General features: G+C 43.9%; 3 protein-coding genes and 5 non-coding genes across 17 annotated transcripts; 1 reads left to right on the top strand and 7 right to left on the bottom strand.

Annotated features, from left to right (window-relative positions):
* Positions 1-490: 490 nt before the first annotated feature.
* Positions 491-34,896, bottom strand: NOP58 (NOP58 ribonucleoprotein). Its single transcript, XM_053284169.1, has 15 exons — positions 34,630-34,896; positions 33,581-33,657; positions 31,130-31,182; positions 30,282-30,406; positions 28,999-29,135; positions 26,463-26,527; positions 24,972-25,106; positions 23,669-23,814; positions 21,175-21,301; positions 20,468-20,631; positions 13,196-13,330; positions 11,081-11,142; positions 9,414-9,547; positions 5,703-5,845; positions 491-1,128 (listed from the first exon to the last, which is right to left on the bottom strand). Exons 1-15 carry the CDS (start codon positions 34,672-34,674, stop codon positions 1,069-1,071), a joined length of 1,608 nt encoding a protein of 535 aa, XP_053140144.1. The 5' UTR covers positions 34,675-34,896; the 3' UTR covers positions 491-1,068.
* Positions 20,897-20,983, bottom strand: LOC128341392 (small nucleolar RNA SNORD11). Its single transcript, XR_008314396.1, has one exon. It is a non-coding gene; the product is annotated as a small nucleolar RNA SNORD11 (small nucleolar RNA).
* Positions 23,392-23,478, bottom strand: LOC128341394 (small nucleolar RNA SNORD11B). The gene has a single exon (XR_008314398.1). It is a non-coding gene; the product is annotated as a small nucleolar RNA SNORD11B (small nucleolar RNA).
* On the bottom strand, positions 25,809-25,893 carry LOC128341387 (small nucleolar RNA SNORD70). Its single transcript, XR_008314392.1, has one exon. It is a non-coding gene; the product is annotated as a small nucleolar RNA SNORD70 (small nucleolar RNA).
* On the bottom strand, positions 30,525-30,613 carry LOC128341388 (small nucleolar RNA SNORD70). Its single transcript, XR_008314393.1, has one exon. It is a non-coding gene; the product is annotated as a small nucleolar RNA SNORD70 (small nucleolar RNA).
* A 14,171-nt stretch (positions 34,897-49,067) lies between the features above and the next one.
* SUMO1 (small ubiquitin like modifier 1) lies at positions 49,068-68,645 on the top strand. 4 transcript variants are annotated; one of them, XM_053283213.1, is made up of 6 exons: positions 49,793-50,014; positions 54,454-54,528; positions 59,176-59,253; positions 61,189-61,260; positions 66,418-66,486; positions 66,724-68,645. In XM_053283213.1, exons 1-5 carry the CDS (start codon positions 49,946-49,948, stop codon positions 66,484-66,486), a joined length of 363 nt encoding a protein of 120 aa, XP_053139188.1. In that variant the 5' UTR covers positions 49,793-49,945; the 3' UTR covers positions 66,724-68,645. The 4 variants fall into 4 exon arrangements, with proteins under 4 accessions (XP_053139191.1, XP_053139190.1, XP_053139189.1 ...); XM_053283216.1 differs by lacking the exon at positions 49,793-50,014 and adding an exon at positions 49,068-49,337 and having other exon boundaries at positions 66,418-68,645; XM_053283214.1 differs by lacking the exon at positions 61,189-61,260 and having other exon boundaries at positions 49,688-50,014.
* A 4,958-nt stretch (positions 68,646-73,603) lies between these two features.
* KIAA2012 (KIAA2012 ortholog) lies at positions 73,604-197,320 on the bottom strand. 7 transcript variants are annotated; one of them, XM_053285341.1, is made up of 22 exons: positions 196,931-197,320; positions 189,762-190,049; positions 178,694-178,862; positions 176,420-176,575; positions 175,444-175,640; positions 173,325-173,517; positions 172,171-172,301; positions 168,076-168,232; positions 166,523-166,771; positions 164,673-164,849; positions 162,193-162,324; positions 149,528-149,616; positions 136,526-136,598; positions 136,280-136,435; positions 104,354-104,447; positions 99,855-100,038; positions 91,194-91,329; positions 89,428-89,843; positions 87,025-87,227; positions 84,139-84,311; positions 79,995-80,214; positions 73,604-77,969 (listed from the first exon to the last, which is right to left on the bottom strand). In XM_053285341.1, the coding sequence occupies exons 1-22, from the start codon at positions 197,084-197,086 to the stop codon at positions 77,822-77,824; spliced, it is 3,897 nt and encodes a 1,298-aa protein (XP_053141316.1). In that variant the 5' UTR covers positions 197,087-197,320; the 3' UTR covers positions 73,604-77,821. The 7 variants fall into 7 exon arrangements, 1 of the variants encoding a protein (XP_053141316.1); XR_008313633.1 differs by having other exon boundaries at positions 77,854-77,969; positions 79,730-80,214; XR_008313634.1 differs by lacking the exon at positions 196,931-197,320 and adding an exon at positions 195,543-195,676 and having other exon boundaries at positions 77,854-77,969; positions 79,730-80,214.
* On the bottom strand, positions 171,581-171,699 carry LOC128341397 (5S ribosomal RNA). The gene has a single exon (XR_008314400.1). It is a non-coding gene; the product is annotated as a 5S ribosomal RNA (ribosomal RNA).
* Positions 197,321-244,679: the final 47,359 nt, after the last annotated feature.

The following is a 244,679-nucleotide window of genomic DNA, read 5'->3' as shown; positions in this document are numbered from 1 at the left end:
AGTGTTTTAATAATATTGCAAACCACTTTGGCATTTTAATGAACATTTCTCCACAAAAAGCCCTTCCAAACATTTGTCTACACTTAAGCTATGAATAGGCAGCAGCTTTCCAGAGACTTGAGATATTGGTGAACCATCACTACTTGTCACAGACATCTGTTTGCATCTTGCCATGGGCTCCACAGGTTTTTGGTGGTTTTTTTCACAGCACTTAACACTAACATGGAAAATTGGAACAAAATCCAGTTGCTGACTGGTACCTTATATGACTTTATGTGAGCACTTTGAAATAGCAAAGAGCCTAGTAGATAGTCATAACACAACTTATAGTACATACAGCCCAAAGGAAGAGTGCTGATTATATAGTTCTCTACTGTGAAAAAAAACAACCCTAAAGTTCAAATTTCTGTAGGTCTTTAAAGACCAGGTATGTTTGTAGTTTCCACTCTGTCAATAAAAGGCCTGAACACAAGGCATCAGAAGCATGACACAGGGGGAAAATGTCTTTATTCTTCATTGCGTTCTGCAGCTGCTTAGTTACAAGCCAGACAGTATCAAACTTACTTGTCAATTCTCAGCATGTCTATTACCACTTACATAATTTTCTCAATTAAAAATATTGAGAAAACACACATTAATACTCAATAATATAGCAAATCTTTTTCCAACTCATTTCGTAGGATTTCCTCCCATGACTTCTCATAATAATGTAAGCAGAGTATTGCATTTTCAGATGTTTAAAAAATACCTTGACATATTTCACAAAATTAAACTGACAGCTAGAATATCAGCTAATCAGAAACAAATATTTATATATATACATACACACACAAAAGTAGTATGTTTATTCAGAATCAAAATCCACATAAAAGGATCTGATATTGACGCATTACTGCCAGGGCAGGGGTTAAACTAAAGCTGGAATAAAATCTGCCCCAAAGAAAATGCACAGAATTTCTCAGCCTTGCTCAAAGATGGGGCAAATTATATTTCAGAACAAAACATTTTATAAGCAAGTGTCCCAGAAACCAGATGTATGCTGTTCAAATAGACTGTGCATTGCTTCACTTAGTCATCTTCTGGTTCTACTTTTATTTTCTTCTTTTTCTTCTTCTTCTTCTCTGTATTCTGCAAATGATAATAAGTATTGCTATGTTCAACTCACATTGGTACAGAAAAGAAACAGTTTAAAATTAGCCTTTGGGGGGAAACTAAACAAGATTATTTTCTTTAAACAAGATAAATTGTACCCATGGTCTTATTCCACCTACCGGACTATAAGACGCTACAGACTATAAGACGCACCTTAATTTTAATCCAGTTTTTCAGAGTTTTAACATATTAAACTGTTAAAACATATAAGACGCTCCTGAATTTTGGCGGATATTTTTCGAGGAAAAAAGTGAGTCTTATAGTCCATAAAATACGGTATGTTTATCTGCTAATCCCTTTAGATAAAGAACAGATTGCTTACCTATAACGTTTGATCTTTTGGTGATCTGGTATCACAATGTGCACAAAAACTAGCCTCAGCCATAGAATGGATATCTAAGGCATAGTGTTTTACAAAGAGTAAGTTGGTAGACCAAGTAGTGGCTTCTTGAAAGTCAGGGAAATTAATACCAGACCGGTGAGCTGCTGAGGTGGCCATAGCTCTGGCAGAATGAACCTTAATCGTGGTAGATGGTTTTACTCTGTTTCTCATAAAAGTGAAGGTAAGTTGGATCAGCCAGACCAGAAGGTTGGCCCTTCTTATCACCTTTGAAGGTAAATAATCTATTAGACTTTCTAAAGTCTTCTGTTCATGTAGAAGAGGAGTGCGTTATAGGGACGAAACAGGGTTCATAAAGAAGGTTGGAAGGATAATGTATTGGTTAATGTGGAAGTTGGAGACTATTTTAGTTAAGAAAGCAGGGTCCGTTCTCAATCAATTTTTTGGTAAACAAGGTAATGAAGGAGATAGAGATTAAGGCAGTGAGTTCGTTGACTCTAGCAATAGTGATAATGATAAAAAGGCTGCCCTCAGGGAGAGCAGTTTAAAAAGGTGCTGGGGACAGTGGTTCAAATGGGGTCTGTGTAAGTGTCAAGAGCTCCAGGGAGAGACTCCAAGGTTCAACTGGCTTCCTGATTGGTGGGAAGAGGTTATTCACTTCTTTAAGCAATCTTTTACAGTAAGGATGGGAGAACAGAGTTTGAGTCCCAACCTGTATGTACTGCAGACAAAGCTGCCGTATAGACCTTAATAGATGAATTACAAAGGCCTGAACATTTCAGGGATGCAAGATACAGAAGGACTTGACATACAAAGGCAAGTCCTCTGTATAATTAGGTTCAAATTCCTTAGATTTAGTATAATTTGCAAAGCCTTTCCATTTGCAATGATAGTTATGCCTAGTGGAAACCTTCCTCTAATGCAGTAGAATGTCATCTTCAAGTTCAGCTTCCAAGCAGTCATGTTCAAGGTCTGGAGACTGCAAAGAAGGATTCTGCCTCTGTTCTGGGACAGAAGGTTGGGATGTTGATGGAGGAGACGATGGATCCTTGAGACCGTCTGAAGAGGAGAGTGAACCAAGGCTGTTTTGGCCACCACGAAGTAAGTATGATGCAGTGTGCTTTGTGATGAAGAATTTTGCTTAGAACCCTGGACAGAACCCTGGGAAGGGTGGAAAAAGGTAGAACTCATGAGTGTCCCAGGGGATTTGAGAAACATCTCCCAGGGATCCTTTCCCCACTCCTGCTCGAGCAGAAAAGGGGGCATTTTTTGATGTGTAGTGTCACAAAGAAGTCAACTTGGGGAGTCCCCCAGCAAAGAAAGAGATTGGAGAGAACATCGTGTTTCTATTCCTGTTGACAGGCCAGATCAGTTTGTCTGCCGAGACTGTCTGCCAGAGTGTTGTCAGTGCTCTTTATGTGAAGGGTTAGAGGATAAATTTTATAGCATACAGACCACCCCCAAAGTTGAATAGCTAGTGTACAGAAGGACTTGAAGACTGCACCCACCCCCACCCGCGCCAATTGATGTAGGCAATTTCTGTGCTGTTGGCCAGAAACACCTAGATCGTCTGGCTGCTCAGAAGTGGGAGAAGAGACTTTAAATCTAAGAACAGCCAGTTCTAGTAAACTGTTATGTAGGGATGACTACTGTTTGTCACACAAGCCTTGTGTGTGAAGTCCTAGACAATGGAGCACACCCACACACCCTTTAGGGAAGCATCTGTGGTCACAGTCGCTGTAGGAGGAGGATGATGATATGTAGTATGAGTCCCATCGTGAGATTCTGTGGTAGGGTCCACCAGAGAAGGGAGTCAAACACTGTATAGATTCCTCATAGTCATAAGGGAGTGATGAGGAAGGCTTGTAGAGTGGATCTTTAAACCTTCCCCCCATCCTGATGTAATCCTGGATCAAGAGCACCTGGCAAGCTCCAATAATGCATTCTCCTCCTGTAAGGGGAGTATGAAGGGAGTGAAAAAATTGAGTCTCTCTTTCCAGGGAGGGAAATAAGATGGAGAGCATGCTGGTGCAGCTCACACTGGCTAGGCAGAGGGTGTCAGCCTGCTCAGGAAGGCCCCCACTCTGAATGCATGTACGCACACACTGCCTTGATACTGCTGCCCAGAACAAAACTCATTCCGCAAACAGATGAGAAGTCCTTCGATACCGACAGCGTTAATGGAAAAATGGGAGCCTAAGACAGGCGACGTGGAGATAGACGAAGGTGCCAGTGGGTTTCTAGGCGATGGAGGCTCAGCTGACCAGTATCGGAAAAGACAATGATGAGGTTTGGACCCCAGAAGAGGTGGGAGGTAGGACTGGCATGGAGACCAACATCTGGAACAATGCCAGCAGCAAAGTCGGTACAAGCAACATTGGAGGATCAGTCGAAGCAGTTTCAATCTCTGGTGAGGAGAGGATGAGTGAGTGTGGACAGCCTGAACCACATATGGGGAAAGTGTCTGAACTCTGTCTGGCATTGTCGGTGTTGAAGACGATGGCTGAGTAAGTCAAGGACAGTAGATGAGTCTACATTGAAGATGGATGGGCAAATCAACACCGAGGCAGATAGTTGATAGCTTTTAGCTGTTGGAGGTAAGGGTTGACCTATGAGAAGTTTCCAGGCTTGAGGCCGGCGGTTTTGAAGCTGACATCAACAAAGTCTTTCAATGTTTAGATTGGGATGAGGAATCGTCTTCTCAATGCTTGCACTTTTTGTGGTGCCTATCCTTTGAGATATCCTGAGGTTTCTTAAAAGCACCCTACACAGTATCCAATCGGGGAAGATTTCTGAGTCAAGCCCGGTTTCGAGAATGTCGATATCAACTAAGTCGACGGTCGTGGACACCTTGGCATCAGGGTCAGAGGGCATAGTGCCTGTTTGTACAAGGCAGCCCTTTAAAAGAATTCCACTCCTTCTAGTGTGTTTAGAACTAGACAGGCAAACCTTGCAGGTGAGTGCAATATGATCCTCCCCAAAGCAAAGCAGACAGAGGTCATGTTTGTAGGAGGAGGGAAGGAGGAGAGACACTTCTTTTAAAAGCTTTTAACATGCCCATTAGAACAAAAAGAAGCAAATTAGTCTGAACTGATCCAATGTCAGAAAAACCAACAGAGCAACCTTTAAACTTTTGTATTTCAGGACTGAGGAGCGAATACTGAGGAAAGTGCACGCAACAGCAGTCGAGAAGGAACTGAACTAGAAAGCGCTCTGCCACCATACCTGTGCTCTACGTGTGAAGTGTGGTGCTTCAGGGAGCTTTGAGGAACTTTAAATCCTTCTGTAGCGACTACTGCACAAGCACAAAGACCATGTTGTGAAGGACACTAGATCACCACTAAGATCTTCAAGAACTACAGGAATCCATGGTTACCACTGACAGCACCCTAATGAAATGAGTCAATAGCACTCAGCAGCAGAAAATAAGGTTTTCCTTTCCAAGCATCTCAACAACAAAACAATTCGTCTTCAATTTATGCAGAAGAGAGTACTGCGGGGGGGGGGGGGTTTAACAGAGAGGAGATGCTCACCATCAAGCACTACAGAATAGTTTGCAATTGTTTCCTTTCTGTAACTAGAACATTCCCTCCTCCAATCTGTGCAGATAGTCCACTGATATAGTACTTTGTATGCACACAGGTCATTGAATTTGGTTCATGATTCATAAGACAGACACTGGGAATGTCATTTCTCTCACTGCAACAGCTCTCCAATTTATCATGGCCTTGAAAAATTGTAAAGAACTGGAGAATGTGAAGCAAAATACATAAACAGGCCAATGTGGGGTTTTTGTTGTTGTGGAGATTAGTAGAACAAAACAATGTAGACCTACATGAATAAAAAAGAAGGCAGAGTATTGCCATATCTTTCTCTGCCATTTCAGAGCCTCTAGGTTTTTTAGTGGGTTGATAAGTCTGCCTACCTTTGTTCTAAAACAGAGTTTATTTGAACTCAGTGTAATAGATTTTCATGATGTGTGTTTTCAGAAGACACATTATGGTGATCCCAAACTCCAATGAATTCCTAGTGACATTTGGAGAATTCAGTCCTCCAAATGTGCTTGACTATTTAATAGACAAAACAATATAGGGCAGAAAGCAAAAAAACAAGGATGCTGGGAGCTACTACACCTCCAAACCGATGCGCATATAAGCAGCAAAGAAGAACTCTGAAGAACTGAGAGGATTAATAATTTAAGATGTCTCACCTCCACAGCTGCGCTAGTTGATGGTGGTTCTTCCTCTTCCTCTACCCAAACCACTACTTCTTGAACTTTCTTTTTCTCCTTTTTCTTCTTCTTCTTCACAGGCTCATCCTCCTCCTGCTCTTCTTCTTCCTCTTCTTCTTCTTCTATAGAGGAGAAAAAGCCATAATGAGTCAGGATAGAATTAAAAAAGCACCAGGGCATACAAGCTAAAAAAGGCAGCAAAAGGTATGTGCCAAGAATGAGCAATGTTACCAGTCAACTTCTGCTCAATTTGGAAATGCCTAGGAGAAACGTTTTAGGCATGAATGAGAATTAATTTAGTGCACAATTTTTTGGATTCTAGTCACACAATTTAGAGTTGGAAGACTTGGAAGTCTTCTGGTTCAACCTCCTGCTCAAGATAGGAAACTGCTACAGCACTGTATTGCCCCACTTGTTCAAAACACTACTATTGTGCTTTATGTGCACATGCAAACACATAGCACTCCACCCTGAATGACAGAGATTATTTATCAGCTCTTTTAGTCTACACTACCCAGAGGATTCCGGGCAAACAGCAGTACATTGAATACCAAGATCAATGAACTTTAACACTCTGCTAAAAGTAAACTAGAACTAGCAACAGAGGGCAGAACCAAATAAACAAGTCTTATAGCACTTTTGTTCAATGTTTTGTTCAGACGTTTCACACGACCTTCGGGGACATATTTAGGTGATGCACAGTGGGTTACAGACGGGAGGAAAGATTGGTGAAAGTCACCCTTTTGCCTACTCAAGTGAGAATACAACAGTAGTCTGGAACTTGCACTGCTGCACATCCACAGTGCATGTCCAGATGTCCAGCAATGCTTCATAAAATCCATTAGTAATGAATGGATGCTAATACAGTATTAGGCAAGTTCAACCATTTCAGAATTGTAATTAATGTTTTTTTCTGGTGATTATCTGTAGGACGTGTGAGAGAAGGTACATATTAGTATTCCAATTCAAAAAAACCTTTCTATATAAAGCTTTGAAGTATAGTATTTTTTTGAGAACACACAAATATGTAAATGAGGAAATCTGCACAAGAATGGTCCTGGAAATTTTCCTATTCAGAAATACCAATCTCTCTGGTTCAGGACTTGGGCAGCCCCTCAAGAGAAAGGCAACTCTGATGCCCCAATTGAACAGACTGTTATAGGAGAGAAGACGGGTCTACTAAAGGGAATGATCATTGTTCATCCTAAAATCTGAAACAGCACATTGGGAAAGTGGTGGTCACAAGCATGTGAATAACCAGAATGCTTATATGCAAAGCAAGCTACAAGGTTCTTATACCGTAACTGTCTGCAAAACAGACTATGGCAGTAGCAGCTGGTCATGCAGAGGTGAGAAAAGCTACACTTGCTGAATTCCCTTCTCCACAGTTACTGTAAGGGCAGGAGACTGGTCCCCTCCATTGTCTCTAGTTACCATACAGATATCCCAAGTCTGTCAGTGCAGGTTCTGAGCTGTATGTTCTGCCTAGAAATCAACAGGAATCAATACAGGCCTAGGAAGATTGCTTTAGTAAAACCCTCTTCCTCAATGCTGAATGCATCTGCAGCCTCCAAGCTGTGGTCCCTCTAATTTTTTTCATCTCTGTGCAGAATGCATTTAGTTCTGGGCAGCAGTATCAAGGCACTGTGCGCACACATGAATTCAGAGTAGGGCCTTCCTAATTCAACCTGAGCAGGATCGAAAATTAACTGAGCGGACATCAGAAAACTTGTGAGTGCACGCACATGCACACACATTAGAGGGAACAGTGCCTCCAAGTTCATATTTGTCTGGTGGCATAGAATTATGTAAATCTTATTTCCTCTCTAACAAGCTGTGCTACAGAAAACATGTTTTCAGTCCATAGGCAAGAATGGTTATCTTGAGAAAAAATAATCAACTATTTCCCATGGACACCCTGCACTGTAGCCTGTTGCAAATTAAAATGCTCATTTCTCCTTCCTTTCGTCTCCACTGATACTTCAGAACTGGCAGGCATGCCTTTGTGAAGATTTAAACAGCTTATTTCCAGCCGTGTTGGTCATAACACGTTTATGTCACAATGAGGTCAAGGACAAAAAGGAAGCTTGCTCATTGGCCTGCATTTGGATTTAGCATGCAGGTCCCTTTTGGAGCATTTCTTTCCAAAAGCTGGGATGGTGCGAGAGAAGGGTTGGCAGGCTTATAGGTTAGAAATAGGTTGGATTTTACATTACAAGTATTTTAAAAACAGTACGTAAGGAGGAAATGTCTGCATATGCCAGTACTTTTGATTTATACCTGTTCTAATTACTAGTGTGTAAATAAACCAGCTCATTTGAAACAGTGGGCTGCCTTGGGCCTCACACGCTGAAGTTTGAGCACCAATCCCCAAGGAAAGCCCCGTGCTCAGTTAAAAACATCAGTATATTTGTGCCAGTACCATGTAAAGAATTCTACTGTTTCGGAGGGTGGCATACATGTGACACAGCTAAAAACTGCATGACCTATCCCACTGACTTGGATATTGAGATGTATTTGTATTTTCTAGAGACAACTTTTTCAGTGAAAGATTTAAGATTTTATCTTTTTATTTTATAAAAGCCTTCTTCAAACAGAACAGCATCTGAAGTCTTATAGTTAGGTCAAACATTTTCATATTGCTTTTGCAGTTAAAAGCTCCCTTGCAGCCATTTGCCTTTTACATTGCTAAAAGTTGATTTGAATTTGCAAATTAAGCCTGAATCAACAAAAAAAGAAGCCAGCAATGGAGGTCTCTCTACCAAGAACATCACAACATGTGTTCAAGTGCTACTAAAGGCAATGCTTTTATAAGCCAAGATGTGCCACTTCAGAGAGGGGCAAATCAACTAAACTTAACATAGCAGAAAAGTCTGTAGAGACACAAACATTTGAAGGCTAATTAGGTGCAAGAAAATCTAAGAATCAGCAAAGGAACAATTAACGTTGTTTTGAATAGGGATGGCAAAGCAACTCCCCGAAGGAATGTATAAACACATAATATGGTAATGCTGGCCACAAGCATTTGGTGAGCTTTGTGCATCAACATTTCTCTTCACTTCCTACGCTGTGCAGAACTTAACCAAGATTTTAACATTAAGTGACAATGTAATTTACAACATGGGCACATTTCCTAGGCTGCAAATTAAGGCCTGTCTGGCATGCTTTGCTAGAAAGAAAACAGACACAGAAGACCATTCTCTGCCAATTCTTAGATTAAAACCAGGATAAAAACAGGACGCAGAAGTGGAAAAATGATCCTATGTACTGGTGTGTTACTAAACATGCATAGCAGGAAACCAAGGCAACCAGCTTCTATTATTGAGGCTGAAGTGGAATGGAGAACTCAACTAGGAACATAGGAAGCTGCCTTACACTGACTGACAACCGCTCTCCAAGATTTCCGACAGGCGTCTTTCCCTGAAGATGCCAGGGACTGAAGCTGGGACCTTCTGCATGCAAAGCAGACGTTCTACCACTGAGCTACAAATCCATTTTGAAAGCACCCAGGAGATTTACTTTGCTACAGGCAACGCCAAGAAAACATAGATGCAAGGGCTCAAGCTTATCCATAGAATACAGTGAACTAGTTTTACAGACTGAATGGAAAACAAAGAAGCTGAATGTTGATCAGAACCTTCAATTCCCAGATGCAACGAAGACTCCAGGGCCATAGGCACAGTAACTAACCTTTGATTTCTACTATTTTCGCCTTCTTGGCTTTTACTGGAACAGTCTCCTCTCCTTCTTCCACTTCAATTTTGCGCTTCTTTGGAACCAAAGGGAGGGTAGATTCCCCAGAAGGGTCATACGTCTTCACTTCACTTGAATGACAAAAGTTTTTTTAAAAAAGGAAATGTGTGAAGCCAGAGGAAAGGGAAAAAAAAAAACACTCTTACTTACAAACAAAGCTCCATAACACATTACAACAAGAAAGTCCCTAACTTGCAAACACCAACCCGCACATACAAACAAGTCATCACTCTTGGGAACTATATGTGTTCTGAGTTATGAACATCCAACTCATAAACTTTTGCAACACAACCCATTTGTAAGTTGGGGACTTCCTGTAGTCATAATGCACTATTTTTCTAGTATCTTACCCTGCACCTGACTTCAACAAATTTGACAGAAATGGTTGTCACATTCTTGCTAAAGATATTCAGTCCCTAATACTGCTTTTATTAAAACTTGGTGAGCTTGTTCATAATTTGAAAGGAAGTACTTTGTTCCATTGGACTGATACTTGGTTCTATGGTACCCATGGCCCCATTTATCTCATTTAAATGGGGCTACTTGAACAGAACACTGAAATGGCTTTAAATCCCTTAACATTGCAAACAGGATGGATTTGATTTAAATCAAACTGATTTAAATCACGATTTAAATCACTAGCAGGGTGGATAAAAATCTATGATTTTTAAAAAAAAAAATAAAAAAAATCTGATTTAAATGAAAAAAAATCCAATTTTTTAGATTTTTTTTTTAAATCATTGATTTTTATCCACCCTGCTAGTGATTTAAATCAGTTTGATTTAAATCAAATCCACCCTGATTGCAAACATCTTAGTGGCGAGTAAATGGCCATCTCAAGTGCCTCTGGCATTAAAACACTGGTTGGCAAAAACATGGAGAATAACTGAAACTGAAAATATTCCAGAGTGTGGACTTAAGAATTAGGAAGAAAAAGACAGACACTTTTCAGAAGACATGCTCTCCCTTTACTGACAAAATGAGATGAAGTATAATTTGGACCTTTGTTTACAGAAGCATTGGTTTAGTATGTAATAACTACACTGTGTATTTATTGCTTTGTCACAGACGTAATATATCAAACATCAGATCAAGGGCGGGGGAGAGGAGGATGAAAATTTGTAATTTTTGGTGGCTAACGTCCTGACTAAACTCACTCAGGAAGTCCCACTGAAATTTAAAAAGACAAGTTAAGCATACATCCTTGGGGTCCCACAACCCTCAGGGACATATCTTTAGATGGCCTCAACAGCTGTAGATAGAAGAGGTGGGATCACTGAAAATGGCTCCTTCCCTCTGTGCACAGACAGACGTGTTCCCTGCAGACAACTTAGTTTGGATGTAAGCTGCTGTGTGCACTATTAGCTCTAACAGAATATCAACAACCCTTCCCTTTAGAAAATTATATCTTCTCTATATCCATTTGTACTGCTCCATAAGAGAGTTAAATGCAAATAATTTGCTATTAATAATGCAAGGCAATGCTGCTATTGATCCTAACATAACCTAAAACATTTCTTTAATTTCCGTCTAACAAGCTTAAAACCTAAGTATCTGAGTAGGAAAATAAAGAACTACACAGGCACACAATTAGAGCTACCCACCTCTTGTACTGATATTTGTCGGCCCTGGCCAGGGCTTTCCCTGTGCCACTTATTCGTCTTATCTGAGGGGGAGAAAGCCACAAATTACCACTAAAATTAAAAAAGAAGCCTCAGCATAAGAAACGGTGCCCTCGAAGAGAATGAAAAATTCTCTTCAATGCTAGGAAGCATGCTGGGAAGAAAAAGAACCCTAGATGAAGCTTCTTCAAATGCAAGTTCTCTTCACTCACATGGATGTTGGGTTAAACTTGTCAAGTCTTTTTTTAAAAATAAAATAAAATCCTGAAGCGACCCCTCTAGGATTATTGAGCCTTTCACCACAACATAGCCTGGAAGCTAGTCCAAGATCATCATAGAAGAGAAGTGAGACTACTGTACCAGGCCCCAGAGGCAATGGAACTCTTCTGCTTGCCCAAGGCGGGGGAGGGTTGATTTTCATAATTCCTTCTACCTACTGCTGTCCCAGCCTTCAGTGCCCAAGAGCATAATTTCTGGAGTGCACAGGGGGTTGCAAAGGGGAGGCAGGATTGGCAAAAATGTCCCCCACCCCAACCTCGCAAGAACTGGAGAGTTTTCCTCATGCAAGTACTAGTCTGGATACTATCCAGTGTGGATGAGGACTGAGAAAGCTGGCATTCAAAACTGTTGAGAGCACCAATATTAGCTGCCTGGTACCTAGCGTATTACTATACAGAGCAATGGCTTGTCAGTTTCCTATTTGACATTTCAAAGGTGCATCTATCCCCTAGTGGTAGCAAGATCACTGTCATATACTGTGCTCATCCTGCCCAAACTATTAAGGTCCTCGCCCTTCCTTCTCTGTGTAGCTGTTGGCCACACCCACATATTTTCAGTACCCAGAAGCCTGAAGTCTCTCTCATATCCCACAGAAAATCATTCTGTGGCTTGGCAGCTACTGGCAAGTGGGCAGGCAGTGCCTCAACGTCTGTCATAGTATTGAGCACAGCTATGTTTAAAACCAGCCCGAGAGGGTGCTGCCTTGTGATCTAGTATTCTAGTCAGGATCACATGTATCCTGTAAACCTCTGCAGGCTAGTCCAAGGATTTAGGGAATTCTGGGGCAGGGCCACACCACAGCTCACTCATCTCTTCCAACCCACCACTATAATCATGAATTAGTGGCCTGATCAGCAAAGGGGTCTCAAACTCTTCTGCTGCACTTTACACATTGAACACATTTTAAATGACCGATTATCCAAGTTTAGAAGAACTGCCCCAACCACTATATTTCCTATCATTCCAGAATTTGTGTGTGCCACATTCTTCCCCCCCACCCCCCGGCTGAGAAGAAGAAAAGCAAGCTGCACCCTGGTTTTAGCTACAAGTCCTCAATCATAACATTGTCAGGTGACTAAGAAGAGGGAACCACCTTGGCTAATGCCTTGTGCACCAGCTAATGGCAAGCGAGATGTGACCACCTCACACTACTCTACTGGCTATTCCTCTGGCATATCTACACTCACCCACAGAGAGCCAAGGGCGGGGGGGGGGAGGGAAATCAGTGGAACCGATTGGAAAAATCAAGTTCACCCTGCCTGTCTGCCTCTCCATTCTTAATAGCTTTATTCTGTTGTTAACACATTAAGGTACCAAGTGGCGTCTGGATCACTCAACAACTCTGAAGACTTGCAGCTGAATGTGTGAACTGCCTCCCCTGAGAAATATTGTGTCTGAGGTGCAAGAGAGTTGGAAGCTCTTGTGTTAGATCTGTGATAGGTGTTTCACACAAGGAAGTCACTGCTTGATGTTGCAGTCAACAGCTGATGGTCACATGTGTGAAATTCTAAGGAAAAAGAAGCAGCTCTGGGGATTCACACTCCACTGGAGTGCTAATGAATATCAAGGGTGAGGATAAAATTTTCACTATTATTTGTGTTTTATCATTACTCATAACACATATTTTTGTATGAAGTTGCAAAAAGTTATCAAGCAATACATAATGAACACAACATTCCACCCAACCTCAGAACACTAACTACCAACAGCAGCATGGGTTTCCTTCATTACCATCTTGCCTGAATTACAATCTAGGGAAGAAAATGATGAACTATCCCTTCCCACAAGAAGATCCCCTCCACGTTTTCACAGGCTCACCCCTTTCTCCTCCAAGTGCCTTAGCCTGGTTTCCACTTTCAGTCTGTTCTCCGCTCCCATCTCGGCACTGGAGCTCTCTCCAAGTGCATCATAACGAATCGTCAAGGCTGTTTTAGCTGCTAACATTCGTGAGATCTGAAAGAGAAAAAGAGAAAATGTCCACAGTGAAACCAAAGTGGTAATTCACTCTGTACAAGTCATGCCAATGCAGGACAGCATGGAGGGAATTTCTGGCCATAACATTTAAGCAAAGAAAGCTCGCAAGGTGGTTTTGTTTTTGTTTTTTGGTGGGGGACGGATGGTAAGCTTCATTTAAATGTTAAGGCCTAGTATTTCCGTGATTTTAAAAAACATGCTATTGCTAAAATTAATTACCCATTATTTCATGCTTTCATTCAAATATGTATTGTCTTTTTTAAAAAACCCAGAAGTTTTTATTCAATTTTTCACAACATAAAACACACATGCACACACAAAAAGGAAAAAAAGGGAAAAAAGAAAAAAGAAAGAAAAAACCACAAACAAAACAAACATACACACAAAAAGACAAGAGGACTTCCATCTCATCATTAGAACAAGTATCAGTTACAATACCCAAGTCTTGCCTGTAATTTAATCGTTCTCCCCCCCGATAAATCACACGAAAGTCAGCTCTAGGTCATTTTAAAAACATTTTTGTTACCACTCAAAAGCCTGATAGAAATCCATTTTATAATATGTTTTTAGGTAAACAAGAAGAGGGTCCCACTCCCTTTTAAATGCTTCAAATTTATTTCTTAATAATGCTGTTAGCTTTGCCATTTCTGCCAACTCTAACACTTTAAGTATCCAATCCTTTTTACTCAGGCAGTGGATGTCTTTCCATTTATTTCCTAGGCAATGAACTGTTATCAATACCTAATAGTATTGTTTCTGGGCTCTTAGGGAAAGTCATTTTAAACACTTTAAGCTCATTGAATATTAAATCCCAATAGCCTTTAGACTTATTACAAGTCCACCATAAATGTTTATAGGAACCCTCCTCTTTTTTACAATTCCAACATTTGTTTGACATGTTCTTGTAAATTAAAGCCAACTTCTTAGGAGTTAAATGCCATCTAAACATCAGCTTAAAATTATTTTCCTTTAAATTAGAACAGGCAGTGTATTTCATGTCTTCTATCCATAGTTTTCTCCATTTCTCCAAGTCTATATTGTAACCAAAATCCTGAGCCCATTTAATCATTGAAGTTTTCACTACTTCCGTTCTTGTATCTTCCAATAATAACAGATCGTACATCCTAGAAACTAGTTTGTCTTCCTTGTCACAGAACTGTTGTTCATATTCTGACTTTGATCGATTAAAACCCTTTTAACAATCTTGCTTGAATAAGGTGCTAATCTGGTGATACTGAAACCAAGAGATATTCCAATCCTGCATAAGATCTAGTTTTTTAAGTTCGTATTTTGCACCTGGGGGAACATGCAGTTGTCCATACGTAGGCCATGTCTGTTGCATATTTTTCTGTTTTCTAGATATAACTTCCAGTGGAGATACCCAAAGTGGGATTTCTGGTTCTAACACAAGTTTGTTTTTCATCCATACCATATATAAGCTTTTTCTAACATAATGATTTAAGAAGTCTTTATTTACTTTTACCTTATCATAAAATAGATATGCATGCCAACCATATCTTATATCGAATCCTTCCAAATCTAACAGTCTTGGATTTTTTTTATTGTAATCCATTCTTTCATCCAGTTTAGGCATATTGCTTCAAAATATAACTTAAAATTCAGTAACACAAACCCTCCTCTCTTCCTGTTGTCCGTTAGGTTTTAAAAATTTACTCTTGGTTTTTTGCCCTGCCAAATAAAGTTCTTTACGTCTTTATGCCATTGATCAAAAATTGACATTGTATTTATTATTGGTATTGTCTGGAAGAAATATAACATTTTAGGAAGAACATTCATTTTGATAACAGAAATTCTTCCACTTAACGATAAATTCAATCTATTCCATCTACATAAGTCTATCTTTATTTCCTTCCAGATTTTAATAATATTATTTTGAAACAATAAGACATTATTTGTTGTAAGCGTAATTCCTAGGTATTTTACCTTTTCCCCCCACATTGAAACTAGATCTCAAGACAAATTTTTCAATATCTTTTGTTCATATTTTTAATTAATACCTTTGTCTTATCCTTATTTATATAGAACCCTGCCAAATTCCCATATGATTCTAATATTTCCAATAATTTATCAATTGACTCTAAAGGATCTTGTAAAAACAACACTATATCATCTGCAAAGGCTCTTTGTGGCTCTTAAAGGCTCTTTCTCTTTGTGTCCCTATTGACAATTGTATTTTCTATTTGTATTTTGGTCTCTTCCCTTATCATCCTACACAATTTCCAAGACCAATATAAATAACAATGGAGACAGGGGGCAAACTTGTCTAGTACCTTTTTGAATACTAAAATAATCTATAAGTTCTCCATTAACCTTAATGTTTGCTTTTTGTTCAGAATATATAGACCCAATCGCCCTTATATAATTAGCTCCAAACTCTACAATTTCCAGGGTTTTCAACATAAATTGCCAGGAGATGTTATCGAAAGCTTTCTCTGCGTCCAAAAATAACATAGCCATTTATTTATCATTATGCTTTTCGTAATACTCTAATACATTTAAAACAGTTTGCACATTGTCCTTTATTTGCCTTTTTGGTAGAAATCCAGCCTGATCTTCATGAATTAACTCTACCAAGACCCCCTCCATTCTTTTAGCAAGTATAGAAGCAAATGATTTATAATCATTATTAAGTAAGGATATTGGTTTATAATTTTTAACCAGAGTTTTATCTTGGCCAGGTTTTGGTATTAATGTAACAGTCGCCTGCCTCCATGAATCAAGGAACCAATCTTCATCATAATTTCATTCATTGTCCATTGTAATGGTTGAGACAATCTTCTTCTTTATAATTAATTCTCTTAGTCAGCCAGCATGGGGATGTGGCAAGGCAATGCGTGCCGGCAAGGGAGGCACCTGATTGGCTGAGCTCTGTTTGGCTGGTGGGGGGACGAGAAAAAAACAGCGGCAGCGGGGCCCTTCATGGCTGCCCGCCACAGCTGGGGGGGGGAACGGGAGGGGAGGAGGGCTGGAGAGCGTGGGCCGGAGGGAAGGGGGAGACCGGGGCAGGAGGAAGAGGGAGGGAAAAACAGCTGGCCCCAAAGCGCCACACAGATGCTCTGTGCGGGGTTGGCTAGTACTTCACTAAAAGCTTTTTAGTATATAATAGAGAGCCCATCTGGCCCTGGCAATTTCCCCCCCTTTGCTCACTTAATAGCATCCTTAACTTCTTCGTTGGAAATTGGAATATTCAATATTTCCCGTTGTTTTGGTAATTCCTTAATTATAAGAATTGTTCTACTTTATTTATATCAACCTTTCTTTTTTGATAAAACTCCTTAAAATATTTATAAAACTCTTGATTACTGACTGTTGATTAATAATACCACCGGACGTACTCAGACTCGTTATACAATTCTTTTGCTGTTCAACTCTTAATTTCTAGGCTAGATATTTACCTGGTTTATTTGCCTATTCAAAAGATTTCTGTTTTAGAAATTTTAAATTTCTTTCCATCTCCTCCACTGTCAACATGGAATATTGGTTTTAATACCTTTAATTGTTGTATTAAAGTTTGGTCACCTTTTTTTCCAATTAGTTCCCCTTCAAGTCCTTGATTTGAATCTGGATTAGGTCCTTGTTCTCGTTTCTTTTCCCCCCAATATGCATTTTGTTGAATAAAGAAACCCCTCACCACTGCCTTACTTGCATCCCATACTATCTTCATTTGTAGATCGTCCTTTAGGTTTATCTCAAAGTATTCTTTAAGTTTTTGTAAACCTAATTTCACAATTTTAGAGTGATTCAAAAGGGGATTTTATTTTGTTTTAAAGTATCAGTCAAATCCCTGCAGTCTTTTCATTTCCTAAGAAGTCTCCTTGGGATTTCTTTCATCACCATATTTATTTGTCCATTAACTTCCCATTTATTTTGAAAATGGGCTTGTATAATACGGTCTCGGGTAGATTTTGAATTAAGTTGAATTATGCAATCTCTAGGCACTTTGTGCTTGGCTGCAAAAGTGGCATTTACTCTAAAGGCATCTTCAATAAGACCTTCCATATTAAGTAGATCTGCCAAAGTTTGGCTAATTCATGTCAGCAAATCTGCTAAATTTTGAGTTGTGCTTTCTGGAATTCCCCTTATTCTAAGCATTTTTCCCCTCTGCACCAGTTGCAACATTGCAAGTTGATCAGCTAACTCTTCGTTTTTCCTTTTTCAACTCTGTTATCTCCTGATCTGCAGCATCTACTTTTTTTGAAATTTGTTTAGTATCCTCCACTATCCTTTTATTTATTTCTTCCAAGTTGTTACATTTATTTGAGTTGTCTACAATCCCTTGTTTCATCACTTGTACCTCCTTATTCAACTGCAACATATCTTGCTTTAAGACCTGTGAATCTGCTTTTATCTGTTGCATGTCCTCTTTAAGAGTTTGCATATCATGGACCATAGATTGTACCACTTCGTTATTTGTGTCTAATTTACTATTAATGGTTTGAAGTAACTCCCAAATTTCACCAGTGGACCTATCCATTTGGCGAATCGTTCCCACTGATAGTTTTCTGGCCATGTAAGTTTGTGGTCCAGTTGGGGTATTCTTATTCTTAGACATTCTAATACACTAACCATAACCTACAGTAACGTATTGGATGTTTATAACAAAATTAACTCTTTAAACAATATGCACCTCCTATGACTCCAAAAGGGAAAGTGTACTTTCCACTTTAATTCCACTTCACCCTTTGACACTCTTAACTCTTCTTTGCTCAAGGTGTAGCCATTTGTTCACTCTATAAATATAGTCACAGGCTCCCTTCGACCCAAACTCGCATTTGTAGACTCATGTTGAGTCAACTATGTCCCAAAAGAAGGTGGGAGATATACTTCACACACTTCAAAACACCCGGAAGTTCATTGTATTCACCTCAGTGATCCCCAGCGTCGAATCTTTGCACTTAGGGCGTATTGTGAGCTAACAATATAGTAACCTGGGCTACTTTGAGTAACTTTAGCAAGATTTGGATTACTTTAGCAGATTTAATAACCATTTGAAAACACAAAGGCAGGGGTGGGCGTCAGTCATCCCTCTCTTCGAAACTGCTACAAAGTTTTGGCTCCTCTTCTCCTGTAGATGTGCTTATAAAGTTTTAGTCTCTCTCCACGTCCATGTGGGGCTGTGATATTTCAACCATACTTTGACATCCAAAAAGCACTGTAAATAAGGTTCTATCTCGCAAGTTGTTGTTTTCCTTGTTCTTTTAGATGAGATTCTTAATAAATTCCTTTGTTGACTTGTTGGCATTTGATAGAAATTGCAAAGCTTCCGAGCTTAGTTTCAGGACAGCCTGAACTCCACACTGCAGTACTCTCCTTGACTCTATCCCTGTCGCTCGACTGGCACGAAGAGACCTCGGCTTCCCTACGCCCCTTCACAGCAGGAGCTGACTTCTCCGGGCTAGTTGAGTATTTGTCGCCTCCTACTTTAATCCAGTTGGGTGGGGGGGGGGGTTGTTGAGTCCCCCCAGTTGCTTTCTGCAGGTCTTCTCTCGGAGACTCCAAGAGAAGCGTCTTGCTTGGTCAGCGTCGGAACCAGAAGTGAAAATATGTATTGTCTTGACCAGGGATTCTCAACATGTGGGTCCCCAGATGTAACTGGACTTCAACTCCCATAATTCCCAACCAAAGGCCACTGGGGCTGGGGATTATGGGAGTTGAAGTCCAATAAGATCTGGGGACTTACACGTTGCGAAACCCTTGTCTTGACCATAGATCTCTGGAGGAATAAATCATCCTAGGCACAGATAAATATACTCCTGGTTTTTTCCCTGTGGATAGACCTTATGGAATAAAAAACTGGGGTGGGGAAGACAATTCTGTTTTCCTTGTGGCAATCTATGAAATTCCATATAATAGACTGTATCCTGAGGTAGTATTTTGTGAAGGAAGAACTTCCAGTTGTGCAAGGCCAGGTGTGTGTGGAATATATATTTAACCAACACTTCCCTTCCCTCTGCAGCCCCCTGAAATTGGGTCCTGAGGGTTGCCCGGGGGGACCCTTGGAGCAAGAAGACATACAGCATCAGAGGGTGGCAGCAGAAAGAGGGTACGGGTGGAAATCAACCTCCCTTCATGTGAACTCTTTTTCAGAACACCACTTCAGGATTTAACCCAATACTGATGTAGTTTTTGCTGCCACAGAAAAACAACAAAGTCACTCTTTCTGTTACCCTATCACTATTAGAGCCAGCGTGGTATAGTGGTTAGAGTGCTGGACTAGGACCGGGGAGACCCGAGTTCAAATCCCCATTCAGCCATGAAACTAGCTGGGTGACTCTGGGCCAGTCACTTCTCTCTCAGCCTAACCTACTTCACAGGGTTGTTGTGGGGAGAAACTCAAGTATGTAGTACACCGCTCTGGGCTCCTTGGAGGAAGAGCGTATAAATGTAATGAATAAATAAATAAACAAACAAATAAACAAACAAATAAATATTAGCAAGCAGAAGTTATCTGCCGATTAAACCAGCAGCTGCTAACTGTGTGAAGTTCCAAGGAAGGAGAGGTCTCTGGGGCACGTAAAGTCTTTTCCCTTCACCACATCCCTGTCAAAGCCCAAATGGTGAACAACTCCTGGCAGAGAACCTTCACACCCCCACACTGGATTTCAGGGGAGGGGAGAAGGGTTGGATGGAGAAGGGCTGCATTCCCACTGGCCATCATGCCAGCTTAAATGGAACAAAAGAGAACGCAGGAAGATCTGCTGCTTCAAAAATGTGCAATTTGGGGGTGGGGGAGATGTCAGTGCCAAAGACATGGTGTTTTATTCTAGTGCTACCTTACTATACCACTTCACAGTAGGTTCCATGCAACTGTACATGAGAACCATCCACATGTTCACTGAAAGAACAGATTATTGGTGTTAGTTTAGGTGGGCTTCAGGTAGATATGTCCAGGGAACATATGCTGGTGGTTCCAAATGCTTGAGGAACACTGAATATGACTAGACCTTCTAAAAACCAAAAGATACCCAAGACCCAAGTACTGGCTCCTTAGCCATCTGCTTTGCTGACATCACGGTTTGAAGACCCATCATACATACTTTCTTATATGAAATTTCAAGTCATCTCCATTAGAGAAAAAACTTGTCAACGTCTCACCTTTCCTTTGTTCTTGGCTGATGTTTGTCCCACAAGAGAAGCATGATAAATCAGACCAAACTTGGGAGTGTCACGCTTAGTCTTCAATGCTCTAAAGAGAGCTTTTTCAGCACCCAAAATCTGCACAGTTGAAGCTGGATGCTTCGCTAGATTTAACAGAGAGCCTGTGGTAGAAAAGATGCAACATCAATTACAGCAGTTAGCAGCCTACAAAACAGGTCCATGACAAGAATCAAGCCTTGGTAACAAAGCAGCTATATAAAACTCTTCACTAAACTTACTGATGAGTCAGTTGTGATAAGGAGTTCCTGGGAAAGAGATCTGATACTACTGACTCCCAGAAGAAGTGTGGTTACTAAGCCCAGGTTCCTTTGTCTCACTATGTAACCCTCTATATGCCGCATAAACAGGGCAGGCAGGGCTCAGAAAGGGTCTCAGAAGAGGTAGTGACTAGAGTTGCCTTCATATTCTAGGGTGAAATCAGGCAAACTTTGAAACAAAATCATCACTGACTGCTTCTGTGCTCCTGCCAGTGCCGACAAGCTTCAACATAGCTGGTCCACAATTCAGTGTCAAAAAGGCCCTATCAACAGAGTGAGTCCCAGTCCATTGACAGAGAGCTGCTTGAAGTGAAGAGCTACCCATAAACATGTCAATGGGATACTGTTACAAAGACCAACATGTACCAATTTAGTGGCCAAGCATACCTGCATGAGCAATCAGTCTTGCTCCTACCAGCTCGCCCACCATAACTGTGAGGTTAGGTGCAATGGCCATCATCCTGTTCTTCAGATAGTCATATAGCTGTGCTCGATAGTCTGAGATCTCGATCACCTGAAAGATATTACAAGGCCAGTCAATCCTTGCAAACCCCCAATGAATCTTGGGCCCTATGACTGCTATTTGAGAAACAACTATTATTCACCAATGTACTGAAGCTTCTGTCTATAGAAAATTCTTACTCAGGTGAGTGAGTAAGAATGACGCTATTAAATGAGCAAAGAGGCACCACCTGGATTTCTATATTTATGAGAGGAGTAGCAACCATCTCAATTTACCCAAGCATAGCATCTGTTGCTGATGTCTTCGTGATTTTTTAAGAAGTATCATCATCATCTAAAACCCTTTTGGGATAGGAAACGGTGTTCCTATTCCTTTGCAATTAACAATTTTCTTTTGCACTAAAAGCAGTACAGAGCCTCGTTGGTCGCGGATTCACTATCAGCAGCCAGATAATAGACACCCGACCTTGGTATATGCCAGGGGCAGGGCGGCGGCAAGGTAAAGAAAGGCTTAAATCCGTGTATCCGTGGGTGGCCAGAAATGAGCTCAGAGGTCATTTCCGGCCTCCATTTTGACACAGGGAGTCATTTTATTATTATTTCGATTTCTATACCGCCCTTCCAAAAATGGCTCAGGGCGGTTTACACAGAGAAATAACAAACAAATAAGATGGATCCCTGTCCCCAAAGGGCTCACATTCTAAAAAGAAACGTAAGATAGACACCAGCAACAGTCACTGGAAGTACTGTTCTGGGGGTGGAAAGAGCCAGTTACTCTCCCCCTGCTAAATAAAGAGAATCACAGTAAAAGGTGCCTCTTTGCCCAGTTAGCAGGGGTTTACGGCTCATTAAAAAAAAAAAGAATACTAGGCACAAATGTTAATTTTCAGCTGATTTGCAGCTCCTGGGGGGCATTTATTGACTGCTGGGGACCCGTGGAGCACGGTAAGCAACCCCCCCCCACCTTTCTAGGGCCTTTTAGCCCCGTCTTTAAAAGAAAATGTACAAATAAAATGGCAATTTTCTTCTCCAGGAATCTAACCCCTGTGATGCCATTGCACCAATAAAAACAGGTTGCAAACCTGTAACTGATAATCTGGTAGCCATGCCGCAGCTTGTCAAGGCGTCCAAACCACGCTCCCATGCGTGCAGTGTGCTATTTAAGGGGCGGCTGGACGCTAAGGTGGTCAGAAAAGAACTGAGGAACGCAACATCCAGCTGCCCCTTACAATAGCACGCTGCACACGTGGGGACGTGGCTTGGACGCCTCGACAAGCTGTGGGATGGCTACCGCGTGGTCTCCTGCGCAGGCGCAGAGCCCATTCTTATGGATCTCGACGGATCTTGATCCAGATCTCAGTAGTTGTAGTTTCCAGATCCGCGGTAGTAGCGGAGAACAGAACTCCTGTGATTACTGAGGTTCTCATGTATATCAATATTTGCAACAAAATAGTATTGAGAACAGCACACAAATTTAAAGGCAAGTAATATCAAAAAGCACATAGCAAAGTGGTGTGTGTGTCTAATGCGCAGTTTAGGCTTGCTGTCGGCCTTAAAGAGAGCCCTAAAAACTTATTTGTTTGGCCTGGACCTTCCAAGGCTTGTAAATTATTGTTTTTTTAAAAATATTATAATTGGTTTTAAATAGTTTTAATTGTTTTTAGTACAGTGTGTTTTTATGTCTTTTTAAAAGTTGTTGTACACTGCCCAGAGCCTCTGGATGGGGCGGTTTATAAATGTAATAAATAATGTTCTTATACATTTTGGGTATTTGACGAACTGCTCCTTTAAAACATTAGATGTACACAAAGTAAGTGGCAGTATGAGTGGAAAGAGAATGAGAAATAGGCAGGCCAGAAATCTATTAAATTCAACTTTTTATTATAAGTGTTCTTCATAAAATTAACAACCTGGCAAAACTGTCATTCTTTAACAGCTCCAGACAGATCCCTCTCCCACATCAATATATTATTCTCATTTTTAAAAAAAGAGGTGTGGTGTGATATTATTCCAATATCTTAACGTACATAGTAACTAGGTATCTGTGGATCCCAAAAGAGGCAAAGACTCAGAGTAAAGCATTCTGTCCAGTCAAATTCACATTCTGAATGTTTTTGAACTCTTCTAAACAGGAATAATTCAAAATGGCATCAGAAGAGGTAGTGACTGTGCAACCCTCATGGTTTATACATCAGGAGAGCATCAACACAGGCATCATCATTGCCATCAAGGATACTGAACTGACCTAAGATCCTTTCAATAACAGAACAGAATTAACCCCACTGGAAGAAAAACAATGGCTTAAATAGATTGTGAACTTCTTGTAACATTGGAAATGGATAACATGTGTTATTACAGGGTTTTTAAAAAAAAACTATGGACAGTAAATTTCAAGTCCAAATCTGCCACTACTTATCACCTGGTCACAGAGATGCTGTATGTTGAATATATCTTCTTCTGACACCTCAGTCCCCATGGAGATTTCAGCAGCTGCTTTTACTTCCTCTTCAACTTCTTCAGGTAGGGTCTCAGACAGATCAGAACTAGCAAAGTTTTTTCTGTCTCCTGTGGAGCAAGGTAAGTGGAAATAAGAAACAGCAACAGAAATGAAGTTTTAAATCGCTAAAAGTTTCTTTTATGGGTTGGTTCAGATGACCCCCCTTCCCATCCTCACGCAAGATCTAAGTTAAAATAAACCAGGATTGATCACATCCAATTCCACTGATCTTGGCTTATTCTAGCCAACTTGCCTCAAATAAGCCGAGATCCGCACTCAAGATTTGAAATAAGTTACAGATATCTGCTTATTTGAAGTAAGCAGGCTAGAATAAACCAATGTCGGTGGGTTTGGACATCATGACCAACCTTGGTTTATTTTAACCTAGATGGGAAGAAGATGCTCATGCGCAAACAGGAGGGTGGATCACATCCTTCTGAAGTGCAGAAACATCACATGGAGCCCAGCTTTCACAGAGGTTCTGCATGATGTCTGAACCGGTCCTCATTGAACAATATGACACCCTACATAAAATCAATCATAATACATAAGATCAGGCACATATAGGATCCAGCAGACTACTTTGACCATATTAAATTAGATGTTTCTCTTTAAAAAGTCACTGCTGTAATTTTGCATGCACAAACACATAGTCTGCTGTACCTCCCCCTCAATTATACCAGTCTGAAAACGCTTCCAAATGGTGACGGGGATGAGCATCTACACAAAATTTGCTAATGGTCTGATGAGAACTACTCACTAACCACTGGGCCTTGCTCTTCATTTCCACCAGCTTATGGAAGACAGCTGAAAAACACTATCTTCTAACTATTTGTCACTGTTCAATTGAGCCAGCGTGGTGTAGCGGTTAGAGTGCTGGACTAGGACCGGGGAGACCCGAGTTCAAATCCTCATTCAGCCATAATACTAGCTGGGTGACTCTGGGCCAGTCACTTATCTCTCAGGCTAGCCTACTTCACAGGGTTGTTGTGAAAGAGAAACTTAAGTATGTAGTACACCGCTCTGGGCTCCTTGGAAGAAGAGCGGGATATAAATGTAATAATAATAATAATTGCTGAAGCTGAGTCTGACAGAATATGGGCAGAAGCAGTATCAATGTAAAAAGGCCAAAACCACAACTTAAGTTGACATTGGAGAGAACTAATTGTCCATTTTCAAAGGCAGTGAACGCACCATGTATCTACAGGAGCCCAGCATTACTCACCGATTTTCTTTACACATTTACAGTAGGTTAGATTATCTGTGACAATTTTGCCCAGTTCAGGAAAGTGCCAACCATACCATTCTCTACAGCGCATTATATAGTTATTCAGTTCTTTGTCCAAGTCATCCAGAAGGGCTATAGGAGACAAAGATTTTTCCAACCTTAGAAACTAAAACATCAGCCAGAGGAATAAGGAGGAAACTGCTGTATCCAGAATCTACTCTGTACAAACCTCACACCTCTTGTTGTCCCCCGCTAAAGGAACTGTTCTATTTCTCATCAATCCCAACTCCCCAAATCAGAATCTGTGTTATTTCTTTAAGAGGAATATATCCTCAGCACACTGGCCTTGTGGATCATCTCTCACAGAACTAGGGAGATCCTATGTTTTAACTAATTATGAATCTCCTCAAAGCGACAGAATCTGATTGTTCACTAGTTACCTTCTCAAGTTGAAGAATTAGAAGTAACAAGTGGGTAAAACCCCAGGATCCTGCAGTGTCTGGATGGACTCTAATTTAATAATCAAAAGCCCTATTAGAGTCTCAGCATGGCTTAGTAACTAGAGTGTGAACTTGGTCAGGGGAAATCTGGGATTAATAGACTTTTCTAGCTATTGATGGCAGTCTCAGTTACTATCAATGGCTTAGCAGGATGCTTTAGTCAGAAGTCCTGGCCTCCATCTAACTCATAAGCTATACAGTTTTCTTCCCTCAAAGCCTTGGAAGGAAATACAAAACAAAATGAATACAAAAAAAATTAAAATCTTGCTTGCAGCCAAACACAGTTGCAAACACAAGAATGGTTCAGGTCTACAGCCCTTAGGAATTGGTATTCCAGTATGTTGTCTCAGTGGTAGTGACGAGGTGTTGAAATAAATCATTATGTTCAGGTCAACAAGTTTCCATCATTGACAACATTGTCCTTAACATTTTGGATGGTCCTGAGCCACCAATCCAGGACTCTCTACACACACACACACTTACTTTTCTTGGTGCAATTAGAGACCACCCTATTTTGGCAACTGTGGTTTTCAAACAACTTGCCACATAAATTTTTTTTCTTCTGCTGAGAGGCTCAACATAAGGAAAGGGAGATTTCCACAGACTTGGTAACTGAGCAAAGAGGCACCTTTTAAAAGTGGTGGTTCTCTTTACTGAGCAGGGGGAAAGCAACTGGCCCTATCCAGCCCTAGCACAGCATCCCTGCAGTGGCTGCTGTAGGTGTCTGTCATGTTTCTTTTTAGATTGTGAGCCCTTTGGGGACAGGGAGTCATCTTTATTTCTCTATGTAAACTGCTTTGGGGACTTTTGTTGAAAAGTGGTATATAAATATCTATTGCTGGAAGAATGATGGGTGGGGAGGGGATTTTAAGCAGAATTTTAAGAAAGCCAGTGGCAAGCTGGGAAAAGCATCTGAGGTTTCCTCATACTAAGAATTCAAAACCTGGTGGCAGATTCATCAAGAGATTTAATTTTTTATTGTACTCACAGATTGCTTGGACAATCATTGTATCAACTTTGTCTGGGCTAAACTTCAGTTTGTATCGGGAGAGGCTGAAAATAGACATGACAGAGTTAAGCCATCTTTATCGGAAAACAATTTGACATTCAATCAGCTGACACAGCAAGGATACACTGTCCCCTCCCCACCAATCAACAAAGGCAGTGAATGCATATTCTAAACCAGGGACTCTCAACGTTGGGTCCCCAGATGTTATTGGACTTCAACACCCATAATCCCCCACCAAAGGCCACTGGTGCTGGGGATTATGGAAGTTGAAGTCCACTAACATCTGGGGACCCAACATTGAGAATCCCTGTTCTAAACTACACTATCATTTCCTTAACAAAATGTAGGCATTTGCTTCAATGAAACCAAAAGGTATAGCACCGTAGTACTGTTGGCATAACACGTAACACCAGAAGGCATCTTCCGCACCCACTCCCCTCTACTTAGCCTACCTGAGCACCATGAAAAGCAGGGGCTGAGGCCTAGGCGCCCTGCAGCAATGACATGGGATGCAATGCAGGGAGCCACATGGGGAGAAGGGTAGTCCTGGAAATTGAAAGTGAAGCAGTGCTTCCACTAGTGATCTCTCACAGTTTCCAAGGCTTTCCCTTCAACCCCCTACACTGTACCCCCGGCTGCTGCTGCTGAAGGCCCGCTGACCCTCAACCACAGCTTTTTGGAGGAGCTCAAGGTAGGAGGGAGTGGGGAAGGTGCCTTGCGCTAGCACATGTTGCACCCGCAATACTGCGGACACTACTCACTCATCCTTAGAGCACCAATGACTGACTGATTTGGCCATGTTCTAGATAGCACTTGTAATGCGTGATAGGTTTTACAAGCTCTCACGTGCCTCTCCCCCACTGCAAGGCAGAATCCTATTATCATTCTTACAAGTGACTACATTCTTACAGGAGAGCCAGCATGGTGTAGTGGTTAGAGTGCTGGACTAGGACTGGGGAGACCCAAGTTCAAATCCCCATTCAGCCATGAGACCTGCTGGGTGACTCTGGGCCAGTCACTTCCCTCTCAGCCTAACCTACTTCACAGCTTTGTTGTGAAAGAGAAACTCAAGTATGTAGTACACTGCTCTGGGCTCCTTGGAGGGAGAGCGGGATATAAAATGTAAATGTAAAAAAAAAAAGTGGCAAATCCAGAATGGTTAGTGAGCCATACTAGCACAGGACTAGATAGAATGTAGAAGGGAGGAAGGACTGGAACCCAAATGTCCCTGATCCAGCTTCAGTACTCCACTGTGGCTCTCGTTCTATATGCTCAATATTTCTCAGATCAACCTAAGACCAGATCACATTTTTTAAAAGTACTGAAGAGGTCACAAAAGAGAACACTTCATATGCAGAGATGTATCTTCAAAATGCCATTGAGACATTCTTCCTTTCCCTTCTATTCATCAGAAAGCTACCTAATGACTGTGGTGTTCAGAGAGAAGAACGTGCCACAGCCACCAACTTGGGCCTCTAAAACAGTGTTTATGGCTTGTGTTATTCCTAGGCAGGAACCAATGACATTAGGAACCCAAACACGGAGGGGGCAGGGGAGGAAAATGTAAGGCAGCAGTAGACAGAACACACTGCAGGGTCGGGGGGAAGTTTCTAGCATGAGTGTGATTTGGGGGAGCAGTCCAAGAGAGTAGCAACTTGAGAGCCTGAAAAGGGAATTAAAGAGACTTGCAAACCACTGGATAAAAGATATCAGAGTTCTGGGGTGCCTTGAAGACAAACAAGGGTATTGTGGCAGGAACTCTTGTGGGCCAGAGCCCACTCTGAAGTATTTTAGTTGCCATTCCACAGGGTGCTCCAGGCAATGTGCAATAAGATTAAAAACTAGCATCCAAAACAAAGATAGAAAATTTAGAAAAAAGTACAATTAAAAATAAAACAAAGAATCAATGCTTATAAACATGAATGATTAAAAAATCAGCATGGGAAAGGTCTCTCCAACACAACAAAGTTAACAAAGGCAACTCGTAAGCCTCTCTGAGGAAATGGTCCTATAATGTATAAGCACAACCATGGCAGCCATCGCTCATGCATCCAAGATCTGATCCAACAGTCCCCTTTTATGTGTGCAAGTGGAATGCACCAAGAAGGATGGTTTGCTTTTTAAAGACAGCAGGTCCCTACATGCTGCTGCTGACAATCCCTGCCCCTCACCACCCAAATTCCAGCATTTCAAAGGGAGCTTTTGTTAAACGGAATCATCTCACAGGGCATACAGATCTTCCACAGCTTCTCTGAAATGCAGCCAATTTTGAGAGTTACTAAGATATTGGATCCCTATCCACTCTAGAGACCTTGTGTTCCAAAAGGCACATGGTGATGTAATGAATAAGGCTATAATTCTATGCATGCTTAACTGGGAACTCATTAACTGTGCATAGGATCACATGGTAAATGTAACTGAGTTAAGATGCCAATATCTGCATTTCATTTCACACTCACCATGAGCAAAGAACCACCACACAGGAAACAACATGTCCAAGCTGAGAAAATATTACCTGTGTGCCAATCCTAAACACATTGCTGCCATCTCACGTGATGGGAGGCCAGTGATAAGCCCTTCAATTTGAGTACGAATGCCTCTCATCAGTTCAGTAACCATGGGACTGTGGATGCAACTTAAGTTCAATTTGTCCTGCAGAAAAAACATTCAGCAGTTTTTGTGCTGATCAGTGTTATACAGGTGGCCCTCATTATCCATGGTTCTGGCACCCACGGTTTCGCGTCTCCCCAGTTGGGCCATGTGCACCTGACCTTGTTATCCACAGATCAAAAAAATACTTGAAATTTGCCTATCTGTGGTTCCTAGATGGCCGAAAATGACCTCCAAAGTCATTTCTGGCCACCATCTTGTCACTCTTGGAAACCCTCCCACCCCCATGATTTTTCACAGAAAAGTTGGCAGCATTGGGGGCATTCCTGGAGAGCATGGCATGTTCTATTATTGCTCATTTCTATGATTTTTTGCCTTCCAAGAACCTAACTGCACCAGTTTCCAGGCACTCAAGGTCTCATTATCTGCTGTTTCATTATTCGCGGTTGTAGCTGAGAACAGAACCCCCATGGATAGTGAGAGTCACCTGCACAACAGACTTGTTATGCAACTACATTTACTGTACAGTACCCGTGTATTCTAAAAGAAATACAAGCTTTTCCAACACTGACACACAGTATAAGCAAGCTTATCTTGAAGTTACCAGCAATAAAATATTTAAGGCAATATTTTTTCTCAACATTCTGAAAACACTATTTCAATACAGCATCACCAGATGTCATGCGAATTTGGCTCTTTAGATAAAAATGTGTAGTTGAATAAGTTTAAATGCAGCAGACCAAGATTTTTCATTAGTCTGCCAGAGGGCAGGAGAAAATGGGAGGTACTCCCTGGTCCTACTCCCTCTGCCAGACCTTTCTTCTACAGAGATCGTGCCTCCTGGTGGTTGGAGGAGCATACCCAGTGTCTGTACTGTCTAAGGAGTAAAAAGAAGAAGAACAGGAGATTCCAGCCAGAAGACCAGAAAAAAGCAAAAACAACAGTGTCCATATGAGCCAGTACATTATCACAAAAGTGATAAATCTTATTTAAGATCAGGTAAGTATGGCACCATTGTATCAGCAGCAAATGATACAATAGCATCGCTCACCAATAATTTGCAATGAATGTATTGCTCACTTCTAAAATATAATGTAATATAAAATATAATATAATTGTAAAGAACACCAAGGCTTAAGTATAGAACCTCATCAGAATACCATACACTCAAAACGTTAGGTTTTTTACCTTTATTACACCTCCCAGTTTGGCATCTGCTACAGCTAACTGTTCATGAGCATCTTTGGATACTATCTTCTTTAAAATTTTCTTTAAGTTCTTGCTAATCTTGCCTTCCACCAGAGCTGTGGATGCTTGAGAGGAGGAAACAAAGCAAGTTAGCATGGTCTGAAGATTTCCTAACAATCTTAGCCAGAAAAACTTATCATGGAAGAAAATAAGCACCAACCAGTAGTCACTGAACAGAGACAACCATCTATTGTCTCAGTGGTAGTGACAATAAGTTGTGCACAATCACGAAGATTTAGTTTGCTGAGCTATGCATCAACGACAACAGATCTCTGGTATTAGAAAAGGTTGATTCTATTCAGTTCTAAGTCTGTTATACTCTATATGGTTTCACTGATGATAGTGGGCTTATGCATATGCATCCATAATTTGAGTGTAATCATCACTTAACACATGCACTGCTTGAATGCCAAGCACTGAAATACACAGGGTTGTATGTTAATAAAGCCAATCATGAGGACCACTGAAATCAAAGAGCAACATCCAGATGGCTAAGTTCATGGCTAAGTTCCACTGAAATTAATGGAACTTAAGTTAGTAATGACCAGTTTCTCCTGTAAGGGATTCCCAAATGTTATAGGAAAGTTGGTCTTTTTTGTAAACTGGAGGAGAATGCATCAGTGTGTGCTAGTGGTTAGGATAATATTTTTGGGATTGTAAGTTTTAAGCACTTATTTGCAAGACAGAACTAGTTTCCAAGTGTATTAAAAGATAGTGCCTGGTTCAAAGCTGATAGCCATTAAATGAGGTGTCAAAGAGAAGGCTAAAGACTACTTTGAACCCGTTACCTGCAAGAGCTTCTGTTGTGTCTTGGAACTTCTCAAAGTGTTTCAGTTTCACTCTAAAGAAAAGATGTCAAACAGTTTTTATAGTAGTTATGAGGAATTGAGTAATTAACTACAGACTGCAAAAATAAAAGGAAATGACAAACATGCAATTAGCTGCTTAAAGAGAAAGTCAGAAAAAATTAAGAGAAAAATTAGCCAATTGGGTCAATGTCCTTCACAGAAAGAAAAAACAGAGCAATCAAGTTACAAATACCCAGCATTTGAATGAAAGGTGTTCAACTTTAGCAGTAAGAAGATCAGCAATGAGCTGAACATTTCCAGAAACCTGTGATTCATATCTCAATTCAGCTGTAGTCTCAACTGGGTATCCACCTCTCCTCTGGTTCTATAATACTGGGATAACTACCACCTAACTGCAGGGCTGTATGCAACCATTATTGAGGTTATTGTAAAGCACATAGAAGAACAGGCCCTGCTGGGAGTGAGCCAGCATGGCTTCCGCAAAGGTAAATCTTGCCTCACAAACCTTTTGGAGTTTTTTGAGAGTGTCAATAAGTGTGTGGATCAAGGTGATCCAGTTGACATAGTCTACCTGGACTTCCAAAAAGCTTTTGACAAAGTTCCTCATCAAAGACTCCTGAGGAAACTTAGAGGTCATGGGATAAGGGGACAAGTACATGTGTGGATTGCTAACTGGTTGAAAGACAGGAAACAGAGGGTAGGTATAAATGGAGAGTTTTCACAATGGAGGGAAGAAAGAAGTGGTGTCCCCCAGGGATCTATACTGAGACCGGTGCTTTTTAATTTATTCATAAATGATCTAGAAGCAGGGGTAAGCAGCGAGGTGGCCAAATTTGCAGATGATACCAAACTCTTTCGGGTATTGAAATCCAAAACAGATCGTGAGGAGCTCCAAAGGGATCTCTCCAAACTGGGGGAGTGGGCGACAAAGTGGCAAACGCGGTTCAATGTTGGCAAGTGAAAAGTGATGCACATTGGGATGAAAAACCCCAACTTCAAGTATACGCTGATGGGATCTGAGCTGTTGGTGACTGACCAGGAGAGGGATCTTGGGGTTGTGGTTGACAGCTCGTTGAAAGTGTTGACTCAATGTGCGGCAGCTGTGAAAAAGGCCAATTCCATGCTAGGGATCATTAGGAAGGGGATTGAAAATAAAACGGCTAATATTATAATGCCCTTATACAAAACTATGGTGCAACCACACTTGGAGTACTGCGTACAATTCTGGTCACCACATCTTAAAAAGGACATTGTAGAACTGGAAAAGGTACAGAAGAGGGCAACCAAGCTGATCAGGGGCCTAGAGCACCTTTCTTATAAGGCAAGGTTACAACACCTGGAGCTTTTTAGTTTAGAAAAAAGACGACTGCAGGGAGACATGATAGGGGTCTATAAAATCTTGCATGGTGTGGAAAAAGTGGATAGAGAGAAATTCTTCTCTCTCTCCCATAACACTAGAGCCAGGGAATTGATTGCTGGGAAATCTAGGACCAACAAACGGAAGTACTTTTTCGCACAATGCATAATCCACTTGTGGAATTCTCTGCCACAAGATGTGGTGACAGCCAACAACCTGGATGGCTTTAAGAAGGGTTTGGATAACTTCATGGAGGAGAGATCTATCAACGGCTACTAGTCGGAAGGCTGTGGGCCGCCTCCAGCCTCAAAGACGGGATGCCTCTGGGTACCAGTTGTGGGGGAGTGACGCCGGGGGGTGGGGGAGAGGGCATGCCCTCAACTCCTGCCTGTGGCTTCCGGCAGCATCTGGTGGGCCACTGTGTAAAACAGGATGCTGGACTAGATGGGCCTTGGGCCTGATCCAGCAGGGCTGTTCCTATGAGGTAAGGTGACAAAAGCACATAGGCAGGGTGGGCATAATACTGGGCATTTTCATTATTCTATTTTGGCTAGTGATAAAGATGAGATATAGTATTAGCTGTCACTGCTGTAAAAAAAAATATATAAATTTAATATTTAACTTATTTAGAACTACTTATGCTACCGATCCAGACTCAACACACCTTACACAATCAAAGTCTTACCTATGGAATTGTGCATCAAGGATTTCTCAACAAGTGTTATGATTTGCAACTAGCCTCAGATCTAAGTTATCTTAAGCCACATTCGTCCTTATTTTATTAGATTTTTCTATTCAGCAAAATTACCTTACCCCAAGTATATCTGAAAAATTGTCACATCAGCTCAGTAAGATAAAGACTAGCACAAGAATAGCTTTAAGAGAGTCACTTCTACCAATTAGGCGTAATACTGGGCAAAAAAAGAGATCGTGGCAAAGCAAAAAAAAAAAAGCCAAAGAGATAATTTACGGTACATAGGAAAGAAAGAAAATAACATGTATTCCTCAATTTCAGTGTGTTATGTAGCAGATTCTTAGAAAAGCAAGCTGCTACTTCTTGAGAATTTGCTTACATTTTATTAGCTTTTTCAGGAGTTTCAAACTCTTTCCATAAACTATCAACTTCTTGGAGCTTCTTCTCATCCAGAACCTGTAGCAGACAGTAAAACTAATTACACACACACCCCACATTTGGCATCAGGAGTCCCATATCCATTTGTCACTGTTTAAGCAAAATTCAATGTGCAACTGTGTGTAAAAAGCAGTGTGAAATCAGCTGCTGTAAAAGAATCCATCACAACAACTCTTTGCAACCTTCCTAACCAGTGTTCCCTCTAACAGGGATTCCCAGATGTTGTTGTCTACAACTCCCACAATTCCCAAATAAATGCCATTGTAGCTGGGGATTCTGGGAGTTGTAGTCAATGCCATCTGGGAATCCCTGTTTGAGGGAATACTGTTTCTAACTAGTGCCACAGTGTCTTATATTAATTTTAGCCCCAAAAAATGCACTAGGGCAATTAGTGGTACATCAGAAATTACTGCTAGGTCTTACTTTCGGGGTATGTCTTATTTTCGGGGAAACAGGGTATACTAGTAAAGATATTGTATCGCAAGTGTGTAACAAACAATATCCCAAACAAAATAGATTCTAACATAAAACACATGCCACCGAATTCTATCTTGGCAAGAGCAGACTAAGGAAAGAGGATTCCGCCTACCCACCTCCTCCTCCGACCAACCTGGGGCACTCCGAGACCTTCCGCGCTTTTTTTTTTTTTTAAGAAGTTAATAGCCACAAGAGAAAGCCACTCTCCCTGTGCTTTTGCCCCGATTTAAAAAACGCGATATGCTCACCTGCAGCCCGGAGAGATAGTTTATTCATTCCATTTTTATCAGCCACCAACATAAGAGAAGGCACTACAAGAGCAGCAATCCAACTGCAAAAAGGCAGCAAAACCGCCTTTACCACTTGCGTCCCTGTCATGGGGCGGGGCGGGGGGATCACATCCTTCATCCATCCTCCACCTCTCTCTCTCTCTCTCCTCGCAAACGGGCCCAGCGGGACCCAAACCCAGCACCGGGAGCCCATGGGAACGCCGCCCCCACGTGCCCTACTCACCTTGAAAATGGCGTAGCCAGCCGCGGTCTCGAATAAGACTAGCATAGCAGCGGCAGCAACAGGTCGGGGCCAGAGCCCCTAAAGCTTTTCCCGGGAGAGAGGCTGAGCCGCCGGGGCGGCAGGAACCGGGCAAGAAAGGCGCGCGCGCGGGAACTGGGAACGGGAAGCTCCAAGGCAGCACACGCCGCTTTCTCCTCCAAGCGCAAGCACCACGAGGCCGGATGTGAGGGGAGGGAGTCCCGCCTGCCGGAAACGTTCGCGTGGCCTTCTGGGAAAACAGGAGGGGAAAAGAAAGTCCCGGTTTCCCAAGGGAGGGGTTGTAAACCTCTTATGTGCGGCGAGTGGGGCCACCCCTTTAACGACGGTCTCCCCAGTTTTTAATACGGCTAGCCAAACTCTTAACCACCAGGCTGCCTTTTGCTTTGAACACACCATCCCGGACTTTCTTTTCAACGTCATTCAAGAGAGCAGGCTCCCAAAGAGAGAACAAACGAGAAAAGGGGGCGGGGGCGGGGCGGTGTTGGGCAAGGTTGGAGACAGGCATGGAGTTGTTGAACTCTGAGGGATAAGTTGCTAACATCCCGTTGCTTGAATAAGGGACGCGAGTTTGGGGAAGGGGGCGTTCGTACAAACCAAGAGCAACACAGCATTTTTAGAATGACACTCCCCGCACACCCCTTCTGGACCACTCACACACACCAAGTGAATTTCAGGGGTTACTGGCAGCTTTCCTACAGTAGAGGGGAAATCATTAAAATACAGTGCAATGACCAAATTTCTTGAAATTAAGTGCACATGCTCTTGCTACCCTGTCCTACATCTGTGTTCAATTTCAAAGCCCTATGCCAAGCCATTCCAGGAGATTTAAAGGGTTGGGCATAAATAAAAGTAGGGTGCATTACCCTTTTTTATAAAGACAAAGGGCAGATTTGTCCACATGGGGGTGGAATGATGGTATAAGGGGAAGCAGTCTTTCGTTCCAGAAGTTTTGATAATTTTCTGGCTTGAAACAAGCCACTTATAGGGCTGTTTTGAAATTTAAAAAGTTTCAGAAATTATTAAAATTCATCAGATTGACCAATTCATTTCAAATCCAATACACAGAGTCCTTTAGCCCTGCCCTACATCCATGCCAGATTTCAAAGCTTCTGCCAAGCCATTCCAGATATATTTTTAAAAGTGGTGGTGGTGGAGGAGAATAGATTACACACACATCCCATAGACCTACACAAGCAGCACCTCCTCCATGATTCTGAGGAACAGCAGAGTCAATAACAGCAGGGCAGATGGTGGGCACACTGGGCAGCAGTGGTGGTAATGCACAGCAGCACATCCTGCTGTTTTTCCTTGGCCTACAGGCAGGCAGCAGGCACAAAGACAGCAGCATGGCTTTCCCCAAATACTGCTCTGCCTCTGGATACCCCACTCCCCCGACTTACAGCTGATTGTCAGGTTGGGAGAAGAGTAGCAGCCTGGCTTTCCCCACACCCTGGAGAGCCTCCAGATGGCTTCAGGCACATGGGGAGAGCTTTACATTGGTAGTTGATTTGAGAGTTGCCGCCCACCCCTGCACCAGCTCAAATATGGAGGAAATGGCATCCCAAACAGGCTAGCCATTTCTCCTCTGGAATACAGGACATCTCAGCCAATCCGGGACAGTTGGCAATCCCTCAGATCCAATGCAGGCTCCTTCAGAAGAGGTCTTGTAATTTGCCTCCTTAAGACAGGAAGGCATCCTGTCTTCCCTCAGAGAAGCATTTATAAAATCTACTACGCTCTCTACAACAACCCCTCTACCAGATAGTATAAGCCATGTTGGATAAGGATCAAGAGAACAGGTGGTAGGTCACACCATTCCAAGCAGCTTGTCCACATCATCAGGAGTCACAAACTGAGACGGATTCAGCCTAACCACATAAGAGAAGTTACTGGGTACCTCATTAAACTCTGCAGTAATTGTGAAGTCAGAGTTTAAGTTGGCCCAAATAACAGATATTTTATCCACACAAAAATTAAATGCATCACAATGGGTAACTGATGGTACCAATTTCTCATTCAAGGGAGGAGGGGCATGTACCTCTCACAACCCTAGACACTGGATGTGAGCTTGCGGATGCAAGATGGGCAGAAAATGATTTCTTCTTTGCTACATGTATTGCTTGAGCATAGGTCTTCAAATGTGCTGTGTTGTAAACTGTCAGATTCAAGTTAGTCTCCACTTGCGCTCTGGTTGTCTACATTGCTGCTTCAGCTCCTGAAGTTCTTCCATATACCAAGTGGCCAATTCTGAAGTGGGTCGGAGGGGACGCTTACAGTGATCATGTGTACTGCCCTGGTAAGTTCACTATTCCAGCTTTTCACCAGGGCATCAATAGCAGAACCAACACTAAATTCTTCCAAGGCTTTTTGGAACCCTATTGGATGCAGTAACCTTGGGTGGACCATCCTAATAAGCCCCTCACCCCTGTGGAGATGAGACATGATTGTAAGTGTACTTAAAACCTAAAAGCCTCAGACAAAAGCAGTCTGTAGTAATTGAATAAAACTGGGCTTTTTTGTTCTTTTCTTTCTACAAGCCTCTAAGAGTTGGTTTTTAACTCAAAAAAGGAGGATGGAAAGGGGATTTATTTGGTGCAAAAGCATCCTCAAGCGCTCAGCAGCTATCAGTTTTCTCATCACATGTAGGCCTATACGTGGAAGGTATTTGTACTTATCCAACAGTAAAATAAAGAGTTTTCCCTGGGATTCCACCCCAAGCCCAGGGAGGTTCAAGCTTTGACGATAAGAGGGGTGGCAGCAGCAGCATTTTAATTCTACTGGAAATATAGGTTAGTTTTATGAGAAGCCCAGCCAGGCAGCTCGCCAGGGATGATTCAGCATCCCCCCCCCCGAGCTGCTCTGAGACAAAGGCTTTAATCCTCTACAGTTTTTAAAACTAATATTCTATCAATTGAAGAGAAGCTCTGTTAGGAACATAGGAAGCTGCCTTAAACCGAATCAGAAAATTGGTCCTTCTAGCTCAGTATTGTCTAAACAGACTGGCAGCAGCTCTCCAAAGTTTCAAGCAGGAATCTTTCCCAACCTTACCTGGAGAAACTTCCAGGGAGTGAACCTGGGATCTTCTGCATGCAAAGCAGATGCTCTGCCACTGAGCTATAGCCCTGTCCCTTAAGAGGAATATTTTACAGCTGACAGCATTCACATGTAGTCACCCTTCCAAATGCAAACCAAGGAAAGCCCTGCTTAGCAAGTGGCAAGTCATGCTCGCTACCAAAAGATTGGCTGTTTATTATTTTATTTCACTCTGTGTAGAGTCCATTAGTGATTTCAAATTAACCTTAGAAACCTATTTAAACCTGTCATGAAGGGTATACTTGTACATTAACCATTTTTTAAAGACACTAAACCCCATCTTTCATGGGTGATCCTTTCATGAAGTCAGGCATTCATCTCAGGCAGGGGGTACTGGGGTGTCAGCAGGGCAGAAAAATGTCCCTTAGCCGTTGCCATCGGAACAGCTTATCAAGACTGATATGACGCTTGAAAGCTTTGCACTTTGTCTTCAGGGGAAATTAGTATGGTGTTAGGGACTTTTTGGTTGTGGTTCCTTGGCTTTGGAATGAGGCTCCTATTTCCAAGGCTAGATATACGAGTCTCAGCTGCATCTCTGCTCCAAAGTAATCCCCATCTCTTTTGAGTTCACTGCTAAGAGGAGCTATCCATGGCCTTACCTTTCCAACCTCTTGCAGGTGCTTCATTTTCTTCAGTCATTTTTTGCCTGATTCAGGCACGTTTGGGTGAGTGATGCTTTCTGCAGATAGCTTGCGCTGAGAGACCCTGTCTGATATCCGGGCTGGACAGAAGCAAGGGAAGACAGCCATGAGTTAATACTGACAGCTATTTGTCAACTGTGTTCCACCATATTCCACGAAGAAAGGAGACATGGACATAGCTCCAAACAGAATGCAAGTTACTGCCACTGCCACCAATGCCTCTGGTAGGTTGTCAGGTTTGGGATGTGCATCTGATTGAAGAGATTTATCTCACCTAACAATTTGATCTACATGTTTATGTGATTAAATGTTTGCTGTGTAAACCTTTTAAAAAATATATATATACGAGACTTCTTGGCACAAAGACAATATCAAGATTGTGGATTTTCCACAAGTGTCCCACTGGTGGATGGCATCATGGAAATACTATTAAATTGTTGCCTGTCAACAGCCACTTTCTCTCTCTGACTCTAAATGTCCATGCGTCGGAACCCTTGGAGGTGCTGCTGTGGGTGATCAGTAAGACATTCGCCCAAGGCAGTGATGATTTTCTGGATGTCTTGCTCCTTTATCTACGAGGGGGGCGGAGTGGGGGAGAGAGGAGGGGAGAGCCAAAATAGAGATCTTTGTGCTCTCTGATATCCACAGAGGTGGGTGTTCTGGATGTGGTTACACTTCCCCTGAAACAACAGATATGTAGTCTGGGAGTACTACTGGACCCAAGCCTCTCCCTGATATCTCAGGTTGAAGCAATGGCCAGGAGTGCTTTTTATCAGCTTCGGCCAATATGCCAGCTACATCCATTTCTCAAGACAAACTACCTTAAAACAGTGGTGCATATGCTGGTAACATCCAGGCTTGGCTACTGCAATACGCTTTACATTGGGCTGCCTTTGTATGTAGTTTGGGAACTGTAACTGGTGCAGAATGCAGCAGCCAGCTTGGTCTCCAGGGCTACCCGAAGAGACCACATTACTGCTATTTTAAAAGAACTACCCTGGCTGCCAATACTTTTCTGGGCAAAATACAAAATGCTATTTATTATCTATAAAGCCTTGAATGGCTTGGGCCCAGGATGTTTAAGAGAGCACCTTCTTCTTCTTCATTTACTTTCTAATCTTCCCAACAGGATGTTCTTTCACTGCTACCATATATGCTCTATTAGTAGTTAGGAACACTCTTTATAGGGGTCTTCAGATTTAGTAACATGTTGATGTAGGCATGATGGTGCAGACAAAGTCACTCTCAGGTCCTTTAACACTGAATAAAGCAGAAGTTTATTACACATGTTTTGTTGGTTGCTTGGGCCTCTGCTTAATAAGTCGGGTAGTTGTCTTGCTTGGTTACAACATGGTTTCTTTTCCAGAACAGTACACTGTCATTTACTTCTGACTTAAAACTTCTATGACTCTAGTTTTATACGCTCTTTCTTCCCAGAGCTTATATAACGGATCCTGAGTAAAAAGTTTAACTTTTTTAAAAAACTGAGTAGAACTGAATAAGAAGTTTAAGTTTTTAGTCAGAACCCTACTTGGTTCTCTTTACTTCCAGCCTTCTCCCTGGGCTGCCTCAAACGTTTATATTTACTTCACTGAATTAAACCACCGGCACGTCTGGTGGCGACTCTGAATCAGGCCTTCTCTGTAGCTGCTCCTGGCCTATGGAATGCACCCCTGGCAGATATCTGCAGTCTGAGTGTTCTCTCTAATTCTTTTCATCTGTGTGCGAAATGAATTTTGTTCTGGGCAGAAGATTCAAGGTCGTGTGTGCGCACATGCATTCAGAGTGGGGCCTTCCTGATTCAACCTGAGCAGGATCTAAATTTAACTGAATGGACATTAAAAAAACTTGTGAGTGTGCACACATGCACACATCTTAGAGGGAACACTGGTCTGGGCTCATTGTTAGCCTTCAAGAGTGCCCTAAAGCCTTACTTGTTTGGCCTGTCCTTCCAAGATTTTTTAAATTGTTTTAAAGTATTTTTAATTGGTTTTAAATGGCTCTGAACTGTTTTAGATTTGTTTTTACATTGTTTTAATCAGTTTGTTTTAAATGCTGTTTGTTGTAGTATTTTATCTGTTGTGCCCAGAGCCTTCGGATGGGGCGGTATAGAAATGAAATAAATAATAAATAAAATAAATTAACACTAAACCACCATTGTTTTCATTGCTCAATATCCCTGGGATTTCTCTCTGTGGTGGGAACTGAGGAGTGCACTGCAATCCTTACTTACTCTTGTGTGTAGGACTTCACATAATGGCTAGCTAATGCATATCACTTCTACCATGGTTGTGATAGTTCCTTGCATAGAACCTCTGGTAAAACCACTAAGACTGCATTCCTAAACACACTTACTAGGGGGAAGCACCATTGAACAGAGTGGGATTTACTTGCAAGTAAACACACATGGATTTCACTGCAGTCCACTTATGTTGAACACAGATCAGAAGCAGCTAAATGTAGACAGTGATTGAATTGTGAATTATGATGCAAATTGTGCAACTTGGGCCTATCCTTTGTTCTATATCATACTACTGTAACTTAAGAAGAATTAGACTTGCTTTATAAGTGAAAGGTAAACCAAGTCCTTCAGTCCATGGCTGCAATCCAAAGGAGCTGTGCACAAGGACCCAAGAGAGCTGTATGTACAGTTAGGCCTTTATTTCCAGTTTGGTCATAACAGTTCCCAGAGCCTAACAGATGTTTGAAAGTTTTCATTTTTGGCTCTTGGAGCTGCTGCAGTATAAACTTAAATACAAAAGAGAGACCATTTGGATCATCTTTATGTTTGAGAAGGATTTGTATTTTCTACTTTGGGATGTTATATACAACAAATTGTTTTATATAACAGGGAACTATAAAACCTGCCATTAATTTTTTAGTTCCAAATCAGCTATTTCAATTGGGCTTGAATGCACCTAGCTTCATTCAAGGCTGAAACCTGAATGTAAAATGGGTGAGCTGCTGTGGTGTCCCCAAGAACTAGCTCATAATCCGCCACTTGAACCGGCTTCATTCTGCTTTATGGTAAGACCAACCCTGCTCATAGGTCTTGTTCTATGTGCTCCCATGCACATACAATGAGCAGTACCAAAGTTATCTAACACCTTCCCAAAGGAAGTTCACCTGTCTCCTTCTTGCTGCTCTTTAGATGGCAGGCAAAGCAGCCCTTTTTCAAAAGACCTTTGGAATATTCCAATTGCTTGATTTCCTTAAGGAAAGTTGTGCCATCGAGTTGTCATCGACTCCTGGAAACTACAGAGCCATGTGGTTTTCTTTGGTAGAGTACAGGAAGGATTTACCATTGCCTAATAAAAAAGCTTGTGAGATCAGCTGGTTGTGTGTCCATCTGTGTATGTCCCCTCTATCAACTTTGCAATGCCTGGACCAATATGAACCAAATTGGGTACGGTTGTAGGGACACTTCAGTGGCGTAGTTTGCAATGATGTAATCCACCTCGATTGATAAAAATATCAACTATTTCAGAGGGATATGTCCAATGATTATTTAAAATACTCCAGAAGTGTTTTGGTTGTATCCCAGCCTCCTTCAGTGGCATTGATGCAAAAATTCTTCAGTACAGTTGTGTGTATGTCATGTTTTACTCTTGTAGCTCAAAATGGACACAACTTTTCATTTTCATTTCAGGAAAGGATGTCTCCATTTTGAGCTACAAGAATAAAACATGACATATTCACAACAGTACTGAAGAATTTTTGAATCAACACCACTGGAGGCTGGGATACAGCCGAAACGCTTCTGGCATATTTTAAATAATTATTGGACATACCCTCTGAAACAGTTGATATTTTCATATGGATTTTTTGAGCTCTATCCATGGAGCCCTATTAAGGGGATCATAAGAAGAAAGTCTCTAAAAGTCAAGATAAACTATATTTATATACTTTTTTTTAAGATAGGAGTGTATTTTTAAATGTGTATTAAATCTGTGATTACTTAGAATTTGTGATCAATGCACTGTGATCAATGCATTTGTGATCAATGCACTGAAATTAATGAAGTGTTATTTATCATGCATATGGGATACTTTGTGGTTTAAATTATACATTTAAATTGAGATTTCTATTAGGTATTTTATGTACCACTTACTGTTTCTTTGAACCCCCAAAAGGTTTTAATCCATCTAAGCAGTTGTAGTGAGTGACAAAAAGGGACACCTCAATGGCATAGTTTGTGATGGTGTCATGCACCCCAGCTCAAGAAGGCAGACACATGAACATTTGAGGAACAAATGGGCTAACTTGTGAACAGCCTAACCAAATTAGACTAAATTTAGTCCAGTTGTAGAGATAGTGAAAGGGAAGTAGGCAGATTAGTTCTTACAGAACTTGTAATAATTGACTTTTGTTTTTTATTGTTTTTAGATGATCTGATTTTGCATTGTTTTTATTTACTGAGAACATGTATATGCTGCTCTTTCATTAAAAAAAATTCTTCTCAGGGCAGCTAGCAATATCAGCTACCAATATAGCAATATCAATATTTTTTTAAAAAACAAACTAACTAAAAATACTCATTAAAAATACAAAGACAAAAATCCTCCTAAAATCCTTGATACACAACTAAAACAAGTCAACCTACCAGCTTCACAAAACACGTAAAACAAAGCAGGTAGGGAGTTCCAGAGGAAGAGGCCTACTACAGATAAGGCCCTACCCTGCATGGCCACCAAATGAACCTCATCTGAAGGCAGTCTATGCTAGGGATGTGCACAAACCAGTTCAGCGCGGGGATGGTTTGTCTTTAGGGATTGGAGAGGGTGCTTTTACACATACCCCGCCACATTTCTCCCGCCGGTGCTGTCTTTAAAATTGCTGGCGCAGTATACCTCCTTGCTGCCCTGGTCAGCATCAAACCAGAAGTGCCCGACACGTGTGCGCACTGACCAGTACTTTCAGTTTGACACTGACCAGGGCAGCAAGGAGGTACATTGTGCCGGCAGTTTTAAAGACCGTGCTGGTGGGGGAAACACGGCAGGGATAGGTGGGTAGAAGCACCCTCCCTGGTCCTTAAGGGTAACCCCCCGCCCATGCCAGATCAGCCGTCTGCCAGTTCGTGCACATCCCTAGCCCATGCAGGAGGCCCTCTCCGTTAGTGCTCACAGTTTGGGTGATCCCTCAGGTACTTTGGTCCATAGGCGTAACTATAGGGGGGGCAGGGGGGCACGTGCCCCGGGCGCCATCTTTGCGGGTCACATGGCGGGCGCCGCCAGATCCCCAAAATTTTTTAAAATACAAATTTCTCCGGTGCCCCCTCCCCCACGAGCGGTCCCTTCCACACCCGTGCCCGCGCCCCCCCCCATTGCTTTGCTGGCCTGGCTTTCTGGCGGGCACCTAGTTCCATGCTCTTGCCTTGCCTTGGCTTGCGACGGAACTTATATCCAGCCAGAAAGAGGCCCTCTAGTGGCTTGCCAGCCAGGGTCAGGGAGGGTCTCTAGTCACGCACGCGCGACTCGGCCGGCATGCCGAGTCACGCTACGCATGCGTGCGTCCGTCCTCCCAGCTCGGCTCGCCTGCACGTGGCGTGGTCACAGAGGAGAGCGTCGTTGCTGGGGCTGGGGCTGCAGGCGCAGGCAGGAGGACATGGACACCCGGCGGCATGGACAAGAAAGGATTCGGTGGGCGGGCGGATTCGGCGGGCGGGTGGTCACACCAAGGTGTGTGTTTTCTCTTCTGTCGTGTCATGTAGTCTTCTTATTCTTCTTATTCTTATCAATCCCCGATTCCCCGCCCGTTCTGCCACTTCCTTCCTTCTGCATCTCAGCCTTACATGATCTACGAGCAGCAGCAGCCCAACCCCTTGGTGAAACTTGCGGCCGGCCCCCCTCACTTCAATCTCGCTGCTTCCCCATCATCTACGAGCAGCCCAACCCCTTGTTGAAACTTGCACCCGCCCCCCCAACTCAATCTCGCTGCTTCCCCATCATCTACGAGCAGCCCAACCCCTTGTTGAAACTTGCGCCCACCCCCCCAACTCAATCTCGCTGCTTCCCCTTCATCTACGAGCAGCCCAACCCCTTGTTGAAACTTGCGCCCGCCCCCCCACTTCAATCTCGCTGCTTCCCCCTCCATTTGAAACCTTTTCTGTTGTAAATAGTGCGCAGTTTTGGAAAAGGGGAGTCTTTCTTTAACAGCGGGAGAGTAAGGAGTCTTTAGCACTATCACCCTAGTCCCTCGAATTACTCTAGACTCCTTGGTTTTCGTTTTGTTAAAATACATACAGTCACTCACAGGGTTGTTGTGAGGAAAAACCTAAGTGTAATGTAGGATGTATCATCATTCATTGCATCATAATTCTGGTGCTTGAGATACAAGCCAACTTCACAGGGTTGTTGTGAGGAAAAAACACATGTGTGTCAGCCAGATGTATGTTGGGGGGGCGGCTGGGGGGGCGCAATTTCAGTGCTTGCCCCGGGCGCCGTTTTCCCTAGTTACGCTTCTGCTTTGGTCCCACTCCCAAACCATAAAGGGCTTTTAAAAAGTCATCACCAGAAAGTTGAATTGCTTCTGGAAGTGAACTGGCAACTAGTGCAGCTTCTGCAAGATTGATGTTCTATGACTTGTAAGCCTTGTCCCAGTCAAGACTCTCACTGCAGCATTTTTAACCAGCTAATGTTTCTAGAGAGTCCAAGCACAGCCCCGTGTAGAGCAATTACTGGAATCTGACTGAGATGCAACGATGGCATGCATCACTCTAGGCAGATCTGACTGATCCAAGAAGGAGCTCAATTTGTGCTTGCCACACTGTTAAGTATGGAGTCTCCACTTAAACATCGGCAACGAACCCCTCGGTCTGAAGGACCAAACCAGCAGACAGTTTAGTCCCATCGACTTTAATATTTAAACTGCCCAGAGATGTAAGTTTGGGGTGGTATAAAAATATGTTAAATAAATAAATAAAAATAAATAAATTAAATAATTGGTTTAAAATTGCTTAAATTTTAAGAAACTCAACTTTAAAAAAATTAGGTTGGTAATTTGTAACATCGAAGAGCATTTTTCTTCCTTAATGGTTCTTCTTCCTTAATGATTTTAGTATTTTAAAAATGTTAATCTGCACCATCTCCTGGTTGTAGATGAAAATGCACCTCACTATATTTGAAACCTACTCTGAGATATGAATTGTTGACGGGCTCAGTATGCAATGCTAAAGGAAGAGATATATGGAAAGAATGCAGTACTGAATTCAAGGAAATAAGAGATTCTTATCATTAACTGTCCTGCTTTAGTGAAAGACTGGGGTTGCAGTGGTAAAGCAAAGCATGTGGTAGACAATTCATTTGAATGCTGGAGGAAGGAATGGTTTTTAAAGATGCAATGGTATCTTTGGTTTATGCAAGGTAAAGTGTGCCATCAAGTCGATTTCGACTCCTGGTGCCCACAAAGCCCTGTGGTTTTCTTTGGTAGAATGCAGGAGGAGTTTACCATGGCCTCCTCCTGCGCAGTACAAAATGATGCCTTTCAGCATCTTCCTATAGCACTGCTGCCTGATATTGTACCAGCGGGGATTCGAATTGGCAACCTTCTGCTTGTTAGTCAAGCATTTCCTCACTGCACCACTTAAGGTGATTTATGTGGGTGAGTTGATATGCAAGACACTGTATAATGTTTTTCAGTTTAATGTTTTTCAGTTTAAAGGCAAACCATCTTAGCAATGTTTGCCCTGCTCCATCAAGAAAGATGAACTCTGCATGGAGTTGATGTGGTTTTCTATGTTGATGCACATTCATAGTGAAATGCTCATCAGGGCACATTTAAAATGGCTTAGTTAACTAGTGCAGGGGTTCTCAACCATGGGTCTACAAATGTTCTTGGACTACAGCACCCATCATCCCCAGCCACTGTAACCAAAGACCAGTGATTGCAGGCATGAGTAATATCTTGCAATAAGAAAATAATAGTGAGAGTCATTTGTCTTGAGACAACCAATCTCTGTTGGTTTGCAGAAGTGCATTGTATGCAATATTTACGACAAGAAGTGTATAGACTTCTGGTCTATAACAAGTATTGCTCACAATAAGACAAAACATGAGCAGATGTTAGATGAGGTCAAGGGCTGACCAGGTTTATCACTGCTTGATAACAATATAATAAGTGTATTACTCCTGCACATTTTGAGAGTTGATTGAAATTAGAGCTAATAATCTATATACATTCATTCACATATACCGCCTTTCATCCAATAACCCCAAGGCAGTTAACAACAAGATTAAAAAACTAGAACTAATTACAGTAATAAAACTTCAATTAAAATATACTGATAAAAACACGGCTATATTAAAAAGAGAGCTGGAGGTCACTCATTGCCAAAAGCCTGTAAAGAAAGGGTGATCTTCAGATTCATCCTAAAAGCTGGGAGAGAGGGAGCCATGCAGATCTCAATCACAAGTGAGTTCCACAGCCTGGGGGCACTCACTGAGAATTTGCACCATTGGGCATGCGCATGCATACTTCTGGGTAAAGAGGGGATGGGGCAGCAGGGAGGTATGCTGCCACTCTGAAGGAACCTTGAAAAATGGAGTATCAGCAGGGGAAAAGCAGAGGAAGGGATAAGTACATCCCCTGCTTTCAAACTGGCCAATCAGCCAGTTGCTTGAACTGGTTCAGAAGCCCTTAAAAGGTGCACATACCTATTCTGTTCTTTTTTAATAATGAAAGTCAGCATAATTTTATTTCTCCCCTGCTATCACACTTTCCTAGCTGAACCACTGACTTTTATGCCACACTCCTTCTTGCAGATAAGAGAACTTTTGTCACCAACAATGTTGCCAAATTTTGTGTGGCTGCTGTTAAGATCTGCTAACAGCTAACTTCTAGCCCTACTTTCTAGATGCCACTACAAGAGACTTCTGTATTGGTGTACTTTGTATGATTGAATTCTTATCAGAATGTAGTATTGTTTGAATGTACATCTGATCAATGATCGCAATAAAGCTATTCATTCATTCATTCAGGGGTATGTTGCACAGTTTTAAACATTGCCCCCAGACTTTGGAATGGACATTCAGGGGACATCCACTTCTCAGCCTCCCTCACCAATTTTAAAAGGGAATTGAAGGTTGTTTTGGCAGGCTTTTACTCTCTAGAAGGTGCTGTTTTTGTTACTTGTGCTGTGCGTTGCTTTTTTATGATTTTGTGTGTTTTAATATCATCCTATGGGGGGTTGGGGGGCAGTTAAATTGTTAAAAGTCACCCACTTGCCCATTTCTTTTGTGGGTTGGGTGGTAAGTAGCACCCATCATGACTTACCACACATCCCACTTTGGTGTCCCTAGGAGCTACCCATGGGAAACAATGGGGTGTTGATAGTTTCCCATGGCTGAAACAAGCAGAGTGCACCTTGAAAAATAGTGCAGAACAGAAGCACTGCACACAGTAAGAGAGAATCTGTCCCTCCCAATACAGAACACACATTTCAAACACAGCCCAAAAATGGCAATAATAATAAAAATAAAAATCACTGATCCAGAATCCACTACCAACCATAGTGCCTGTGCTGCTCAAGTTGGCACAAGTTGCTCTCTCTCATAAAGGACTCCTCACATTACTTCTTAGCATTGCAACAGCTACCACAGCAGCACCCTTACATAGCAGCAAGCATAGCCATAAGCTCATCTAGAGCAACCTTAGCTACATTTTGACTGAGTACTCATTGCAATGGAGATTACAGAGCAGTGAGTGAAGCACAAGTTAGTCTCAAGGCCAGACATGGAGCTCATCACAGCAATCACCAAGAAATACTTTATACAGAGAGAGGGTGCAAGAGAGCTGCACTCCCACTGTTCATTTCTTGCCACAACACTATCTCACAAACAAAAACCACAACTCAAGGAAGAAAGGCATCCAAGTTCTGCCTTTGTCAGTCTGAGAGCCAGCAAAACCATAGTTAAAGCAGCAATTGCACAGCATTTTATGCTAAGTGCTGAGAAAGGAAAACCACAAAAATCAAACCTTCCTCTCATATATCCTCTTCTTGACTAGAGGCACAGTATAAAATGTGTGTCTCTCCGCCAGTTTTAATGCATTTTGAAATTCCCTGATTTTGCGTTCCCCTCCCTCCTTCCCCCAGCCAATGGGGGCACAGTTGCCCTTGTCAACTTCTCATCCAACTTGATTTGGATGATAACAAGCGAACCAATCAGCAAGGAGGTCGCCAGCCAATGGCATGCCAGTGCCAGAAAACCAATCAGCAAGGGAAAAACAGGCCTCTAAAATGGCGCTGGAAAACCCCAAACCGTTTAGATGGGAATGGGGGTGGTGTGCTCCGAGCTCAGACTAGGCCCTTTTAAGGGTGTTTCCAGCAGGAAAGACTCTGCAGTCTTTCAAAACTTCTGCAGTTTTGATTGTTGCATTTTGGTATTATAGTGTATTGCGTTCTGTATTTTAATCGCTAATTAAAATTGTGTTTTCATCCTTTGTGTTGCCCGTTCTGGATGCCTTCGTAGAAAAAGGCAGGGTAGAAATGCTGAAATTTATTTTAAAAAGAAACTGAGGGCTCGAAAGCGGGAAGGGGAAGCGGGGAGCGCCGCGCCAGGCAGCCCTCGCATCGCGGGACTGGAGGCGGCGCTGGGCTGGGCCTGGCTGCGGTCAGGGGGGCGCCACCAGGCAGCTGAGCCTGAGCGGGGCCGACCCTGGGAGGCGGGCTGTGGGGAGAAAAGGAGGGAGGAGCGCAGCGGGCGCTTCTTGGGGGCCGGGACTGGCGAGGGGGAAGTGAGCTCAGGCGCAGAGGAGGAAATCCCGCCCGCGCCCGGCCTGTGCGTGTGTGTCTGTGTTGTGCTCTCTCCTCCGTCTCCGCTCCGTGCCTGGCGAGAGCGAGCTTGGACGGGCTCCTTGGCGGCTCACTGGGGCGAGGGCGGCGGCGGCGGCGGCGGGGGCCAGCTGAGCCTGCGAGGGGAGGGAGACATGTCGGACCAGGTAGGTCGGAGGCGTCTTGCCCATCTCGACGCGCAGGGCCCCCCCTCCCCTTCTCGGGAGCGGCGAGCGGGCCTGCAGGCAGCCCCACCACGGCCGGCCAGCCCGCCTGCCTGCTCGGCCGTCCCGACGGGAAGCTCTTGGAGAGGAGGAGGAGGAGGCGTCCTTGATGGGGCACAACAACAATAAGGAGGGGCAGCAGCAGCAGCTGCCGTTTCGCTTGGCGCGGCTTCCCCTCCCGCAGCCAGAGGGAGCCCGGCGGGCGGGCGGGCGGACGAGGCAACCCCCACTCCCCCCTCCTCCTCTGAGAGGCACGAAGAGGCAGCTTGGCAGCCCCCGATGGCTTTTGCTTTGCTGCCGCGGAGGGCAGGCTGGCCTTCCGGCCTCTTCGTTGCCCATCCTCTTCGCCTTGTCCCGTCGTATTATGTAACGGGAGCAGCGGCTTTGCCCCGCGCGTGGCTTTCCGTTTCGCTCCTCGCGGGGCGGGTGGGCGAGCAAGCCCCTCTTGGGCAGGCAACCGAGCGACGGGAAACAAAGGCCAAAGTTTCTCTCCAGCTTGTTTGGGGTCTCTCGCCACCCACCGAGCCCGCTTTCACTTTTGTTTACATCCCATGGTACAGAAAACAAGCAAACAAAACATCTATTTATCTTTATTTTTTTATTTGGACGCTTCTTGTTTTGTAAGTAATCACTATGTTATCGGTACATAAGCATGATAAACAGGTGCTTTGAGTATTTCGTATCAATGGAGTTGTGTTTGGGATCATGATGATCTCTTCTCACAAGGCGGATGCTCTATATTTGTCTCGTAGGACATGTATTTGAGAAGGGTATTTCTTGGTAAGTATTCATGCTTTTTAAATGTGTGTGGAAGATTGTTCTATTTTGACTCCACACACACACACCCCTTTACAACCAGCTTGGATGGTGATTAAAAAAAAAGAAGCAGATAAATTATTTAGCAAGCTATATACAGTGGCAAAGAATTTTCCATTTATTGTATTTTTTTGAAATAAATCCCTGTTGTGGGTAAATAGTTACGATGACTGACATCTTGACTAAATTACTCGAGTAAGTAGTAGTGATGTGCACAGAACCACAGAGGTGTGGTTCAGCGCCGGTGGGGGGTTGCACTTATCCCTCCTGCCGCTTTCCCCCCACTGGCGCTCCGTTTTTAAAAAATGGTTTTTGGGGCGGCAGTGTTCCTCCCTGTAGCCCCTGCCCCTGTTGTTGGCCGAAAATACCGGAAGTATGGGCTGTGTGTGCATTTGCTGCCGCACGTGCGCGCCCGCCATACATGTTGCGTGCACACATAAGCACGCGGTGCATGCGCACACACGCCGGCCTGCACACACGCAGCCTGTATTTCCGGGATTTCCAGACAACGGAGGCAGGGGCAGCAGAGAGGAATGCTGCCGCCTCAAAACCTTTTTTAAAGAACGGAGCGGCGGTGGGGGATAAGTGCAACACACCCACCCTTAAAGGGAGACAACACCCCCCCGCCGGTGTCAGACTGGGAACTGGCACCAGCACAAAATGGTTTGCAGGCCTCTTGCATCGCCTGCGGACTGGTTAGTGCACATCCCTATTAAGTAGTCCTTTATAGTAACTCTTGAATTGTACTGTTGAGTAACTTAGTCTGGATGTCAACTGGTGAGTTAAATAAAACAATTTTTTCTAAATAGTGATAAGCGCTTCCTTTAACCATATTGTTAAATTGATTGTTTGTTTTTCCCTTTATGTTCCATAGTTTTCTATCTCCATCTTTTATTGTCATTGAGAATAAGAGATTAATAGAAGATAGAGCTGCTGGTAGCTTATAATATGTAGATTGGCATTGTATAGATAGGCTGACCATTATTTTTATTACTGTGATTTTATAATGTGGATTGTTAACTTAATAACGGAACTATATTGTATTGCATGGAACAGCTTTTGCAATTAGAATTCATTTCAAAGAATGTGCATTTAATGTTGCTAATGAAATGGAAGCAAATAGAGAAATAATTCTCAGTAAGACAGTATTCTTCTAGTAGCAGTTGCATTAACTTTGAGTCTTTGCCCTACTTCTTTCTGGTACCTGATATTGATGTGAGCTACAGGTATTAAAATACACACACAAACACACTGGCGTTTTGATGATTTTTTTCAGGGTGGGGGCGTGTCTGCCTTCAAGGCAAGATAGGCCCATTTCACACAGATGAATGTTATGTTAAGGGTTTGCATCTGGACTCAGGTATGCAGGTAGGATACAAATCCAAGTAGGAACTTTTCATAAGTGAACAGCCATGGTAATGCTTCTCTCATAACTGCTTTACTACATTTCAGGTAGTTCAGAATTCTATTTTCTGCACTTATACTTGCAAATACTTGGCAGAAGTTATTAATATATGCTTCAGCTTTCAAACATATTTTTGTTACAGATTCCTCTGATCTTGAAATTTGCTTGACATTTTTTTCAGTGTGTCAGAGAACAGGGGTTCCCAACTTTGGACCCCCATTGTAGCTGGAGATGATGGGAGTTAAGGTTGGGAACCCCTGTCATAGAGGATAGGAGACTGCGTTCTCAGTGCTGCAGTATAGTAGCATAACAAGTAGGGGTGTGCATGAACCGAGGTCCGTGCACAGGTTCAGTGCTGAACCGGTTCGGGCGAGGGCCATGCTCACCATGCAAATGGTGTCCACACATGCGCGGAGGTTGTGTGTGGGTTTGGGGCGGGGAGCGGTGTCACAGCAAGAAGCTGCATGGCGTGGTGGAGAGCTGGTAAGGACCTGTTAAGAACATAAGAACAGCCCTGCTGGATCAGGCCCAAGGCCCATCTAGTCCAGCATCCTGTTTCGCACAGTGGCCCACCAGATGCCGCTGGAAGCCACAGAAAGGAGTTGAGGGCGTGCCCTCTCATCTGCCATTACTCCCCTGCAACTGTTGTACTCCCTTTTAAAGGTCCCATTGCCCCCACCCTGTGCCACTGAACCAGCTCTGCCCTCACCCAAACCGGTTCAGCACCGAAGCTGTACATGACCCTCGGTTCGTGCACATCGTGAATAACAAGCTACAGCCCAGCTATGCTCTGCTTTTGAAAGAAGAGCATAATCTTGCTTGTGTTAGCTCCTTATACCAAATGTTTTAGCATGAGCCTCTGGTCTTTTATGGGGGGGTGGGTTTAAATTGAGCAGTGGATACATTCTCTTTTATTGCTTTGCCCAAGGTATGAAGAAATATTAATAAATTTTAGGTTTCTGCAAAATGTTCGCTCAAGAAGTGTAACGCTTTACTAAATGCTGAAATAACTGTCTTTCTGCAAATCTTTTCATATTTGCAAAGTTTTAAAAAAGTGTGTATGACATAGGAAGCTGCCATATACTGAGTTGACCATTGATCCATCTAGCTCAATATTGTCTAAACAGACTACACAGGCAGTGGCTTCTCGAAAGTTACAAGCAGGAGTCTCTCTCAGCCCTATTTGTCAAGGAGAGAACTTGATGTCAAGGAGAGAACTTGAAACCTTCTGCATGCAAGCATGCAGATGCTCTTCCCAGAGCAGCCTCATCCCCTGAAGGGAATATCTTACAGTGTCTTGCAAGAGAATTTTCAATTCTGAAGTGAGAAAGACTTCGAGTTTCCACAAAATGCCTAAGTTACTTTAGGTATTTTTCAGATGAATGTTAAGTGCATGGGTTTGGATCCAGTGTTTTTGTTCTGCTTGCAGAAGGAGAGTTCTGTTCCTTCTGCAAGTACAACTCGCTTTCCAAGAACAGAGCAAAAACTTTAGATTCAACCCATCATCACTGGAGCAAGAAGATTGTGCTCTTTGTAGCTCAGAACAGATTTATGTACTTTATATTTGTGCCAGGATTCATACTCAGAACCTAATCAGGCTATTCAGTTGGAATACCTGTAGTGGCAGACAAGCTTCTGTAAAAGGCAAGCTGGACCACCATTGCTGACCGTCTCCAGCAGCGCAGTGTGTAGCCATGGGGAAGTATTGGGTGTGTTCTTGGTTGGGGCAACATTTGTGGCCCAGTTAAGGGTGTGCTCTTGAACATCCTCCAGACTTCTCTGCCACTCACAAAGGTTCTTTGGCAGATGTGCATGAGTTCTTCAGCAGACATATTAACATGGAAAAGGTTCCCTGAATGTACAACATTTTAAAACTGTTAACATATAGGATAAAACATAAATTAGTTTTATTATGCATATTTTAATCAAGAGACGGGAACTCTTCTCTTTCCAGCTTGGGACTCCCAAGTGGAAATTATACTGAAGTGTGCTTATTCTATTTAAGTTTTAGTTTTTCCTTTGAGGGATCCATTAGAATCCCCATAGTACTTATTTGTAGTTTTAACTTTGTTCATTGAACTGATACATTACTGAGAAAAGCCAAATTTTTTTCAACTTCTGTGAAAAAATGCATGCAGTACTCAGTGGTGTGCAAGGTGAAGGTACATGTAACTACATCTTCCTTTTAGGCATTATGATAACACACTGCTATGCGGTACGTAAGCCTTCCAGGGGCCTATAAGGGATGCATTCTTATTTTTTCCCCTATTTCAGCTGCAGTAACATAGTGGTCAAACCACTTGATCTTGTCAACCAGAAACAAAAACCGTTTTTTGAATTTATTCGCAGATAAAGGGTCCCTCTAACAATTTATCTATAACTCTTTGCTTATGCTGTATTCATACCCCACCTTAAAAAAAATAAAATAGCAAAGTGGTTTACTAAAGTCTTCTGTGATCTGTGGTATGATGTCTGTTGGTATCTTACTGTCTGCTGTGATCTCAGGTGGAAGGGTGAGATACAAATTACTTAAATTATGCATGTATTGTTGCTTGACCTGAGTGATGGATCTTCCTTTTATTTTTAAGCTTAACTAATAATAATAAATTCAAAGATTCTTATTGTGGTCTCCATACATTTACTAAAATGTTTTATCCCTCCTCCCCCAGTCTTTTGCAGTGTGCTGTCTGATTAATTTTACACATAGAGGAAAGACCAAGGTGTCTGTTTTGGTGTTAATTAATTGAAAATATGCAAAAAGATGCTATAGAGCAGTCCAATGAAAATAGTTTGTAGCTGCAATTTATTGCTTTCTCTGTGTTTTTGTTTGTTTTGCAGGAAGCCAAACCATCAGCAGAGGACTTGGGAGACAAGAAAGAGGGAGAATACATTAAACTCAAAGTCATTGGGCAGGTGAGATTTTCAGATTTTCTCAGGTACAGGTGATGTCTCTTTACATGCGTGCATGCACACATACAGCATATACCTATACAATAGAATGGCTTTATTTCTCATGCCTAGATGTATGTTTCTGGCTCATGTTCAGTTCATGTTGCATTTGCAAGATGAATGTGCTTATGTTCTGTTTGTAGACTTTTCTAGTAATAACTCTGGCTGACATCCAGATGAACTCTGTGCTGACATGCCAGGGTTTTCCATCGCACGAGGAGGGAGTGACTTTTTTTTGTGATCTGGTGATCTCTAATTCCCTCTGAAGCTACTTGTGCCTTCTGAAATTATCTCACTGAGTGTCTCCAAAACCTCAGGAGACATAGTTTCAGAAGGCACAAAACTGTGTCCCCGCCCCACCCCCACACTTACCCAATGGAAAACCATAGTGTATTGGCCGAGGGTTAGTCTGAGTGTTGGCCAGTGTCTTGGGCTTGTGTTCCAAATCTCCAGATTTCTGGGTGGCACGGAAGTACTATGACACTTAATATGCACTATCAGTTAGGGGTGTGTTCGGCCGTCTCGTTTCAAATCTAGCTCAGCCAAACTGGTCCCAGTCCGGTTCAGCCATCAAACCGGGCTGAGCTGGATTGTGCGTCAGGTTGGGTGTACTTGTAAAGGAGAATCCTTGAGGATTTCCTCTTACAAATAAAAGGGACATCCCTAATTCTAATGGTAAAGGCAGGGGGTGGGTAGTGAAAAAAGCGGCCTCCATATCTTTAGAGGAGGTGGTGGCCAAGCCCCCCACCGGCCTTCCAAATGACAGCCAGGGCCAGCTGCGGCCCAGTTTGGCCTCTGCACATATGCAGAGGCCATTTACTTCACCACATGATTTGCCTCCCCATGTGAAATGGCCTCAGTGCATGCATGGAGGTCACTAAAATGGCCTCTGCACATGGATAGATGCCTGAATTGGGCTGCAGCTGGCCCGGGCTGTCATTTGGGAGGCTTGAGGGGGCTTAGAGGTGCCCCCTCTACTGCTTCTTTTCCACCACTTCTAAATGTATGCTTTCTTTCGCTATTCTCCCCTCCCCCTGCTCACTGCCTTTACCATTAGGAATAGGAATGTCCCCTATACCCAAGCTGGTCCATGAACCAGTTCTTAGAACTGGGGGGTGAGCTGGTTCAAAGTTGGACTGCCCAAATCAGGCCAGCTCGATGTTGAGCCCAGCTCAAAGTGAGCAGGCTTGCACATCCTTACTATCAGTGCATATTAAGTGCATAATATGTCCTATTAGTATACATGGTGACTTTCAGAGTTTCATAAGTAAAGCATAAGGCCCCAGGGAGCTTTGTAGGGAGGGAGAAACAACGAGAGGGATGAACAGGTGCAAGTACTTAAACTTCATTACATAAAAGGTTTAAGGACTTCTTTAGCTTGTGCAGAGATGGCACTAGATTGAATGCGGGTAGGAAAGAGGAATAAAAGATTAACAGAAAGGCCCTGCTGGATCAGGCCTAAGGTCTCTCTCCCTTTCACACAGTGGCCCACCATATGCCTCTGGGAAGCACACAAGCAAGAGCTGAGGGCATGCCCTCTTCCCCACAACTGGTATTTAGAGGCATCTTGCCTCTGAGGCTGGAGGTAGTCTATAGCCATCAGACTAGTAGCCATTGATAGACCTGTCTTCCATGAATTTATCTAAACTCCTCTTAAAGCCATCCAAGCTGTTGACTGTCTCCACATCTTGTGGCAGAGAATTCCACAGATTGATTGTGTGTTGTGTGAAAAAGTACTTCCTTTTGTTGGTCCTAAATTTCTTGTCAATCAGTTTCATGGGATGACCCCTGGTTCTAGTGCTATGTGAGAGGGAGAAAAATGTATGCCTATCAACTGTTGCCATACCATGTGTGATTTTATAGACCTCTGTCATGTCCGCCCTCAGTCGTCTTTTTTCTAAACTAAAAAACCCCAGATGTTGTAGCCTTGCCTCATAAGGAAGGTGTTCTAGGCCCCGGATCATCTTGGTTGCTCTCTTCAGCACCTTTTCCAGTTCTACAATATCTTCCTTAAGACATTGTGACCAGGAATGTACACAACACTTCAAATGTGACTGCACCATAGTTTTGTATAAGGGCATTATAATATTAGCGGTTTTACTTAATAATAAATAATAAATAAACATTCTTATTTATAATGCCCTTGTATAAGGGCATTATAAATTTAGCAGTTTTATTTTCAAACCCTGTCTGAATGATTCCAAGCATGGAATTGGCCTTTTTCACAGCTGCCGCACATTGCGTCAACACTTTCTAAGAACTGTCTACCATGACCCCAAGATCTCTCTCCTGGACTGTCATTGATAGCACAGACCCCATCAGCTTATATATGAAGTTGGGTTTTTTTGCCCCAATATGCATCACTTTATACTTGCTAACACTGAACCACATTTGCTATTTTGTCCACTCACCCAGTTTGGAGAGATCCTTTTGGAGCTCCTTGCAATCACTTTTGGATTTCACTATCCTAAATAGTTTGGTGTCATCTGCAAATTTGACCACCTCTCTTATCCCAACTTCTAGATCATTTATGGATTCATTGAAAAGCACTGGTCCCCGTACAGATCCTTGGGGGACCCCACTTCTTACTTTCCTCCATTTAGAGAACTGTCAATTTATCCCTACCTCTGTTTCCTGTCCTTCAATCAGTTACCAATCCACACATGAACCTGTCCCCTTATCCCTTGACTACTAAGCTTTCTCATGATTCTTTGATGAGGAACTTTGTTGAAAGCTTTTTGAAAATCCAGGTATTCTATGTCAACTAGATCTCCTTTATCCACACACCTCTTTGACATTCTCAAAGAACCCCAAAAGGTTAGTGCAGAAGCCATGCTGGTTCTCCTTCAGCTGGGCCTGTTCTTCTATGTGCTTTACAATTTTATCCTTGAGGATGCTTTCCATTGATTTGCTTGCAATGGAAGTTAAGCTAACTGGCCTGTAATTTCCCGGATCGCCCCTGGATCCCTTTTTGAAAATTGGTGTTACATTGGCTACTTTCCTGTCCTCCGATACAGAGCCTGATTGTAGGAAGCCCAGGGTGAGGCATTTTAATATCTCACTTGGTGAGTAAGGCCCAAGTATGTCTTTACACATAAAATATGCAAATTATTATTTCATTTCACTGGCATTTCATGTACTGAAATTAGTCTTTCCATAGTGGTTGGCAAGGCAGTGCATATATTTGAAATTGCCATTGGATAATTTTCTAGCGTTGATTAATTTAGTCTCATGTGGATGGGAAATTTGCTAGTGAAAAAGACTTCCTTATTACTGATTTAAATCAATCTACCAGGTCTACGGTTTCCCAGACACTGAAGAGACAAAAATATCATTGTGTCAATTAGGAGCAAGAGTCAAGGGAGACTGGGAAGTATCTTTTTCTCTTGACTGATAACCCACAAACTACTGCAGTGGAATGAATGAGAAATGTAAAATGCTCTAGAACTGGAATTCCTGCATTGAGCTAGCAACCAGAGAAGCAAGGAAAGCGTGCTTTGGCATTTCCTGTTGTAACATGTGAAGTGAGTATCTGCACATAGAGAAATGACCCCTGGAGCTCATAGATCTTACTTTGGGCGAGCTTCAGAGATCGATGTACTGTATTTTGTACACCCCCCACGAGAACTCTTTCTGCTTGTGCTGTAATGGATGAACTGAGAAAGTTGCTTAAGTCTTCTAATACTCATTCACTTCAAAATGAGCAAGTGGGGCTTTAGCTTAGTCATAGAATGTGTTTTGTATGTAGCCCCTGGCATCTCCAGGTTTGTTTGAGAAAGAAATTCTCAAACAGGGAAGAGAGCTGGTTTTGTGGTAGCAAGCATGACTTGTCACCTTAGCTAAGCAGGTGGACCCCCCTTAGCTAAGGAGGGTCCACCCTGGTTGCATATGAATGGGAGCACTGTAAGATATTCCCCGTAGGGGATGGAGTTGCTCTGGGAAGAGCATCTAGGTTCCAGGTTCCCTCCCTGGCATCTCCAAGACAGGGCTGAGAGAGATTCCTGCCTGAAACCTTGGAGAAGCTGCTGCCAGTCTGTGTAGACAATACTGAGCTAGATAGACCTATGGTCTGACTCAGTATATGGCAGCTTCCTTTGTTCCTAAACTCTGGAGAGCTGCTCTTATTTTGGAGCAGAATACTGGTCTAGATGGACTTGCGTAATGCCTCTGTATAAGGCAGCTTAATATGTTCATGTGCAAATGGCATAAAACTGACTGGGTTGATAGTGGTTGGGATTCAGAGGTCATATTTGTATCATAGATTGTTGTTTGTAATGTTTTATTTGCACTAGCTGGAGCTGGGGAACACAAGACAGGTTTCAGTAAAGAACAATACATTGCAAACAGTTGAGAAAATCAAAGGAAACCTTTAACAAAGCAAAGAGTGCCATCTGTTGTGCGTTTTAAAAAACCTGAATTAGATGAACTTGATCAGTGTCAAATTAGACTACTCATCAGCTATTGGAGTGAGTGTGTGTGTGTATACTGAAGGATCAAGCAAGCAAATGTAGGGAAAATGTGAGCATAATATTCCATTGTGAAATACTTGTTTCAAATAAAACAAATACCTTTAATAATATGAGAGGCTAATATATTATGTTCTTTTTACAGGATAGCAGTGAAATCCACTTCAAGGTGAAGATGACAACACATCTAAAAAAACTTAAAGAATCTTACTGTCAGCGACAGGTGTGTGAAATTGTGATCTTTCTCCTTAAAATACAACTGAGTTTTTTCCATTCTGTGAAAGTAAAGGGGACTGAAGTGGGATTGATAAAATGTAACACTGCGGTACACCAAGTGAACAAGGAACTGTATTATAATATGCTATGGGTTCTTTTAGTGATGATGCATGTGCTAGCGTTTGGTTGAGATGAATTTTCACATACATTCTAACTGCTAAAAGAATGAAACTCAGTAATAGTATTTTCACAAGCAGTCTGGCTGCTCTAAGAGATGTGAAATGCCAGCTTTGGTGAGATTAAAACAACTTTAAGTAGCATTGAGTAGTAAAGACATGGAATTGAAGAAAGGAGAAACCAAGTTCTTGGAAAAACCTCCATATAGAGTCTGGGAACAAGAGAGGCTATGAGTTCTCTGCAAAGGAATGGGCAGGCAGGCATCAACCAAAGTGCTCACTAATCAGCCAAAGCCAAGAAAGTTTTTAACTCTGAGTCAGAATCCAGTAGATCTATATAACATGTCCTTACTTTTCTTAGTTTTAGTGATTTGAATAAACCAAAATATCTTAAGTGTAAAAAACCCATTTTTTAGTAACTGCAGGCGATAGGACTATTCTAAAGAAATTAGAAAAATTCTAAACAATATTTGCAAGCTAAAATAGTGTCAACTTATACATCAGATGGGAGTAGTTATTTAAATCATGTATATACCGGTTTTTAACAAAAGTTCTCAAAGCGGTGTACACAGCAAAAGGTATGAGAAAACGCATTCCTGTCACAGTACTTTTTTTAAAAAAAAACCCAAATGAGACCAGCAACATCCAGTGGAGAAACACTATGCTGGACTGAATAGTGGCAGTTGTTCTTCCTTTGCTAAATATGAGAACCACCATGCAATTTAGCCACTTTGCAGAAGCTAAGCATGTCTTAGTGTGGTCAGTGACTGGATGGGAGACCCACATATGCCACCTTTTGGGGACAGGGTCATAGCTCAGTGATAGAGCAAAGTTGTCTCTTTGCCCTGTTAGCTGAGGTTAATTAGGCAATCTGCACATGAATATCGCAATAATACAATATTAAATATTGTATTACCTTTCTTAATTTTTTTTTCTTTTTAAAGGGAGCTTACAACCAGATTTGAAACCATAAAATGCAACCATCATAAAAAAGTAAAAGCAAAGCCAGAAATGGCATTGCAGAGACACAAAACCTAATAAAATAAAACACAGCACAAGGAATCAAACAGAGATTGGAAATGCCTGGAACATAGGAAACTGCCTTATATCAAGTCAACCATTGGTCCATCTAGCTCTGTACTGTTTACAGTGAGTGGTAGTGGCTTCTCCAAGGTTTCAGGCAGGAGTCTTTCCAAGCCCTGCCTGGAAATGCTAAAGATTGAAGCTAGGACCTTATTCCTGCAAAGCAGATGCTCTACCACTGAGCTATGGTCTTATCCCCAAAGAACTCATAGGTGACTGCACCAAAACCTGCTTAGCTTCAGCAAGGTGGCTGTCTCATGCACCTTTAGACAGTGCTCTGGGCCTGTCTGAACAGCCATGTCTTGGCAAGGTGGTGGAATCTTGGGAGGGCATGTGCCAGTTGAACTTCAAGGGAGTTCTGGAGGGAGGGGAGGCACCACAGAGAAAGCCTGCTCCCACATGGCCACCAGACAAGCCTCAAAAGGAAATTGCACATGCAGGCAATCCCCTCTGTGTTCTTAGAGGATGAGCAGGTTGATGCGAGAGCAGATAGTCCTTGGGTATCTTGGCCCTAAAGCCATTTAGGACTTGAAAGGTGAATGCCAGTGCCTTGAATTGTGCCCAGATATCCCAGTCTCCCTTGGTAACTTAGATGGTCATTAACGTCTATGTGTTTTAAAAACCTTTTGTCTTACATGTCACCTTAAATAACTAATTTCTTCCTCTTTCCCCCCTCTCTTTAGGGAGTTCCAATGAATTCACTCAGGTTCCTCTTTGAGGGTCAGAGAATTACTGATAATCATACTCCAAAAGAGGTACATTTTTCATTGGGCCAGTTCATACATTGCACAGAGCCAAAACCTTGCTAATTTCCCTGAGCTGCAGGAGTGCATGCTCCCTAATGCTTGGTCCCTGCAAAACCTCAGAAGAATTCTTTGTGGTTAAAAAGAAGTAGGGTCACTTGTGATGTCCAAACCAACCAATCCTTGACTTATTCAATCCAAAGCTGCAAAATAAACCACATGTTCAGATCATGGCTTATTTTGCCGCTTTGGATAGAATAAGCCAAGGATTGGTTGGACATTGCAAGGGATCCTGGCTTCTTTGAAATCACAGTCAGAAGTAGAGTTCTGCCAAGGCTTGTGTCGGTAGGGGAGGAGGGAGCACACACTCCTGAGATTTGGGGACATGGCATGAAGCCACATTTTAACTTTGGCTCCTTAGTGAGCAGTTCCAAATGGCAGCTCCAACTCTTTGCAAACAAGATGTATAGGGACTTCTGTGTCAGTTGGGTTCTGAAAGGAAGCTTGGGGTAATTTTGGTGGCTGCTTTCCATGGTAGTTTGTTTTACAAACATTTGCTAAGTCAAGAAGATGTTCAACTTTGTTTTCATAGTGTTAGAGACCATGTAGGCCTTTTAGTTTACTCCCTGCATCCCCCACACCCCCAGCTAGATGGAGGAGAGACCCAGAGCTAGTGCATCCACCACAGATGGCTGTCCAGCCTCTGCTTGAAGACCTCCATGCCTCCCTGCAATTGGTTCTATTGTTGAACTACACCTACCATTAAGAAGTTTCTCCTAACGCTGGACCACACTCTTCCCTCTTGGAACTGAAGCCCATCAGATCTAGTCTTGGGACAGCAGAGAACAAGTCTTTGTCCTCTTCTGTGTGGTAGCACTCTTGAAATACCTGAAGGGCTATTGAACCCCTCCTAGGTCTTCCTCGGGCTAAACATACTCAGTTCCTTCAACCTTTGTCGACATTCTTTTGAAAGTGCAGTGCCTAGAACTGGACACAGTACTCCAGATTAGGTCTGATTAGTGTGGAATAAAGTTGAATGATTGCTACTTGTGATTTGGAAACTGTGGTTCTGTTAATGCAGCTTAAAACAGTGCTAGCAATTTTTGCAGCTTTATCACACAACAGACTCATGTTCATTCTGAGATCATTTCCACATGTTCTACCGCCAAGCCAGGTATTCTCCATCCTACACCTATGCATTTGATTCTCCTCCCCCCCCCCCCACACACACCCAATTGTAGAACTTCGTATTTGATTTGGTTGAATTTAATTTTGTTAGTTTTCAGCCAGTTTTCAGCTTTATTAAGGTTATCTTGAGATGTATTCCTCTTTACTGAAATGTTACCTATCCCCCTAGTTTTGTGCGAATTTGATGAGGATTCCCTCCCAAATTTTTTATGCAAGTCACTGATAAAAATGTTCATGAGTGCAGATGCTAGACAGAGGTTCAGATAGTACATCAGCAAGTTATTTTAATACCCCAGGATGCAGCTCTGAAGAATTGAACCTAACTTAAGGTAGATAGGTGTTTTTGGCCCATTCCTCCTCAATCTGCAAAGGCAATCCTGACCCCGCCCCCCATCACCACCCACCACCACCATTCACAGTGCTTTGTAGGGTTGCACATAGTTTCCCTTTTGGGAGAAAATGAAAGTAAAATAAGAACTGGATAGCCTTTCTCACCCATTAATATTTCTCACCCTTAATGAGCAGTGGGCCTGTTGTTTCCTTCTCCTTCATGTTACTTCAAACATACCTGGAAAAAGCCCTTTTTGTTGTTAGCATCTTTTGCCAGCTTTGGATCATTCTGAGATTTAACTTTCCTGGCTTTGTCCCTACAAGGCTGGGTTACTTGTCTGCATTTGTCCTTGGTGACCTGTTGTTCCTTCACTTTCGTATATTCTTTCCCACTCATCACTTAGCCTTTTATGCAACCACATTGACTTTTTTTTCTTTCTCATTGGAATTGTTTCATTCATGCATGCATTCATTCGATTTCTATACCACCCTTCCAAAAACGGCTCAGGGCGGTTTATACAAAGAAATAACAAACAAATAAGATGGAACCCTGTCCCCGAAGTACTCACAATCTAAAAGGAAACACAAGATAGACACCAGCAACAGTCACTGGAGATCCTGTGCTGGGGGTGGACAGGGCCAGTTACTCTCCCCCGCTAAATAAAGAGAATCACCACGTTAAAAGGTGCCTCTTGCCAAGTTAGCAGGGGGAGAGTAACTGGCCCTGTCCACCCCCAGCACAGTACCTCCAGTGACTGTTGCTGGTGTCTATCTTGTGTTTTTTTAGATTGTGAGCCCTTCGGGGACAGGGTTCCATCTTATTTATTTGTTATTTCTTTGTGTAAACCGCCCTGAGCCGTTTTTGGAAGGGTGGTATAGAAATCGAATGAATGAGTTAGCGGTTTGTGACTCTGCTTTTGGTAGCTCCCCATTCAGGCACTCCCACCCATCTTGGACTCCTTTCTCCATTTGTTTAACTAGTCATGGAATCCTATGTAGCACTTCTGTTAAAAACCAGTTTTCCTGAAATTCAAAATACATATTTGACTATGTTCACATTTAGCTTTTTATAAGATCAGAATTCCAGTGTTACATGGTCTCTTTCCCCAAACGTTCTCAGTACTACACACTCACTGATTGACTCTTCCCTATTGATTAGGATGTCAAGGATAGTCGATCCTTTTGCTTGTTGCTTAATTTTCTGAAAGAGGGAGTTGCCAGTAAGGCAGGTCAGGAATTTGTCATGAGATCTGATGCTTAGTGAAGTTTGTCTTTCCACATAGGAAGCTGCCTTCTACCATTGATCCATCTAGTTCATTATTGTCTGCACTAACTGGCAGGGCTTCAGATGGGTATTTCCTGTATACTTGAGGACTGAGCCTGTGATCATCTGCATGCAAAACAGATGTTCTGCCACTAAGCTGAGGTCCTCCCCCAAGGTAGAAGTTAGGGTAGTGAAGTCTCTCATTGCTGCCAACTTTTGCTTCCTTGAAACATTTGTAATCTGTTTCTGAAAAGCATGATTCACATCCTCTCTTTGGTATGGCAGCCAGCAATGGGCTCTAATCACAATGCTGTTTTTATTTGATTCTCCATTTATTTTTACAAAATATTCTCTACTAAGCTAAGCTCTTCACAGCAATAGATTTATGTGCAGGTGTACACGGTTGACATAAAATCCTGCTCCTCCTCTTCTACTACTACTATGAATATTTATATACTTCTTTTCGACAAAAGTTCCCAGAGTGGTTTACACAGAAAAGCAATAAATAAATAAAGTTCCCTGCCCCAAAAGGCTCACAATCTAAAAAGAAACATAAAATGGACATCAGCAACAGCCACTAGAGGGATGCTGTGCTGGGGTTGGACGGCCAGTTGCTCTCCCTCTGCTAAATAAAGAGGTCCACCACTTCTAAAAGGTGCCTCTTTGCTCAGTTAGCAGGGGAATAACTGCATCTATTTTCTGTTGCATCTGTTCTTTTTGAACAAGTTATATAATTCAGTAGCCACATTCCAGTCCTGGGACCCATTCCACCAAGTCCCTATTCTAGCCGCATTTACCTTCCTGTACTATTTTATTTCCCATACCCTGTGCAGTGGTGTATAGATATCACAAGTCATGGATATCATGCTCCAATGTCTACAGCTATCTCACTGTGGGGTTTGCTAGACAACCCTACAACCTCTCTAGTTTCTGCTGTAGCACCCAGTCTCCATGTTTAGTAATTGTTTAGGCTTTTGTCTCTGTCTCCCGCAGGATTTCGTTTAAAGCACTCTTGACCAGGTTTGTCAGGCTTCTGCCAAACACATTTCCCCAGTCCTTGTGAGGTGCAGCCTATCTTCTGCCAGTAGTCCTACATTAAGGAAATGGAATGTCCTAGGAACGAAATCTCTTTGAACAACAGCTTCCCACCAAGTTGCAAGCTGCTTCTTAAACTCCACTAAGTTTCAGAAGTGGCTTGCTTTGGAGCATGGGAAGATCCCCCCCCCCCTTTCTGGGGATCAAGCCCTGCTGGGCAACTACAGTAAGTTGTGCAGTTCCCCGGATTGTCATTTATGATTGTAAACAAGGGGCTGTGCAGCAAGGTGTGTGTGTGTGTGTGTGTGTGTGTGTGTGTGTGTGTGAGAGAGAGAGAGAGAGAGAGAGTTATAAAACACTTACCTACGTCCTCTGGACAAGTCCATATTTGCTGGAAAACCATTGGGGCGTATAACTCTTCAAACATATTTTTAAACCCACTGCCTTTAAACCTTTGTTGTTATGTGTGTTTCTCTTGACATGTGAACAATTACTATCTTGAAGTGATCCTAAAACTTGAGAGTCTGTTTGCTGTAGTAGTTAGAGTGTTGATTAGAACTGGGGAGACCTGGATCCAAATTCCCACTTGGCCAGAAAGCTCATTAGGTGACCCTGTACCATTTATATTCTTAGACTAAATTACCTTGCAGGTATGTTATCGTGAGGGGAAAGTCATTTGTGCCATGTAGGCAAGAACCATGCCTTGCCTTGGAGTAAAAGTTAGATATAAATAAAACTTCAGGCTTGTGAGTATGTTAGTGATGACTTCCTACAATTGCCCTGTTCCTCATGACCAGAATGGGTAATTATTCTGAATATATAAAATATTGGCATAGGCTCCGACCCCTATGCAATTATTCAGAAATAAGTCCCATTGCTTCTAATGGAATTTGCTTCCAGTAAGTGTGTGTAAGATTATATCCTGAACATAAGCTACCCCATTTCCTTAAAATCTAATTGAAGTTCAAAATAGCAAAACAGCTCCACATTCATTAAATCAGCCCGCTCAGTTTAATACCCAAAATAGCAAAGTGGTATGGTACAGAAGTATGTCGGAGCCCAGATTTTCTGTGGGTCTCTGTAAGATGTGAATTCCAGAGTTGGAAAGCTGCTACTGAGATGGCCTAGAGTTTGTGGGTGCACTTGTGTTCGTATTCCATGCAGATGGGGCACTATTTAGCAGTGGTTGTTGGTCCCCACAATGGTGACATTGCCTTCTGAGATCCAGTCATACAAGTATGTTGGAATTTTATCAAGCGGTTGCTATGTACTTTTTAAACAGGAAATTTCTAAAATGCAGTGGAAAACCTTTATTATATAATTTTTTAAAAAACCTTTTTGTTATTTTATAGCTTGGGATGGAAGAGGAAGACGTGATTGAAGTTTATCAGGAACAGACAGGAGGCCATTCAACAATTTAGGTTATTTGCTTTCCCCCCCTCTTTCCCTTTTATCCTTTTTTATTTTTAAATAATAGTTCTTTTGTAATGTGGTGTATAACACTGAATTGAAACCGGCACCCCATCCCCATATCTGGGGCTTTATTTCCAATTGTCTGTTCTGAATTCTTGTGCTCATTATACACTATCATTTGTTGTGCCGAACTCTTGTGATCCCCCTGCAGTTGTACTACCCTCTTTTCCCTGTTTCCTCTTTAGAAATACACCCACCCACACATGCATTTGTGTGTTCACAAGGCTCATGTATTTCAAGCACGTTAACAGATCTGTCAGATGGGCAAAGGTTCCTCATACCTTCCATACTCCGAAGTGTTGATGTGGGACTCTTCCTTGTGGATTTTAAGATACAAAGGAGATGAAGCTTTTCTGAAATCTTAACAGCGGAAGGATTGTGCCCTCAAATTAAGAACACTTTTTCTGTAGCTTTTGCTAATGACCTAGGACAGAGAAGTATCCAGATTGATGGAAAAATGTATGTGTGTTTCCCCCCCGGTAATATGATATTTTAAATGACTTCACTGAAGAGAACATGGAAAATCTTACAGATTTCTCATCGACAAAAGAGCCTAGGACAGTTCTAATTTTAGTAGTAGTTAATACATCTTCATGCACCAAGAGTTGCTAATTATCTTTACATTGTTGTACCTTTTTGAGCTGGTTTGAATGGACATACTGTACTGGCTTTCCTTAAATAAATGAGAGAATTACATATATAAACATCTGCTTTTTTTTTTTTTTTTTTTGAGATATTTGAAACTGGGAGACTTGCAAAATCAGCAAAGAATATTAAGGAACATTGGTTTCACACACTGACCAATGCTTGAGAATATGATAGTTTAAAAATTGGTTGTTAAAGTTTTGGTTCATCTTGTGATTTAACACCTCCTTTCTGCTTGCTCTCAAATTCTAAATAGCCGTCAGAGTTTATCTTCAATCTGCTAACTGTTGTATATTGTACATGCAGTGTCTGCCTCCTGAATTCTGTTCGCATATTGTTGAAAAATAAAAGGAAATTGTAAGACTGGAGAAAAACCAAGACATTTGTTAACCCCTTGTTTATAACACTTAACGTTTTCCTTAGATGTAATATCGGGGAGCACCAAGGCCTCTATTTCAGGGAAAGGTAGTTGCCAGAAGGACTCATTAAAATGAATGGGCCTAAAGTCAGTTGTGACTAAACTTGACCCACTGATTTCAGTGCAATTAAGGCATGACTAACTTTTTTCTGTATGGGGGCCAAGGTGCCTAGAGTTGCTTTGAAAATCTTTGCGCTCAGTCCAACAAATGCTGTATTGCCTGGAAATGAAACAAAATTGTGTGAAAAGCCTATTATGCTTGATGCTTACTGAAAGATATTGTGACAAGAATCAGACCCCTTTGTGAAATCACAGGCCTAAGATCAAGATCTCGCCCCCTTTTGAAGCTTCAAGTTTTGTCATGTGACTTCAGTAGGATCAGGACTGGAGCCCTTGCCCCAAATCCTACTTCCATGTATGTAGAAGTAAGCCTCATTTGACTTCCAGAGAGCTCACATCTATGTAAGTGTTCTTAGGTTGTAGGTACTTCTGAAAATACTTGCCATACCAGTGCTGTCCTTAAGTAAATAGACAATGGTTAGAGCAACTTTCTGAAATAAAAGCTATTCAGTGGTTTTGTGGCGTTTGTTCTGTGAAGTGGTATCTGAAATGAGGGCTGTTCCCTTTTTAAGATATTTTGTTTCCTAATTGGTTGTCAAACTCCCAACACTCTTGACCTTCTTACCTATTTTAGCAAGTTGCAGAACAGTGTCCTAGAAAACCTGTCGTGCTACATGGAGCCCTTTAGCTCAGGTTTAGGCTGTGGTGATGGCAGGATAGAAACGCATTGCTCTACCTCTGCTTTTTTTCCCCTTTGCAAGGGGAGTGGGGAAAGAACAGACATTGAGACTGAAATGTTCTTAAGCATGTTTTAACAAACCAGTTGATTAATTGTGAATTTAACTTTTTTTAAGCTGGCACTTATTGTAAAGTGTTAAATGGATCTTCTCCAATGCTTGTAGTATCCATGTCCCACTTCTGATGCCTTTTTGTACACATGCTAAACTTTTTTTAAAAATTAAAATTTGTTTTCAAAAATCATAATGTGGGGTTAAGTGTTATATTAACTAATCCATGCGCACAAGAATAAATAGCCTGAGTGAAAAGTGAATGTAAATGTGTTTTATCCTGGCACTTTTTCAAATTCCAGTGAAACATCCACTTATATGAATAGCCCATTGGGCTGGTGTGGATCAAGTCATTGCCATGTGGGAATAATGTGGAGAGCATCCCTGTACTCTGACATTTTCCAGGTTATACCATTTGGAGCATATAGAAATTGAGGGGCAGTGGGGAGAAATGCTTAAATCATAACATTCACATATAATATTTACCACAAATACCATTGCATGTAGAAACATGTTAAGTACAGATTTAAATCGGCTTCTAACATTCGTTACTAGTGAATCTGTGGGTTAGTTTTACAGTAGCTACATGTCACTGCAGCCAGGCTGTGGCACCCCAGACTGCTGTAAGAAGTGGATCTATTACTTAATTATTTTTATTCATTTATTTTTACATTTATATCCCGCTCTTCCTCCAAGGAGCCCAGAGCGGTGTACTACATACTTGAGTTTCTCCTCACAACAACCCTGTGAAGTAGGTTAGGCTGAGAGAGAAGTGACTGGCCCAGAGTCACCCAGCTAGTATCATGGCTGAATGGGGATTTGAACCCGGGTCTCCCCAGTCCTAGTCCAGCACTCTAACCACTACACCACACTTAAGATGTGCAAGGTTCTCCAGTGTTGACTATTTGTTACATCAACACTGGCTCTAGACAGTGCAAATACAGCTGAAGTTATTTTCATGGCACAGATAGAATTAGCATTGCAACCTTTTCCCTCTCTGGCCTTCCTGCTGTGCCTAATGCAGAATTTTTGTAGGTGTGGCATTTCTGATTACTTTAATGCCATGCCAAGGAAAGTTTTTATCTGTTAAGACTGTGCGGCAGGCAGTTATTTAAAAGCACAAATGATTTTATCTTTTAAATTTTATTTATGGACTTGAGAAAAAAACACAACGCATCACAAAAATCAGTCATCGTACAACATATCGGCCAGTCCAAATAAACATCTCAAACTAAGTGACAGCAGATAGAAGCTTATCTTTGCATTGTGGAAGAATATCAGGTTAATGTGAAAGCTTTCCAAAGAAGGTTAAAGGACTGCATTTTATAAATAAACTTCAGATAGCTTACAGTCCTTATAAGCCAATGATTAGACTGAAATTTGCACGTGGAACAAAGCTTATACAAAGCACCTTACCTGCCCCTTCCTTTCAGCAGTGCTCTGTGCCTCTTAAATGGTTGCCTGAGACCTGTCCAAAAGTAGGATGGAGTTCAGGGGAAGTGGGGTATGGGAGATCCTTGAGAATGGGTGCAGGTATCCTCAGCAGGTGGAGCTCTGCTGGCAGACACACCATGGCCAAGAATTTTCCCCCAGTAGGCCCCTGAACCCCATTCTAGCCCCTTCCCAAGAGTGCCCTAACTATTTGTGCAGGGCATGGAGGGGGTATGCTGTGGGAGAAAGAGGCATGGAAGATCTTGCACAAGTTTTGGTACGTACAATTTGGTACGTACAAGTGAAGTGATCTTTCAACAATTTCTCATACACTAACCTTGCTATGCCTAGCTAATATATAATAAATATACTATACAATAGGAATTAATTGCTTTATATAATAAAATAAGTATAATTGATTGTAAAAATATCCACTGTTCAAAAAGTCACCAATTTTAACTATTTTGTGCTTTGAGAATCTTTCATTAAAACGACAGTTAAAATTATCTAAATAAAAGAAGGCAGAGGGCCAAATGGCAATTACAATACCTCTCATACATTTTCTCTTAAATAAAAACCCTAGTGTAAGACACTCCAGGAGAAGCTGAAACATTTAGGTTAGGGAGAGGGTGCATCTGGGTGAGAAAGGCCTACAGAGACGGAAAAGCCTGGCAGGAGAAGGACTCTCTGTGGCCACTGCTTCAGACCTGGAGAGGCGACAGTACCAGGAGAACAGAAGATGATGCATCGCCCCGCTGCCCCCTGGTCCCCGCTTGCCTCCTCCAACCACTGCCGCAGAGTTCAGAGGGCTGGGAGTTGTTAATATCATCCGCTCAGAGCAGTAGTGGAATTCCAGCAGGCTGTAGAGAAGATCATGAAGGATATCTGCCCTCCGTAACCTCCTGTGCTATCAGCACCTTTTAGGGGAATAGAGCCAGTGGCCAACTGATGCCATCGCTTCATACCAATGTCAGCAGCTGGCATTCTAGATCTAGAGATTGTTGCTACAAGTGAATAAAGCCACTTCACCAATAGGGGAGGGAGACTTTGTCGGGAGCAATCCAGGAACCAATGAAAGGTAGAACCTGAGAGGTACAGTTGAATCGGAGCATTGGTTCACTTACCGTGAAGGCTTATTTTGGTTGCTGATTCCAGGGACATCTCTTTGGTTATCCCTCTTGAGAACTCCAAGGCAGGACAGAATCTGATTTGATAAGAAAAGAAGACACGCCCACCCGAGCCTGAGGGGGATAAGCCCGCCCCAGTTCTTTCGGGCCGAGAAAGCAGGACACATGCATCAAATACATAATACAGAGCTAGTAAAAGGAGAAAAAACACACTGAGCAGATATGGCTCCCAGACTAGTGCTGAACCGATTTCATCAGTAGCAGGCCCAACCAGATATAGCTGGGTAGGCCAAGTTATCCCTGGTATCAGCAACCAGAAAAAGCCTTCACAGTAAGTGAACCAATGCTCTGTTCTTGGTTGCTAGGATGCCAGGGACATCTCTATGGGACATACCACAGCTGGCCAACTAGGGCGGGAACACTCTGACTTATTGTTGTGGAAGAACCTGCTGCAAGACCCGCCTACCCAAGGAGGCCCAGGCTGAGGCATACTCATCAATTTTATAGTGCCTCATAAAGGTGGATGGAGAGGCCCAAGTAGCAGCTCTGCATATCTTGTCAACAGATGCATTTGTGGAGAAAGGCGCTGAAAGTTGCTGCCGCCCTTGTTGAGTGTGCGACGATGCGAGCGGGTGACCTAAGATGCTGAGACTTGTAGGCTATACCAATACAGGCCTTTATCCATCTTGCGATCATTGTAGACGAAACAGCCATTCCCATAGACCGTGGATGGAAGGAAATGAACATAGCATCTGATGCTCTAAAGGAAGCTGACCTCTTGATGTAAGCCTTAAAGCAGCGCCGGACATCTAGTTTGTGCCACTGTCTGTCTTTAGGTTGAGACGGCCGAGGGCAAAACGAAGAGAGGAAAACGTCCTGCAACAGGTGAAAAAGTCAACGAAACCGTAGGGCATACAAACGGATTGGGGATTAGACTCACAGAGTCTTCTAGGAAGATGCAGAAGGACTTGTCAACCCACAAGGCCCTCAGTTCAGAAACCTGCCTGGCGGTTGTGACCGCCACGCGGAAAACCAACTTGAATGATAAAACTCTAATAGGGATGCTTTGAGCTGGTTCAAACAAACAAGACTGAAGAGCACGGAGGACAGTATGTAAATCCTACGTGGGAAACCTCTGTGCAGTTGGAGACAGCAGAGAGGCGCCTTTCAGGAAACATCGTAGATGTGAATGCTACCGGGTGATCTGTGTAGACTCACTGGATATTAGGGTGACCAAGAATGCCACTTGTTTGTTAAGGGTCTTAAGTCGTAATACCTTCTCTAGACCCTCCTGCAGGAACTGAAGGGGGTGTTGTAAGGTCACAGTGTCCTGGGGAATGGAGTGACGGGCCATGCAACGCAAAACGGTTCCTCAGGTATACTGGTAGATTCTTTTGGTAGACGCTCAGCAGGATGCTCTACCCGTGCTGACTTAACAGCCACCGCTCAGTCTCCAAGTGGCAAGTCGCAACCAAGCCAGGATTGGATGGTGAACCGGGCCTTGGGAGAGAAGATCGTGGTCCGAGGGCAACTCCGTGGGAGGTTCCACTGACAGATGAAACAGTTCCAGAAGCCACGGTCTCCTGGGCCAAAACAGGGCAAAGAGCAGAACGATCAGCCCGCAACAGACGTAGTCTGCACAGTACTCTGGTCAGGAGAGGAGTTGGGGAAAATGGGTATAAGAGACCCTTTGGCCATGGGCTTGACATAGTATCCACGGCGGTTGCCCCTTGGCTGGGGAATCTGGACATGAACGTGGATAGCTTCGCGTTGTTGGAAGCTGCAAATAGGTCCATCACTGGAACTCCCGTGTGTTCTGTGATCTGGTCAAAGACCTTCAGATGCAGAGACCAGTCTCTCAGGCAGATGTCCGAGCGGCTGCACCAGTCCGCTACCACGTTCAACTCTCCTTTGACGTGTTGAGCCACTATTGATCTTAGGTATTCTCAGCCCATGATAGGAGAAGCACGGCTTCTAGATGCAGGGATTGGGATCGAGTCCCTCCCTCTTGTTCACATGAGCCTTGGCCGTCGTGTTGTTGGTCTTGACTAACACATGAGCGGAACACAGAGTCGATTTGGAAGTAGGGATGTGCCCGAACAGGTTCGGAGGCCATGCTGGAGGCCTCTGAACCGGTCCGGCGGTTCGGCATGGAGGAGGGTTGTAGCTTTAAGGGCGGGGGGTGGGTGGTACTTACCCCCCCGCCGCTCTTCCCCCTCCGGCGCTGTGGTTTTAGACAAAGATTCTGGGGCGGCAGCGTTCCTCCCTGCCGCCCCTGGCCCTGTCATTAGCCTGCAAGTGCCGAAGTAAAGATCACGCATACGCCCGTTCTGCTGCACGTGCGCACCTGTCACCACAGCGCGCGCGCTCCGCTAACGTCACACGTCGACGTGTGACGTCTGCGGAGTGCGCGTGTGGCGGCGATGGGTGCGCACGTGCGGCAGAACGGGCGCATGCGTGATCTTTACTTCGGCACTTGCAGGCTAATGACAGGGCCAGGGGCGGCAGGGAGGAACGCTGCCGCCCCAGAATCTTTGTCTAAAACCACAGCGCCGGAGGGGGAGGAGCGGCGGGGGGGGAAGTACCACCCCCCACCCTTAAAGCTAACCCCCCCGTGCCCGTCCGGACTGGTTCGGAGCCTTGCACACCCCTATTTGGAAGGCTAATGGGGCCAGCTGTATGGCACGAAGCTCCCACCAGTTGATACTGTGAACCCTTTCTGGGGGGACCACAGACCTTGAGTAGACAGGTTGCAACAGTGAGCCCCCCCCAGCTCCTGTTGCTTGCATTGGTCGATAGTATGATCCTGGGTGGATGCAGGAACTGCCTGCCCCGTATAAGATTGTTGGCCACCAGCAAAGCGAGGCATGGAGATGATCTGGTAAGGCAAGTAGCAGCTTCTTCTTCCTTGTTATGGATGAACGCCTCAGAATACTACCCAAAAAACTACACTCCTGTGTATAAAGAATCAGCCTCCTGGGGAGGGAGTGACTCATGCAGCCCACCCCATAAGAGGATAGGGTGTGGGGAGAGTCGGAAGAGGCAACGAGTATGAATGTGTTCCCCAATAATGGGACATTCAAGGTAGAATAAAGGTAGAGCAGAGGATCCTATGTCTCATGAGAGAGCATGTGATCTCCAGCTAGTGGCCTACCTTCAGTATGATATGTAAGCAAGCACATCCCTGAAGTAAGTATCCTTACCGGAGAGGGCGCACCTAGTGATAAGAGAGTTGCCCTAGTAATGTAAATGAAAAAGACATTTAGCCTTACCGAAGCTTCAGTTGGAAAGATGAGACCTGTTCCCTTCTGGACTTCGGAATCTATTTGAGGCCAGTGGGGTCTCCTGGGGACTTCAATTTGCATTCTAGCAGACTGGAGACATAGAATATTAATGTTTCTGAAAGGTTCTGTGAACGAAAAATTAATTACATCCTTTAGGGGTTGTTGATCTGCAGGCACAAGGGACTGCGTCTCTAGCCCCTGTGATTTGGAGGACCACTATACAAAGATGAGCTGGGCCAGATGGGCCACGGGCCCGGTCCAGCATGGCTGCTCCCATGCTATTACAGAAACAACGGTCACATACCTTGTTGTGTACTACCCAGAGCCTTTGGATGGGGCAGTGTGGAAGTGCAATAAACAAATACTAAAATAATCAATAATACTGTGGTCTCTCATTCAAGTGCGACCAGGATTGACCCTGCTCTGCAGATGGAAGCACCCCTCGCTTGCCCCAATGTAACCAGTTCTACCAGTCATAGGGGCCTGCAATGCAACAAATCTGTTAGCGTGTCCCATACAAGGTGTGGCATATAAACATTTTATAGTGGCAGCAGTGGTATGGGACTGGTTAAAAAACCGTGACCCAGCCTCTAAGGGAAGAAACTTGAGCACAAAAGAGAGATGCCCATATAGCTGGCCCAAGGAGCAATTTTCCTCCCTCCATTCGCCCTTCACTCCCTGGAGGTTCCTATGGAAAGAAAGGGGTAGTTGCCAAATATGACCCTTAGGGGGCTATGCATGATTGCATCCTCACAAAATGGGCTCTTTGGCAATGCTGCACGGAGAGGCCCTGCAGCCCTGCCCTCCCAGGCTGACTAGGCCGTGCTGCCTGATGGGGATGATTTTGGAATCACAACGAAGCACCACCTCTCTATAATTCGTTCTCCTCAAGATCAGATTTGTGCTCAGAGGCAGGAATAGAACCAAGGTCCACCTTTCTGGAAGGAAGGTGCCTGGGATAGATGGTACAGGATCCCCAGAATCCTGGTCAGAAACATCTGAAGAATGCAAGGTTCTAGATTCAATCACCACCTTTTGAATCCCCTATGTCTTTGAAGCTGTTTCTGTTTAGATTTTGCCTCTTTTAGGAGGAGGGGGACTAGCATACTCAGAGGCGGAGGGAGTGACTGAAGAGGAGGCCTTTGTACTCCTTTCCTTAGATTTTTTACTTTCCTTATGAGGTGTGACCTGGTGATTAGAATCAATAATGGCATTCCTGAACCAGGGCTGCCTGCCACTTTGGAGGGACTGCCTTAGGAGACCAGAGGAAACTACAGTAGAGCCTGATTTTGCAGCAGCTCCTTCAGCACCAACATCCCCCCCCCAACAAGTCCTCTTTTTGCCCCTGAGAAGACCCCTTTACCTCACTTGGGGGGATGGCTGGGTCTCGCTCTGAGTAGAGTTTGTCTCATCGCCATGCTGCCGGATTCCCGCCAAGACTGAGCTGTTCTTTTTGGGCTGCACCATCTCGTGAGAAGCGGGGACCACCATCTTGGCTGGGCCTGGAGCTCCCTGTCCTCCCAAGGCCCTGGCTTTCCCGGAAGGTGGCGGATCGCTTCGAACTTGCCAGCATCGCAGAGAAAATGTTGCCTGCCTGTGATGGCAGATGGCAGCAGGACTCCTCTGCCGGCTTGGCGGCCCGCTGGGCCACTGTGCTCCAAGTCTCACAGCCTGAAAGCAGGAGACTGGATGGGGACCTGGTAACGTGCCGTGCAGCTGGCTCTATGGCTGCCGTCGCAGACGCTGTAGAAGGGGGTGACGGGGGTGGCTTTTTAGCGGTCATCGCCAGCGCTACTTCCAATGCTGTCCGGGGGGGGGGGGCTGTGAGAGACCTTGTGTGGTCCGGGAAGTATGCCACTGAACTGCTCCCTGCTCTATAGACGAATATGCTCAAAATTGCCTCTGTAGTCCATGCACCGGGGCAGGGGGAGGGAGGCAGGGGAGGATAAAAGTGGAGGGAGATGGAGGCGCGGCAAGGATAAAGATAGGATTTTTTTAAAAAAAATTAAAATATGGGTCCAAAGGAGGAAGCCACTGACTTTTGGGAGGAGGAGGAGGAGGAGGCCTGCACTGTATTCCCCACTCCCACTCATGCCGGATTGGCAGCCTTCCCAGAAGAGCACACCATTTTTGGAGCCAAAGTGGGGGGTGCCATTTTAGAGGACTCACCATGCTGCCTCAAAGGCCTATCCACTTAATTTCCTCTGACATTGGGGGAGGATTTGCAGCGGTAGCCTCGAAAATTGCCTCTCACCCTCTGAAGGCTCCAAGGAGGCCACAGATGAGGTGTCGGCAGAATGGCAGGCCACTGAACACCGCATCTCATGGCCCGAGGGCAGGAGACACGCGGCAGACCCAGCAGCGTACGGCAAGGGAGGCTGAAAAGCGGGCGTTGCCGACGCTGGGACGGCAGACTGTTCAGGCGGCTGATTGGCAGCCAATAGCGCTGCTGGAGGCTCCACAGCAGGGAAAACGGGCAGCCCTTCGGTAGCCTTTGTTGCTGCTATCTGGCTGCAGGAGGTGGGCCCCGAAAAAAGGCCGAGATCGACCTGGTCCAAATTTCCTTTGCCACAGTCCCCTCAGGACTAACACAAATATTCTGCCCCGATGTCTGTGCTCCATGCAATGAAGGAGGGAAGGCGGGGGGGGGGAGAGGAGAGGCAGGAAAGTGGATTTTTAAAGAGAGAAAGAGAGAGAGAGAGAGAGAGAGATCCTAAGGGAAGGAAGTAATGGAGGAAGGAGAATGAGAAAAATCAGAAGAGCTGCAAGAGCTGCGGAAAAACGCTGCCTGGAGCTGCCGAGGACAGAAAGATCTGGGGTGGAGTTATCCCCCTCAGGCTCGGCTGGGCGTGTCTTCTTTTCTTATCAAATCAGATTCTGTCCTGCCTTGGAGCTCTCGAGAGGGGTAACCATAGAGATGTCCCTGGCATCCTAGCTATCAAGAAAAGGATACACATCACCCTCTCTCACCCTTTCTCAGAGTTCAGCTGTGGTTTGTCCTGTCTGAGGGGTGGGGGACATCTTAGTATGCTTCCAGCAAAACCTTAGATATGACTTAATTTCACCTTGTCCCACTGTTGTATGGATAAGGGAACACATGAAGTGTGGGACTTCCCTTTAGGTGGGGATATAGCTCAGGGTCAGACCATGTGCTTTGCATATAGAAGGTCTCAGGTTCTATCTCTGGCATCTCCAGAAAGAGCTGGAAAAGGACAGGTGCTCCAGCCAATGTAGACAGTACTGGCCTTGAGGGACCAATGGCCTGACCAAGCTTGTGAAAGCTGTTCTTTTTGACAATAAATGGCCCTAGATATCCAAAACAGTCTGAACTCCAAGGCTCCAGTTATGGTCATTTCTTCTGTTGCTCATTTCTAGAAGAGGGCTTAAAGGTAGCTTATGTTTTTATGAATTTAAATGAGCAGTCTCTCCTGAATTAAGTAAAAACAATGCTGACATTGTGGGGTAAGATGAGGAGACCAATAGCCTCTTGGTTGCATGAACCAATGAAAAAGGACTTCTTGCAGTATTCTTCAATCATCATCTCCCACCTTTGTAAAGGGATGCTGGAAATATGAATAAACCCATGGACGTGAAATATCCTGCCCTCGTTCGAGTCCACTGGCTTCTTCAAGTAGTTTATACTGGAAACACTGCTTCTCCTCCAGCTCTGCCCTTTGTCTGAAAAAAGAGTGGTTGATTAATATTAGCAGACTGGTAAGCTTGCCTGTTGAATTGGACGTTGGATCTGAGATCTGCTGTATTCTGCACTATGGAAGGATATTTGTGTCCCATCTGAATACACTGTTCTAGAGCTAATCAGAGTTGCTAGCAAGCACCAGTTCTGACAACAGAGGTTGCACATCTATTGGTGAAGGGGAAAGGTGGCTGCAGTCGTGCCATGGACTGGATGCCTGTGACATCAGTGTAGAGACAATGTTCTTATCTCAATACTTGGAAATGCCTTTTGCTTCTTTAATTGCCATTTCGTTTGCTCATCTCTCTAAAGCTTGCAAGCACACTTAGGATTTGTGAAGTCTTGCCACTTCTCTAGTAAATCTATCTTCCAGCAGAGGGCCTTCATCTCACTCCTAGGAGGAAGCTGCCACTGCCACCACAGGGATGGACCTTTCAATAGGAAAATGCACTGGGTAAGAATAGAAACTGTTTCAGAGTTTGTTTGTTTCCTAAGACAAATACTTCAGACGTGATGGAGTGCTCATTGCCACACTGTAATGCAGAAAGTTGCCCCATGAGTGTAAAATTTGCTGTAAACAGCTACAACCTAAGTTTCATAGCTAGAAAGGCTGCCTATTCAAACTAGCATCTGATAAATACAAATTCACTAGTGTACCATGCTTCCGTTTTAACAATGGTGTGTGCCCCCCCCCGCCCCCGTTACCAGAACTGCCCTGGAGCGATTGGCTAGGGTGCTCCAAATGTGCTTTTGGCTTTGTGTGGGGAATTAGCTTGGCTAGAAGGAGGAGTTTGGTTCCAATATCAAATCTGAGCAAGTTTGGTGTCTTGGAAAAGATGAGGAGGCAGAAATACTGTTCAAAAGTTTTTTATGGGTAAAAATGGGGGCAGAGAAGGCATAAGTTTAGTTAGGCAAGGTGACAAATCTTAACTATTCTAAGCAAGAATATGGCTGGCAATAAAATTTATTTAAAATAAATTAATAAAATTTAGCTTAAAAGGTCTGATTAGAGATCGATTGGCTTGGCTCTGGTGCTTGACCAGAGCCTGGCTTAAGGCTTGCATGGAAAATGCTTGAAAGTGGGGAGGCTGGAAAGGGAGAGGGTGAGGAGGCTTAGAAGGGCAAGAGGTTCGTTTACCTCTCCTTCCCTGGTTTGTTGGTGTGTTCGTTGCACGTTGGTTGGCTTCTTGTGGGGAGCAGGCAGAAAAGCAGGGAAGAGAAGGGTGAAGAGCAACGGCTACAACATACTTGAGAGTCTGCAGGATAGTGAGCCAAACAGATTCCGAGGCTATATGCTTTGGCCAGGGGTACTTATGCCTTGAAACTTGCCCTGAGGCCGTTTCCAAGTTGTGCTGTCTACCCAGAGGGTAGCAGATTCCATGAAAGACAAACTCACTGCTACTTAAGCTTAATCTTGCTGAGTGGATCTTGCCCAGCAAAGGCAAGGGTGAAGTTATGCAAATATGTTGTATGAGCTGCATAGGGCTGAATATTTGGATGCCTTTAGGTGTACAAGATTACACATTTCCTGTTTCCATGCTCTCATTTTTCTGAGTTCTTGCCAGCTAAATTGTTAATTTAGAATGGGGCAGGAAATGCACTGCTTATCTGTGTGACTCCCAAGGAGTGCTCTACTGTTATTTTTTGTGAAAGGAATATTTCTTCCTTTCTTTCCCCATTATTTCTTGTGAAAGGAGGATTCCTTCCCTTGATTGATTCACCTTTTGAAATAGAGTCTGCTCACCGGCTATTGCCTTCTCTTGTGAAAGAGAGGGATGTGGGCGTCCCATTCCGTCTTTGCTATTCTGACCTTGGGGCGCGTTGCTTCATGCTTAGCTCATGCCGAGCGACCAGCTGTGGGGCTTTCCAAACCCAGGCAGGTGAAAAGTTCACAATGGAAGTTGCAATCCTGCAGTCTCAGGCTGCGTAGCCTTCCAATAGATAGAGGGGTGCTCTCTGGGCTACACCAAAATTGGGCTGTCTGGCAACACACCCCAAAGACTCTGTACCTTGCTAGCAATATTGCTTGCTTCCTTGCTTCCTCTAAAGCAAGCCTTGCCGCTTCCTCAGCTTTCTTCCTCCTCTCCTCAGCCTGACATCTTGCTTTCTCCTCTTCTTCCCATTTCCTTTTTTCATACTCCAACCGCTGTTCTTCTGCCATCTCAGCTAAGCGTTGGCGTTCTTCCTCCAGCCACATTTCCCTTTCTTTCTGCCGGCGTTTTTCTGCTTCTAAGGAACAGATTGTTACATAATTGTTAGCTACAGTGATCTATTTAAAGCCCAAAGCTTATTAAAAAACACGATTTCAGTTACTCCAAATGTGCACAGTCAAATGGGGGCAAACGTACAATCACTGCATTTCTCTTTATGAAATCAAAAGGTCTTATCAACTTGGACTTGGAGTGCTGATTCGTATGATTGTTTTTGCTTAATCTGAGGTTACTGCCATCAAAGTTGGCAAGTTACTGCCATCAAAAGCCTTCCAGTGATGGATTATATAGGATGTAGCAGGTTAAGAATCAATATCCCTTAAGACCAGCTCACCACATAGCAAAGTTAGTTCTATTTGGTTTCCTTACAGGGCTCAGAAAAGTTCAATACCCTCCTGCATGTAGAAATATTTCATGGGAGAGTGAGGCTTTCTTGTGGTTTACTTTAACTTCTGTAGGCTTTCATAGTACAGGAGCTGAATGAAAGTAAAGATTACATCCCATCAGTTTAGCATGGTGTTTGGGAGATGTTAGACCATTTTCTCATTTGAGCCTCCATTTTTCAAAAATCATGGTGATTAACAATATCCAAATAATAAGTTTACACAAAGTGGAAAGATCTGTTAGTAAGGAAAGAGGTAAAATGAGGGAACCTCATGGATAACTTGAAAGGACTCCAGAACATTTTGTGGAAAATTATAAAAGAAAATGTTCAAGACTAAATATTAAAGTTTTGCAGCCTGAGCCCATGCAGAGTTAAGTGTGCTTAAACACATTATTATAATTGGCTTAGGCATGTTCTAATTCTGCATAGGGTTGAGTTGCTGGAAAACAACATATGAGGAAAGACTGTTCAGTTTGGAGAAAATGAGACCTGAAAAGTATATTCAAAGGTAGCCTTGATTTGAACCTTGCCTTGAACCACTGATTAGTCATGGAGAAGACAACAATGGATTGACCACCACAAAAAAAATTTAGGCTAGATGTTAAGAAGAACTGTTTAAGAGCATTGGGGGAAAGTTGCCTAGGGATGTGGCAGAATCTCTATCAAGTAAAAGTACTTCCAAAGCAATGATGGAGAGAATAATACAAAAAGATAAACAACTGAAAGGGACAGGCAAAAAATGCACAAAATCCAAAATAAGAAATATGCAAAGCCCTGCTGGATCAGGCCAAAGGCCCATCTAGTCCATCATCCTGCTTCACACAATGGCCAGCCAGGTGCATCTGGAAAGCCTGCAAGTGAGGAAAAGATGGCAACCACTCCCTCCCTAGCACCTGGTTTCAGGGGCAACCTCCAATGGAAATATGCAGTTATCAAGGCTAGTCCTGCCAGCTCTTTGATCTTGGAAAGCAGTGTCAACCACCCACAGAGCCTCACCTTTCTCCTTTGTAATGCCAGGTCAGTCCAGAATAATCATCTATGATCTGATTCTGGATGAAAGGGCCAATCTGGTATGTATCACAGAGACTTGGTTGGGGGAGGCTGGTGGCCCAGTCTGGTCCTGGCTTCTCCCTCCTGGGTACTCTGTTGAACAGCAGGTGAGGGGACGAAGGTAGGGAGGTGAAGTGGCTGTGGTCTATCCTTGCCAGGATCCCTGTCGAAGTGTCTGACCATATTGAATGTGTGTACTTAAGTGTGGGGATCAGGGATAGCCTGGGACTTCTGTTGGTGTACTGATTGCCCTGCTGCCCAACAGAGTCCCTAACTGAGTTGACGGACTTGATCTCAGGCTTGGTGCTGCAGTCTCCCAGGCTCGTGGTGCGGGGCGGGGGGGACGGACTTCAGTGTTTGCTTTAGGACTAATTTGTTTGGGGTGGCTCAGGAGTTCATAGTGGCCATGACAACTATGGGCCTATCCCAAGGGACCGACACATACCGACACAACTATGGGCCTATCTCGGGACCGACACATATTGCTAGTCACACACTTGATCTGGTCTTTCACTCTGAACAGGGTGGTGTTCCATGGGTGGGGACTCCTGTGATTTCCTCATTGTCATGGACAGACCACCATCTGGTTAAGGTTGGACTCATGACCACATCCCACCTCCGCAGGGGCGAAGGGCTTAGTAGGATGGTCTGCCCGAGAAAGTTATTGGATTCAATAGGATTCTAAGAAGCCTTGGAGGGATTTAGTGTTGGCTGTGCTGGTGACCTTGTCAACACTCTGGTGGAGAACTGGAAAAACCAACTCACCAGGGCAGTGCCTTTTTAAAAGTTGCTAGGGGAGGCTCTTATTCCAACATGGGGAAGCTCTTATTTCAACAAGGAGCACATGCCAAAACCCAGGGGCAGCAACGGAGAGTCCCCAAGTAGCCGCCAGATGAGCTGGTGGCAACCTCAGATGAACATCTCCAGATGATCTTAACAGGTGATGGGGGTCATGGTGAGGAAGACATTCTCTTACATACCCAGGGCCTAAGCTGTTTAGGGCTTTATAGGTTAAGTACAAGGTAAAAATGCAGCACCTTGTATTTTGCCTGGAAACTTATCGGCAACATTGTAGTTCTTTCAACACAGGAGCAGTATGGTCTTTCCTAGATGACCCAGAGACCAACCTGGCCACCGCATTCTGTACCAACTGCAGTTTCCGGACTACGTACAAAGGCAGCCCCACATAGAGCACATTGCAGTAGTCCCACCTGGAGGTTACCAGCATATGTACCATTGTTCTGAGGTTGTTCATCTCAAGAAACAGCTGCAGCTGGCGTATCAGCTGAAACTGATAGAAAGCACTTCTGGCCACCGCCTCAACCTGAGATACCAGGGAGAGGTTTGGATACAGAAGAACCCCTAGACTACGTACCTGTTCCTTCTGGGGGAGCGTGACCCCCAACCAGAACCGGCAGATCAAAATCATCTCCCGAGTTCCGACCCCCGCACAATAAGTACCTCCATCATATCTGGATTCAGCCTCAGTTTGTTATCCCTCATCTAACCCATTACTGCCTCGAGGCAGGCATTTAGAGAGGGACATCCAAATCTGAAGACATATTTTTTTCACTCAGGCTTTTAATTAGATTTATAGTTTTAATGCTTTTAATGTTGGGTTTTAAATGATTTTAATGTGTAAATGATTTTAATTGTAAACCGCCCAGAGTTGCAAGTTTTGGGTTGTATAGAAATATGTCCCTAACCTTCACGGACATATTTCTAGTCTAACAGAGCACTTCCAGAGTGCCAGGAGTGCTCAGAATATTTGTGCTTTTATGCAACAAGAGTGCCCATGCTTTGGAAGTGTGGGGACTAGTGTCTGTTGACTGCGCTCAACTGGTTAACTTTCCAAGCCAACACACTATGGCCAGTCTCCAAAATATAATCTCCGTATTGTGGTATTGTGTGTAGAAAGTTTCAAGTTCCCTCCCTGGCTTCTCCAAGATAGGGCTGAGAAAGATTCCTGCCTGCAACCTTGGAGAAACCATTGCCAGTCTGTGAAGACAATACTGAGCTTGATAGACCAATGGTCTGACTCAGTATATGGCAGCTTCTTATGTTCCTAATAGTAGCTATTGATAGCTCTATCCTCCATGAACTTGTCTAATCCTTTTCAAAAACTGTCTAGATTGGTGGCCACCACCACAAGTAGGAGGAGATCAAAGGCATTTGCCAAAAAGCTCCATCTAGACCTCCCTCTCTTAGAGTTATAGTAACTAACATGTCTCATCAGACATGATAGCAATTGCTAATTAAGGAGTAGTAGTAGATGAGGTCTATCTGCTTTTCAATCGATGTGCACAAACAATATTCCTGAGGTTCAAGACATTTTGAAGTACCCAAAGCAACCAAGGTGAGCCTAAGAACTTTGAGGCTGATCTGTTGTGTGAATGATTTTTCAGTACGGATGAAATAAGAAAATGCCCCTCAGCCGCTGACCACACTAGTGATTCTGACCTTCCGTCTGGTGCCCATTCCTTGCTACCAAGGCCTACATTACAGCACCTGCACGTTCTCGTTCCTCCTGCTGCTTTTTCTTCTGCATTTCTAGAAGTTTCCGACGGAGTTCCTCCTGCTGTTGCCGCAGACGGTCTTGGGCTGCTTTTTCAGCTTGTAGCTTCCTTGCTGTCTCCTCCTCCTGGCGCTGGCGCTCTTCTTCTAGCTGTTTTTTCCTTAAGCTAAAAGACAGAGAAGTGTTTCAGAAATATCCAAAAAGTTCACTTGCAAGCAAAGAGGATTCACTGGTACATAGCAGACGTGGGGCACATTTAACATGCATACATACTTCTCGCGACTAAAAGGGCAAGATAAACACTGTACATTTAGCTAGAGAGTGCATTCTTCGATGGAGAGAAGATGAGAGGATAACAGAAATGAAGGAATAATTTGCTGGCGTAGCTTAGGAATCTGCTGGGGAACCTGGTCTTCTACCCTCCTTGTATGGGCTCGTTTTTGAAAAGACTGAACCTCAATTGCGTCAGGTCTGAGAACACATTTGTGAACAAACCCAAACTATGATCAGGGGACTGTATTTTGATTTCGGGATAAATGGGATAAGTTTGGATAAAACTCAGGGCCAACAGTCATGTTACTTTAAGCCTGTCATTTGCACTGATGAGCTTAACTTCTCATTTTAAAAACAGTTGGTCTGGCCCCACACAGCTTGGGACTACGTTACCTCCTGCCAGGATCCCAATCTGTATCAGGCGCCCATGGATGACATTTGCCAAGGGGGGAAGCTCCCATTGGCAGCAGTTATCCAATCTACCCACCACCACCACCACCACCACCACCACCACCACCATTTGACTACTATTTTTAGAAGAGAAGTCAAGCCCGTCAGTGCTAATGGTGGGCTTAACATGGTGGCTGACATGATGATGTGCGAGGGGAACAGAGCCAGAAGACATTGGTACATCCATAACCTGAAGAAGCAGCACTGCTGTTCCGACACTTACTTTACATAAAATTCACTACAATGGGAGAAACCGCAGAAACACAGCTTGCACAACTGATGGTTGGGACAGTAGCGCTTCCTGTACACAGCAGCGGTGTCAGTCAATATGTATCTCAACTTTTTGGGGGGAGCCCTTTTGGGTAAAACCTTTCTTTTGGGAGAGCTACAAATATCAGCTTTGGAAGTCTCAAGCTCAGGGGGAGATTTTTGGCAGGACTGCGGTGTGAGTGGAGAGGGTTTAAAAAACCCTCCACCTGTATGGTGGTCCCCCTCCCACACCAGCTGCTATTTGAAATAACAACAATAAAAACAGAAGGCATTTGATGTAACATATGGTTTTGCCTTGGGTGTTGGAAGAGAAGCACAAAGCTTGGAGGAGTATTAAGAATATGGGGCAGGGCAACAGATCTCCGTGTCCAGTACAGAGACTCTGCTGCTGCTGTGAAAGCTTGAATTCCTTATTTAAATGTGCCACCGGTGTTTCGTACATAAAGAAACACATCCCTTCTTTTCAAAGTGAATCTGGGAAACACACACACACACAAACACACACTTTACATAAAATCCTCAAGAATTTTCAAAGGCTCCTGGATTTCACAGTCAGGTTTATAGAAGTGTTTTCAGGAACCAGTGAGTTGATTTGCTTCCATACCCCAAATGCCGCTTTGAAAATTTGCTTTTGAAAAATATACTCCAGTTTTAAAAAACAATATAGGAGTGAAGAGCAAGAATCATTTAGATGAAAGTGCCTTCACAAGTTCTCCTCTAAATTTCTCTTTAAACTGTGTACATGCCAAATCCACAAACTACCTTTTGAACTTAGGGGAGTTTAAAGAGCATCAGGTTCGGGTTGGGTGTGGGGCTGGTCTTTTGAAAGAGAAGTTTCACACACACACAAAGTTAAAATTCAGTGGCTGCCATCCCAACAAAATTGACTAGAGGATGTCCTATTGAAATTCAGTCATCCTTTAGAGTAACTCTTGAGTAGTACTGTTGAGTAATTTAGGTGAGTAATGTCAGCCACCGTGAATAAAACATGACCCCAGATAGAGCCAATGTTGTGCCTTTCTGTGGGGGCATCAGGTTTGTTCTGTACTTCAGGGCTGGCTGCCAGATGAATTTTCTAGAGGTGGCACCTGATAACTTTAATGCCAATTTGTCTAACTTATTCTGATTTCTGAAGGTGGTATAAGTAAATGCACAATTCAAGGTTTTCCAAAATGAAAATGTCCCTGCCCCTCTGTTTGGAAAATAAGTTCATGTTTAAAGCTAGCAAACCACCATGTTTCCCAGCACTTTCCTAAGAACACATCAAGCCTTCCATATTTACTTCTTAAATTATGACAAATTGTATTAAAATTGGTTTCAGAGTCTTAACATTTTTGAAGGAGTCCACATTATAACTTCTGTTTCTCTGCCACAGCTGCACTGAAATTAATGTACATTTACCAGGGGGCAGAACTATGGGGCGGATGGGATGAAAGAACCCAAGCTGTCCCGCTCCTGAAGCCCCCTGGCTCACCCCATTCTGCCCTCAAGCTCTAGCCGGCCTCAATCCCAACTGCTTTGTTGTTGGTTGGGTGTTTGCTTCATCTTCTCCCTCACTGGGGGGGTGGGGAACAGAGAAGACACCCAGCTGACAACAAAGCCTTCTGGGATATAAGCTCCAGACTGGCCATGCAGGCCCTTCTGGGTGCCAGCCAGGCCCCGCTGCATGGGGCATCACACACGTGGCTGGTGTGCATGAGGGGCTGCCAGAGAGAGGGGTGAATACGAGCCCCCTCTCCCCTAGCTCTGTGCCTGCTTTCCTCCCATAAACAGTGAGATGTCTTGGCATCCGTTGGGTGAAGAGCAAGAGCATTAAAGTGTCAATTAAAGAGCTGCTTCAATTCCAACACTCTCTGTTGCCAGATTGGACAATGATTTCTTCTAACCGTATCTCCTCAATTCTCCTCAGTTGTTCCTGTGCCATCTCTTCCTTCATTCTTTCTATTTGCTCCTGTTGCTCTTGCTGCCGCCGCTTTAGTTCATCCTGCTCCCTTCGTTTCCGCTCTACTGCCAGCCGTCTTTGCTCTGCCCTCTCTGCTATGAGCCTCTCCCGTGATAGTTTCTCCTCTTGTTTGTTTTCAGGAAGAACCTGGACAGTACAAGAGAGGGGAGATTACCAGAGACAGCATACTCTCCCCTGGTGGTGTTAATGTATGCAATGGAGTGTATAAGTCCTTGAAATCTAGGCATTTTTTAAAAAAGCATAAACGTGCAGGTTTACCTTAGGTGTGACTCTGTGTTGCAATATGGTGGACTTTACCTATGAAATGTACAGTATGCAACAAAGATGCCTCTTATTCTATCAGCAAATAGAATGAAATGTTGATCTGGGGTGGATAGTTTTGCTGATCTGTCCTTGTGCTCTCTCTCTGATGTGAAATGTGGCTGTGTACCTATCCAAAGGTAGGGAGCTTCAGGCTATCCTTTCACAGGGTCACTTTCCATATGAGGAGAAAGTACTTTGAGTTCTGGTGCCTTTTGAAATACATTGTTTTCAAATGTAGAGGTTTAGCAGATGGGAAGCAGGCATGGATGCGAGCGGCACTAATTCCTAAATCAGTAGTGGTCTCGAAAAACAACACACACATCTTGTCAATGAAGATATTCAAAATTCAGTGAGGCTGTTATCGCGCACACTCTAACCCAGGCTAGGGAAGCTCAGACTTAGACTGTGAGTGAGAACCACTGGAATCAGGCAAGATCCCAGTGGGGCAGCGCCACCCAGCCCAGTTATTAAACTCAGCTCTTTACCTGGGCATCAGGATTGTGTGTTCGCTGGGGCTACGTTCAGCCCCAATGGACATAGAGACGAGCACCTAGAGCGCCCGTCTCATGGGGGAATCCCCCAATGCATTGTGCATGTCGTGCGCACATTATGGGATATCCAGAGACCAGGTTGCGTCATCCCGGCCTCCGGAGCTCTGCACTGCATCATGCAGTGGGGATCACCAGGCAGTGTGATCCATGCTCCCAGCAATAGATAAATGCTCGTCTGGCGGCAGAGGCGGGGGGGAGATGAGTTCAACCAGCCTTCTCCCCCGCCTTCCCGCCCCCTGTGTGAACAGCCTCTTTATCTACTCAAATTCAAATGGCTTTTTAAATATATATGTGCATTCCAGGCAGTTTTAGCCACTAAGGGCAGCTTCACACAATACACAAGAAGCCAGACCACTGGTTCCAGGTGAGTGTGCCCTCTCAGCACGAATTGCAGGTTCTCCACCTTTTGGGTCATCCAAACCCTCCAGTGTTGAGTTGCCAAGCAGCACTTCCTTCTGCCACCTGACATCTGGCTTCAAATCTCAGTTTCAGATGTCAGGCGGGAGAGAAAAGTGCTGCTCAGGCACTCGCCACTGGTGGGTTCACATAACAAGAAAAGCAGGGAACTTGCTGCTGACACCAGGGACCTGCGCTCACTGGGAACCAGCGGTTCGGCTTCCTGCACGTTGTGTGAAGCTGCCCTAAGTAGAACCTACATTCCATGCTGACTTAGGTGCTCTTTAGACATCCTCCCAGCTGCACAGATGCTGCTTATCAATGAGCAGTTCCTATCTGGGTAGGAGAAAATTTAAAGCTGCACTCTTAATAATAATAATTATTATTATTATTATTATTATTTGATTTCTATACCGCCCTTCCAAAAATGGCTCAGGTCGGTTTACACAGAGAAATAACAAACAAATAAGATGGAACCCTGTCCCCAAAGGGCTCACATTCTAAAAAGAAACATAAGATAGACCCCAGCTACAGTCACTGGAAGTACTGTGCTGGGGGTGGATAGAGCCAGTTACTCTCCCCCTGCTAAATAAAGAGAATCACCATGGTAAAAGGTGCCTCTTTGCCCAGTTAGCAGGGCACACACTTAGGCACACACTTAAGTAGAGATAAACTCCACTGAACATGGTGGGGCCTAATCTTGAGTAAACAGGTTGTAAGTGACCCAGTCACATGGGTGGGCCTGATTGCCTGGAAGTTTCCCATGGAATTGACACCATCCCACTCACCCCTCCTAGAGCAATACCGGGGTTCTGGGAAAGACTCACACAATCAGCTGCTGCACATGCAACTGAGTCATGGATATGTTTCCCACCCATGCAGCGGCTACTCAGGGATAAGCAACTCCTATGCAGCTTGTAGAATATCTATCAAGCATGTTCTTTAAGTAACATGTAGTTTGACCCTAAGAGTACACAGTCTGATAAAAAGATTTGTGTGAACCAACAGCATCAAATTGTCTGTACATCCTCAGAGAATATTTTCCTAAGTGCCTCTCTGAAAATGCCAATTCTTACCTCTTGAATCCCACTGCGTTGAATTACATCACTCTGTGGGCCAGCTGTACCAGAAACTATTGGAGAGTTAACCGTGAATCTCTCACTCACAGGACTGGCAAGAGACTCAGAAGGATGATCCACATCTTCAGTAAAAGTTTGGTCCTCTTCAAGAGGCAAAGGAGACAAGAGATCCTCTTCTTCAAGAGGCAAGGGTTCCTTAAGAGGGCTAGGGGGAGATGAGCTTGGGTCAGAAGTGCCCCCCAGTTCTTCATCTCCTTCTCCATGAGAAGTGATCCGCTCCACTTCAGCATCTGCTTCTCCTTTTTGTTGTCCTTGATTTGGTTCCTTAGTAGTTAATAATACTTTAGTATCTTCTGGCCTCTCCTTGGGATAAGAAACTCTTTTCCCAACAGCCTTTTTCTGGTTTGGTTTACCTGTTAAAAGATGCATTTCAGCTGTAACCCAAACATATAGCCATGTTTGAGGATCCTCCCAGATGGAGAAATACTGCATTTGAAAATACAAGTTGTTTTCAATTAACTATGTGGCATCTAGATGATGTACTTGCCTGTCATGCAATTGCGCAGTGCCATCTGTTAGCCACCCATAATTAGAATAACTTCGTTCTGGAGGCTCTGAAAAGTACGTTCAAGGTGGTATGATAAAGGGTAGATTTTCATCATGGATTGCCAGCAGATGGCTAGCAGATGATGCTATGGAATTGCATGACAAGCATGTACATAATCTAGATGCTGCATAGAAAATCCAAAACAACACCATAGTATTTCTCCATCTGAAAGGACCCTGAGATTGTTTTGTGCAATTCTGGCACAAGGTTTTCTGGGTGTCATAAATGTGCAGGTGTATGAATAGCTTGAGCCCCCTTCCCCCCCACCCCTTTAATGAAACACCACTTTAGGAGGAGTGCATTAAAAGCCAAAAAAAAAAAAAAAAAGGAGGGGAGGGCTTTACTTTCCCCCCAAACTCCATCTCAAATTGACCTTCCTAACATCTTTCTCCTCCATTCCATTGGGGTTCCAAATCCAGTCTGCAAGGGCAAATACACACCTGAAATTCCATCAGAGGGTTAGGGTTAGGCTCCTGGGGTGGGAAAACTCAGAGCAGGGGGTTGGTGAGCAGGGAAAGGGTTAAGCATTCCCCCATAGTTTCTCTGCTCTCAGTCGCACCCCTCCCAAAGCAGTTTTTCATCACAAAAAGGGCTGGAAGTCTTCCTTTCTTTGCCACAGTGGCTGCTTACTCAGATGATGCCAAATCAGAAGAACCCATGTGATATTTTCAATATGAACCTATAAAGTTTATCTGTGAAGCTTACAGTAACTTTTTCCTCAGGTTCCTATGATAAGCAAAATATTTGAGACATTAACTGTTAGAAATGTATTCCTGCACAGTGGTGTAGTGAGGGCATAGGCAGTCCGTGTTCTGACAGGCAGCCGCCTACCTGCTAGTGGCAGCAGTTGATCTCCTTGCATGCATGGAGATCAACTGAGCAGCAGGAGGCGGTGTAGCCTCCCCACTGGGTGCCGGGTCGGGAGCCTCCTCCTGTGCTGAGTGCTGAGTTCAAGATATGATGGCAGCTAGGTTTGCAGCCAGTTAAATGAAATTCCCCACCCTTGTCCCTGGGCAAAGGAGGGGAGAGGAGGGAAGGGGAGAGGTGGTGAGCTGAGGCAGGCTGGCAGCCCTAAAAGGGCGCCAGGTGGCCCTGAAGGCAGGGGGCACACAGTTTCTTTGGTTTCACAGCTCCACCCCTGTTCCTGCATTCGTACCGACAACAAACTCTGATCGCTTTTGCTGTTTGTCTTTCTTAGGATTCTTTTTCTGGGCTTTGTACACAACTCTAGTTTTTGCCAATTCCTGTTTCTTCTGTCTTGTCACTGGTTTGTTCTCGAAAACATCTTCAGCCTGGAAGTAATATAATACAAAGTTAGTGCTTAAATAAATACATTATTACAGTGTGGTGCATTGATTGCTAGTGTGCATGTGTGTGAGTGAAAGCAGAGCTTGTGTTCTGGACTATCCACTCAAGTGGTCTCAGACTGGGGGCTTAAGCTGAACTGGTTCAGAAGAAAGCCCATTCTGTTGGAGGACATGCAGAAGTTTCAGCATAGCTGCACTGTGCACCAATTCCAGCATTCCCAAAACTGACAGCCAGTTTTGCCAAGAGCAGCAGAGAAAGACCTGAAGCAGATGCACTGTGATGGAGCTGGCATTGCTGGTTGAAGCAAACGCTACAGCTGAGCTGTGGGAGAAAGGAAGTAATCCCGCTCTGCAGCTCAAGGGGTTGCAAAAAAACTGGGCAAGGACTCCAAATAATTAAGGAAGAAGGCAGGTGCCAAGTGGTTGGAGCTGTGGGGACAATCTGGAAACACCTTCACTGCATTCAGTCCCAAAGTGCCTGTTCTTCCCCAGCATCAAAATTTGAACAAAAAGGATTTCTGCAACTTTCTAGAAGAAGCAAGCTGTGCACAGTGCCAATTGACTGGTCCTCTACTGCTGTTGCCAAGAAACCTTCTCCACTATCCTCAGAGTTTTTGTCCCTTTTTAAAATTAACAAGGCAACATATGAATGGATAAAGACTTGAACTTTCATGCTGTACTTAAAAAAAAAAAAAAAAGGCAGATAGCCTGCCTAAAGAGTGGGCGGAAGGGCAAGACTGACGGCAGAAGCAGTGTTCAATTTGCGAGCACGTGCCTCTTTTATTTCAGCTGCAAGGCTGAGCTCACTCCACGGCGGAGAGTTACATTGTGAGTTTTCTTTTTATATTATGGCTGCCTTCACCATAAAAGCATATGCGATGGGTAAGAAGGCTACAGAATAAAGGACAATGCTGTTCAGTCCCTCTTTCTAATCCAATATAAATACATCTAGGAATATCTTTTGTGACTGGGTTTTCAACAAACTTCACGCCCATCTGGCATTCCAATCTTCATCATACACATTTTCCTAAGAAAAAAGGTGGCACAAGGCCAGGACCTTTGCTGGTGTACAAATATAATGCCTAGATTTACCTTGTCTGTTCACCCCATGGTGACTGTAATTAAGATGCTTATGATTTGTTTAATTATTCACTTTAATTGACATATCTGTAGTTCTATGAATCATCCTGGTTTCTCTCTCCCTTAAAAAAAACACAAAAAATTAAAGACGGGCACTCTGTTTGCTTCTTCCCCTTAAAATAGTGTTCTTCATTGTAAGGCCCAGGGGCCAGTGGCAGCTGAGAAAAGAAAAAAGGGGGAGGAAGATGACACCGCACCAAAAAGCTGGAAGGAAAGCGGTGGGGGGATTCTCAAGGGTGTTAAATGGATGTGAATGAATGGCTTATTCAATATTGACTGAAATGATTTTGAGCACTGAATGCTGTTCTTCAGAGGCAATTGTATTTCTAATATCTTTCTGGGGATTGTATCCCACACCAGGCAGGATGTGCATGGAACATTCCGCTGGTTCGACGGCAGGAGGTGTCTAACTTCAAGAGCGGGGAAGGATGCACTTACCCCTCCCGCTGCTTTTCCCCACCGGCATCTGTTTTATTCCAAGCCCATCGGGGTGGCAACGTACCTCCTTGCCGCCCCATTGCCCAGATATGACCGGAAATCTCCGATGTGCCTGCGCATGCTTGACACTGGAAGAGCCCTCATCACCAATGTCTCCACCGCCTACCCCACCACTGATCAGGTACGAAGTACCCTTTCTCTCAACCCCCTGGCCTTACAAATGGGAATACCCCTCTTTACTTGTATAGGGGAATCCTCCTTGGATTCCCCTTTACAAGTATATCCCCAAACTGGCCCGTGAACAGGTTTGGCCCAATTTGGTAGCCGGACCAGACCCAGTTTGGCAGGACCCTGAACCGGAGCGGTTCAGTATGAATCCGGTTCATATTCAAACTGAACCCGCAAAACCGGTTCCATGCACAACCCTACTCACTCTCTTGAGCCCCTGCACCTCCTTGGAAGGCATGCACAGAATGCTGGGAAATGTAGCGCTTCCCAGTGCTTTCTTCTAGAGCTCTTAAGAGAGGGCTCCATCTCTCTCAAAGGACCCTCTCAGCACTAAGAAAAAAGAAATACTGTGTGGCAGTCAGCACAGTGAGAAATGGCTATCATTTTGAAGGTTTATTGCCAAAGTGGCCCCCACTTTATTTATTTATTTTTATTTTATTTTTTACATTTTTTATCCCGCTCTTCCTTCAAGGAGCCCAGAGTGGTGTACTACATACTTAAGTTTCTCCTCACAACAACCCTGTGAAGTAGGTTAGGCTGAGAGAGAAGTTACTGGCCCAGAGATATGGTGAAGATCTTTGCCTTAAAAGATGGCCATAAAATATTTAACACCATATAAACTGAAAATAATATATAATTTACCTCATGATAGATGCTGGCGGTGTGAAGATTCTTTACATATTTTCAGATTCTTTACAGATTCTTTATATATTTTATGGAAGTGTTAAAAAATCAAGCAATGGTATTGTTCTGTGTTAACCAAATAACAGGCTATCAGTTACCTGAGGATACTTTAAGAATTATACTGAATTATCTAAAAGATGTTGCAGATAAGATGATGCTGAAATGGTTATCAACTTATTAGCTGCTGCAAAGATTTCCATACCAAACCATAAATAGTTGGTATTTGGTGTTTTATGGTTTTTATTGCTGTACTGATTTTAAGGTTTTAAATGTGATTTTTTTTTTTTGGAATTTTATTGTATTTTATTGTATGAGCTGGGTGGGGTTGGTCTCTCTCAGCTCTGTCCTCCAGGTTTCCAGATCGTGCAACAGCCCCGCCTCGAGGGTCAGGGAGGGGGTGTTGCAGTCATCTTTCAAGAGATCCTCCCCGTTTCCTGGTGCCCGGTCAGGCATTCTCAGAATTTTGAGTGTTTGTCCTTGAGGGTGGGCCTCTGAGATAGGCTGGGGATTCTGCTGATGTACCGACCACTCCACTGCACTTCAGTCTCCCTACCTGAGCTGGTGAGGGTGGTCTCGGAGGTGGCCTTGGGTTCCTCCAAGCTTATGGTTTTGGGAGATTTCAATGTCCACGCTGAGGCCCCCCTAGTGGGTGCAGCTCAGGATTTCATGGCCTCCATGGCAACCATGGGCCTGTCTCAGTTGGTATCGGGCCCTACCCACGTGGTAGGACATACTCTGGATCTAGTTTTTGCCGACCGGGAAATAAATGATCTGGAGGTGGGGGAATTTGAGACCACTCCCTTGCCATGGACAGATCATCATCTGGTGGGGTTTAGTTTGACTGCTCCATCTGCCCTCTGCAGGGGTGGTGGACCAATTAGGATGGTCCGTCCCCGGAGGCTTATGGATCCATTTGGATTCCAGACAGCCCTCAGGGAGTTTCCAGTGTCCAGAGCTGGTGACCCTGTCGAGGCCCTGGTTGATCTCTGGAATGGAGAGACGGCCCGGGCTGTTGACACGGTTGCTCCTAAATGCCCTCTCTGGCTTGGTGGAGCCCGATCTGCTCCTTGGTTTTCCTCGGAGCTTAGGGCGATGAAGCAACTCAGGCAACAGCTGGAACGACGCTGGAGGAAGAGTAGTGACGAATCCGACCGAACACAGGCTAGAGGCCATTTTAAGGACTACTCCGTGGTGGTGGGGGTGGCGAAGAAATGTTTTTTCTCCGCCTCCATTGCAACTGCTCAGTGCAGACAAACAAAGCTGTTTCGTATGGTAAAAACATTGCTCCACACATCCCCCCAGGTAATGGGGGAGGAATCATCTACAGCTCACTGTGATCAGTTTGCCTGCCACTTTGCAGATAAAGTCGCTCGTATCCGTGCTGACCTGGACTCCAGAGTTTTGGCAGTCCCAGCCAACGTGCCTTTGGTACCATCTGGTCCCGTTGTGTTGGATTCTTTTCAGTTGGTGTGGCCTGAGGATGTGGACAAGATCCTGTGCAGTGTGCGAGCGACATCATGTGCTCTTGACCCTTGCCCTTCATGGCTAATAAAATCTGCCAGGGAGGGGACAGGCAGATGGTTGGAGGTGATCATTAATGCTTCATTAAGGGAGGGCAGGATGCCATCGTGCCTCAAGGAGGTGGTGGTAAGACCATTATTAGAAAAGCCCTCCCTTGATCCCTCCAACCTGGACAACTATCGACCTATATCTAACCTTCCCTTTTGGGGCAAGGTGATAGAGTGTGTGGTGGTATCCCAGCTGCAGAGGGTCTTGGATGATATGGATTATCTGAACCCTCTTCAATCTGGCTTCCGCCCCAGATATGGGACTGAGACTGCCTTGGTCGCTCTAGTGGATGACCTACGCCAGGAACTAGACAGGGGGAGTGCGTCCCTGTTGGTTCTGCTAGACCTCTCGGCAGCGTTCGATACCATCGACCATGATATCCTTCTGGGCCGCCTCTTGAGTATGGGAATTGGAGGCACTGCGTAGCAGTGGTTCCTGTCCTTTCTTGGGGGGAGGGTCCAGAAGGTGGTGCTGGGGGACTACTGCTCGGCCCCGTGGCCATTGGCTTGTGGGGTCCCGCAGGGTTCGGTCTTGTCCCCCATGCTGTTTAACATCTACATGAAGCTGCTGGGAGAGGTCATCTGGGGACTTGGACTGAGTTGTCAGCAATATGTGTATGACACTCAGCTCTATCTCTCCTTGTCACCTGATTCTAGGGAGGCGGTGGATGTCCTGAATCGGGGGTTGGAGGCCATGATGGGTTGGATGTGGGCTAATAAACTGAAGTTGAATCTGGACAAGGCGGAGGTACTGTTGGTCAGTAGGAGAGCCAATTGGGATGAGGAGATATTACCAGTTCTGGGTGGGGTTGCACTCCCCTTGAAGGAGCAAGTATGCAGCTTGGGGGTACTACTGGTCCCTGCTCTGCTTTTGGAAGCTCGTGGAGGCAGTGGCCAGGGGTGCCTTTGCACAGCTTCGGCTAGTGTGCCAGCTGTGTCCCTTTCTCGAGATGGCAGATCTGGCCACGGTTACCCATGCCTTAGTCACGTCGCGCTGGATTACTCAATGTGGGGCTGCCCTTGAAGAATATCTGGAAACTGCAGCTAGTGCAAAACGCGGCAGCGAGGGTTTTATCCGGAGCTGCCCGTTGGGAGCACATCACACCCATTCTGAAAGAATTGCACTGGCTGCCAGTTCGTTTCCGGTGCTGGTTCAAGGTGCTGGTTTTGACCTTTAAAGCCCTTAACGGTTTGGGCCTGGGGTACCTGAGGGACCGCCTGCTCCCAAGGGTTGCTGCCTGCTTGACGAGGACATCTGAGGGGGCTCTACTCCAGATGCCAACAATGAGGGAGGCCCGGTTGTCGTGCACTCGGGACAGGGCCTTCTCTGATGCTGCCCCCAGACTTTGGAATGCTCTCCCAGTGGCCATTCACTCCTCAGACTCCATCACAGCTTTTAGAAAGCTTGTTAAATCTTGGCTTTTTACCCAGGCTTTTACATAATTGTTTTTATTGCTGCTTCTATGTGTTTTTACCTGTTGTATCGTTTTTATGCTTGTATTTTATAGATTTTAAATTTGGTTTGTTTTTATATTTTTAGCTTAAATACTTTTATTGTCATTTTATTGTCTGTTTTTTAACTTTTGTAAACCGCCTTGCGATTGTTTTTAATGAAAGGCGGAATATAAATGCAACAATAAAAATAAATAAATAAATAAATGTTAACTTTTGTAAACTGCCTTTGGATATTTTCTGAAAGGCAGTATAAAAATTGAACAATAAATAAATAAACAGCAGCATAGTGGGAGAAGAATATAAATCCTTTGCCAGATTGGTTTTTTAGATATGGGATATACACACGTGGACAAATGTGTTAGTACCCCTCCACAAAAAAAGAAGAACCCGCAATTGTCTCTGAAATAACTTGAAACTGATAAACGTAATTGGCACTCATCATTGTTTATTTCCCATTTAACAAAAATCAGACTTTGCTTTAGCGTTTTGATGCAACAGAATATTTCAAATAATAACATAAATGAAAATGGCATGGACAAAAATGATGGGACCCTGAACCGAATATTTTGTTGCACAACCTTTAGATGCAATCACTGCCAACAATCGATTCCTGTAGCTCTCAATGAGACTTCTGCACTTGTCAACAGGTAGTTTGGCCCACTCTTCCTGAGCAAACTGCTCCGGATGTGTCAGGTTTGAAGGATGCCTTCTCCAGATTGCATGTTTCAGTTCTTTCCATAGATGTTCGATAGGATTCAAATCAGGACTTATAGAAGGCCACTTCAGAATAGTCCAATGTTTTGTCCTTAGCCATTCTTGGGTGCTTTTAGCTGTGTGTTTTGGGTCATTATCCTATTGGAGGATCCATGACCTGCGACTGAGACAGAGCTTTCTGACACTGGGCAGTACCTTTCACTCCAGAATGTCTTGATAGTCTTGAGATTTCATTGTTCCCTGCACAGACTCAAGGCATCCCGTGCCAGACGCAGCAAAGCAGCCTCAAAACATAACCGAGCCTCCTCCATGTTTCACAGTAGGTATGGTCTTTGAAAGCGTCATTTTTCCGTTTGTGGACATAGAGCTGCCAAAAAGCTCCAGTTTTGTCTCATCTGTCCAAAGGACATTCTCCCAGAAGCACTGTGGTTTGTCAATATGCATGTTAGCAAATTCCAGTCTGGCTTTTTAATGACAAAACTGGAGTTTTGGGGCAAGTCACCTCAGCTCTCGGTCCACAGATGAAGAAATGAAGCTTTCAAAGAAAAGAACACCATGCTTACTGTGAAACATGGAGGAGGCTCGGTTATGTTTTGGGGCTGCTTTGCTGCGTCTGGCACGAGGTGCCTTTTCTTTGTTTTTTTGTTTTTAAAGATGGCCCAAGGCATTTTGGTTCTTAAAGGAGGAAATCCAAATGACCTGCTCCAATTATGGTAGAATACAACTATGAATGAGATAACTGACAATTTGTTGCCTTTAACAATGGCCTAAAAACTACCAACTAAGATGCTCCACTTCACCTAGTCATTGGGTAATGCTGTTCAGGACTAATGTCAAGGGTTGGCATTGCAGGGTAGAATGACCCACTCGGAACGACCCACTGCCAAACCCTGAGACCATCTCTGTGCCCATAGCCCTCATGCAGTGGTGGTAGAGTCTCTTATCCAAGAGAGTATTCTATCATCACCTACCTACTCCCATTCAGAGGCGATGTGTAACAAGCTCTGAAGAGGCCTGTGTGCAAGAATTGAACATGGGCCCCATCACATAATTTCCCCATAGGGGTCAATGCTCAAAATGATTAATAACTCCTGAATGGCAGAGCAGAAAGCAATGAAAATTCACAAGGTGTTAAATGTGTGGACTGTCAAGCATGCTGCTTGACTCAATTTTAATGGTATTTTAAAAAATAATAATCTAAAACTGTTTAAAAGTGTCATAACTGCTTTGTTTCATTGCAGAAAGTTAGAAAAAGTTCTGGAATTTAACCCCACCCCCCATTCATCATTCAAGCCTCACGTGGAGGAACCTACTCCTTGCCTTCATATAAAAGGAGTGTAACAGGAGAACCTCGTTACTTGTGGGGGTTCCGTTCCTTGTCTACTACTGCAAGTAATGGAACCATGAGTAATGAGGCATTAGGGCTATGGGGGAAAAGGGGTTAGGTTCCAAGATAGAGGGGAAAGTCAGGAAAAGCCCCCAAATGACCCCCAAACCGCCCCAAATTGACTATGGTGTGCTCTGTGGGTCCCCCATGTGCCCAGGCATGCCCTCCAAAAGACAAACTGGCTAACACCACCACAAAAAATCATGGGAAAAGCTAGTCCCACCCCCAGGAAATGAGCCACAAAATAGTTCCTTCTGTATTCTCCTCTCTCCTGAAGACAAAATGACCTCCGCGGTCACTTCCAGCCCTATTGGAACCACGGATACATGGGTTTTAACCCATTAGCATCTGCGGATAATGGTCTATTAGACACCAACAGATATGCAGAACCATGAATAGTGGTTCCGTGAATAATGAAGTTCTCCTGTACCCCCATTTTTTACATCCCATGTTATAACTTCCAGAATGGCTGGGCAGAATGTACTCAAATTCATATGGGAGTAGCACATGATGGTAGCATTAAATGTGTGGAATTTAATGCTAGAACCATGTAGGGACACCATGTGAAATTCCAGAGATTTCCAGAAAGTCCAGCCATTTAGCAGTTGTTAATATTTTTTCCCATGGATCCCTATGGAGAAATTACTATTTAAGTAGGAAATTTGCTTTATTGTAGATCCCTCCCGCTCCCATCCCATCTGCCAAGCTAAGTCCCACCATAAGCCTAAGTGGTGGTGGTGGGGCACCCATGGAGGGCAGCTTATTGAGGGCTGTCTGAAACCTGGTGCCAGACTTGGGGCTAGTCCTCCCCTCCCCAATTTTGAGGACCTACATCATTTTTGAATGTTTGCTGCATGCAAAACATGCAGTATTTTGCTGCAGTTTGTGCAACTTACTGTGTTAAGACTGGTAGCCTTCTCTTGCTTGTTGGTTTTCTCTTGCAAAATTGTCTCGTCTTCTTTGATCCCAAACTGCTTTTCTGAAGAACTGATGCCCATTATTGCATGCTCCTTAATTTCCTTTCTGTGGTTATCAGGTTCTATGAGAGCACTGTCTGATTCAGGGCCCGGAACTCTCTCCCTTTGAAAAAGAAACACAAATGAACTGGGCTAACCCTTTGAAAACTTTCTAACATTTAACAATAATTTTTGCACTAGAAAAGGAGGGGGGAGGAAACCCCCACCTACCCACTCCGCCACACTACATTTGATTTTATTTACTTGCAAGCTGTGAAATCCGTTGAAGTACCAGTAATGGCCACAGCAGGAAACTGCCTTTCTCCACATTATCAAGAAATGAAAGAAATATCCTCTTGTAGTATTAATGACAATCCCAAGTCTTTTCTGCATGGCTAATAATAAAAACAGTTACCAAACACACTTTGCACCTTTGATCTCATGATCTCAAGTCTTGTTCTGCTCTCCCCATTGAGAGTTATACTCTCCCATGAGTGGTGAAAAGTTCCGGGGGGGGGGGGGGGAGGTTAGTTTCCAGGTGAGAGAGACCTGGAGACTTACAGTGTCTGAAATATTTCCTTTAGTTAAAAATATACAAGCAGAGTATAAGTGAAAGCAAACAGCACTGCTGAAGCAGCCAATCAATTGCTCGAGGGGTTTCCAACCTGTGGTACTCCAAATGTTGCTGAGCTATAATTCCCATCATCCTCAGCTACAATTTATTGTGGCTTGGGATGCTGGGAGTTGTAGTTCAGCAACATCTGGAGTACCACAGGTTGGAAACCCCTGCACTACTCCATATGAGGTGCTATTTAGCACGGTCAAAGCCCAAAGCTCACAAGGTGGGGTCACAAAATGAGACCTGGTGATGACACAAGTCTACCAACTCTTGAAAGACAAAAGAAATCTGGTACTGGGGTGAAGCTCAGTGGTGTGAAGGCCCAGAAAAAATGGAAAGAATCAGGGGGAAAATGTGCTTTCCCCTTCACCCCTTTTTGGTGGAGGTTTGTTTTCCCCAGTTTGAAGTTGCCCTTCAAAACCTGAATCTCAGGTCAAAAATCTGAGACCTAGCAAGCCTATCTTAGCTAATTTACGCCCCCCTCTCTTCCTCCCCCCTCCCTCCCTGTATCTTTGGTATTGCCGACTACTGTTGCACATACATAATCTGCAAAGTAATAATCTCCATCTCATCTATGCCAGTGAATTGCTCATTCGTGGGACCATCCATAGCCATTGAAAGAACTTTTTTTTGTCAAATCCCAGGCTCTAACCAGCCAATATGTTCAGGCAAAATTATATAAATCAGCCCATTCACAGTAGTCAAACAACAAATTCAGGACAACCTTTTACAAACAGTGGATGGCATCCCTAACAGAAATGCAGGAATGCTATGTGGTTGCTCGCTGTGGAACACAGGACAGTTTACTGGACAAGGCCTTGGCTTGCCCTGATCAAAATAAGCAGCAATGTTTTCAGACTGGGTTAAAAGTTTCTAAAAGGTTTTTTTTTAAAAAAAAACCATCTTTCTCTGCAATGGCAAGAAAACTTTTGTTATAAACCAGAAGTACAAGTTTAAGGAAAGGAAGAGAAAATGAAGTTGTTTCTGAACAAACTAGTGGCAACTGGTGTGGGTGCCGCAAGGCACTTTTAAGTGTAAATAATAATAATAATAATAATAATAATAATAATAACATCCCAATATTATTATTATTATTATTTTAAAAAATGGCTTAAACACCTAACAAGCCTTCATAAACAACTATCAAAACAGCTCAATCACATTTTGCAAGGAGGTGATATTGAACAATGGCTAACAACTGGGAAAACTCATCTCATAATGAAAGACCCAGCAACAGGTGCAGTTCCAAGTAATTATAGACCGATAACCTGCCTGCCAACCATGTTCAAATTATTAACTAGAATAATAGCAGATGAAGTGATGCAACACTTATTAACTAACAAACAGCTTCCAGGTGAACAGAAAGGAAATTGCCCAGAGGCACAAAACACCAGAGGCACATAAGACCAGCTGCTGATTGACAAAATGATTTTAGAAAATTGCAAGAGAAGAAAAACAAATCTAAGAGTTGCATGGATTGACTACAAGAAAGAATCCGATTCATTGCCTCACACATGGATACTAAAATGTTTAGAAACAACTGGTGTCAGCAAAAATATTCTGATATTTATTTAAAAAGCAATGAGCATGTGGAGTAAACAGTTAACAATCAATGGTGAGACACTTGGACAGGTTAGCATTAGAAGAGGCATTTTCCAAGGGGACTCACTATCCCCTCTGTTGTTTGTAATCGCCATGACCCCACTTTCACAAATACTAAACAAAACAGGCTTCGGATACCAAACATCTAAAACATCAAGTAAAATAAACCATTTGCTGTACATGGACGATCTGAAGTTGTATGGAAAGTCCCAGTCAGAAATCGAATCACTGCTAAACACTGTTCGTCTATTCAGTAGCGATATAGCAATGGAGTTTGGACTAGACAAGTGTGCTGCATTAATAATGAACAGAGGAAAAATAAGAAAAACAGAAGGAATAGAACTGCCTAATGGAAGAAACATCAAGAACCTGGAAGAGAAAGAACATTACAAATACTTGGGCATTCTCCAGGCTGATAACATCGCACACACTGAAGTTAAAAGAAAAATTGGAAGTGAATACATCAGGAGAGTTAGAAAAATCCTCAAGTCCAAACTCAAGGGCGGGAACACCATACAAGCCATAAACACCTGGACTATACTTGTTATCAGATACACTGCAGGAATAATAGACTGGACCCAGGCAGAGCTAGAGATGCTAGATCGTAAGACCAGGAAAATAATGACCATCAATCATGCTCTGCACCCCCTCAGTGATGTAGATAGGCTATACCTCCCTCACAGCTCAGGTGGAAGAGGAATGCTGCAAGTCCATCAAACAGTAGAGGAGGAGAAAAGAGGCCTTGAAGGACAGTGATATAATAATGATATAATAATAATGACATATATAATGTCCATTATAAAGGACAGTGAAGAAGATGCACTTCAAATGGTCAATAATGAGAAACTATTCAACACTAATGAAACAAAGCAGGCCTACAAGAAAGAACAAGTCAAGAACCGAGCAGAAAAATGGAGAAATAAGCCACTGCATGGTCAATATTTGCACAATATAAGTGGAAAATCAGACATCACCAAGACCTGGCAATGGCTTAAGAATGGCAACTTGAAGAAAGAAACAGAAGGTTTAATACTGGCTTCACAAGAACAGGCACTAAGAACAAATGCAATAAGAGCAAAAGTCAAAAAATCAACAACAAACAGCAAGTGCCGCCTTTGTAAAGAAGCAGAAGAAACAGTCAACCACCTAATCAGCTGTTGTAAAAAGATTGCACAGACTGACTACAAACAAAGGCATGACAAAGTAGCAGGGATGATACACTGGAACATCTGCAAAAAATACAAGCTACCTGTAGCCAAACATTGGTGGGACCATAAAATTGATAAAGTGGTAGAAAATGGAGATGTAAAAATATTATGGGACTTCCGACTACAAAAAGACAAACATCTGCCACACAATACACCAGATATAACTGCAGTCGAGAAGAAAGAAAAACAAGTCAAAATAATCGACATAGCAATACCAGGGGATAGCAGAAGAGAAGAAAAAGAAATAGAAAAAATAACAAAATACAGAGATCTACAAATTGAAATTGAAAGGCTGTGGCAGAAAAAGACCAAAATAATCCCAGTGGTAATTGGCGCCCTGGGTGCAGTTCCAAAAGACCTTGAAGAGCACCTCAACACCATAGGGGCCACAGAAATCACCATCAGCTAATTACAAAAAGCAACTGCCATCCTAGGTCCTTGGGAAGGACTCGAACAAACCAGTCAATAACATCCGTCTGACTGTGTAAATAACTACTACTACTACTACTACTAATAATAATAATTTACATTTATAAACCTCCCCATCCAGAGGTGCTTATCTCCCATACACCTACAGCACCGGCTGCGGTGGAGGATCACTCAGATGGCAGAGGCCATTTGCATGTGCAGAGACTAGCTGAGTGGTGGCACCACTGCTGGGAAAAGCTTTCAGGTGTGGCACTCTGAGAGGTCAGCACCTATTAATTTATATTACTTATATATATTATATTTATATATTATATATATAATATAATATAATATAATATAATATAATATAATATAATATAATATAATATAATATAATATAATATAATATAATATAATATAAAGGTGCCTTTCACTGCCCACTGGCGGCACCCACACCAGCCACCACTGGAACAAACAGTTAAATCTACATGTGATTACTTTGTGTTCATGAGGTAAGCAGCTATAAACCAGAGTTCCACACATTATTTTCTTGTACCTGCAAAACATAATGCATGAACCAGCTGTTCATTTTAAATACTTACATATCTGATATAGAGATTGTCGAATGGGTAAAATGTGGTTCTAGATGCGAGAGGCTATCTGATCGAGATAAATTATCCAACTGCTTTCCTGTATCTGGAAAGGGGAAGGAGGGAAGAATATATTTGCAGTTTAGGCTAGAATAGACCTTGGCAACCCATCATACTGAATGCAGACAATCATTCATGTCCACCTGAGCAGGGGTGTAGCATCCATTGTGTGAATGGGTTCAAATAACTCGGGCTGCCATGCTCCAGGGGCCATGCCTGGCATCCCAGTCACACCCCTGCATCTGATGTCAGATTCATGAGGCATGGCCGCATTAGCAAATGAGGCCACATGCCCCACTTGGAAGTAAACTTCGGCCAGCACCTCATTTGCAAACTGGCTGGGATGGCTTCTCCCAGCTTGCAGGGGCAGGGAGAGGCTTTCCCGGGCAGGCTAGGAGCCCAGCGCTGGCTGAAATGTCTCAAAAACAGAGCTGTGGTGGGGAGGGAGAAACCATCCCAGCCAGGCTGCAAATGCAGCACTGGCCAAATTTTACTTCCAAATGCAACGCATGGTCCCATTTGCTAATGTGGCCATGCCCCCTGCAGGTCATCTGCTGTCAGACATAGAGAGTGTGGCTGGGGTGGAGGGGGCTAGCGGCAGCAGGATGGGCAGGGGCCACTGGCGTCCTCACTGTTGGGAATTCTCTCTGATAAGAGATACCATTTTATTACAGCAGAGTACACAGAGGCAAAACACAGCGGAGTCTGCCCAGGCATGCGTGTATGCTGACAGCAAAAGAAACTTGGAGCCAGTTCATAGTTTCAAATCAATATGAGGAGTCTTTATTGGGGAACTCCATTCTAGATGGGAAAGTGGAGAGATAGGATCTTTAATCTAGCTAGCTAGCTGCATGTAGAGAGATGCTGTCTGCATCTCTGCACACATGGTGCAGAGAGAGAGGCAAGTGAGTGTGATGGGAGAAAAAGAAGGAAGAGAGAGAGAGGGGCAGGAAGTCCCTGAGAGTAGCAATCTACATATCAAAGGGATAGTATCAGAGCAGTAGAGAGAAGGGATGACGAATGTCGTGACCCCTCTAGCCCTCTGACTCACTAATCTGTCCCCCTCTGTCATTGAGGCATGAGGCAGCGCAGAGTCCTTCACTTCCAACACTCTCTGCACCACTGCACCTGAGGCTTGATGATGCTCCTGTTTTTTGCTGCCTGCCTGGGAGTGCAAAGTGTGGGTATGTGGGAGCTGCTGGCGGGCTATATTTGGATTTCTGGGTCACAAGTTCTGAAAGTTTGTGCTACAGCAAGATCACATCAAAGAACCTCCAGAGCTACCATCAGTACCTAGTTCAGACATTAGACTAGCCCTTGCACTCGGAGGATTTGTCCCACTTTCTGTTTTTGCAAGAGCAATATATAGAAACATTATATATTGGAGCTGGAAACATATGCATCTCACACACAATAACTTCCACTACCTCTAAGCCACATTTTGACGCATAGAGATGATGGGAAATGAGATCTGTGAGCTCTTGACTCAAATGTAAACAAATGCTTGATTCCAATAACTACAGGGCCCCCTCCCCCACCAGCCCTTTATATGTGATGGTGTTCTTCTTCCTCCTTCTACAGCCACTCTTCCTGCCTTTCAAAAAAGCAATGAGTAAGATACCGAGTGGACAGAAGTGTGTATACTTTCTTCCCCTCTGCGTTCTACCCCAGGGTCCCTGCTAGCCCCTTGCCTTGCAGAAAGCACAGGACAGGCATCTGCAGCAGGATGCTGCCCCCACTGCTGGCAGGTGAGGTAGCCACCCACTCCCTATTATGGGGCTAGTGAGGCCTGAGGCGACTGCTTCACCAGGACTCATTAGTGGGCTGGCCATGCATTCCCCTCAAGCAAATTGAGGATACAGGATTGTTGTGGCCTATGTTTTCTGTGAAAGATTATAGGATGGGGAAAACCTTCTTCAACTGTAAATCTTTATTGTTGACTAAGTGCATGGAAACACATTGTTTAAAAAGGAAAGGGGAACATACACTAACAACGGGTTGTATCGGTAGTTGCCTTGTACAAGCAGAAAGGCACTTGGGCTCACACAAGGCTGCACCCCAATTCCATTGATTGTCCCCTGCTGCAGCCCCCCACCCACCCCCGCTTATCCTGCACTGTTCTGGGGGGTTCCCTAGCCCTCAAGCACAGATACTGGAGGCACACAAGGGCTGCAGTGGGGAGAAGGGTACAGGAAAGCCTCAGGGCATGAGCCAAGTTCTGCTTGTGTAACTTTGGATATAACTAATGTCTGGAATAAATTAAAGCCCCCCCCACACACACACATGGAGCGATACTCCACGAAAGCAACTGTTGCCTCCTCCCTGGGGAGCCCCCTGAGATTCCCCCAAAGCCCTCAATACTGTGAGTTGCAGTGAGAGGTGAGAGAGCTGGGCAGAAAAACTTGCTCTGCAAGTAGAGATCTGCCCAGTCTCTGGGGCTCTCCCCCTTCCCCCTGCAGTGCCTGTGCTACAGCCAACAGTACTGCCAAAGGGGCCCTCGGCAAGGACTTTGAGGATGCTCAAGGGGCTGCCTGGGAAGGAGGTGACAGCTGCACAGATTCTGTGTTCCACCGACATCACATTGTATGTGAGCCAGTGACTTCGATTTTTTAAAAAAAATTAGGTTCTGTCATCATATTTTTGAATTGCCTCCACATTTAGACTCATAATTTTCTTATCTATATATTTATTTCTCCTAGGCGTACCTGTTGCTAATCCCATGTGTAGCAGCTCTCGCAAGAGTTTGCGAACAGCTGCCCGGATGGCGGCGGGGACGGGGGAGAAAATAGGGATGCTGGCCGCCACGAGCAGGCGGTGGCAGGCCGCCCAGCCGGCGAGAGCAGACGGCAGTGGACTGCCGGGAGCAGGCAGCGGGCCATTGGCAGGTGGGCGGGAGGAGGTGGCAGGCTGGCTTTCCGGCTGGCCCGCCAGTCAGAAAGTGCCAGGGGAGGACGAGAAGAAGCGGGCTGGCCAGCCGTCCCACCAGCCAGAAGCCGTGGGCGAGTGGGGTGTGTATGAAACGGGCCGGCCGGCCGGCCAGCAGAGGCGCAGATGGTCTGCGCCCGGCCCAGCTAGTCATTATTATTACACCACTTCTCAACCAAAAGTTCTCAGAGTGATTTACATAACACCACTCAACAATAAAAAGAGAATGGAAGTGTTTGTATGTGTGTGGAGTTCCCGGGGGTGGGGGAGCCTTGTTAGGATTGTGATTTAGAAAGCCTTACATTTTAATAATTTATTTGTATGTATTTGTGTCTTCAAAAATATTTTTAACCTTCCTTAAGGCTTAGTATAAATTAGAACAAAAGTCTGAATAATGAACATCCCCAAGTTTGGAAATGTTAGCAGCTCCTTTCAGCCAAGAGAGGGAGCTCTTGCTCCAAGTATGTGAAAGAAATCATCAGTCCGGTCCTCCCAAGTGCTCCCCCCCACCCTTGATTTATGCCACTGAAAAAGGAGAAGATGGGGAAGCCAGCTTCCACCTTTGGATGAAACAAACACGGAGGAGAAAATATTTCTAGGGAATAATTTCCTTATTAGCTTTTTCGCTTCCACTTTTACCACGCGTCTTATGCAGAAATAGCTTGCCAAAAATTTCACAAGTGAGCTAAGCAAGCTGATAGTGGCCACAATCCAACACAGTGATTTTAATTAGCTCCTAAAATATGTCAGAAGATCCAGTCTTGGATCTCCTGCATAGTGTGTAGTTTGGTCGTAACCCTGTGCTGGATTGTGGCCACTGAATATGCTACATGTTCGAATACACCTTCACTGTTCTATTTTTTGTGAAGCACAACCTGTATTTCTTCATTCTTAAAAAACAAACAAACCAACAGTTGTTGAAAAGAAGGAGACCGCCTTAAAATGATTTTCAGTCAGTGGGGCTATGGGCAGGAATGAGACTGTCTAGTATATGGAAAGCAATTATGATGGCCAGAGTTGCACCTAGGTAATTTTGGAGCCTGGACCAAAAGGCTTTTGGAGGCCACCCACCCCCACCCCCAGTATTTTTAACACATTTTAAACTTGACTACACCACCTGGGACAGACTAAAAAGGATTTGAGGGCTCCCAGGGGGTGTGGAGGCCCTGGACTTCGGCCCAGAAGACCAGGGGGAAGAGTGCCTCTGCTTATGGCAGCCATCACAAAAGTGCCTCAGAGGGTCTGGCACCAAGTCCACAGCCATACTCCCCTCAAACGGAGGCACTGTTTGGTGCCTCCAGGACTGAGACTGATTTGTGTGGCTGCTGCAAATTGTGCAATCATAACACTCTGAAAAAGATCTGCTGCAGTGACAGTCATGTAAACACAGCAGCAGCTATACAGCTCCTACAGGGAGGCAGGCGGGCACTAGATCTCAAAAACAGTGCCTCTGCATGAGTGAAGCTAGATGGCAATCCTTGGTTGCTCCTAGACATTTGCTTGAGGGTATTTATAAAGAACTGGGTTAACACACCAGGGCTCCATGAGACATTTGAAAGCCCCTTAACATGCATGTGCACTCACTCTCATGCAGTGTCTCCTGATCACCACCACTCATCAGGGTTATGCAGCACGAGCATGGAGGCCCTGCCCGCAACTGAGCTAACATAATTACATAACTACAATATAGCCCATATTGCAGTTGGGCACATGGGGACTTCACTGGGTTAGTCCCTGCTTTCTGTACCATGATAGAACACACACTTGCAGTGCATATGTCCAATGTATTGTTAAAATACACTGTTGCATTTTAGTATGTAAAATACATACTATTTTGTTGTAAACCGCCCATATTTTGTTGTAAACCGCCCAGAGACCTAAGTTCTGGGCGGTATAAAAATATGTTAAACAAACAAACAAACAAACAAACACATAAAATAACAGCCCACTATGTTGGGGGAGGAGGAGGAGGAGACCAGCACAACAAAGAGCAAATAAGTGACAAAATGTAAGACAAATGCTGGATTCAGACATAATGCCAAATTCCAGGTAGTGAACCTGAGGTTAAGCACTGAAGCTAGGAATCACATCACATACGATCAGGTGAGGTTTTGCTCACTGCCCAGAGTTGTTCCTCCCTCTTCCTAGTCCTCCCAGGTTCAATTCCAGCATTCGTAGCACTGCTTGCATTGCCAGACTGAGGGCATGGTGTCAGCACATCACTCACCCAGCAACCATTGCCTATGATGTGAGCAAGGCTGCGGACATTGTGCTCGGATTAATGTATCTTCTCATCATCTGGTGCTGTCTTTGGCAGGGAAAAGACAAATCAACCCTTTCCTCCCAACCATTACACAACTCCATTTCAAGAATGAAACTGTTGTTCCCATGTATGAAGCTGGAAATGGAAAGGGTACACAAAATGTGAGGGGAAATAGCTGTGGCCATTTGCCTAAAAGGGTGGTTGTAGGCAAATCTAAACCCTGCAGCACCTGGGACCACAGGGTCCACGCTCTGTATTGCCTTACTTGTAACGAGACCAGACTTGACCCAGGAGCCTTTCCCCGGCGTCATGCCATAAAAACGTGCCTCTATAACATGCGCACAGCTCCCTATACCTTAGAATACAGATGTAAGCAGCCAACTGACTGCCTTGGTTGGCCTGATGGATGATCTCCAACTGGGAATTGACAGAGGGAGTGTGAATCTGTGGGCCCTTTTGGTGGCCTTCAATACAATTGGCCATAGTATCCTTCCGGAACATCTGAAGGGTTTGTGGGGTGGGAGGCATCGCCTTGCCTCCCAAATATATTTCTCCATGTCAAACTCATCAGAAGGCATAACCTCCATAACTGTGAAACAGATTTGGGTGTCATCAGCATATTGATAAAACATTGCACCAGATCTTCTGATGATCTCTCCCAGCGGCTTCATGTAGATATTAAACATCGGAGACAACATGGAGCCCTGAGGGACACCATACGAAAGTTTAGATTTTGAAGAACAACAGTCTCCAGGAGACACCATCTGGAATCTGTCCGTGAGGTAGTTGCAGAACCACCTGGAAGCGGTGATGGGCTGGATGAGGGATAACAAACTGCGGCTGAATCATATTGTTCAGGGTTGGACCTTGGTAGACAGTTTTGATCTGCCGGTTGTGGATGGGGTCATGCTTCCCTGGAAGGAACAGGTACACAGTCTGGGAGTGCTTCTGGATCCTAACCTCTCCCTAGTGTCCAAGGTATGGGCAGTGGCTGGAAGTGCTTTATATCAGCTTCAGCTGATATGGCAGTTGTGTCCGTTTCTTGAGATAAATGACCTCAGAACTCTGTTGCCAGATTTGGCTTTTTTAAAGCCAAATTTTGGGTTACGGCCCATTTGACTCACGAGTAGTATACCCCTTAGGTTCTGGCCACACTGCCTCAGAACGGTGGTACATATGCTGGTAACTTCTAGACTGGACTACTGAAATTTGCTCTATGAGGAGCTGCCTTTGTACATAGTTTGGAAACTACAGTTGATATAGAATGAGGCAGCTGGGTTGGTCTTTGGTTCATCTCGGAGAAACCACATTACTCCTGTGTTGAAAGAGCTACACTGGCTGCCAATAGGTTTCTGGGCAACATACTTGTGCAACATAAGGTGCTGGTTATTAGCTATAAAGCCCTAAACAGTTTTGGCCCTGGGTATTTAAGAGAACATCTTCTTCGCCATGAGTCCCATTGCCCATTGAGATCACCTGGAGAGGTCTGTCCATGGTTGCCACCAGCTTGTTTGGTGGCTACTCAGGGACGGGCCTTCTCCATTGCTGCCCCTGGGCTTTGGAATGTGCTCTCTTTTTAAATAAGAGCCTCCCCATCTCTGGCAACTTTTAAAAAGGAACTGAAGACATATTTGTTCAACCAGGCTTTTAATTAGATGTATAGTTTTAATACTTTTAATATTTGGTTTTAAATTATTTCAATGTTTTAATCATTTTAATTTTGTTTAATTTGTATTATTTTTACTGTAAACCACCCAGAGACACAGGTTTTGGGCAATATATAAATATATTAATTAATTGATTAATCAATCAATCAATCAATCAAGAGGGTTCTGTCAGGGACAATTTATCACTTCTGGTTTCCAGAAAAATGGCTTAATGCTTCATGTGCAACTGTTCTGCTCTAGAGTGAAATAGTTCCCCACAAATCAGCAGAATGACTGCTCCTGATTTTTAGGGGCAGAAGGGGGTGGCCTGGCCAACCTCCCCACAAATATTGATTAATAAATCTGGTCTGTGTTCAGTGTGGTTTTCTTAGATTAATTTTTAAGGGAGGATACCCTGTAACCCCTCTCCTCTGTATTCTTAATAAGAATCAGAGTATTCTTATATTCTCTGTATTCTTAATAAGAATTCAGAATTCTTAATGGCGCAGTGGTAAAACTGCCGCCCTGTAACCAGAAGGTTACAAGTTCGATCCTGACCAGGGGCTCAAGGTTGACTCAGCCTTCCATCCTTCCGAGGTCGGTAAAATGAGTACCCAGAATGTTGGGGGCAATATGCTAAATCATTGTAAACCGCTTAGAGAGCTTCGGCTATAGAGCGGTATATAAATGTAAGTGCTATTGCTATTGCTATTGCTATTAATATCCTCTGTATTCTTAATGGATAGAATTTCTTATGTCCATTTCCGGTTCTGTGCCTTTAAATGAGGACAATCTAGGAACGCAGAGTGCCTTTTCCTAAGCAGCTTCCGTTGCTAGGCAACGGAAGGTGGAGTGTTGCTCCAAGAAACAGCCAGCAAGAGATGCGGGCTGCCTAGAGCTGACATTTTGGAGCTGCTCTGAGCCTCCCTCTCTATGGTCATGGGAGGAGCTTCAGCACAAACCCCAGGTTACAGCAGGTGCAGAATTTGAATGACATGATGGGGCCAGTGGACCCATGGTTGCAGCAACCTAACCAACTTGAAACCAAGGATTCAAATCGAGGTTTCGAGGCACTAATGGAACTGTGGTTGGGAAGAAATCCCGCATTCAAATCATAAGAAATGCCAACTTCGGGTACACTTACCTGCAGTTTGGCAATATGTCTGAATCTGGCCAAAGATTGCTATTATAGACATGTAATGAATGGCAATGAGATAAGTAATTCCACATTTGCCCAGCTGAAATGTAGAGTGGGGGCTGGTTATTATGTTTACCTTAGCAGCAGGGACAGCATCTCCATGAGCGAAGTTGAGGTGATGGCCTCAGGCAACAAGTGTACCATGCACCCTGACTCACCATGCACTTGGCTGCCGACCCAGGCTCCTCACTCCCTGTGTGTTTTCCCCCCAATTGGCCCTGAACCTCACTCAGAGCTGGCACTGATGTTGCCCCCACTCCCACTTCACCAGTCCAGATTCCACCCTCACCTGTAGCAGCAGAAGGCAACAAACTGGCCACACTTAGCAGTGTGGATTCTACTTCCACATGGTGCTTTCTATGCCACACTGGTAATGCAGAATATAAGGAGATCACATAGGAGGGCATGGTGTGGTTACTTTCCTTCTCATACTAGCATTGCTAGTCCCCAAGGAAAGGGTGGCACTTATGTGGCCAGTAACCATGTCATCTGCCCTTCCCACATGGTCTCATTTCCTACATTACTAGGGGTGCCACAAGAAAGCAGCAATTACATCACTAAGGTATCAGCATAACAGGCCCTGAGCCATCACATATCCTAGCATGCTGAAAGGGTTGTGTGAATGACAACAGACTGCATAAAATCCAAGTATTCTGATCTTACAAGTTTGAGTGCCTTTCTGAGAACAGAATAGACTTCTCCCTACTCAGCATCCAAAGGGTAGATGATCTGCATCACTCACATTAATCCAGATTAATCACATTTATCAGATGTCCTACAAAAACAAACATGATTCTACTGCTGATTATTTCCAGGAATATTGGAGATGAGACTGTCATAAAGTAAAGCAAGGAAGTTAGCCTTTTTATAACATCCTGATCCTGTCACTTGGTTTTTCTTCACACATCTCCTAGCCCCTTCTCAGCATGATGGTTACCCATTTTGCCCACCCACTAAGTACTAAATCACTGCTAGTAACACTTTTCTTGCCACTTATTATATCAGTCCGAGAACCAATTTGCACCCAAAGTACTACCTCCTGTCACTGTTTTGACAGCGTTTCCATGGGAGTTTCACCCGCTTAATGCTCCATGATACATTAGAACATGTATCATATTTGTGTTCTTTTATTATTATTTACTATTTACATCACTATTGTAATGTATTGCATGTCAATTACTATTGACAATAGTAGGTCAGTTCTCACACTTCCTTTAACTTGGAAATGTAGCACGAAACTTTTTAGCAGTTACAGAAAAGACAGAAAGCAGGCCTTAAGTATCTTAGAGCTTTAGAAAGGTAAGAAATAGGATGTTGTCATTTTGGAAGGGAGCATATTCGGGAAGGAAGGAAGGAAGGAAATCAAAACAACTACAATAAAGCAAAAGATTATGTGCTCTCCATTTCCTGATCAGTGAGACATTCTACTATGATTCTAGCTTCCTTGGGAGGAGAGCTCACTGGAGGCTAATGTTGTGTTGCTGCTGCCAAAAGAAGTGCTGGGGGAAAATAGGGCTCAAGGCAGGAGTCCGTAGAAGACCTTGCTGGGGTCCCGGCATCCGCCCAAGGTGCTGACGCCAGGCCCAGATGCTGTGCTGACATCAGCCCAAAATTTTCCCCATTCTGTCCTAGCCAGTAACCACTGTCCAGAGCAAGCTTTTTTTGCCATTCAAACTGAACCACTCTGAAAATATTCTTCAGAGCCTGAAAAGAAGAAGATACGTTTGGAGTACCTAGAACATGATGAGGGCACTTCCAGGCCTCTCCCATTGCTTTGCAAATGTTATGTCTGTCTTCACCCTAGGAGTATTTCCCTCAGAACTCTAGGTGCAGCAGCTGCAGCTACCAGTGCTGGCTGAAGTTTAGCATAGTGAGCAACTGGGGAGACATGTATGCATGTCTTCCTGAGCACATCACTCTACTGTTTTTATAGCCATGGCAGGCCAAGAGCATGCATGTTCTAAAAGGCTATCTAATCTCATCAAAGTTGCCTTCAGGCCAAAATGAAACAGACCCAAGTGAAAGATGGCCTTAGAAAGTAGCATTCTATGGGAGCTGCGGGTAAACAGCTCTCCAACATCCATTTTGTGGGCCTCTGCCCCATAAGACCCAACTGCAGGGAACGTGTGAAAATTCTCTCTCCCCCCGCCCTCCCTAGGACACACACACGAGATAAAGCCCCAAACTTTACCCTTCCAGTTACCAGCATGACCCATGTAGGTGTAAAAGCTTAAACCCCTTGCAGAGTCAGTCCTTGCCTGTGCATCTATAGCACAAGAAAAGTCAATTCACTGAGTTAAGATCTAGGATTTCCCCCTGTGCTTCTTTTGGTGAGCTGTTGTAGGAAGAAGAAAAGGAGAGAGAGAGAAATACTAACGTAAAATGAGCTCTTTGGATACCACTCTGAAGGGAATTTTCAGAACTGAAATTTTCTAGTTGTTACGGGCTTACAAGAATTTCTATGTGTGTGGAGTTCAGAAGAAAAAAATCAACTGGAAGATAAAACCCATGCTGTGTGGAAAGGTGTGCTTTAAGAGCTTCCCTGGTGTGAGCAATGGATAGCTGGGGGAGTTAAGAGGTTTAGCCAACAAATGCTAGAGAATCACAGATTATGAGAATGAAACTCCCCTGCTAATGCACTGCACTGTTTTCTTTAGCCCTGCCAACAGTAGAAGGAAACTGCTCTTGCTTGGCTATAATCTGATGCATGTACAGAGGTCTTCACTCAGTAAAGCGGAGGAACTGGAAATCAATATTGATCTGCTTTCATCTTTTTAACAGTCTATTCATATTTTAACAGAAGTCTTAATGTGGCATTCCTGAGAACTAGTGCCAAGAACTTTCAGGGCCAATTCACCCATTACATTTTGTATTTGTGAATTGATACCTTAATTCAGATGTATGAATAGAGCACATGCATATACACAGCTGCTCATCCATACAATAAATGGTGATTCGGAAAGAATCAGGTCTCTGCTTCAACAGGTATTGTGGAGTAATACTGCCATTTAAATGTGGGTGCACTCTTGACAATATACATCAATACCCAAATATGCTTTCTTAAGGAAACTGTTTCAAATCCTTTTTAGGCCATATACTACTAATGGAATCAATAAAAAGATGTACTGCCAGCTTACCAAGCTTGGACAGTTGAGTATGCACCAGTCACCCATCATAATTGCAGCTTCCTACCCGACCCCCACCCCACCCCCACCCCCTGTTGCTGCTGCTGCAATCCACTGCATCTGAACTAGGGCACCTGCACCTAGCTTTGGCAAGATGTTTGCTACCCACTCTGTGCAGTGGGAGGAAAGGAAGCCCTTCTGGCCACAGAATCACCTGCATTTCCTCTAAGTGAAAAGTAGATCTACACTCCTCTAAGCTCTGGGAACTTATAGCCATTGGAAGGTTTTCTTGGCTCCTGGAGTAGCTAGGGGAGTTAAGAGTCTGGTGTGGGTTCCAGGGGTGTAGCTAGGGAGAGGGGGCCCCTTGGAGTGAGGGAGATAATGAAGAAAATAGGGAGGGGTTGAGCTGGAGGACCCTCATGAGCTAGGGCCCCCGGGTTCTTTGAATCCCACCATTCAATTAAAGCTACATCCCTGGTGGGTTCCACAGAACTAATACTGATCTTCCTACTTTCATTTTAAAGACTCAGCATGGCCCCAACCACTGGGGAAGCAAAAGACCCTGTATGTAAGGGATTTTTCTCTTGGTAGCGTCCACTTTATATTCATTTTAAATTTTCCGTGAATGCACCCAGGTTATTCTATTCCTGATTTGGTCAGTCTTTGTTGCCTGGTCTAGAAAGGTCTGTTCTAAGCACTGATCTGCTGGCTTAGGTGCAAAGTAGTATCAAGGAAGACCACAAAGCAGCAAGAGACCATTGTGGAAGTAGCAATCCAAGAGACCGCAACTGCCATTCTCCTCACAAGACAATGGTTGTTTCTATCCACAAGCAGAGGCAGCCCAGCATATTGAGGTGCTTAAGGTGAGGCGCCAAATGTTGCCTGGCCCCATGTCCCTGGTGGAGCCAGACCAGCCCCTTTCAAAACAGACCCTTGCAAGTTTTGCAAGTATCACAGGGGTTGCAAAGGAAGGAAGGTTGCCAGCAGCCTCCTTTTCTCCCCTTGTGCTCCTTGAAAAGCTTGCGAAGGTCATTTCATTCCTGCAGACCTACTCCGATGGCAGTGATGGGGCGGGGGCATCTTGCCACCCTGTTGGTGTCCCAGTAATCCAGAGAGGTGATTACCTCACCTTGCCTCATGAAAGGGCCACCGCTGCTTACGTGAATAATATTAACACATGCCAGAAACAGCACAGGAGAGAATCCAAGGCACTTTTTAATGCTTCATGTGAGAATGGCCAGGATCATGATATTTGGGTACTTGGGAAATCTTAATACAAATACATGCATGGTAGATCAGTTGTGAATAACGCATGTACATTTAAATGTTTGTTTGGTAGCCATTGGCAAGTTGCATTCTTACTTCCTATCCCGAGACTTCTTGATATGATCAGAAACACAAATGACTTTTTTTAAAAAACAAATGATGGCTAGAATCCTTAAGATAGTCAGTCAGTCATGTTTATTTACGGTCATAGACCAAAATTTACATACATAATAATACACATAATAAAGTAATAATATATACATAATATAATCAGGAACATGGACTCATCCTAATCAGCAATTTCCCGTTAGCATAATCTGATTTACCATCTGTTGTCTAGCCTTCTTAGCTGCCTCACAGAACTTAGCAACTTTAAATGTTACTTCCTCCTTCTGATCTGAGAGCAGATAGTTGACGTAAAATGCATCTGTATGCCCTGGGAAATCAGTCAGTAAGGAGGAAATATAACAAGTTCGTAAGTCCCTATAAAAAAGACAGCGGAGTAAGATATGGAAGATAGACTCCTGTTCTCCAGAGCCACAAGGACATAGTCTCTGTTCTTTTGGGATCCCTCTAAATTTACCTTCTAATTCAGCTGAAGGTAGCACATTAAACCTGGCCAGTGTAAACATCCTGCGATATTTAGTGATAGTAATCTTACCCAGGTAATTCGCAGGTTTAGTATTATACATTTGTAAACCTAGGAAAACTTCTTTAGAGATTAAAGATCGATCAGTCTGCATTTCCATATCATAGATCCGCTGCTTTAATATCAGTCTTGCGTGACAAAAACCCATTTCTAATAGACCATCCAGGCTAAAGCCATATAAACTTATTTGGCGAGATATTGACTGCTTCCAGCTAGAATTAAATTTATCAATAAAAATTAAGTGAGCAAGGCCTGTAGAAGAGAAAGACAATCTCAACCAGAAGCTGAGAATGGAAAACCACATCCGGGCTTCCATCTTAGGCATGCCAGTTTCCATCCTCAATATTACATTGGGAACATATCTAGGGATCTGTAGAATAGATCTCAGAAACTTTGTCTGAACTATCTCTAGTGGAGTGCAGTTAGTATACGGGCCCAACTGTGACCCATAAAGCAATTGAGAGCAGACTTTAGCTGTAAATAACTTAAGGGCAGCTGGTACAAATTGAGCCCCATCTTGGTGGAAATATGATTGAATGGCCAATGCCGATTTACGTGCATTTTGGGTAACGTATTGCAGATGTGCTTGGCGTTTCGTAGAGGCCTGGAAAACAACCCCTAGATATTTAAAGATCTTAACCTGTTCTAGTTTATGTCCAGCCAAAGACCATTTCAAGGTCTTTGGATGTTTAGCAAAGGCCATAATTTTGGTCTTGCTATAATTGATTTCCAGAGCGTATTCATGGCAAAAATTAGCCAGAGAGCAAAGCGCTCTACGGAGGCCAACAGGAGTCCGAGATAAAATTACTGCATCATCTGCATAAAGCAAAATATTAACCTGTCTACTGGCCAATTTAGGTGGATGGAAAGATGGATTAGTAATAATATCCATAATGGGGTTAATATAATAATTGAAAAGAGCTGGGGCAAGTATACAGCCTTGCCTTACTCCTCGAAAGGTAGGAATTTCTTTAGTGAGGATTCCAGCTGAGCTACATCGAACCTTCAGACATGAGTTCTTGTGGAGTTTATATATTAAAAGTAGCAGACGTCGATCAATAGAGGAGTTAAACAGTCTTTCCCATAATTTATCTCTGGATATGGAGTCGAATGCTGATTTAAAATCCACAAAGGCAGCAAAAAGAGTGGAACGGGGTAGATTAGAATATTTCTCCGCTAGATGTTGTAAGACTAAAGCATGCTCAATAGTAGAACGATTGGCCCTAAAGCCTGCCTGCTCATCAGCCAGCACCTGCTCTTTGTCCATCCAGTCCTGGAATTTGTTAAGTAGGTGAAATGCATACATTTTGCCAATAACATTAAGAAGGCTAATAGGGCGATAATTAGATGGTAAATGTCTTTGGCCTCTCTTGTATATAGGAATTACAATCGCCAATCCCCATTCACTAGGGGGCGAGGTTGTCTGATCAATTGCTGTAAACAGAGAGGCTAATACCGGCAGCCACCAATCCATATTATTCTTGATGGCCTCTACCGGCAAATTATCTGAGCCAGGGGCCTTACCAGTTTTAAACTGATTCACTATTGAAGCAATCTCTGTACATGTTACTGGGGTCCACTCAGGTAATAGATAAGGGTCCAGTTCCTGTTCTATTTGTAAAAATGTTGTAGTTGCTCCCTCTCTAGCATATAGAGCACAGAAATATTCAGTCCATTCTCCAACAGGTATATAAAAAGATGGCGGGGAAGGTCTGAATTTAGAAGAGAATGATACCAAAGACCAAAACAAAGACACGTTTTTAGCCTGTGCGGCACAGATAAGACGCTGCCAATCTAGCCTTTTGGCCTCCCTTTTTTTTTTTGCAAGTAAAATTTTATAAAATCTTTTTTTGACAATCAGATCTTGAGAAGTGACCTGATTAGAGTTAGATCGATAAAGATTGTAAGAGTTAATAAGATCCGTTTTTGCTGCACGGCATTCGTAATCAAACCACGGCTGGGAAAATCCAGCACGGGGCTTAGTATTTTTAGAATTGTTAGCAGTTAAAATTGGGTAAAAAGAGCATACTAGATTGTTATAATTTTCTATTAAAATATGACTATCTGTAGCATCTGTCATCTTAGCACGGTATTGCATGCAAGCCTCAGTCTTTAAGTGGTTAGTAACACGTTCATTTAACTGAGAGGTCCATTTAAGTCGTCTGGGCTGGGTTGCATTAAATAACCCTAAATCACCAGGAGGTTCCATAATATCTTGATCAATAGTTTTCAAATGGAGTGTAACCGGAAGGTGGTCACTTTCTAAGTAGTCATCTATTTTGAATCTCATTACATAGGGAGTTAAAGCTCGAGATATTGCTATGTAGTCAATCAATGAGGGTCTGGTGCCTGACCAGTGGGAAAATTCTGCTGGGTAATCATCCTCAGTAGCACCATTAAGGATGAGCATGCCCAGCAGATCAAAAGTCAGCTTAAGTTTAAGTCCCTGGAAGTTGCAACCTAAATCCTTGGACAGACGTTGAAGTAGTGGGGCATTTATTACAGTTTCAGGTGGACACTGATTATATTTATCAAAGAGTTTCAAATCAGTAGGTCCTATCCTGGCATTGAAATCCCCAGCAATGATTACAAAAGACCCAGGAGAAGCATCTTGACATTGCTTAATATAAGTCTTCATTTTAGACCAAGTACTCTTGATCCTTTCTAACTGGTATAAAGGAGGAATATACACATTTATTATTAATAAGCCAACTGTCTTAAATTTAAGTACGACTGCCATAGCAAGTTGATCTAGAGGAGGGAGTCTTGAAATTTCTGCTTTGATGGATGTTTTAATATAGATAGCTAAACCTCCTTTTGGTCTACCTTTCTTAGCATTCTCCTTAACTGCCATCAAGGAAAAGGAAGTATAATTTTCCAAAGGCAGTTCTTGAGTTGCCCAAGTTTCCTGCAGCATTAAAATATGGAAACCATTAATATAAGGAAGAAAGTTTCCCAGACCCAACTTTGATCGTAGTCCAGAAGTATTCCAAGACAGTAACCTTAGGCCTTCGTTAGATGTTTCAAGTCAATTGGCCTGAGCTAACGTTAAAAGGGTGCTAGATTGAACCCCAGTTGCCATTTCAGGTGCATTAAGTCCTCCATTAACCAGAAGCGAAGGGGGTCCCATCTCATTATGGAGCAAAAGAGAATGAGATGGGCTAATCTGAACATTATTTTCTACCTCTGCAATCTCTTCTGCCAATGACTTGGTAGGAACTACATCACAATGAGCAATTAATGTCTCAAATAGAGGTTTTGAGTCTACTTCGAAAACCATTGGAGTTCCTTCCTCCAGCCCAGCAGCATCCTTTTGTTTGTGCGTTTCTAGCAAAGATGAATGTGCTGGCAAGTCAGCAGCTGAATCATCAATCCAAGAGACCCATGGGAGTGAGGTGTTTGGCAAGTGTAGGCTAATACAGTGAGGAGGCTTCTGGTCCACGTTCTCATCCAGCTGTAAATCTAACATGCATGTACTGCTGTATTGGCCCAGAGCAAGATCTTTCTTTGTTAGGTCTGCATCCATATTTCTCTCGTTCTCAGTGCTGAGGTTATCAGCTTTGTCAGCTGCTTGAGGTTTTATTTTGGAGGGAGCTGTCAAATCTACCCTTGAAGAGGGGAACTGTGTACAGTCGTTAGTATTCATTGGACTTGGTCGGGTCCTTTTGGTGTCTATCATACGTTGGCTCCTGGAGGAACCAGAGAAGGTTTTTTTGGGGATTGCTTCTAGCCCCCAATCTTCTTTAATTCCTTTATATGCTGCAACTATATCCTGTATGTTATCTACATGTCTGAGGGAAGCCGAGTTCTGTATACTGTTGTTTTGTTTCAGCTTTCCCCGACTCTGAGATAGTGATCTTGGGCCTTCTGCCAAATCCCTTTTGGCCTGGAGCCCGGGTCTTACTGCATAGTATTCAGCATGTCCAAGGCCAGATTTTCCAGCAGCAGGTGTTAATTTGGCTTTAGGGCCTTGTATACCAGGGATTAAAGGCACAGGCTCCAAATCAGCAAAAACTCTAGTAGGAAAGATTCCATAGGTGTTTAGCTGTTTAGATCTTTGCATAAGTTTCGTTGGAACTCCAAATGCATTAAACTTAATCATTATCCTCTTATAAAAAGTACAACGAGGGAGCCAATACACAGACTTCACATCAGCAGCCGGGAGGGAAACATTAAGAAGTGCTCTCAAAGATGCCAGAACTCCCTGCCTGTCCTGCCATCGGAATTTTCTTGGGCTCCCCCAGTCAATGCAGAGCACAATATGTTTGGGCTGTAATACCCTGAGGTCTTTCATTTCTAGGGGGAAATCAGCATTTTGTTGTTGTCCATTAGTTGCAGGCAGTTCCACCTTCCTCTCCAGCTTACTTTGTTCTCGTCTAGCTCTATCACTCATTTTATAACCCTCTGAAATCTTTTCCACTGACTGTTCTAGTGACCTTAGTTTACATTCTATATTTTGTAAAGAGCCCAAAAGTGAAATAAGAGTCTCCATTGTGATAAAAGTATGATCTGCAAGTAACTTACAGAAACCTCTTTGTTCAGAGTCCACTGGGTATTCTGTCTCTCCAGCAGAATTCAGCTCCCCTCGGCGTGCTTCCAGTGAATCATCCTTCTGTTGTTTTGGTGAAGTTCTCAAAGGATCAAAGTTGTTACTTGTTGGAAAAGCTTTTGTAATCATTTCCAAGTCCTTTGTTGCCAGAAAGTTATCAATTTTTTGTTGTTTACCTTTATGTTGTTTCTCCGCTTGCTCTGGAGAGGAGCGAGGTCGCTTCTTATTCTTATTTTTGTTTCCCATTTTGTTAATCAGGCACAGATAGCAGAAAGTACAGCAGATAGCAGTGCGGGAGAAAAGAGAGAAATAATCTCAAGAATTCAGTAATAGCACTGCAAAATAATTATACCCAGCCGTCCACTACAGAAAGGGTTTGCTGAGTAACCTAAAAATCCTTAATAAGAGCCATTAAAAATATCAATAAAACCTTGGAGTTGGAGGATGATTCTAAAAGGCAGCTGTCTCCATCGCCATCTTGGATCCTTCTCCGAATCCTTAAGATACATACCGAGAAACTGAGTAGGAAGGAGCTCGTTCTTAGCAGAGGTTAATGTACAACCTATTATAATCCTTGCAGTTTGTTAAAAAAATTACCACAGTGCCATTGATGAGGAACTGGGCAACATGTGAAGTCACTGGGTGATGTTTCTGCATTACAGACTGAAGACTGATTCACACGTGCATGTTCTCACTTGATAACTTCAACATCGAAAGATAAATTGCATGTGTGAAACAGCTAGCACAGATTGAATGTCACGGTCAGAACTTCCAAAGTCACTCAACATCACTCTTAAGCATGTTATTTTTCCATGGAAGTTGTGGTTATGTTCAGCTGTAAATCAAGAAACATCCCATCATCTGAGTGAGGTACATGCATTTATTAATTACACTTAGGCTAATTATAGTTATCATTGATTTGCTCCCATCATCAAGAACTCTGAGAGCTGTAGTTCTTTGAGGAAGCTGTTGTAGTTTTATCACTTATACAGCTATGTAAAGATGCAACTATTTCAAATGTATGTTTCTTAAATAAAATCTGTGGTACATTCAGTCGTATAAAGATGGGGACAATTCAGTAGCCCATATGAACCTGTCAGGGCCCTCCATTTGTCATCTCAGGCCCTGCTCATGGCCCCGCCACTAACAATGATCCGATCGACGGGGACTAGAGGCAGGGCCTTTTCAGTTGTGGCCCCTCGGCTTTGGAATGCCCTCCCTGAAGAGCTTCGCCATGCTTCCTCTCTCAGTGTTTTTAAGAAACAAATAAAAACCTTTTAAAAGAGGCTTTTTAATGTTTCACCTGTTGTGTAGGTTCTTTAGTTTTTAGTTTTTATAATTCTTAGTTTTAAGCTTTAAGATTTTAATTTGGAATTTTAAAAGCTAATTTTGATTGTGGTTTAAGCTTGCATTTTTAACTTGTTTAATTTGGTTAATTTGATTAGTCTGATTTTATATTGTAACTGTTTTATAAATGTTGTGAGCTGCCCGAGCAGTAATGTGCTGGAGGGGTGGGGTATAAATATTTTAAACAAACAAACAAACAATAGCCCTGAACTCATTATTCTGTGTCTTGCTTACATGAATATATTTTTGAGCTGTTATATACTTCAATACTTAATTGTGTTGACTGTTTGTTACACTGGAAGCTACCTTATACCAAGTCAGACCATTGGTCCATATAGCTCAGTATTGACTGACAAAGTGAAATCCCAGGGTTTCAGAGGGGCATTTCCCAGCCCTACCTGGAGGTGCTAGGGATTGAATTTGAGACCTTCTACATGCAAAGCAGATGCCCTTCCACTGAGCTACAGTCCTTCCCCAGGACCAAGGCTCCTTTCTCTTGTATTGTCCCTGGTGTTCCCCTTGCTGCTTCCACCAACACATTTCCTGATAGTTTTATCCTGACTTACCTGCTCCTCAAAGTGGAAAACATCAAGGGCTCTATTTTGTCTGATTTGCCCACAGAAACTTTTAAGCAGCTTTATAATTGCCTAGGGATATATATATTTCTATCCTTAATTTAGCATCTTCCTTGAAATCTCCTCTTGTAGAATCAATCAGTAAAGATGGCTCCCTGTCCCCATAGGGATCACCGTCTAAAAAGGAAACATAAAATATACACCAGCAACAGCTACTGGGGGGATGATGCTGTGTTGGGGATGGATAGGGCCAGTTGCTCTCCCTCTGCTCAACAAAGAGAATCATTACTTTTAAAAGGTGCCTCTTTTTGCTTAGTTAGCAGGGTAGGTTAAAATCAAAACCTGAAAATAAATTATAAGGTTGATGGAATCTTTCTCTGGTTGATTAATGTGAATCAAGGGCCAATTAACACAGGGCAAGGAGCAAAATATTTGGCCCGAACCTGGGACATTTGAATGAGAGTAAAGATCTGTCCCTGGTCCCAGTGTTTCCCCTTCTGCCTAACTGGCAATGCCCAGACACACTGAGCATCAAATTCTCCTTTGGGTGTATCAATTCCCTGGAGAGGATGGGGTCATTGTGTAAAGGTTCTATAATTACCTAGAGAGAATGTGGGCCCCACACAAGGGGGGGGGCTTTTTTAATGGCTCAACTCATGAGCATGCAGTCTGATGGAAGACCGAAGATTTTTGAGCTTAAGGTTCTCCCCAGTAGAGTGGCCCTCTCATGAGAAGCTAATCCACAGCTGGCAAGCCGACATGGGGGCAGGAGTATGATTTGGTCTTGATGGACTGCTTTGCCAGGGTGAGTCATCACAAGAACATCCTTGGTCACAGCGGGCTAGACCCCAGGACCCTTCGCCCTCCCTCATATACATATCCCCTCCTAGGAAGTCATCATGATCTCTTCCCTTTCCTGAGTAACAGAAAAATAGTGCCCCACTGCCAGAAATTGTGCTTGTGCAAGACTGTTTTGTTGCTGGGCTCTTATGAGGGCGTTGCTGCAATCGCTGTCAGATGAAGGGCTTGCATGGTATTTAAAGGGCTTTTAATGCCCTTTCCCTTGGTTTGACAAGGACTGTGTTGGCACCAGGAAAGCTCTTGTTTCCATCTACCAGATCCACAAATCCAGTTCAGGAACCAATGCTGCAATGGTCCTCCCAAACCTCCTCAACCTTAAGAGGCAATATAAACACAATGTGTGTATGTACGTTTGGGGACCAGGGATAGATTGGGACTTCTGTTGGTGTACCGATCACCCCGCTACCCAACAGAGTCCCTAACTGAGCTCGCGGACTTGGTCTCGGGTTTGGTGTTGGAGTCCCCCAGGCTTATGGTGCTGGGGGACTTCAATATCCACTTTGGGACTGGGTTATCTGGTGCAGCTCAGGAGTTCATAGCGGCCATGACAACTATGGGCCTATCCCAAGTGGTCTCTGGACCGACACATGTTGCTGGTCATACTCTTGATTTGATCTTTCATTCTGATCAGGGTGGTGTTCCGTGGGTGGGGACTCCTGTGATCTCCCCATTGTCATGGACGGACCACCATCTGGTTAAGGTCGGACTCACAGTTGCGTCCCACCTCTGCAGGGGTGAGGGACCTATTAGAATGGTCCGTCCAAAAAGGTTATTGGATCCAATAGGATTCCAAGAAGCCTTGGAAGGATTTAATGTTGGCCCTGCCGGCGATCCGGTTGATGCCCTGGTGGAGAATTGGAATAATCAGCTCACCAGGGCAGTAGACATGATCGCTCCTAAGCGTCCTCTCCGACCCGCTTCAAAAATGGCTCCTTGGTATACGGAAGATCTACGGGAGCTGAAGCAGCAAGGTAGGCGACTAGAGCGCAAGTGGAGGAAGACTCGACTCGAATCCGACAGATTACAACATAGAGCACATTTAAAGATCTATGCTCTGGCTATACGTTCAGCAAAGAAGTGTTTCTTTTCTGCCCGTATTGCTTCCGCAGGCTCTTGTCCGGCGGAGCTATTCAGAGTTGTGAGGGGTCTAGTAGGGCCCCCTACTCCCCTGAATCCATCTTTGGAACCATCAGTTGCCCACTGTGATGCTTTTAATGAGTTTTTTGTGGACAAAGTCTCTCGTATTCGGGTCGATTTAGACTCCACAGTTATCGCAGTGTCAGATGCAGAGGTATCCAGCAACTCCTCTTGTGTGGTTAGACTGGATCAATTTCAGTTTGTGACTCCTGAGGATGTGGACAAGCTGCTCGGAACGGTACGTTCTACCACCTGTCTGCTTGATCCTTGCCCGACGTGGCTTATACTATCTGGCAAGGGGGTTGTTGTGGAGAGCCTGGTGGCAATTATAAATGCCTCTCTGAGGGAGGGCAGGATGCCTCCTTGTTTAAAGGAGGCAATTATTAGACCTATTCTTAAGAAGCCTGCCTTGGAACCCTCAGAGTTTAATAGCTACAGGCCTATCTCCAACCTCCCATGGTTGGGCAAGGTGATTGAGAGGGTGGTGGCCTCCCAGCTCCAGGCGGTCTTGGAGGAAACTGATTATCTAGACCCATTTCAAACTGGTTTTCAGGCGGGCTATGGGGTGGAGACTGCCTTGGTCGGCCTGATGGATGATCTCCAATTGGGAATGTACAGAGGAAGTGTGACTCTGTTGGTCCTTTTGGATCTCTCGGCGGCTTTCGATACTATCGACCATAGTATCCTTCTGGAACGTCTGAGAGTGTTGGGGGTGGGAGGCACTGCTTTGCAGTGGTTCCGCTCCTACCTTTCTGGCAGATTCCAGATGGTGTCGCTTGGAGACTGTTGCTCTTCAAAATCTGAGCTTTTATATGGAGTCCCTCAGGGCTCCATATTGTCTCCAATGCTCTTTAATATCTACATGAAACCATTGGGAGAGATCATCCGGAGATTTGGTGCTGGGTGTTATCAGTATGCTGATGACACCCAAATCTATTTCTCCATGTCAACATCATCAGGAGAAGGCATATCCTCCCTGAATGCCTGCTTGGAAGCAGTAATGGGATGGATGAGGGATAACAAACTGAGACTGAATCCAGACAAGACGGAGGTACTTATTGTGCGCGGTTGTCACTCGGGAAGCGATATTGATCTACCTGTTCTAGATGGGGTCACACTTCCTCAGAAGGAACAGGTACGCAGTCTGGGAGTGCTTCTGGATCCACACCTCTGCCTGGTTTCCCAGGTTGAGGCAGTGGCCAGAAGCGCTTTCTATCAGCTTCGGTTGATACGCCAGCTGCGTCCGTTTCTTGAAGTTCATGATCTCAAAACAGTAGTACACTTGCTGGTAACCTCCAGACTTGATTACTGCAATGCGCTCTATGTGGGGCTGCCTTTGTACGTAGTCCGGAAACTACAATTAGTACAAAATGCGGCAGCCAGGTTGGTCTCCGGGTCATCTCGAAGAGACCATATTACTCCTATATTACAGGAGTTGCACTGGCTGCCGATAGGTTTCCGGGCAAAATACAAAGTGCTGGTTATAACCTATAAAGCCCTAAACAGCTTAGGCCCACAGTATTTAAGAGAGCGTCTTCTTCTGCATGATCCCCATCGTCCACTACGTTCATCAGGGGAGGCTCGTCTGTGGCTACCTTCATGTCGTTTGGTGGCCACCCAGGGACGGGCCTTCTCTGTTGTCGCCCCGAGACTTTGGAACGCACTTCCCGTGAGAATAAGAGTCTCCCCATCTCTAGTGGCTTTTAAAAGGGATTTAAAGACTCATCTTTTTACCCAAGCTTTTTAACTTTTTAGCTTTTTAACTTTTAAATTTTTAAACTTTTGATTGTTTATTATTTGTTTTAAATTGTTTTTAGTATTTGTTGTTGTGAAACGCCCTGAGACCTTGGGTTAGGGCGGTATAGAAATGTGTTAAATAAATAAATAATAAATAAATAAATATTGGCATGCAAGAAAAGAGAAGCAATGAAGGCCACTTTGCCATGACTCATCCAGGTGGTCAGAGAAAAGGACTCAGCTATGGTCTGGTGCATCCCGACCAACTGTAATGGCTCGGCTCAGCTAGGCACTCATATCCCATCAGAGATCTGGGAAATGCATTTTCAGAAGCTGTATGAAGACCACTGCGGAAGATGTAGATCCCCTATCGGATGTAGAGGACTTGCCCAGGTGGCCACTGGTCTCTACGGCTGAGATGGAGTCTCTCATTTCCCAAACCAGAGTAGAGAAGGCCCATGGGAAAGACTTTATCTCTCCGGAGCTTATAAAAAATTATAAAGAGTGGTGGGCTCCAGTATTGGCCCCGCCTTTTACCTACATTGACTCTTGAGGCTGTATTCCAAAGGATTGGGGCGGGGGGGGGCTGGTGATTATCATCCCCATAATCAAAAAGGGAAGAAAGGATGGCCAACTATAGACCCGTCTGCTTGCTCAACACCATCAGCAAGCTCTATGCTCAACAGCCACATGGGAAAATAAAGGACTGCCTGGACCAAGAAAATCTGCTTGCAGATGAGCAAGCTGGCTTAAGGGAGGGTAGATCCACAACCGATCAATGCCTTGTGCTTCAGCACCTAATTGAAAAATATTCTTCCAACAACTCAGCCTCCCTTTATGCTGCCTTCACTGAAGCAGCCTTTACGCTGCCTGCATCTTAAAGCCGCTTTTGATTCCATCTCTCAAGTCAAGCTATGGAAGAAGTTGGAAGCCTCCTCAATCAACCACTGTCTGCTTTATATGCTACACATTCTGCATGCAGACATGACCCTCAAGGTAAGGTGCAACCTACAAGGTCACCCGACACAGAAGGGAGTCAAACAAGGATGCATTCTGGCCCTGCTCCTTTTCAACTTTTATATCAATGAAATGGTGAGACACCCTAGTAGCCCAGACTTTCACCCTCCCAAGCTGGAGGATAGATGCATTTCCTCCCTGCTCTATGCTGACGATGCTGCAATACTCTCAAGGATCCCTATAGGTTTCAGAAGAGTGCTGACAGCTCTAGCTCATTACTGCAAGAATGATTAAGTGGAAATCAACTATCAAAAAACTAAAGTTATGGCTTTGCCAGAAGACCCAAGTCCCATTCCTAGAGTATAAATGGCCACAAGCTCGAACAAGTCACTTGTTTCAATTATCTGGGAGTTGTCCTACATGCCCGTGGCTCAAGAAAGGCCCACTGCAACCAGGTTGCCTTCATCGCTCAGAGGAGCTCCACCACCATTCTAAAACTCCTACGGACTATCAGTAGTGCTCAAATTATTATCAAGTCCAAATTTCTAAGAGCAGCCCTCCAAGTGCCTTGCTGTGTCTCAAATGCTGCACTACGCTTGGAAACAGGCATGATAAACACTGAGGCCAGAGTGTGGTTGTCCATGGAACATAGGAACATAGGAAGCTGCCATAGTCAGACCATTGGCCCATCTAGCTCAGTATTGTCTTCACAGACTGGCAGCGGCTTTTCCAAGGTTGCAGGCAGGAGTCTCTCTCAGCCCTATCTTGGAGATGCCAGGGAACCTAGATGCTTTTCCCAGAGCGGCACCATCCCCTAAGGGGAATATCTTACGTTGCTCACACATCAAGTCTCCCATTCATATGCAACCAGGGCAGACCCTGCTTAGCTAAGGGGATAAGTCATGCTTGTTACCACAAGACCAGCTTAACCTCTGGCTTAAATTATCCCTCAATTCTCAGGGCTCAAGGCCCCTCTGACCCTACAGGACAATTTCCAATCTTCCTGGGAAAGGGCCGTGTAGACTAAATTGTCATTCCTGGGCTTAACCCCACCCCCACTTGCTAAGGACCCTGACCAAGCAAAAACAGTCACTGAACAGAGGATAATGGACACTGAGTGCCAGGCTGAGCTAGACAGGGTTCCATCCTTCCTGTCTTCGGAAAGGCTCAGATACCCATGCCATGTACCTGTCACAGCTAGAAATCCCAAGCCACAGAAGGGCTTATACCCTCACCCGTTGCCATGCCCTTTCCTCTGCTGTACTGGAAGGCAAACACAGAAAGATCCCAGTTGCAGAAAGACTTTGTCCCTGTGACAGTGGGGAACATGCACTCCTCTCTTGCCCCTTTTACAAAGACGTTCGGGCCAAGCTTTTATTTCTGCTACTTTGCAAGTACCCTGGCCACCCAAACCATGTCTATACCCAGGTGCTGCTTTCGAATGAAGACCTGACCTTCACAAATAATGCTGCCAAGTTCTGCATGGCAGCGAGTAGGATCCGTTGGGTTGTGACTGCCAGGCCATTCCCCTGCATCACCTCTGCATAGTTTTAAACCGCTATTTTATCTTTTTTATTGTCCCTATTTAGATGCCTTATATTTTATATGTTCATAGTTTTTTAAATACAGCTGTTTTATCATCTCATAGAGACCCTCTTTTCTAAGGATAGCAGCTTTATAGTATTATAATATAGCTTTTTATGGTTAGGGTAGTAATTTTAAAGTAATATAGTTTTATGGTTCCATAATTTGTTTTTATTATTTTGAATCATGTGTGACGGTTCTACCTTATGCTGGTCTTGGACCGAAATAAAGATGATTGATTGACTGAAATGCCCTTTCCCTGCTGAGGGCTGGCAATCCATTCTGAAAAGACACAATTGTACTTGGCACACACCCCTGAAGATCATGGCCAATGGCTGCCACCCTGCAGAAGTTCTGATACCTTCCCCACAGTTTGGTGACAAAAGCACTACAGAGCTTGCTGGGATGTGGACCCGGTGGACCAGGAAGAGGGAGGGGCTCCCCTGCCCTGAAAATGGAGGTTGCTGGACAAACATCTGCAATGCGATCCACGGTTAGAAAAATTAACTGTGGATTCAGCAATCTCAGGTTTCATGTTATGTGCGAATGCGGCCAGAGAAAGAATGTGAAAGAGAAGTAGAGGGCACAGAACTGAAAAGGTCATAAGCAAGGAGAACAAAATTATACCACATATTATCCAAGATCTGAAAGCTGATAAGGGCAAGGGAGGAAATTATTCAAGCATTGTAGTGCTAGTCTCTGCAGACCTGCATGAGAACTAGTAAGCTGAATGAAAAGAATAATCACAAGAGCAGAATTACAATTTTTTCATTGATGTAACTCTCTAACTCGGCATTCACTTGTTCATTAATGATCTTCTACTCTATAAAATGAATGTCCTCCTTTTTCAGAATTCTTGCCAAAATACTTCAAATGTAGATGGTGTATGTACCTATAAAGGTACATAGAATTCAAAACACACATTCACCATGTGCATGTTATACATGTATGGAGACATATAATACATTTTTTGGTGAATGTATGTTCACTAAATCTATTAACCTGTGTCCAATAGGGAGTATTTGCTACCACTGGGAGTTGGGAAAGAAATAGGCTGGAGATAAATCAATGCAAATCCACTGACTTCAGTACTGCATTTACCCGAATCTAAGATGACTCTGAATTTAACACTACTCCCCTTAAAAAGGAAGTTATACTTGTATTTATCCAAAAGGAAGAGGACCCTGCATTTAAGATGACCCTCCCACAAAAAAGAAAATCTTATACTGGACACACAAAGGTTTTTAAATTACATATAGTAACTGTAATCAATATACAATAAAAATATAAGCCTGCAGATAAAGAAATGCCCCCTCCGCATGATTGCCAGTGGGGAAAACCTCAACCTGGGGTTGGGTAAATACGATATTTTACATGGTCTGTTAGAAGGCAGAAAAGATAAAACAGCAAGAAGCACTTTGTCCAGTATTTTTACTTCACTTGCCTACAACATGAAAGCATAGGATTATGGTAACTGTAAGACAAACATACTTACACACCTACAGCAGACTTGCAGAATGACGTTTTGCAGTGGCAATGCATTGCACTGCTTCTAGCCAAAAAGGAACCATCTGAATGTATGTTGAACAAGTAGTTTCCATTTGCATATACACAGACTTGTGCATGAGGTGTTCAACATACTGAACTAGTAGGAGAACTAGTCTGGCACAGAGGTGAATTTCTTTGTGCAATGACTATGTGCTATGTCCTTACACTAGTGCGACAGCATTTATGCTAGCATAAGGACATAGTGCACAGTTGTTGGATGCTACCCGATATATTGAATTTACATCCACAATAGACTTAATCCAAAACAAAACTTTTGACAAATGGAATGAGAACATCTACCAGGCCTAAAAGATGACAAAAAGGCCTTCAGACTAGTTACAAACTTCACAAGTCAATAAATAAATAAAATTGCCTATGACATGCTACAAATGGTGCTGCCATCATATGATTACTTGTAACCCTGCTCTCAAGACTCAAAACCTTGGTTATGTAGCCACACAAGCACAGGATAGGCATATATGTTCAGTGTACAAATGAAACAAAACTTGAGGTGTAGAACAAAAACAATAATATCTTTATTGTATACAACTGATTGGAATAAAAATCTGTGCAAGACAGGGCACATACACTTCTCAACAAAGTTGCTAAGTACGTCAGCTGTTTAACTGAGTAGTTTTTCTTCCTGGAAAAAATGTAACGTTTGGGGAGGTGAGATAATTGGGACAGGGGTAAATAAACTTAGACAATTTTAAGTCTAAAATTGGTTTGTAGACTTAGTGAATTTTCCCAGACCTTCTTGACTGTTACTAGGAGGTTTCACCTCTGGGCACTTTTTACATTCAAGGTTTATTTCCCAGGCTTAACACTCCCCCACTTTTAGAGCACTGCCCCAGTGTACTGCTGGTTCCACAGGCTCTACACATTCATCACTCAAGTCTTACACAAACCCCTGATCAATCTCTCTGCTATGCTCTGTCCAACTTCTCACTCCTACTCTCAGCTCCAGTTCTGACTCTCAACACTCCTAACCAACACCAACACCAACACATGTCTCCTAGCAATAGCAATAGCAATAGCAATAGCACTTACATTTATATACCGCTCTATAGCCGGAGCTCTCTAAGCGGTTTACAATGATTTAGCATATTGCCCCCAACATTCTGGGTACTCATTTTACCGACCTCGGAAGGATGGAAGGCTGAGTCAACCTTGAGCCCCTGGTCAGGATCGAACTTGTAACCTTCTGGTTACAGGGCGGCAGTTTTACCACTGCGCCACCAGGGGCTCTTAACCAACTGTCCTCCTTTTTAAATCCCCCCCTGAACATTCCATGCCTGGTTACTATGGCAGCACACACAGACTCACACACTCACTCTCCAGCTCCTACATACATTCCATCACAAGGTCTTCTATAACTTTTTTGGAACTAGCTATACAGCAGTGCAATGACTACACATGTGGATTCTTAGTACTAATATTCCATCCTTTCGTATAGGTTATGGGCTTTTTGGATAGCAGTATAAATGCACACAGTAACGCGCTGATGTGGAAATGGTGATCCAATACCGCTTGTGGCTAAAGTGAAAAAGCAACAAGTGGGAGGCACTACATTAGAGGTGTGCACAGAACTGCGGAGCTGCGGTCCGGCACTGAGGTAGGGGTTCCTTTAAGGGCAGCGGCAGGGGGGGGGGTTGTACTTACCCGTCCTGCCACTTTCCCCCCTCTGGCGCACGTATTTTAGTCAGCAATTGGGGCGGCAGGATACCTCCCTGCCGCCCCTTTCCTTGCTCAGCTTCAAACAGGGAAAGGGGCGGCAGGGAGGTATCCTGCTGCCCCAATTGCTGACAAAATACGTGCGCTGGAGGGGGGAAAGCAGCGGGAGGGGTAAGTACACCCTCCCCCCCACCCTTAAAGGAACCCCCACCCCAGTACACCTGAACCCCGAACCGCCCATTTCTGGACTGGTCCGGAGGCCTGTAGAATGGCCTCTGGACTGGTCCGTGCACGTCACTACATTACATGGAGGCGCACATCTGGAAGTGCTCTTATTCTTATTCTTTTCTCTTAGATAACAGCTGGACAAGCTCAATAGTTTGTTGCCTATCCACACTGGATATGCTGGCCTGCAATTTTGTTTTAAGTTACAAAAATCTCCACAAATCAAGTCTGAAAAAGAAAGGAGAAAAATATAGAAAAGGCCAGAATGGAACAAGTTGGCAATGGTGGAGGCTGAATCTTCAACAAAAGTTAAAGATGGCAATTTGTGGAGGAAAGGGCTAGTTGGCCAATCTTTGTTGTCTTCCTAGTTCAACAGAAAAACATTCTCTACAGAGCAGAAACCACAGTGGGGTAGGGGCAATGGCGGATTGCCGCATAGGCAATATAGGCAGGTACCTATGGCGGCAAATCTTGTGGAGCGGCATCTGCAGGGAAACTTAATTCTTTTCCCCCACCTTTAAAAATGCCACTGTGGAATCTCTGCCCGCCTCCTAAACCATCACAGGAGGTGAGGTCAGGCACTGGAGGATGGCGGCGAAAGAGGTCCTCCCTCAAGTCCGGCTTACTCGCAAATGACACAGAGCGGGTGATTTGGGGCCTTTGTGCATGCGCATGCACAGAAGCCAAAAATCGCTCGCTCTGTGTCATTTGCGAGCAAGCCAGGCTTGAGAAGACCTCTTTTGTCACCGTCTCTGCCCTCAGCAGAGACGGCAGCGAAAGAGGTCCTCCTTCTAGCCCAGCTTACTCGCAAATGACCCAGAGCGGGTTATTTCGGGCCTTGGCACATGCGTGCACACGCGCAAAAGCCCCAAACTGCCCACTCTGTGTCATTTGTGAGTAAGCTAGGCTTGAAGGAGGACCTCTTTCGCCGCCGTCCTCCAGTGCCTGACCTCATCTCCTGTGATGATAGGAAGTGTGCAGAGCCTCTGCCGCTACACAGTGGTGTTTTTCAAGGTAAAAAAAACAGAGTTTCCCTCCCTTGCAAGCCCCCTTACTCTTGCCCCTGGGGCGGCAAATCTTTAGCTGCCAATGGGCAGCCAAAAGATTAATCCACCCCTGTAGGGGAGACTGCAAGAATCTGGTCCAATTAGGGATCTTTCCTAATCGGCAAGAATCTGGTCCAATTAGGGATCTTTCAGGACCCTTCCATCTATTTAGCGCTGATCTTTTAAAAATAAGGAGAAGCAAGTCTCTACGCTTTTTACTTAATGGAGATATAAGGAATGACATACAAGCAGTATTCATACTAACTGTACAGTAAGTAGTAAATTTGGTCTCAGCAGTGGTGCAGCTAGCTAATTTTGGACCCTGGATCTAATGAGCATATATCCCCTGCCCTCTGTAAAATACACATCCTCTCCATATATATACATTTCACCACAAACCCTCAGGTCTGGGCCACTATTCCCTCTAACAGGGATTTCCAGATGTTGTTCACTACAACTCCCAGCATCCCCAGCTGCAATGGCCTTTGGCTGGGGATTATGGGAGTTGTAGTCAACAACATCTGGAAATCCCTGTTAGAGGGAACAGTGATTTGGGCCAGAATGCATTAGGAAGAAAAACAAGTTGTTCTAATAAGAACTAATCTACCTACCTTCCTTTCACTATCCCTACAACTGAACTAAATTTGGTTCAGATTGGTTGGCGGTTCACAAGTTAGCCCACTTGTGCCTCAAACGTTCATACATTAGCCGTCTTGAATTGGGGTGGATGACATCATTACAAATGATGTGTTTGAGGTGTCCCTATGTGTTCCCCTACAACTGTACCAAATTTGGTCCAAAGCGGTTCCCACATGCACCAAACATTCATGTGTCCCTGAGGTCTCCCTGTGTATCACTCACTGCAATTGTACCAAATTTGCTTCAATTTGGTTAGGTGGTCCACAAGTTAGTCCTCTTGTGCCTCAAATGTTCACACATCCGCCATCTTGGATCGGGGTTGATGACATCATTACAAACTACACCAGTGAAATGTCCCTATATGTCACTCGCTACAACCATACCAAATTTGGTTCAAATCGGCTAGATAGTTCACAAGTTAACCCACTTGCACTTCAAATGTTCACGCATCCACCATCTTGAACTGGGATGGAAATCATCACAAACTACACCACTGTGTAGTACTACTACAGTGGTGTAGTTTATGATGACATCATCACAAACTACACCACTGAGGCATCCCTATGTGTCCCTACAGCTGTAGCAGATTTGGTCATAACTGATTAGGCAGTTCACAAGTTAGCCCACTTGTGCCTCAAATGTTTATGTGCCTGCCATCTTGAATTAGTATGGATGACGTTGAACTTTTTTATGAAGGCAAAGGGTAGATTCCTTCACATGGGTGTGGAATGATGGTCCAAGGAGTGTTTCACTTCCTGAAGATTTTGTAATTTTCTGCCATGAAACAGAATCTTCTCAGCCAATGATTGCAGAATCGTCATAGACAGTGCAGAACATACTGCGTACACTCAAATAAATTTCATCCCAAAATAACTGGTGCAGATATGCACTTAGTGTTAAAGTAAATGATTACCTATAAATTAATACCTTGTTTAGCGTCATCACCATCCCTCCGCTTTGTGCTTTGTGTTTGTGGCAACCTGGAGTGCCCCTTTTTCTGCTTACTCTGCAGCAGGTGGCTGTTTCCACAGAGGCCACCTTGACTTTGCTGAGTTTTCTGTCTGAATTCAGTGCTTGCATTGCCTAGTACACAAAAATGAAAGATGCATTAGCTATAGTTCTTGTTCACAGAGCAAGCATCAACTCTAGCTGATAAAACCCAGATAAATTTACCCATGATTCTTTGTTCATTTTCTAGGGCTTTCTTGTTCCCTTGTACTTCGCCAACTTGTGTTTTGGGGATTTCCTTTAAAAAGAGAAGTAACCTTTAGTTATAAGATCTGACAATTTTTACAAATATGAATTATGGCAACCTTCAATCTCTTTAATACTTGTTTATTGGGGCAGACGTAATCTTGCATCCAGTGGTACCTAGATCTAGATACTTGAAGCACATACTGTAATACCATAGATACTAATAGAACAATCCATTTAATCCCATCACTTCCAGGATCTAGAAGTTAGGGTCGCCATAAGAACTGGGATAGATAAACTAAGCTCTTTACCTAATAAATGTTGATATTTTATTAAAGAGTCCTTCCATTTACACAACTGCCCTTTGTTATGTTTTGTGGAACAGAGTTTCACATGTCAAACAAAGGTTTCCCCCCACACTGTACAACATGTTAATTTCATTGCATGTACCCTCAATTCTGTTACCAAAGGTTATCCTCTGAACAAGTTTCCAACCAGTTCTTGCTTATATATTTGAATAACACATCTCCTAGCCCTATCTTTTTTAAACTGAAGCATCTTACTATGATAATCTGCATTAATCCAGAACTATGCCACAAGGCTGGCACAACCATTGTTCATGAGAACCCATCCATAGAGTATCGAGCACAATGGTTGTGCTCGATGCTCTATGGATGGGTTCTTATGATCAATCAAATGTTAGTTTACTGGGAATTTGAGATTCCCTCCCAGTCTGTATTCCCACAGAGAGTGATGAGAACTCAAACTTTGTTGGAAATCTCAGACTGGCACTGCACCAAACCAACATGAAGAGAAGATAGGCAGCCTTAGACCTGAAGTTAGTTTGATGATATCGGTTTCTCGTTAGTTTGGTTTGGTGTCAATGTGTGATTCCCAACAAAGTCTAAGTTCTTACAACATGCTCCATGGGAGTGCATGTATGGCAGAAATATCAGATTTTAGATAAATTAAAACCTTTTACGGGTTCAAAGAAAGGGTAAGTAGTACATAAAAGAACCCCATGAAAATCTCAATATTGATATATAAACTGCTTAAACCATGAGGTATCCTACTTTAATCACCCTGTGCTGTCCCTGCTGTGTTTACCCTGTGCTGCAGGGCCTGGGGCAAACCAGCCAATGCGGAGGGCCACTTCCAGGCAATTTTTATGTGGGTTAAAAGAGCACGGTCCAGGCAGTTGCCCTGCATGCCCTGCACTGAAGACACCCCTGTGTTTACCAGTATGCATGATCTCTGGAAGGAGACTGGGCTTTGTCAGCAGCCAGACATACATGGAGCTGCAGGCAGAGATGGATTTAGCCACAGACCTGGGGGACCAGGCCTGTGGTCTGTTGGGGGGGGCTCTGAATGAGCCTCCCAGGGGGCCTCCCAGAACCCCGCTGCCCCACACTGATATTTGCCATCTTCACCACTGGGGAGTGGGGAGTGAGCGAAGTAGGCCTCCCCCCGCCGTGGTAGTCTTATCCGGCAGGTGTGCCTGCACAGTGTGGATAGGGAACGTTGCATGCCAGTGACATCACAGCATGTGACATTCCCTATTCACACTGTGCAGGTGCGCTCGCCAGACAGGCCACTGTTGTGGAGGGAAGGCCTGCTCCACTCACCACTTACCCCCCACCCCTGGGGGTGAAGATGGCAAAGAACGGTGTGAGGCAGCGGTGCAGCAGTGGGGTGGTGGCAGGCATGGGGCAGCGGTGGGATGGGCGTGGGGCAGCGATGGGGCTCTGGGGAGCCTCCCGATCATTTGGAGCCCCTCTCTCCAGAAACAGGAGCAGCAGCAGGGTGGCTGCAGGAATTTTTTTTAAAAATTAAGTTTGGCCTTGCGGTGGGGCAGGGAGCCTCCAAAGCCCTTCAGGTCCGGGCTGCTTTTGGACCTAGGTGTGCCCCTGGCTGCAGGCTCAACAGTTTGTCCCTGTGTTATTTAATTTAGTGATGCACTGCCATGGCAGAGTTCAAAAATCAAATACTCTGTCTGAGCTTTTGGAAGAGGCTAGAAAATGTATAAGAAAACAGTAGATCAAGTGAAAGAAGAAAGGCATAGTGGAAAGGGCAGAGTTTCTAAAAGCTGTAAAGAAATGTCCACATAAACGCATGCGCAAGACCCACAATACAACACAGGTATGCTTAAGCCCACTTGAAATCAATCAATCGATGGACACAGTGCACAAAGCACCAGTCTAATTTCCTTACTGAGAGACCTGAATTCTAATTCAGTCAGGTTTTCTAGTGCCCCCATTTTGCTTGTGTTGTTTCAGGAAGTCATTGCCAAGAGGACTGGGAGAAATCATCCCATTCTGAATGTTCCCTACAACAAGCTTATCTAGTTGGGCATTGCGGGGAGATCTGTGCCTGATTAGATCTGAAGAGTTGTCAGCTCCCAGTCCTGAGCACAGAACTCTAGGCTGTTTCTCAGCTCTTGTTCTGCCATTCTTTCATAACACTTTCTCCCTCAGGTAATCAGCTGTAGTGAAAAGAAAATGAGCAAATGAAGTACTGATAGATTAGACAAGGGAAGACATTAAAAAGTGAGGAAAGAAATGTCTGGGAGCAGTGGCCATTGTGATGCTCCTGCATTCATGACTTCAGGGTTGAATCCTCCTCTGTTGAATCCTCCTCAAGAGAAACTAAGAAGGAAAACATTTGCTGGTCAGCTTCATCTTTCCTAAAACAGACTTTTCTTGCAGACTTCTCCTTCAGTTCTTGCTTTGTTGGTTTGATTTATGGACAAGGAAGAAAGGTGCTTTCTTGCATGGTTGTAAGAAGAAAACAAAGGCCCACAGGGCACAGAAAAGGATCTCATTAATCTCCAGAGGAAATTGACGAGAGAAATGTAAAGCCTGGAATTTAGCTGTTCTGCTCCTGAGATCATGACTCTGATCTATACTACAAATGGAAACCAGTTTTTTTTTTTTAAATTAAGTTTTAATAAAGGTTGCAGATAATTACTTATCCTCTATAAATAATTGAACAAGAAGCCAACTAACTGAGAAAGAAGAGTTTGATATTTATTACTAGCTAAACACAGGCTAAGAAAACAATAAACAGGCTAACAGTCTCTTATGCAGAGAGAGGGAGAACCTCTTAGTTTTAATACAGGACAGGAAGTAAAAAGCAGACAAACCAACACTGTGAGGGATGTACGAATCGGTTCGAATTTGAGCCAGTTTGCATTTAAACTGGTTCGGTTTGAGTGGATTGGCCTTGAACCGAACCAGACCCTGTTTGGTTTGGGTCTGAACCAAACTGATTGGGCCGGTTCAGGCCTGGTTTAGAGCCCTACTGGCAAAAGGGAATGTGGTGAGGATTCCCCTTTACCGGTAAAGGGGAAGCATGAGTGGGGGGCTTCTGTCAGTGTTTTTAAAAGTACCAACATTTAAGGGAAAGTACTCACTAAGGGCACTGGTACCAGCCTTCCCCCAGTCTCCAGGGTTGGGTCGGGCCCGGTTCGGGCTCAGCCCCTTTCAAGCCTCCATGTGTGAGTGGAGGCCATTTCTTTGACCTCTGTGCATGCGTACTGGCCATTGGTGTGATTTGGCTCATGCAAATAGCCAGTGCGCATGTGCAGAGGGCAAAAAAATTACCTCGATGCATACACAGAGGCATGAAATGGGTCAAAGAAGGCCAGAATTGGGCCCGAGCCTGCCCTGGAGACTGGGAGGGAGGCCGGGAAAGGGTGTCAGGGGAGCTGCCACTGCCCCCACCCCCCGCGGTTGCCGCAGCCACCGCCAGTGCCCTTAGTTAATACTTTCCCTTAATTTGGGGTACTTTTAAAAACACTGACAGAAGCCCCCCACTTCCTCTGCCCCTTTACCAGTAAAGCGGAATCCTCACCAGATTCTCCTTTGCTGGTAAGACTCCAAACTGGGCCTGAACCAGTTCGAATTCAAACTGAACTGGTCCCGGTCTGGAGGGGGGCAAAACCAAACTTGTCCAGCCCTGTTCAAATATGGTTTGGATTCAAACCGAGCCAGGAAAAGCGGTTTTGTGCACACCCCTATGTGACTCAACTTCCAAGCCAGTACATAGATACATTCAAATTAAAGAAGCTTGCCCCATACAAATAACTGGGACAATGTCTATGGAAAAATCCCAACAATAAAAATGTACAAAATGAGGAATGAAATATCACAAATATATAAAAATGTATAACATTCACTGAGCTGCCAGAATTCGGCAATACATAAACAAACTGAATATAATGAAATTAAACTATATAAAAGGTTAAAGAATTAACTAATTTGAGTGTGATTTGTTATATCTTTCCTGTAAGGGTAACTGAAACTATAGTTTTGTGAAAGTCTAGAAATGGGTAGTATAGATTACTAGCCCCCTATTCAAAACCATAGTACCCAACACTTTTTGGTTGGGATCTTGTTCCACTGAATAGGTTTGAGGTTGTTTAATTTGGTTTTAGTCTATAGTGTAGAGTAGACATACCCTATTGTTTTTTGTAAAGCTTTTTGAGACTGCAAAAAGCCCCATGTAGAAGAATTATTTTCTAAAATGGAGTTATATCCTAAGGCTTCAGTCCTTGGTGAATCATTTGTATAAATCAAATAATTCAAAATATAAAATTATCTTTAAGATTGTGGCAAAAAATAAGATCTGCATGAACTATGTACATTTGCAGTTATTCATTATATATACACAATGAGGCTGTTCTCATATGCAGCCAAGACTGGGCTAAGGCAGCCAAGCCGCCATGCGGTACTTGAACCATGCACTACTTGATTATTCCTCCGTATCATGGATTCATCAAGGATTCCATGGTACGGAGGAATCGTCAAGTACCAATTGATTCAAATACTGCATGGAATCATCAAGTACCGCATGGTTCAAGTACGATGTAGTACTTGAATCATGCGGCTCCTACTGGAGGCACAGTGGCAAACCCACTTAGGGGGTCCGCCTCTTAGCCAGGGTCAAAGGCATGAGCACACCCTTAACTTGGGCTGCACGTTTGTTGGTACCACACAGTGCCAACACAAGAGCAGGCTCCCAGCCAGCACCGAGGGGGGGCAGGGATTATGGGATTTCTGGGTGCTGTGACAACGCATCCTGGCCCCCAAGCCTATGCGCTGCCTGGGAAAACCAGTGACCATCTGGGCACACAATCAGCATACCCGGCAAGGACGGAGAAATCATTTACGGGGAAGGCAAGTTTTAGCACCCTTCCCCGCTGACTACCCGGTAGCCCTCCCATGTAATTATGAGAAGGGGCTCATTGAACATGATAAACACCTCTGACCAGGTTAACAATGCCTTGCAAAGTATATTGTTTCATATGTGATTTTCTTTGTCTGCTTATATAGATTGCTGTATAATTCTTCCTTGTTTGAACATACTTGCCTTTTATCTGTGCACAGATTACTTCCTAAAATACTAAATCCTACAGACATGCCCGGCTCCGAGAGATGTAAATAACATCTGTGTATCTACTTTATGCAGGAAATTCCATGCAGTGGTTATGTTCTATTCCCCCCTCCTGCCATTTGTTTGTTTGTTTGTTTAATCACATTGCATCCTATTATTGCTGTAATTTTAACCTTCACCCAATAGCACTTGCAATGCTTTCTCTGCACCTTAAGAACTGTTCTCTCTCCCTTTTGTCCCCTCTCCTACCCAGGTCTCTATGCAACCTCATTTTCAAACCCCCCTCCCACTACTTTTCTCCTCTTTTTAGCCTACTTTCCAGTAGACTTATGAGATCACCTTGCATTCCATGTTTGTGTGTCCACTCCCCCCATCAACTTCACAGTGCCTAGAGCAATATGAACCAAACTGTGTACAGTTGTAGGGACATGTCAATAGCATAGTTTGTGATGATGTCATCCACCCAAATTCAAGATGGTGGATGCATGAACCTTTGAGGAACAAGTGGGCTAACCTATGGACTGTCTAGCTGATCTGAACCAAATTAGATACAGCTGTAGTAAGTGACACACAGGGACACCTCAAAGGCACAGAGACACCTCAGTGGTGATGATGTCATCCATCCCAATCAACTGTTGAGGCACAAGTGGACTAACGTGTGAGTCGTCTAACCAATTTGAACCAAATTAAGTACAGTTGTAGTGAGTGACTCACAGGGGCACCTCAATGGCATAGTTTGTGATGATGTCATCCTTGACCACCTGGAACTGTATGCGGAACTGTAGGTGTCAGGTCTGCAAATAGTGAGGTTCGCCTGTCGTGGGAATGTCAGCCAGCAGTCAAAACCATAAGACCAAATGCTTTTAAAATTATTTTTCCCAGATTAATGCATTGCCCAAAGTGATCACTTGTATTAAGAGCTCAGGTGCTTCTTAGCAATAAAGCTCACCAATCATTCCTGAAAATCCAGATTCCTGAATCTTTAGGGATCCAAGCCACACTAAAAAAAATAACAACTTTCCATTTACATAACATATAGAGAGAATAGTAGTTTGCCTAAAGTCATATAATGTTTTCATGGCTAAGGTAAGATTTGAACAGAGGGCTTCCTGGCTTATAGCTCACCCTTTTAGGCATTATGCTATGAAACTATTAGAATCAAGGTTCCTGAACTTCATATACTCTGTGCATTTATTAATATGCAAACATGCATTCATAAATATTAATAATCCTCACAGTGGGAAACCATTTCATTCAAAAGAGGAGAAAGGAATCTCAGTATTGGAGCTTATCTTCTTGTCTGTCTCATTCTTTTTTAACTTTCCTTTTTATCTTCATGCTTTTTTCTTTTTAGCTTTAATTCTCTTTCCAACCCCAAATGGATTATTCCAAAAGATACCCCATTGACAGGGCTCTTTAGGAAGGGAAATAGGAATCTGTCCCTTGGAAAATATAATACATCAACACTGATTTTTTTCAGTGGCATGTTCCTTTCTATACATCTTCAATATCTGGTGTTTTTTGTTTTGTTTTTTATAATAAAGTTATTTTGGTGCCAAACACAGCAGTTTCAAGGCAAAAAGATCATCAGGAAGTTTTTCATACCTGGAGTTTAGTTCTCCTCTGAAATGGAGGGTGCTCATTCACATACTGGCCAAATTTACCCTGAGGTCCCTGCAAGCTATCAGGCGAGCAATCAGGCAGAAAATTTATCATGAAGTCCCTGTGAGCTATTTGCATACGCTTCAGATTTTTCACTGCGCATTAGAGTGTAGCCCAATTTATATCCAGGATATAAAAATCCACTTTTTGCATCAGTTTTTTGGGGCAACTTTGAACTCTCAGTAAAGCCTCGCAGAAATCCATGATAAAGTCTCCTGTCTGGGAAAGCTCCAGTAGGCCCCTTCAACTGGAAAGTAATGTATGACTGTGGAGCAAGCAAATGAAGAGAGGACCCCCCAGAGTTTTCTGAGGTGCATTTCATTTTGTAAGAGTCTCATCCTTCCCAGATACTCCTTACAAAGTGGAAGTAACATATTTTTTTGCTCAGTTGGTCCCTGATCAACTTTGGGGCCTTGAAAAGTGCCTAACTCTGCCACCTTAAAGCACCAATAATGTCTGTAAATCGGTGAGAACGACTGTAAATCTTACCTGCTCACTTAGCAGGTCTTATGTTGCACCATAATGTGTACTATATTTTAACCCGGTTTTTTGTTTCCTAATGGTGATTTACTCCTGCTTCACTACCCTTAGGGTAGGGGGGAGTTCGTATGTAGGAGAGATTTACAGTGACTTCAGTACAGTGCCATTTATAGTGCTGTTCATAATGCCGTTCAGTGGCATTATTCAGCTTGTTTCTTGATGAATTGTGCTTAATGTGAAGTATATGCATCCTAAAAAATGCACTTTAGGAGAGTGTTGGAAAGAGTTGCGTGTGATACTTCAGCATTTTGGAGAGACCCTGCCCCTCTGTGCCACCTTTGCCTTCCCCCTCTCCTCCTCCTCCCCAACCTCCTGCCTCCACTGCCCGCCTTGTGCTGGCTCCTGCCAGTGAGTGGGCGGATCGGTTGTTGTTGTTCTATCTATCTATCTATCATAAATAAACGATAAATATTTATTGCGAGAGAGAGAAGCAGCAACCTGTCCACCCTCTTATCAGCAAGAGCCGACTGGGAATGGCAAGGGGAGCACACTCCTCCTCCTCCTCCTCCTCTTCATGTGCCCCTCACCATTTCCAGTCAGCTCTTGCTGGTAAGAGGGAGCATGGATAGGTTGCTGCCTGAGGCGTATCTAGAGAAAATAGCACCTAGGGCAAGCACTGAAATTGCGCCCCCTGTCAAAACATCTGACACCCATCTTTCACATAACTTTACCATAATATCAGCTGAAAAATACAAGTCAAGCTTGTTAATCTTTTAATATTTCAAAAACTATTTCGCAGTAGACATAGCCAGACCAAAAAATGCTGGAAAACTACAAATTTCAGTATGCTGGGGCTCATGAAATACCCAAATATTATGTGGAGGTGTACTTGGAAAACTAAACAGAAGTGCCTGTCTAATTTTATACTATGCACTGTAGCATCACTATTACATAAGTTTTAAAAATAAATGGAGAATTTGACTTTTCCCACATATTCTGAAAATAATTAAAGGATATGCAGAGTAAACTGTGTCACTGCTTGGAATATATTCTAGTCTTTCAGAAAGACAGTTAAAATGAGAGAAAGAGAGCAAGAAACTCCCAGTGGGCCTTAATATTAAGGATTTCACACTGATTCAAAGACAAACTCACCATTAATAGCCTTATTATTAAGACATCACATTTAACTCACTTATCACAAGAAGCAAAGTAAGAGCAAATGAATACAATCCTCAGTATTCACAAACCCTGTTTCTCTGTACATAGTGCCAAACTGTATATGTGTACAGTGACTTATATCATATTAAATTAAAATTCTTTTTACCTGTAGCCCCCTCATTGCAGGATATGTAACCTTATGATTGGTGATAAGCAGGTGTTTATTCCTACCATTGGGATGTTTTGGTAATTGCAGCACTAGGAATATTGTATATTTAATTCTATGTCCTTGTCCTGCCATTCACATTGGCATGAGCACCAGAATACTGGAGCATCTATCTAGACTGAAAAACTGCATTCTAGAAGCTCCCTTGACTTCTCACTTCATGAGTAAGGGCCATTTCCCAGAAGATCTTAAAGTCTGCATCCTATTTAAATACAGATCTGAATCATTGGAAAGGGATGATGTACGGAAAATTCTATTACAAAAAGAAGCAGAATTTATACACAAGTTTAAATCCATGGGAATGGGAGGTTTAAACACTCAACTGGACTTGTCTTGCTTTTTAGAAGATACTTTGCAGGTATCTATGTCAGCTATTGTATTCTGTATTCTATATTCAATGTTATGACTGTACTTTGGAAATGGATGATGGTATATGTGATGTTCTTAATTTTCAAAAAAATTTCAAAAAATCTTTGCCATTTTGGCTTTTTGATTTGTCTAAAATTGATAATGGATGTGATTTCATATGATGTCCCCTGAGTAGAATTACAGCTGAATAGCTCATGATACGTTTGAGAAAATAACATTTAACAATTTCTCTTTAAACATTTCCTTGCATGGATTTAGTGTTGAGAGCTTTATTGCTCCTCCACTTAGTATGTTATACTCCCACCTGGTGCATATTAAGAGGTAGCTGGTTAAGCCCTTATGGGCAGCTGAATATAAGAAGTCTATGCAGTAGCATTCAGTAAAAATAAGGTTTCAACCTTGAGGAAAGTTTTGAAGCATTACCTTCAGGTAAGTGTAAACTATACTATGGGAGTATGGAATTCATTGTTAATTAGGCACCATGTTATTGTGCACTCTAAAGATACTGCAGTATGATGTTTATCCCTATTGTAGCAGACCGTGTTGTGCTTTTATTTTCATAGTCCTTTGTGAGGAAGCTTTGGTGAAAAAACCTGGTACCTAGGCAGTTTTCAAGGACTATTCTGGAACTCTGGAAACTTGAATATAAGTTCTATTCTGGAACTCTGGAAATTAGAATATATCCACCTCAGTCAGCTGTTCAAGGCTTTGAACTTGGAATTCATCCATCTTAGTCAGCTGCTCTGCTTCCTGGATTTGGAATGTGTGCACCCACAACTCTTCATTTCTTCAGTGACCCATGAGGCTTATTATCAAAGACTTCAAGGACATATCAAAGAAACATTAGAAACTATACTCTCTGGGTCCATATAGGAGCCTGGCTCCTCCTTTGTGCACTATATGTTTGACAGCTATATATGAATATATGGACTGATTATACCATTTATTTAGTTATTATCTTTCCAGTGCATTTGTGTGTTCTATCAACATGGTATTTTGATTGAGATTTCTAGATGAGCTGTTGGGCATGCGGGAGGTGAAAAGCCCAGAGTTTCTGAAGCCACACACTCATCACTAGATCTGTTCTTATAAGAAGTTATTTTATTAAGCTTCAGGAACAGGGCTTTGAGGATAAAGGAAAAAAACAGGCAAGTATTACAAAAATAACATTTAAAGTTCAAACTAACGCCTAACACTTAGTCTAAGAGCCTAGTAGGAGTACTTACAGAGTAACATCTTTGCCACAACTGATACAGCTTGCACTTGGAAAAATAACACAAGAACACAGGAAAAACCTTTAAGCATCACTTCAGAAAGAAGCACCTGAAAGGAGTACCTCCCCCTCCAATCAGAGTGATTTCATGTGGGCAGGATGACAGCCCATAAACCAGTGAGTAGGTGTGATTCCCTGTTGCACTGGGGAGCCTTTAGGACTGATGCACATGCTGAGCTCAAGTGGATTTAAAAGTAATACGTCCCACAAGAGATATGATGTTGACAGTTCAGGTGAGATGCTCATTTCTACTATGCTAGACTGGAGAGGTGTGAGATCCTGCAGGGGATGAGTCCTGTGCAGACGTGACATGCTAGCTTCAGAGTTAGGGTAGAAACTCCCATCGTGTTCTCTCTCTCTCTCTCTCTCTCCACACACGTTATTTAAATATTCATTTGGGTAATTATAGGAATGCATTTTCAAGTCTAGCTCCATGCTTGATTTATAAACATTTGATTTTATAAATGGGCAAAGGGCATCTTTTCAAACTGATGACTGTCTTATATTTAGCAGGGGGGGAGAGCAACTGTTTCTATTCAGTGCAACATAGCATGCCCCACAGTGGCTGTTTTGGGTTTCGTGTGTGTGTGTGTGTGTGTGTTTTTAAGTGTCCTAGAAGGGCTCAAAAGGTATCTTTTCTTTTCTTCATTGCTTTTGCCGTGTAAACGGTTTCTAGAGATTTTATTGTGAAAAGCTTCTTGTCACCTTCACAACATGTTTCATACAAGTCTTTAACTCCAGTAATTCAAAACTACTTTTTCAACTAGTTCTCTTTTGTCATTTGGATGTCGCAGCTTTGTTTTTGGTATTCCATGACTTCACTGTAAAATGAATGCACCTCTATCATATATAGGGGACCCTGTGCAAATAAGAACAGATGCCTTGTGCCTGTAGTAGAAGTCTGGAAAAGATCATTCTGTCAGGTGCCTCCTGTCATGCAAAGTGACACTTGCTAGAATTCTCTCTTCTATGCAACTATTAAAGATACAGTGGCCCTGTCGTCCTCTCCATCTAGCCACTATAAGGATCAAAGGGATAGACCTGAAAGTGGGCTTAAATGCTAATCATATTTAAATAATTTACTGTCCTTAATTATTCTTTTTTAAAATCATCCTTTGCATGATTTTTTTTTTAGCTCTGAGTTATTTTAGTCTTAAATTGAAATGCATCTTAAGGTAAAAACAGACATTATATGAAAGAGAGTTGGCACCGCAAGTTCTACAGACACCATGTAAGCTCAGCTTTATCCAGGTTTCACAATTTGCATGAGAGATCTGCATTCTAAAGTCATATCCTGGGTTAACTATCAGTCTTGTTCTTTCTTCCTTGCTTCAAGTGGTGTGCCCTGCCTTTTTTTTTTTTTTTAGTAGCACATGTGTGTTTATTCATTTACATGTTTTTCCTTTCCCCTCCTTTTTTTTTTTTAATTTAAAAGGAAAGATTTTAAAATAGTTGCAAAACTGCTGCAGAGACTGGGGAGGGAAATGTCTTGGTAACAACATCAGTACTAGCCAGTCAGCACCATACAGAGCTGGCCTTGTGCATCACAACCAGTTTTGTTGAACATTTACCCTGGAGCAAAAGGTACATTTATACTGACTGCAATGGCAATGCTTCCAGAACAGGCCTGCTGCTCTCCAGTTACATCTGTCTTCACCCTTATAGGAACCCAGTTTCCCCTCAACAGCAAATTATGTAAAAAGCAGTCAAAAGGAGGATGTGAAATACCACAGTGAAGGGTATGAGATTAACATGCTGGTATAGCTTCAGACTACAATATGTTACTAGAATGGCTCTGAGAATTTCTGGCAGCAGGAGTTAGCAAAAGTGCTCTCCCACATGCAGAGATTAAAAAGCACTGCTCAGAGGAAACCTCTAACATAGCAACAGAGACATGTCAAAAGTATACAGGGAAGTACTTTAACATCTGTAGTAGAAGACGTATAGATTTGCTTCTGCCCTGTGGTGTTTTTTGTTTTTTACAGTTTTGGGGTGGGTGGGATGGGAGTTGAGAATTTATACTCCAATGCAAAAGGTAGGGAAAGGAACCGAAGGAGTGCAATGCTCCAACCAAATCCAAAACATGAGCCATTTCACCACATATTCTATATCACACATTAAATTCTTGTAGCCACTTGACAGGAGGATATAGATGACCCAGCATTTAGTCCAGATGAGAGAGCTCACTACAAGGCACTTTGGCCCATTGTAGGGGCTCAAGGAAACCTTATGTTGAGTGTACGTGGGAGCGTCCAGACTTCCTGATGGGGTGCCTTAGCACCTAGCCAAAACAATGGCAAACAGCTCCCTCAATAAAGATGTTGAATAGGCAATGAATACTAGTCTTCATTATAGTTTGTGTACAATAGCTCCACTACATGTTTATATTAAACCCATAAAACTGTGTCATGAATGGTACCTTTTCATCCAGTTCTTGAGCTGCAAAGGAGGCCTCAGGTGGATTTATGGAAACAGTTACTCGTCGTTTGAGGGATATCACACCAGCCCCTAAAATGAGAATCAGAAACATCAAAATAATTAAAACTGGGACATTAATAAAACTTGAAAAATTGCTCAGTTCCAGAAGTCTCAATGGTCTCTGTATAATTAAGTCACAGAACAAATAAACCATGCTAAGTCTCAAATTGCAAACTCTATACCTAATTCTGGGGAATAACAACACCTAAATCATCAAATAAGCAAAGCCTTTCATGTGTTAGGCAGAGACATTCAATCATAGCTAATTTTCATGAATTAGGCAGAGGTATTACTGAGTTCACAAGTGAAGCAACATTTTCCTTGTTTTCATGAATTAAGTACATTTACAAATTTGTTTTAGCATGTAAGGAAAGTTTGTTCAATCAATGCATGATGCTTACAAAGTGGTTCACTTGACAGCTCTGGAGACTAAGATTTAGGGCTTTTCCCAAACAGGGAGTGAAAAAAATCAGAAGAAAAACAAAACATTTTTTTAAAACCCACAAAATGGCAGAGCATTGCTGCAGGGAAGGGAGTGTTGGTATTGTTCACTTCCATCTTTGTTTTTAAACAGCTTCATCAGTGCTACTACAGAGCTTCCATAGTACAGAGCAGGAACACTCAGCCTCTAAAATGATAAAAGTGTGTGCGCGTGCTCAGACACACAATAGTCATGAAACAGCAAAAACATAGAGAAGTTGCTTATTGCCGGTGATATCACAGAAACAAGTCAATAAGATTTATGTTTATCACACAACACAATCCATACTGCGCTAAGCTGCTACAGTAGATACGTCAACTGGAGGAAGCAGGAGGGAAACTGCATTTTCCATAGCCACAAAATGTTGTGTTTGGGGTTCTAAGAAAATGCTGGGAAAAAGTTTGGATTCCTGTCAGCAACTCAATAATAGCTGCATGTTTAGTATGCAACCATTGGATTGGATTATTGTGTGTTCTTCCCTTCCAGCAACTGTTCAAACACTGAGTGAAGTTCAGGATTAGTAACATCAACCTGAAACTGGTGGATTCCACCTTTAGTGGAGAAATAATGGTATAGGTTTAGGATTATGCGTTTTAAACCTGAGCTTGAAATAGATTAGTGATGAAAGGTTCGTGGTGATAATGGGTTCAAGACGGCCTCTTGAAAGAGGGTAACACTCCTCTATCCATTTGCCTAACTTGCAGACAGGAGAGGAACAATAATCTCTCCAATCACAAGGCATGCACCTTAAAAAAAACAACCCTGGAAATATTATTTGCAAAAAGAACTGAGCTGAGGAGGAATTAGTTTCTCAGTTGGAGAAAGAGCACAGCACCAGCAGAGAAGGGAACATATCTGCACACCAGAAGTGCATGTACCATTTTTTTTTAAAAAGTAGAACCATTCAACTGATTCAAGCAAGTAAGCCAAATCAAATGCTATAGCCTCGATCTGACCTCAGGAAAATTTTTACAACCTCCTATAGAGCAACAGACCTTGAAAATGTAGGCCTCAACCTAAAGATGACAATCCATTATGGGTTCATCAAGGTTTGGTTAATATTCTTGGCCTTCTCAGGCCAATAATATTAACAGAAGCTTAATCCTCTCACCTAAAATTTGGTTGTGTGATAGCCTTTGTTGCCCTAAGGGAGGGGTTGTAGCTCAGTAGTAGCATACAAGTTGTGCAGAAGGCCCCAGGTCCAATTCCCTGACATTTCAATCTGTAATCTGAGCTCATGATTGGCCTTCAGGAGAGCGCTTAAAACCTATCTGTTTGGCCTGGCCTTCCAGGGTTTTTAACTGTTTAAATGTTTTAACTGTTAACTGGTTTTATGCTGTTTTTATAGTTTTGATTTTAATTGTTTTGTTTTTATTTTGATGTAAACCGCCCTGAGCCATTTTTGGAAGGTCGGTATAGAACAGAACAGAACTTTATTACGGTCATAGACCAAAATACAAGAAATACAAACAATGCATCATGTAAATAAAACTTTAAAAAAAGAGAGAAATTATATATAAACAACTTATATAAAGTAGTATATAAAGGCGGTATATAAATCAAATAAATAAATAATAAATAAATAATTTCCCCACTAAAGGGATTTTACAGCAGGGTTGGGAAAGACACTGGATTTGTAGAGCTACTGCCATTCCAAGAAGATAGCACTGTCCAGGGATCATCAGGCCAATTCCTAGGATGAGAGGATATGGCTTGTAGTGGGGTTCTACTTGATCTTATGCTTGAAGCTGCTGCACAGCACAGCTATAAGACTGGGCTGATAATTTAAATTATTTAAGTTAAAGGGATGTGGCTTCACAAAGCAGAATGGCTATGGACAGATAGTTGTTGAGAAAGAAGATAGTATATCTCAAATCTTGTCATGACTAAAGTGACGCACACATTCTCAGTCAAATGTCACTGTTGTCTTCTAAGTTGGCAAACAAGTTACCTGAAAAACAAAGTGTTTAAATAGTGATGTTGTCAGCATTATTGGTTTCAGGATTATGTTGTTTAGCCAGCTACTGTTTATCTGAATGGAAATATTTGAGACCTCAGGAGTGTGGATTGAGATAACCATGATTAAATGGAAAGAAGCTGAGAAAGAAGTATTCTGTGTAAATATCTTACTACTGGATTTGGAGGAACAAACACCACGCTGTGAAGACTTAATTAAATGTTAATTGTTTGCCACTGAGTTCAAGGGTAGATGCTCTAGAGCATGAAAAATTAGAAGACATTCATTAATGAATATTAAAGCTTGAAGCATATTCAGCTGAAAAATGGAATAGGGAAAAAGCATAATGAATTTTATTTTTACTGTGGCAGACTGCAGAGCGACCTTTCTAAAAAGAGACCATGGTAACGAGAGGGGAAAGTCTGCATATAGTCTCACCAAAAAAAATCCTATTGTTGCTAATGGTGTCAAAAGTTGAGGACATACTAATGAGATGTTATTGTTAGGATGTTTCATCTGGAAATCACAAAATACCTTTAGTCCAATCAGTTATGCCAAAATATTTTAAAACAAAATGTTTTTTAAAACATTTTAAAACAATTTAATTGGCCTAGTGATGCCAATTAAAATGGGTTTAAAACAAAACATTCCAAAAACTGGTAAGCAGGGTACATTCAGTCATACTTGCAACCCTGAGGGTTAGAGTCATACGCACAAAGTGGAGGCAGGGATACCACATCTCCCCACAAGTTTCTCTTCAGTCCACTGAACTAGCCAGTCTGAATGAACCTCTGGAACTTTGCAGGGTTTGACCAAGGTGTGCATCATATCTTCTGAATATCCATCTCAACAAGTGTGTTTCAGGAACTGGATAGAAAGTTTAATAGAGTGGTTGCCAGGCTTTCCTTTCCTTTCCTTTCCTTTCCTTTCCTTTTCCTTTCCAGAACCTGCAATATTAGGTCCTGAGAGGTATATTGATGATGTCACTCACACTGGCCAATAGGCAGCCTCCACAGCTGGATTTCCCCCCATTCATACAGAACCATGCTAAAAACATATAGAACCAGATCTTCAAAATTCTGGTCAAAACCAGATGTAATCTTGTATTTGGCTTCTATTGCAGGAATAGATTTGCAGGAGAGAATTGTCAGGCAAGGGGGAAGCCCTTCTTCCACTCATTGATTAACATAAGAACAGCCCTTCTGGATCAGGCCCAAGGCCTATCTAGTCCAGCATCCTGTTTCACACAGTAGCGCACCAGATGCCTCTGGGAGCCCACAGGCAAGAAGTGAGGACATGCCCTCTCTCCTGCTGTTACTCTGCTGCAACTGGTATTTAAAGGCATCTTGCCTCCTAGGATGGAGGTGGCCTATAGCCACCGACTAGTAGCTATTGATAGACCTGTCCTCCACTAATTTATCTAAGCCCTTCTTAAAGCCATCCATGTTGGTGGCTGTCACCACATCTTGTGGCAGATAATTCCACAGGTTAATTATTCATTTTGTGAAAAAATATTTCCTTTTGTCAGTCCTACATTTCTTGGCAATCAGTTTCATGGGATGATCCCTGATTCTAGTGTTATATAAGAGGGAGAAAAATTTCTCTCTGTCAACTGTCTCCACACCATGCATGATTTTATAAACCTCTATAATGTCTTCCCTCACTCATCTTTAAAAAACAAACAAAAACAAACCTAAAAAGCCCCAGGTGTTGTAGCTGTGCCTCGTAAGGAAGGTGCTCTAGGCCCTTGATCATATTGGCCCTTGATCATATTTACTGCGGCTTCTCTGTGTTTTTATCTGTTATCTGTTGTCTTGTTTTTATGCTTGTTTTATATGTTTTTAGCTTGATGTTTTTATTGCTTTTATTGTATGTTTTAATTTTTGTAAACCGCCTTGGGGTTTTCTTTTAACGAAAGGCGGTATCGAAATGTAAAAATAAAAAATAAAATTGGTTGCCCTCTTTTGCACCTTTTCCAGTTCTACAATGTCCTCAAGATACGGTAAGCAGAACTGTACATAGTACTCCAAATGTGGCTGCACCATAGGTTCTTTAAAAGGGCATTATTTATTTATTTATTACATTTCTAAACTGCCCCATCCAAAGCTTCTGGGCGGTGCACAAATTTTATTAGTAGATTCATTTTCAAACCCCTTCCTAATAATTCCAAGCATGGAATTGACCTTTTTCACAGTTGCCACACATTGAGTTGACACTTTCAATGAGATGTCCACCATGACCCCAAGATCCTTCTCCAGGTCAGTCACTGACAGCTCAGACCCCATCAGCATATATGTGAAGTTAGGGGTTTTTTGCCCCAATATGCATCACTTTACACTTGATAACATCATTGGCAATGGAGAGTCTGGAGAGATCCTATTGGAGCTCCTTCAAATCTCTTTTGGATTTCTCTACCCTAAATAGTTTAGTGTCATCTGCAAATTTGGCCACCTCACTGCTTACCCCAACTTCTAGATCATTTATGAATAAATGTAAAAGCACTGGTTCCGGTACCGATCCCTGGGGGACCCCACTTCTTACTTCTCTCCATTTAAAGAACTGCCCATTTATACCTTCCCTGTGTTTCCTGCCCTTCAACCAGTTACCAGTTGACACATGAACCTGTCCCCTTATCCCATGAGTATGACTGGTAATTGTACATCTGTATAAATGTAATTGTACTGCTAATCTAGTTGTGTATTGTACCCCACACCACAACTGATGCCCTGGACCATTTCCCTATCCCTCCCCCTCCCCCCGCCACCCAGTCAGCTGCAAAATAAGCCTGGTAGGAGGGTAAAGGGATGTGGAGAAAAGGCTGTGAGGCAAATTGGTGGGTGGGGAAGGATTAAATACCACTCACACATCACACCTCCCCCTCCACTCAAAATTCACCCTCTTCACCCTGCTTTGCCATTTACTGGCAAATGTGTTTCAGAAATGCGGAATTAGATAAGTAAGGGGCATTTTGACAAGATCTCCTATTGGTTTGTTTGGTTGATTGATTTTTTTAAATACCACCTCACCCAGATGCCTCTAGGTAGTTCTGTGCTTGGCTAGCTGGCAAGATGGCTTCTGGGAATCAAGAGCTGTGTAAGTGTATAGGCCCTTTATCTAAAAAGAGCATTACAAAGTCAAAACCAAGCATTAATGAACCAGGCCATTACTATAATCCTTCAAACACAGCAAAAGTCTTGAGAATTAATTGCTCAAGCTGTGCTATCTCACTGCTTGAGCCAGGAAGCATAACAGATCCAAGGCTGTAGCCTTATTGGCACTGATCAAAGTCCCCAGCCAGTCCATCCTCTAATGCCTCAGGGACTAAGCGACTTAGTCTTGAGCAATGGTTTTACTGCTCCAGCTAAAGGTTTGGGGAGGGGGGACCTGGTGGCAAAAGCTCTGCCCCATGACTCCACCAAACCCTAGCCCATATCTAGGGATATTTACCTCCCATGCCACCTGGCATTCAGAGGCTGGTCCACAACACTTGCCCTCAAGCCTGAGTCAGAAATCCTGATTTAGGATTCTGAGGTAGTTCCCTTATCCTAATCTGAGCATGACTCTTAACAATAACTGGTAAGCCATTCCACAAAGCTGGGGCATGTCAGAATGCCATAGGTTCCCAACCTTTCCCTGACAAGACTTCTATGTCTTTACTAGCTATATGATTCAAACAAATTGAACAGATAAACCCTTTCTGGCGTGGAGATGAATTGCTGAGAAAAGCTTCCTCTCGCAACTTTGTTTGCCACACAGCTGCTGAAGGTGCAAGACCTTTATCAGAAAAGCGGTGGCAAGCCTAGGCAGCAGCGGGCTCTATTTTGGTTATTTCTAGTGGTCAGGAGTGCAAGAGATAACGGGTGCCATGTCTGGGATGGAATGGTCCTGTTCCCCCTTGGAAGGGGTCCCCCCTTGCCTTCTTCTGTTGCATCCCTCTTCCACAATAATAATATTATTGTTGTCAATATCTTTATATAAATTTCTCTAAGGCATACCCGTCACTAATCCCATGTGTGGTAGCTCTCACGAGAGTTTGCAAGCAGCTGCCCGGATGGCGACGGGGATGGGGGAGAAAATGGTGGCGGCGGCTGGCTGGCGACGAGAACAGCAGTGAATGGTGGCCAGCCAGCCGGCCAGCCAAAGAAGTTGACAGCAGGGGTGGGGTGGGAGGGAAGGAGGGAGGGAAGAAGAAGATGGCGGGGGCAGGGAAGAAGACAGCTGGTGAGTGGGGAGCCAGGGTGGGCTGGTGGGCAATCAGGGAAGAAGACGGCGGTGGGGGCAGGCAGGCCAAAAAGCAGCAGCAGCAGCAGACTAGAGGCGTAGATGCTCTGTGCCCAACCCAGCTAGTTAATATTATTCCTTCAATAAGGAAGGATCCCTTATTTATTTCTTTGTTTAACATTATTTTATTTTATTAACAAATTTATATACAGCCATCTCTCATCAACCATGAGGGTCACATTCTGGGAGAATCTCATGGTTGACAAATTCACGGTTGGTGAGCCATTGAAATAAATGGCAAACAGGAGGTTAGTCATAACAGAGACAGTCACAGTCACAAAATGACCACAAAATACAGCAAAAGATGTTAAAAAAATCCCCCCGAATCCCTCCAAATCACCACCTGTCAGTAAGAGGAGTGAAGGGGAACCCCTGAAAAATCACCCCTGACCCCCAAATCACCCCCTGACCCCCCAAAACCATGACACTCCCCCAATTGCCCAAAAATCTCGCCAAAACCAAGCGGATGCTCGGGTTGTGGTTGGCAAGACCTGCCACAATGAATGAATGAATAGCTTTATTCCGATCATTGACCAGATGTACATACAAACAAATAATACTTCATTCTGAAAAGCATTCATTCATACAAAGTACACCAACATAGAAGCCTCTTGTAGTGGCATCTAGAAAGTAGGGCTAGAAGTTAGCTGTTGGCGGATCTTAAGAGCAGCCACACAAAATTTGGCAACATTGTAGGTGATAAAAGGTTTCTTATCTGCAAGGAGGAGTGTGGCATAAAAGTCAGCAGTTTGGCCAGGAAAGTGTGATAGCAGGGGAGAAATAAAACTAAGCCGACTATCATTATAAAAAGGGCAAAACAGCAGCACATGGTGGACCTCATCTGAGCCACAAGGGCAAATCTGATTGGCCAAAGGAATTTTCAAAAACCTTCCAGATAGAACTGCTGATGGTAATGCATCATATCTTGCTCTGAGAAACATCCTATGAAGACTTGGTAGAGAAAATGACAGTAGGTGACAGTAGGGTCCTGGTTAAATTCACCAAGGTGCCCTCTTATTGTCTATGAAATGGAGCTTAAATCATTCTGGTGTTCAGTGTCCAAGATCCTCTGTTTGAGGATCTCCTTAGCTTGATTGTAATCTAATAATGACAAATATTCAGTAGAAAAGCCAAATGATGACAATTTGCCCAATAGTGCTTGTGTCTAGGTGGATTGAAACCTACTGGTCAGCATAATAGGGGAGACCTGCCAAAATTTTCCAGCTGCAGATATTCAAAACTGCGATTGGGAAACCCGTGGTTGGCAAGGGATGACTGTACCACCCAAAACTTATGTCTCTGGGATTACTGGTCAATGACCAATATAAAGATATCTATCTATCTATCTAATATCTCTGGGCGGTTTACAACAAAAACAGAATAAATTAAAACATCACAACATTAAAAAAATACAATTTAACACAAGGTTCTAGATGGACTAATGGTTTGACTTGGTATAAAGCAGCTTCCTATGTTACCAAAACTATTAAAAACTATTACAAACTGTAAATCTAATAAAAAGCCTGGGTGAACAAATGTGTCTTAATTGCCATTTTAAAAGTTGTCAGAGATGGGGAGGTTCTTATCTCAACAGGGAGCATATTCCAAAGCCTCAGGGAGGCAACAGAGAAGGCCCATCCCTGAGAAGCCGCCAGACGAGCTGGTGGTGGCAACTGCAGACAAAGCTTTCCAGATGATTTCAAAGGGTGGTGGGGGTCATGGCGAAGAAGATGTTCTCTTAAATACCCAGGGCCTAAGCTGTTTAGGGCTTTATAGGTTATAAGCAGCACCTTGTATATTGCGTGGAAACTTATTGACGGTCAGTGTAGCTCTTTCAACACAGGAATAATCAGGAGTGGCCAGTGCAGGAGCTGCTGGGGGGGGGGCAGCGGCGAGAGGAACCTTTCAACACTAATTAATAGGAGGGCAGCAGAGCTGCAACAGAGGGGCAGATAAAACCTGCGTTTCTCCTTTTAAAGTGCCCACCCCCAGCCAAAACAATTTGGCTGGGGCAGCTCAAAACACCTGGAAACAGAGGTGCCAAAATGCTTCAAACACATCCTAGTTCTGACTCTGCACAATAAGTACCTCCATCTTATCTGCATTCAGTCTCAGTTTGTTATTCCTCATCCAGCCCATCACCGCCTCCAGGCAGGCATTTAGAGAGGTTATGCCTTCTCCCAATGATGCTGACATGGAGAAATAGATTTGGGTGTCATCAGCATACTGATAACACCCTGCACCAAATCTCATGATGATCTCTCCCAGCGGTTTCATGTAAATGTTAATTGGAGACAATATGGAGCCCTGAGGGACACCATACCAACTTTCAGATTTTGAAGAGCAACAGTCTCCAAGGGATACCATCTGGAATCTGCCCAAGAAGTAGGAGAAGAACCACTGCAGACCGGTGCTTCCCCCAACCCACTTGGGCTACTAGTTGTCTATGGGCCGCCCCCAGCCTCAGAGGCACAAGGCCTCTGAATACCAGTTGCAGGTGAGCAGCAGCAAGATAGGAGGCATGCCCTCACCTCTTGCCTGTGGGCTTCCGAGAGTCATCTGGGAATGCCCGCTCTTATTCCTGAAAGCATGCCATCTTTCCTACTGCTACTCCTCTGCAACTGGTATTTAGAGGTACCTCCAGCCTCAGAGGCAAGTTGCCGCTAAATACCAGTTGCAGGGGAGTAGAAGTAAGAGAGAGGGCATACCTCCAGCACTTGCCTGTGGGCTTCCCAGAGGCATCTGGTGGGCCACTGTGTGAAAAAGGATGCTGGACTAGATAGGCCTTGGGCCTGATCCAGCTGGGCTGTTCTTATGTTTCAGAAGGATACTGAGATCGATAGTACTGAAAGCTGCCAAAAGGACCAACAGAGTCACACACCCTCTGTCAATTCCCAATTAAGAGATCAACCATCAGGCTGACCAAGGCAGTCTCCACTCCATAGCCCACCTGAATGGCAGTTTGAAATGGGTCTAGATAATCAGTTTCCTCCAGGAGGTGAGAGGCCACCATCCTCTCAATTACTTTCCCCAGCCATGGAAGGCTGGAGACAGGTCTGCTGCTCAACTCTGAGCGACCCAATGCAGGCTTCTTTAGAAGAGGTCTAATAATTGCATCCTTGAAGGAGGCATCCTGCCCTCTCTCAGAGAAGCATTTTTAGTCTCTACCAGGCCTTCTGCAACAATCCCCCGTGGCTGATATTATAAGCCAAGTCAGACAAGGGTCAAGAGAACAGGTGATAGGCCACACAGTTCCAATCAGCTTGTCCACATCCTCAGGAGTCATAAACTGAAACTGATCCAACCTAACCACATAAGAAGAGACACTAGACACCTCCGCATCAGACACTGCAGTAACTGTGGGATCTGAATCCAAGTCGGCCTGAATACGAGAGATTTTATCCACAAATAACTCATTAAAATGTCACAGCAGGTAATTGATAGTTCCAAGTTTTCATTCAAGGAAGGAGGGGTACGCACTAGCCCTCTCACAACCCTGAACAACTCCATTGGGTGTGAGCTTGCAGATGCAATATGGGCGGGGGGGGGGGAGCTTCTTTGCTGCATGTATTGGCTGAGCATAGAACTTCAAATGAGTTCTATGTTGTAATCTGTCGGATTCGAGTCGAGTGTCCCTACCCTTGCACATTTTGACCTCCAGTCAGTGAAGAAAGACTGCCTTATTTTGATATGGGTTAGCTGTCCCCCTGGATTGGTGCTTTTGTTGAGACTGTTGGTTTTGTTTCTGTCATTCTATTGCTCTCTTTTTAATTTTAATATCATATCATTTTAATATTGTTTAAATGTTTGTTTAATTTCATTTACTTGTTATTTTGCTGAATGTGTATTATAATTTTTATTGCTTGTTTGTGCACTACTTTGAGTGGGTGGGAAAGTAGCTTATACTGTATATTATAATACAAATAAACACAAGAATTTTTGGGGCCGCCTCATACAGACTTAGTTATCACCATTGTCAATCACAGATCTTCTATAGCTTCTTCAATATACCTCCTAGTTTCTAGGTAGGCAAAAAAGTTGGACGCAAACAATCATTCATGATTCAATCTTATGCTAAATTGATGCTAGCTGGACTTGTGATGGTGAATCCCAAATATATGCTGGAATTGCATATCTACAGTGCAAGAGGAAAAAATAGTTGGCACTGGGGATGTGGAAGGGGAGAAGTCAGAGTCAATTAGAATCCTGTGCTCGATCAGACTCTAGTCCTGCCTCTCACAACTCACCCCTGCAATTCTCAGGATAGAATGCTCAATGGAAAGGGGTCACTAAGTATAATCTACTATTACACCAGAATGCTTTGGCAGATCTGTAGGCAAAACAGATCTCAATGAATATGAGGAAGTGGCTGAATAGAATGAAGGGGGCTAGGCAAAATGAATGTCATTGGGAAGCATATCAGATCTGCGCCATGAGTGTGTGGAGCTCCATACAGACTGCTCTACAAAGACACTGAACCTAGGGTTTGAACCTGGGCCTTCACATGTGTTATATTCAGGTTGTCCCACATAGTCACAGCTCTGTAGATGTCCCTCCCTCCTCATCCTGGCCTATATTTCTGGTTCTACAGGCTGTACCCCAACATAACAACAAAGGCTTTATCATTTCTGCTGTTTCTTTGTGGTTAGGGTATTGCTCTGTGGACTATGTCACAGCAGGTAATTGCTAGTTTACACAGCAGGTAATTGATAGTTAATTCACTGTCTATCAATTGATAGATAATTCACAGCAGGTGATTGATAGTTTAGATAGCATGGGTTCTAGTCCTGACTTCTCCATGTTTTGTTTTTGTTTTTGCCTCTCACATCATTGTTGCTCACCAAGCTAAGGTTTTGCTGGCATGTGTGAACTGCTGGTAGCTGCCCAGCTCCTGGCGGTGGTGTGGCGGCAAACCCGCTTAGAGAGCCCACCACTTAGCCTGGGTTTGGGGCACGAGGGCACCCTTAAACCAGGTTAGTGCTCGTGTTGGTGATGTGCAGGTCCACGCAGAACCTACATGTGAATAGCCTACCAGCTAGTGCTGGAAGGATCCCTATAATGCACGGCATTCTTATCTGGTTCATTATAGGAGTTCTGGGGGCCGGGAAGATGCATCCCAGACTCTGACCCTCCATGCTCTGGCAGTAGCTGGCAATCAGCTGGGCGGGCGATCATGAGAAAGGGCCAGTGCCATGGATTGGCAATTCCTGTGCATGAGCTGTTGTCAGAGTGAAATGTGTTGAACTACTGTCAGAGCGGAATGCTGTGATTGGTGGGTGGTGATGGTGTTGTCATGGTTGATGTGGGAATGTCTGCTGGTGTTGCTATGTTATCTCTGGTTTAAAGTGACACTGTTTTTCTGTCATCTTTGCTGCTGCTGCTGCTAATGCATTAGATGCAAACTATATTTTGCTGGCATTAGTGGCTGTCAGTATCAGCAGGAGGATAGGATTACTCTGTCTGTTTCGTATGTGCATGTTTGTTGGGAATGAGAGTACCATTACACAACACACGCTCTTTCTCCTTATAAGCCAACAACCTGCCAGTCAAATTCTGAAGATTGCATCAAAGTGCCTTTCAGAGCTTGGTGACTCATATTGGTTGGCTGAAACACAGTACAAATACCTGACCAGATTATAAATGAGCTTCTCCTTTAGAGACTCACTGTAAGGAAGAAAAACACATTTCTTGCACTGGGCAAGTTCCAACAAAACAGTTTCCAAATAGGTGTGTGTGCATGTGTGTCAGTTCTTCTGTCTGAACACAAATTAGTATTGTCTGAGGAAGACTGATCTGGCTAACCTATTTATTCAGGTTGGCTAACATTTGAGTTATCTGTGCAATATTTCTTTTGGACAAGAGACTACAGTACATTTTATATTCTTACCTTCTTCATCTGGAATGAATTCCAAATGTCCCAGATTGTCAGTAGACTGGACCGATCCCAAGAGTGATGGACAGATCATTTTTCTGTCAGGACCCATGATGAGACTGCTGACTGAAGTGTCCTTAGAACATTCTTGAAAACAAGTGGTGGTGGTGGGGAGAAGGACAAAGTGAGCAATGTTATTAAAACTTACTGCTAGGAAATGAAGGCCACTACACTTTGGTGTAGCTGGTGTGCTGGAAATTGCTACTATTCTTAATTCTGTTTCCTTGCTTTCCATCACTTCTGTCTTAAATTCTAAATTAACACTTCACTTAAATTCTTCAGTCTAAATGAGTTTTATATATGTCCATGGCTGATTGTGTCCTGCACACACATTTGTGGGCTTGTTGCTTAAGTAAGGAATCCACCACCTGGAGTGGAATTCAACATTTTGAGAACCTCTGTATGGACTAGGCTTTCCTAGCCCTTGTGGTTGTAGAGACCCAAGAAACTTATCATTGCTAAAACTGGATTTTTTTTAAAAAAAAGATATAGACTTATTTTTTCTTTGGTATGGAATTTGCAAAGCCTTGGTGCTGTCCAAGGCTAAGCTAGGAAACCATAACAGATACAAGCTGAAGCGTTGTCCTTCAATAAAGATTTCCCCACTTCTCCCTCTTTGTTTTATTAAGCAGAATACTTGCACTTAATTCTGAATGTTTTCTCCTCAGTATTGTATAAAATAAAGGTCACCACCAAACAAATGATTACATTTCTGATTTCTCTTCCCCACTAAGCTTATGGGGATGCCAATAGGGATGGGGATGCCATCTTATGGGGATGCCAATGAGCCCCTGGTGGCGCAGTGGTAAAACTGCCGCCCTGTAACCAGAAGGTTACAAGTTCGATCCTGACCAGGGGCTCAAGGTTGACTCAGCCTTCCATCCTTCCGAAGTCGGTAAAATGAGTACCCAGAATGTTGGGGGCAATATGCTAAATCATTGTAAACCGCTTAGAAAGCTCTGGCTATAAAGCGGTATATAAATGTAAGTGCTATTGCTAGTGTAAGTGCTAATAGGTTTCCAGGCAGAATACAAAGTGCTAGTTATAACTTATAAAGCCCTAAACAGCTTAGGCCCTGGGTATATAAGAGAACGTCTTCTTCGTTATGTGCCCTACCGCCCATTGAGGTCACTTGAGGAGGCCCATCTCCAGTCAGTGCCATCTTGTCTGGTGGCCACACGGAGACGGGCCCTCTTGATTGTGGAATGCGCTCCCTGCTGAGATATGATCCTCCCCATCTCTGACTATTTTTAAAAAACATCTGAAGACCCATCTCTTCACCCAAGCTTTTTCAGTTTTTTAAATTTGTAGGTTTTAATTTTATGCTGTTTTTCAATTGTTAAACTGTTTTAACCTTTTATATTTGTTTTAATGGTTTTTATGTCATTGTTAATTGCCCAGAGACATTTGGGCGGTATATAAGTTAGATAGATAGATAGACAGACAGACAGACAGATAGCTAGATAAACTGCCGTAAATTGGTTGCCACAATGCCACTGATAAGAAGAGATGAAGCTAGTGAGGATTCCAACAGATCTCTGCATTTGGGTGTCCAGCATTTTCATGTACGTAAGCAAAACTGTGGATTTGAGAAATCATGGGATGTGAGCTACACTATAGATTGAAGCCAGTTTAATAAGGTTCTTTAGTGTGCTGGCACAAGAGCTCCTCAGTCTGTGATAAAAATGATAATTCCTATAGATCCTTGAGAAGAAGGAAGTCATGATAGTCAAACTAGATTAAAGTTGCAGCAATTGATGCATTTTGGCAAGTAAAGTTGCGTACATACAGGGAGTATTTGGTGTTTTTACAATGTTCATAGGGTAGCTGACTACATCCACATGATAAACCCTAGCTAATCAGTAATTCCTCAGCTAATAACTAAACTCCATCTCACTTCTTAATCTTCCAGATAAATTGTCCATATTTTCCCCCAACCACCTTATATAAACAGGAATCTCATTCCCCGCCCTCTGCCCCAGGCTTGTCTATATACTATAGTAACCCTGAGGAGGCCATTTAAATTGCTCCATCTTGTAGCTCTTTTCATGCAAAATGTAATTTCTGTTCAGCAGCTTACTATGCTGATTGGGCAGTTTTTACTATACTGCTACAAACAGATATGAAGAAAGGTTTATGGTGACATAGTGAAAATAATCTGATCTCTGAAATCAGCCACTGCACATGAAGGACTTTGTGGTGAGAGCTCCTACCACATGACGTGATTTTAAATTATCTTCATCTGGTGGCCATAACTTGCTGACTAGCCTGCAATCTTAAATCCACATGATTTTAACCCACGTATATATTCCCTGCTGCAGCCAAAGTAGCATATTATTCTGAACTTAAAAAATAAATCTAACTCTTACTGCTCTATTGGCCATTAGATACTTGATTAAATGCAGTTAGGTTCCTTGAACAGAGCCTGTTTTTACCTCTGCATTCTTCAGGCAGAGCACTGAGACTAATTCCTTCAGGGAGATCTTTATTTATGTCACTTATGCCAGCATTGAAGTTAGCCCTGTTACTCTTGTTTCCTGAACACTTCCTTGGGTCTATAGCAGGCAGTTGATCAGATGCTGGGACTGCATCCTGGAGAAATAGATCACCATCTAAAAAAAAGACATAAAAACAGAGAAATGATGGACAAAAGGAAAAACAAATGCAAAAAGATGTAAAGTTAGCATGACCTTGCTTTGTTCTTATGATTGGTTTTTAATAAGACAGAGGTTCCTCTGTAGCATGTTATAGATTAATTTTTTTGTAGCTTGAGCATTTGTAGGTAGGAGTCTACTTAATTGGTTCCATCATTTTTGCATATGAATTGGAAATAGAAAGCGTAATATGTGTGGAATTAGAAAGTGAATCCAGCATGCTATCTTTCCATATGAAAGGACTTTTGTTACATGCTTCTCAGTGTCAGCAAAACTCCCTGCATGCATCTAAATCTAGCATGTCAGGGAGGAGGCTGGTTTGGAACCATTCCCTCTGTTATGCCCTTTCTTCTTGTGCAGAAAGGTTTTTGTTTTTTTTAAATCGGAGAGTATTTAAACAGAAGATTCCCTCACCCGCATTCTGAAGTGGTAAAGACCTGTGAGGACCACAGCATGTACATTTTCCCTAAATCTGCATCCAGACATGCATTCTATGAGCAGTGGGGGAGCCATGGAAGCACATCCATATGCTTTGTTCAAACAAAGAATTGTCTTATTCAAATTTACTGGTGAGTACATCTGTCAAATGCATTGTGAAGGCAAGGAGAAGCTGGTGTTCCTCTTCAGTAGGAAAAACATGGCGAGACCCATTTTTAAGATACATTTCTACATGCCCTTAATGCTCAAAGGGGCTTTGAGTCACTAAACAAGAATCAGAAAAGCTGACCAAGAAGCAAAGTGGTGTGGGTGCCTATCCACATGGTGAGCTTGCTGCCTGTGTGAAGCAGTACCCATGCAGAGGAGACAGTTTTACCCTTGCTAGGCAACACCTCCCCGCAACCACAAAGAAGGAAGGCGTTTCTCTGACACAGTCAAAACAGGACAGGGTCACAAGAGCGCCGTTTAACAACATGGAGAGAGCCTGCAAGGTCATTCACATAATTGAAAACACCGGCCGGTGGCCGAAGGGAGGACTGGCAGGGAGGCAGGCTCCTACCTGCCTCCCCGCACATGATCCATTTTCTTTGAAGGCTCTGCCACGTTTGAAGATGAACCACGTTGCAGTGAGCGGCAGAGCAGGAAGCTGGAAGAGGAAGTCCTCCGGCATCCCTCAAAGCACCGCATCAGGAAAGCAGTGCATTAGGGTAGGGTTTCTTAACCTTGGGCCCCCAGATGTTGGACTACAACTACCATCACCCCCAGATATCACCTTTGTGGCCAAGGATGATGGGAGTTGCAGTCCAAAAACATCTGGGGGCCCAGGCTTAGGAAACCCTGCATGAGGGGATTTACCCACAGCCGGGTGCTCTAGCCGCCAGACTCTCTGTATGCTTGGGCTGCAGGCAGCCCAAGCACACACACAATTGGGGACCCAAGGAAAAGGGCACACTCGCAGAGTCACACCCTTCTACTTGGCTAAAAGCCCAGTGGGGAACCGCGGGCTCTTCAGGGGGCAGTGCCAGGATATGCCCCAATCCTGGTGCTTCACACAAGCAGTGCTACCCCGGTAGGGCTGCACAAGCCAGGGAAGGGCTGCTCACGTGAACAGCCTTTGTGTATTGTGACTTCCAAGCAGCAACCATATTGTATGTCTGAAGTGGGCCTCACTCACTTTCAGTGGAGTGACTGACCTCTTTGATACTTGCTGTCCTTTTCAGCACACACCTCTCTCTTTCTTGTCATCTTCCCATTGCGGACAAACTCTCTGGTCTTTATTGGAGGTAGACAGAAACTACCTGGAGGAGCCTCTGGGATTCCCCCATTCATTGCCTGGGGCTGTTTGTTTCTGTGTTCTGGCTCAGAAATAAGATTGTTCAGCAAAGGTGCCAATGGCTTTTCACAGACAACAACCTCAGATTTGGGTTCATTGCAACATTCTCCTGAAAGAAAGGATTGAAAATAACTGGAGTTATTGACATTTTAACAAACCAAAAATGGTCTCTCTAATAAGTTTAAATTCAAAAGCTAAAAAAAAAAATCAAAAATCTTTAAAAGTCTGCGAGGATCACATATTGCTCTCCCCCATGAAAAAGGAGATTTATACACATTGCCTCATTTCGTTTAATATCTCAGCTAGTTATTTGGTGCCAGGGCAGGTATGGAACACTTCTGAATCATAAATCTGATCATGTTAAGTAACAATTTCCTCTTATCTGCAGCTCTCTGGTATTATTTTTGAATAGTTCTTGAGGTAGACTGCAAGGAGACATAAAAGTCTGCTCATGGATGACTAGCTCTATAGAATTGCTGCTCCATATCTTTAAGGAAAAATGGGAAAGCTTCACAAATGCCAGAGGAATTCTTGCTGAGAATATGCTTGATAAGTAATGACCAACAAGTTCACATAGTAGTATTGGCTTTATTGTTAATAAAGAGAAGGCTCATAGGAGGGCCTTCTCTGTGGCCACCCCTCTTCTTTGGAACACCCTCCCCACCCCCAATTCATTCAGCCCCCTCCTTGGTGGCTTTCAAGTCCTCTCTAAAGACCTTCCCCTTATCACCAGGATTTTGCCCTTTAAAAAAAATATTGTTATTGTTCACCGTCTAGAGTCTTTGGAGGAGGCGGTATACAAGAAATTGTAAAAAATAAAATAAAATAAATACCAGCAACAAAAATATTCAGTGACAATATAAAAATGTTAAGTCTCAAAAAGAATGTAAATTCTCACATAAAATTGAAGATCCTCTGCAGGGAAAATGCCCGGTAAACACTGACTGGACAGGGCCAATAAAAATTGTATGAGGGTCTCCTTTAGGGTTTTGGGAAAGACTGGGGGTGAGGAGCGGGGAATTGTCAGGTTAGACTCAAAAGATGAAGACAGAAAAAGACAGTGAGTTAGGACTGTGGTCAACATTCCCCCTCCCTCATACTTTGAAGCTTGCTTTGGTTTTACCTCATGCAGCAGAACACTGTTTGTAGTTTGATTTGTGGGGAGGGACAGAACCTTTCGAAGGAAGCGCAGAGACTGCTTTGATGGATGTACAGTCAGTGTCCTAAGTTGGCTGGGAACAGGAACATGATAGTCTTCTGAAGCAAGACTACCCAAAGCAAGTTATTTTCATATTCAACAAAGGGAGCTGGTGGCGAATTGTTGCTGTCTAGAATTGGGGGTAGGGGGCATTTCCTTTTTATTGAATCACTGTTAATGCATGTGTGCCATTCATCCAGAGCATTCAGTTGTACCTGCTAGCTTTTTCACTTGGGATTTGGGCTCCCTTTCCAACTGAATCAGCAATGGAAGGACCAAAAGTTCTTTTGAGAGTTCACTGGATTTAAGTTTTTCCCTCTGAGCTTTGGGTGAATCTTCTGATATCTGAGGTAACCTGAATATCTCTGGCACCTGGATGAAAAAAAACAAAACACCCTTCAGTTTTGTGTGTGTGTGTGTGTGTTTTTAAACATCTTTGACACCACACTTTGACTTGTGTTATATTTAAGGAAACTGGAGCCATGTTAGGGATGGTCCCTGCAGACACGAAGAGTTCCTGATAAAATCTAGTTTCAGAAATCAGGCATTTTGTCCACCCTATTTATTGTACCCTTTTCAAAATAACATTCAAAAAAATCCATGTTAGTACTTGCTGCATACAGAGAACACTAGGGATGCAATCCAGTGTACAGTTAATCACATTTAATTCCCTTTTCTTTCAATAGAATGTGAAGCCTAATTCTATACATGATTATTCAGAAATAAGTCCCATTGAGCTCAATAGGATTTACTTCCAAGTAAGTGAACAGCTTATCAGAAACAGAAGATTAAGAATGATGTCACTGTTTACCTTCCAGAGGTAAAACTGTACTTTTCTCTAGTTGCAGTAAAGTTAAACCAAAATGCTACCTAACTGGTACTGCAGTAGGGAATCATACAAGATGATAGACTAGACTGTTGAGTCTTTAGGTTTTCCAGACATGGGGCATTATTGCAGGAGGAAGTGTGATAAATGCAAACCAGAGTCACTACAGCTGTTCACACGAACTGCCTCTTTTTGCTCCCCCCCACTTTGTTCTGTCCACACAGTTCTCCCCTGGCCAGGTAAACCAAGGTCATGTGAACAACCTTATAATCTGTTCGAGATTCTGCTGCAGCTATACATTCAGACAACCCAACAGGGCCATAAAAAGCAAAAAATTAAACAAAAAGGCAAGAAAAAGAAGGTGAAGCACAATCAAAACCCTGAACACCAAGCTTTTACAGCCACAGGATGCTTTCCCGGGCAAGTAAGAGAGTGAATGTGTACCAGTACACCAATTTTTTTTCAAACAAACAAGAGCAGAGCAGAAATCCAGCAAAGTACCTGGACTACCAGAAGTGAAGTGTGTGCCACAGAAAAGAGGAGTGCCCAGTTGAGGAAGTGGGGTGTGTGTGCCATAGGCCGAGTCTGCACCCACTCTATCTGTCTACAAAGCATATTCTGCAATGCCATTTTCAGTTTAAGAGTACTACTTTTTTAAGATGGTCATTTCCCACACTGAAGGGCTAATCGTCATGAAAAAAGCTGGGAAGGGCCTTTTGTCATCTGAACACCCCACAACTGTGACCATTGTTAAGCTTCTATAAATCACCATCTGGAAAACTCCTATATTAAGAATTGTTCTGTGGCTTTCTCACCCTGTTCAAAGATAGAAGATATATAAGTTTATTCGGTCATTGACCAGCAAACATTTACAATAAACCAGTACGTATTTTACAAATAATATAACAAAACCTGGCCATAACTGAAATAATATCAGTGTCCTCATTAGTTAAAAGATAATTTAAATAAAATTCATCAGACTGTCCAGGCAAATTGTCTAACATAGGAGATAAAAGTCTTAAACGGGGTTCCCTATAAAAATCACAATAAAGAATAACGTGTGAGGTAGATTCTATAACCCCTTTGCCACACGGGCAAAGTCGTAAAAATAGCAGAACTCCCTTGAACCTGCCATCTAATATTGCTGTAGGAAGAACATTTAAACGTGCTAAAGTGAGGGCTCATCCAAATTTAGGGACAAGCACCACATCAAAGTACTTAGCTGGTTTGAAATTAATAGCTTGACTCCCTAAGTATAAACCCTGCTTGAGCCATGCACCTTCTTGTTGAACTTCTATATCCAGGACACGTTGCTTAACTAACTTCCTGGCTTGCTCAATTCCTACAGTATGCAAATCCTCTATGGAGAGGCCAAAAAAGGAAAATTTGCTCAACACAGCTCGTTTCCAGCTCGAATTAAAACCACCATTCATAGCCAAAGAGGCTAAACCCGCCTGTCCAAAACTCAATTTTAACCAAAATCGAAAAATACAGCACCAGTATAAGGATTCCAATCTAATAAGACCAACTTCTCTTCTGATGTCAGCATTCGGAGCACGACATGGAACTTGCAAAATGCATCTGATAAACTTAGTCTGGATAGCCTCCAGTAAGGCAAAATTACTTGCAAGTCCCAGTTGGGCTCCATATAAGAGCAAAGCCAGTACTTTGGCTATATAAAGTCTCACTGTCGCAGGTATAAAAGCAGCACCATGTGTAAAATGATAAGATTTGATCTTATTTACAACCATTTGAGCAGACTACCTGATGGAGTTAAAATGGGCATTTCTAGAGCCAACAGACTGAAACGTAATTCCTAGATATTTAAAGGAATTAACCTGCTCAATCTTGTTTCTTTGTATGGACCAATTATAATGCCTAGCTTGCTTGGCGAACACTAAGACTTTAGTGTTACTATAATTTATTTCAATAGACCCTTGGTTACAAAATGATGAGAAGAGTCTTAGGGCACACTTAAGGCCTACAGGTGTCTGCGACATAATAGCCATGTCATCTGCATATAATAATATGGAGACGTGCCTATTGGCTAACTTTGGTGGATGAATAGAGAGGGTGGGCAGACAAGTAACCACAGAATTAACGTAGATGTTGAACAAAATAGGAGCAAGTATACAGCCCTGACGTACTCCTCTAAAAGTTAGAATTTCCGATGTTAACTGTCCAGTTGGGCCATAACGAACTTTCAAACAAGTATGCTTATGCAGACTAACAATAAGTTTGAGTAATCTTTTATCTATTCCAAGAACTTCCAGTTTAGACCACAGTCTCTCTCTAGAAACTGAATCAAATGCAGCTTTAAGATTAATGAATGCTATCAATGAATGCTTAAGATCAATGAATGGAGAGGAGAGCTGGTCTTGTGGTAGCAAGCATGACTTGTCCCCAAAGCTAAGCAAGGTCTGCCCTGGTTGCATATGAATGGGAGACTTTATGTTTGAGCACTGCAGGATATTCCCCTCAGCCGCTCTGGGAGCCACTCTGGGAAGAGCAGAAGGTTTCAGGTTCCCTCCCTGGCTTCTCCAAGATAGGGCTGAGAGAGATTCCTGCCTGCAACCTTGGAGAAGTCGCTGCCAGTCTGTGAAGACAATACTGAGCTAGATAGACGAATGGTCTGAATCAGTATATGGCAGTTTCCTATGTTCCTGTGTACATAAAGTGCTGAACCTGGGAACCTAGAATACTTCTCTGCCAGAAATTGAAGGGTAAAAGCATGTTCCGTGGTAGAACGACCCTCCCGAAAGCCTGCCTGCTCGATAGCTAAAATGTTATTTGCCTCAATCCAGTCTAGAAGTTTTATCAAAAGATGCCTCACGTAAATTTTACTAATAACATTAAGTAAGCTAATGGGACGATAGTTGGCTGGGTCCTTTTTAAGCCTACAGCACCCAGTATTCCCATGCGGTCTCCCATCTAAGTACTAACCAGGCCTGACCCTGCTTAACTTCCGAGATCAGACGGAATCGGGTGCTTTCAGGGTGGTGTGGCTGTAGGCTCAGGATGCTCAGGCTTTCTCACCCTGTTTGTTCCAGGCTGTGTTCAGGAAGTTTCCTTCCCAAATTATTAAAGAAAAGGTAAAGTTTTGCCGTCGAGTCGGTGTTGACTCCTGGAGACCACAGAGCCCTGTGGTTGTCTTTGGCAGAGTACAGGAGGGGTTGACCATTGCCTCCTCCCGCACAGTACGAGATGATGCCTTTCAGCATCTTCCTATATCGCTGCTGCCCAATATAGGTCTTTCCCATAGTCTGGGAAACATACCAGTGGGGATTCGAACAGGCAACCTCTGGCTTGCTAGTCAAGTCATTTCCCCAGTGCGCCAGTAGGTGGCTAGTCCCAGATTATTACTGCCCACAAATTAGTCTTTGACAAACTCCATTTGATTGCTGTTAGTGAGGCTATTTCTTTTCTTCATTCCCAAAACTGGGAATTGACTTTTTAATTGGAAAAAATAAAAATAAAAACTGACCTGCTTCCTATGCTCCTTCCTGACTCCACTTTGTTCTGTGTTTGTGTCTGGTTGAATAGGAGGGAACAAGGTTGTTTCGAAGAAGGGTCCTCTTTCTCTGCTGTCTGGGTTTTTCAGATGCTTTTGGCTAACTGCAGAATCCCAGAGAAGAAAAGAGATCAAACACTGGCCTTGATCTAGATCAAGTTAGTCACCCATGGACATTTTACAATGTATTCAATCTATTATTTATTAAAACATTTTGATGATCTTTCCAAAAATTCTCAGCAGCTTACCAACATAATTAAAAAGCATGAAACAATTAAACCACTGGAACTTCTCAAAGAATCAGACCAATAATTAGACATTAAAAAACAGTTGCGTCACAGCAGCTAGTATAATACAGGTGGCCCTCGTTATTCATGGACACATGGATCGCGCTTTCGTATATCCGCGGCTGGGTCTTAGAGACCCAGTTTCTTTATCTGTGGGTAGAAAAAGCCCATCTGCAGTTGTGAGCGTCTGGAAATGACCCAGCAATGACTTCCAATGTCATTTCCGGCCATCATTTTACAGTGGAGAGCCATTTTATAGCTCTTTAAAAAACAAATGGTGGTGGGTGAGTATTTTATTGTTTGGAGGGTTTGGGGGCATAGCTGGGGACATGAAGAATAAGGTACAGTGCTTTTGTCCTATTATTTCTGCCTCCCTTGCTTTTTTTGGCCAGGAACCTAACCCCTAGATTTCCATAGTGGTAAGGTTGTGAGGAGAAACTTAAGTACGTAGTACACCGCCCTGGGCTCCTTGGAGGAAGAGCGGGATATAAAATGCAAATAATAATAATAACTATTATTATTGTTGTCGTTCGTGTTTTCTGCATTCACACCTATAGGCAAGCATGGAACCCCCACGAATAATGAGGGCCACCAGTACTATTCAAGTTCCAAAAGCTTGCCATGGGGCCTTTCAGAATTATCTAAATATCAGTACCTTGAAGGAGGGCAACAGCAATTAGAGAATGTATGTATTTTCGGAGACAGTTCCAAACAACAAATTGTTTGCCTCTGTCTAAAGGGCAGATATGATTGCTTTTTCATTAGGAATCCTCAGGAGTATTCACTTTATTGAAATAATCAACTAATGGCTTTTAATTAATTGACAACGTCATTTCTTACTACTGTACGCGATCTTTCTTCCAGGGAAAAAGCCTCCATAGAAAGTCACATGGGATTTCTCACACCAGAGCTTAGAAGCATCAATACTGGCATTCTCCAAAGCTGGATGCTCTACAGATGGGTTTGGTATTTCACTGTGCCCTTGATCTTCCGTTGCAGTCTTGCCATCTTGGTGAACTCCTACCCATGTGTCCTAGAAGATGGCAGAACAGGAGTGCTTGAAAAGATGCATTCATGAATGATTGTTTCAGGCCTCATCATATTGAAGAGTAACATCTCTGTCTCCTCTCCAGCCACCTTCTGTAGAGTGAGAGTCAGAGGAGAGCTGGTCTTGTGGTAGCTTGTCCCCATAGCTAAGCAGGGTCTGCCCTGGTGGCATATGAATGGGAGACTTGATGTGTGAGCACTGCAAGATATTCCCCTCAGGGGATGGAACTGCTCTGGGAAGAGCAGAAGGTTCCAAGTTCCCTCTCTGGCATCTCCAAGATAGGGCTGAGAGAGATTCCTGCCTGCAACCTTGGAGAAGCCACTGTCAGTCTGGGAAGACAATACTGAGCTAGATAGACCAATGGTCTGACTCAGTATATGGCAGTTTCCTATGTTCCTAGCCTCAGTGGTGGGTTACTTGGGGAAGTCCCCAAGTCAACTGTATTAAAAAGAGGCCTGTATTAAAGAGGCCCTAACATGAAGTGGGCTGCTTTAGGTAGCAGATTCTGGTCACTATAAAAGGGCAATGAACTGTGGATCAATTAATTATTATATATCCATGAGACAGGCATTTGGATTTTCCACCTCAGATAGAAACATATCTTCATTCATCTGTGGGGGGAATACTCACTGCTGCCATCACTTTGAGGTGAGAGAGCAGAATGAGAAAACAATGGCTCCGCTCACATGCACTTCTGTTTTTTACCAGCAGGTGGAGCAAGTGGTACAAAACTCAAAGGCTCAAGAGATCAAAGTGAAATAAAGACTGTTGTTGGGATCAAAGCATTTCTGATGCCTCCTGGTTACTCCTGAGAAGACAAGGAAGTGGCATGGGAATACACAAGGGTGAGGGCAGTTTAAGACTTAACTGTAAAATGGTTGCAAGTCTTCCTACCTCTGTGCCATCCCACCCTTCACCACACACACACACACACACACACACACTACACAGGGCCTGGAGCACCCAGAATTGGTTTCCTTCTACCTATCCCCATGTGAAGCTACCTTCTTTATGAGACAAGAAAGGAATAATGAAGAGGCTCTTTTTTTGCTTGAAGGGAATAGGGAACATGTAGAGTGACTAGATGTAGCAGGGGACAGAGCTTCTGCACCCTCTAGTCAAGAAGAAGGAATTTAAGGAAGTGCACTTTCCTCCACCTATGGAACAAGAGTTATGGCCTCAAGCTTTGCTCTGCTGCTGGACACATGGCCCTGGCTGGCTTGCATGATCTACGCACAGCAAGGTAGAACCCCCCACCCCAACATAGGACCTTTTAGTGTGGATACAGCTATAGATTTGTATGTGGGTAGACGCCACTAGAATGATCCATCCACCACTCCCAAAAGCAGGGGATCTACATTGTGGTTAATTTATACCGTGGGTGAGCTATATTGTGTACAAATGAATGCACGTAAACCCCAGTTCACACTAAAGGTGCCACATGAGAGGTGTCTGCAAGAGGCTGCATTGCATTCTTAGTTCTACGTTCCAGGGCTCAGTTCCATTCTACGGCATGTAGGATGCGCAGCTCGAAGAACATCAATACTATGCTGTGCTATCTCTGTACTGTTAAGAGCTTGGCGCCTGAGTAGGGTTTCGCCTTAAGGCAATGCCTGGTCAAGATCTAGGATTTGACAAAAGAGATAATGTTCCTTAATGGTGCAGGATGCTTCCTTAATGGCAGATCTGCTGCAAATGGGGTGGTGGTGGTGGTGGTAGGAATTGCTGCTTGTGGGAGGGGACTGTTGAGGTGAAAATGGTACAGGAGGAAAGGATGAACAAGACAAAAGGACCACTTCTGGTCCACTTCTGCATTAAGCCTGACCTGTAAAATGGGTTTAATGTCTTGTGTCCTTTGCCTTTTAGTATGTCTGGGTAGAAAACTGGGGGAGGGGGGGAATGTTGCAATACCTCTAGAATCTCTTTGTGTGCTGCATTCTGTCTCCAAGTGGTCTCCTTTGTATGGGGAGGTCTCAGATGAAAACTCAGCCTTCTGACTGAAACTCTTAAAGGAAGTCGGGCTCTTCTTCTGGCATGTTTTTCTTCTCCATTGCCTTCCACCAGCCAAGCTTCATTCTCAGATTGCTTATGAGATGAAGGATCAAGGCCTGCAGGACAAGTGCAAGAGTCAGTATTCCAGCACAAAATGAAGTGCTTAGATAGCATGTAGAAGAGGCCCTTGCAGAGGGGAAAACTGTGGCATTAGGCAGGTCTCACTTGTGACCTTTACATTGGCTTCTGCATTTCTCATCTTGAAAATCTGCAAGGACAACCATAGGCTAGAGTGAGCGTTTGCAATGTACTCTTTTCTGCTCTGCATTAACATTCACATCTGTGCATACACAATGAAGATTGGCTCAACTGTAGAAACATGCCTGAGGCAGAAAATCCTAATAGCTCCTTTCTCTTTACAATTAACATGGGGTACAATATACTGGGAACTTTTCCTGTGCAAACTCCATTGAAATGAAGGACACTCATGCAGGAGCAGCTATACAGAAGTCAGAAACAGCCCTTCTATGAGCAGAAAAGGCTTCTGCTAGTGAAAAGTCACATTTGGACTGAAGCCTCTCTTTTTATAGGAACATAGGAAGCTGCCTTATTCCGAGTCAGACCATTGGTCCATCTAACTCAGGATTGTCTACTACTACACAGACTGGCAACGGCTTCTCCAAGGTTGCAGGCAGGAGTCTCTCTCAGCCCTATCATGGAGATGCCAGGGAGGGAACTTGGAATCTAGATGCTCTTCCCAGAGCAACTCCATCCCTTAAGGGGAATGTCTTACAGCGCTCACACATGTAGCCTCCCATTCAAATGCAAACCAAGTGAACCCTGCTTAGCAAGGAGGACAATTCTATCTATCTATCTATCTAATTTTCTACTGTACCTGGATTAATCTGTTGTTCTGACTCAGTCTGTACATATGGGCAAGGTGAACATAAAATTTGGAGATTATATTTTGGAGGAGTCACGGACAAATCCTGTTGCTTCTTTCTGTGATCTTGTGATTTCTCCTCAAGCAACAGGGGATCTCTGATATATCCTGGAATGTAAACAGTGGATATAGCATACATATATCACTTGTGGTGGAAAGGGGAATAACAGTAAATATCTTGGATTGGCCATAGTGCATTGGAAAATCAGACAGTTAAGCTCAGTCATCAGACACTAGACCCTACACTTCCAAAGCATAGGCACTCTTGTTGCACAAAAGCACAAATAATGTGAGTACTTCTGGCACTCTGGAAGTGCTCTGTTAGACTGGAAATAAGTCTGTGAAGGTTAGAGACATGTTTCCAGTTTAACAGAGCACTTCTGGAGCACTGGAAGAGCTCTGAAGTATTTGCATTATTGCCCAAGAGCGCCTGTTCGTCAGAAGCGCAGGGACTGCATGGAGGCTAGCACGGCAGGTGTGCAGATGTTTTTAGAGCATGAACGCATTAGCCAGGATACCAGCCAACTACAATTCTCACAAAAATAACAGTTGAAGACAAACTAAAATTAAACAAAGCTTATAACAGCCTTCACTGTCCATCTAAAACTGGGCAGTGACGAGGCCAGGGAGACCTCTCTCAGGAGGCTGGAGTAAAAACAATTGAAAAGGCCCTGTCTTGGGTGCCGACCCACTGAATACATCCAGTGGTGGTGGGGAGACACTAAATGAAAACTCTACGGTGATATGGAGTTTGTGGGCAGGTTCATATTGGGGCGAGGCAATTTCTGATGTATTTTATTAAAGGCCATCAACACCATGAATTGAACTTGGAAGCAAACTGTTATGCGGTGAAGCTGGTAAAGAAAAAGTGAAGCTGATGTAAGATTCATGTGATGAGATCCAATCTACCAGCACCAATCAAACTCTGGCAGCTGCATTTTGAGCCAACTGAAGTTTCCAGATTATCTTGAAGGTCAGCCCCACATGGAGTGCACTGTAATAGTCTAACCAGTTGATTGTTAGAGCATGAATGACTGGGGCCAGGTTTGGCTCCTCCAAGAAACAGAGTGGTTGGCATGTAGGCACTCCTGGCCAGTGGTCGCTCTGGTTTTTCCCCATCTCTGTGCAGAATGAGTTTTGTTCTGGCAGTATCAAGGCAATGTGTGCGCACATGTATTCAGAGTGGGGCCTTCCTGATTCAACCTGAACAGGATCTAAAATGAACTGAGCAGACATCCAAGAACTTGTGAGTGCATGCAAGTGCGCACGCCTTAGAGGGAACAGTGCTCTGGCCATTGTGGCCACTTGGCCAACTACAAGCCAGACTGGCTCAGGACTGCAAAGCTAGTGCTTCAGTGCAACTTCATCCCAAGAGGCTGAACACCAGCTTTCAGATCACCAGAATCTCCAAGCAACAGTACTTTGGTCTTGTCAAGTACTTCTGTCTTATCTAGATTACATTTCAGTCTCTGCAGTCCAAAACTGCTACCAGACATGAATGTTCAGGATATTCATTTTGTTTTTGTTTTGTTTTGTTTATATTTCCACCTCTTCCTTAGGACTGAAAGCGGAAACAAGAGGAAGAGTTGGGTACCATTTACTCGTCCATACCAGCCTAGTCCATCTCTCCAGAGAAGCTCCCCCAGTGTTTTCATGTAGATTTTAAATAGAATGGGAGACGAGATGGAATCGTGGAGCAGCCTGTATGTTAAACATCATGGGACGGAGCAGCAGTCTTCCAGGACCACCTCTGGGAACCCACCTACCTAGAAGGATTGAAGCCACCCCAAAATGGTACCTCCTAGTCCCATCCCAGCCAGGTGAACCATAAGGATATAATGATTGATGGCAATAAAATCACAGAGATTCAGAAGAATCCAAAGAGTTACACTTCCTCTGTCCATTTCCCAGGTACAAGTCATCCACCAGGGCTTTAGAAATATTGGTTGACATACAAAGGAAAATTACTCAAAGTAGTTCCATTGAAATTAAAAGACAAGTTAGACTTTGAGTAATTTATTACTTTGAGAATTTTTCTCAATGTATCAGCCATTATTTATTTCAGAAACATGTTTTCCACATTTGATTTTCTGTCTCGTGAGGGAAGCAAAGTTTTCTAAAAGTTCATCAAGGAACATTCACAGCAATTTTCTTTAAACCGGTCCAAGGGTATTCCTTTTAAAAAATATGTGCACTAACTACAGACTAATTTCTGGTAAAACTGACCTGAACACTGAAGCTTTCGTAAAATGCTTGGATCCCAAGTCTGAGAGAGTTTGAGGAGGTATCTCTTAGCTGAATAGCCTGGTCTCATCTGTCTGCCAGACTGGACATCTGGATCACTTAGGAAGTGAAGATATGGCTGCCAAGCTGCATCTTTCTTACCTTTATATAGCTATAAGATGATAACAAAATGTCAAAACTTAAAGTCTCCTCTCTGTGAAGCTGATGATAGTTAAAGGCACCTCCTACTCCTCGAGTTGAAGAGGAAAACCAAACAGTGGTGAATCCAAAAGGTTCAGCATGTTGACAGCCAAAATAATTAAAAATCAGCATCTGAGCTTGAAGACAGGCATGGTATTTTAAGGGCAGCAGGACAGTTAGAAAGCAACCTGACATATTCAATGCAAATCTATCTTCCCGCCCCTGCCCCTGCCTTAGGACAAGCTCTGAAAGTCCAGTTCTGTACATCTTCTGTGTGTTCCAATTTGAACTGCAGAAAAGCAAACTCTGAAGGATATCTCTTGGCTAGCAGTTTTATTATGTATTTATTTACCTATTATTTAAAAGATTTCTTCCCTGCCCCTCCAGCGCACTGCTGCTTGGGGCGACTTGCAATAAAAGAATAAAAACAGACCATCCAGGATTTAAAAATAAATAAAAACACAATAAAACATCATAAAACACAATAGAAGACAGCAAGAATGATAAAAGTCATACACAAGGTGAGACAGCAGTCAGGACTAAAAACTAATTGGCACTGAAGACCCAATTATAGCCAATTTTTAACAGCTTCTTTTAAAAGGGGTTTTTAAAAATTCTTTTTTAAACTGGTCACAGAGGGAGATTGACAAAGTCCCACTGGGAAGGCATTCCAAAGATATGGGGGGGGGGAGTACTACAGCAAAAGCCCCATCCCTAGTCCCCTGGCACCAATCACAGCCAGATCGCCCACACATCCCTCGGCACCAATCACATTTGTGTGAATGACGGGGACAAGAGAAGGGCTCAATTTGATGGTCTGAGGGCCTGGCAGATTCATATGGGCGAATGTGGTCCATCCAAGAGATCCTTCGGCCCCAAACTGTGTAGGGTTTTAAAGGTCCATGCCACCACAAAACAGTTTTGCAACTGTTTTTGTAAATGTTTGAATAGTTTTTAATAACATGAAGAAAGAAGAAACATATATATGCTACTTTAAATCATTTTGTTCTGAAGGTGGACAGTCTGCCTGAAGAAAAGTGGCAAGAGGATGGCTGAATTGGAGTTTGGCCTGATGGTATGGCTGGTCCCAATCCAGCACTAATTACATGTAAACAAGACCTTAACTTGTAACTAGCTGCAGGAGAATGAGGATTAGGGTGCACATTTGACTCAAGATCAACTTCTTAAAGTATTCTGTGAATTACTCCTATTTCCTGGAGTTTGCCTAATTTTTAATCATTCCATGTTCGGTTTCATCTACGACTGGAAAGAATAAGTGCCAAAGGCCATAATAATGCAGAATAAACAATAACTATAGACAGAATGTCTCCTACTATACTACACACAAACAAAACCTGTTGTCACTTGATTTTCAGCACCCTCATGCTTGTGAGATTGCTTAACTGCAAGAAGAAACCGGCTTTGTGACTGCAGTAACCAGATTATATGTACTGCATCTTTTAGGTAATAATCTACAAACATAGTTGAGAGGCTTTATGAGGCTGTCCCTACCCAGGCTTGGGCAGTCCTACCTGGGTAGGGCTGCTTGTGTGAAGCGTTGGGACTGAGGCCGATCCCAGGGCTCCCTTCCCAGTTAGCCCGGGAAAATAACCCAACCAGGGTTGTGTGACAGCCACCTAATGCTGCAGTGAGCCAGAGGTTGCCAGTTCGAATCCCCGCTGGTGTGTTTCCCAGATGATATAGCGATATATATATATATATATATATATATATATATATATATATATATATGATACAGGAAGTTGCTGAAAGGCATCATCTCACACTGTGCAGGAGATGGCAATGGTAACTCTCTCCTGTATTCTACCAAAAGAAAACTACAGGGCTCTGTGGTCGCCAGGAGTCGACATCGACTCGACGGCACACTTTACCTTTAGGGTTGTGTGAATGCTCAGGCTACACACAGCCTGAGCATACACAGAGCCAGGTGCCTATAGCACCTGACCAACGGGGGAATCCCTCAGTGCACCATGCTCATTGCGCATTTTCTTGGCCCCCAGAACATTACTTGCAGCAGCGCTGGTTATGTGAGCGTGTGAGCCATGTGGCTCAGTTCATAGCTGGATCATCTAGGGGGAAGGTAAGTGCACTCCTGCCTTCCCCCAGCCTGCCCTCCCCGATCCAGAAGGTGGTTGTGTGAACGACCTTTATTTCTGAGGAGACTTACAGTCTTTCTGGTTTTACATGACCACAGTGATGACTGCATATATTGCAAAAAGAAATAGCTAAACCGAAGAGCTCACAAATATACAAACACACACACACACACACGTTGAAACATGCAAAAATTGTCGAGCTTGCATTTTTTAATGGTGGCAGAGGAAAGTGGCACCACTAATTAGTAGGCTTGCTGTAGCCCCTATTAAACCTGCCACCTTCTGAGTTGGTAGCTAGAGGTTGGGTGAGGGACTCCTACGGGAATGAAGCTTCCAGCAAACATAACTCATCATGGTCCAGCCAGAAAACATGTACTTATGGAAGATGGTCCCCTGTTCCAAAGGGGCTCACAAGGTTTACTGCCTCACAGTGGTGGCACCAAAAAATATATCGAGGGTGGGGGCACAGAAGGGACAAAGTGCATTTATGGGTGGGCAAGCCATGTCCCACATATCACATTTCTTAAATAGAATCGGGGGGCAGGTGGTGGTGGGGAATTACTTGTCTAGGGAGTGCTTGTCCCCCACACCCCCTCTGGAGCTGCCCTTGCTGCCTTGTCTGTTTGTGAGAACCATACCAATATTAACACATTTTCTGGGGTAAGGCAACATCAGGGAAAAGCTGAATCCTCCTCTGAGAAAGGAGGTAGTGAGCAGCATCCGGGGGCAGAGCAATAACTGGGAGGACGAGTTCAAAGAACGTCCACCACAGAACTCCCAAGAGCCACCTGGCTCTCCCCTCCCCCCCGAGATCCAGCTGGCCCCATTATTCCCAGCTGATGCCCCACACAGGGCAGGGGCATGGACAGCAGCCCCCAGGAGGGCCAGCACAGGCCTCCGGAGTTCATTTCCCAGCCGACAACAAAGACAGTTGGATGTTTTCTTCGTTCTCTCCCTCACTCAGAGCAAGGAAGAGAACCAAGAAAATGCCCAGCAGCCGACAATGAAGTCAGATTGGAAATGAACTCAGGAGGCCTGTGTTGTTGGCCCTTCCAGGTGCTGGCCCCGCCCCCTGCCTGTGACATCACATGCAGTGGCGTAGCTAGCGCTCATGAGGGGCCACCAGAGCGAGGGGCAAACACGAACCCTCTCTCCCCTCGCTACACGCCTGGCAGCATCATAGGATTGATGCCAAGTCAGTCAGCCAGGACCCAGAGGTTCCTGGCAAGCACATGCTCCAGGAGGGCGTGATGTGCAAACCCGCCAACTGGCGGTTCCTCACCTGCCTGCTTTCGAGTCGACCAGCTTTCTTTGCCCAGCTTCAAATCTTGGCTACGAAGGTTGGGCAGAAATCACTAGAATTTCAGGCGGATGGGTTCCCGGCTTACCAACTCGGTGTGATTGTGTGAAGCCACCCACTGACTCAGAAGTTGTCTTCACAGTTGTTGAGCTCCTGTTGGCTAGCGCCCACTTTTAATGTGCATTGATTTGTTGTTTTTAGATGGAGGAGCATCAGTCATAGAGCTCTCTCATTTAATCTGAAGTGATACCGTCCAACACAAATTTATTACTTCATCTGTGAGAACTGGACCACTCCATCCACATGTAACCCTTTTTGCTAACAGGGCAAAGCGATACCTTTTAAAGTGGTGGCTCTCTTATATGGAGAGCCAGCGTGGTGTAGTGGTTAGAGTGCTGGATTAGGACCGGGGCGACCCGTGTTCAAATCCCCATTCAGCCATGATACTAGCTGGGTGACTCTGGGCCAGTCACTTCTCTCTCAGCCTAGCCTACTTCACAGGGTTGTTGTGAAAGAGAAACTCAAGCATGTAGTACACTGCTCTGGGCTCCTTGGAGGAAGAGCGGGATATAAATGTAAAATAATAATAATAATAATAATATATTAGCAGGAGAGAACCACTATCCCTATACAAGCTCACAGCATTGCTCCATATGTGGCTGTGGTTGTGTTTCTTTTTAGATTGTGAGTGTTTTCGTGACAAGAAGAAATCTTGTCATTCCTTTTGCTATGTAAACTGCTTTGAGACTATATTTTTTGTTGTTGAAAAGTATTATATAAATATATATTTAAAATAATAATAAAAGCCTAGCAAGTTCCTTAATACAATAGGGATTAGACTGAATAAGGAAAGGGAAATTGCTAAATAAGCTGCCCTTTACCAAAGCACAAACACTTGAACTATAATGTGATACTAGAGTTCAATGAGGCTGTTCTTAGGATCAGCCTAAACCGGCCTAGGAAAGCCAAACCCAGTCTTTGCTGATTGTAAGAACCTCCGGGAGCTGTGTGGCCCTTAGTGGCAGTGCAGTGGCACACCCTGCAAAGAAGCCACCCTCTTAAATGGAGTTAGCGCTCTCTTAGCCCCATTTTCTTGCTCGTCTGCCAGCCTCGGCAGCTGGCAGCTGTGGCTGGGAAACTGCAGGGCTCTTGGCCGGTGTAGGAGTTTCCCCATAATTCACTGTGCACTCACGATGTTCCAGGGGCTGTTCTGGAGGAGGGGGTGACACTTCCCAGTCCCCAACCCTCCACACTGCCGGGTGCAGTCAGCAATCGTCTGGGCAGGCGATACACCTGCCCAGCAACGGCAGAAGGATCATCCGCAGGGAGGTAAGTGCTAGCAGCCTTCCTCCCTGCCGTCCCTCGAGCCCTTTCTCACTGATCGTGAGAAAGGGCTCAGTGTGTAGCTTTAAAAAATATTATAGTCAAAACAATGCATTTTTTATCTAAGCTCATATACCGCCTTTCAATTAAATACATGTAAACAAAAGCAGCAAAATCACAAAACACATTGATTACAACACAATCCATTCCTAGAATCAATTACCAAATAACTAAATCAATTGTTAGAGCAAACATGTGAGAGAACAGCCATTTGCTCAAATATGCAATATTTTTGTATTTCTGGTTTTGTCCAATTAAATATATTTCAGTGTGTTCTGAAATATGTCACCTATCTGAGGTTCAGTTATGGTGGGACACAAATTGTGCAAATTAATAGTTTTACCGCAGGACCAGAAAGCTGAAGGATGTTTTATGAAGACTCCAGTCTGTGTGCCTCGTTAGTGTCCTGTTGGTAGTAAGGACATTTTTTTCTCCTCCCCACAATTCTATGGGTTGTTTTCCTGCTTTCAGCTGAAGCAGGATTTGAAATTTAGGGGAACTGACAAAACCTAAATTGGTCTTGGTTTCTAACCGAGCTGAATGCCATTGAATTGTATTATTAACATGTACTGTTGCTTGTTATGAAAACTACTGAAGTGCTTTGAGTAACAGCAGGCATGCTGAGACCTGTCCATTTTCTTTGGTACCACAGCCAGTTACTCTATATAATCACTCTGTTCCCAGGTTCCAATTTACACACTTCTGCTCAAGGGTATTTGTGTAGACATTTCTGGTTTCATAGGTTTTTTTTCACCAGCAAATATTCAATAAGCACAGTAGGTGTTGGCTTACCGTAGAGGAAATTTGGCATTGTGCTCCAGATACACATATCCTCCTCCCCAGCTATGGAATCATTCCTCAACCTGTTAAAACTGATTAAGGACATACAACTTCCTTCTAACCCTGCTCCCTACAGAGTCAGCATTAGATCAAATGATCATTTGCTTTATTGGCAGGCTGTTGCTAACAGGCCTCGGTTATTTTTGAGGACTCAGAACATCTCAAGCGGTCTGATCATGTCGCTTTATTCAGGGCTTAGGCTCTATGGTTACCGAAGGGAGACCATTTGAAGACTTCCTTCCAGCCTGAGAAGGGTTTAGCAGGCAGTTTGCCAAGGTGATGCTCATTCTTCTCACCTGCCTGCTCTATGTACTATGAAGGACCCTGATGGGTAACCTTAGCAGGTAGGAAGAAGAGATCATCAGCGTCTTGCCAAGCTGCCTCATCAGAGGTTTAGTACAATGCCCTCTGCTTCCTAGAGGCTAGACATCCACCACTGAATCCATCAGAACCTTCTGTACATCCTTCTAGAGCCCTAAGTCCATCTCTCTGTAGACATGACAATGACTATACCTCTTCAGATGATGACTAGATGGCCAGAGCTCAAAAAGGAGTGACTTGGGAGATGGAGACTCTAGTCTCTTATTCTACTCCTTGGTCTCTCCTTGGCCCTGTGCTCTTATCAAAGACAACAAAAGACCACACCCCAAAGGGGCCAAAACTGATCTCTATGGGCAAGGCATTCCACAATTGGCACTGCCAAAAAGTGCCACTCATTCCCATCATCTGCACCTCAGCCAGTGGTGGGACCCTCCAATCAGGGGCGGACCCACCATTGGGCGAACGGGTTCAAAGAACCCGGTACACTGCCAATCAGGGGCCGCACCTCGCGGAACTGACACGCCCCCCGTGTCTGACATCAGACACAGGGGTGCTGGTTTAGCTCCCTAGTGGGGCCGCGCAGCCCCATTCAGGAGTTAAATGGCCGGCACTGTGTTCGCGGTGCGGCCTGGAGCGTCTCTTCCCTGCCAAGGCACAGCACAGCGTGGCTGTATTCCGCAGCACCATTCGAGAGTTGGACGGCCAACGCTGCACTCGCAGCGTGGCCAGAAGCGGCTCTCCCCTGCCTTTAAGCGGCTCTCCCCTGCCTTTAAGCGGCTCTCCCCTGCCTTCCCCTCTCTCCCCAGCTTTTTTTACACCCATCACAGCAGCAAGCACTCCAGTTTTCATTTTGTTTAAGCAAAAAGCATAAACTATAGTGTCTATCTGTACACTAAAGTGTATATACAGTGTGTATAGTGTGTGTATAGTGTCTATAACGAAAAGCCACCAATTTGGTTTCAAACAGGACAGCAGAATGTCATATATGGTTACCACAATTTCTTAGGATTTAAAGGCAACCAAGCATTTCATTGGCAAGAGAATTTTAAAAATGAGTTTTCTGTGATCTGATTTGCAAAGCCTTATTTTGAAGCAAGTGTATAAAAATAGACTTTTGGTGGTGGAGGAGGTTTAATGTTCATTTTAGCCATTTGTGAAACTTCTTCCAAAAAGTTGAGGTATTTAGCCCATTACAGGCTTATTAAAAAGACAATGAGGCTATTCACACGATTGTAGAAAATCGAGCTAGCCTCCGCAAGCCCGATTTTCTACAGTCGTGAGAACCACCAGGCTCAGCTGCGAGCCCGGTGGTTCTTGAGCGGGTAACCCACTCAAGTAACCCGCCCCTTAAACCCGTTTTTTTTAAAATGGTGAGTTGCCGCAGTGTGGCTCCGCACTGCAGTTACTCACAAGTAGACCCCCAGCGGGAGGCTGAAAAGCAGCCTCCCGGCTCGGGGGTTTCCCCAGTATGTCCTGCATGCTCGCACAGGGCATGTTGGAGCTTCCGGGGGCCGCATGGCCCCCGAACTCCCCAGCCCCCGCCAGCTCTGTCACGGAGCCGGCAGTCGTGAGCTACTGTTACTAGCACAAATCAAAATAAAATAGTAATGATGATTATAAGGGGAAACACGTTGGAGAAATAACGATTTTCTCATATTTTGCTATTTAAGCCATCTTTGTTGCGGGGGGGAAACCCAGCATATTTTTCACAAGAAGATATATTGTTGGGATGGAGAGTATTTTTCTTACAAGTTTGTATTAGAACTGGAAAAGATTTTTTTTTTAAAGTGTAAAACTCTCTCACACAAACACAAAGAAACATATGCACACAAATTGAGATTACATCTCCTGTGTGTGTGTCTCTGTGTGTGTGTGGCACACATGGGTGGGGGTGGGAAGAGGAATACAATGGCTTAAGCAAGGGGTTGGTTGCTTAATCTTGCTCTTTCTCTCTCACACACACAAAACAAACAGATAAGGGTTGGGTTTTTGTATGTTTTACATTCCTGGGGGCGGGCGGGGGGGACAAGCCCAACAGCCAGCAACTCCATTCTCCTCCTGGCAAATTGCAGTACATTCAGTGGCCGGCCAGAGTAGGGGCGGAACACAAGACCCCAGGGGAACAAATCAGGCTGCTGCTGCTTGCTGCTGCTCCCCCTGCTGGGAGAGAGCGGGAATGGCAGCAGAAAGTAAAGTTAGTTCACCCTTTTTTTGATGCTGCCGCCGCCGCTGAAGAACTGCTCATCTGGACCTAAATTCACAGGGGGTGCAATTGCACCCTTGCACCCCGACCTGGATCCGCCCCTGTTCCCGCCTGCGCACCCAGTAGCCCTTCTCACTGATCGTGAGAAAGGGCCCTATGTGTAACATTTTACTATTCTGTTATTTTATTGAAGTTATTTTGCTTTTACTTTGTGTTATTTCATGTGACAAAACTCTTATTTATTTGTTTGTTTGTTTGTTTGTTTTTACATTTATATCTCACTCTTCCTCCAAGGAGCCCAGAGCAGTGTACATAGTTATGTTTATCCTCACAACAGCCCTGCGAGGCAGATTAGGCTGAGAGAAGCGACTGGCCCAGTGTCACCCAGTGGGCTTCAAGGCTGAGTGGGATTATTATGTTATCTTACTGAAGTTATTTCTGTTTTAGTTTGTTTTATTTGACAATTCTTTATTCTCCTATCAGTAATAAAATATTTATATATCAATATATCAATGTTTTATTTGACAATTATTTTATTTCTAGTTATTATTATAATATAGTATAAATATATTAATATAATATAAACATGCTAAATAAATATGGTCATTTTTGTTCAGTACGCTGTGTGCAGCTCCCCACAGAGGTAAACTGGGATCAAATCTGGCTCCTCCCCTAATTGAGTTTGACACCCCTCGCTCAGAGGGTGCCCCTGACCTATAGACTGGCAGGCTTGCCAAGAAGCCAGAGGGGATGTTGGGAGCAGGAGATAAGGTGCCAGAGTCTGTCCCTGGTACCAGAATCCCCACGGGTACCTTACAAGTGTGTTGCCCATTGTCTCTTCAGACCACCCTTGCTCTCCTGATGTGCAGGGACATGGGATGACTAGGGCTTCTCTAGCCTCTCAGAACATTCTGTTACAATCACTGGTTCAGAACAGGCAGACTGAGCAAACTCCTGGGCTAGTATATTTGATGTCCTGCTTCCCGAGCCTTGAAACGCTTCAAGTTACAAAAAACTAGTAGAACACTAACAGGAACCCTTCTCGTGCCGTCCTTGTGCTTTCAGCTAGAGCTGTGGTGTTGCAGGAGTCAACTGCAATTCCCCCTATCCTTATTGGTTCCTCACCCACCTTGGCTTTCTGCTTCTTTGTGAAGCAAAACTCTGCCACTTGGTTGAATCCTGCATTTATTGTTGTACAACAGTGCATCGGTCACTACTTGAAGTGGAAATGCTATTAACATATTTAATAAATAAGTAAATCAAAAGCCTACCTCTTTTGTAACTTCCCACATTTGCCACTAAAATGGAAAACTGTGTTTTTGTTTTTGTTTTATTTTTTAAAATCGTTATGATGGTTTGCAGCTCTCCCTATAAACAAATGTCAGTGGGCCTGATAGGATGGTGTGATGAGATAATTCCACTTTCTTTCTTTTTTTCCTCTTCATCTCCTAGGGCAGCATGATTTGCAAGTGCCTGGGAACATCCCTGCTGGATTCTAATTGTCTGTGGCAGTCGGCACATGATTCCACGTGTTTGGTCACAGCAGTACCCTTTTTCTGCTCCTTTAATCTTTGATGGATGTCATGCTTGGATAGCCTGATGTGGCTTATACCACAGGCAGTGATTTTAGAGGTGTCTTTTGTCTTCACTCTTGAGGCATGGAGCCCTTATTGGGTCAGCCAGCGTTTATTAATGGATTCTGCTCCCAGGGATGTTAAACAGGGAATGTTGTTGCTGTAGACTATTATGACTAGTTTAATCTATTCAGATATACCAGATACTTCTGGCAGCAACAGCTCCCTTACGTGTATGGAGGTATTGCTTAATAGTCTGAATATGGATTTAGAAGGCTAGCTGAAGGGCATTTCTTTTAAACAGCTATAACTGGCTATTTATTTCTGCTATTTGGGCCATGAGGAACCTTTTAAAGTGGTGGCTCAATCGCCTCTGTTTAGCAGTGGGAGAGCAACTGTCCCTATCCAAACCAGCACACCATTTCTCCAGTGACTGTTGCTGGTGTCTACTTTGAATTTCTTTACATTGTGAGTCATTCTGGGACAGGGAACCCTCTTTTCCTACACAGACCACTTTGAAAATATTTTTATTGAAAAGCAGAATAACAACAACAACAACAACAACAATACTACTACTAATAATAATAATAAATAAACAATTAATTAAAATAACAGCTGCATTACATACTTAATTTGTAAACAGCTATCCCCTCTTCTCAAGGAACCCCAAGAATTAGGAAAAGCTAGGGATCTCTAACAGAGGTCCCTAACACTTTGTCAAATGACAATTCCCAGAATTGTTATCAGAAATTATCCAAATTTATCAAAGTGATATGTTTATAACACGGATAAGGCAAAAGTGTCCACACTCATGGTCCAGATAACAGGGATAACTTTACCCCAAAGGCAATTAACCGTAGTGATCTAGATGTGAGGTCAACTGATGCTTTTTAAAAACATACCAACATTAAAGTTACAGTGTGCCATCGAGTTGGTGTTGACTCCTGGTGATCAAAGAGCCCCGTGGTTGTCTTTGGTAGAATACAGGAGGGGTTTACTAGTCTATTGCCATTTCCCATGCAGTATGAGATGAACACTGCTTGTTGCTTAAACAACTTTTAAAAATGAAACTAAGTAATTACGAGTGTGGAAACTATTCATGCCTTAATATTAATGGGTTGTGACACCTTACCTGTTTGCCTCCATATGCCAAAATAGCTCGGACCAAATCTTGGAGGGTGTGCAATTCTATGTGTAGTGTCCAGCTCTTATTTCTAAGTCTTTTCTGGGACTGCTTGAATCCTTTTAGTTTTCTTGATGGTTTGGCTAGATCTTCTGAATAGAGAGCAAGTGCACCTGTTCTTGTGCTGTAGGTTTTAGGAAGATACAGTCCCCAGTATCCTTCCAGGACTGGGCTATCATCCAGTAGTCTGCTGCTGACATGGCAATAGCTTTCAGGAGACTTCCACTTCAAGTAGTCCTAACACAGTAAAACATAATAATAGGATGAATATTAGAAAGGGAAACTCAACAAACTTGTCCATCCATGCACATATAGCGCAAGTGGCTATTTACAAGCCTGTGAAAAAATATTTCCTTCTTCCTGCTCTATATAATAATTAAAATAATGGAGTTCTCTCTTTTAGACCTAGCATTATGATGTCCTAAGTGTGATAACATTCCTATACTTGAAATAAGAATACAAAAATGCCCCGTAATATAATTTGTTTCAGGAGCCTATTTAGCTGACTGTTGTGTAGACGGACCACAGTGAGGTTTCTGTCTTTTATTCTTGACCTTTTCAAAATAAAGCAATCTTTTCTCATTAATATAGTAGCTGTTACAGAAAGAGGGCACACTGCAATGTGGTAGCTACTTCCATATAACTATAAAATGTGGGATATTCAAAGCTATTGCATAAGTTCTAAGTATAATCTTAACCATCTATCTATCTATCTATCTATCTATCTATCTATCTATTACATTTCTAGACCACCCCACCCAAAGGCTCTAGGCAATGCACAACAAATTTTAAAAAACATAAAAATAAACACCTGCTTAAAACAATACACACTGCTTAAAACAATATAAAAACAATTTTAAAACAGTTTAAACCATTTAAAAGCAATTGGAAGTCCAGGCCAAACAAGTACATTTTTAGGGCTCTCTTAAAGGCCAACAATGAGCCTAAATTATGGATATCTGCTGGGAGTGTATTCCATAGGCCAGGAGCAGCCACAGAGAAGGCCCAGCTCCAAGTTGCCACCAGACGTACCGGTGGTAACTGGAGATGGACCTCTCCAGATGACCTCAACATGAGATGTTGACCGCAATATCTGATAATACAGAAGAAGGATGTTAACCTCACTATCCAATCATACAGAAGAAGGCACTCTCCAAGGTAGCACGGACCCAAGCCGTTCAGGGCTTTAAAGGTGATAATAATCAGCATTTTGTATTTTGCCCAGAAACATATCAGTAGCCAGTGAAACTGTTTTAAAACAGGCATATTATGGTCTCTCCGGGTTACCCCAGAGACCTGTCTGGCTGCCGCATTTTGAACTAATTGAATTTTCCGAACTATGTACGAAGGCAATCCCATGTAGAGTGCATTGCAATAGTCAAGCCTAGAGGTTACCAGCTGATACACCACTGTTTTGAGATCATTTTCTTCAAGAAATGGACGCAGCTGTCAAATCAGCTGAAGTTGATAGAAAGCGCTCCTCGTCATAGCCTCCACCTGAGATACCAGGGTGAGGCCTGGATCCAAGAGCACTCCCAAGCTGCGTATCTGTTCCTTTTAGGGGAGTGTAACCCCATCCAGCATAGGAAGATCTAACTCATCCCTTAAATTCTGATCCCCCACAATGTGCACCTCTGTCTTGCTTGGATTCAGCTTCGTTATCTCTCATCCAGCCCATTACTACCCATAGGCAGGCATTTAGGGAATGAATGCCATTTCCTCCTGCTGCTGCTGCTGCTGCTGCTGCTGATGATGATGATAAGGATAAATAGATTTGGGTGTCATCAGCATATTGATAACACCCTGCACCAAATCTCCTGATGATCTCACCCAGTGGTTTCATGTCAATGTTAAAAAGCATTGGTGACAGAATGGAGACCTGATGGACTCCATATAATAGCTCCCATTGCAAAGAGTAACCATCACCAAGTTCCAACTGAAATCTGCCTAAGAGACAGGAGTAAAACCACTGCAAAGCAATGCCTCCTATCCCCAACTTCCTCAGGCAACCCATAAAGATACTATGGTCGATGGTATTGACCGTCGCTAAGAGATCCAAAAGAACCAACAGAGTCACACTCTCTCTGTCGATTCCCTGGTAAAAGTCATCCATCAGGCTAACCAAGGCCATTTCAACCCCATAGCCTACTCTAAAGCCAGTTTGAAATGAGTCTGTATAATCGGTTTCCTCCCAAACTGCCTGGAGTTGGTTAGCAACCATTCTCTCAATCACCTTGCCCAGCCAGGGGAGACCGGCCTATAACTATCCATCACTGAGGGATCTAGGGAAGGCTTCTTACCTCCTTCAAACAAGGAGGCATCCTACTTTCACTCAGTGATGGGTTAATGATATTAACTAGGCCACCTCCACCTGCTAGATAGAAGCAGCCACGTCTGTAGGCCGCACCACCACAAGCAGCTTGTCCACATCCTTAAGCATCACAGATTGAAACTGATCCAATCTAATACTGCAAGAGGGGTTGCTGGATACCACCTTAATAGATTCTGCAAAAACAGTGGAGTCCAAGTCAGCCTGAATACAAGAGATTCTGTCCGCGAAGAACCCACTAAAAGCATCACAGAAGAACATAGTGTCTGGAGACTGGTTCGAAATGGAGGATCCTGAATCAAACTCCTCACAACCTGGGACAACTCTGCTGAATGTGAATCTGCAGAAGCAATGCATGCAGACCAGAATTGGGGGTTTTTTGCCTCATGCACCGCTTCCGCATAAACCTTCAAACGGGCTCTATGCTGTGTCCTGTCAATTTTGAGCCGAGTTCTCCTCCACTTGTGTTCCAATCATCTACCTTGCTGCTTCAGACCCTGCAACTCCTCTGTATACCAAGGGGCCACTTTTAAAGCAGATTAGGACACTCAGGAGCTATCATGTCTAATGCCTTGGTGAGTCCCTATTCCAGGTTCCCACCAGGGCATCGACAGAATCACTGGCAGCACCAATATTAAAACCCTCTAAAGCTTTTTGGAATCCTACTGGGTCCAGCAGCTGTCTTGGACCATCTTAATAGGTCCACCTCCCCTGCACGACTAGTTTGTGGCTGTGAAACCAACCTTAACCAGGTAGTGGTCCATCCATGACAATGGGGAAACCACAAGATCCCCCACTTACGGAATGCCTCCCTGATCTGAACAAAAGACCAAACTGAGTGTGTGGCTGGCAACATGAGTTGGTCCTGAAACGAGCTGGGATAGGCCCATAGTTTTCATGGCTGCTATGAACTCCTGAGCCACACCAGACAGGTCAGCCTCACAATTGACATTGAAGTCCCCCAGCACTAAGAGTCTGGGTGACTCCAACACCAACTCCAAGACCTGCTCCGTTAGCTCAGTAAGGGAGTCAGTTGGGCAGTGGGATGGACGGTGCACCAACAGAATCCCCAATCTATCCCTAGTTCCCAGCCTCAAAAATATGCACTCAATATAAGTCAACTGTCTCACAGGGGCCCTGGCAAAGGAGATGGTATTCTTATGGACCACAGCCACTACACACACACACACACACACACACACACACACACACACTTCCCCATGCCTGCTCCACAACAGAGTAGCCTGGTGGGTGAAGTTTGGCCCAAAAAACTAGCCTCCCCCATCCAAGTCTCAGTTATACAAACCAGGTTGGCTCCCTCATCCCCGATCAAGTCATGGATGATTTCAGTCTTATTCTGAACCAACCTGGCATTGCAGAGGAGCAAGGCCAGGTTCTGTGAGTTGGAGCTGCTCCCTGAGGCCTGAGAGCTAACAGGGCAGCCACCATCTTTACACACACTCCTGCAGGCATCTGTGCTGCTTCCTAGTGTTATTTTATCTTCTGTGCAAACGCTGAGAAAGGACCTCTTGTGACTTTTGCAGTGTCACCTGTCAGCCAACTCTTGCATTCTGAGGAACCTTCACTCTATCCCAGTTTCCACAAAAGTGCAATGAAAAGTAGCTGCTTCTTCCCAGAATGCAAGAGCTGTCAGGGAGATGGTAGTGCGAAAGTTGTGCAAGGTAAAATAAGCATGCAGAAGATAAGATTGTGCTAGGAACGTGTGCAAAAGCTTTTAACATCCAGTACTTTATTGCCACATGGAAGTGGCTTGTGCGCAGGGCATGTCTAATCTTCTGGTTGTACTGATGTGCTTTCCTAGAGCTTCATGGTGGCTATGACATGCAAACTGTGGCCACATTGTTCCCAATAGGGTAGCAATACTGGTAGCTTCTGAAGCATGAAGAGAAGAATTGCCCTGCCTGCTATATAATGTGGGGTTTACAGGACCAGAAAGAGGCATCTGTGAATGCAGATGGTGGCATGAATGCAACATGAGCCTCAGTATGAGCCTCCAGAATGTGCTTCAGAAAAGAGGCCTGTAACATTTGCTGCTGCTGAGGTTATACAATGATGCACACAAGAGACACTATGAAAAACAAAGGTATTTTACTTCAGCACTATGAATGTATTAGATAATAATTTTAAAAAGGAAGTTCTGGGCTTTTTATTTGTACAGATGATCCCCCACTATGCACCAGGAGTCAAAATTGACTTGATGGCACACTTTGCCTTTATGATCCCCTAGAATGGCTTTATTCAGTAATATTATGACAGGGCCTGTGTTAGTTCTGATACTAACTACGCAGGTCTGATTCCTGATGTTGCTGCCTGGTACATTTTCCTCAAGAATATGTATTTATCTCTTCTGTATTTCTGAGGACTCAGAGAATGGTTTGGCATACAAACTATCTGAGTAAAGTGGGCTGCACTGAGGATTCTGAAGAGAATATGTTCACATCCTGCAGTTCAAATACTAGTACACATGTGATGTGTGACTGAGGGCCTAGTCTCAAAGCAACCAATTCACTACATGGCAGGAGAGGCCCAGCCTCTGCTGACTACCCGCTGCTCCCAGAGTTCACCGAGCCAGTCACACCCCCACCACTGCCAAAGACATCATGTAGAATTTAGCATGCCACTACAAATCCACGAGGGAGTCACGTGACTGTCTCAGCATGCCCTGCGAGCAGCTGGAAATCAACAAGGACTAGGCATTTCCTGTAATTTCCGCATGATGAACTGGTCATGAGACGAAGCCCAAAGAAATACCAGTTGTATTTAAATTCTGCCTTGACGGGACTACTGTTGTCCTTTAGTGTCCACTGACACAGATTGTAGAGAAAGTCTTGAGGCATAGCCATGTGATAAGTTGCTACTGGAAAGCTAATGTTTCCAAGGGCCTTTCCAAACAATCTTTTTTTCTTTTTTTTTTTACAAAAATCTTATTTAAAATGTGCCCCGTTTTACTCATCTGTGGAGTTCTAGATTTCTTCCCTACAGGTGGTGCCTCTTCTGTTAGAGGGTTACAGGCAGTGGTCCCTGTAATTTTTTTCATCTCTGTGCAGAATGAGTTTTGTTCTGGGCAGCAGTCTCAAGGCACCTGTGTGCACACCTGCATGCAGAATGGGGCCTTCCTGATTCATCCTGAGCGGGATCTAAAATGAACTGAGTGGACATCCAAAAACTTGTGAACGCGCACACATGTGCACGCCTTCGAGGGAACACTGGTTACAGGTGGTTTCTCTTCTGTTACAGGTGGTGCCTCTTCTGTTGGTGCCTTTCTCCACTATTCAGACTGCGTTTCCCCCCACAGGCCGAATGTGAGCCTTTCCCCCACAATGTCTGTTCTTATTGTAAATGTTGTGTGGAATGTGATTCCCTTGCCCCAGGATATGTACCTCTGCTGCAGCTGAGGCTACCTTTCTCATTAGCATGTGATTGGCTGCTTTATAGCTGCTTCCCTCACAAACACGAAGTAATCTTATATATAGATTTAACTAAGAGTTTATTCAGAAAGCACTTCATTTCCTCCTTCTCCTTTCTCACTCTACCCCACCCACTCTCTACAGGATCCCCACTGGGACAAACTTCTAAACAACAACACATAAAAGAATACAACATTGGTTTTTCAGAAAGAGAACTACTCCGTGGATGCTTTGGGATACCAGAGGCAAAAATGAAGGTCCACAGGGCAGCGACATTCAAGAATTTAGAATACAGTCATTTGCTGCTGTAGATTAATGTTGAGTTTTCTTGCTCTCTCCACAAGTTCCAATTCTCCCTGGCATAGTTAGAAAATGGCCTGGAGCTAATCAAAGTTTGCAATAATCTGGAAGGACTCTGAGATTTAGAAGACAACCCTATTGGGCATTACTAGAGACATAACATTACAGGAAATTTTGAAGCCATGGGGGAAATGGGATTTCTTCATTTTTTCTTCAAAAAACCGACAATAGGAATTAGGGGGGAGGGATGAAAATATATATGCAGTACTGTACTTACTTTCTTAACAAATCTAAATTTACTTTACTAAAAAAGAGAGAGAAATCTGCAAGCTGCTGCCTCCTAATCTTAGAACCTCATCTAATCCAATGTAATATAAATCTCACTGTTTTTGTATCCTATCCTCAATATTCACCCTGATTTATCAGTTTGCAGAACTAGTATAGCAGCTGCATCACTCTAATACAATTGCCCCACTGATGCAGGTTGCATCCTAGGACATTTATTTGTTGGTGTAGAAAGTTTTAGAACCAGCCAAGACATCAATGATACTATACCAATGCCTACAGAAACAAACTACCTCCTGCGTCTTTAAGAAATTATTGAAATTGCAGAACTCCTGTTAAAATGTGTTGGGATGTGCTAATTGTTTGATCTGGATATACAGTTAAAGCCTGTTTTAATACTGAGTTAAATGAATTAGGTCCACAAGAATTTGGATACACAATTCCAGAACTGATATATTTGAGCTCATATTAATCTCAATTGTCTAATGCTAAAACAGACAAAAGCCATCCATAAACAAGAAACCTTTCATTAATCTTGGAATTAGTTTCACTAAAGCATATCCTTGTTTAGGATTTTCCCATTATATGTTAAAACGTATATAAATCTCTTAACACAAGATTATTTTAGCTGCAACAAATTGGCCGCTTTTTTAAAAAAGCATGTCAAGAGTTAATTTAAAAGGACTTTAACATTGGTTAGAATAGATGGACAGAAAATAACTATGCCATGGCTCCCATAGCAGCTTGTACATTATAGCTGTGAAACTAGAACTCACCTCTGGATTGAAATGCACTTCCAACTTCTCCTGTGTTTTTCTGACCACCTGCCCAGTACCACGACTTAACAGAGATAGACTAGACATATTAAAATTAGTGCACATACAACTTCCGTGGCTTTTCTCTTTGCTTCTAAAAATGTAACTTGCCTCCATTTTAGGATATCTTCATCTGGCCAAAAGCTGGACCACGCTGTTAAGTGTGGCTCTCTTTAATGGCATATATAGTCCATGAACCAGCTCTGTTTGAAAATACAGATAAAATGGCAGAAAAGGCTCTACGGAAGCTTAGCCCTCTGATAACATATGCATTCCTGTAAGTTAACTTTTTCTTCTGTCTGCCCTGTTGTTACTTCTGCTCTTGTTGGTCCAAGGATTTGTGAAATGCTGCCATCCTCTTTATGGTGCACTGAGGTTGTTTCTGTGTTGCTATGGCAGCAAAAGGAAATTAAGTTGTTTAAACCAGCAAGAGGGAAGGTCACAGACAGAGAGAGGGAGAGAAAGAGAGAGGAAGCAAATTTTGAAAGGGTGGGCCTCTGTTTTCAGGAATGAAAACTAATCCCAACTGAAGAATGACATTATTCTTCATGTAGCTTACTTCAGTTAATAATCTGCCTTTCCCAGTAACTTTCAAAACTACAGTATTTAATTTTCTCCACTGAAAAAACAGCATTTTTCATGATCTGCCACTGACGTGCACATGAAGATAATTTCACATCCTATCCCAGGATGTGTCACTGTGGGTGCTCCATTTCCTAGTGAGATTTTTGTTGTTTTCTTCTGCAAAATTTTCTACCTCATTAAAGAACTACCAGGGGTTATTGTGATGGGTCTGGACTGAAGTCCGGTGCTATGCTAGGACATAGTTGGTCTGAGAGTACAGGGCCAGTGTCAGGGGTGGGAGAGGGTGGGAAGTCTAGGGACTATTGCTGATCCTTCAGACCACTTCTGTGCTCATTGCCTTCATGATGAGGTGGTAGGAGGGCGACCCTTTCAGGGTTCACCCAAGTAGGAGGGGTCCATGGAGGCCAGTGTGCTGAGGGCCCCCTAAATCTGGAGCCAGCCCTGTGAGGACACATGGCATAATCACCTTGCTCCAGCTAAATGGGCTTAGGTCTGGATTGATGATTACCTAGAAACCTCTTGTGTGCTGTCTTGACGTCCATGATGGAGAAAGGCTGTATATAACTGGCTGTATCTAAATACATCCTTCTCCCTCTTTTATCTTCCCTCCTTCATTATGGAGTATTTTTATTATTTCCCAGCCAGAATTTGCTGAGAACACAAATGCCTGGTGGGGCATTTGGAGAGGAGAATCACCAGGAGGCTCTTCATCATCATCATCATCATCATCATCATCATCATCATCATCATTACATTTTATATCCCGCTCTTCCTCCAAGGAGCCCAAAGCGGTGTACTACATACTTAGGTTTCTCCTTACAACAACCCTGTGAAGTAGGTTAGGCTGAGAGAGAAGTGACTGGCCCAGAGTCACCCAGCAAGTATCACGGCTGAATGGGGATTTCCCCAGTCCTAGTCCTAGTCTCGGATCTCCCCAGTCCTAGTCCAGCACTCTAACCACTGCACCACGCTGGCTCTTCTTCCCTGCAATTGTTTTCCTCCAGCCAGGCTTGCTTCAATAATTGGATTTAAATTGGCTAGAAATAATGTTATCTTCCTCTGGAGGATGCATTTCGAACTCTGGAGGAAGAGTTCTTGCTCTGGAGCGAGCTTTCCCTCCATAGCAGTACTGGTGCCAGGTTTGTGGAAGCCCTCAGGCCAGTGGCAGGGACGCAGGGGGAGGCAGCCATGCTGGCAGCTGCCATTTTTGAAACCTAGACTAAAATGTTGCCACTGTTGCGTCTCTGGATGCTACAGCAGGCATGTTGCATTATAGGTAAAGGAAGATCGTGGCTGCTGGTGTGGCTGCTGAAGAGTGCTCCAAGCTACTGCTCCCATTGCCAAGGTGGCAAGTCCACACAAAAGCTTTGGGGAGGCTTATTTTGGCAGTGGTAGCAGCAGCTTGGAGTGCTTCTCAATGGGCACACTGGTAGCCATCTATATTCCCCCACACCAGGGTTTCAGGAGTTGACCATGGGCTTCGAAGCAAGCCCTGCTCCAAAGAAAGATGTCTTCCTCTAGAAGAAGCTATTTTCTTCTGGAGGAAGGAAACATTAGGATACTACCCAATGGGGCCATTCACACAACTGGGTGGGCGGGTGAGGATAAGGCTGCACAAATCTTACTTCCGCCCCCCCCCACTGCCGCCCGAGGAGCCATGGGATGTGGTTGGGAGCGCGAACCATGCTCTCAGACAATCCACTGCTGTGTGGAGCTCTGGAGGCTGGGGCAAGGTGTCCCACAGTACACCACATGCCAAGCGTGGTGCATTGGGGATTCCCCCCAGGGGACAGGCACTCTAGGCACCCATCTCTGTGTCTCCTCGGGCTAAACATAGCCCACAGAGACACATGATCCCAGAGCCTGGGTCAACAGTGCATTGGTGCTATTAACCCAGGCTAAAAGCTGGGCTAGGCTGCACAGTCCCACCACAATTGGGGCTGATTCTGGTGGTTCTCACACGCAGCCTAACCCAGGCTGGGCTTCCCTAGTCTGGGTTAAGCTGCACATGAGAACAGCCTCAATATGTTTTGAACTGCATGAAGGAATCCACCATAATATCAAATAGTAACACTGATCATTGAGTGGAATTTGAATTCAGGTCTCAGTTTTCAGTGCAAGCACTCACAGATCCTGATCTCTGCAACCTTGTAGAGGTTGCCTGTTCTGACTTCCTTCGTGTACTCTTTCCTGAACAGCCCTTCTCATTACAAGACCACTATTTCAGTTTCACTATGTAGTCAAACATACAAAGAAACATACAAAGATACAAAAAAGGTTTTAAAAAGATTGACTGTAGATTGGCATTGAAAACTTGCAGCGGAGGAGTTCCACCATTCATCAGGAATAGACGCTGAGCTTTTTGCTTCCAGTGTTTGTCACATAGAGAGGACTGCTTCCCTTATCTTTGCAACTGCCTTTGAACATGGTTGGGGCAGCAAAGGCCCAAGGGCTCAAGGTGCTTAAAACAGAACACCCTCCACTGCCCCTCCACTCTTGCCTCCTCACCAGCCATCCTCACTCCCTCTTCTTCCTCCTTGCTCTTGTTGGGGATCTAATCCAGTCCTTTAAGGTCTGGGGGGGGCGCTCCAAATGTCCGGGGGCCGGAGGCCTCCAGCTGCCACCCTGCGCTTTGCCAAACCTCCCCTGTGTGTGTTTTTAAATTCTTACCGCGGCAGAGGGGTGGCTCTTGAGCCTGATGTCACGGGCTTGCAACGATCTCTAAACTGTGCAGACATGCCTTGCAGTTGGTAAAAGATGCTGGCCCGAATGGACAGGCCCAGCATTGCGCCATTCCCCACCCCCACTGGGGGGGTGGGGAGAAGGGAGAAGGACTGCTCTGCTTCCCCACACAGTCACCCCTCGGCTGCGGTAAGAATTAAAAAATATCAGTGGAGGTTTGGCGGGGCGGGCCCCCCAAAGGAGGTTTCGGGGGAGCCTCACGTCCATGGGGGCTCTTGCACGGGGGGTGGGTTCACGGCTGGGTGCCCAAATTACCTAGGTGCCCAAATTACCTAGATGCGCCCCTGTTGGTGGCAGTGGTGATGGGCGTGGCAGCACCACACAGCGCACCGCTGGCAATGAAAAGGAGAAGGGAGGAGGAAGAACAGTAGTGGAAGCATATCAATGTGGGAAGAGTCCTGGGGAGATACTCGTCTGTCTTGCCCACATTTCCTCTTCCATTCCATCATTTTCCCTTTCCCTTTTCATATCTAGCAGCATGGAGAAGGGCTTGGAGTGGCGGCAGCAGGGGCGTTGCTGGAGGCTTAAAAGATGTGGGGCCTGGGCCCACAGTCCCCCTTTGATAATTAAAGCGTGAAGCATTAAAGCATAAAACATTAAAGCTGAAGCATGCCCCTTCAAGAATAGTTACATATGTTTGTTAAAGTCTCTAATATTGTAATGCAGCACCTATGAAGGCGGAAGCAGCAGAGAGTCAGGTGAGGCTAGAAGCCCTGCATGTCCTTTCCGGAAGAGGTCATGGAGACGGGAGGTGGCTGATGAGATGTGGGGCCCTGAGCAGTTCATTGGCAGCCTGGGCCTCATGGGCCCAAATGACATCCCTGGGTGGCAATGCCACGGGAGCATTTCCAGACGGGGCTTTTAGCTCACTTCTCCAGAATGGAGGGTATCCATTCCCATATCGGCCAGATTTACCCCCAAGTCCCTGTGAGCTATCGGGGAGCACTTCATACACAATTCGGGGGGTTTCATTGCACATTAGAGTGTAGCCCGATTTATGTCCAGGGTTAAAAAAATCAACTTTTTGTATTTTTTTGGGGGTGGGGGAAAATTCGAACTCGCAGTAAACCCATGATAAAGCCTGCTGTCTGGAAACGTCCCAAGCCAGACTCCTGAGGTCCCAAGCCAGCCTACACGGCTGCTTTGTATAAAAGAAAGAATGTGAAGAGTCCCAAGCACAGAATCCCACAGCACACTTAAAATAATACCTAGTGTGGCATTCTGATGAGCATTTTCCTTGTACATTTCTTGGGGGTGCGGGTGCTTGCAGATGATGTGACTGGTAGAGAAGTTAAACAGTCGGTAGTGTAATGGAGTGTTGCAGTTCTGCATTTAGTGGGCAGGATCCAGCCCCTACGTTAGCCATGTCTAGGTCTTGTCGGAATTAATGAGATTGTTAGTCCCGGCTAACTTGTCTCATGGATTTCAGTTGTACTTTGTCGTGACTAACTTAGGTCTGGATCCTGCCCAGTGTTCTTTTGCTTTGGTACAGAATTGATGAGTACTTAGTCTTAGTCTTAGTCATGTCTAGGTCTTGTTGGAATTAATGAGATTGTTAGTCCTGGCTAATTTGTCTCATTCATTTCATTTGTACTTTGTCATGACTAACTTAAGTCTGGATCCTGCCCAGTGTTCTTTTGCTTTGGTACAGAATTGATGAGTTCTTAGTCTTAGTCTTAGTCTTAGTCATGTCTAGGTCTTGTTGGAATTAATGAGATTGTTAGTCCCGGCTAACTTGTCTCATTCATTTCATTTGTACTTTGTCATGACTAATAACTTAAGTCTGGATCCTGCCCAGTGTTCTTTTGCTTTGGTACAGAATTGATGAGTACCTACTGCTGGCAGAGGATAGGGCACTGACTCGTCTGAACGAATGTATTGCTATGTAACCACCTTACCTGGAACATGGGATCAAACTGCCCATTATTCATGGGTCTTGTGAGTGTGCCAGCAGTCAAGAGAATCTTTTAATCCAGCACAGTTTTCAGGCTCTCTGTACTTCTGATACACACTCAATAAGATAATTTCTATGCTTAAACACAGTGAAGGAGTTGCTTTCACTTTGTACTCCTGTGATTTTACTATTCTTTTTTTCCTTCACAAAAGCAATGGTGTGCAAATCCTCATTTCAGAACAGAATCCAAGAGGATCCTTTCCTGATCTTGCTTTTTCAGCTCATTTGCCTTGAGAATTCAGCAGGCAGGGAAAGAATTACCTCGCTTTAGCAGGGGGGAAATGTTCCGCTTATGCTATGAGGGTGCATTCACTCCAGAAACCAGTATAGTCTGTCAAGTGCACTTCAGCATCAATCTTCTAAAAGTGCCCCCTGCTGCCATGTACAAAGTTATACAGCAGGTTACTTTCAGTTGGATTTTGTAGTGCCTTTCACACAAAGTGCTTTACATTACAAAATACAAACAGCAATAGAAAATGTACAAAAAAAATACGCCTTCAGATAGAAGATCTGGTTTCCTGAGCAGGCAGAAATGGTTTTTCAAACTAGGCATGAGAAAGGGATTAGAAGTCCCAAGTCTGATGCACTCAAAAGGCGGGGAGGCGGGGTGGGTGGGTGATTGATCTAGAGTCACAGTTCCTAGACAGCCGGTCCTGTTGGAATTTTACTGTGTAACTAAGCATTGTCTCTCTTCTTGCCTAAGGCATACTTATCTCTGTGTGTATGTTGGGTCCTTGGGGTGGAGTCAGTCTTCAGTTCTGTTGATTGGTTGTTTTATCAGTTCAGTTGGTTTTGCCCTCCCCCTCTTACAGAAGTGACTGCTACCTTGTTTGCCAGCATTAAGAGATAATAAATAATGAAGGTGTTGTTTCTGCAACTAAAGTTAAGCCTCCTGTTTAATTCCTTGTAAATCAATGAATCACTCTGCAACAGTTTCAACAGTAGTTTGCAACAGACAGAGATTGAAGAGTCACTAATGTGGGTCTGAATCCACAAGATCTGGGGTTATCCAAGGGCGATTCTATGGTTTGTGTATTCACTAAACATATAGGCTATAATCCAGAGAATGGTGCTAGCTCAGGCCTCCTGGGGCTTTGTACTTGGCTTCTTTTGAACAGCAGCCTCTGCTGAATGGCAAACCATTTTAGTTTTGAAGCATGGAGAAGTTTCTAAAGCAGCTTGTCAAACTGCATGATGGCTTATAGTCAGTTCAGAGGGAAAAGTCAAACAGCCCCCTGACACACAGATGCCTCTCGGTGTGCCTAAATCCTCTCTCTCAACTGCTTAGGGTGTGCCCACATTAGGACTTTACCTCTGATGTATTGCCGAAACTATCATGGCCAGTGGTGTCTTTGCCATTAGGTTTCTCTGCTCATCCTAAAGATCTACAGTTTCAGCTGTCTACTGCCTGGTTCATTCATGCATGTGTACTGCTTGATTTTTCTACAGTAGATTATTGAGAAAATAATTGATTTTCTGTTGATTACTGAGCAAATTGATACAGTTGGATACTGAGAATCAGAGGCGTATCTAGAGAAAATAGCGCCTAGGGCAAGCACTGAAATTGCGCCCACTGTCCAAACATCTGACACCCATCTTTCAGATTACTTTACCATAATATCAGCTGGAAAATACAAGTCAAGCTCGTTAATCTTTTAATATTTCAAGAACTATTTAGCAGTGGACTTAGCCAGACCAAAAAATGCTGGGAAACTACAAATTTCAGTATGCTGGGGCTCATGAAATACCCAAATATTATGTGGAGGTGTACTTAGAAAACTAAACAGAAGTGCCTGTCTAATTCTATACTATGCACTGTAGCATCACTATTACATAAGATTTAAAAATAAATGGAGAATTTGACTTTTCCCAGATACTCTGAAAATAATTAAAGGATATGCAGAGTAAACTGCGTCACTGCTTGGAATATATTCTAGTATTTCAGAAAGACAGTTAAAATGAGAGAAAGAGAGCAAGAAACTCCCAGTGGGCCTTAATATTAAGGATTTCACATTGATTCAAAGACAAACTCACCATTAATAGCCTTATTATTAAGACATCACATTTAACTCACTTATCACAAGAAGCAAAGTAAGAGCAAATGAATACAATCCTAGCTCATAGGCTTCAGCTCAGTATTCACAAGCCCTGTTTCTTTGTACATTGTGTCAAACTGTATATGTGTTCAGTGACTTATATCATATTAAATTAAAATTCTTTTTACCTGTAGCCCCTTCGGGGGGCTTCCTAAAGGCCGGGGGGGGGGTGTCTGCAAAAGTTCCCCCTCCCCCCACCAGCCTCTTAATTCACCACTGCAGCCCATCCCGGGCTGAGGACCTTGCAGGGACCATCTGAGCATGTGCGGTGGCCATTTTTAAAAATAATCTTTTTAAATAAAATGTCTGTTGAAAATAAAATGGCCACCGCTCATGCTCAATTGGCTTCTGTGAGGCATGGCATGGCCTAGGGCCTCACAGAGGCCATTTGAGCATGCATGGTGGCCATTTTGTTTTCAGTGGCCATTTTTTTTTTGTTTCATTTTAAAAAATTGCGCCCCCTTCAAGTGGTGCCCAGGGCACGTGCCCTGCCTGCCCTACCTGCCCTACCCTAGATACGCCCCTGCTGAGAATATAAGGGCTCACTTGAGCCCTTTTCACATGCTTATGAGTGCGTGGAGTGTGAGAAGCAGGATCACACATGCAGTCCCTGCTCCACAGCAGGGCATTTCTCCCATCCTGGGGTGGCTCCTGAGGGAGAGGCAACCCAACCCACCAGCTGAGTGAAAATCTGCTCCAAAGAAGAAAGTGGAAGGAAAGGGGCCCATCTTCACCTTTTGTCCCAGGGCCACTCCAGGGCCCCTGCTCCACACATTCATGTGGAGGTCAGAATAAAGCCCCAACACATACTGTACACTCACAGGGCTTTTTCCAATAGTCAGGAAACCTGAAAAGGCAGTGCTCTTGATCGCACAGAGAACTCAAAGCTCATACACACAGATGCTCTATTCCAGCTTTAAAATGAACATGCATAGCGTCAGGGCCTGCTATCCAGATCCCACTCCCCCACTAATTGTGTACATCCTGCATACCTTGAACATGTGAAGGAGAGTTCTGAGACTGGCAGCTCTCGTGTGAACTGACTCATGATACGAGGTCATATGAAATGTCTGCCTGCGATGCTATTTTTGTGATGGCCCATTCACACATGCAAACCATCACTTCAAGTTGCATGCACATGTCTCAATAGTCCAGTTCTTGGATTCTATTAAGATTACAACGTGAGAAGCAGCCTATTTAAGAAACCCTTGTGATGATGGGTTTTAAAAAATATTTCTAACAACTCATGACAATAACCACAGTTAAATCATAAGCACAGAAAAAGAAGCACCCTTTGAAGCTATTTTTGAAGCATCTTTATCATGCAGACTGAGTTTTGTATTTATATCCATGTGCTCTCCTGACAGTTCTCTCCTCAGCATCAGTGCCTCCCATCTTCTGCACTAGTTTCCTGATGAATTTGTGAACTGTGTGACACTTCTCCCTTTTTTGCTGGTCTAAAGAAACTTAGCATCCTTATTGATGTCATCAATTCTAATCTTTTTTATATTCTAAACTTTTCTCATTTATTACACTTATATATCACCTTTCCCCCCACACATCCCAACTGCAAGAACCACACAACACAAATATATTTGGATAAAAGGGGTCACAACTTTATTGATAACCAATTATCGAACTGAATATGGCAAAGAACTCCATCCCCTGCAATGCGGGCCTACCAAGCACGCCTGCTTCCTCTTCGTCCATGCGAACCGAGAAGGTCAGGTCAACTTCTAGGGCTTCATCTCCCCGAAGCCGCACTTTAAGGTTTGTGAAGCCATGAAGTAGATGTAATGGCCAATTGTAGCCCCTAAACCGCGAAGCCTCTAAGGACCAGTGGACCACTCCACCCTTTCAAAATGCCCAAGGATGCTCTAGACCAGTGATTCTCAAAGTTGGGTCCCCAGATGTTATTGGACTTCAACTCCCATAATCCCCAACCAAAGGCCACTGAGGCTGGGGATTATGGGAGTTGAAGTCCAATAACACCTGCGGACCCAAGATTGAGAATCCCTGCTCTAGACATTGATCAGACCCAGATATGCAATACTGCTACATCATATGTCTGCAGACTATGTCCTGTTGCTCTGCTTTGCATTTAAGTTTGAATTCACCCTCCTTACAAACAGACTACCAAGATGGAAATCATTAATCCAAATAAGACCATACTAGATTTTGACAAAGTTGCTCACCAAAGGCTCTGAGTAAACTTAGCAGTCAGGTGATAAGAGGACAGGTTCATGTGTGGATTGGTAACTGGTTGCAGGAAAGGAAACACAGGGTAGGTCTAAACAGACAGTTCTTTAAATGGAGTGAAATAAGAAGTGGGGTCCCCCAGGGATTTGTACTGGGACTGGTGCTTTTCAATGTCTCCATAAATGATCAAGAAGTTGGGATCAGCAGCAAGGTGGTCAAATTTGCAGATGACACTAAACAATTAAGTGTAATGACAACCAAAAGAGATTGTGAGGAGCTCCAAAATGATCTCTCCAAACTGGGTGGGTGGGTGACAAAATGGCAAATGCCATTCAATGTAAGCAAGTGTAAAGTGATGAATACTGGGGCAAAAAAAAAACCCAGCTTCACATATACGCTGATGGGATCTGAGCTGTCAGTGACTGACCAGGAGATTGATCTTGGAGTTATGGTAGACAGCCCATTGAAAGTGTCGACTAAGTGCGCGGCAGCTGTGAAAAAGGCCAATTCCATGCTAGGGATAATTAGGAAGGGGATTGGAAATAAAAATGCTACTATTATAATACTCTTATACAAATCTATAGTGCGGCCACATTTGGAGTACTGTGTACAGTTCTGGTCACCGTATCTTAAGAAGGACATTGTAGAACTGGAAAAGGAGCAGAAGAGGGCAACCAAGATGATCAGGGGCCTGGAGCACTGTAAGGAAAAGATACAACACCTGGGGCTTTTTAGTTTAGAAAAAAGATGATTGTGGGGAGACATAATTGAGGTCTATAAAATCATGCATGGTGTGGAGAAAGTTGATAGAGACAAATTTTTCTCCCTCTCTCACAACACTTGAACCAGGGGGGACCCCATAAAACTGAAGGCCAGGAAATTTAGGACCAACAAAAGGAAGCACTTTTTCACACAGTGTGCATAATTATTCTATGGAATTCTCTGCCACAGAATGTGGTGAAATCCTCTAGCTTGGATGGCTTTAAAGGGGGCTTAGACAAATTAATGGAGGACAGATCTATCAACGGGTACTAGTCTGCTAGCTATAGGCCACCTCCAGGCTCAGAGGCAAGATGCCTCGAAATACTAGTTGCAGGGGAGCAACTGCAAGAGAGAGGGCATGCCCTCAGTTCTTGTCTGTGGGCTTCTCAGAGGCATCTGGTGGGCCACTGTGTGAAACAGGATGCTGGACTAGATAGGTCTTGAGCCTGATCCAGTAGTGCTGTTCTATATTAGATACCTTTGTATTACTAAACAACAGTGCCTTTACTGTTTTTACCTAAAAAGAAAAGAAAAGGCTCACCTCAGTTTTTTTAAAAAGACATTTTCATTGTATATAAACAAGGAGTGTAGAATGCTGAGCAGCTATCCAACAGCTAATCTGTTCACTTTGGCAGCGTCTGCAGAATAATGCAGACCATGCCTATCACTACTTATGCAAATAGGAAAGGTCAAGAATTCCATGCTTCCCTGCAGCAGTAACATAAATATTGAAAATATGCCTCTGCACTCCACCTCTAAACATCCACACTTGGCACCTGAAGACACTGCAGTGTAAATTGCTTCTCTTTCAACAGTTCTTTACTTTCAAGTGAATATTAGTTCTTGTGAAAGTTGCTGAGTTGATATCCTCAGAGGCGATGGTTCTAGCTCTGTACACAAATTAGGTTTAGCAAAACACAGTCAGAGTGCAGTGTTCCCAGCCGATGTGTCTGAACCACATTTGTCAAGGTGTGAGAAGGTAGATGAATGGCTTTGCTCACATCAAAATACTTCTTCCAAGGCTGTCAATGTGGAAGCCAATTAGCGCCAGTTATGGCAATGTGGATTTTTAAAAAAATGCTATGGACACATATTATCAGATATTCTGGTTAAGCAGACATAGGTGTTGGGTTTTGACCCTCTTATACTTCCCCTAGTTGTTTTAGTTCATGGCCTGGGAGCCACTTGAAATAAGCATAGCTCCCTGAGCAGAACTAAATACTCCTATCTAAGCAATGTATAGCCTTAAAGCTGGCTTTACATTTATCTGTCATGGCTCTGCCAAGGAGGAATTCTGGGAATGTAGTCTTCTGTTGATCACGAGCGTTTGTGAAGGCATCTCAAGTGCCTTCACAGAGTCACAGTTCTGAAGATTCCTTAGAGATAGTGTTGCCAGGCATGTGAGAATGTTCATATACCAATAAGAATTCAAAGTTTCTGTAGAAGATATGAAACTTCCTGTACATTTATGAGAATTTTATACCTGCTGTATCCATTCCTTTCCTTTCCTCTCGCCACACTGCCCAGTCAGCTCATACTAGTAATCTCTGTTTTCCAGATTCCTGAGTCCATACTTGTGAATGTTCACAAACGGGAGGAGTTCTTTCCGAATCCATGAAAAAGGAGGGAGTGATGGAGGTTGGAATTTGCTTACAACAAAACAGGCATTCAGCATGAGAGCTCCTTCTCTCTCAGAAACAAGAACTTGGCACATGCAGTTTTTATGAAACCACTGGCAATTTTGTGTGGTACATGCTCTAAGGGCTGTATCAGTCAACCCAGCAGCAGCAATAAAGACTGCTGCAGATTATTATGGCTCTGACTGAGTGTTCTGTAGGTGAACTTCCTATTTCCCCTTTAACAGTTTTTTGGCTTTTCCACGGTGCTCAAAGCACTCAGTGGTCTTTACAAAAATCCTGTAAGTATTTCAGGCGAGTATTGAACCCATTTTACAATGGGGATGGGACTGAGGCTGATAGAATAGAGTATTGTGTTTCTGTCAGCTCATAGTGATATAAGATTTCAACCCAGGCTTCCTAATTCAAAGCAAATTATCAATGGAAATGAAACCGTATTTGGAGGGAGAGACAAATAATGAAACTATTATTTGGGCTTTGAATTGATATATGAAGATTTGAGACAGAGGTTATTTGGCTTTGGACATTTGAGTTTCGATCCTTTGCATGATTAGGTTGTTTAAATAAGCATGTTTGCATAATTTTAATAAAAACTGCAGGATGTGGACCCCAGACTGTAAAAATTTCCAAGTAAAAGTCTGGCAACACTGCCTTGAGAGAGTTAAATTGGCTTATTCATATATGTTTTGTTTTGTTTTGCTTATTTTAAAAGTCTGGATGCAGGGATATGAAGTTTTCTAGTTTTTCAAGAAGTTATTAGTCTTTGCCAAAAGAGACTGCTGAATGTTGGTTTAAAACAATGGATAAATGCTAGATCAGAATTCCAGACTAAACATTATTTCATTCATTCATTCATTCATTCAATTTCTATACTGCCCTTCCAAAAATGGCTCAGGGCAGTTTACACAGAGAAATAACAAATAAATAAGATGGATCCCTGCCCCAAAGGGCTCACAATCTAAAAGAAACATAAGCTAGACACCAGCAACAGACACTGGAGTTCCTGTGCTGGGGGTGGATAGGGCCAGTTACTCTCCCCCAGCTAAATAAAGAGAATCACCATGTTACAAAGGTGCCTCTTTGCCCAGTGAGCAGGGGATAAACTTTGCCCAGTTCATCAACCATTATCATTGGTTGTTAAAGTTTTCTGGTCAGGTCATGTGGTATGCCACAATTGTCCAGGACATGAATGGAACAGGATGACTGGGTGAGGTGGGGGGATGAATTAAAGAAAGATTCAAGGATGAATTAAAGAAAGATTCAAGGTGGGGGGATGAATTAAAGAAAAATTCAACGGGAAGATTCATGAAAATACTGTTACTTGACACATAAAGAAAAACTATGTTCTTAAGAACATAGAAAGCTGTCTTATACAAAGTCAGACTCTTGGTTCATTTTGTTCAGTATTCTCTGTACTGACTGGCAACAAGCTGCAGTTCTCCATGGTTTCAAACAGGTTTATCAGCCTTACCTGGAGAGTGACTCTGGAACCTTCTGCACACACAACATGTGCTCTACCAGTGAGCCACAATCAGTATTTTTTAATAGACCTATGGATGCCCACAGTCCAAATTTGGCTTCTGGAATCTAGATCCTGGTTTGATATCCTGACTTGTTCACAAACTAGTTAGAATAAACTAGGATTTTCCAGGTTTGGAAACAATAGCAAATCAGAGTTTGTTTAAACCAGGAATGAAAGCAGCAATTTCCCCCACTCTTGTGCAAGAAGGGGAGGGGAAGCATGTCAACCAGAGGCTTGTAGTATTAAGCCATTGTTTGATCAAGATGTAGTGTAAAACCTGAACCCAGCCAGTGTAAATGAAAACAGAGGTCCATTCTGCTGTACTGAGAGCATAGAGCTAAACCTCAGCTGCCACCGTTCCACCCAGCAATTTTTATTCTGCCACCATGACAGCCAAAAACATTATTTTAAAACAGTGATTTTCTTTGACACCGCCCCCCCCCCGCAAGATTGTCTAATTTAATTATGCATGATTAAGAAAGAAAGGCTAACTTTTCTTTCAAAAACATCTTAATGCAAAATCAACATTTCTGGCCACATTCCTGGAGAGGGGCGTTAGTAAGGGACAAAAAGTAGCCAGGGATCAGGTACTAGGCCAGTGGTATAGTGCAGGGTTTAAACACTCACTGGGGCTATTCACATGATTGCACGGGTGGGTGGGAGGGGAAGGCAGGGTTCAACTGTTTTGAACAGGGTTGAAAAATTGCTCTTTGTGCCTGCAGCACGCAAGCTGCACGCCCACATGACCCGCGCTGCCGGGAGCAGCGTGGATGACTACCTGTGACTACCTGTGACTACCTGTGCTGCTCCTGGTAGCGCGGATCAACAGAGGCCAGGACCCGTTTTCCCAGCCTCTGGATATCCCACAAGGCACGGCGTGACAGGTATGGTGCCTTGGGGGATTCCCGCGTCAGATAGGCAGTCTAGGCACCCGTCTCGGTGGGGCTATTCACACACACAGGCAAAACCCAGCCCAGTTTGGGCAGCGCGTATGAACCACTGGGAGCCATGTGGCTCCCAGTGGTGGCATGGCGGCAAACCTGCTTAGGGAGCGAGAGCATTCATGTCATGTCGGTGCCGTGTGGCTCCACACAGCACCTACATGTCAGTAGCCTCCCGGCCAGTGCTGGGAGGATCCCTATAATGCACTGCCTTCTTATATGTTGCATTATAGGAGTTCCGTGGGCTGGGAAGATGCATCCTCCTAGCCCCTGACCCGCCATGCTGCCAATCGTCTGAGCGGCAGGCGATCTGCCTGCCCAGGAAGGAGCCTTCATTAGTCTGCCAGGGAGATAAGCATTTTTAGGCTTCCTCCCCGGCAGATCGGAGCCCTTTCTCACTGGTCTCCCTTTCTCCGTGGAGCCTGAGGAGGAGACACACAAGTCTGGCAGCTGGGTTAAGGGCACAATGGGATCCATGTGGATCCCAGTGCTCCACATGAGCAGGCTAGCCAAAACATAGGAAACATAGGAAACTGCCATATACTGAGTCAAGACCATTGGTCTATCTAGCTCAGTATTGTCTTCACAGACTGGCAGCGGCTTCTCCAAGGCTGCAGGCAGGAATCTCTCTCAGCCCTATCTTGGAGATGATGCCAGGGAGGGAACTTGGACCCTTCTGCTCTTCCCAGAGCAGCTTCATCCCCTGAGGGGAATATCTTGCAGTGCTCACACATCAAGTCTCCCATTCATATGCAACCAGGGCAGACCCTGCTTAGCTAAGGGGACAAGTCATGCTTGCTACCACAAGACCAGCTCTCCTCTCCTGAAGGCTAGGCTGCCCTAATCTGGGTGAGGCTGCTCGGGAGAACAGCCTCACTCTGGGTTTTTTGTTGTTTGTTTTGCTTTTTTAACATCTTAAGATAGAGGGTGGAGTGGGTGTTTGCGAGTTATTTAGCATCCCTGGCTGATTTCACATCAGATGAGCTACTTCCTGATTGTGTGTTGGTCAGTGAATTATCTCTAGTGCTGAAAGAGTTAACGTTTCAAGATTCAGCCCTCCCCCCCCCCCCAGCCCCCAGCCCAAATGCACGTCATGCTCTGCCCAGCACTCCCATGGTTTGTATTCTTACGCTCCTGGAGTGGGGTGTTCATAGCATCTGGTTCCCTGGCAACAGCTTTCATTGGCTCATTCAAAGCCTTTTCTTCTTCTGAAGGCCCCTGCTGTGACACCCCACCACCACCACTAATCACCATCTTAACTGAGTGTTTAAGATGCAGCTGCTATGAAAAATAATGCTAGTGAATTTGAGGCTGAGGAGAAGGAGGAGGCTCTCCTGTGTCATCCACCTGCCCTGTGCTGTTTGTGGATACTGGTTCGGACTGGGCATGTTGGGAAATGCTGGCGTTTGCTTTTGGGTACAGATGTTTGAAGTAAGGGGGAAATTATTCCCTTTAGAAATGACCTTTTGTGAGGCACAAATCCATAAGCCTTTGTGTTTTCATGAATAGTAATTTCCTGTTTCTAGCAGGGGTTGCAAGGAGGCCTCTCTAGTTTTGACAAGGGCCGGTTGTGGGATGTGTGGGGGTGTACAATAAAATCCATATTGTCAGAGTCTTGTCCCCTGACAAGAGGGAAGGGTGGGGGGATCTCCCAACATATGAATCGGAGAACAATGAGAGCAAAGGGTTCCTGTTAAGCCACTTCAAGGGCATTCCTACAAAGGGAATGGTGGGCCTTTCGCAGGTTACAAAGAAGTTGAGAAAAACCCCTGGCAGGTCGAGCAAGATCCCTCCTGTATTGTGTCTGGTAGAGAGCCCCAATTCATAAACTATGGTGATTTAAGACCCCCTTTGCACTCTTTGCCTTGGAAGAATCATTTCATCCCTCTGTCTGACTTTTAAAGCGACAATTCTGATTTGGTGTTTTTCTGCCGTTGGGTAGGAGCTGGCTAAGAGACTGACCTTGTCCTGTGTGACACTGAAAAAGCATGTGCATTCCTGGAGAATGAGGCAACCAGGAAGAAATGGAGCAATCGCTTGCTGGGGGCTGGAGAGGGGCAAGCAGCCTGACTGGGCTTAGGAGCAAAGATGTTTCCATAAGGAAACTTCCTTCTCAAAGATGTGACTCCAGGCCTATACCTAATTTGATCACATTGAGCAATGAGGCACCAGCTCTTTCACAAGGAGGCTAAATTGGGAGAAGTGGGGTGGGGGGAACCTGGAACTTTCCGCTAAATCATTGAAAAGTGGCATAAGCTTCTCGCAGTACATACCTCACTAAAAGAGGGTTATAGATTGTTTGTGATAGACAGGATTGGTATTAAACCCACAGAAACTACTCATACAATTGGTATTTAGCTTTTGTAATGATTACAGCTGTCAGCAGAAGAAATTATTTCTTCTCCCTTTTAGCTGATTAACGTCATTTCATCTACTCCCCCCCCGCCCGATTAACTCCATTTAAATAAATGCACATATTACCAAAATCAACATGTAGGTATCATTCTGAGATGCTGAAGGAACTGTCAGATAACTTACCATTTCATAAACACTAAGCTACCATTTGGCTATTCCAGGTGGCAATTAAAAGTGCTTTGAAAAGAGCTTGCAAAATAAGTGGAAGGCAAGACCTGACTGAGCGTCCAGACACACCCATGGATTTCCATGGTCTTCTTCTGTGGATTCTGACAAGCAGCACAGGTCATGTGGGCAGCAACGCTTCGCAGAATTTTGCACAGTTTCTGCTGCTCCAGCAGCCAACCAGCCCTTGCTTTCTCTGATTAATGCACATTCACCAGAAAAGTATTTTGAAAAGTGGTGGGTTTATCACAGAAAGCAAGCTGGCAGGCAGGTGGCATAGCAGAAACCCTATGAGGAGCCTGCTGCCTGTGTGTCCTGCTTGTCAGACCCCCACAGGAAAAGACAACAAGGCTGTTCTCACAAGCAGCCTAACCCAGGCTAGGGCAGCCCAGCCTGGGTTAGGCTGCTCCTGGGCAGGGTCAGGATCCATGAGGATCCTGGTACTGCCTGCCTGCCTAACCCTGCTTTTAAGCCCGGCCTTTAACTGAGGTTAAGGGTGTGAGTGTGTCCTTAACCCCAGCATCAGGATCGTGTGTGCGCTTGAGCTGCATGCAGCCCAAGGGTGCCTAGAGCAGGGGTATCCCCCAGTGCACCGTGCTCCTTGCGTGGTGCATTGTGGGATATGTGGAGGTCAGGACGCAACATCCCAACCTCCGGAGATCCACACTGTGTGCAGAAGTGCAGATTGTGTGGGAGCACGGTCCACACTTCTCACCAACGTTGGGGACTCATCTGTGGGGAAGGTAAATTTTGCACAGCCTTCCCCCCGACCCTCCCCACCTTCCAGTCATGTGAATACCCTTAACAAGAATCTGCAGGAGTGTCTGGATGCTTTGTAAGTTTTAACATTATACTGATTTGAAAGCACTTTTCAAAGTGCTTCTTATTGTCCTCTGGAAAAGCTTAAAGAGGAAAAAGGCATTTAAGATTTTATTATTTCATTTGTGTTACAGTGACACACAAGTATCAAAGAGCCTAAATAAATGAACATGTGGGTCCTTAACTCACACAGATAAATTAGCTAAAGTTTTACAGGGCTTGCAACTATTAATCAGTTTTATTAATCAGTTAATCACCCTTGCAACAGCCCTAAGATAGAAACTATGGCCCTGTTCCTATGCTATTCGGCTGCTGCTCCATGCATGCAACAAACACGCCTGTCTGGGTATGTGTGTGACAGGCTCAGCCCCCAATCTACACACTCCTGAACAAGGCCAGCTGTATGTGTATGGAGAGACCCTGCTCAGGCATTCAAAGAACATAAGGAGATTGGGGGCAGAGTCTTCCCCACCATGCATGGGCAAGCAATAACATAACCTGTAAAAAGGGTGAATGGCTTGCCCAAGGCTATGACTGAGTTTCCATGGTGAAACCTTCTCCACACACTACTTTTTAAAATTGGAAGCAAAAAGTGAACAGATTCCAATGGCTATTTAAGGATAGACTAGAATATCCGGATGCAAACCCGAGTAGTATCTCAAAGGAGCAGATGGGATGGGGTGAGAGGGTGAAGAAGGACTGGAGGGAAAGAGATGACGGGAAGAAAGAAAAGATAGGATGCTGTCAAGTGAAGGGTAGAAGATGGGAGTGAGGAGGGTAATGGAGGCCCCTGGAGCATTCCACCTTCTCTCACATTTCCCAATTGCTTCTTTATGTCGACTGCTTTTGGAGAATCACTCCCCCCACCCGCAGCCCTGTTGTGCTGAAATCTGTCTGGAAACCCTCTCAGAAACTTCTTTCAGAGCTTGTCTCAGAGTGGCTTTGGAGGTTGCAGGAAGCCGAGAGCAGGAGGTGTGTGAGTGACACATATCCGCTTTTCACACTTCAAGTGTAGCATCTAAAGGGGAAACGCATCCATCTCCTCTGCAGTGAGAGATATTGTCTGCACATCTGGAGCTCATGATGCATCTCCCTGCAGGCAGGCGCAACTCGTGAACAGTGGGGCGGCGGGCGGCTTTTTAAACGGTAAATGGAGCTGGTGCTCCATGCCGCCCAGCAGCCCCCACGGTGGGGAATCGCCTCCACCACCCACCTGGCTCCCATGGAGGCAAGCCCCTGCCGGTGGCCAGGTGAGTGGCGGAGGCGATTCCCCGCCATGGGGGCTGCTGGGCGGCACGCTTCTGGCCACTTCCTGCAACATGCAAAACCATACAGGCCTCTCCATCTTCTTATGTCAGCTAGTGAGGGCTGGCTTTGGGTCCTCTCACTGATATCAGTGAAATCTGTTGGGGTCCAGAATAGTACGCTCTATAATGGTGCACATACTACCTATTCCCTGGCCATATTCACCAGGCCAGTTCCCTTTACTGCTTCTGCCAACCCCACTCCCCTTTTTTGGGGAAAATGTTCCACTACTCATAATTATGGTGCATCAAACTCTAGCTGGAGACAGTGGTGGCTGGTGGTTCCTGGGACTGGGGGACACTAGGCAGAGCAGTCACAGATAGTGAGAGGTGGATCCAGCTGTGGGCAGCTGTGGAAGTGGAGCCAGGACCAGGTGGGTGCCTTAGCAATAACTGGCAAAGTGTAGATTTGTAGCTAATGAGTGGGATTGAAATACATACACACACACACACACACACAAACACACAAATCTCAGTTGCTTTTCAACAGAGATACTGATAAATACGGAAAACATCAGTTGCTTTATGATGCTTAACAGGACTACAGTAGTTTATAGATTTGTATCTAACATGGCAGGATCAAAACACAAGTGGGGTGGAGGGCTGTACAAGCCACAAGTAAAGACCAGCTACAAAAGGCTGCTTCTGTGTAGAGTAAATGCATTCTGAAGAAGGGATGTACACGAACCTGGGTTTGTGAACAGGTTCATTGCCAAACTGGTTCAAGTGAGGAACAAACTGGTTCGGCACTCCGAGGTGCTACTGGGGGCGGGGTTGTGAGCACCACCTTTAAAAGGGGAGTAGAGCAGGTGCTTACCTACTCTCCGCCATTCCATGCAGTTTCCTGCTGCAGCAGCACTCCTGTGCGTATCAGCAGCACGCATATGGCCTCTGCACAGACGCGGATGCCATTTGAATGGTCAGCAACACCATGCAGACCATACAAATGGCCTCCTCCGCACATATGTAGAGGCCATGTGCATGCCCCTGCTGTGCCACCATGCTGTCGGACTGCCATGCACAGGCTGTTGGCAGGAACGCTGCCTCAGCAGGAAGCCACATGGAGTCGCAGAACGCAGGCAAGGACCTGCTGTACTCACTTTTAATCATGTCGCCTGCCTCTCCCCACTGGTGGCACCTTGAAGCGCCAAATGGGTTTGGCCCTTGCCCGAACCTGTGCACAGATCTTGGGCGTGTGCACTTCCCTTTTCTGAAGTCACCAGGGCAGCTCTATCTGCCTGATTATTTAAAAAATGAATAGTACTAATAACAAATAACTACAAGAAGAAAGAACTCCGAGCCAGACTGGTACAGTGATCAGTGTGCTGAACTAGACTGGGGAGATCCATGTTCATATCTCCATTCAGCCATGAAACACACTGGGTGACTCTGGGACAGTCACTTATCTCTCAGCATAACCTTCCTCATAGGGCTGTTGGGAGGAAAAATGTAACCATGTGCACCACTCTGGGCTTCTTGGAGGAAGCACAGGCTATACATGTAAAAGCAAATAGATCTATATAAGTCATGGGTAAAGCAGTGACCAGCTGCAACAGTGGAGAACAAATGCATTCTGAAGTTACAGGGGGAGCTCGGCCTTCCTATTTAAAAAAATGCATACATAAATAGTAGAAAAATCACAGGTTTTTCAGTGCTGCGTGCTGCTTGCTGCAGCTAGGAACAATCTCTTGTCACTTAGAGGACACCATGGGAAGCAAAGATGCCTGCCTGCTGAACAGCTGAGTGCCACTCTCTGCCCGCCTTGGGTGCCACTGTGTACCATTTCAATAGATTTAACAGTTAAAGTCTTATTGGCTCCATCTATCAGGTATACTTTTGCTAATACGCCAGCTGTGCCCGTTTCTCGAGATCAATGACCTCAAAACAGTAGTACATTTGTTGGTAACCTCCAGACTTGACTTCTATAATGTGCTCTACGTGGGGCTGCCTTTGTACGTAGTCCAGAAACTTCAATTTGTTCTGAATGCGGCAGCCAGGTTGGTCTCTGGGTCATCTTGGAGAGACCACGTTACTCCTTTACTGATGGAGTTATACTGGCTGCCAATAGGTCTCTGGACAAAATACAAAGTGCTAGTTAAGCCCTAAACAGCTTAGGTCCTGGGTATCTAAGAGAGCGTCTTCTTCACTACGAGCCCCACTGCCCATTGAGGTCATCTGAGGAGGTCCATCTCCAGTTACCGCCAACTCGTTTGGTGGCTACAGAGAGACGGGCCTTCTCGGTCACTGCCCCGAGATTGTGGAATGCACTCCCTGCTGAGATATAATCCTCCTCATCTCTGGCAATTTTCAAAAAACACCTGAAAACCCATCTTTTCGTCCAAGCTTTCTCAGCTTCCTAAATCTTTTAGGTTTTAATTTCTGGTTTATTTTTAAATTGTTAAATTGTTTTAAGTTTTTTGTATATGTTTTTAACTTGTTTTATGCTATTGTTAACCGCCCAGAGACTAAAGTTTGGGGTGTGTGTGTGTGTGTGTGTGTACAAATTTGATAGATAGATAGATAGATAGATAGATAGATAGATAGATAGATAGATATTCAGGTGCATAAAAATCCTTTGCTAATAAATATGATGACACAGGATTCTAGCCCTGCATTGGTTTGTCATTGTTAATCTCTTCTTTTGTATATGTCTTTTAACTTTGGCTGGGCTCACACAAACACAAAGATCCTAGTTAAGTGCTAGTTAACTGGAACGGTTTGACCAGGACTGTTCTGAAAATCTAGGTTCACACAATCAGCTCTGCTGAACTAATCCTGATTAATGTTTTAAGCAGTATCCTTCTGACTGTGTGAGCCCAGCCTTTAACCTGTATTTTCATATATTATATCAATTTATTGACAATAAATTACAATATGAATCTAACTATGTGTGGACTGCAGTAGAAAGCTACAGTATGTTCTCTATTCTTATTTCTATATGTATGGATTCTCACTGTTTATGGGTTGTTCTTTAATTTTTAGTTTCCTCTAAGGAAGAAACCTGTCTTGGACTTGTTGGTCTTGCTTTGATGCATTTTGCTGTGTGATGTGGATGTGGAACACTTTCTTGCCACTTTTCTACTTTAGAGCTTAGGAAAGGAAAAGTCACAGTAATATCTGATAATACCTTCACTAGGACCAACCAAAATGACACCAACTCACGGGCAGCAAGCTTACTGAGTTCTCCAGTACTCTCCATCAGACGGGATGGCAAAGCAGCACAAATGTTTAAAAATATATATAATCTAGCAATTACTCAGTTCTGACTAGCACTCTTGTATTTTCTACATATAAGGAACAGCCATTGTAGAAAATAGTTCCAGTAGGCCTGGATGCTCCCTGAAATCTGTATCTGGCACCTGGTGAGGTTAGTCAGCATAAGTCTGCATAACTCCTGGACTCCATTTAAAGACTTTTCTTAACGGCAGACTCTGGGGCTATCACACCATGCCCAGATTTTCTCTCTCCTTGCCCCGCCAACTTTTTGTTTGTTTATTCCTTTGTTTTGCATTGCTTTGCCATCCAGACTGCTGAAGAGTTCTGGAGAAGTCAAAAGCTTGCTGCTTCTGACTTTGTAATTTGTTGGTTTGTCGTAATAAAGTTTTCTAATGGATAACACTCGGCTGCCTACAATTGTTTGTTTGTTTGTTTGTTTGTTTAACATATTTTTATACCGCCCAAAACTCACATCTCTGGGTGGTGTACAATAAAATAAAAACAGAAAATAAAACATTAGTTAAAAACACAAACAAGAAATTTAAAACACAACAATATAATTTTTAAAAACAATATTTTAAAACAACATTAAAACCATTAAAACCATATTAAGCCTGGGTGAACAGATGCGTCTTTAAAGACCTTTTAAAAGCTGTTAGAGATGGGGAGGCTCTTATTTCTCTAGGGAGCACATTCCAAAGCCTCGGGGCAGCAGCGGAGAAGACCTGCTGAGAAGGCTAGTTCAGAAGGGAGGCAGGCGAGTGGTTTATGCTCTTTATGTTCATAAGGGAGCTGAAATGACACCTGCCACCCTGTTAAGTGGTGGCACCCTCTTATATTTTCCCTTGGGTGTTTTTTGAACTCTGTGCCATAGCAATTCTGGGGATCAAGTATTTCATCTTGCTTTCATGACAGATAACATTCAGAAAGAAGATTCTCTCTTGTCCCCCCATCTTTTTGAAGTGCTCATTAATTTCTGCTGTCTGAAAATGGCATCATATTTTTGCTGAATCAGTTTTGTATGGCTTTATGGATTGCACCAATTAGCAGTCACTAGGAGTGTGAGTTGTACTTATCTCAGCTTTTGCATACTCTTTGTGGAGAAAGAAAGCTAAACTCCATACTTCTTCCTGAGCAAAACAAAAAATTGAAAAGTAATTTCTGGTATATTAAAAGTTGGTCCCCACTCCTCCAAATGTTCTGAGTACTGAAGATCCTCCAACTCCAGAGATCACTCAGCTGTCTATTTTTCTTGTTTAAAAACACCTCTAGTCCCAAGGTCCAATTTGTTCGGTTTCCCCACACTGTAGAATAACATATATCTGTGTTTTCAAAACCAGCTAGCTCAATTTGTGTGAATATCAATTCTGCATTGGAATACTTAATACCCTCTGGCACCAAGAAATGACTGAGCCTTTGTTGTGTGTGTGTGTGTGTGTACATGCACACACACACACACCCCTTGGAAACTGATGCAAAACTGAAATCAGCTTCCAGTAACAGAGGCAGGCTGCAGTGGGAGATGAACTGGTCCTGTTATCTCAACTGGTGCTGGAACCTTTCCATCCCGCCTTTTAGAAAACAGCAGGAATCGTTTCTTTCTCTCCCTAGGAGTCAATTAAAGAAACCTAAATTATTACCATTTGAATAAACAACCATTTCTTTGCCTCCCCTCACAGAAACTCATTACTAGTAACTAAAACCCAGAACTAATTAAGTGATCTGATAGTGTAAATCCTATTAAGAATGTTTTTATCAGACTTAATTAATTCTCTCTTGAAATCATAGCTACTTTTAATAAATGCCAACTGATTTTATTTAATGCTTTAAAAAAATCTTCAGTATCTTTTTCTTCCCCCACTCCTGAGTATGCTAAGATTTTCAGTATTTCAGTGGATGTGTGAGTCTTTACAGACCCCTTTGCTTGTGTCATAAAGCTTCATTCCATATGTTGGGAAAATATCCCTCACAGGTCAGGATTAAGACAGCTAAACAAACTGTTGTTGTTTTTAATGTAGGACACATAGGGCCACCTTTGGCTTGTGGTTGGCTCTGTCACTGCTAGTCAGGAATACCCTCGAATAAATGCAAGATTCCTTACTATCCAGTAGGGATATGCACAAACCTGTTTGGATGCCCTTTTACAGGCCTCCAAACAGGTTTGAATGGCCGGCAGTTTGACTGGTTCAAAGGCAGGGGGATACCTTTAAGGGCGGGGGGAGGGTGCTCTTACCCCTCCCACCACATTTCCCCCACCGGCGCTGCAGTTTAAAAGGGTCTAGTTGGGCGGTAGCATACCTCTCTGCCATCCCGTTGCCTCATCAGACCAGAAATGACCGGAAGTATCTGATGCGCGTGCGTACATTGGATACTTCCGGTCACTTCCAGTCCAACAAGGCAACAGGGCGGCAAGGAGGTACGCTGTGCCCCGACAGACCCTTCTAAAGTGCAGCATCAGTGGGGGAAATGTGGTGGGAGGGGTAAGAACACCCTCCCCCACTTTTAAAGGTATCCCCCATGCCTCCGAGCCGCCCCCCAAGCCAGTTCCATGCACATCCCTACTATCCGGCTGGAGACCTCAAGGAAATACTCTTGCTATTTTTGATTGACTCAAAAAGTGGAGAGTGAAGAGTGGCTAATGCATAGAATAACCTGGAGGGTGTTTCATGCTCGAATTCCATAAACCAAGCTCACACTACTGCTATTTGACTGCCACAAGCCAAAGTGGTATACATAAAGAGACTTGGAGCTTGCACATACACGTGTGTGCACACACCTCCACTTTTTAGGGTACTTCCTGGTGTGTTAGAGCCCTGAAATTTGATCCAAGGCACTCTGTACCCTAGAAAAATCTGACAACTGGACACGTTTGCTTATGTCCCTGATTTCTACTGATTTCACCCCCAGTAGCTGCAACTCTCCTCCTGCTGCTTCATGACTTTCTGGACAGTCTCTCAGTCCTCAGGAGTGGCTTTCCAGGAGTGAACGGAATTAGCATGAAGGCAACAGGAAAGCTGCATTGTGTGAATGGGCTCATTGTCCTTTGAATCCAATCCATTGATTAGAAGGAAAGTCTGAAAATGGGTCACTTTTGCACCTAGGGCTCAAGATCTGGGAGGCAGAGGCCACTTTCACACATAGAGTGAAACCACGGTTTGACAAACCTGAGCTTAATACTTGTACCTTGGAGTTGTCTCGCAGATGATCTTCCAACTTGGGTCAGGCAACCTCCTGTTCCAGGGAAGAGGAGCTCCTCTCACTTCCTGGTCTGCCAAGGCCGCATCCCATCAAGCTCCATAGCGCTCACATCGCCAGACTGCATGCAAGGTGTTAGCAGGGCAGCAGCCATTGACCACCATCTTCAAGGGTGCGTGCCAAGCATGATTGTGCCTTTTTGGCACAGACTACCCACCCTCAGCAGGGAAAGGCATTTAAACCCTTCTCCTCACCGCCGCCTTCATAAGAACCCCACAGCAAAACAGTCTCACACAAGCACAATTAGCAACTGGGGGATGGCAACTGGGGAGATGGAGAGAGGCACTATTTTCTTGTTACTCCGGGAAGGGATAATGATGACTTCTTAGGAGGGAATATGCATATGAGAGCAGACAAAGGATCCTGGGGTCTTGTCCACTGTGACAAAGGATGCTCTTGTGTAGCAAATTTAACCCAGCCTTTGTCTCAAAGCAAGCCCAAGTGAGGAGGAGAAAGATGCTGAATCATCCTTGCTCTTGCTTTCACCCACAAAGGCTGATCCTTTAAACTTAAACTGTTCCTTTAGTAGCTCAATTGCTGCCACCATGCCCACTTTTTAATAGAGTTTATTCCCCCCTGTGGTGGGCACAATTCCAGGGAACTCTCCTTCTCTTTACCAATGGAAAAGTACAAAAAAAACCACCTTCCACATGCAGCCTACACATGATGAGAAAACTTGGTAGAGTGGCTGAGTAATCCAAACTGAGACGTGTGTTGCATCAGAGACAAAAACCCTTTTCCAGCCCCCGCTTTCTTGAGTTAAAAATCCATTCAAAGATGCTGGTTAAAATTGCAGAGGACAAAAAGAAAAATAAACTTTATTTTAAAATACTACAGACTGCTTCCATCTGTGGCTTTCTCAGCTTTTAGTTACAGCTAAAAGGAACACTCAGTGACTACAAGAATACTTCAAAAAGCACCCTCAGATGATATTGGGGCAGCACACTTTAAAAATTGTGGTTACCCAGTTGCAAAGAACATAGATATAAGAAAATAGAGGGGGGGGGATCCTTTAAGAGTTTACAGAGACTTTTGCAATGCCCTGCTGGAATGGTGCTGGCTTAGTTTCTCTTAACTTAGTTGCATTACAGATAAAACAAAATAGAACAGTTGTAAGGATTTGCAAAGCACACCAAAGGAAAGTAAGAAATCTAACACGAGCTAACTAACAAACTGTTCCCTGGCTAAACCCTTCCCTGAAATTAAAGCCCCAGCTTCCTTTCTGAATGCACCAAATCCATGGTAGAGACTTCAGGCCCCTGCAGTTCTAACTTCCTGGGATTGCAGTCTACCTTGTTGTAGCCATTTGTCTAGCCAAAAACCTGTTGTAAGCACAGCCTGGCTCCAACTGAGAACAAAGAAACCCTTCTCTTCCTGCCACAAGGCCCTCTAGGTCACTGCCTGCCAGTCAAGACAGGGTTCACTTCTGGTTCACTCTTTAGGAGAAGGAGAGGCCATTCACTACATCTTGTAGGGGTGTGCACAGAACCGGCTGGCCTGGTTCGGTTTTAGTCCAGACTGGACTCAAACTCAACTGGCCCAGTTCAGTCCGGCACCCCCAGAAAACGCCCCCCCACAGTTCGGTTAGGTCCAGGGGTGGGGTTCAAAAAATTCTAAAGTATTAAAAAACATATTTTTTACCTTTAAATTGCACTTTGAGTTGGTGGTGGTGGTGAGTCTGCAGAGGTTTCCCTTCCCCCCACCAGGCTTCAAAATGCCCCCTCAGGCCTTTTCAGCCCAATTTTTGGCCCATTTGGGCATTCATATCTTTTTTTAAGGCCACCGTGCATGCGCAAATGTCCTCTGCGAGGCCCTGGCCCATGCCAGGTCTTGCAGAGGCCATTTGTGCATGTGCAGCAGCCACCATTTTGGCCACAGCTCCATTTATGAAAAACAGGCTGGAAAGGCCCAGGTGGGGCATTTTGAATTCGGCGGGGGGAGGGGGAACTTCTGCGGACACACACCCCCGCCATGCCACCTTGAAGAGCAATTTTAAGGTAATTTTTTTTAACAACTTAAAAAACATTGCAACCCCCAGCAACTATCGGGTGGGTGGGTGGGTTCAGTTCTAGGCCAAATAGAACCGGGGGATGTCTGGTCCAGCCTACTACTGTTTCACCAAACCGGTTCTACTTCAAACCAGTTCGACGTAGGACTGGTTCACACATCCCTAACATCTTGTGATGGCAGATCCGGTCAAAGCAGTCCAGGAACCCACAACACACTTCTGCCCTCATGTTAGCTTGCCGGCCAGGGGTGGACTCTCTCATGAGAGGACCAGTCCACTGGGGAGGACCAGAGGCTCTATGAGACTCAGGTCTCCATAGGACTGTGCGAGGGCATGAGTTAGGCCATCCATCTATAGTGGGGGCCGCTGATCCCTCCCCTGGTATATCTGTTTAAAAATCGGATTCATACTCCTCACCTTTCCCTCTACACTCAACTCCAAAAGACTCCCAAGGATTCTGGGCCACTCCATGTGTGCTCAGTCTGGCAAGATTGGGAATGGCTCCTAGTACACATTCAAAATTCCTGGGCTGGGCGTAGACAGATCAGCCACCATGGGGAATAATGGCGTAGGAGAGCACCTTTTTTCAGCAATCCGTGGCAGGCAGGATAGCCATTCTGGGCAAAAAGGAACATGCCTATGTGCCAAGGGATGACCAGACTGCCAGAGTAGGCGCTTTCATTCCTGCTGTCTGCCAGTTGCTGTGACCTGGAAAGGTGTTGGTGTGGTACCCTTCCATGGAGCTTGTGTGGATCTAGCAATGGGGCTGGATCGTGAAAGCTCTCTGGCCTGCACACGGGCCTCTATGGCCTGCCACTCTCTTGAGAGAGTGGTCCTTGGGAGAAGAAGCATCACCACACATTATTAGCGATCCAGCCCGCTGTTCCCCAAGACAGTACTTCTCATGAATAATGGGGCTCCTTCCCCTACTGTACAAAAAAAAGAGCAGAGCCACTCAAGAATTCCAGGGACTGCCTTTCAATCCAGACCCCAGGTATCACTCCCTGGCATGTATTATCTTTGTTGGAAAACAACTGGGTTGCCTGGTTCATTGTGCCACCAGGACTCCATGTGCTTGTGCAAAGACTTCTTCGACTTAATGAGTAGAGACCTCTCCACATTCCATCCCCTTTTCCTGCAGATTGCCAGGAGTGGGGGACATGAGACACAATGGAAAGCGGACATCCCCCAATGGGGCTTTCCCCTTTTACATGAAATAAAGCTTGGGAAGCAGTGATGTGGCATCCTTGTTGCTGGGCAATAGCTAGAGGAGTGTGGAGACAATGGGGGTTGGGGCAAGTGCTCTGAGAGGCAGTCAGCGAGAAGCACGGCAGGCACAGAGCTGGCATGTTTCTGGGCTCATCTGAGCCACCCTCTCTATGGTTTTGGCAGGAGGCACAGAACAAAACCCAGGTTACAGTGGAGGCAGAATTCAAATGACACAATGCCACCTTTAAACCTCTGCGAAACTCACTACAAAACGAAGGTTCGGATTACAGTTTTGGCTTGAAAACCTAGGATCACTTTTGTGACGAAACCATGGTTTCACACATTCGGACAACCATAAAATGGAACCTCTGCCCCCTTCACAGTTTGGCATTATGTGTGAACGTTTCCAATGTTTACCTCATAATAAAAGCCAGCATTCCAACACAGAGCAAACCAAGCCTCACATAGGATGGAATGATGGATTGTGGGAGTTCTGGCTCCTCTTCACATGCAGACTTGGGTTTGGGAGTGGGAACACTTTCAGACCAACAGCATCTAGGAGGATGTATCTATGCTTGCAGAATGCAAATTTCAGTTAACATGTCAAAATACAGTCAGCATATGAATGGATAACCTTGGTGTTCTGGGTGAATGTTGACAGCCCCAAACAAATATTGTGAATATCTGATGATACACTGATGAATGCTGGTAGACATTCAACCAACTGTGATTATCATCATTCTCTGCTGTGAGTTCAAAAAGTGGAGAAATGTTTATTGAACATGTTTTTGAACATTCACAAAATTCTTGTGCTGTTGTCACATTTTAATTGTCAGCATTAACCAAATTTCGTTGCAATTCTTATGTTTCCAGAAAGACAGCTGAAAGCTTCACTCACAATCAGTGTTTACTAACTAAGATTTCAAATCCATTACCAGTTACTGTAGCAGATTACAGCCTTTATCTCAGAGCAAGCTCATGTAAGGGAAAGAAATCCTGAATCATCCCTGCTGAGCTGCTTGGCTAGGCTTTTCCTAAAACTATTTTGTATTCTCGGTAGGTTCAAAATGCTGCCGCCACCACCCATATTTGTCTACAGAAACTCTCTGGGCTTGGGGTGGGATAACCCAGGGAAAAAACTCTCTTAATCTGGCTCTTGGACAAGTACACAAATCTTCCACATGCAAGTCTACATGTGGTGAGAAAACTGATAGCTGCTGAACATTTGAGGACATGTTTGCACCAGAGGAATCTCCCTTCGGGCCCCCCCTTTCCTGAATTAAAAACCAACTCCAAGAGGCTTTAAAAAGAAAAGAACCTTTAAAAACTCAGTTTTATTCAATTACTACAGACTGCTTCCATTTGAGGCTTTCTCAGGTTTTAGATATAGTTAAAGAATACTTAGTAGGATTACAAAAATAGGTTATCTTAATGCACACTTAAATTTTTATAGAGGCTTTTGCAACACCCTAGGTGGATTGAGTTCAGGCTAGTGTTTCTTATTTAATTATGTTGCAGGTAAACTATAATAGAATAGTATGCAGAATATGCAGAGCACACACAAAGAAATATAATTTTCTAATGCAAAGTCTGACTAAACAAACTTTCCCCTAAATTAACCTTCCCGAAGCCAAAGTCCAGGCTTCCTTTCCTTGAACTCACCAAACTCCTGTTGAGACTCAAGCCCCTGCAGTTCTTCCAAGAGCTGCAATCATCCTGTTGAAGCAAACTCCATTGCCACATGTCCCCCTGAACGCCTCCAGCCTAGCTTCTTCTAAGAACTCCATTCATCCTGGAAACAGCTCTCTAGGTCCCACCCACCTGGTGTGCTGATTAGCTGAGCCCTAGAGTTCACCAGCCTGTCAGTCGAGTCAGGGTTCACTTCCAGTTAATTCTTTAGAGGGAGGGGAGCCTGGTCACTACAGTTACACATACTGAATATCTGGGTTCCAGTGATCTGGGGATTGTAACGTAGGAATCAGCTGTACAGCATGTCATAAGCATCAATATATCTCACATACCTTCCATTGTTTCACCAATAAAAATAAGGACATGCCTGTGAATGTGTAGGGGTATGGACAAACAACCTGGTGGTGAGGGCATACAATACTGAGCCTGATTACAAGCATGCCACAATTGGAAGGAAGTGATAAAGTGCACCCAGAGCTCATTATCCCAGATTAACAATGCAGATGAGATACCTACTCAGCTTTTGCTTGAAAACCTCCATCTAGGGAATTGATTCTACTGTAGAACTGTTTTTACCTTTAAAAAGTTTCTCCTAGCATTCAACTGAGATCTGTAACGTAAGTCCATTAGATCTAGTCCTGCTCTCTCTTCTGTGTGACAGTCCTTCAGGTATCTGAAGAATACTATCATGTCCCCATCAGCTGTGGTGTCGTAGCGGGGAAGCAGTTTGCCTAGAGTGCAAGAGGCTGACTGTGCCTAGTAAATACATTTGTAGTCCTCTATATTGGGTAGCAGTGATATAGGGAGGTGCTGAAAGGCATCATCTCACACTGTACGGGAGGAGGCACTGGTCAGCCTCTCCTGTATTCTACCAAGAAAATCACATGGAATGTGATTGCTGGGATCCCCTTTATCATGTCCCCATCTTTTCTTCTGTAGGTTAAGCATACCTTTCCCTCACAGGGATTGTTTTCCAAACCCCTGATCACATTAATTGCCCTTCTCTGAACCTGTTCCAATTTGTCTACATCCTTCTGAGAGTGTTGTGCCCCAAACTGGATACAGTACTTCAGATTACGTCTGACTAGCGCAGAACAAAGTGGAATTATCACCTCTTGTGAAAAGTTATATATTTATATGCAGGATTGCCATGCCGTGTATTTTGTACAAATTTATCTATACATCCAGCCACGGAAACGACTTGCAGTGTTCAAGCTGTACAGTGGTACCTGCACATGATGGGATCAAGTTATTATTTTTATGTTCACTCTAGGCTCCCGTGGTTTGGTAGTGCAACCATTATAATAGAAATAATAATGCTTAGCATTTGTCTAGTGCTTTTTCAATGAGCAAAGTGCTTCATATGTATGCCTTACAACAATCCTGTAAGGGAGGACTTCCCAATGTTGGGTCCCCAGATGTTGTTAGACTACAATTCCCATCATCCCCAGCCACAACAGCAGCATGATTGGGGATGATGGGAGCTGTAGTCCAACAATATCTGGGAGCCCAATGTTGGGAACCCCTGCTGTAAGGTAAGTATTAATACCCATTATTGCGGATGCAGGGGGCGGGCTACTAATGGGGCTAATAAGGAAGGCCGTGTTTAACACCACACAGTGAGTTCATGGCAGATAAGAGATTCAAACTGGGGGTGGGGTTGGGTCCTGATTCACAGCTCAGTCTTGTTGCCATTACACTGCACCAGTTCTCACTACCACTGGCTTTCTGCCTGCTCACTTTAGTCCTATTCAGACATTATTAAAGACAGAGGCGGTACATGAGTACAAGCCTCCCAAAGCATGCCAGAAATCCTGCCCCGGCACACGTCACTCACTCACCACCACCAGCACTGGGCTGCTCACAGATACAGCAGCCTTTGTCTGAAGAGGTGTGTGCTGTAAGCGTGATGGTGGGCACTTCTGTGATTGGCAGCCTCGGGCACCCATGCTTACAGCCTTTGCCTCTTCAGACAAACACGGCTGTAACCATGAAGAATGCGGCAAGGAGGGCTGAGTGACATGCTGTTCCTGGACCTTCTGGGCCTGCTTGATTTTGGTGCATTTGTTGATCACGTCTGAGTGGGGCTATGAACCTCTTTCTATGTGGTTATTGGTTGCGCGTCAGTCTATACAGTGCTGTGACGTGTACATGGACCAAAGGCTTAGGACTGGTTCCCAAAAGTGATGTCAGTATGACACTGCCAAACTACATGAATGGCGAAATTACTGGCAACTGCATTGCAACCTCATGTATGCTGAGGTTTAGGACTGAGGAATAAAAAGTTGTTCAGCTCTGATGTTTTGGAAGTGGTCCCACTGCAGAAAAACCAGGACATTTATTCATGCATGCTGAAGTATTTGGCATGATTAGGGTTTCATTGCCCAGCACCCCACATGACAGTCTTTAGCCATCACTTCTGTGTATCTTTTTACTTAGCTATCCATCTGCTCTTATGCTGGTCATGCCGTGTTCCTCTCTGGTTCTGAAGAAATATCTAAGTTTCTAAGTCTAAGCAGCACTAACCTTTTCCCCCATGTTCCTCCTCAGATATATGTGTCCAAGAGAAGTCTGAGATACAGAGCTCTGTCAGAAAATAATGGTTGCCAGATGCTCAGTATCAAAGGTGGAAAGAAAACCGCTGAGAAGTTAATATAATCCTAGAGAGCTGACAAAGTAGAACGTGCTACCAATAACATTATGTTGCAGTGACTCTGAATATCGGAGTGCAGAGTTCATGTCCTGCAATGGTTAAATAAACATTTGCCCTGACATGTTGCTGTTGTGTTTTTACGATCTCGCACTTAACTGTTTAGCTAGCCACTGGCCATTTCACAGTGAGTTTTGTTTTCTGCTGTGGATTACTGACTTGTCATAGGCTTTTATGACACAACTTGATTTTCTGACTGACTTCTTTTCCCTCTTCCCCAGCATCTGTTAGGGTATGGCCAGTCCAGACAACCAGAAATGGTGGAGGCACCATTTAGGTGAGGAAGCTTGAAAGTAATTTGCATCACCCCACAGTGGGTGGTAAAGCTTGTGGAGCAAAGAAAATAAACATCCAGGAGAGGCCATTTGACAGAGCCACCATTTGAGGGAGTCCCCATCCGCGGAAAGGATGTTCTGTCTTCCCAAGGAAGATGCACAGGTTACTGTATGTTTTGGCTGCTTCCATACATTTCAGTGAGGCTTGTGCAAAACCTCTCAGTGGACTGAGCCCTGTAGCATTTGTTCCAGGCTATTGTGTGTGTGTGTGTGTGTGTGTGTGTGTGTGTGTGTTGTTGTTGTTGTTGTTGTTGTTGTTGTTGCTTTTTGTTCTAGAAACATGAAACCTGCACCTCCAGGGTTTCATAGATGGAATTTTTGGTGTGAAGGGCACTCATTTCTCTCTCTCCAAAGGATATTGCTAATTCAACACCCCCAAATTTACAAGATACTCAGTACCTATGGAAAGCTATCCTCAGGAATCCTCACAACCAATGTGGAGAGTCTCAGGTGGTGTCATGAATGGGTACAGCAGTCCTCACACATAATTCTGCAGGATGGGGCTGAGACACATAGAGAATTTAATAGTACTTGAAGCTGGCACCCACCTAGACAATTCCGGGTCTGGGGGAAAATGGAAATGCTTTCGAGTACAAATGTTGACGGGTTAATGAAATCTTGTTGGTGGCCCTGTGTGCATGGGGTAGAACACTGCAGAGTAGGTCAGTGTTGTTGCCCAGATTCTTTGAAGAATCTTTGAGACAGTAGCCCTGTTCATTCATCCATACTGGGCAAGAATGAATGTATTCATCAGTTGCCCTGTGTGCCTGTACAGTACTAACTCGGGCAACGTGGTAGTAATTCTGATGTGGCCAGCAAGCAAAGGGTGCCAGAGCTTCAAGAATGGCTGGAGAGAGGGTGGTTCTTGTTTGCTACTGTATGCTGCTGTCATTTCCCCCTGTAGGGTTTGCTTACAGTGCAAGGGAGAGATCCCCTCCCTACACCTCATGCCCTGTAGTAGCAGCACCTGTGGCAACCGAGTGAGGAAAGGGCAACTTCCTGCTCTTCTCAGTTGGTTTAGGTGGACTGTAGGCTGCATCTGCGGGGTGGGGGAAGTGGTATAGAAAAGGCTGAGGTTTGGCTTTTTGTTTTTGCAATCTATCAAATGTGGGGATCAGAAATTTGACAAGGGATGGACTCCTTTAAATTAAAGTACACTCCTTTAAACTAGGTTAGGTTTGAGGGGCAACCGATGCCTAGGAATTCTGCTGCGTGACAAGAGGAGGTCACTGAGAAGCGTGCAGCTGTGTGCTCCCAGGTACTTTTCTGAGGTGAGGTGGTTTGTGGAGCCAGCATGGCATAGCGGTTAGAGCGTTGGACTAGGTCCGGAAAGACCCGAGTTTGAATCCCTATTCAACCATGAAACTCACTGGGTGACTCTGGGCCAGCCATGTATCTCTCAGCCTAACCTACCTCACAGGGTTGTTGTGAGGATAAACATAACCATGTACTGAGCTCCTCGGAGGAAAAGTGGGATATAAATGTAAACAAAAAATAAAACAATAAAATAAAAGTTTTCGGCTGAGGATTCCAGACAGATAATGTGGCAACACTGGGTCAGCTTCTGTGAATAGGCCCTGTTCAGAGCATTCTAATGTAGGCAATCCCAATCCCATGAGTGAGTGTTGTATTCTATTTAGTAATCCTTTATGTTTTGTCATTGAGAAGTTTGTCCCAGTGGGGATCCTGTAGAGTGTGTGGAAGGGGCGGGGATGGAATCAGAAAGAACAAGGAGGGAAAGGAGCAGGAGAAACTGGAGTGGTTCTCAATAAAATCCCAGTTAAATCTACCTAAGATTACCTTGTGTTTACGAGGAAAGCAGTTATAAAAGTGGCCACATTCAGACTTAACAGACAACCGCAGCTAAACTGTATTCTAAACTGTATGGCCAAGGATGTAACTCCACTATGCCTGGACATGTGAAATCGCAGTTACAGGCCGAAAGTGACCTCCGGTTTCCCTCTCCTAACTCCAATTTGAACTTTCAGTTATCTCTAAGGTTCACTGCCAGGACCTGAGGTTTGGCAGCCGAGGCGTTATGTCTGAGTGCTGATGCAGCCCTAACTGCGGTTTCACACCAATTTGCAAACTGTAGTCATAGAGTCGGTGGCACAGACCTGCCCAAGGACATGGCTACTCCATGCTTTTGGCGCTTCTCACTGGCAGCCTCTTGGGAAAACCAGCCCCACCCCTCCTGTCAGCCATGCAGCTATGGAGTAGCCAGGCTTCAGGGACGCTGCCACTCCCCATCCCAGACCTGTCAGCCTGTCAAGCTGCACAGACATGTGAGGACATCCCCAATTTGCACTCTGTCCCTTGCTGCCCCCCATCTGGCAAGCAGTAGGGCGAGGGTATGGGATGACAGGACAGGCACTAAGTGCTTTGCTCCCCAAGAGGAGAGCAACAGTCATGTATGTTCAAAAGCACAAACACTCCAGGTGGCAACAGGAGCAGGGTAACCCATCACAGTGCCAGGAAGGGAACATTCAGCATGTGATGGAGGGACCCAGTCAGGTATAAAAGGCAGCCCCAAGCAGGGAACCTGAAGCAGCAAAGTTCTATTCTTGTCACATATAGGTTGGGGAAGGGGTGACTTAGGGATATTTGCTCCCTAAGTCGCACTCATGAGAAAAACCGTCTGTGAGGACAAAGAGCAAAAGCACAGGATGGCATCCACATAGTACAGGAAATGGCCCTCACCATGCTGAAGACCTAGCCCATTATCCCATGGACCACTCACTCTCTCACAAGAGTGGCCGAATACAGGGAGGGAAGGAGGGAGGATGCTCTACGCAGGAATGCCATGGGGACAGGGGTGACTGTGCTGTCCTGGTCTCAGCAACTGCTACCAAGCTGCTGTCAAACCCTGCGTCTTGCAAGCCCACATGCCCATGTGGGGCTGTGCACCCCTGCCCACGGCCTCCAAAAGGCAAGCCCTACGTCCCAGGCCAGCTGGAAATGGGGGCTCTCCTCTCTCAGGAATCCCCCACGCTGGGAGATCTGCATACGGCACTGGGCCAGGCCGGACCCTGGATATCTGAACGGGTTTAAAGGTCCATGCCTGGCCCCTGTGTCCCCCCCCCCCATCCACACAAGTGGGTATGCCCTGGCAAAGGGCCCCCTCATTGCAGGGATAGCCATTGCAGGGATAGCCACCCACCACCTCTCCAGGTGGGGAGCACATATTTTTGGGGGGGCACTCCTATACGGATTGGAGGGGCTGCCACAAGCAGGGATTCTGGAGCAGCCAAGTTCTATTCAACAGAAAGTTGGGGGGAGGGGGCCCCAGCCCCTTCCTCTTGGAGGAAAGTGTGCGGTCCTCAACTTACTCATGAGCAGGGATAGGCAGCTAGATCAGCAATGCTCTACCATCTGAACCCAGGGCAAAAAACAAAACAAAACGCCAGCTCAAAAGAGTGCCAGGCCATGGGAACATGCCCACACAACTCATGAGAAGAACCATCCAAGGCAGGCTCGTAGCCAGCTGGTGGCATGGTGTGTACCTGCCACACCAAAAAATTCTCTTTCCTCCCCAGCCTCACTGACTGTTTTCACTGAACATTTTATAACCTGCCTCCCCTGACTTCTGCAAATTTTGAGGCTGGTTACAGGCCTGATCCAAGGCAAGGGGAAAGAACAGCCGACCACAATCACCAATATTATGTGATGTCCTCTTCTCCCATGCACAGCGCTCTCACGGGAATGTCAGACCACTGGGGCACTAAATACAGCAAGATTGCTTTGTGGATGGCAGCCATTGGGAGGAGTACCCTGGAGACAGCTTTCCATGTCTAAAGGACTGCAGCCAAACTGCTGCAAAAACATGCCACCTGCCAGCCTGCCTGCCAACCCATGTGGAGATCTTCACCCCTTCCTGCACCCCCAGGGGCTATGCCAGGGATTCCCTCTCACACAGATCCCCCCACCCAGAAGATTATCATACGGCGGCACACTGGGCTGGACCCTGGAATTCAGAATGGTTTTAAGGGTCTGTGCTGCAGCCTGTTGTCTGCACTGTCTATGCAAATGGTTTGGGTGTGGGTGCTATTGACAGTTTGAAAGTAGCAGCCCCCCAGATGGGATTATCGAGCAGCCAAGTTCTATTTTTTCACAGAAAGGTTGGAGAAGTGGGGCCCAGCCCCTGCCCCTTTGGGGGTTCGTGTTCCCCAGGCTTACTCAAGATCAAGGTCAGGGCCAGTCTTGAGTAAGTTGAGAGCCTTTTTCAAGAATACAGCCACCTGACCTGGGGCTCACTGGCCAGGCATGAGAGGGAAAGGCCATGGGGGCACCCCCAGACAACTCAGGAGAAGGACCATCAGAGGGGAGGGGAGAGAATTGCCTGGACATATCTGATAGGAATACAGTGGCAAGACATCCCCTTCTTCCACTAACAGCTCTCTCAAGAAAGTGTTAGGCCATGGGGGCTCTAAATAGAACTAGGTTGCTGTGTGCAGGTGAGCCATTGGGAGGGGCACCCCAGAGACTGCTCTCCTTGTCTTGGAGACTGCAGAAAAGCTGCTGCAAAACTGTGCCCCCTGCCTGCCCTCCCTCCCATGTGTACATGTCCACCCTTGCCATTGCCCCGAAGGGTGAACCCACTGTCCTAGGGTGGCCGGAGAATGGGGCTACCCTCTCCCAGGAATCCCTACGCCGGGAGATCTGCATAAGGCACAGTGACAGACCAGGATCCAGAAATTTTGAATGGATTTAAAGGTCCATCCCAGTGTCTCCCCCTCTCTTCCGGGCACACATCAGGGCAATGTCAGGTGGAGCATCTGAATGTCCTTTGGGTGTGTGAAAATCTGCATGGGCGAAGAGGTTGGGGAGGTTTAAGAGGGGTCTCTTCTATTTTTATTTTTACAAAGAAAGGGTGGATAAGTGGGTCCCAGTCACTTTCCCTGGCGGCGGCGGGGGAGGGGGGGTTTACAAGCCAAGCTTACTCATGAGCAGGGCAGGCAGGATCAGGATTGATCCAGTTTTTTGAATGATCCTTCCTCTGTGACAATGATGGGTACCAAAGCCCACACGGACTAGACCCACTCATGAGAGTGTCCGGCCATGGTGGCTCTAAGTAGAGCTGTGCTGTGATGCTGTGTGTTGGGAAGCGGTGGGCAGGGGTATCCCAGAGACTGCTTTCCTGATCCTGGGGAGAGTGGCCAAACAAGCCCCCTGCCTGGCCGTCCGCATTTGTGCACAGTTGCATCCTCGCCAGCAGCCTTTGCAGTCAACCCTGCTGCCCCAGGATTGGGGGAGAAGAGGAAAGTACCCTCTCCCATTATTCCGCGTGCCCAGTTAGCTGTATATGGTGCACAGATTGAGCGGACCTGGGATTTTTGAATTTGTGTACATGGTGGATATGGGCAGACAATGGCACATGGGGATTCAGAATGACCTCTAGGGTGTGTCCAAAGCTTCATACAGATTTGGGGAGAGGGAGATACTGGAGAACCAGTTCTATTTTTTACCATAGAGTTGGGACCCCCACTAAACCAGGGCCCCTTTGGGTTCATTGGTGGTTAAGTGGGCTGGCTCAGCTCATGAGCATGCAGCACACAGAGTGGAAATTGCCCTTCAGTGGGGAACAGCTCAGCCATACTCCCAGTAGACTAGCCCTCTCATGAGAGAGCTAGCCCACTCAGATGAAAGCTGCCAGACAGCAGATTTCGAACAGTTCTGCATGGTCTGCTTTGCTGGGGTCACCCCTTGTGACATCCTCCCTGGTTATGGTGGGACAGAGCCCCCAGCATCCTTTGGCCTCCCTCATCTGCATATTCCATACTAGCCAATGTGGATTTCCCCCTTCCCTCCCATACTGAGAGTAGAAATCCCCAAACCACCAAGAATTCATGCTTGTGTGGTGCTTTCAGGATGTGAAGCTACTTGGGGGAGGGGCATCAGTGCCATCACTGGCAGAAGAAGTGCTGGAATTGCAGGGCATTTAAAGGACTCAAAATGCCCTTTCCCTGCTGCAGGTGGGCAGAGTCCTCCAAAGATAAACTATTGCGTTCGGCATGCCCCCTTCAAGATCGTGGACAATTGCGGCCAGCCCTCTGATGCTTTGCCCACAGTCTGGCCATGGAGCTGGCTGGGATCGGCCTCGGAGGCCAAGTAGCAGGTAGGGGCTCCCCTCTCTTGCAACTAGAGTTTGGTGAGTCATGGTTTGGTGAACGTCTGTGGCATAATTTGGAGTTCCAAATTGAAACTTCAGCCACTCTTAACTGTGGTTATTCGTTATGTCTGAATGCGGCCAGTGAGTCTCCTCCTCTGATTTTACATGGTTCTTATGAATGGATCATTCTGCATGAATTCTTAAATGTGCAAGAAAGATGTGGAAAGTAACATATGACCTGGCTCTGAGGGTGGATAGAAGGAGGCTTGTGGTGAGAAAAATGGCAAGCGCAGGCATTCACTCACGTGAAAACAATTATATGGAGAAAAAATGGCCGTGTACACCAACCCTTAGTTGCTTCAACAGTCTTGTTGAGAGACTGTAACTGAAAGGAACACCAGAGACAAAGCAACAGAGTGCAGTTTGCAAAAGATAATAAAACCTATCATTTCAAAGAGGTGGCACTGTAATTGCAACAAGAATTTGTGGGGTAAATTTTACATTCTCAATCACACTTCAGTTCTCCCGAAATGTGTCCAGGATTGATCCTAACAGAGGTGGAAAGTAACCACTAGATTCAGAGCTCTATCCCTGCAGAGTGCTCATTAGGTTTGTAGGTGTGTGTGTGCGTGTGTGTGTGCGCGGCCACTTTTGGGGGGGGTGTTGTTTTTGCTTCTGAATATGTTCATGTTATGAGAATGGATGACTCTATTTTATTTACTAACCTTAGGGAGAAATCTGGGTGTATGGTAAAATGAGAACCAATAGGGACAAAAAAATGAGTTCTAAAGTGGTTTTTCAATCCACCCACATAATACTGCTCAGTTCCAGACAGCTATGTGTACATGTTGAAGGGTGTCAAATGACATCCATTTTACTAGCTGCCAGTCCCAATGGAATTTTGCTATGCACAGCTCATAAAACAAGGACAGGAAATGCTGGTTGAAATGTCTACATTTAAAAAAAAAACACAACCAAGTATAGCATTGCCAGACATTTTTTTTAAAAAAAATCTCTTTTCATCATGGATTACATAAAAAAAAAATTCTATCTTTACATTTAGGAGGGTTTGTCTTCATGAATCTGACTTTTGCTTCAAATAACCAAGCTGGCTTTGAACTTGTGCACACACACACTCGCACAAGCTTTCCCCCACCCCTCTTTTTTAAAAACAGCCCTATATACATGCACACACATCACTGCCCTTCAGAGATAGTTTCATTTTCTATGAGGATGTAAAAACTCTGAGAAAACAGATGTGCTCATAAGCACCACAAAACAGAGCATAGTGCAGACAAACTAGGGCAATTAGCTCCAATATTTAATTAGCCAGAGGTGGCACAAAATCGGAGGCCTTTTAAGGCTGTATCTTTGCTATGTTCTTGATCGTACCTGTGGTGGAACTTTAGCAACTGCTGTGCTCGTCAGAGGGTGGAAAAATAGGGTGTGCAGAAAATTCTTGGAAAGGGGCCATGGAAGACACTTGATCTGGTTCATAGTTTAGATAAACATTTGGGAAGCAGTTCAATTTGACTGTCTCCAGCACAGACTTTCTTAAAAACAAGTAGATGATTTGAGGCCAGGAACACGCTTTGATGTAGTATGGAAAAAGAAAAGAAACATTATTGACAATTAGAAGTCTAGAGAAGTGTGGGTGGCGTCAACTTCAAAAGAATGTGCACATTTTTACCATGGATGGCCTAGTCATATTTGTTTTATATATTATATGTCGCAAGCTTTAAGTTTCTTGGCCTCATCCGAACAGAGCTGAATATCCGCATAGGATAACCTCAGAGTAGAAAAATGTGTTAAGTAGGATCTCTCAGGGTAAGCCTCCCTAAGTAAAAAAGAAAACTCTTTGAACCTCGGTAGAGGCAATATGAAGACTGGCAGCTTGGCTAGTACCATGCACTTATGTCCACTGCCAGAAGCCTGGTGGATATGGAAAAGGGGAGGGGCAAATCAGGGCCATGTGAGTTCACCCAGACGCATGAAATCAAGGGTGGGTGGTTGACTGACTTGATCCAGATTTCCAGCCTATATTATATTGCTGTAATTAACTAACTAATGTTAGGCAGATCTGGTTGATGGGCCCAAGGAAATCAGAGGATGTTGCTGAATGAGGCACTAATGGCTCTGCAGTAACCTGAGGGGAAACTATCAGAAGGCTTGAAAGACTTGGGTATCTGGCCTGAGGGGGTGTGACTGAAGGTAGTCCTGCTCCTCTCCCCACCTCTCCCTTGAGAGGTGTATTGGGTCATTGTGAAGGAACAGTAAGCAAGCTGCTGTGAGACAGAGACGGGAGATTTTAGTGGCTGGAATTCAGCACCAGACAGGAAGCTGCAGCACTGAAACTATCTGAGAGGTTTCTCTTAAATCATTCCTTGGGAAGAATCCTGACATTCTGAGAAAATATCAGTTTTTCCTTGGAGGAACTCTGAAATTCAGAGACCGTTTTCTCTTGGGAGAAAATTCTCCACATCCCTATTTCAGCTGCTGGGTCTGTTCTCTGCTGTCTTGCAACCTCATCCACTGCTCAACATGTAAAGGTAAAGTGACTCGGTGTCGACTCCTGGCGACCACAGAGCCCTGTGGTTGTTTTTGGTAGATAACAGAACATGTATATCGGTATAAATAAATAAAGATATTTGAAGACTCCATAAGTCTCCAATAAGCAAAGGAAGTCAGAATCCAAGTGGCAATGCACCTCTGGACCTTCTTACTGTTCAAAGAAGTGGGGTTGGAGGGGTTAGGGTAACAATATGACCTGGGCCATAATATCTGACTGGTTGCTAAGACAAGCTCTGGACCTGATGGAGTGTGTGTGTGTGTTGTCTGTGTGTTTATAAATGTATAGGATGCCTTCCTTTACAAGACCCATGTAGCTAACAATAAAAAAAGATACAAAATTACAAGAAAAACATAGCAAAAACAATCACATACAATAAAAAGAACATAAGATTAGAACTATTGAAAGAAAGCCCAACTCAGCTGGTCTCCAAAGCATGGTGAGATAGCCACATTGTAAGTAACCATCTACCTAAAAGCTGAGAGTGTGGGGCTTTATGGGGAGGGAGTCAGCATGGACTTCCTGGGGAGGGAATTCCAAAGCCTGGGGGCTACCCCAGAGTAGGCACTGTTCCACATACTCAGCAATCTAGCCCAGCCAGGTATTGGCACATGGAACAAAGCCTCCCCCAAGCAGATTTTATCAAGTGGGTAGGTGGAACTTTAGTCTGAATGCATTTGGTTTGATTTAAACTTATTTTCTTATGCCAACCCAGGGCAGTATTAAAAAAAACTACCCATCTGCATGAGAAGAAGATAGTGGGGATCCATTGCTGACTGTCTGGTTTTTCCACCACCATGGCTATATGGCACAACTTTTTAATTAACCTTTATGTGGTTTAAGTGCTTGGCCGGCCCTGTTTTACATTCCTTGAAAGAGAAACCTAGTGGAAGTGTACAGGAAGATTCAGAAAGCTGTTCGTGCTTTCTCAGGAAGGAAAACCTGCCTCATACATTCATGGATAACCTTAGAGTTAAGGTGCACTCTTCACCCGCATGGAACTGAGCAAGAAATGCTCTTTTTTTGAAAGCAATCCCCATGCTCTGCCCTTCCCGAACCACCACCTCCTCATCCCCACTCTATACTTTGATATAACCGTGAAAGCCGGTTCTTGTCTGGGTGGTGTACGACGCCAAATAATACACACACACACACACACACACACAGGGAAAAGCTTATGGGATGTTTACTGCTAGCAAGTAAGGCTTTCGGGGCGCACCCAAATTGAGAGTGAAGACCCCCAGTTACAGGTAAGTATTTATACACAGAGAGTAGCTTAGTCATCTATCATGGTGTAACAAAAGTCAGAAGGAATGCAAAGCCTATCATCAGTGCAGATCCACCTTTGTTTACATCAGAACGAAACAATTGACCATCGCTTAACTTGTATCAGTTTCCCAACATCCACCCTTTATAGCCTATTCCATTTCCCCATTAGTTACCCCTTCCCTTATCTTCCTAGAGGTGTCAGCAAGTTATATGGGCCCCTTGTCTATGTTTCTCTCAACAGCTGCAGCAGATTTACTCCTTAAGAGGTAAAGGCTACCTCCCTGGGCAGAAAGGGCTGGGGGAATGAACCCCTTAGTTTCCAGTGTGGAAGAGGCATAGAGAGTTATGGGACTTCATATTTAGATGGCTGTACTGTGGTTCCCTAGGCCTTAGTTTTAGGTTAGACTGCCCTCCCAATGTGGATGGTTTGCATGGGTATATCAACTTCAAAGGACCCTCTGGAGAATAACAAGTTTGTAACTGAGAGCTCATTCAAACAATGAGGTGAGTCTCAAAATCAGTGAGACCTGCCTTAAAAGGCTCTGCGGGGATAGTGGGCTTAGCCCACTCTCCCTGCAGACGGTTACAATTGCAGCCCTGGGCGGCCGGATCGGCCACCCACATGACTGCTGGCTCTGTCACGGAGCTGGCGGGGGGGCTGCGGGGATCAGGGGGTGCATGGCCCCTGGAAGTTCCAGGATGCCACACATGAGTGCCTGGGGCATCCTGGAGAGACCCTCGAGCCCGGAGGCTGCTTGCAGCCTCCCGGTCAGGGGTCTCCTCGTGTGTTGCTGCAGTGCGGAGTCATTCCACAGCCGTACACGATCAAAACGCCGAGGTTAATGGAACACTCACTCTGTTAACCTCAGCTAAGGGGAGGGGGAATTACCAAGGTTTGCTGCCGGGAGCCACACAACTCCTGTTGCAGCACAAGCTTGGCAAAAAGCGGGCTAGGCTCCCTTAGCCCGCTTTTTGCCAATCGTGAGAATCATCGTGACTGCTAGATACTGATTCATTGACTGTTAAATTTTTATACCGCCTTTCATTAAAATAATCTCAAGGAGCTTTAAAAAACATTTAAAACAATAAAAAAACTGTAAAACAGTTACAGAATAAAAATATTAAATTGGAATATAAAAATACAAATCTAATTAAAAGTTTTTAAAATACCATGAGGCCATAAAATATAGAGCAGCCACAACAAAAATAACATTCATATAAAAACCTGGGTAAAAAGCCAAGATTTCACTTGCTTTCTAAAAACTGTGATGAAGGAACAAATGCCCACTGGGTAAGCATTCCAAAGTTTGGGGGCAATAACTGACAAGGCCCTGACCTGTGTGCATGACAGCCAAATCTCCTCCATTGTCCACATGTGGAGCAGAGCCTCCTCCGATGATCTTGTCAAGTGCGCAGAAATCCTTGGGAGCAGGCAATCCCTCAGATATCCACGGCCCAACCCGTTAAAGACTTTAAAGAGCAAAACCAGCACCTTGACCCGGAAACAAATCGGCAGCCAATGTAGCTCTTTCAACATGAGTGTAATAATGATCCCAATGGGCAGCTCCGGTTAAATTCTAGCTGCTACATTTTGCACTAGCTGCAATTTCTGTATAGTCTTCAAGGGCAGCCCCATGTAGAGTGTGTTACAGTAATCCAGCTGTGACGTGATTGATGTTGGAAGTGAAGGACTTTGCACTGTCTCGTGTCTCAGTTACAGAGGGGGACAGACTAGTGAGTCAGAGGGCTAGAGAGGTCAAGACATTGGTCATCCCTTCTCTACTGCTCTGACACTATCTCTTTGGTATGTAGATTGCTATTCTTAGGGACTGCCTTCCTGCCTGCCTCCCACTTCCTCGTCCTTCTCTTCTCTTCCCTTCCTTCTCCCTTGCAACATGTAAGCTTCTCTCTTCCTGCACCATGTATGCAGAGATGCAGAATCCATCTGCATCCAGCTAGATAGATAGATTAGAGATCCTATCTCCTCACTTTCCTATCTAGAATGGAGTTCTCTAATAAATACTACTTATATTGATTTGAAACTATGAACTGGCTTCAAGTTACCTTACACGCATGCCTAACTAAATTCCGCTGTGTTGTGCCTCCGTACACTCTGCTATAATGAAAAAGGGTTTCTCTTACCAGAAAGAATTCCCAACAATTAAGGCATGAGTAAATGTGGCCCAAACTGCTTTCTCAAGAAAGGAACGCAGGTGGCATGGTAGCCGAAGCTGTGCAAAGGCACCCTTGGCCAGCACCTCCACCTGAGCTTCCAAAAGTAGGGCCGGATCCAGCAATACCTCAAAGCTGCACACCTTCTCTTTAGATATGTATTATCCTGTAACTGGAAAGATGGGCAAACAGTTTGTGCGAATGACACCGTTTGCCCTTTGTCTGAGCCATTCCCGCCACACATTTATATATGTTTTCCAATCAGCTTCCAGGAGCCTTCCCTATGACTACAACTCATGTGGCGTGAATCAACCCCAAGATTTAAATTGCGATGGCTCTATGGTACCATTCAGAAGATGAAACCTAGCAGTCTTTCTTTGAATGGCTGTACTTAATGCTTTCTATGGGATGCAACTTGGTGCGTCTGTCTGCTGCAGACTTAATCGAATTTTAAGACGAATGAGTGAATTGTGTGATCTGTTTCATTTTGTACCTCTCAGGAACTGTGATAATATTGTGACCAATGCCTTGCATATGCTAAATGCATTTCACTAATGGACCTGTGGTAATAGATATAGTATTGCCTGAGGTTTTGTAATATCTGAATACAGTTGACAGTTCTTAGCTTGGCATTTCCCCCTCTCCTGGCACTACGTACTTTTCCAGTGACTGGAACTGTAGTTTGCCACCATGCCCATAGCTAGTCCTGTGCCTAAGAGTCCTAAGCAGATGCAAAGCTGTGGGCTTGGACTGCTTTTATTCAGAGATGATGTTGCAGGGGAATCTCCAGCTCCATTTTGCTTTGTGTCTTTTTGGCAGTAAGCCTGCAGGCAGAAACTTGCGTTTTTCTATTTCTGTAGTGCCTAGCGCATATTCGGTGCATTTGTAAACACGTGATGATGATGATGATGATGATGATGATGATGATGATGATGAAATGGTGACTCAAGTGGTACAGTGACCCAAGTATGTTTGGAGTATGCTCACCCAATGAGAGGCTGGAAGAGGCTTTCCTTTAGAGCTGGCTTTGTCCCTTTGGGTGGGGCTGAACTGGTTGTAGAAAAAGACTACAGGAATACTGTACCACTACTGTGACACTTTTCAAGAAGGCTTGCTGTCCCTGAGGTCACATATGGTACTCTGACGGACATGATTCCTTTTAGCATCTGACATCATTCTTCCCCTTGACCTTGGGCTCTCAGACTTTGCAGACTCCTCCTGTATAAGTTTATTGACATGAATGGGGCTTGTGCAAGGATAGGGCAGACTCTAATGCAGTCTGCATAGGGAAGTTTCCTACTTGGGCCTTCTGGACAACAGAAATCTAGAGTCACTGCAAGAGTCTATAACCCCTAGAGGTTAATGTAGTATATTGTGGATTTTAAATTTAAATGCCCTTGTAATGATGCCACTATATATTTGAATTATAATTTATGTAGCTCAGAACTGATTACCAGTTTCTGCCAAATGAAGAATTCTGTGTAACTTAATGGCTTGCACACTCTTACATCAAAGAAACTGGCCCAACAAAAGAGATTAAGGTTGTTTAGGATCAGCATGGCTACGGTCTGGCTACAGGCCAGTGGATTCCACAGAGTTAGCTATTCTAGTTCACTATCTGTACACGAAACCCAGGCTAAACTGATATTTATTTTGGCAAGCCACATGGTGAATCCACAGTGCTTCTGCTCGCGAACTCTTGTGAAAGCTGCCACACACAGGATTAGTCACAGATACACCTAAGAGAATTTTATATATAGATACACTTTGTACAACATCAGGGTGTGAAAAGGAGTGGCATGCAATACATAAAAACCATTTCCAATAGAAATAGGCAGCTGAATTTTAACTACTGTCAATAATGGTACAAGAATATTGTTGCTACTTAATAGTACCACTATGAAGATACAAATTTTACACTTTAGCATGAGTACTGATCAAGGCTAGTATGTTTAAACATGGAAAAAAAGCAGATGTTTAGCCATATAGGGAATCACCTTTTTTTTACCAATGTACAAAAGCAAAGCT

This window comes from Hemicordylus capensis, chromosome 1, assembly GCF_027244095.1.
Source record: "Hemicordylus capensis ecotype Gifberg chromosome 1, rHemCap1.1.pri, whole genome shotgun sequence".
NCBI lineage: Eukaryota > Metazoa > Chordata > Lepidosauria > Squamata > Cordylidae > Hemicordylus > Hemicordylus capensis.
This window is presented reverse-complemented; position numbering and strand designations above follow the sequence as displayed.

Coding starts and splice junctions, on each gene's coding strand:
- NOP58 (XM_053284169.1), bottom strand. CDS start 34,674: ATGCTAGTCTTATTCGAGACCGCGGCTGGCTACGCCATTTTCAAG. Junction 31,183..33,580: donor CCTGAAAAAGCTAATAAAAT/GTAAGCAAATTC, acceptor TCTTTTCTTTAG/AGTGAAACTGAAACACTTTG. Junction 25,107..26,462: donor AATGATTGTCCAAGCAATCT/GTGAGTACAATA, acceptor TGTCTCCTATAG/CCCTTCTGGATGACTTGGAC.
- SUMO1 (XM_053283213.1), top strand. CDS start 49,946: ATGGTACAGAAAACAAGCAAACAAAACATCTATTTATCTTTATTTTTT. Junction 50,015..54,453: donor ATTTGGACGCTTCTTGTTTT/GTAAGTAATCAC, acceptor TTTGTTTTGCAG/GAAGCCAAACCATCAGCAGA. Junction 59,254..61,188: donor AATCTTACTGTCAGCGACAG/GTGTGTGAAATT, acceptor CCCTCTCTTTAG/GGAGTTCCAATGAATTCACT.
- KIAA2012 (XM_053285341.1), bottom strand. CDS start 197,086: ATGGAGGCAAGTTACATTTTTAGAAGCAAAGAGAAAAGCCACGGAAGT. Junction 164,850..166,522: donor GGACAGCAAGTATCAAAGAG/GTCAGTCACTCC, acceptor TCTTTTTTTTAG/ATGGTGATCTATTTCTCCAG. Junction 136,599..149,527: donor CTCAAGAACTGGATGAAAAG/GTACCATTCATG, acceptor CTCTTTTTAAAG/GAAATCCCCAAAACACAAGT.